General features: G+C 36.9%; 1 protein-coding gene and 1 long non-coding RNA gene across 3 annotated transcripts; both read right to left on the reverse strand.

Annotated features, from left to right (window-relative positions):
* Positions 1-10,743: 10,743 nt before the first annotated feature.
* LOC134791347 (uncharacterized) lies at positions 10,744-209,237 on the reverse strand. The gene is made up of 2 exons (XR_010144291.1): positions 209,111-209,237; positions 10,744-10,870 (listed from the first exon to the last, which is right to left on the reverse strand). It is a non-coding gene; the product is annotated as an uncharacterized LOC134791347 (long non-coding RNA).
* LOC134791278 (brain-specific angiogenesis inhibitor 1-associated protein 2) lies at positions 16,849-179,194 on the reverse strand. Of its 2 annotated transcripts, XM_063762267.1 has the most exons (16): positions 179,155-179,176; positions 133,379-133,573; positions 43,104-43,179; positions 35,542-35,634; positions 32,981-33,042; positions 29,630-29,701; positions 28,201-28,338; positions 26,321-26,386; positions 25,454-25,645; positions 24,273-24,492; positions 23,560-23,815; positions 23,218-23,359; positions 21,881-22,099; positions 19,203-19,372; positions 17,265-19,079; positions 16,849-17,044 (listed from the first exon to the last, which is right to left on the reverse strand). In XM_063762267.1, exons 2-15 carry the CDS (start codon positions 133,421-133,423, stop codon positions 17,273-17,275), a joined length of 3,558 nt encoding a protein of 1,185 aa, XP_063618337.1. In that variant the 5' UTR covers positions 133,424-133,573; positions 179,155-179,176; the 3' UTR covers positions 16,849-17,044; positions 17,265-17,272. The 2 variants fall into 2 exon arrangements, with proteins under 2 accessions (XP_063618337.1, XP_063618338.1); XM_063762268.1 differs by lacking the exon at positions 17,265-19,079 and having other exon boundaries at positions 179,155-179,194.
* Positions 209,238-288,358: the final 79,121 nt, after the last annotated feature.

The raw sequence follows: 288,358 nt of genomic DNA on the forward strand, positions 1-288,358 counted from the left end.
AATATGTCTACCGTTACCCCGTACAAACGCAATTTTTCAGAAGATTTGCAGGTATAGGAGTACTTTTATATGGAGGTAGGTAATATGTTGCTACGCCCTGGTATAGGGTCCATATGAGGTTGTAGAGGAAGTACAACCTCAATTTAAAAACACCTGTAATACCATAATAAATGATTTATGATTTACCTATTTCTTTATGATTCTTCTTTTTGTGACTAAGGATCAAAAAATTGGTTAGAAATATATTAGATAATCATCACCTTTTAAAAGACTGAAATAGTTATTTACGATACAAGTGCGGAAAAGTGGAAATTCGAAACGAGTGGCGATAAATTAAAACACGACCGAAGGGAGTGTTTTAAATCGACACGAGTTGCGAATTACCTATTCACACGTGTATCGTACAACGTTTTACAGTACATATGGCCCTTTATACTTTTGACATACGCACGAAAAGTGCTATTATACGCGCGGGAAAATAGGACCATATGTACTGTAAAATAAATTCTTATATTGTACGAAATAAAAAGTGTCAAGTACTTACGCGGCAAGTTACGTTACGTTAAGATACCTACTAAATAATTATGACGTGTACTCTTCGTTTCTTTTGGTGCCGACTGTACTCCTTTTGTTTGTAGCTGGTAAAGACCATTACCATTTCCAGAAAGGCGACGAGATTTGGCGACAAAAGGACGATCGACAGTAACTGCCCTGGACTCGTTGATTCTGTATAACCATTCATTTTATTTTCACAGAGAGGCCTGTTCGTAGTTTTCTGACGGTACAACACAACTTCGGATAAGCAATTTACAGTTACCTAGGTACCACGAATATCAAAGGTAATAAGTAGAATATATAATATACAGGACGAAATTTTAACCGCCGTTCGTACCTGCTCTACCTACGTGAATTAATAGGTCATACTGAACAACTTTTTATTATGGGACCAATGCCGAAATGACGAAATTTTATTTAGCTGTTTTATATTCATAGGTACATTCCGGCTGATGTGATAACGCTGATTTCTTAAGGACGGTCAAAAATTTCGCGATTTTGGCATTGGTACCATAATAAAAGTATGTATGACCTTTATAGTTATTGTTATGCAGAGTATGAACGGTGGTTAAAATTTTACCCTGTGTAATGCTTAGGGAATGCTCCCGGTACCTACTAAGTTTGTATGGTGAGAACCGGGTACCCCCGGTTCCGATACTTGTATTTGTATAGAAAACCAGTACCGGGAACACTCCCTAGTAATGCTGTATTAAAAAATATGAAATAAGTATGCCAACACCAAGCTTTTGAAGACAAAAATAGAACTTGAATATGTTGAAATAAAAACCTACACAAGAAAATAAATCCTCATTTCTATGTTGAAAACATGTGTGCAATTAACAAGTCATAACTCCACAGTTTGCATAAAAACGCAAAGACGGGATGAGAGCCCAGAGCGTTTTCCATTTTAAATATTCTGCATCTAACTTAACTCTTGTTTACAAAGTAAATCCGCCTCCGTAAACACTTTCAGAGAAAAATGTCTTTAGTTAATGGTTAAGTTTACATATATTTTGCATTATACGCATGCCTTCTTACAATAACGCGGGCTGACACTTCTCCCCTTGAGGGTGCTCGAGTAGTTTATTGACATTTACTTTGCGAGGGCAAACACGGGGACAGAGGCTGTCTGTCTTTGCGTTGACTTCGCAAAATGCGTCTGTTTTGCCCACCGTAGCACATAATAGTTTGTATAAAATTCTCATTGTCTTACAAGATCGATGTTTGACAGTGAATCACGTTGCCCCTCCTTTACCCTAGTGTATATTTCATTCGATAACGTGACGTGACGTACAGTCGACGTCAAATATATGTTTACACTTTTCGCCTTATTATAAAGGAGTAAGGTGCAAAAGTGTAAACATATCTTTGACGTCGACTGTACCTAGGCGTTTGCGTTAAGTGTCATTTTTTTTTGTTTCCAAAACGTCCCGCTTCTTGCTAAGTTCAAAGTTTGGAGCTACTTTATGACTCATGATTGGCCAACTATATAATTGTTTTTCGTTGATTGATCGGAAACAGTAGTTTCCGGACCAGTAGGTCATGCAGTTTTTGTTCTATTCCATTCCTGTGCACTCATGCCTGCCTGCTGTCGTTAAGAGATGCGGGTCACAGCACGCCGCCTCTGCCAATCTAAAATTTGGCTTCAGCGGCATCAGTTGGCGCGCACAAGTGGGGCAATAGCCGGATACACATAAAGTTGGGCCGTCAATTTTATTCTACTGACATAATGGTGGAGTGTTATTTTGTTCTAATACTGGCTACATCTGCTTGGATATCATTGCACTACTTGCAAAAACGATAAATCATTGCGAGTAGAGGCAGTTAGTAAAGTATGGTGAGATTGGTCAGCAAATTGTGAGACTTGTGAGTATTCAACTTAAGTACCTTAACCCAGGGTTAACGGGTTATACCTGGAGTTACTATGATTACCAGTACAATTTGACACTGGGTTAACGGTTTAACCGGTTAACCCCAGGTTAGTGGGATGGTGCAAGTGACGCTAACAGTCACGCGAACCTAGTCGCCGCCGCCATTGAACCGAATATAAAACGCTTAATTAATATTTTGACTTGTTTGTGTCTATTTAATTACCGTAAAGCAACCCAACTATAGTTCAGTATAACGACTATGGCCCAAGAGTTCAATACGTAATAAGTTAGGTAGGTATGTGGAGGCGGTAAAGGAAAACATCGTGAGGAAACCGGACTAATCCCAACAAGGAAGGTCTAAAAAACCGGGCAAGTGCGAGTCGGACTCGCGCACGAAGGGTTCCGTACCATAATGCAAAAAAAAAACGAAAAAAAAGCAAAAAAAAAAACGGTCACCCATCCAAGTACTGACCACTCCCGACGTTGCTTAACTTTGGTCAAAAATCACGTTTGTTGTATGGGAGCCCCATTTAAATCTTTATTTTATTCTGTTTTTAGTATTTGTTGTTATAGCGGCAACAGAAATACATCATCTGTGAAAATTTCAACTGTCTAGCTATCACGGTTCCTGAGATACAGCCTGGTGACAGACGGACGGACGGACGGACGGACGGACGGACGGACGGACGGACGGACAGCGAAGTCTTAGTAATAGGGTCCCGTTTTACCCTTTGGGTACGGAACCCTAAAAACTAGTGCCTAAGCCAATTCTCGGGATTATTTGCCAAGCGGACCGCAGGTTCCCATGAGCCAAGAAGCCGGAATAACGCGAGGAAGATAATGATAAATAGAATGTGTTTTTTGGATTTGACTGAAATTTCTTCCAAATTTATCTTGCCATAGAAACAAGACATTTGAATAATAGTCACACCTGAGCGAAGAAATCCGATTCAATTTTGGACCATAGTCGGGAGCTTTTCGAGAATAGTTGGATGGTACTGTAATGTTTTGTAATAAAAACCACTTGCTGCTGACACTGAGTTTTATTAAATTAATTTTATAATATCTTTACAGTCTTCAAACAACATCCATCTATCAGTAAGTCCTGTATGGCTCCCCATAAAGTTACCCAGTTCATTCTCCTTCAACAGCGTCTGTACTAAAACAAATGCCGCTCGCTGTCACTGTTACTTCCATATGCATTGGGTCATTATAAACAGTCTGTAGTTGCGTTTCGTTACAAGCATACATTACTACATCATCCCCCTTTTACAAACAAAAAAAAAACATTTTTTTTTTTATAACTTAAGAAGACTAACAATCTAACAAACTTAAAATAACCTTAAGTTACAACAATAAAAATACAGTGCTCCCGCACTACACATTCTTAAACCATAAAGTAACACCGAATTATTGAGGTCGAACATGAAATGAAGTTCTAGTATATCTACAACCATTACTATCTTCAATATTATAAGACCTAAATTTATTATTGCTAACAATCTTACCCAACAACCATTTCTTAGAACTTGGGTCTATTTTAAACCATACATTTTGGCCTACTTGAAAATGAGGCTTCTCTTTAGTATTTTCATTATAATTATTTATGTTTCTATTCCTAACCTTATCAAATTCCATATTAGTATTATGATTCAACTTAGGTTTCAAATATTTATAAGTGCAAGGTAGTTTTGTTTTTAAATTCCTATTCATCATTAATTGAGAAGGTGTAAAATGTGTGCCAGATACAGGAGATGACCTATATTTTAACAAAGCAATTCTATAATCTGTTTTATCATCATTACATTTTGTTAACATTTTTTTAGCAATTTGCACACCACGTTCTGCCATACCGTTGGACTGTGGATATCTTGGGCTTGAGTAAATGAATTTAAAACCCCATTCACTTGCAAACTGTTTGCATTGAAATGAATCAAATGGAACATGATCTGCTACTACTTCCAATGGTATGCCAAAACAACTAAACACATCTGTTAAAACATTAATTATACACTGAGAGGACTTATTCGAAATGGGTTTAATATCTAACCATTTTGACATATAATCATAAATAACTAAGTAACTTTTCCTCTTAAAATCCATTATATCAATTCCAATTTTTACAAATGGTAAAGAAGGTACATCATGACATAATAATGGCTCTTTTATATTATTATTTTGATACGTTTGACAGATGAAACATTGTTTAACAAATGATTCAATATGAGCATCCATTTGTGGCCAATAATATAAACCCCTAACAGTTTGTTTCATCTTTGTTATTCCTAAATGTCCTTCATGTAATTTTTTTTAAATTGTTAATCTTAATGACTTTGGAACAATCAATCTATCATTCATAAAAAGCAATTTCTGATCTATAGTAACTTCATGTCTCAATTTAAAAAAATGTTTAACATTATCCGGTATTATATTAATAGTCTCTGGCCAACCTTCCTGTGTATACAATAACAATGTTGATAAAGTCTCATCTTTTGAAGTTTCTTCAATTAATTCTCGTTTCTGTTCATCTGTACATTGTAAATAATTCCCTAATCCAATACAATGTATAACTTCAAACATATATGACTGATCTTCATCTACTTCATTTAAATAACTACGTGACAACAAATCTGCAATATGCATCAAGCGGCCTTTTAAATATTTAAAATCGATATCATATTTTAATAACTTCAATTTAAGTCTTTGTAATCTAGCAGAGGGGATTTCATGGATACCTTTCTTTAATAGAGTTTCCAACGGTTTATGATCATTAAGTACAGTACATTTTTTTCCATAGATGTAATAATGAAACTTTTTAGTGGCCCAAACTACACTCAACAATTCTTTTTCAATCTGTGAAAAATTTTTTTCTGCACTGGTAAGACTTCTTGATGCATAACAAACCGGCTTGCCCTGCTGCATCAAGCAGCAACCCAAACCGTCCTTACTAGCGTCACATTGTATTGTCACAGGTAAAGACACATTAAAATTTCTTAATACAGGTGTTGCACTTATGCATTTTTTTATATTACAAAAGGCATTTTCATGTATTTCTGTTATTAAAATTAAAAGTGTTGATGAGTTCATTTTGCTTGGGTTTGAAATATTCATCGAACAATTTGAGCAAATCATCAAATTTTGTGGTGTCTTCCGAGCCCTTTATTAAGTTATAATACAGTTCCAGTCCTTCTTGTCCGATACAATTCAATAAAATTGCCGACTTTCTAGCCTCACTCACATTTGTTAATCCAGCGGCCGTAATAAAAATCTGAAGCTGTTGCTTGAAATTCGTCCACTTTAATAACATATCACCAACTGAATCTAATTGCAGCGGTGCAGGCATTTTAAATTCTATACCCGACATTATTGCTTCTAAGGCCTTTCTTGTCCTCCGTATTTTATTATTCAGAATAAATCTTCGTATGTTCGATTGACGACTGCGCCATGTAATGTTTTGTAATAAAAACCACTTGCTGCTGACACTGAGTTTTATTAAATTAATTTTATAATATCTTTACAGTCTTCAAACAACATCCATCTATCAGTAAGTCCTGTATGGCTCCCCATAAAGTTACCCAGTTCATTCTCCTTCAACAGCGTCTGTACTAAAACAAATGCCGCTCGCTGTCACTGTTACTTCCATATGCATTGGGTCATTATAAACAGTCTGTAGTTGCGTTTCGTTACAAGCATACATTACTACAGGTACTACGGTCTACGGTACTCGTATTGTCAAATATTATCCATTGAGATAGTACTTACCAAACAATGAAATTGTCGCAATCGCAACCTATACATACAATATACAACCTATACCACGCGAAAAAAACTTCGTTAAGCGCCGTGAAATTCATGGCGCTTTTGCGTTTAGTTCGCGAGACTCGCTACGCTTCTATGGTTTGTTGTCAAAACAAAATCAACTCATGGCGCAAAATACTGCTTCAGTAGGCCAGGCCTAGCACATGATTGGCGCGACAGTATGTCGCCGCGAGATAGACAACCCGTCTTTGTCTAACTATATTAATTAAAGAGGGACGGGTAGTCTATCTCACGGCAACATAAAACTGTCGCGCCAATCATGTTCTAAGGCTGTGTGCCGGTTCTATACGTTAGCACAGAGAATCGATATAATAGTATAGAGGGGTCCTGTCATAGTAAATTTTGTAGTCACAGTAAATTTACTGCCATCTATCGACACACGACTAAAACTCAAAATGAAAACGTATAAAGCTATCGAAAAAAAATATATATATCGACGGTGGAAAGGAGAAACCCCTTAAGCGACATTTTGAATGTAATTGAGTTATATATACCGTTGGAATCAGCTTTTTTTCTGCGTCTTTTAAGCCGGGTTACGTAGCGATCTGATGACTTTGATGTCGGTTAAGTTAGGTTATTAATAGTGGACACATTTAAAAACCCTCCCTTCATGCGACACATAATTTGATTTAAATTTGAACTACGTCACTTAAACTACACACAAATTTTTACTTGATCGCTTAAAGTGATTTTAAATATTGCTTTAATTTGTAGTGATGGCGTTAAAGTGTTTATTACAAATACTGAATATACAAGGTTAGGCGCTTAATCGTGTCTTTTGGTATTATGAACAACAAATGCTGTCGGTTAATTGGTTGTCACAAAATTTATGACAGAATTTGCTCCTTTAAGCGACACGTTGAATTTTAGCATTTATGTCGCTTAATGTATTTGTTAATACTTGCTTTAGTCGTTTAAGTGAAAGATCTAAAAGGTATCCTGGGGCTTAAATTATCGGTTTTACCTGTCAATCGTCGCATCAGTGTACCAATTTTAGTGTAATATACCTGTAAATGGCGGTTTTATGAACACGAAGTAACCAGTCGGTCGCTTCAGTCGGCAGCGAACATCGCGGGGAGGCGGTTGTCTCGCTGTTTGCCGTCACAGACAGCTAGGTATGTACGATATTTTGTGAGTTTGTTGTTAATTTATAAGTGTTTATTTATTATAATTAATATTATGTATTTAAGAAGTAACATACCCATTTGTGTAGGTAGTAGGTATTCATTAAGATGTGTAATAATCACACATTACAATTACACATTATCGTTTTTTTTTGTTTTATTTACTTATTCATGTTTACCCCGTACATTCCTGTTTTATCCGGTTTTAGGTTACAAGGTACCCGTTTAAGATGACATAATTATCAATAATTGTGTTTATATTGGATTTAAAATATACATAATAATTAATTATATTAGTTGCATAGGTAACACAATTCTGGACCACAAAATCTCTTTAATAATAATGAGAAAACGTTGTCCTCACTATAGTTGCTTAAAGTAATATTCCAGTAATACGTATGATATAATAGGTCATTTCATTGTTTTTTTCTAGTATCTGCCTAAAAATTGTAATGTCGCTTAAAGGGTTTCTCTGGTTTTATCTTAAGTTCACTTTAAATTAAACGACATTTATATCAGAAGATTCTATGATTTTTTCAGTAACGTTACTACTAATGATTAGGTATTACAATTTAATAAAATACGTTCATAGAACTGAAGTCTTTAAAACAACTAGAAAATAAGTTACGATTTTTTTTGAAAATGTATACTTTAAAACGCTCTCCTGTAAAGTTAGCAAAATGTCGCTTAAGGGGTTTCTCCTTTCCATCGTCGATATGGATAAATTATTATTATTATTATTATTCAGAGCCCACTGTGTCCCACTGCTGGGCAAAGGCCTCCCCCCTCTTCCTCCACTCGTCTCTATTTAGTGCAATATCTGGCCACTATGGGCAATATGGATAAATTAGTTTATTATTTTTATATAATTTTGACCCATGTTCATTCACTGATACCTATGTGTTAAAATTGTTAAATATAAAACGGTGTCGTCAACGCCATCTAGCCGACCATAGGCCAAAGGTGTGTGCGCCATCTATCCGAGAATGACTTTTTCTTGATTTCCGAGGCACGTTTTTTTCTTAGACTTTATTCATCTTATACGGAGTCTTTGACGTTAGTAATAATAGTTGAATGATGTTATCTCAGTTTCCGCGTAAAAATCCCGCCAAACAGCATCGGTTACATTTACATTCCCACTTGCGATCTTTCACAGCCTCGCGCCGCTCCCTGGAGGGCAGTTCATCATTCCTGGATAACACATGTTAATCTAAGCCCGCAACTTGTATGCGATTTAAATATTAAACTAGTTGAAAATGTTTCCCGAAATTTCCGAGGACTTTTCTAACTTTTCTCAACTTACACATGCCCCGTACCCCGTACCGTACCGATTTTTGCTGCTTAATATGTGCGTTTTGTGTCTTTATAAAAAGATTTACATGATACTGTTCTTTTAGTGTTGCGCATTTAAAAACGTTTAATCTCTACCTGCCTGAAATAACTGCAATTAATATTTCATTATATTTAAAGCCTTGTTAAATTGTCAAGCATACAAAATACAGTTTTAAAGCAATAAGCTGTAATATTTAAATCTGATTTTCCCCAATTACAGATTCATTCAAATTGTGGTTAAAACTAGCTATCACCATCAATATCCGCGTACCATTGTCAACATATTTAACAATTCATTCGTGTCCCTTATCACAACGACATAAGGTATAAAAGCAGTCAGTTATATGTTACCTTTCCAAACATAAACGAATGTGTCAATGTCGTTGTTTACCGACGGTGACAAATCGCCACGTAACTTATTTCGGTTTGACCTCACGTCATGCGGACTTTTTTCCGTCTCCGGTTTTTTTCTATAGGTATTCGCACAGATTGTCTTATTTATTTTTTTATTGACCAAACAGGACTTTTTTTAATAGCCGGAAATTGTAAGGTAAACGTACTAGTACCCAATGCATGACACCTAATGCCCAATACATGACACCTTGCTGTCACCTCTATTGACAATGACTTAAGTTTCAAGATGTCATGTACTGGGACCGCGTCGAGCACCAGTACGTTTACCTTATATCTAATGGGAAATAGATGGGTAAGTAAGCTTCGTGCGGGGTATTATAAAGAAGGGGTTGATGATGAAATTGATGAAGCAGACTTCAACTGAATATCCCGGCTCGTGGTATTGCTACTGGCTACTATCCAATGGAGGACCTCGGAGTCAAAGATTTGGTTGTTCATCAAATTGGGTAATAATATATTCCGTGGCCAGCTCTCCGTCTTTATGTTGAAATTATAGTTTAAAGTGTAATTATTAATTAAAAAACAAAAAATTGTGTTACTGGTCACAAAACTGGTCCTCTCAACAATTGCTCGGTAACTGAGTGGAACACAGCTCTGCTGGCAACGGGCGGCGATAGAGCGCCGTGCCGGTGCCAAATTGCCCTGTACGCTTATCATCCGGATTACGTCGTCCATATGTTGGCTACATTTTATAATCATTTTGTTTTACATGAAAAAATATCGTGTCAGTCGAAAAACTGCTTATAGAAGGCCTTTCTTAAATTTTACAATAAAGGATGACTCACGTTAGACCGGGCCGTGGCGGGGGCCAGAGCTTCCGGCGCTTCGTTTTCTATGGAAAGCATCACGTGATCGGGTCAAACAGATCACTGTGTTATGTCTTTCCTGTAGACATACACAAGAGTTAAGGGCTATAAAGGTTAATTTTCTTATTTAACCCTTATCCACGTGAAAAGGTCCTCCTTTTATTTAGAGAACTATGATAAAATCATTGCTTACATGCCCACAAGCTGTTAACTATTGCCCACAGAAGAGAAAACTAGTGTGTTATCGCGAACAGCACATTTTTCTCTCCTGTGGGCTATAGTTAACAGCCAGTGGCGGATTTGCCCTAAGGCCAAGTAGGCCCGGGCCTAGGGCGGCAAGATATTAGGGGCGGCGAATTGTGACAAAAAATTCGCTGATGATAACAAGAAATAACTCAAAATGTAGTCAATATGATGGGCGCTGAGAAAGGGGCAGTTACAGGGCCTGGGGCCTAGGGTGGCAAAGACTGCAAATCCGCCACTGTTAACAGCTTGTGGGCGTGTAAGCAATGATTTTATCATAGTTCTCTAAATAAAAGGAGGACCTTTTCATGTGGATAAGGGTTAAATAAGAAAATTAACCTTTATAGCCCTTAACTCTTGTGTATGTCTACAGGAAAGACATAACACAGTGATCTGTTTGACCCGATCACCGATCAGCAGTCGTAAAAAATGTCATGTCGGACGCCCCGGACGGTCTAACGTGAGTCAAGCTTAACATTGTGGAGTGCGACTTGATGGTGTGGAAACATTGATATACTCGCTCGGTTTGCACTGCAAATTGATTTCTTTGTCGACTTTTATGAGGGAAAAGTCTATATAGACGACCTGTTTGGCCTAGTGGGTAGTGACCCTGCCTGTGAAGCCGATAGTCCTGGGTTCGAATCCCGGTAAGGGCATTTATTTGTGTGATGAACACAAATATTTGTTCCTGAGCCATGAGTGTTTTCTATGTACTTAAGTCTGTATTTGTTTTTAGAAATATGACTGTATATCGTCACCTAGCACCAACTAGTATAGCATAGTATAGTAGCTTTGCTTAGTTTGGGGCTAAGTTGATCTGCGTAAGATGTCCCCTAATATTAATTTATATTTATTTATTATGTCGCCTTGAATCCATGCTTTTGGATGTCGGGCCATGTTGTTGGGTATGGTCTGGCGAACAAAAAAAATGTCGGGTGACAGTTTTTCACCACCATACACAGTGTGAAGCGAGCGATGGCAAAACCCGGGACGCTAGAAAGATTAAAAAGACTTTATCGACATTATTTTTCATCATAGATGGTAGGATCCTATAGACGTGCGATACGCGTGCCACCGTGAGGGACAAAACATACGCAATGCGACACTATGATTGGTCGAATTTATTTGTTGCCCACCATAATCCATACTAAATTTACGGCGGGGAATAAAAAAATGTGAGATTGTGACAAGGACAACCAATAATAGCGCTTTCGCTGGTGCTCCCACTGAAAGCTACATAAGACTATCCCGTTTGGTCAATTCCCCCCACCCCTCATGCCTGATCCAGTTATAAACTAGATTCATGTTTTTCATACTTACATAAGGATACTTATATACAAACCTCGCCGACAAGGCTCTTCAGAATATAGCAGGAATGCGCTTTGACTCCGTGAACTCCGCACGTTGCTCTTCCTGCGCCAAGTCGCACATAATCGTGCCTTCATACCGCACTTGCTTTACAAATAAAATGCTGAGCACCCTTTGCTAGTGACGTAAAACTAATATTGTGAAGACGAGTCTTTGAAGATTCTTTGAGACTCGAGTTTATTAACTAAAAAGTAACTAGCACAAGTAAAAGTAAAAGTAGTAAGCAGCGGGAATAATGGGGACATTTGAGCCAGGTACGATCCAGGGCGGGTTATTTTAGATTTAATTTTATAATATTGATGGATGAAATTGTATGTAGATTGTATTTTATTGTTTTAGAATTAATTGCTTATTTATTTCTTAGTTTTTAGGCATGTATTTATTATTAATTGTATAATTTTTGACATTGTATTTCTGTATTTTTGACCTGTGTAATTATGAACTAAAAAGTTGAAAGTAACAAATGTTAATGATGAATGAACTATACCAGCCTTACGAGCATTTAGTAACTGGAGACGCCTTATCTGCCATTTTCTGTTCAAAGCAGTCTGCCGATTTTTGCGGGGGAGGGGCACGTCAAATGTAACGTACGAATAGCCATGTCTGATAAACGTCAGTCCATACAAAAGTTTGCACAATGGTGCAAGGTTTTCGGCAGAGGGGTAAGCTCTTAAAGGCGACTTCAGTTATTAAATGCTCTAAGACACCAGCATCGTTGCTGCAGTATTGCAGCGCAGCATTACTGATGGCTGCATTGCTGCCGCAAATGCAAAAACCGGGCAGCAACATCGATTCTGACATTTGAGCGTTTTCTAAAAAAAATGTACATTTCATTCATTTTTTCAAAATATTGACTTCTTGGGCTCATTTTACTCAGAATAATTTGTACATTCACACCTCATGCATGAAAAAATGTGTCCCAAGATTTCCTTTTCAGATCGTCACATTTTTGTATGAAAAGTTTTTTTATTTGTATGAACGTGACGCACTGGAAAATATTTTTTTATACTAAATTTTGGGACACATTTTTTCATTTATGAGGCGTGAATGTACAAATGATTCTGAGTAAAATGAGCCCAAGAAGTCAATATTTTGAATACATGAGTGAAATGTATTTTTTTTTTGGAAAACGCTCATTTACGGTCGCAATGCAGTTGTGAGCATATATGCAGAAAAAGTCAAATAGACATTTTTAATATTCGAATTATAAGTAACTATAAAAAGATTTAGAAAACTTTTAATAAGCGCTGGCAAAATTCATCGATTTTAAACTCATAAGACTCGAATTATCCCATCACTAATATGAACCCTCTTTTGTGTGAAATTCCTTAGAATGTACATGAATGTACGTAGTTTTCCGGAAACATTGGTCGGATTTTCGGCACTTATGCTTCTCATCCGGACTAATTGTTTCTACTTAAAAAGTTTCCACGTTTTGCTGAGGTTGTTGACTTTTACCGATGAGAAATGTTGGTGTTTAAATAGAATCACTTATCTTTTTGCTAAGAGTGGAATCTTGACTGATAAGAATTTCTCATTTGCATTTCATTATAAGACACTTGACTCCGAAGTAGGTACCTACTTTGCAAAGTACCGTATACATAAATAGACTCGTTTATATTCTAATTTTAGTGTATACTCTGAGGTTTATTATAAAAATACTTAAGCCATTTTCTGTTTGGTACACTAAAAGTTTTCGTAAAGTTAGGTGCTTGGCATGACATAGGTACCTACCTACTTAAACGAAAGTAAAGTATTTTATTCATTTTTTGAATAACCTTAAACGAATTTTATTTCATTTATTTTAATTTATTTCAATCAGATCTTAATGTGCAATTTTTTAACCTATTAGCGGTATATAGTACAGTCGAGGTCATAAATACCTTTACAGTTGAGTGTTACAAAAATAGCTTTACATTTAAATACGTTTACACATTGCATGACAAAAACATGCTTACAACTCATATGACACATTCTGCTTTTTAGTTAATGCTCCAAATTTCAGTTTATAATCTGTCTTCCATAAAAACATTTACAAAAATTGTGTCATAACAGATTTACATTGCATGTTACAGAATAAGATTTACTGCCAATGTGCCGTAAATACGTTTACATTTTCAGTGACATTAGAAACTTTACGATCAAGCTTACTTTTCGATTGCATACACCTATTGTTACATAAATATCTTTACAGATTTGATTTTCTTAATTTGAATAATGACAATCACCGAAAACAGTACCATACTGTCAAATAATCTATCTCTTTCATCCGTCGTGTTTGGCCCAGGTTTGGCCTAGTTATTATCCTCTCGATGAGTAGTTGATTATCGTAGTGCAAAAGTACAGTCGGCAATAAAAACTTGTACCAAATAATATTTTTTTCAATTACTTAGAAATTACAACACAATTTACAATTATTAATAAGGATTTATGCGTGTATGGACTATAAAGAAATATGGCGATGTATACAAATGTCCACTTGAATAATTTCATCCCTGTATAATTTTGACAAAGTATAAAAATGTCCACATGTATATTAGACGAAATATAAAGATGTTGCGACAATAGACTAAAAGAAAATATGACGATGTATACAAATGTCCACTTGAATATTTTCGTCTCTGTATATTTTTGACAGAGTATAAAAATGTCCACATGTACGAGTATGTTAGATGGAATATATAAATATCGAAGTAAGTACAAAAATTACTACTCGAATGAAAAGAAATATAGCTGACGACCAGTTACGAGTACAGTACAGTCAGCATCAAATTTTTTTATATTTTCACGGGTTCGGATCGGACGTAGTGCGAAACCGCTGTAATAGTATTTTTTCTGCTTAATTTCCTTTAACATCAATAAATATCACTAATTATTCCGAAAGATATGCAACTTTCTATAGTAGATATAAATGAAGCTTTTAAATTATGACTTTTATATGAAAAACGCATGAGTGCTCAATACTTTTGGCCAAGGCTGTATATTATTATGATCCTGGTAAGTAAAGAAAATAGACATTTTTATACGTTGTCTTTTAAAAATTTAAGTTTTTTTATTGTAGACATTTTTATACTTTGATAATAGTCATTTTTATATTTCGACTTGACAATACTTAAACGTTCTGAAGTATTGGCTTTCTAATACTCAGACAAATGTATGTTGTACAGGTACACATTTTTATACATCGCTATATTTCCTTAGAGTCCATACACGCATAAATCCCTTATTCATGTAGCTGGTGTGAAAAAATTTCAATGAATTAGATCTTTATTGAAGTCGATTGTAAAGCCAAAATTGATATTTATGACGATTTCATGTCATTATTAAAATTAAGAACGGGCTAATCAAATCTGTAAAGATATTTATGTAACAATAGATGTATGTAATCGAAAAGTAAGCTTAATCGTAAAGTTTCTAATGTCACCGAAAATGTAAACGTATTTACGGCACATTGGCAGTAAATCTTATTCTGTAACATGCAATGTAAATCTGTTATGACACAATTTTTGTAAATGTTTTTATGGAAGACAGATTATAAACTGAAATTTGGAGCATTAACTGAAAAGCAGAATCTGTCATGTGAGTTGTAAGCATGTTTTTGTCATATGTGTAAACGTATTTAAATGTAAAGGTATTTTTGTAACACTCAACTGTAAAGGTATTTTTGACCTCGACTGTACCTTCAAAAACAAAGTAATTTTAAGTGGCAAATATAGTAATATTTGCCACTTAAAATTACTTTGTTTTTAGATAGTAATCTATAGAAGCACTTTCTAAGTACTGTAGCAACAGTACAGGTAGGTACTAAGCAAGATGCCTTGGTAAGCGTTGCAGTAGCGTAAGCGTTGAACAAGTATGAAATGCTTCTGGTTTTATAGATAAAGTCCCATTCTCAAAATTACCCTGCTTGAAAGCTTACCCCAATGCACCTTATATATATAAGGTGCATTGGGGTAAGTGCATATTTTCCAACATTATTATGACACCTCCAGAGTTGCAAGCATCCATACGCTACAATTTCCACGGGGCTCCCCGCGGCGCACAAAAGTTATGACCTGCATATCAGTTTTTTGGCCTAAAATGTTTCAACTTTGATGCCACATATCTGGAAGAACTTTGAATAATATATAAATATGGAATACTATATTGCTCAAAGCCAATACTGTTAATATGATATGCTATAAAAAAACATTAGAAAACCAAGGGATTTAGATCGAAAGTTATTGGCGCCAGGGAGCCCCTTAAAAAACCTACAATATATTTCGCCAACACATTCCCCGGACCTGTAATTGACAGCGTCTACCCAAAGGGCATGTAACATATCGCTGCAAATATTTCTCCCGCCGTGTTGTGCGTCACCTCCGGTCCCGTCCCACCGGAACCGGAACCGGCGATAAATCATCGGCCATTGTCGCGTGCCCAATTGACATTGATTTTTTCTGTTTTGTGTGATTGTTATATATTGTATTAGGGTAGAATTTATGGCTTAATCAGGCATATAAATTGGGGATTTGATGCTGTTTGTCAAACTGATGTATGTTTATTATATTGCGTGTTTTTTTCGTAAATATTTATGTATTTTGTCTAGCAGTTTCTGACCATTAAACTATCTTGTTTCTCTTGTTTTGTTTGTTTAAGAAATTAATCACATTATGTGCTTGTGTAGACTTATGTCACTGTCTAATTTCCAGAATTGGTTTTTATTTCACCTTCGATTTCGAAAACCATAATTATACCTATTATAGTTTGTCAAAGGACTGTCTCATTTCAATCATAGACAGAGAGAATCATACTATCTTTGTCTTACACTAGTACTAGCACCCAAAAGAAAAGGATGAGTTGACAAATTGGTTTGACCAACTATATCTGTTAATGTGTGTACTTACACGAAATCTGCTCCACTACTCATAACAACCATAACAGCCATTGGAAAACGATAAGGTAAACGTAGTGGTGCTCGACGCGGTCCCAGTACATGTCATTTTGAAACTTAAGTCATTGTCAATAGAGGTGACAGCAAGGTGTCATCTATTGGGCATTAGCATGCCGAGCACTAACTTAGTACCTACGTTTACCTTACTTAGCTGTTGCCACATTTTCACTAAAAACATTCATATAGGTACAATACTATGAATATTTGGTGGCATCTTTGTCTTTTTGATCGTTGTCGTTTGATGAAACAAGTATTTGTAGGAGAGTGACATATGACACGACAGGCAATCAAATTGCCACCATCATATTCGTACAGGTGTATTTCATATGTCCATTTATTGAATGCTATTTGTTAGGAAAGGTATGTCAAATAAAACAATACTGTTAATTATTGTAAAAATTGTGATATATATATTCTTTGTTAAACTATGAATATTTAACTGTACAAAATACAAGTAGACGTCTAATTTACACTTTCATAATTAACAAAATAATATTTATAAAACACTATTCAATGGCGGGCGAGGACCGATCGTTCGTGAGTGCCTTCCTTAACTTCACGGTCGCAAATTGTTGAGGCCTGCACAAAAAGTTACCTTACTAATTACTCTAAATATATGGTAAAATCTCGTTAACTTGGTTATATAAAACATATATTAATTTATATACTAATATGGCCTTAAGTAATTGTGAGAATATCGATGTTTTATAAGGCGATACACTAAGAATAGAAGGTTACAAACTACAAAATTAAGTCAACATAAATTTTAAGAGCGATAAAAACAAAAACATAACAAAACCTGTAGATCTATTTGTAGACGCTAGTTTCGCGGCCCCACAAGTCATACCACGGGCCGAAAGTATGGCCCTCTTCGGGTAATTCGCTTCCTTCTACGGATCTCTTGAGCAATTTGGTGCGAGGCAGCAACTGTGGTCGTTGTTGCTTTAAAGCCTCGTTGAACTTTTGGTCATCAGACTCGCTGTATGGTCCCTCGGTACGCCTGTCCATTATCCTCCTGGCCTCTAGCCTCGCTTCTTCTTGTCTCATTTTTGTCTTTTCTGCTTTCTTTGAATCTGTCTCATAATCGTATCGTGAGACACGTCTCTCTTGGTCACTAAAGTACGATATGTTTGACTCGTAATATCTGTCTGTGCGTCCGTTGTATTGCAGTGAACTGTCGTCGTAGCTTCTCTGCCCCCTGTTTTTGGTTCTCGGGTCCCGGTTGTCCCTTGGATTTGTAAAGTCCTTTCGTACGGCACGTCTATCTAATGAATAATCAATTCTCGGCTCTCTGCTTTCATATGATCTCATCTCTTTCTTCGTAGTTCTAATTTCAGCTTGTGGGTATTCCTTTTTGTTGTGATGTCCATTATCGAAAGTCTGTGGTTGTCTAATTTTTTCCTCTTTACTGGAACGTTTTTTGTTATATTTAAGTGTTCCTTCGTCACGCCCGTTGTACGCATTTTCATTTCTTATGTCATTATTATTGCGTTCTGTGGGAATGCCATAACGATCAGTAACTGGTTCATTGTCTTTGTACTTCAACGTCTCCGAAGACGCAGAAAATGTCTTAACATCTTTTGAATTGTCTTTGAAAGTTTTAAATTCCATAGTCTTAGGAGGAGAGTGTTCGTGTGATGATCGTTTGGCTTTATCAGAAGACAGCGTTGCACGCACATGTGGTTTTATAGGGGTGACTTCGATTTCTTCAAATTCAGGCATATATGCGTTCTCTTTTCTTTTCTTGATGTCATCTTCCATAGCTTGCGTTTGTCTGCGTTTATCAAGTTCTTGTTGTTTTCTAGACGTCATATGATCATCTACTATGATGCAATCATACGGATCAGTACTGGATGCCACCGAATTAACATCAGAACCGCTGTCATTGTCGTATCTTTGCAGTATTTCACGTCGTTTAACAGTCTTCATTACAAAACCTTCTCCATTTTCATCGTTATAGAAACTGTTCTCGAAATTAGTTTTGATAGTACTGGTGTTTGTTAAATCAGAATGTCGGGACTCATTACGAGGTACTATTTCTTCCGATTTTTCTTCAGCGATTACTTTTTCTGATGACGTCTTTTTAATATTCAAGACTGTATTTTGGTGGTATATTTCGCTCTTTCTGATTCTTTCAACCCGTTCCTCATTTTCTATTGAGCCCAAACTTTTTGCTTGACGAATACCATTGGTAACTTTTACATCTTTTCTATCAATTGTTTCTTTGTTTCGCGACTGTCCATTTTCAATTGGCGGTGTCTTTTCTGGAGTCATTTGGTTCCTTGTCTCTGGAACCTCCGGAGCAGGTCTCAGGTCTTTCTTGATTTTAACAAAAAGTTTTTTCTTGTATTCTGGTACAGTATCAACTATGTCACGATGCTGCCAAAGTGACATGCCCTCCATTATCTCTTCGTTCGTCGTTCGACCAAATTTCCAAAATGACTTGGTCCGTTTTACTTTTTGTGAATCTTTATCCATTTCCAGCATGTTCCGTAGCATTAGTTGCTGGTCATCCGTCAAGTAGCCATTTACATTGTTTGGTTTGGGTCCTCGTTTCAAGCTTTGGGTTTTGAGCAGGTAAGCTTTATGATCGTTTGATTGCTGAGCAGATTTACTACGGGGCAGAAAATGAAAGGAAATGAAATTAAACAAGCGCTAATACTTTAATGAAAAAATTAGCAACGGAATAGGGTAAGCAAAATTCTAAATACTTCAGAGTTATGTTTATTTTACATACCTGATGGGTACACGCAAGCGTTGAGCCTCCTCATCGCTATAATCAACGTCAGGCTGAGGAGGCGGCTCGTTGGAAAATCCGGAATCGTTAGAGCTATGCAGTGAGACGTTGCCCACCGCTCCGACGGCAGACACGGCTGTTTTTGCTGGACCAGCTTTGTTTTGAGACATCTGCGAAATAATATAACATAGAATCAATCAATGCTTTGATTTTGTTTTGACATTGGAAATGTCTTTTCGTTCGCTCCAGTATAGGGTCCGATTTCACGAAAAAGTGCGATCACCTTATATCTCGGAAAGTTGTGAAGATATGATATTAAAAAATAGGCTCAAAAGACGCATTATCATGAGAGCTGTAAGGTGCAAAAATAATTATTCGAGAAAGTCAAAAACGAAAAAAGTTATGGTCGAAATAGTGAAAATAAAATTCAATTCTTTCCGAATTTTTGATTTTGGTGCTCGATAATTTGGAAACGAAGAATGATATCAAAAATTTGAGAAAAATGGCTCTGGACAATTTAGTCAGCTACAATTTGAGCCTAAAACAAAGACGATCGGGTTAAGGGTTTGCCCTGTAGCCTAACCTTAAAATAGTCAAAAAGTCAGAACGCACTATTCGACAATCTATGCATTCTTGTGGTGGTGGAAATAGAGAGAGATAGAGGTAGAGGTAGAGGTAGAGATAGAGGTAGAGGTAGAGGTAGAGGTAGAGGTAGAGGTAGAGGTAGAAATAGAGGTAGAGGTAGAGGTAGAGGTAGAGGTAGAGGTAGAGGTAGAGGTAGAGGTAGAGGTAGAGGTAGAGGTAGAGGTAGAGGTAGAGGTAGAGGTAGAGGTAGAGGTAGAGGTAGAGGTAGAGGTAGAGGTAGAGGTAGAAATAGAGGTAGAGGTAGAGGTAGAGGTAGATGTAGAAATAGAGGTAGAGGTAGAGGTAGAGGTAGAGGTAGAGATAGAGATAGAGATAGAGATAGAGATAGAGATAGAGATAGAGATAGAGATAGAGATAGAGATAGAGATAGAGATAGAGATAGAGATAGAGATAGAGATAGAGATAGAGATAGAGATAGAGATAGAGATAGAGATAGAGATAGAGATAGAGATAGAGATAGAGATAGAGATAGAGATAGAGATAGAGATAGAGATAGAGATAGAGATAGAGATAGAGATAGAGATAGAGATAGAGATAGAGATAGAGATAGAGATAGAGATAGAGATAGAGATAGAGATAGAGATAGAGATAGAGATAGAGATAGAGATAGAGATAGAGATAGAGATAGAGATAGAGATAGAGATAGAGATAGAGATAGAGATAGAGATAGAGATAGAGATAGAGATAGAGATAGAGATAGAGATAGAGATAGAGATAGAGATAGAGATAGAGATAGAGATAGAGATAGAGATAGAGATAGAGATAGAGATAGAGATAGAGATAGAGATAGAGATAGAGATAGAGATAGAGATAGAGATAGAGATAGAGATAGAGATAGAGATAGAGATAGAGATAGAGATAGAGATAGAGATAGAGATAGAGATAGAGATAGAGATAGAGATAGAGATAGAGATAGAGGAAATAATTTTATTCGTGAGCACAAACACAAAATAAAAACTTATACAGAGAAACGTAAAAAAGAAAACGTGCCACGAAATGGTCTCACCTCAGCATGTTGCTGGCGGCTGCTAGCAGATAGCTGATGCTGAACCCTGGCAGTACCTAGTGGAGCTCGGGTTTAATACAACATAACATAAGCATACGCTGTTTTGGTCATCGGACTCGTCTCGATGAGCACTTAGGAGAGTAGTACCCAAAATAGAGCTGATGTAGAACCCTGGCTGTACCTAAAGGAACTCAGGTTTGTTGTAACATAGGCACACGCTGTTTTGGTCATCCGACTCGTCTTGATGAGCACTTAGGAAAGTAGTACCCAAGATAGAGCTGATGCTGAACCCTGGTTGTACCTCGCGGAACTCAGGTTTGGTGCAACATAGGCACGCGCTGTTTTGGACATCAGATTCGTCATGATGATCACATGGTAGAGCATTACCCAAGATAGCTGATGCTGAACCCTGGTAGTACCTATTGGAACTCAGGTTTGGTGCAACATAGACAAACGCTGTTATGGTCATCTCTCGTCGCGTCAAACTGCTGTCAAGAAAATTTCATATCTTGCAGCAAATGGGCCGCTGCCGATCAAGACTCGAGTGACGATAACGGCGATGTGGCTACCACTTCTCGAGTTGACTACGGATTTGCCGTGTAATAATTTTCTTGTACTTTGAACATTAATATATTCTGCTTATTAATCGAAAAATTAAATATGTACCTATACTTATGCGCCACGGCGACAATTATTCAAACTTCGATACGCGTGTGGAAATTTTGCAATTTGTTTGTTCACATGCGTTATGTCCAGGATACTTGTGTTAATCTAAGAATAAAATAATTATCATTCAACGTTGTAGTTTTATTTTATAACTTTTTCCTTATCCAGACTTCCTCGTCGCTCAGCGACAATATTTTTTCGAATTCCGTCGATTCATTTCCAATGTGCTCGATAGTCGTGTGAGGCACGAAATCTGTGAATTTTTTTTTAGAGCGTTGTTAAGCTAGCAGCCGAAGTCGAGTTCTTAATAGCGCCGGTGTCTACAGCGGCGGTCGTGGACGAGTTATTTGTTTCAAATTACCTGAGAACGTAAAGGTAGCGTTTGCGGACCGAAAGTCCTAGTCTCAATGACAGCATGCGTCGTGAAGCTAGCTGCTGATGTCGAGTTCTTGATAGCGCTGGTAGCCACGGCAGCGGGCGTAGACGAGTGGAACGTGGCGCTGGCTGACGAGCTCAGCGCGCTGGGCGATGGAGCCGGTAAGGTGGGCGGAAGGCCAGGAGAACCGTTGCCGAGGCGACCCTATGGAAGCAGAAATATGGGTTGAGTGATAAGGGGATTCACAGAAAGTAACAGACCCGATCTAGCCAACGCGCTGCGAATGCGCTAGCTTAGTTTATCTGTCGCTTCCATTATACAATTCTTATTTCGATAAATATTTCAAGATCATTCACGAGTTCAATAAATATCGCTGAACAATGATTATTGTACCATTGTTTATAATCAGGTGTTTTGACTAATACAGCTTTGATTACCTTTATCAGTGAAATAAAGAATCGTGATTGTCATAACTCATAACGAAGAATATGATTTTTTATTTTTTATTTATTTAAATATGAAACAAACGGTCATACAAAAAATATTGTTACAGTTTCTTTTGTTAACCTAGACCCATAGTTTCCATTTTTATTAAAAATATATTTCTATAGAAGCACGACAAAGTACCTATCTTGGCTTAAGTTCAGCTGATTAGTAAGAGGTTACACTGAGTTTGCGAAATCAGTTATACATAAAACTCAATGAAATACTAAAAAATCTTGTGAGAATGTGAACCGTTAAACCATGCCTTGTCTTCTTAAAATGCATCCATACAGTCACAACCATTGAGTATGTATAAGAAGACAGGAAATTCATTTGATTAATATTAATATTAAGCCTTACAATAATTTCATGCATATATTTTTTCCTGCTTCTAACGCTTACAACTTGTGTGATGTAATAAAGCCTGCTTGCTTTTAAAAGTGGTAAATAGCTTGTAAGCGCATCAGATCCAAAACAAATGTCATAGACGCATTAGAGTTCATACTCAAGCAAAAATGGAGATGGGCCGGCCACATAGCCAGGATGACTGATGGAAGATGGACCAGCAAAATCACTAAGTGGCCAGGACCATATGGGAAAAGAACAGCAGGAAAATCTAAAACGAGATGGTCAAAGGATATTATAGACATAGCCGGTGAAAATTGGGCAATTAAGGCCAAAGACCGAGATAAATGGAAAAACATGTAGGAGGCCTATACCCGACAGGGGTCCTTAATATAAAATATATATTTTATAATATAACTAAATATATTTAAATTAGAGTTTAATACATTTAAGGAAATAAAAAGGCTTTAATAAATAAATAAATAAAGAAATACCTTGTTAACATGATGAGCGGTGACGGTGTCTCCAAACATGCGTGTCGGAGGATGCTGGTGCGTGCTCGGAGTAGTATGCGAGACCGGGGCTGGTGGTGGCGCCTCGTTCGGGGTCTGAGCGCAACCCCAGCGGGCCGGAGAGCTGTTAAAGAAGTCAGCGATACGTTAATAATCTTTCTAGCATTTACAGCGTCACTTAGGAAGCCTGGGGGCCTTATCCTTACGTATTCCGAAAAAATTGGCACTGGTAATCTCGCAAGCTTTCGTAAACACTTTCCAACTCAAAGGGAATCAGTGCAAAATAGTACCCATAATATAATGTTTTGTAAGAATATGACTCACCTAACATCATTATCAGGTATCGGCTCAGTATACGCCAGCGGGAACCAGCCTGCATGATGAGTGCGCATGTTTTCCCCATACTGCCATCCCTTGGTACGCTCGCCCAGCAAGGCCAGCACATCTCCCTGCTGGAAGCTAAGCTGGTTGTCGCCGGCGGCCGCGTAGGCGTATAGAGCTCGCGCTAGCGGTGGTTCCCGGGTTGTACATGGTGGTGGCGCTAATGATGATGGACGCGTTGCTGGACGGGAGTCGACGTCTGTAATAATGATAATGTTTGCACTGGAGTCTTTAAGCCCATTGAGTCCCTCGGAAGCGAGAGTGGGTTAGCAATGGCAATAAAAATGTATTTCTAAATGTAAATTCTCAAGATTCTTTTTTAGGCTGGCAAATCCCTGGGACTTAAGGCACGCAAAATACGGCGTAGTGACCTTTGCAAAGTTTTCCTACACGCCTAAAGGATGAAAAAGTTTTAAAAAGGTCGGGGTTGTAAGGATAGGTACGTCGTCGGGACTTTTGGAGTTGCAAACATTCATAATACACAACGAGTATATGTAGGTACACAGGATGGCTCAAAAATAAGTTAATCTTTTTCGGCATATTGTTGATAATTTTAACAAATGTTTGCGTTTGTGTATCAAAGCTAAAGAGGAATAGTTTGATAATACCTTCTTAAAAATTATTTTTCAACGAATTTTATTTCAAGTATCACTCACCTTGTTCACCAGTGTGTAAGCTCGCTTGCAGATTGAAGTCAGATTTAGCCCTCGACAGACCCTGGGCTGGCGAGCCCAGGTCCCCAATAGACCTCACGTCGAGGCAGGACGCGTCGACGGACCTGGTCTTCCTCAGAGCAGACCCGACGGAAGCCCGGTCATCGTCATCTCCAGCGCGGGGGCTGGCGTATACTTCCTCGTCAGCCCAGAATGAGACTTGCTGTTGAAGGAATAAAGTTAATTTTACAATGGCAAGGAAAGGCTTGTATTCCTCGTGAACTTGGAATGAGACTTGATGACAAAGAAATAAAGTCCATTTTACAAAAACATTATTGGTATAAGTACAGAGCTGTTAAAGAATAATAAGGCATTAATTTAAAATACAATAACGTTCCAGAACGCATTGGAAAACAATGTTATTAAAATTTTATGGTCTTATCCCACGCTTTTCCCATCTAAAGAATATTGGTTTTAAAGAAAGAATGGGAATATGAATGCGTTCTGCAGAATATGTAGGTCGTACGAGTTTTGAATGGGCTATTCGGGGAATAATAGCGCTATAAAACAATTTTACATTAGTGTAGACAGGTTTTACGTATTGTCGTCGTCGTACCCATTTAGAAAGAGTCATCTGAAATGTCTATCAATATATTTAAGTTGCAGATGTGTTTGAGTTAATGGATTTTGAGAGATGTGATGGGCGCTTATGACATCCTTATTGTCATTTTGCCATCTTGATCTAAATTGTACGGATAATTCATCGGGTTCAACGCAAGTTTAGAGGAATGAAAATTTTCTACAAGTTAGATCTGGACTATAAACGCCATCGTCAACGTTAACTTCTCTAATTTTCTTAAATATCCACCACCCCTTACCCCTCATTCTCCTCACACGCATGGCTTCTACATTAAGCCTTAGATACCTACTCCCTAGTCCGAGACACATCAAGTCACTCGTCCAAGCCTGTGTTGTATGCAGCAGTGTCTAAAATAATCACTGTTGTCTAACCCTCAAAATCAAATCAAAATCTCTAAATTATCTTACCCTCATTCTGCTCACTGACATAGTTTCTATATTAGGCGGAAGGTACTCCCTGGTCCTAGACACTTTAAGCCACTCGTCCAAGCCAGTGATGTAAGAAGCAGCTCCTAAAAAAAGATAAATCGCAAAAATTATCATACCCGCATCCTGCTCACGAACATGGCCTCCACATTGGGCGGCAGGTATTCCCTCGTTCGAGATACTTCAAGCCATTCGTCCAAGCCTGTGTTGTATGCAGCAGCGCCTGAGGAGTGGTAAGCCAGCCAGTGCTTCGCCAGGGAGCACTGTCGCTCCAAAACGAAGCCGTAGCGGCGGCGCTCTTGAGTCATTGCCTGAAAAAAAAAAAAACCATTTAGAAATCCTGCCTCCATTAAAAGCCATAACAGACGGGCGTACTGAACTTCGACCTTGGTCCGGTCAGTATATCTCTTGCTCGCTTTCACTTGTAGACGCGTCCTTAACTGACGTTTGACTGACCACCTTCCGCACGATCGAACAGGCCTCAGACCGGGCCAATGTCACGGTCTGGTAAGCCCGTCTGTCGCAGCTTCAATACGTTTAATAAGTCTCGTAAAATATTTTTTTTTCAACCGTTTAAAGGGAGAGGGGAAGGGAGAGGGGGGGGGTGTTAAGGGGGAGGCCTATGTTCAGCAGTGGACGTCTTATGGCTGAGATGATGATGATGGAGATGATGATGATGATGAAAGGGATTAATTCCCAGCAAGCTGAAAATTGTTTTATTACCTTTGTTCCTAAATGCGTGTAATGTGTAATCCGAGTTTGCGCAATTCCAAAAGGTGTGCATATTTTTCTAAGCCTTACAAAAGGCTAAAGCCTTTATGGGAACTTAGTAAACTAAGTTACTTAGTAAACTAAGTTACTTAGTAAACTTAAGTAGTAAACTAAGTTACTTAGTAAACTTAAGTAGTAAACTAAGTTACTTAGTAAACTAAGTTCCCATAGATTTCTTTTCTACAATATGGTGTATTAATTAAACTAAAACTTACATTCTTCAAGCTTTGTTCACAAAACGCGTCCAGTTTTGTTTTTTCCTCCTCCAAAATTTGCATGTTCTGAAACAAATGAATGCTTACATTTTATAACTGAAGTGTAGAAAGAAACTCTACAAATAAATTCTAAACCGAAATAATCAGTAAATAGTAGTAGTACTTAATAGTTTAAATAGTAGTGTGTCTACTAGAAAAAACACAAATTAAACCAATTTAATTTGGGTTATTCGCGGATGGTCCAGATCGCAAAATGCCTACATCATTTATCTTTACGTTAGCGATGTCGACGGAGCCCCGCTATCGCGGGGCTCCTATTCTGTGCTGTTTGGCCTTCGGCCATTTGAAGATAACTAACGAACCTAACCTACCCTAGTAAATGGTAATTTTGCGTTCTAGACCGTTCGCGACTATACCTTTAATTTGTTTTTAGAGAAATAAATTCTAATCAGTTAATAATTTTTCACATTAATCGCGTGGATTAAAAAAAAAGTAATTGGCCTTACAAAATGAAAACCGTCAACGGCAATAAACTTGGTCGAAGTTTTTTCTCGTCGATAAATTTCTTGGAATCGTAAAAAGCAATTCCAGCGAATCGAAGACAGGAAAGTTCGGATCTAGTTGAAAGTTAAAAGTTTGGAGGAAAAACCATGGAGCATGAAATGGTGATTGTATTTGATAAAAGTAAGTCGATTTATATCCAAACAACTGTGAGGTAAACTTCCATTAGGTACTACACCTTATAAAACAAAGTCCCCCGCCGCGTCTGTCTGTTTGTGTGTATCTATGTTCGCGATAAACTCGAAAACTACTGAACGGCACCTATTTATCAATAGAGTAATTTGTGAGGAAGGTTTAGGTGTATAATTTATTAATGTTATTTTTTTTCTATAGGGACATTCTTACACAAATTGACTAAGTCCCACGGTAAGCTCAAGCAAGCTTGTGTTGTGGGTACTCAGACAACGATATATATAATATACAAATACTAAAATATATAGAAACTACATGACTCACAGGAACAAATATCTGTGTTCATCACACAAATAAATGCCCTTACCGGGATTGGAACCCAGGACCACCGGCTTCATAGGCAGGGTCACTACCCACTAGGCCACACTGGTCGTCAAAAATGTTTTTCACCTCAGCAGCTCGAACAAGGGTACTTTGCTTCTTAAAAACAGTGAGCAAAATGCGATTTTGCTCACTGAGTAATTTTGTCTCACTCAGTGAGCAAAATCGCATTTTGCTCACTAAGTGTCTCACTCAGTGAGCAAAATCGCATTTTGCTCACGGAGTGAGACAAAATGACATTCAAGTGACCTTTATAGTCAAATGTCATTTCAACAAGTTCGATATGTGGGTTCTATTATCTCTGTCCCTCTAGGTATGTTCTCACTGCTTAGGGTGAAAAATTTTGTGTACTACACGAGATCAAAGTTATTTACATCTCGTGCGCTTTTGAATCCCTTACTACGCTCAAGATTCTAAATTAGATTCACTCGCTACGCTCGTGAATCTATTATAGAATCTTTCGCTTGCACGGGACTCAAAATAAGCACTCGAAGAAATATCAAACTTTGATCTCTTGTTGTACAAATAACTATAGTGTAACTCGTGTGTAGCCGGGGCGGGTCGCGAGTAATTTATATAATTAAATAAGTACCTTCATTTAAACTGTTGTGAGACATACTAACAATATATTCTGTTTTCGCAGCGCGCGCGCAGCGTGCGACGCGGCGAGCGGCAGTACGCGATACACGGCCGTCGTAAACGCTGCTCGCACTGTTAGTGCTTGAGAAAGGAGACCTAGGCTCTCCGAAACATGTCGCGCGAGTGACTTAATAGAAGTGAGTGTAAACCGTAAAATTATTCAATACCTTCATTTCTTTGTCCATAGCAGAGCCAACCTTGGTGACGTTAGTCTTCTTCTTCCTCTGCTTCTTGATGGTGGCTGCGGCCTTGCTGTAGCTCTCAGACCTCAGTTTATGTTGCTGCAGGAATCGCTTCTGTTCAGACTGCAAACGAAAATTTCATTTTATTGCTTCGGCAGAATTTATCCTTTAATAAAGAAATAGTACAGATGTAGTGCATAATTGTTTTCCATCGTATTTCCTCGGAAACGTTCGTATTTGTCATGCTACTTCAGTACTTTTTGTACCGCGACTGACTGAAATAGCAAGACACGTTCGTATGTTTCCGTGAAAATAAACATGCACTACCTCTGTGTCGCTCGCCGACGTTATGCTTGATAAAAATTAGTTTATGTTTGAGTATAGACATATATACTCCGGTAATATGTCAATTTGTCGGTAGAAAAATGCGCGTCAAATTTTCGATGGGAGGACAACCCATGGCGCTTAAATTTTTTTATTTTTCGCTTTTTTCTACTGACGGAAATGGCTTGCTAAACTATAAAATAGTGTTGGAACTTGACTACTGTAGCGGTATCATTGTCGCATTTTTATCACATGTCATGCCGTGCGTCACTTTCGCACTTGCATATTTGTTAGAACGTGACAGGCATGGTGACAAATGACAAAGGGCCGACCATATTAGCCCTACTGAAGAAGATAGATAAATGTTAGTGCTTGAATACCTTATCAGGAATTCTAATATTGTTGGTATATTGATAAATTAATAAAATAAAAATTGATAAAAACATACCTATTTATGCTCGTTGCTATTCTTAGGCGAGATTACAAAGACATGGTGCCAACCCCAAACTAGCTCCACCAAAGAAAGTATTACGGGGGACGTTTAGTCCCGGAAAACTTTTTTAATAGAAACCCTTATACGAAACGAGATACTCGCCTAAGCGATAGAGAAAATAATATATAGAGTGCTCACTCCATACATCAGTTTTAATACTAAAACGACTATTATTTTCGTAGGTGACATCTAGCATCGAGTATCGGAATTATCAGTACTGCTACTTGACAATAGATGTTGCTACGACCGAAAACGATTTTCAGGTAATTTATAACCGGATTAACTGGAACTCTAGATTCAACTCTTTCTGCTTATGATATTAGTTGTAAATTATTGTTCAATACAATTTTCGTGAGTTGCGACACTCAAGACATCTAGTATCAAGTCGCGGTACTGATAATTCCGCTATTCGATGCTAGATGTCGACTACGAAAATAATAGTCGTTTCGGTACCAAAACTGATGTATGGAGAGAGCACTCTATGCTTACAATATTTCTCTATGCCTAAGCTATTTGAACTTCGGGCCCTCTAGTAAACAATGCTTGCAAACGTCGCATTCACGGGATTTGCGGAGGATTTTCTATTTGTAAACAAACCTGTACTACTTTTGTGTCCTTCTCCAGATTTGTCTCCAAGGGAACCAGAAGATCCACGTAGAACGCCTTTAACTGAAATAGCAAGTACATTTTAAAAATAAAATAAATCCGACAACGTAACAAATTTAGTAAAAAGATTTTAGTTATAACGGTTTTTAAACATAAACCCCCTCCTTATTCATAAAACTATGATAATTAAACTATGTTTGTACATCCCTTCCTTACAAATACCTACATAGGTCAAAATATAATATAATATAAATATATCTTAGACAAACGATTTATAGCTAATTCAGGCCAGTTAATTTATGAATAACGCCAATCAAAGACATTTAATCAATTATTTTACTCCCTTCATCTCTTTTATCAATCAATCAATCAATCAATTCATCTTTATTACAGATAACAAATGATCCATATTACATTAAAATCACAAACACAGTTAAGATAATAATCCATAGGCCGCGGTATACTGTTCTTTTTTTCTACAATAGTCCCAATGCCTGCTGAGACCGGTTCATGGGTGTCTATTGTTGCACCTGTGAACGGGTTCCAGCAGGCGTTCTACAAGACATAAAAGCTCTCCAAGGGGCCTCTACGTGTTGGATCTGTGTCCCCACGCAAGCCTATCAAAAAACCGGGATTATAGGCCCGTGATATCCAAGGAGATACAAATAATAATAGGTAGGTACATTTAAAAAAAAAATTTTTCAAACAATCAAATAAAAATAAAATAACAATATTAGTCAGATTAAATTAAATTAAGATATTAATTATAATATATCATAGTAAGGCTAAAATTCAATTAAATTTTATGTAATAACTTCATACTTCTAATGTAATGTCAGTAATGTGTTATAGATTTAAATCGAATGTAGTTACTTATAATAATCACTTCACTTATTTATTCGAATAATGCATGTTTTTAGCTATGTAATGTAATTCCAATTAGCACGTCAGGTTGAACTGTAAATGTTAATTATATGCAACAAATAAACAAATAAATGACATAAAACGTTAAATGCTAGATATTTTGACAGCGCACGCAGTGCAGGTGTTATTCAAACTTCTTTGAAATTATGACGTACTTATAAATAACACTGGCACTGCGTGTGCTGTCAAAATCTCTGCAGGCTTTTCTTGGTCTAACTCTAGATCCTAAATGGTCATTCAAAATAACAAAAACGATCAATGAAATGTAAAGCTGATTTTCAAATTCCTACCAAACGATACTAGGGTATAATAGGCCCTGTGCTTGAACTATAGGGGGCAGCATAGGAGCCGTCAGATTTTTGGCGCGAGGCGCAAATGTGTCGTGTATGCTTCCGATGTTGCCCACGAGATGGCAGAACCTACTATGCACAAGGAAACGTACCGACAAGAATGGTATATGGTAGCACTTGTTTTGGCAATGTACATGTGCACATAATATATTATGTTTCCGATTCAGGCCACAAGATGGCAGACCCTCCAACGCTATCGTTGACATATTATGTCGATTTTTTTACAGTATTGCATCGGATTGTCGCTATTTATTATTTATTTCTTACTTACATTTCAATGACACTCGAATAATTAAGACAAAATGACTGACGAAAGAATCATCAGCACCGGCCCAAGCGTTTGTTCTGAACAGTGCCAAAAAGGAACAAACATACACACATACATGACTGTTGAACACATTATCCTCCTTTTTGTTGCGCTGTTAGATAAAAACAGATGTTAGTTAAACTTTTAACAGGCCAGGGAAACATTAATTCGCTTTATTGCCCAAGCATTAGCCACAAAGAATTGTCTAGACGTCGTCTATTAGGTTTTTATTCAAAGAACGGGAGCCCGATTCTGATAAAAATAAAATTGTTACGGTTTTGATCTCATATTGATAGGGGTTTTCAGAAAAATTGTAATATTTACTTTTTTCGAAAAACCATCAACTTTTGGGTTATTTAGACTGAGAATCACGAGTACTATTGATTGAGATAAAGAAAAAAAATGTCCCCAGTTTTTCATACCAATTTTGGGTGTCAGTTTTGTAACGGTCCATACAAATTGTATGTCAAAATGCGTTACAAGACTGTAAGTTTTTTTTGGGCCAATTTTTTTTTCTTTTTAAATAGATAGTCCTTGTGATTCTGAGTAGAAATAACCCAAAAGTTTGAATGGATTTTCGAAAAAAAGTAAATGGTACACTTTTAGGTGAAAATGCCCTGATATGACCTTGAAAATCACACACGCTGATTGGTCCATTCGAAACGAAGTAAGTCGTGCGTGATATACGCGCCAATCACCAAAACAATCGACAAGTACCTACCCGAACCACAGAATAAATAATAGTAGGTACTGACGTACAGAAAGGAAACTTCCCACAAAACCGAAGTTTGACAGCGGTTCAGGGTCGAATCATGCTGTCCCTTTCTAATATATGGCACTGTCCCTTTCGGCTATTTAGGGTTGTCAAAATTCAAGCCATTATCTTATCTGTGGTCGTGCACGCAAAGGGACGTCAAGTTGTGTCAACCCTAATAATTGCTCGGAGCAATGCCGAGCGGAGCCGAGTTTGGCCGAAGTCAGGAGTTTCGCACCCCTGCCCGAACCATGAGTCACGACAGTGTCAAAACTGACATAAACGCTAACGTCTACGTAATTTACTTTCTATACATCTCGATTCAATATGCGAGTACGAGCGAGATGCATAGAAAATAAGATACATTCTCGATAGCGTTTATGTCAATGCCAACCTGGTGGTAGCCACAAAGGTCGGATCAAAATCAATCCAAAACCATAAAAAGTTGTTAATTTAATGGAATGTACTAAATACTGACATACATTTTGATTATTTCATCGTATATTCATACGACATTGACCATAAGCACCAATCAGCGCTAGCGGCTAGCTGATTGGTGCTGACGAAATGCGATCATGCTTGAGATTTTTGAATTTCGAGCGCTCGATTTCGTGTATCAATATATTACTAGACATTTTTATTGTACTAATAGAATTGAAGGGATGTTTACAAAAACAACATAACTGCTTAGAGCGGTTGACACTTTTTTAAGAACATAGTTAATCGTTTCAGGTGTGAACCAGTGTAGTCAGTTATGTTGTTTTTGTAAACATCCCTTCAATTGAATACGAGTGGCCAATACCACTTGATTCCCAATTTCTAAAGCTCGCATTTCAATAATGTCACAGATTTTCGAGTGACGAAATCGTGCGGTCGAAATTCAAAAATCGGCCAGAAGTCGTCTCAAAAGGCATTTCGCTTGCATTGGCGCACGTATCAAAATTTGATGAAAAACAAATTTGTCAACACAGAACCAGCCTCCTGGATGCTAATAAAAAGTCACTTACGATATTCATTTGCTGGTCTTGTATTTCTCGGTAAACTTCCACGACTTTCATTAAGGCGGTCCCTGTAATGACAAAAAATCTTTGATATAAAGCTGAAAAAAATCACTTAATGAGATTTGAATTAAAATCCTGTCAGTCAATATCGCATTTTTATCTTTAAAGTTTAATTTAATAAAATAAAATATTAAATTAGCTTAGGTACTAAGGTCTAGGAAATAATATTTGTCTGATGACTAGGTACTCATATTACATACTTATATATTTTTTTACAATATAATGTATTGTGTGAATAGGTGGCACGCCATTGTTTTTATTGATAGCAAAAATACTGCCCGGTACTCAGGGGCGTAGCGTGAACTAATCTAGCCGTGGTCGAAGTCGCATCTGCGAGGCCCTTTTCTTTCCCTGTGCCTGGGGCCTCGCGCGCGGCCCCCCTTGGGGTGCAAGTACGCCACTGCCGGTACTGAGACTGCATCGACTCAGCCCCAGATAAATGAAAATTTGCATCCTTATCCTACCAATAAAAATTTACATTTTATATTTCATTTTTCTGTCTTTATATGTATATAAGTATGTATTTATCTATATAAGTAGAAGAATACATCGTCGCCTAGCACCCATAGTACAAGCTTTGCTTAGTTTAGGGCTAGGTTGATCTGTGTAACATGTTCCCTAATATTTATTTATTTATTTATAGCCTGAGCTTGCGCGTGGGCTTGTCTTTACTTTTACTCTTAGAAGTTACAATAAATATAGGTATAATTTTACAAATACATATAAGTATAAGTAGACGAGTGGCGGACGAGAGACAGCAGTGGGACATAATATAGGCTACAAAAAAAAAGTATAGCCTGGCAAATCAACTTTTTCAGAAGTAAAAGGCGGCATATTTGAAAAAAGTAGCCGCGAAAAATTGAATATCGCGCCCTTTTTTACCGATAAATTGGTTTGATAGATTCATTGTATATTAATTATAAGTCGCGCAAATAATATTTCCTAAAATATTTATATACAGGAAGCACTAGTATATAAGTAATATAAGTAACTACCGAATTTGAAAAATACATTGCAACTTTAGCTACATAAAATTGGTTTCAAGAGATATGGGAAAAGTTTTAAGTGGGTTTACCGTGGACCATCATTACTTTAGAATCTCACATTAAATTCAATCTATCTACGCCAAAGTCACTTAAGTACTTTACGAGTATATGTATAAGCAAAAAGATTTTTTCAACAAGCTACAATGATAATGTAATGTGAATCATAACATAAATAGACACGACACACCCACGACTTTGAAAGTCACTAAGGACGTCGACCGGTCTAAGTTATTATCATTTGTACGTGCAAATAGATTAACAATTACAATATTTAATGTAATGTTTATTGATTAGTTTCAGAATGGAGACCATAAGCGTTGTGTGGGTAGACTGCCAATTTGTTAAAAGAAATGAATGAATAGATTTGCTACAGTTGGATTGGGGATAAAGTCAAAGCTGAGGCTTAAGCCGTTCAGATAAGTGTCTATATGTATGTACTCGTATTTATAAATATCAAAGCGTATTACTGGAAAGCGTACTTATGGGAGCCAGCGAGAAAGGCGTTCTTCGACGTTCGCATTGTAAATGCCGACGCCGCCTCGTATGGTCTACTCACATGGCCCACGATTGCCCAAATACACGCTCGCAAAAAACATCGCAAATACGACTTGGCTGCAGAAGATCTCAGAGCCTCATTCACTCCCCTTGTGGTCTCCTGTGATGGCGCTGTCGGAACGGAATATGAATCCTTCATAAAAAGAACATCCCTTAAGCTCCGTGAAAAATGGTCCAAACCATACTCACAAATAATCAACTGGACCAAAGTCAAAATACAAATATCAATCATCAGAGCGGTCTCTCTAAGAATTAGAGGAACGAGAAGAAGGATAGAAAGATTTGGATCTGAAGACGGCTGTGGAATACCCATCCTTGAAGATTAGACTTCTCTTCTTCCTACCGTACAACTGTTTTTAAATACGTTTAAAATTGTATTACATATTTAATGTAATAAATGTGTTAACCATTTATAAATATCAATCAGTACCTACATTTCGAAATGCGCTCAGTAATTTCTTACTGAAGAAGTGGGAGAGTGCGCGTCGCACCAAGTGCAAGAGTGTGCATGTTACGGAATGTAAAAAAAATTAAAAAGCTCTCGGAAATTTTAGGAAAACTTCGTAGGAAATTCAGGAAACATTCATTTTGGAAACGGAATTTTTCATCCCCACACATATGAGAAGTTACCGAAATTTTTCAATTTGGAAATTACGAATTTTGTAAACATCCTTACGGCATATCAGTAAGGCAAGCGAGGCTCCCCTATGATTCCTCAAACCTGTGCGAAATTACAAGCGAAAAGCATTGTGATGATTTTAGCAAGAGAAAATCATAGAGAATCATCTCTGCCTAACCATTCGAAACGTGATTACGTATGTTTGTATGAATGATACCTAAAAAAATGAGGATCACTCTCAACCCTTTGAAGCGTGATTTGATTAAATGTGTTTGTATGAAAGTTACCTATATCTGCACATCCTCCCCAGGTGCCCTGCTGGGCCTGGCGACCCAGCTTGCCCACTGCATCCACGTACAACCGGGAGGCTGCGGCGGCTCCTGTTACAAAAAAAAAAACAATAAGTAAATACTGCGCAAGGTAGATCTTATCTTATCTTAGTTAATTGTATATTATCTTATCTTTTTTCATCCATAAAGAAAAAAAACTTTAAAAACAAGAAGGTATCAAGAAGGTTCTGCCCGAAAAATAAAGGATATTAGAGGCTAATAATATATGTGATGGTATACAAGACATTTTAGAATCTAAACCTGTTTATCAACCATCAACACTTTGAATACTGAATCCTTTTAAAAATATATAGTGCAAAAACGGCTTACAGCCCGATTCGATTCGTCAAATATTACGGCTAGCTACGATATGGATATCTATTATATATATATATAACATAATATTTGACGTATCTTAAAGTTCGAATCGGGCCATCAGTCCTTATTTGCCACCGTCGTGACTCAGCAAATATTCCGTAACTGTTAATACTTTCTTTAAATATATAATCTATAGCGTTTATTACTATAAATATTTATAATGAGGCCGAGGCTTCCTAAACGCCAAGGATCTCCACAACCGCGAGGTGTACAATCTCAGGAATTATTTCCTTAACAACGAGTGTGGGATGCATCGTGATGTGGTGGCAGTAGACAGGAACCTCACGCCGCTCTCCTTGGCAAACGAGAACTGGCGCAAACCTGTGGTACTAAGTACTGCGGATCGCAAGGCGGCATGGGAGAGTAAGGTGCTACACGGGCGGTTCTACAAGGCCCTCACGGGACCCGATGTGGACCTGCTCGCGTCGGTGAACTGGTTACGATTCGGGGACCTCTTCGGAGAAACCGAGGGTTTTGCCTGTGCAATTGCGGACGAAGTGATGATGACGAACAACTATCGGAAATATATCCTGAAGGACGGTACGGTCGACATTTGTCGGGCATGCCGCCGTCCCGGAGAGTCACTCAGGCATATCATTTCCGGTTGTTCTCATCTTGCTAACGGCGAGTACTTGCACAGACATAATCTCGTAGCCAGAATTATTCACCAGCAACTTGCTCTTCTATATGGCCTTGTGGACCGCGAAGTACCGTACTACAAGTACTTACCTGCGCCTGTTCTCGAGAATGGTCATGCCACGCTCTATTGGGATCGATCTATCATCACAGACAGGACTATTGTAGCCAATAAGCCTGACATTGTGATAATAGATCGATCGCAACGTCGGGCCGTGCTCGTTGACATCACCATCCCCCATGATGAGAATCTCGTGAAGGCCGAGAAGGACAAGTCCAGTAAGTACCTAGACTTGGCTCACGAGATAACCGCCATGTGGGATGTTGATTCGACGATCATTGTCCCGATAGTCAGTTTCAGTGAACGGTCTAATAGCGAAGAGTCTCGACCAACATCTTGAGAGACTCTCGCTAGGTGGTTGGATCAAGGGTCAGATGCAGAAGGCGGTGATCTTGGACACGGCGCGGATAGTCCGCCGGTTCCTCTCTCTGCAGCCCTGACCACCGGTAGCTTGGGCCTTGCCCCGCTGCTGGCGGCACCCTAGGTTAGGTTTTTTATAATGTGTTTATATTCATTTTTATTGTTTTGTAAGTGTTTTTATATTTTACTTTTATATTCATATTATAAATAACCTAACTTAAGATGAGAAATGAATAAAGAGAATTTATAATGATAAGAACAGAATAACCACTTGCCTTTAAAGGTTGATTAAGTCACGCTATAGAAATTATTATTGCAGCTAAAGGCTAAGTAAAGGTGAACAAGAATGATATAAAATAGAATTACTACTTCGCAAGAAAAACCATGATATAACCAGAGATAATTATTAGTTATATAATTACGGAAATCATTCTTCATAATATACATCATACATCATTTACAATTATGTTGACCTGCAGTGAATGTGGTCGCACATTCGCTGCAAAAATTGATTATGTCAGTCACCTGAGAGCGTACCAGCGTCGCTCTCAGCGGTAGAACGCAGTCGCTGTGGCCGAAATCGGCCAGGAGGAGATGATGATGATGAAAATTTCAATTAAAACGCGGTGAATTAATACATAAATACTTTTCGGTAATAAAATCACGATTATACCCGGAAAGATCCAAAGTGAACAAATGCAGGAGATGATGACGATGATGATGAAAATTTCAATTAAAACGCGGTGAATTAATACATACTTGCCGGTAATATAACACGATTATACCCGCAAAGACCCAAAATGATGAAATGCGTGCGAGAACTCATACATCAGGGTTTACAACACTTAAACAGTCCGAAACCCCATTTAGTTGTTGTTTAGCGAAATAAATTAGTTCACCACCAGCCGGCTGTAGGGTTGGTTAAGACTCGAGTCTTTTGAGTCTACTTCTTTCAAACTCTACTCAGTTTATCAGACTGTAATAATTACGAAACTGGAGATCTTTTCAACTTTTTAGAGATTCGAGTCTCTTCTAGAGACTTGAGTCCTTTTCAAACATCTCTCAATTTATTTTTAACTTTTTTTAAACTCTATACATTGTCTTCACATGAAACTCACGATTTATACACAACTCATAAAAAAACGCGTTTTTACTTTTATTTTTTTGTAAAACACATAAAATTTGTGACGGAGTGTTTATTTGGAGGTTCAATAGTTTTGTGTTGGGCTGAAGAAAGTCTTGATAAAGAACTTGACTCGGGAGTCTCGGGACTTAAGACTAGGAAATTTTTAAATGCAGTCACGTAAAAACGATGTCTTCAAATATTCTCAAAAGACTAGTACGTCTACCATCGGTTTTGACATTGACATATACGCTCACGTCTACGTAACTTACTTTCTATGCACCTCGCTCGTACTCGCATACTAGTGCAAGCGAGATGTACAGAAAGTAAATTACGTAGACGTGAGCGTTATGTCAATGTCAAAACTGGTGGTAGACGTATAGTTTTTACCAACATTATTTAGTTTACAACACTTAAACATTCCGAAACACCATTTAACGTTGTTTGGCGAAATCTTAAAATTAAAAGACTTGGAAGATTTGAGTCACGTAAAGACGGTTCGAGTTCTTCAAATATACACTCAAAAGCCAAGTTCCTACCCACCCTAGCCATAATAAAGTAGTAAGAGAACAAGCTTGGATGCCCATACATCGCGAACGTACAAGTTTATGGCCGTAGCGTCAGCTTTAATACTCTAGATAAGCCTGGGACAATTTGGCACGGACCACGTCCTAGTTCCGTAGCCAAGCACTGAGGTTTTGCATATAGATGCACCCATTTGGCTTACGGTGTATAAAATTAATTGCCTCCGCTTCGATGACTTCGTGTAAGTTGTGTGAAAAGATGTACAAATTATGTGTTGGTATGAAGTTCGATTTTAAGTCACCGACTGACTAGAGTTCATTCTACTACCTAGAGCTCAAAAATGACCCCACTTTTATTGTGCCGTGGGCCACTCAACTATTGGACGTTGGACGACGTTAAAATTATAATACCGCGCAAGATGCTTGACAGAACTTTATTCTAGCCAATGAATTCATTTAGAAGACTACTTACAGTAATCACAACTTTTTTAAATATCGGGATATTGTGTAAAATTGTAAATATCCGGTACTATGCAAAACTGCGTGCGGGGTTAGGTATATTTATGGAGAAGGGATAAATGCCATTGATACGGGTCAGATAGTGATAGGTGTATAGTGTCAGTCATGTCAGATCAGAAGATAAGTTTCGTCAAGGTACTAAGAGTTTTGTAGATCAAAAAGAAGTTTACAGTATATATGGTCCTACTTTCCCGCACTAGTGCCGGAAAGAGCACTTTCCATGCGTATATCAATAGTTATGGCACTTTAACGATATGTACTATAAAACGTTGTACGATACACGTGCGAATAGGTAATTCAGGTAATGGAAATATAGTTTTATAAAGTATATGTGATAGGCCACCTCTTTGTTTCATATTTGTCTGTTGCAAAACTTATCTAGTGACGTAATGTACAGTGAAATGGCAAGAAAAAATTGCCTGTAGAAAAGGAAAAGTGACACACGACCATAAGCATAAGCATTTAGTTCAAGTAAACATACAAATAAAAAAAATTATATGCTATTAATTATAAGCATTAACGACAACAGCGAAACACCTACATTCTTATATCTGATTATAGCCTTAGGGTAAATAAAAATGTTTTCATAGTCTCACACAAGAAAACTGGTTTTAAATAAACAAACTAAAGTTTATTGACCTAAAGTCAACAGTAGAGTCAAATCTCGCTCCTTAATTTATTTAACGCCAAAATAAGTGATGACCGCATATTTGGAATGGAAGTGGCATTCGAACCCTAATAATCCGATATTGATGTGATATTACTCGCAACGTTTCTCGCTCGCACCTATATACTGATACATAAGTACGAGCGAGACATGCGAATAACAAGACATGATCAAGTTGTTATTCATTTGTATGTTAGTTCGCCTCTAGGTCGTAAACGGTATATAATACCCTTCGAGAATATTTGATGCGAATACCGATTGAAAAAGGATAAAAACAGGGTAAATGAACCTACAATGTCCAAGATACCGCGTAAATGTTTGGAAATAGCGTATAATAAAACTAGTAACGGTGGTTAAGCCAGCAGCTATCGCATGAGTATGGCTTTTATAATCTTACATAACGGAATCACGGAAATAGATAGTCTTGAGTAATAGTTTATGTAAGTAAATGAAGATAAGGTGAATACAAATTTAATGTAACTGCCTTTTATATATGCTTTTTATAGTCTTACAGTTAGAAGCTGATCTAAGCGAAAGAAAAAGTTAAGTATCTACACAGGCTTTTATTTTTTTTAACAGGAAACTAAACTTGTGGGGCGATTATACAATACAATCCAAATATTCCTAATTACATTTAATTACTGATCAGTTACCGCAAAAATCAAAATTAAAGAATAACAACAATAAACAGACAGACAGAGAGGTTTAACTATTTTTCCACTAAAAATATTAGGTTGAAAATTTAGATGTTTTGTTATTTTTTTAACCTCATACATATTTATATTGCGATTCATTTTATTAACACCCACTTAGGTATATACTAAAATTGTAATGTTTACCAACAGATATAGGACAATGAAAATGGGTTACTTCAAAGGAAATTTTCAAACGACTTCATTCATTTTCATTGCTACTAAGTGTATATGGAATGTCCTTGAGCGCTGACGGAGTCGTGCGTCGTGCATGCACAACATATTATTATGTGGGAACGACTTTTTGCGACTTAGTACTACTGTCTACATATTTAATTGAACTAATATAAACCTTATTCTAACTACATAAGATCTACTAAAAGTCAGTTATGAATATTGTGGTTAACGCACTTATCTATCATTAACGAATAGATGGTAAAAACTCTTTCGAGCATCTAACATCAGATAGGTACCTAACCTAGGATGACTCTATTATGACTTCAGTGTTTTTAAATGTCGAGCGATGAATGATTTGAATAATAACATCCCTACTCCTATTATAAATGCGAATGTCAGTCTATCTGTACATCCTCACGCGTAAAACATTGAAATGATTAAGATGAAATTTGATATGGAGATAGTTTGAGGTCCGAGGAAGGACGTAGGATAGGTACTTTTTAGGGTTCCGTACCCAAAGGGTAAAAACGGGACCTAAGACTCCGCTGTCCGTCCGTCTGTCACCAGGCTGTACCTCATGAACCGTGATAGCTAGGCAGTTGAAATTTTCACAGATGATGTATTTCTGTTGCCGCTATAACAACAAATACTAAAAAGTACGAAACCCTCGGTGGGCGAGTCCGGCTCGCACTCGTCCGGTTTTTTAAAATCAACATCATAACGAAGTCGCGGATAAAAGCTAAAGTAAGATTTAAGTCAGTAATCGAGGCTACCTAGTAGGCTTGAGTCGGTCCTGAACTAAGAACTATTAAGAATGAAATCCCATCAAGGACCGAAAGGAACTAAATCTTTTTGCACGCTCTTAATCGGTCTTTAGGTCCTTTAGTTCAGTAGGATTCGAGAGCGCTTGACTGAGTGAAACGTAAAATGGACGGAACGAAACGGTTGTCAATGTCGCTGGCACGAGTGTGAACGAGATGAAAGAACGACGTGACACTCCTAAGCCCGTAAAATATGAAGGAAAATCAAATATATTTCGACATATTTGATATTTTATTAATTATGTTAAGGTGTTTTAATGTTTAATACCGACACATCGTATCGTACAAGTTGAATTGGATTCAGTTACCAAAGATTGGAAAGAAACCAATGAAAAATCGACTCCTATTCATTCCCGGCTCTCAACGACCGAACTGAACTAAAGGAACTAAAAGACCGAACTAGTTCGTTTGACCGATTGACCGAGAGCGGAGCGCTCTCTGTAGTGACCGAGCAGGCACAAGCCTACTACCTAGAAGTATTAAAAATACTGTGTAAAGATAAAGATAAGATAAGCGTGAGATAAGGTGTCAGTAGGAAAATCCTCAATTTTTTCAGTAGGTACTTAAGGCAGGTTTTAGTTTTTTAAGAAAGCGATTGTCGTCTAACCTACCTAATCATCTTGCACAATTTGGCTAAGAATTGAAAACCGGCCAAGAGCGAGTCGGACTCGCGCACGAAGGGTTCCGTACCATTACCCAAAAAACGACACAAAAAAATCACGTTTGTTGTATGGGAGCCCCACTTAAAAAATTTTTTTTAGTATTTGTTGTTATAGCGGCAACAGAAATACATCACCTGTGAAAATTTCAACTGTCTAGCTATCACGGTTCTCGAGTTACAGCCTGGTGACAAACAGACGGACAGACGGACAGCGGAGTCTTTAGTAATAGAATAGAATAGAATTTTACCCCTTGGGTAACAAAAACCCTATAAAACCCTATTAACCCTAAAAAACATCCCGTACAATAGTAATTCTAAATGTATCAAGAGGTCTAAAAAGAACAAAAAATCGCGTTTTCATTTGTTGTGTTTACCCGTATAGCCCTCATCCCATTCGGAGAGGCCAAAGTGCTCACAAATATCTGAACACGTCTTAAAGGCCTGTGCACACCGGCTGCGTGTGCGTGACGTGCACGTGTGCGTGCAGCGTTGTAGTATACAGATCTTTATGAGAGACGACACACCGCTTGCGTGACGTGTGCGTGTGCGGCTCCAACATTTTAGCGCACGCACACGTGCACGTCACGCACACGCAAGCCGATCTGGCTCGGCCTTTATTGTCAAGGCATTAGTGTGTGTCCAGATATTTTTGAGCACCTCAGCCGCTCCGATAGATCTGATGGTAAACATACTTAGATTATGTGAGTAAGAGCTGATTTAGACGGCGCGCGAACTCACATGCGATTTTAGTTACATTGCGGACTGTCGGTTACGTCCAATTCGACCGACCGATCAAAAACCGCAATGTAATGAAACTCGCATGCGAGTTCTCGCATCGTCTAGGTAAATGAGCCCTAAGTTAGTACAAAATAGTACATGTAGGAAAAACAAATGAACTTACCATGTAATGCTTTTAAATAAGCCTTCCCAGCCGTTATCATCTGCCGTGCCCCAGGATTGAACTTGTCCAAAATGTTCTGGAACAAAAATAAGAAGTTTTGTAACCGAGTGAAACCAATCAGTCAATTCATTGTTGGAGCGAACAATTGAACGAAGTCGGCCATCTTGCGTAACCACGTTACGACATATTTGCAAATTAGATACATTTTTCAATGGTTCAATGGTTGGTTAAGGTTTTTCTACCAGGAAATAGAGTACCTAATATTTATTGTAGCATAAATAAGGTAGCAAAGTAAAAGTTAAGGAGTTGTTGAGAAGTTTTAAGTATCTAAATGCTTTCTTTATCTCACTTTTTTCATTAAATCATACTTATTCGTCGTGAAATGACTTTAAAACCGTACCTGCAAAGTTACCTACCTACCGTACCTAATACACTACTGGGTCATTTGCTGCTAAACGCTTACAAACTGAGAAAATTAAGAAAACTTAATCTCATCTTTTCTTAATTTTATCAGTTTCGTTACGAGGGTTAGCTATACTATCTATCTATTTCGACGGCACAAAGTTCGAAGTTATCCTTCCCGTAGTTGGATAAAAAGACAATTATATATGATATATATATATGCATTATAAAAAAAGACAAGAAATTTTGCCTTTACATTTAATTAACACCACACCTAACAGAAACCGTTAATAGCCATTTTAATCAAGCCTACGCAGCACACCGACTCATTCATTTGCAATTGCAGTTGAAATGAGGTCTACACCGTAAACAGACGGAATGCGGCCTCTCAAGGATGCCGCGGCGAGGTGCGGCTACCTGTCGAGCCGGGCTTGCATTCCGCAAATATTACTTTAAAACATCTTGAAACGCTAAATACAGCTGTAGAGATCTTTCTAAGCCTTTTTAGCTTTAACCGTGTGCTAGTTCTTTGAGTTAAAAGTATTTGGTAGTGAATGTTACATATAGACGACACACGTATATAGATCTCTTTAAAGAGGAGTGTTTTTTAAATGTAATGGTAGCATAAGCTACCGAACACAAAATTATAGTATTATTTAATCAAAACATTTTGAAACGCTAAATACAGCTGTAGAGATATTTCTAAGCCTTTTTAGCTTTAACCGTGTGCTAGTTCTTTGAGTGAAAATGATTTGGTAGTGGATGTTACATGACTTAAATTTCTTTAAGAGGATAGGACACGGCCGCTTCTCCATACAAAGGTAGTTCTCATTTTCCTCTTCACCGCATCACCGCTTTACCGCATTTAAGTAATAGTATAGTTATTTGCACCCAACACTTTATCGGAGCACGCTTAAACGTTAATGTACATAGATACGGAAAAGCGCGGCAAATGGCCCAATATACGCGCCTTACAAAAAGCCAATGCATTCCCTTTTCCCCTAATATCCAGTGGTCTGTGCCACGTGGGGGCCCCAGTACGTGTTAATGTGTTTTCGGAACGAGCCAACTCGAGCCGCGTTTGTAGATATGTTAGACGCGACGTTCGTGATGAAACGGGAATATTGGGAATATTATAAGGATGGTATTAGGTACATAAATATCAGCGTATCGTTTGGTTTTTGTAAATAGGTGGCCGCGTCTATTTTTTTTTTGCATGAGAAAAAACTTGGCAGCAGTACGCATGACATAAATTATCGGATGCTTTATAAGGTAAAATATTGAAATAATCTCAATTATAGTGTCACTTAATACTTACTATTATGCCTACTTCAAAATTTTACCGCATAAAGTGTCTTGATTTATAATATAATGCTTACTGAAGCTGCATCGTATACTGAGGTATGCAATAATAGTACATTACTACAGAGGCCGGGACGAAAGGGGTTGCCGGCCGAAGACATATAGACGGCCGAGCGAAGCGAGGCCGAATAGGTCTGAGCGCGGGCAACCCCATTTCCCGCCGAGGTATGTATAGTGCTTTTCTCAAACATGCAATGAAATAAATAAAATAAAAAATCCACGAAACCCAAGTTTTATTTATAGAAAAAACTAAAAGTAAACTACACCCAAAATATAACCAACACGTACCTATATCATTATCACGCGTATGTTTTACACGAGTCGTGTATTTTTACTACCCGTATATTTTCATGTATCTCTGATTTTTTCGCCTTGTATCCGTCTGACTGTCGTTTTCGTCACATAAGTTTACATAGTCTTTCATGTTGATATCATGTTTCACATACATCGTTCCTTTATGCATGGAGTAAATAAGTATAATTTCCACAGTGTTGACGAATTTATTATTATTATTATATTGTTATAGTGTATTATTATATTGGAGCGGTGGTGGCCGAGTGGATATGACGTCCGACTTTCAATCCGGAGGTCGCGGGTTCAAATCCTGGCTCGTACCAATGAGTTTTTCGGAACTTATGTACGAAATATCATTTGATGTTTACCACTAGCTTTTCGGTGAAGGAAAACATCGTGAGGAAACCTGCATACATCTGCGAAGAAATTCAAAGGTGTATGTGAAGTCCCCAATCCGCATTGGGCTAGCGTGGGGACTATAGCCCAAGCCCTCTCGCGCATGAGAGGAGGCCTGTGCCCAGCAGTGGGACGTATATAGGCTGAAATGATGAATGATGATTATATTGTTTAATACACTAGCAGCTGAAAGCTGATGCGTGTATATCACTGCACTTGTTTTTTTAACGATTAGTGTTCATTTTTTGCAGTTACATTCATTTAAAATATGCCACAAAACTGTTTCTAATAAACTGTAAGCCATTTTTCTTAGTTTCTCAAATAATAAAATTGCCATAAGCAACCATATACATACTTCGTCTTTGACTTGGCGGTAGAGGCAGCAAGTTATTAAAATCAATTCTGCTTACGCTGCCAATTCCAACACCTACGATTACAATTAATATTAATTTCATTATTTCGTCGAAACTCATACTAAAGTCAAAAAATCAACAACGCACCATAAATCCAATAAAACAGAATGAATATTTTTCAACTTTACCTCCATAGCAATTTAAAAAATTTAACTACGCGTGTTTGAGTAGACCTTTTTACCGCTAACGTTTAGATGAAATATTTTAAATGTTTTTATTTGTGTAGTTAAATTTATAATTTAAAATTATAAAATTATAGAATGTATTATTTATTAAGTTCATGTTGATTTTATACAAATAAAACTGCAAATTATAGCAAACATTGTTTTTTGTTTTTTTTTATAGGCGTAGTGGCAGAGTGTCATTACGAACCATAAAGCAAATACTGCCTCTAGTTTTTTTAATGGATGAATGCCACGATGCTGTGTCACAAATATCTGTGAAATGAAAATTAAAAAACCGGGCAAGTGCGAGTCGGACTCGCGCACGAAGGGTTCCGTACCATAATGCAAAAAAAAAAAAAACGAAAAAAAAGCAAAAAAAAACGGTCACCCATCCAAGTACTACTCTCGACGTTGCTTAACTTTGGTCAAAAATCACGTTTGTTGTATGGGAGCCCCATTTAAATCTTTATTTTATTCTGTTTTTAGTATTTGTTGTTATAGCGGCAACAGAAATACATCATCTGTGAAAATTTCAACTGTCTAGCTATCACGGTTCGTGAGATACAGCCTGGTGACAGACGGACGGACGGACGGACGGACGGACAGCGAAGTCTTAGTAATAGGGTCCCGTTTTACCCTTTGGGTACGGAACCCTAAAAAGAGGACTTTGCCGGCCTAGGTCTGCAAGATGTGTATGAAATTCCATTAACGACCTTTTGTCCTAGCCGCACCTGAAACGTCATACTTCGCAGCTAGGGTTTGCACGACGGATCCGAAATGTATGGGAATATCCGCGGATCCGGATCCAGATCCGGATAATTGCATACATTTCGGATCCGGATTGCAAACCCTATTCGCAGCCTATTATAAGGAACATAACATCAATATTTCATTGCATGTTTGAGAAAAGATTATTATATCTATCTATTCTGTAGAGTTCTCTCTCTCTCTCTAATCCATTAGAAATTAGGAACATTTAGGTATTAGGTTAGGTTTAGTTAGGTTATTACTACATTACTACGTTCATGGCAATGGCAATTAGGAAGGGGCGGAGAGCAACCAGAAGACTTGACCAGTAGGGATACAAGAACCACTTTATTTAAATAAGTGCCAAAATTAAAATAACAGCACTCAAACATAACGATGCCTTTTAGTAGAGTAGGTACATACATGAAACATGCAAAAAAGGAATATGTTCATTATAGTATTGTTCAAGACTTCTCCTACCTAGGCAAATCTTTAGAACTCTGCTAAGATAATTGGCACTAAAATAAAAATGCTATATCTGAGAAATCAACAAAATAAAGCCGTTTCTTCCAAGTCACGCGTCGAAATCGTAAAAGCTAACCTGTGTACCAATTTCAAATGATGTTATGAATTTCAATACTAGATTGTATTCCGGTTGATATAAAAAGATGTCGTACGTGTGCGTAGCACGTTATGGCGAGAAAGGGTGGCTTAACGGCCAGGCCCGGAAACCGCGCAGCGGCGGCAGCGACGAGCGGCGGCCATAGGTGGGAACGAAAGCTCCAATCGCTGTGTCTCGCTCCAACGTATAGTTGCCGCCGCCGCCGCCGGTTTCCCTATGTCTTGGCCGAGCCGTAACGGACCGGTCACGACATCGCGAAGCGGCGGCAGCGGCGGTAGCGGCGGCCATAGGTGGAACAGAGGGCCTACCGCGAACCACGTTCGACGTGTTGTCTCCTTGTCACATTTCCGTACGAATTTACAAGTGCGACAGAGAGGCAAGACGTCGAATGTGGTTCGCGATAGGCCAACCGGCCTAGCCAAGGTTACAATCGCTATGGCTTCGACAACGAAACGCTTTGTGTCTCTCTATCACTCTTCCATATTAGTGCGACAGTGACAGTTGCGTTTAGATCGCTACACGGAGCGTAAGCGATTGGCATGTTGGCTACGCGGCCTGGTCGGATCGCTGTATCGCTCCAACATGGCCGCCGCTCGCCGCTGCCGCCGCCGCGCGATGTCGTGGCCGAGCCGTTGGCGAGAAAGGGTGGCTCAGAGACGGCACGAGCCTGCCTGAGGCAATTTGGTACCAAATGTCGTTTGCTACGTGCCTCCCAAATAAAGAGGATGGGATAAAGCCTGTATTACATTACGAATTGTTTGAATCATTCACGGCGTAGACAAACTTGTCTCTGAGGTTTGAATTGTAGTAAAAATAAATAAGTTTATTATAGGGCTACCTATGTGTTAATATTTTTTTCCACATTTAACCTACTAAAGGAAATAGGGGTCAAAGGTCTCTTTGCCCAGCAGTGGGCCACTCAAATAGGCTAGGAAAAAAAACCTATAAAGGCCAGTGGCTCCAACTACAATTATCAAACTGATAAATGTCACTCAGCACTGAATTAAGTAGATTTCCATATAAATGACTTAAGGCAAGGTGGGCTAAGACTATCACTTGTATGGAATCCTCATACTGTTCATGTCATACTTGCTCCGAGCAAAACAAACTATGCTAGCCTTACTCGACTTTACCTGATACAATAAAATTCAGCGACTTTGGTGGAAATTAAATTCTAGTTTTGTACTCAGAAAGAGAGTTCCAAATTGAAAAGCACTAAAATTGCCCGGGTCGTAAGAGGTTAATCAACTACCTAATAGATTCCAGTAGTTAACAATATAACCTATAAGTATATTGTTAGTAATTAAGATCGAAGGCGGCAACTATTGGGTTGTGTCAAACTGTGAGACATTCAAGTTGATTGCCAATTGCTTTTGATGGGGGTTTGACTTTGCCTTTGCCTTGGCATTAACATTTCCTATCACAACATATCAAGACAAATGCAATTTAGATTTGTCAATATAAAGATTCAAATTACAATGTACGTAAAACCGTTTTCATGGGCTTCTGGACGGCTGGAGGATAATCCTAAAATATAGTGCTAAGAAATACAGGGCCGAATACGACAAGCTAAATTGTCAAATTTTGCTTCCATGTCAAATCAACTCAACTCAACGATTCTCTCACAGGTGATTCTCTCACATGCGATTATATCTCATGCGATATCATTAACAACCAAAACTCACTAATTTCAAAAAATAATTAATGAAATTTAATTTTGTTATGTATGTTTGTTATGTTGTACTATATGGTTTATGGCTTTAAACTTGAGGTAATTATTGGACCGATTTTGTCCAGTTTTGTCGATTTATATTTTTTTCAAAATTGGTGATAAAGTTTGGTGGATAGATAAAGTTTCCTATTCTGTCACCATGTCTGTCACGTTCTAGCAAATATGTAAGTGCGAAAGTGACACATGGCATTATGACAGGTGATAAAAATACGACCATGATACCGCTTCTGAACAACATAAGCACAATTTGACTGTAAGTCCTACAAAATCTTCCACGGAGTTACGAAAACGTTTGAATTTAGGTAGCTCAACAGAATCCTAATTTTTATTGTCCCAAATTGGGATTTCGTGTTTATTCCGACCAGAATAAGGAGCTCTTCAAACCTATTAAATTTTGTTAAAATCTGACAAAAGAATAAAATCGACAAAAATAATAGCTCTATCGTATGATCTTTACAAAAGCCAAAATAAACATAACGCGATCAAAAAGCGAATGCCCCATTAATTCCTTTTTCCAATATCGCGGCGACCCTCTCTACTTAATTTTTGTAAGTGCGCATCTATTTTTCACCCCTGGCCCTGACAAGCTATACACGGACCCTCAAGATTTACGTCTCCGACGCGAGCAATAAGCGAGGCTACGACATAAGGCGTTAGCTATTTTAAAACGTACAGTCGACATCGATAGCACAGAATAAGTAATAGTACTATCGTACAGAAAGGAAAGTTCCTACAAAACTGAAGTTTGACAGCGGTTTAGGGGCGTGTCCTAATGTATGCCACTATTGACACTATCCCTTTCAAGTCATTATCTTATCTGTGGTCGTGCGCGCAAAGGGACGTCAAGTTGTGCCAACCCTAATAATTGCTCGGAGCAATGCTGAGCCGAATGGAGCCGAGAATGCCCGAACGCTCTAGTTTCCCTGTCAATAGTAGCTGGTGAAACGCGCCAAAATCTGCCACCCTGGAATACTTTTCCAAATAGAGATTCTCTACGGTTCGCGTTTAAGTGTCTGCCACAGAATAATTGCACTACATATGTGGGTTCAAATTAGAGCTCCCGATACACGTGTTACACGCTGGCACCGGTACTCGTGTTCTTAAGCCCGGCGGTACTAAGAACTCGAACTACACGAACCCGCCCGGATCCAGAAACGTTTACACGGGTACCGGTACACACGGGTACCCGTGTATACGGGTACATGGATACACGAAATAACGGATCTTATTTACCCTCCCGTGTAACAGAGATTCGTGCTATGAAGAGATACGATTGAATATAAGAGAGATTAAAAACATTCGATTACTTTGCAGTTTTACCGGATTGATTGGTAATGTCAATAATAAGTAGACGTAGACTTCATTTCAGTAATACAATACATATGTTTTGCTTTACTCTAAATTAGATTAAAATTAACAATATCTTATCGAATGAATCCCTAGTGTAAATACACTAGGGGTTCTGATCCTTTTGAAGGTGACTGTACGTCTGAATCTTGTGAAAAATTGCTTCCCGCCCGCTCTTGGGAGCGGTGAGTTTGGAGATCTGCATCGAACGAGCCAAACATGGGGAAGTATAAGTTATTTAAAGGAAGACTAGGTGTTTGTTATGAACGACGCCCCTTGAATTGATGACTGACTGACGCTTATTGAAATCGTTAACGATTCTAAGGGGATGTCAAAATTTATGAATTTAGTACGAAAAATATATTTTTGAATTCTTTTTCAACGTATTTTTGTGCCATTCTGTATTTATTAAAAAGAACCGGTCACCCTTCTAAGGGTTCCGTACATTTCTCAATCTTTAACAATGTATTTTTTTATGTGGTCGGATCAAATAGTAAGTAATTAAGTCCGACCCACGCTTGACTGCACTGGTTTTACTGTCATCTGTAGGTAAAGAACTATTTCGTGTATTTTTTTCAAAATTTTAGATCCAGTAGTTCCGGAGATAAAGAGGGGTGGAATGGTCGGACAGACAGACAGGCGCACGAGAGATCCTAAAAGGGTTGCGTTTTTCCTTTTGAGGTACGGAACCCTAAAAAACCTAGCGAATTCCTTCTACGTACGTCTGAATCTTGTGAAAAATTGCTTTCCGCCCGCTCTTGGGCGCGGTAAGTTTGGAGATCTGCAAACGAGCCAAACATGGGGAAGTATAAGTTATTTAAAGGAATTTTGTTATGAACGACACCCCTTGAATTGATGACTGACTGACGCTTATTGAAATCGTTAACGATTTTTGCCTGCAAAATTTTTGAATTTATTATTGCGACTAAAATAATTTTGAGCTTTGAGCTCACCCTGTACCGTCATGTGGGATAACTGGGTACAGACAGGTGGGGTAACATTAGACAAAGGAAATATTCCCCAATTAAGTATAGGTATGGAGGTGGTTGACAGCAGTGTATTTTTTAGAATCTTTGAATCAGGATTTAGTCTTAGGGTCTGAATTTTTGAACTAACTACATTAGAACATAGTCCAAAAACCATTGTCTTTAGTTACCCCATCTGTACCGGGAAAAAATGTCTATGGTTTTATTATAATATTACAGTTTGTTCAGTTTAAAACTCATCATCATCATCATCATCATTGGCCTTCGAGTCTATTACAGACTATACAAGCAATGTCAGATAACGTTTTTCGTGGCTGTGTAAGCTAATACGGGAACGGCAAACACGACCACAGGCCTGGCAGGTGTAATGTGCCCGTGGCGAACAGTACGGTTACCATCAGTTTGTCACTGACATAAACGCCGTCGAGAACGTAATTTACTTTCTATACGTCCCGTTTGCACTAATATGCGAGTGCGAGCGAGATGTATAGAAAGTAAATTACGTTCTCGACGGCGTTTATGTCAGTGACAAACTGATGGTAACCACACAGGTGTCGGGCTGATGACGCTGATGAGTTTAAAACTAATAAAGGCTTTATTAGAGCGTTAATGTTATAATGAGGTTACTTATTAACAAACCCTGTTATCAATGTTGCATTGCATTACATTTAAAGTAAGGGTTTTGCTAAGTTAAGTTACGTTAATCGCAAACGGTGACTGTTCCGAACAACTGACAGGCTGATATCGTCCGGCGAACTGGTAATCTGTGGGCCCCTTAAGGTTTATAAATTAAACAGTTATCATAGATTTATTTAAAATAGGTATGTACCTTTAACGGCAAATGAATATAACGGTATATTGTTTCATTATACAAATTATAATCCATGAAGGTTGCTTTATTATTTATGTTCAAACTATTTCATTTATAAGCGCTATGCCTAGATTCCAATGTAATTATATGCTGCGTTACATCGTTAATACAAATATATGCAGTAAGTTACGAAATGTAATTAAGTGGCTTCGGTGGCTACATGATAATTACCAGCTCGGAGCGAATTGAGAAGAAAATTATGATACCAATTTGATTTTATTTATCAGTGCGTCAAGCTTGCAACCATACAAGGTGTCCCAAAAAAATGTTAATATTTTTTTTTACTGTGGCGAATTGTGGATGAGTTTAACAAACATTAGCGTTTGTGTATCAAAGCTGAAGACAAATAATTTACAGATAAATACGTTTTGTTTTAGTTAAATGATTGTAGTTATAATGTTTATTGAAGTTTTGTAAAGACGTGTAAGCAAGAAAAATATATTTTTTTATTCTTTTTCAACGTATTTTTGTACCACTATGTATTTATTAAAAAAAACCAGTCAAGTGCGAGTCCGACTCGCATTCTAAGGGATCCGTACATTACAAATTTTTAATAAATGTATTTTTTTATGTGGAACGTGAATTAAATGTCTTTAAAAAGCCTCGTAGAGGTCAGATCACTAAGTCATTAAGTCAGACTCACGCTTGACTGAAAATTTCTAATAGGTTTTCCTGTCATCTATAGGTAAAGAACTATTTTATGTTAGTATTTTTTTCCAAATTTTAGGCACAGTAGTTTCGGAGATAAAGGGGGAGGGGGGAATGGTCGGACAGATGGACAGACAGACAGACGCACGAGTGATCCTATAAGGGTTCCGTTTTCCTTTTGAGGTACGGAACCCAAATATTTGTAGCAAATTCCTTCTAGAAAATAAACCATCAGTAATAAATAGCATATGATTTGTTTACATTGAACATATAAGTAATATGTTAATCCACACTTAATCAATGTCAATATTTGGAAAGAAAATCATACAGTCGCCATCAGATATATCGGAGCGGCCAAGGTGCTCACAAATATCGGAACACGCCTCTATTGTCAGGGCGTTAGAGCGCGTGTTCAGATATTGTGAACACCTTGGCCGCTCCGATATATCTGATGGCGACTGTACATAACAGAACAGCGACCTTGCTATTCAATAAGGTTGCATAGCTCAGTGTTACCCAATATCATTGAAATAACTTGTATCTACTTACAGGCAAATAACCGTTAATTACTGCCTATTTAAGTACTACAATTATTGTTGTAATATTTTGTTGATTAGTCCCTGGTTACATGTTGGTACATTTAATGTTTATCTAGATGCTAATGATAGTATTGATACTTTGTATACGGTGCATCGGGGTGAATTCGAATTTTCGAAAGTTGACTATCATCTACCAAACTATATATACCATATGATATTTACCAGTCGCTTTTCGGTGAAGGAAAACATAGTGAGGAAAAAAGACTAATCCCAGTTTACTCTCTGGGTTGGAAGGTCAGATGGCAGTCGCTTTCGTAAAAACTAGTGCCCACGCACACGCCAATTCCTGGGATTAGTTGCCAAGCGAACCCCTGGCTCCCATGAGCAGTGGCAAAATGCCGGGACAACGCGAGGAAGATGATTAATGTTAATATCTACCAAACCACCTACAAGCACTTTCTATCGTAGAAACAGTAAGAAAGATGCCTTGATAAGCGTAAAAGTAGCCTAATAGGCCCACAGATTACCAGTACGCCGGACGATATCAGCCTGTCAGTTGTTCGGAGCTGTCAAATTTTGGGTTTAACTGACAGGCTGATATCGTCCGGCGAACTGTTAATCAGTGGGCCCCTTAATTGTTGCTAAAGTGTGAAGTACATCTGATTTATTTATTCATTTAAACTTTATTGCACTAAGATATACAATTATATACAAATAGCGGACTTAATGCCAAGAGACATTAAGAGGTTTAGTAGATATTACCCATTTTTATAATTAACCGGCGAAATTAACCCATCGCACCCTATTCGTCACAAAGCGACGTACTAATACTAAAATCAAATTGGTAGGTATCTTATTTTACGACTCTAAATAGGTCCCTTAGTGGATATTATTTGTGAGGACATTCAATTTTATGGCTACGAGCCAACACCAACAAACCTAGGCAATTTTAGTATATTTTGATATTGTATTACGGCACTATGGATAGAATAGAAGCCCCTTCTATTCTATCCATAGTGCCGTTAAAAAACTTAACTAATACGCCTTAAACTAATTAAATATACAGCCGTATATTTAATTAGTTAAAGGCGTATTAGTTAAGTTTCAATCACTAACGTTTTTTTTCACACACTAAAGTTTCTGTGTATTTTTTCAAGTTTTTAGCGGATCTTTCTGTTTTTAAATTGCACCAAGGTTTTGTACCACAATAAGTTATTAAACTTAAACTTTCTATACTCCATTACTGATCCCGAAAACCGGGATTTGTTTTTAAAAAAAAAACTTCTACACAGAACGTTATAGTCAACATTTTATAGCATTAAAGCAATGGTCTGTTTCCGTCTTTCATAAAACATGCCCAGACGTTTGCCCCCGAACACTTGTTGCCACTTCACGAGCACTGTGTTTACAGTGCAATAGCGGTGCAAGACTGTTGACTCGGTCTGAAGATCGGGTAGAAGGTAAGATCGTATGAACGGAATTGCTACTAAAATAGTAGTTTTTTTCATCACTGTCAATACAATGTGTGACTCTATTTCACTCCGCCCCTCTCGCCATTTCGTAGTAACCACTCAGTCGTGTAATTGTATATTAAGAACGTAAAACAAGTGCGAGTCGGACTCGCGCACGAAGGGTTCCGTACCATAATGCAAAAAAAAACGAAAAAAAAAGCAAAAAAAAAAACGGTCACCCATCCAAGTACTGACCACTCCCGACGTTGCTTACCTTTGGTCAAAAATCACGTTTGTTGTATGGGAGCCCCATTTAAATCTTTATTTTATTCTGTTTTTAGTATTTGTTGTTATAGCGGCAACAGAAATACATCATCTGTGAAAATTTCAACTGTCTAGCTATCACGGTTCGTGAGATACAGCCTGGTGACAGACAGACGGACGGACGGACGGACGGACGGACGGACAGCGAAGTCTTAGTAATAGGGTCCCGTTTTTCCCTTTGGGTACGGAACCCTAAAAAATACCTGGCCGAGACCACGTAAGCTCTAACTTAACAAAATTGTGTAGGTACTTAATTTGTTCAACTTTCCAAGATATAAAAATCTCGTGGATATTGCGAAACTCATCAAATTTTTGATAAAAAAAAATATTAACTTAATTTCTAGTTTATACATAAGGGGCCCACTGATTAACAGTCCGCCGGACGGTATCGGCCTGTCAGTTGTTCGGAGCTGTAAAATTTTTGTTCTAACTGTCAGGCCGATATCGTCCGGCGGACTGTTAGTCAGTGGTCGGCTTTAGTGCGGTGCGATAGCGAGATTATGAAATTAGTGTGTTGTAAATGCTTATTATAATTCCTGCGAACGTGTGTAAGTGCAAAAGTTATAAGGTGACTTGGGATAGCTACGAACGTTAGAAAATGTCTTATATTTAGGTACTAAATCAGAAGTATTTCATACTTCAGCAACACTTCCGCTACTGCAGCGCTTATCATGGCATCTATTTTACTCTAAATCTCTAATAGATAGTGCTTCTATTTCAGTAAATACTTATCATCATTTTTTAAATTATCCCGCCTTCAAGCTTACCGCAAATCACCTTACCTAACAATATATCTAAAGGCCCAGTTCGAACGGTTACATATCAGAATACCGAAAATCTATTTACCTAATGTTGAATCACCTATGCTCGTTTCACCTATTTTTTTAAATACCTATTGATCAGTTAACCTAAGCTCATAACACCTAATGAATGAATTACCTATTGCACGTTTCACCTACAATTGGTTTACCTAAGCTCAGAATACCTATGCTCGATTTACCTAAAGTTGAAACACCTAATACTCGAAATACCTAAAGCTAATATACCTAATACACGAAACACCTAATGTTGGTATACCTAATGCACGAAATACCTAAACTCGGTATACCTAATGATCGAATTGCCTAAAGTTAACATACCTACTGCACGAATTACCTAAAGTCGGTATACCTAATGATCGCATTACCTAAAGTTAACATACCTAATGAACGAAATACCTAAATTTGATACACCTAATGCACGAAATACCTGAAGTCGATGCACTTAATGAACGAAATATGTACCTAAAATCAAAAATATAATTATTGTTTAGTAGAATATTATTAGGACATACAAGAAGTCGAGATAGGTGCAATGACGAGCAAAGCGAGGAAGAGCGTGTTAGGTTAACTACGACCAAACAGTGCCAAAACCGACTTTTATTCATCGTCATGATGTTAACTTTAGTTTTTGATAAGATAAGATAACATAACTAATTTTGTATTAGACTAACGAAATCATTCTACTACCTAAAAAGTAGCGTTTCAAAAAGTGTATTTTTAAATTGTTATCCAAACAAACAGTTTCTACTGTAAGGTTGGGAAATCATACGATTTATTGGGTGGAGTTGCCACTTGATCATTCGGCAAAATGATATGAATTTTGTACTAGGTATATAGACTTTAGGTATACCGTGCATTAGGCATATCGAAATTAGGTAATTCGTTCAGGAAGTATATCAACTTTAGGTATTTCGTGCGATAGGTTTAACAGTTTTAGGTATTTCGTCCATTAGGTAAATCAAGTTTAGGTACATCGTTCATTAGGTATATCAGCTTTAGGTGTATCGTCCATTAGGTATATCAGCTATAGGTGATTCGTGCATTAGGTATAATAGCTTTAGGTGAAACGTGCAGTAGGTAAAACGTGCATTAGGTATATCGTGCATTAGGTGTTTCGTCCATTAGGTTATTTGAGCTTAGGTATTATAAACTTAGGTCAGTCAATGTTTAGGTAAAATGATCGATAGGTAATTTAAAAATAGGTGAATCAAGCATAGGTGATTCAACATTAGGTAAATCAGTTTTCGGTATTCTGATATGTAACCGTTCGAACAATGCTTATATGCAATGCAATGCAATGCAATGCAATGATATCACAGCGATACGATACCTATCCGTCAGTGTCAAAAGTGACATTTCTTCCCCCTAAAAACGTCACTTTTGATAATAACGGATCGGTCTCGTGTTGCTGTGACATCTTATAACCATTGTTCGAATTGGGTCGTAACTGTTTAATTATTTCAATAGTTAAAGACATTAAACCGAGATTTCTCTCCAGCCCTCAGTTTCAAACTGAATATCAATTTCGTAATAAATTATTTGAAACAATCAGTCCCCACCAAGTCGGTTTGTCGCTCCCGATATTGTTGGCCAAGTCCAACTTTGGTCACCGACACCGCAAGTAAAGGCGTATCCAGACGGGGTGATCAAATCGACCGATTTGATCAGAAATGAAATTGGCGTCAATTTCCAATTTAATCACCAATTTTAGATTTATACTCTTAATTGAAAAAAAAATGCCCCTAAACGAAAATACTGGCGTCCAAAATTGGTATTCTTGCGTCCGCACTACATTTTATGGGTCATAATCGGCGGTTGAATTCGGCGAGCGAAATTGGCGTTTGCGTCCGCACGTCCTGATTCGATCGGGCAATTTAAACAGATGGCGAAAAATTGACTAGTCTGCATACGCCTTTAGACAGAGCAAATAATATTATGGCAACTTGGCAAGTTTAGCCTTGCTCTAATTGTCACAAACCGAACAATGCAGACAATAGACGCTAATACGGAACGTTCTACAACAAATAACTTATACACCGAGGAACCCGAAAGATTTTAAGTGTATTTGTGATCATATTTAAAGACTAAAATGTCCTTTATTTTTTTTTTGAATTTGCCTAGTTTCAGACTTAATGCCAATGAAAAAAAAAACATTATTCTATTGTTACCTACATTTGTTACTCACACTCAGTACAAAACGCCTTTTTGATGACGATGTTGCCACTATGGGCCATTTGGGGTCTAGTCTAAATATCCTTATTGACAGAAATTAAAAAGTGACAACTAACACTTTGTAAAAGCTTGGTTAATTTTACGAGAAAAAAGTGATCAATAACATTTAATACATTAATTCGTCGAACAAAATATTTTTGTTCTTTTCTTCATTTTTTGAGTGTATCTACATTCAAAAAATGAAGAAACGAACAAAAATCTTTTTTGAATGTACCTATATCTACATTCAAAAAATTAAGAAAAGTACAAAAATCTTTTTTTTTGGCGAAACTGACCTAAACTCATAAACATATAATAGTTATTTACGATACAAGTGCGGAAAAGAGGAAATTCGAAACGAGTGGCGATAAATTAAAACACGACCGAACGGAGTGTTTTAAATCGACACGAGTTGCGAATTACCTATTCGCACGTGTATCGTACAACGTTTTACAGTACATAATTATGGCCCTTTAAACATTTGACATACGCACGAAAAGTGCTATTTTACGCACTAGTGCGGGAAAACAGGACCATATGTACTGTAAAATTTCTTTTGGCTGGAGAAATGACTTGTTAAAAAATTTCAGATTCCTCGTACCATGTATTAAGCTCTAACCCAAACGCCAACCTCGTAATCATGACGTATCCTCAAAGCAATTGACATGTTAGCATTGCTAATTATTCCAAGCTCCGCACACTACGTAAACAACTATCTATTTTCACAGGTTCTCTTCCTTTGGCAGACGTGCATTTCACAGTCGAGTTACTTGCAATATGGCCGGTGAATTTAATTAGCAACCTTACACCGTTTGTATTGGTTCTCTAATGTGATTGTGAGTTTAATACCTAAAAGAAACCATCACACTGATTGCAAATCCGTAAAGGCAACAGCGTTAAGACGAAAGGGGACGGCCGTTTCTCCGTACAAACGTAGTCCACATTTCCCTCTCTGGATATCGACATTATGGAAATAGTACATTTCGATGCTAGTGCGGAAAGTATGACATTTCCGCACGTGTGTCGAACGACGTTTTTTAAGACAGTTGCGAAAAAATAAGAAAAATAACAAGTAATGTTGCCTTTGGAAACTTAACACATGCTTGCAGTAAGAAAAAATGGCTCTTTGACAGGCGTTCCGGCAGCGAATTTACAAAGCCTATACTGATAAGGTCCAGATGCGAACTGAACTGGATTAGCTTTTGTTTGGATAAAACTTGACCAAACCCTAATCCATTACAGTACAGAAATTTACTGAAATCGTATAGACTTTGTTGGCTAAATTAATATGGATATTGTTGCTACAAATGCTAGTTTGTTGCGATCTAAACTTGAATAATATTTTAGTAATGACTCCGATTGTATTGTATTAATTACCGTTCGTGCTAATTACTTAAAAATGCCTAATTTTTTTTTCATTTAAGAACTATATCAGGTGAGATTTCTTATTAGGACATGTTTAATGTGAAATCGTAATACAATTATAAGTCGACTGTATTTTATAATACATTGGTACATAACGAAGTAGATGATTTATTTAAGGACCAAGATTTACTACGGTGTTCTGCCTTTTCTCCGAAGTTTTATTGTCCGAATTTCACTTGCAAGACAACTTTTCGCAGATGATTTACTTTGGCAACCAACATTCGCCAAATTTTCATCATGACAACGTTTTACATTATAGAATTATTGTTAAGTAGATTATTACTACATAGTACAACGTTTGGAGTACATTTCTTTGGTCAAATCATTCAACTTGCTAGATATTTATTAATACGATATCGTCTAGTCATTTGACAGAGTTCAAGATAGGTGCGACGACGAGCGAAGCGAGGAATAGCGTGTTAGGTGAACTGCGACCAAACAGCGACCCGATTTTTTTTTTACATAGAACGACTTTTCTGGCAACAGTTCATTTTCCTGGGGGTTGCAATTCTAACCTAACCTAACCCACATTTTTGGTAACAGTTCGTTTTCTTGGGGGTCGCAGTTCTAACCTAACCTAACCCACTTTTCCAGCAACATTTCGTTTTCTTGGAGGTTGCAGATCAAACTAACCTAAACTACTTTTTTCGCAATTTACATGAATACTAGGTGAAAAGTAATTTAGTAAAAGAATTATTGTTGAAATTAATATTCAGTGAACTTTAGTGTCGTACAAATAATACTCGATGAATAATATTGAATAATGACGGCGAGACTCCGCTCGACTAGGTATTGTGAGAGCATTAATGTTTAAATATATCGCGACAAAATCTAAACCATTTGAGTAAATGAGTATTATTAAAATTTAGATATCACATTCAAACGTGCCTGAACTTACTAAACTCCACTAGGTTTTGGCGTGATTAATATTTGAAAATATGTATGCAAAAAGCTAATCCATTTCAGTGACTGCTTTTTACCGAAACGGTATAGATATTGTCAAGTAATATGCATAAACAAAAGCTCACCTATTAAAATCTGCGTCGTGACTGAAATAGTATAGCTTTTGTAAATTCGCGTTCCGGCAGCTATTCCGTTCCATTCAGACAACTTATTAATAACGGTTTTTCAATATTGAATATTAAAAAATCAACGTGTTAAAATGATGAAGAGGTAGGTAATAGAATATGAAATAAGTATATTTTTCGTATTCTAACATTAACAGTAGGTTTTTATGTTGATTACCTACGACGTTTAAAGGAAACTAATATTAACACTCATCAATAAGTAGTCATGAATTGGAACAAGTATAAATTTAAAAAAAACTGGAAAAGTGAAAAGCACTAGTTCGCGAAAACCAACTTTTCGCACGCTAAACAGCTACGTAAAGTAGCACTTTTTGAGCAACTTTATTCAAAATATTTTTACATAATTTGATGTATATTAACCATAGCTATGCCTAGCGGCATTTACAATTTGAAGTTGATTTACAACAACTCGTGTCAAAATATTTTCAATAATGTTAATATCCAGAGAATATCCGGCGGGAGCTGGCGGGATACCGCTCTGTTTGGACCGATCAAAGTGGCGTGCTCTTGTGTTGGAGGCCAAGACTCATTTTGGATCACCGCGCCAACCAAGTAAGTAAGTAAGTAATATCCAGAGAGGAAAATGAGGCGTTTGTATGAAAAGGCGATTTTGCGCTGGTCCTCCAATTGCGTCTTAATGAAGAAAAAGAGTGCAACATAAAAGCAAACCTGTGCAAAAGGTACGCTACAGCGAATAGTAAAAATCATTAATTCCGAAGTTCGAACTCTTTAGCGAGGACTGTTTGTTAAGTGCCGCGTCGGAAACTTTGAAAAAAATTAAAGTATTCAAAGAGAATCGAAGCGGTCGGCGCCGGCTGCGTTCATTTGAATTACGGGACGCCTTTTGTAGTCAACTTCATTTAGAGAACTCAGGAATCTTTTATTTTCCCTGTGAAAGAAAGTTAAAGGTGCATTGTTGAATCTGTAACAAATTGCAGACCGAGGAAAGGGGACAGCCGTTTCTCCATACAAACTTAGTCCCCATTTTTCTCTATGGATATTGACATTGTGGAAAATAATTTTACAAAATTTGATGTATATTAACCATAGCTATGCCCCTACGATTGATTTAAAAATAAATTTGTCTATTGTAAAAATTAGGAGCGTAATACAGATTTCATACAAAATTTTAAATGCTCTTAACTCTTATAATAATTAAAATTTCGAAAAAATCAAACGTAGGGACATTGCTATGGTCAATACACATCAAACTATGTAAAAATATTTACCATATTGTCATTATCTAGAAAGGAAAATGGGGACTACGTTTGTATGGGGAAGCGGCCGTCCCCTTTCCTCTTAAAACTGCGCCCATAGCGGCGTACTTCGATCTTATTGGAGGGAATTAAAAATGCAAAGAATGGTTTTAATTAGCGTTCAGGGGTATATTTAATTAAATTTTTCTTCTCTTAGTCTTTGATATATGCAAAAGAACGAGGAAGTTGACCCCTGCTAATAAAAAGTAGGTAATTTGAAATTTTTACAACATTTAAGTTTGCAAGAAGGCATTTTTTAAATGTTACTGATCTTTACTTATTAAAAATATTTATATGAGGTACTTTTTCATATAAGTATACACCGTGTTTTTTTTTACTCTAGTATAAAAAGCTAGTGATATACCCAATCGAGGGATCTAACGAGCTATTATTAATATCAGAGAGAATTGATTGTAACAGAGAGGTAAAGTCTAAGAAAAAAACGTGCCCTTAGTTTGACTTTCAATACAGATGGCGACGTACTGCGTCATATGTTTTGCGATCGCTGAATTGTCAAACGTCAACTTTTGACAGTCAGAGTTACTGCAAAATGTATCACGCTTTACAGCGCCATCTCGTTTACATGTCAAATTCGAAGCACGAAATTGTTTTAGATTTTACGCATCTTAACTCGATCAATGTATGTATCTTTAATAAAACTATTGAAACGGATTCGGGTTTTATTTTATGAGTAACTATCGCGGTAACCAAAGACAATACAATTGTATCTTTGTCAATATTGAAATTACCTACTCAATACAATTGTAATAAATTTCGTGTTTGTCGTGCTCGTTAATGAGCTTATTACTCCATAGCATTCAACATGGCGGTTTATAATGAATCGGCCGCAACGGATTTTATTGTGGTATTTGTGGTACGCTTCCATTTGCGCTCGTATTGGGAATTAACTTCAAATTTAAGTGGCATCTGCTATGGACAGTTTAAAAGAATTTAACGGAATTAATTTGGCTAATATATTTCCTGTTTGTAGGCAACAAAGGCTAACTTAACAAAGAATATCCATATAAATAGGAACAAAAAAATGTCCCAGTGCTGGACACTATCCCAGTAGTTGATTTATAAAATTGAAATAAGTACATGTAAATTTACAACAGTCAATAACCGACCAAAACAAAATCTTAAATAATAATCTAGTTTATATGTAAGAAATCCCCAACGCAGGCTTCGTCCGGTTGGTACAAATGCTAATCAGCAATATGCTTCGTCCCAAAGATACCAATGAATCAGCAACAGAAGTGACAAACGGATAGTCAACTTCAGGGATTAGTCTGTCAAACACTAGACCGTCCGTATACTAATATATACAACTAAACTTGCAAAACTAACTAATGTTGTGAAATGAAAATGGGTATTAGGTACGTGAACTAATATGCAAATTTTATAATCTATTACATTTTACTACTTACAATGTAGTTTACTGCCGTACATAAGCTGATTGATTTCAAAGTGTTTTATCACACGGCCAACGAACCTGTTATTGTCAAAACACAAATTAAGTGTTAACTTGATCAAAACCGAACAAAACTTAAGTGTTAACTTTGTCGAAACATCAAAACTCAACACGAATTTTATTAGAGCAGAAGGTTATCCGTCAACAACTAAATCATTATAAACAAGGCATTATTGAGACGCATTCCAAAGTACTTAACTTTTTTTTGCCTCGGCAAAGACAATGCCGACAGCCACAGCGCATTACGTACCTAGTCTAATCTCACAAAGCAGTCACGAATCGAGCCGCAGCCGCATTCCGCGCGATCCGACGCAAGGTGCCGCAATAAGCACTTACGACACCATGGACCTTATTACAAGGATTTAAGAGCTAGTTTACTATATTTTGGGGTGCGATGATAACGCTTAAGTTTAAGCAAAAAAAGCATTCAAAATTCGCGTGCCTGGTAATGGTCGTATCGATTAATTTCGACACCCAAGGCTGAATATTCAAATGGTGTGAGATATTTGATGTGAGGCAAGATATCATTAGTGCATATTTTATTCGGTATTTAGGTATGACACACGTGTATAATTGGAGACTAAGAACGCAATAGTTTATGGATGACATTGGCGAAGGCCGTAATGTTTGTGACTTTGACAGATACAATATACAATGTACCTACCTATACCTACCTGTACCTATTATTAGGTGTAACAACTACTTATGACGAAGCCTGCGCTGTGGATTGATATTGTATTTTGTGAAATGAAGGTTAAATTAAGAATAATGTACGTAGGCTTACGTTATTATAATTCGCAATGAGAAAGCAAACTAAATTGAGTTACTTAGTTATTAAATTACATAAAACAAAATGTTTAGTTTAGTAGGAATCTACGAAAATAAATTAGTTTTTCCTGCTTAGTTTAATAAAGGTTTAAGTTAGCCTTGTTAATAGTACATTTTAATGCACATTACAATATCACATAAACTTAAAAAATCTAGTAACTAATTAAACTGCAATAATAAATCCTTTCTAACCGTTAAACTAATGAAAACTTAGCAACTTCATAAGTTATTTACTCCTACAGCTATGCAACTGACACACTTAGTAAGAGTTTGAATGTAACCAGGCTATGCACCTTTGCTCAAGTGAGATATTAAAATACAAACCTCCTACAAAGGAAATTCTATTATAAATGCAATCTCCATGCCTCCACGTTTCGAAACCGTTATTATGCTTACGTGATTCTTACAAAATGTGCAGTAACTATTTAGTAAACTGGAAATGTTGAGGCAAACGAGCACACTGCACGACTCATGGACACCTGCGACACCAGGGGGCTTGCAAGTGCGTTGTTGGCCGTCTAGACCGCGAGCCAGGAACATATTTCCATGACCAATCGACTCCCGGGTGATAACTCGTATAGTGGTTAACGGCTATGTAAGATGAACTCTCATGGACGTCAGCTGCCCCTACGTTGGTGGGTTGCGGAATGGCAGCCACCGAAACATGTAAAAAAATAAAATAAATTTTGTCATCGCCTCCCGTTTGATACTTTGTCAGATGATAATGTTGATGTTTTTATAAATAAAAAAAACCGTCAGCCGGTTGTATAGCGGTGGAAAGACCGTCAGCTACTTGCATAATATAAGATATAAAAAGTGACCAAGGCTTTCTCTAATGCCCGAGGCAGGAATCAAACCAGCGCCTTTGTCAGCATTCCCCACTGACTTCATGTTCGGTAACCAGTTAAATTAGCATTAGTGAGGAATGCGAATTAAGAAAGTTGAATACTTCTTTTCGCAATGTGTCGCTAATTGTCAGAATATTATGAAGCTGGAAATACCAGTTAAATGACGATTCGTAAACTAATATTAAGACTTTCGCGTTTTGAACACATATTGTTTATTCATTATTTTGCCAACAGATGGCGCTAGTAGTAATACAAAGTGTTATTACTTTATTTTATTTTTTTAGGTTTATAAAACGATATTTTTATGTTTGATAACACATCTAGACATGAATTTAAATTACTATGTTAAATCTCAAACCTAACAGTGCGATAGTTTTTCCGTAAAGTGTACCACAAGAATGCATAGTTTGTCGAATAGTGATAGCGCGTCCACGACCAGGCGGCTTAGCACGGTCGCGTTTTTATCCCTTGTCACCATGCCTGTCACGTTCTAACAAGTATGTAAGTGCGAAAGGGACGCGCATAGTGATAGTCGATAAAAATGGAACCGTTCTGAGCCCGCAGTGAAACCTGTGTCGAAACGTCGGTAAATAAAGGTAATAAAATAAATTCACGAGACCCGTCTATAAATGAGAGTTAATATGAATTCGTAAACTCTATTGCAAAGACAAGGTGATTAAACTTACCAGTTAATAGGCAAATAATTTATCCACTTATAGCAGGATTTAGTAACATGTATATAGTAAGTTCATTGACCGAGAGAAAGTAGGTTTAAAGCCTACCAGCTGGTAAACCTACTAGTCGAAGTACGTTGTTCGTTTAACTATGCACCAGATTATCTTTATTACCTACTTATTACCCAACTGTGGAGATGGGACGGTAATAGAAGAAACATTGTAAGCTTACATACCGTGGAATCAGATAACTATACTTGGTCAAGCAGATCTTGTCAGTAGAAAAAGGCGGCAAATTTGAAAAATGTAGGCGCGAAGGCATACCGTCCCATAGAAAATTTGAATTTCGCGCCTTTTTTTACTGAAAAAGTTTGCTTGACCGTCTATATGGTCTTATAATATAAATATGGACCAGTTTTTAACGTTGATTATCAACGAGCCTTTTTGTTTTGTACTCTTCACATTTATTTTGTTGCTTATAGTCTGTATCTTTTAGGTATTTAAATAAAAGTAATCAAAATCTACCCTAAATGGCTCCTTAAGCCAGTTGAGGGTAGATGAAAACATTACACGATCAAATAATGTAGGTTAAGGTGGATGTGTAGGGCTGTCCTGCCGACTAGCCACCAAAAGATGGCGTGATTGTGCACACATTGCGGATTATCACTATTTCTTTCAAAACCCAAACAATTTTCTAAGATGTGTTAATATTGGCGCAAACAATGAAAAATATTACGTCTAAATCGAAATATATTCCACTCAACAGTGTCTCATTTCATCAAAATCTGACAAAACTGCAAAATATTGCAATTTCATGCATTCACGCACACTACCATATCCCCCAGTGTCAGTCTTGTGACCATTACGCCAAAACAGACTAGAGGTCGCTAGTACAGAAGATGGCTTTTCTGATTACTCTCATTAGCTAACTAGGGACAAAAGTGTAAACTAGATGGCGCGGTGTAAGAGATGATTTTTTTTGCAAGATTAATTTAAGGTAAAGGCGCATCCAGACGAACTGAATTTAGCACCAGAATGGGCGGATTGTCTATGGTCACGGACGGTATATTCTGTAAGGCCTCTACAGACCTTGCTACAAATACCGGAATGTAACGGAAATCACATGCAATTATCGGTGACGTTTATAGAGGTCCATACAATAAATTCGTGATCGTATGCAGACCTTTATTATTCTTTTTTGCTCGACGCTGCCTTCGACTGCCATACATTTGTTATACTACCTACATAAGCAATACCCGCATTATATGCACGTAGCGTACGTTTCGTGGCTCCTGGCCGAGGCGTTAGCTTGGTCCGATTTTAAGCTACCTACATTCCAAATTGTAAATTTCAAAGGTCACGATTACATACTTTCTACAATGTTTGTTTTCACACCGCAATGAATGATGAGTGTTTCCAAATGGTCCAAAAGAGCTTTTTCCAAAAAAAAAATAGACCTGAGTCTCACAGACCCTAATTTGTTTATCTAGTTCTTCCAGCTCAAAGTCACTGGCATATTCAATCCTGATAATAAAAAAATCCTCCAAATATTTGTGGCTTTCCATCACAAATGGGTCCTTATACTTCAAGTGCAATAAGGTCCTTTCCAACTGAAATTCTTATAAAAAGGTTCTTATTGCACATGAAACATAAGGACCATTGTCTGAATGGAAAGCCACATTTGTATGGAAATTGTAGACTCCACTAAGTAGGTACGTCAAACACGTACAAGTGAAGTACTAAAACGTGACGTAATGGAACGGACATCTCGGGACATTTTTTTAAGTGGTAGTACGGAATGCTGACGGTGTAGAATGAGCCCAAAAATGTGCATGGACACAAAGTTAAATTTCAATGCAGAACTGAAATATTCATGTTTTAGTTTAGGGGAAACTACCTACCTAACCTAATGCAAGCTTTAAGGCGTGCTTTTCCCGTACGAGCTAAGCGAACCAGTTTTTTGAATCCATCGGAAATATAAGAAACAATGTTTTAAAATTGTGAAAAAAATATATCTTATACTTAAGGATCTGGCAGATATGTTTTGGATCTCAAAAACATGATTAGATAAACTTTGCTCGATAGAAAAAAATTCCAAAGTTACGCCTTTTTTTAACAATAAATCAATCTCAGAGCTACAATACAAACTTTTTTGACTTGTTTTTTACATAAATGTATAGGTAATAAGATAATCTAGATGATTTGGATCTCTTTGTCTCGGTAACATCATTAAAATAATTTCTATGTTTCAATACCTACTAAATCCGCAACCGCCATCACTCGCGAACGCACTTACGCCCTCTTCAGTCGCGCGGCAGCGCTTGTAGAGGACGGACCTGCGTCAGTATGTTCCGCGCGGTCATGTGATTTTACAATTTACAAACAATGGGAAACAAAGCATATGAAACGTAAGAAAAAGTCACTAAGTGCTATAAAAACACACTTTCTGATAACAGAAGCATCTAATACTTTACGAGGTGCTTGTAAGCGCCTAGCTTTCCTACATCAACAGTTAAAATATTTCAGTATTTTCACTAGGTCAGCAACCAATTTCAATGTAGGTAAATAATATTATATTCCTAGATAATATAATTGTGAGTATGTAAGTATGATATATTTACAGTAGTTCACCTTTACTGATATACCTACGTCCGATCTGCAAAATGATTATATTCCTTCGTGCTCTTTGAGTCCTTTGAAAATCAGAAATTATTTATTTAGATTGATACAGTATGGGGATGTTACAATATATGTATAGTGTTACGCTTTTAGTATGAGGGTGCCGAAGGCGCCCGGCTTTGGATCGCATGCAACGCGCCACGCCCGTCAAGCGTGCAAATTCATCATCATAATCATAAATTTAAATAAATATAAAATGTCAAACTGAAATAATTGAAAAAATTACCCTAATAGGCATATCGCAATACAATTATTTAAGAACTAAATACATATCACTAATTTTAATATTTGACCACGGTCGACATGAATTAAATATAATTGAGAGTTCAAGGTGCCTACAGGCAGTTCATCTTGCGCTTGGTTGTATTAGTCTTGTTCGAGAAACTGAACACGGTGAAAAATAGAGATAATACTCCTAAAAATACGTGTGATACCTCATTAGATTCGTCATAATGCCTAGAAAAATGCATTCGAAGCGTGTAGTAGCACACACAAAATATCAAAAGTTATAAGCAAAAAAAGGGGGAAAAAGTAGAGATCTTTAATTTCCCCAATATCTCAAAAAGTATTCATATTACGGTGCGAGATGGGTGGGGGGTGCTCGACCAAATGTCATAGAGGGCCCCAAGACAAAACAAACTGCATTTAAAATTTTTCAAAATGGCCGACTTTATTTTTTATTTTTTTCAAGTTGGTCCGAGCACGCTGAGATTTGGCATGGCGAAAGATATAGGCCTCTAGATTCCTATGAAAACAAAACTTTTGGAAAAAATCTAAGATGGCGGAATTAATGGTCATTTTAATTTTGTATGGCAACTTTTAAACGGTGCGAGATGGATGGGGGGTGCTCGACCAAATGTCATAGAGGGCCCCAAGACAAAACAAACTGCATTTAAAATTTTTCAAAATGGCCGACTTTATTTTTTATTTTTTTCAAGTTGGTCCGAGCGCGCTGAGATTTGGCATGGCGAAAGATATAGGCCTCTAGATTCCTATGAAAAAAAAAATTTAAGGCCCGAAGGCCCGACGGCGAAGCGTCAAGGCTCGCGAAGGCCGAAGGCCGAGCTCCGCGTTGGGCCGAAGGCCCGAAGCGTCACACGTGAGGAGGAAGTTGGAGCTGAAACACGACCCAATAGGAAAAGTTACGATTTCCCAAGCACGCGAAGCCGAAGGCTGAGCTGCGAGAATGAAGTTCTCGCATGCAGATCTTTTCTTTCTATCAAAAGTACAACTTTATTTATTTCTCCCTTTGGAAAACAAACTACTACACAACAATAACAACAGCAAGAATGGACTGCTACCAACAATGTGGGTTAGGTTAGGTTAGAACTGCGACCCTCACAGGAACAGACTGCTACCAGAAAAGTGGGTTAGGTTAGGTTAGAAATGCGACCCTCACAGAAACGGACTGCTACCAGAAAAGTGGGTTAGGTTAGGTTAGAACTGCGACCCTCACAGGAACGGACTGCTACCAGAAAAGTGGGTTAGGTTAGGTTAGAACTGCGAACCCTACAGAAACGGACTGCTACCAGAAAAGTGGGTTAGGTTAATAGTTACAACAGCACAAACAACAGCAACAACAACACGTCAACAACAGCACCAACAGCAAACAACACGCTTACCGCGGGGCCCTCGGGCCCTGCGCATAGGGCAAAATCTAGTTAATATTATTAAAGAGGAGGATATTTCCAATACAACGTTATATACTTGCAGGACTGTATCTCCATTATTTATACTTTTTATTCAACGCTGAACACAGTCCTCCACGCCTCATTTTCGGCGTGAAAAAGCGATTACGTAACATTCAATATAATTTTAAAGGTATTAAATATTCATTGAAAATTAAAAAAAAATTATGGTGTATTTAAAACATGTCAACAAATGTACTACTTGTAGAAATTTATCTTAAAGTTATTTAGGCAATTGTTAATTAACAAAATTTTCTCAAACTTCCTTCTTTATTGAAAACGAAAAAAAATTTATAAATAACTAGCGTGAAATTTTGTAACTCTTCTCATATAAATGCTTAATAAGATCACATTATAAAAAATTTAATACGTTTTAAGACGCTAGTTTGGGTTTTACACATTATTACGCGATCAAGATCATAAAAAAAAACATTTAGTAAACTTTACTAAATCAGATTATTTGTGAAGGGTGCGGAATACGGGGTGTGATTACAGGGAGTTCAAAATAAGGCGGGTATAAGACATTTTTTTTTAATATTTTGTGTTATTCAGTCAGTTACGTGGTCTTTCACTATCGGCCTCATCTGAGAATTCAAAGTCGCTCAACGAGCTATGGAGAGGGCTATGCTCGGAGTTTCTCTGCGTGATCAAATCAGAAATGAGGAGATCCGTAGACGAACTAAAGTCACCGACATATACTGTGTGCATATTTATTTGCGTTATTTGACATCTGTCACTCACAACAGCAATACAACGTAAAATGTCTCGCACATCGAAATCACAAAGGAAAACAATTGCACTACGAACGTTTACGTTCTACGTCTTTTTTTTAATTTTAGGGCTAGCCGGACACCACCTTTATGAATCGGTAGTCGTCTAAGTAAATCGATATGAATTTTTCATTTTTCTTTTAATAAAAATAAGGAAAAGGTGGATAATCAACTGTAAATATGGATATATTTATCGTCACCTAACAGACAACAAATTTGACACAGAAATAACATAAATAAACTTTAAAATAGATCCCCAGTTAGTTTAGATTTTGACGATGGGTGCGACCTACTCGGTCGGTGTATTAAATGCCTTGCGCGAAAACTATATAATTCTAGCTTTATTTAAATCGCAAATAAAAATTCATTATACGTCACAATTCGATACCTCAGTCTACGTGCCATCCAATCGTAATCGCTTGCTGTGACTATCCATTTGGGTTAGTTACATCTCTATACAGGATGTCCAGTAATTAATGGACAACCTTCTAACCATCGACAGGGCAGCTTAGGCTGGTCCAGAAAATGCACTTATAGGTCTAGTAAAAGTTTCGTGGTTTTCGAGATAATCGCACTTTTGTCTTTTTTACTAGTTAGCACCATACTTCACTTTAAACACCATCTAGGCCATATCTTTATTTGTAGACATGTAAATAGCATGTGTGATACCATTTTAGAATCAGTATTAGATAAACTATTTTTAAGAAAGTTGGCCACTCTGTTCTCCATACATTTTTTTTTCACCACAAGCGACCAGACTTCTTGAAAATGTTATATATATATATATATATATATATATATATATATATATATATATATATATATATATATATATATATATATATATATGGGCAAGCCACATTGCGCGCAGAGAAGATGGCCGATGGTGTCGAAAAGTGCTCGAGTGGAGACCACGGACTAGCAAGCGCAGCGTAGGACGTCCACCCACAAGATGGACAGACGACCTTGTTAAGGCCGTCGGAAGACGCTGGATGCGGGTCGCTTCCGACCGGAATGGAGGTCCAAGGGGATGGCCTATGTTCAGCAGTGGACGTCTTATGGCTGAGATGATGATGATGAGTCAGTTACAACTTAATTAAAAAATATATATATAATGTACTTAATAAAATGTAGGTACCATCGGTGCGCGAGTTTGACTCGCACTTAATTGAATTATTTTCTTGATAACATTGTTTCGTTAAAATTGTGTGATCATTAAAGTAGGTATAAAGTCGATAGGTATTGTAAACAATAATTTATTAAGTTAGGCAACAAAAGTATTGGAAATTGTGATAATGAGACCCACCAAAAACATTTTCATGTAAAATGTTGCCAAGAAGAAACCATAACGCTTGCAATGACAAAAAGTTATCAGAAATTTACTTTGAAACTGTTTTTTTTTTGTTTTTAGAGCTTATAAATAAGTACTACTGATCAGTAACAACGTTTTAATTTCACGGCAGCGTTATTGAATTAAAGGAATCTGTAAAGTAAAATTATTGATTAAGGTTAATAACCTTTATAAATAGAACCCTTAATTGACCGTCTCCTTTAAAATTGTTACTTTCCTTTAGGTACTTTAACTCGAACACGCTACCATGAAATTAAAACGTTCTTTACTGATCAATAATAAGTACACATGTCTATATAAAAATAATAATTCTACATGAAATGATCAGAAATACGTAATGCAAGAAATACATACGTACATATACAATAAAAACTCTAAAACGTGACCATTTCCCGGTCTAGTTAAAATACTGCCATCATAAGATCATTATACTGTGACCCGTCTGCTATGTTTACCGTGCGCGGCGCGCGCTCACGATCTCGGCGAGCGGGTCGCGGGACGCGCGGGCGGGGCTTCACGGTTTGCCGCGCACCTCACCCCCTCAGATTCGTCGATGAGTCGAATCATATCGCCTTAAAGCTATTATTCCATCCGCTTACCGAGCGCGTCGAATGGGATGACCGCTTGGGCTAACCAGTATGGTCGTATTTTCCGATTATTCACAGTTCTTAGATCTCTAGAGGGTTCAGCCAAGATGCCAATCATTTGCGACAGAGAGACGTCAGAGTTTCGTTCGCTATGGCGCAAACGATTGATATCTTGGCTAGGCACTCAGTTCACACTACGTTGGACAGCGGTGAGAGAAACTCAATTCCCTAGCACTCGCCCGATATTTGTTTTTCTCTGCCTGCTTATTAATTAACGATTGATCCGACTTTCCTTCTTCAAAGAATAAGTATTTCAAGTTAATTACTAAAGTGATACAAAAAGCTTAATATCACTAATAGATATTAGAAGTACTTATACATGCAGAGTGTAGTCTAGTCGACAAGTTCAAAATGGTGAAAAATAGAGATACTACTAAAAATACGTGTGATACCTGGATTCGGATGATGTATAGACAAATGTATTCGAAGCGTTTATTAGAACACAAAAAAAATCAAAAGTTATAGACATAAAAGGCGGAAAAGAGAAGATACCGTCAACCGGGATGAATAGGGATGATAGGGGTGATAGGGAAGGTCTTCTAATAAGACCGCGTTTTCGCGTAGCAGCACGGGATATGGTAGCTGCTCTCACTGACCCAAAAAGAAAATCCACCCTGTATGTATACCTTTTCGTTGCCTGACCTAATATTAAGTAAGTTTCAATAATTGTGACGTTCCACGGAAAAAGGTACCTTATGAGGGTTTCTAGTTTCGGAGATATGAAATGTTTTGTAAAGAGGTGAAAAAATGTTCAATTTTTTTTTATTGTGTGATCTGAAACCTTAATGCGTAACGTTTGTTTACCTGTTTTTATTTTTGTTATAAGTTAGTTATAAGCCTAGTAATGTCGTCTCAGAGTTTAGTAGAAAAGGTACCTTATGGAAAAAAGATTGAAAATTCCCAAAAAAACTAGTCAATACGGGAAAAGAAGTTTGGTAGAGAACTGTATTAGCATTCTGCAAAACTAATTTGATAATTTCAGTTCTGGTTGGGGCGCCTCGCAAATATTATAACCGTACATCGACCGACATTACAAATCCAAGTAGCCTGCTATTATACCAAAGTTACTCTCGTCAAGTCTTTCTTAACTAGAATAATCTTCATTTGGTTTGGTCGCATGCAGTAAATCAGCCATTGGTTTGCTGAAAAATGCCAATACCCGACGAATTACCTTATGGAATATCTGAGGTCATTGAACCTCAATGCCGCTTATCTTCAATAGCAACCGAAATATATTATTGATAAGAAATAGACGATTTATACCATCTTAACCCCAAAATATTATTAGTTTATCCTAACTGTTCCATCATCATCATGCCTCATCATGTAACTTAATCACAAGGTACCTTTTCATTACATACAAATTATTGGTCTTTTTTAAGATTATTATGACGAAGAACTAATTAAATTTGGGGCAGTTTAATGTAAATTAATATTTTCTATTCATAAAAGATAAACTGTAATATGATTGATATTTTGTAGTGATGTATTATTAGATTTATTTCCATAAGGTACCTTTTCGTAAATGTATGGAGCAAATACTGTTATTGTTATGTAAGTTTAAAGTGGCATAAGGGGTTAAATATAGTATTTAGTTGGGGTTTTAGGATTTATTTCATTTGAATGACAGAATTTCTTTCATATGTGCTCAGAAAAATTGATTGTGTGTCACATTAAAAGTAAAAATATTCAATTTTGTGATTTTATATGAAAAAGTCAGAAAATACATTTTCACCTCTAAATCGGTATTGTTTTTTGCTTAAACTGTCTGTCAGTGTCGTTTTCTAATAGATAAAATTTAAATCTTGAGAGCTCATTGCAATCAATCGTGAAAATGAAATAAAACTTTATTTTCAAGAGATTGACTAGTATACACATAAATCAGTCGATATCAAAAGTTTCTATTTGCATTACAGAACAAGTCGCAATATTTTTTTAATCTCACATATATAAGGTATTATTATTTGTAGTCAACTATGTAACTTACTTCAGGAACATAGTTTTTTAGGCGGCTAAACTTAAAACTTCTCTATCGTAAAGTTGCTAATTTCACAACATTATTTTCAAAAAATCATATCTCTGTAACTACGCAACCTAGAAGGTTGATCTTTTGTGTTATCGATAGCTTATTTATTGTAGATTACTGGGGTATGCATAACTCCATACCCGCCATAAGGTACCTTTGACCGTGGGACGTCACAATTGGTCAATGCACAAATTCATAATTCTTACGTGCTATTTAGTAGCTACTTCATAATACCGCATGAGTTTGTGCCGCACCATAACGATGGTACCTTGTAGTCGACCGGGGTACCACATTACGATATTATATAATATAGTAGACAGTATTAACAGATTCTGCCCCATGTTCCGGCCCTGCCCAACCTTACGTGTAGCAGAGGAAGAAAGTTGGAAAGGGGCAGAATCTGTGAATACTGTCTACTATAATATAATAATGTGATACTCCGCTCGACCGCAATGGTATAATGGTTATATATTTTTTGATTCATATATATTTTATATAATTGTCACAAGATTTAAAAGAATTTTGGGTAATTCTTAACAGGAAATGAGTTCTGTGTCGGAACTTCGTAACAATTGTCATGTTTCTTGTGACAATTGTCATTAGCTTCGCCAAATAAGTACCTACCTACTTATTTATTGTATAATAGTATGCTACCTAGGTATTTTTTTACACTTAAATTTCATAGTTTTTTTAAATATTTACTTATTTTGAAAAAATTAAAAACTTCGTAATGTTGATTGATCAAGTGCGGGCTAAGCGTATTCAGTGCACTCCGCCAGCTCTTGAGATTTGCTTCAAGAATGGCGTGAATGGTCGCTAAGACCGAAATACTTGTTTTTAAATAATTATGTCATGCGTCGTCTGTTTGGGTTTGGATATGTATATGTAGGGCACATACTGACTGATACCATGGACAATATTGTATGTATGGCCATGGGACAAAACGGAAACGTACGCATGCATTAGGGTATTTAGAGCCAGTCTGCCCTCCTAAGCTAAAAAGCGGTATTTGCATTAAATTTTCATTGAAAATACGTCCTTTTAGCTTAGGAGGGAAGGACGTATTTTCAATGAAAATTTTATGCAAATACCGCTTTTTAGCTTAGGAGGGCAGCAGTATACAGTATCATAACAACCGGTGTAGTGGTAGTGGTTACGAAGAAATTAACTAATTACGATTTTTTACTTTGGAGCAGCCTGTATGTGTTAGTAGCTCCTGAGGTAACCTTCTTCGACCTTTCTGATTATCTTTCTTATTTATGACACTAATAAGATTCTGACTTTTAATAAACGTCATCATTGCCGCACATTTTCGAACAAATTGTTAAAAGCACTGCCAAGGATTAATACAATACAGGGTATATTGTTTCAAATAAATAAATCATTCATCATTTATTCATCAATCATTATACATACCACATGCTACAAAGTATATTTCAGAGTTTTTCAGGGCGAAACATTATTCCATACTTTATTCATTTTAGGCCCTAGGTAATGTTTAAGTAATCATAACTATTACAACACAGTAAACTAAAGAAAATAAAAGTATTTTCTTATTGTACTATTAAATTAAAAAAAAACAACATATGATTTTACCAAATTTGAGTATATTTACAAATAGGTACTTATTTTTTTCATTTTCACTGGTTCTGTTGTGGCCAGGTGACATTTAGGAGTTCACTCCCGTAGGCAGGATATCGGTAGCGGATGTTTGTGTTTGATGATCAGCTAAAAAGGATCAAAATAGATAATATTAACTAATAAGGAATGAGGATAATAAATTTTAAGAAAATCTAGTTGAGACTGGAATAGTTTTAAAGTTACTTAAAATGAAATTACTATACTTAAGTTTTTATATTATTTACAATTAATAAGCTTATTTACTTATTTAATAACATTTTTACAACTTTATAACAAAACACTAAAACTTATATAAAAAAAATCAATTAATTAAATTTGCCCTGTTACTATGTACCTATGTTAGTTAGTGTATCTAGGTCAAATCTTGGAAGCTAAATTTAGGCTTAGGGCTCGATTCGGAAAATGAATTAGATTTCTACTAGACTTCAACAAGTTACAATACGGATAATTTAAAGATATTTGTAAGGTAGATATGTCAAAGGTCATTGGGCGTTTTGTTCGGACATATGACCCACAGCGTACACAAACGAAATAGGGCTAGGTATGTAGGTAAATGTATCTGCTACCCACTGGTATGAGTCGCATTCTTGCAAGACATGGGAGAATTGAGAAAAAAATAAAAATCATTTCTTATCATTATAGCATTTTTGCAATGAATTAAGTCAGAACTATTGGAATTATTTCAAATATACTTTGAATAGCTGCTGTTAGATTGCGTTGCTGTTGTTATATTGTTTAATATCAATAGGAACAAAAATAAAATCCAGTTCTAAAAAAAAACAATATTTTTATTCTGCTTGATCAAAATCAATTGTTAATTCGTCTAAAAAGGCAGCAGCAGGCGCGTCAATCACTTCTTGATGCCTGGCCCACGATAAAAAATAGACTACGCTTGCAGCATGTGCACAGCTTCCGACGGTTTAGGCGGAGTATGTCACTTTCTTAAGAGGGCACTTTCGAGTTAGGTCACGTTCTAAGGACGTCACTTTCTGAGGACGTCACATTCTGAGTTCGTCACTTTCTGAGGTCGTCACATTCTGAGCGCGTCACTTTCTGAGAACGCCACTTTTCGTGGGCGTTACTTTCTGAGTACGTCACTTTTTTATACTAAGATTTAAGCGTATACTTGCACGAACAATGGATACCAGCAATCAACTGTACGGCATACGGCCGCTTTTATGTATGACATATACAGGAAAGGTTAAAAAAAAAAATAGCAGCCACCAGCCATCTAACCAATAATAGATACCAATAAGCCTGTGCAGAAGGACGTGGGACCCCACTGCACCAACTTAAGTCCCAAGAAAAATCAACATGCAAAGTCTATCGAAAGTAATAACGAGTGAGCAATGTGATCCGGCCAGCACCCGGCGTCACTTGGGTTCCGGGCCCAGTGATGTTAAATATGTTACCGAGGAAGAAGAAGCAAATCCGAAATCTATGAAGTTAAAACTTGCCAGACGGAAGAATGAAAGCATAAAACTAGCGACCTGGAATGTAAGGAGCCTCAAAAAAGCAGGTAAATTAGAGAACACAATACAAGAAATGACAAGGCTGAAGCTCGATATATTAGGGCTCAGTGAAATTAAGTATCCGGATAATGGTACTATAATTACAGACGAGGTCACTTTATACTACTCGGAGAACCCGGCATCTGATAAAAACCACCACCATGGCGTCGGAATCCTGGTTAAAAAGGAGCTTACAAAATATATCACCAACTTCCTGCCCTTTTCAGAAAGATGCATGCTTCTACAAATCAGTGGTCAACCTTTCAACATCAGCTTAATACAGGCGTATGCACCGACCGCAGATAAGGATGATGAGACAATAGAGGAGTTTTATAGACAGCTAGAGGAAATTACTAGAAGTATAAAGTCGCAAGATATAGTAATCATATTAGGAGATTTTAACGCTAAGGTCGGGAAAGGATCAGTGGGAAAGGTGGTAGGAGAATTTGGCCTGGGAAATAGAAATGTAAGAGGGGACAGGTTAATACAGTTTTGTGAAGAAAAAGAACTTGTGATTGCAAACACATGGTACCAACACCCACCGCGACGACTATACACGTGGACCTCGCCAAAAGATAACTCGGAACAAATTGTTAGAAATCAAATAGACTATATACTGGTACCCACAAGATTCAGAAACGCAGTTATTAATGTTAAGACATATCCTGGAGCAGATGTAGGATCTGACCACAACCCTGTAGTAGCTAAATTCAAGTTTAAATTAAAACAATTAAAGAAACCAGCACGCAGTAGAGTTAACTTTGATCTGTCTAATCTTAAAAATGAAGATACGAAGAATAAGGCCAAAGGGTACTTAAATAATGAAATATACAAAATAGTATCTACCGATTCGCAATTTAACATTGAACAAGAATCTAAATGGGAAAAATTGAAGAGTATAATTTTGAACACCGCTAAAACACAACTTGGGTACTCTAAAAAACCTGAACATACTAATGAATGGATCACGGAAGATATACTTAATTTAATGAAAGAAAGAAAAGAATATAAATATACAAATAAGAGTAAATATAAAGAACTGGATAACATAATTAGAAACAAAATAAGGAAAGAAAGAGATACATATCTAAGAAATAAGTGCGATGAAATTGAAAAGCTCGATGCCAAACATGATAGTCTTAACCTATACAAAAAAATTAAAGACTTCACAAAAACTAACAGGAAAAATATTATTAGTAAACTATATGACGATCAACATAATTTAGTTATAGATAGAGATGAACAGGGCAGAACGTGGGAACAATACATAGAAAAGCTATTTTAGCTGTGGAAGGTCCGCCAATAATAAAATCGGAAGTTTTGAAGGCCATTCACAACCTAAAAGATGGAAAAGCAGTGGGGCCCGATGGTATATTTGCCGAATTACTCAAATTGCTCGATGATAGTAATGTAATGGTGATGGTTAGATTGCTTAATTTAATATACGACACCGGAATAATTCCTAACGACTGGCTAAAATCTACTTTCCTACCTCTTCCAAAAAAACCCAATGCTAAGTACTGTAGTGACTATAGACTAATTAGCTTAATGAGTCATGCACTTAAAATTCTACTAAAGATAATACACCAAAGAATCTACAACAGAATTGATAATAACATTAGCTCTACGCAGTTTGGTTTTCGCAACGGTCTTGGGACTAGGGAAGCATTAGTGTCTATTCAGGTACTGATACAAAAATGTATTGAACACAAGAAAAACATCTACGTATGCTTCATCGACTTTGAAAAAGCGTTCGACAACGTCAAACATGATAATTTAATTCAACTATTAGAACGTACTGACATAGACGAAAAAGACAAACGAATACTGAAGAACTTATACTGGAACCAAACAGCTAACATAAAGGTAGGGCAAAAACATCATAAAGACGTAAATATTCTAAAAGGATGCATTCTGTCTCCAGCTCTGTTTAATTTATACTCGGAATATATATTTCAAGAAGCCTTGGAAGAAGTACACATAGGAATCAAAATTAATGGTACAATCATAAACAATCTAAGATACGCAGACGACACAGCAATAATAGCCAATAATATGAATGAGCTAAGTTATTTATTAACACTATTAAATTCAAAATTTGAACAATACGGATTAAAAATTAATATATCTAAGACTAAATATATGATAATTAGTAAAAAACCTGAAAATGATGAACCCCTGAATATAAATGGAAAACCAGTGGAAAGGGTCACCAAATATAAATACTTGGGATGCTGGCTAAATGAGAAATGGGACCCAGAAATGGAGATCCGCATAAGAATAGAAATGGCCCGGAGTGCCTTCATAAAAATGAAAAAATTATACATAAATAAAGATATAAATTTAAACCTGAGATGGAGACTAGTTAAATGTTTTGTATTGCCAATTCTGATGTATGGAGTAGAAGCATGGACCCTAAATAAATCTTTAATCAACAAATTAGATGCCTTTGAAATGTGGATATACAGGAGAATGCTAAGAATATCGTGGGTAGATAAAATATCAAATAAAATAGTATTAGACAGAATGAAAAAGACAAAGGAAGTCGTATTGACAATCAAAAGAAGGAAAACAGCATATTTTGGACATATCTACAGGAACACCAAATATGCGTTACTAAAAAATATTATTGAGGGAAAAATTGATGGAAAAAGAGGTAGAGGAAGACCCAGAACATCATGGTGCAATAATATAAGGAGTTGGACCGGTATTACGGACGCTACCACATAGAGAGGACTTTCGCATGGTGATCGCCGACATCCGTTAGGATATGGCACGTTGAAGAAGAAGAATATACAGGTTGTTTTTTCAGTCGCCATTGAAGGGTAATATGAATCTATAGACGATAACGGGCGTCTGAATCCAAACGGCAACGACAGTTTCCTGTTATCGTCTATAGATTCGTATTTCCCTTCAATGGTCACTGAAAAAACATTCTGTATGTCATACATAAAAGTGGCCTTATACCGTACCGCTAATATAATTTCTGGTATCCATTGTTCGTGCAGGCGCACGGTGCACGTGCATGCTAAAAAAGTGACGTACTCAGAAAGTGACGAACTCCGAATGTGACGTCTTCAGAAAGTGGCGTTCTCAGAAAGTGACGTACTCAGAATGTGACGACCACAGAAAGTGACAAACCCAGAATGTGACGTCCTCAGACAGTGACGTCCTCAGAAAGTGACCTAGCTCGAAAGTGACCTCGTAAGAAAGTGACATACTCCGCCTAAACCCTTCCGACGGTAGTGCGATGGCCTTGTATACACGAGCAGTAATAGTTTTGAATACTATTTCTTCCAATAACAACACACAACACTAACACTATCTCGTACACATACTGTTGAATAACTTTTTTCTGCCGGTTGATACATAAAAAAAAGTACATATTTAAAAAAGTGAGATTAAATTCTCTATTTTAAAACTAGTTTGGTCTCTGTACGGGAAAGTTCATAAAGCGGGTCAAAAACGCCCAATGACCTTTGACGTTTCCGCGATTCTGGAGGTCCTCTTGAGCGATTTCGACAAGTTATGACTTAGATATCCAAGTCACATCTAGTCGATATCTAATGTAGATCTAGTTGATCTCTAAATCGTTGCAAGATCTTGTGATTATCTCGAAATCCGAATAGGCCTGTTACTTCCCGATTTCCGATTGAGCTGAAATTTTGCATTAATATGTAACTTGGAGGTTATTCCCACTAGTTACCACCATGTTGTTACCACCATCGAACTTTCCGTTTTGGTTTCTTGTGAACAATATGATAAATAATTATTAAAGCGGCAGCTGCACGACGACGTACGTCCATGGTTCCTGAGTACAAACTGGTCGATCGTCGGATTGCTTCGGGCTGCCGCGCTATAATTCAAGATAGTGCCAAAAATGGCTCGCGAGCCAAAATACAGATTTGCCACGGTCGAACAATGCTTGCGCGGCCGCCGCGCGATATCGAGACGCGGCTTAAGAAAAAGTGACCAAGGCCTCCAGTGCCCCGGGGTGGAATCGAACCAGCGTCCTCTGCTAGGTCACGGCGGCAAGGGCGAATTTTTCTATGTACAGTCGACGTCTTTGATATGTTTACATTTTTCGCTTTATTACAAGGGAGTAAGGTGCAAACATGTAAACATATCTTTGACGTCGACTGTATGTACATATTATTATATATTTTAATGTTTGTTATTACCTATTTTAATTTGTTTGACATGCCTAGGATTAGTTCGTTATTTTAGAATAAGAATTGCTGTGCCCTTACAGGGTCCATGTCACTGTACTCGAAATTGTATTGTAACACCTTTATGTAGCAACATGGAAATGCAATACACAATAAACAATGATGATCGGCCTAGCCTAGTCAAAAATAATCTGAAGTAGATATGCATGATGCAGTTTGGCAGGACAGGACCAGGTGCAAAAAAATATAAAGAATTGAATACGAATGTCACACATCGTGACAAACCATAAACGTTTATCGATTATATTATATATTCATATACATATTTATACTCGCGCACGAAGGGTTCCGTACCATTAGGCCGGCGCCCCACTGCTTCGCACGCTATGTACACGACCCACGTTCCTATTAGTAGGAGATCCCACATATATGGTCGACCTTCACCAACCTGTCTGACGGATGAAACTATGAAAATATGAAAGAAAATATGTTCCAGAACATAAATAAGGGGTCATCCATTAATTACATCACACGTTTAGGGGGAGGGAGGGGGTCAAGAAAATGTGACATGTTGTGACAAGGGGGGGGGGGGAGTCACAAACTTTGTGACGTCACTTTAACTTCATCAGTAACCGAAAATTTATTTAAATTATTTTATACGCCAATATACATTTAAATAACAAGTTTTAGAAACGATAATCGTTTTTATTCGTTTAATTTTATTTCTTATTTTATATCAGTTTTGGGTTATAAAATTACTAATATTTCTTTTGTCAAAAATATTTTGATAAAATATTAAATAAATATTTGCCGATTTCGTTGAAGAAATGTGACGTCACACCAGGGGGGAGGGGTTTGCCAAATGTGACCAAGTGTGACAAGGAGGGGGGAGGGGTAAAAAAACCTAGAAATTCTTGTGACGTAATTAATGGATGACCCCTAAATAGGGTTGCCTAAAGAAATATGGTCAAGGCTATTTATAATAAACTTTTGAAAAAAAATTTTTTTTTCGTCAAATTTCACCGATTTGTCTGACGAACGAAATAAGTTTCAATGGAAAGTATACAACTTGTACAACATAAATAAACTAGGTTGCCTATCTTTTTCCGGTCACTATTATGTGGTTGCCGTGTTTAAAGAGGTGATTTTATATCGATAATTGCACTCATCTGTCTGACGCTTGAATTATACATCAAAATGATGGCAATTTTATTGCAAATACAATGGTATAGGGTTGCCTGCGAAAATCCGGTCACAAATAAGGGTTGCCAGGATTTTAAATAAAATAAGAAGGGAATACTTTAGCGATAACTCATAAACGGCTTAACTGATCAAGTTTGTTTTAATTTTATTTGAATGAGTTTTTTATAGTGATGTACCGACTATTGATTTGGCCGACTAGCCGACTAGCCGACTAATCGGCGCTCGAATGGCCGATTAGTCGGCCGACTAGTCGGCTAGTCGGCCAGATCATTAGTTCAGTATAAGTTCAGGTGAAAAACAGTAGTTTTGCTCCGTTGGCTGCGCTATTCATCATAATTTAGCTTGGCTAAAGGTGTTCTCTACAGGTTCAAAGACCTATCACAAGAATCCTCGTTCAATTTCTGTCTTTAGTTCTTTTATTTTGCGATCCTGAGCAGACCGTCAGTACAGCTTGTAGGAGGTATTTCCAAGGCTCTATTTCCCGTACGTAGTCGCCAGTTTAGAACCTATCCCCTGTGGTCAGCGTCTTTACGAGCAACGTGCCCTGACTAAAGTCTCTAAATTTTGCAATAACATTTATATTTCCCCATGGCTCCACCATTAAAAAAAGACAAAAACTGAATAATAATAAAAAAAAATAACTATCGAACTTGCACATGAAGGTCGATCTCAACTGATTCTCGTGTACCTATCAGTTGAGATCGACCTGTAGAGGAAAACATCAGCCCACCAACATACCATAACGATCAAACGGTCAATTACTCGTATATGAACAAAAGTTTTCGTACCCTGAATAGGTATTTTAGTAAAATAAACATAAAACATATGGTAAATATTGACTGTTGATTTCTTTTTTCCTGTTATTCTTTCACTAGTAAAGTGCCGACTAATCGGCCATTTTTGCCGACTAGTCGCCGACTAATCGCCGACTACAAATGTGGCCGGATAGTCGGCTTTCCCGACTAGTCGGCGACTAGTCGGTACATCCCTAGTTTTTTAGGCACTATTTTCATGATTTTTTTCATATTTTTTGTTTATATATATTATATTGTTTGCATATTTATCCAACGACATGTCACACTATGGGATTGAAGCGAAAAAAATGGATACATACATTTTTTTCTTTTTCTTCGGTTGATACCTATGTTGTGATATGTCATTTGATATGAATTCTAAAACGAATAAGGTTCTTCAAAAATTTTTTTTTGATAAAGTGAATATTTTAGGAAATAATCGCTTCGGAAGAAACAAAATGTATGTGAGGATTTTTTTTTCGTTTCAACCCTATGGTGTGGGGTGTCGTTGGATAGGTCTTCAAAAATTAATAGGGGTTTTGGAAGAACATTTTTTGATTAAGTGAATATTTTCGGAAATAATCGCTTTGAAAGAAACAAAATGTGTGTGACAATTTTTTTATCGTTTCAAACTTATAGTGTGGGGTGTCGTTGGATAGACCATTCAAAATAAATAGGGGTCTATAAACAACATTTTTTGATAAAGTGAATCATTTCGGAAATAATCGTTTAGAAAAAAAAAAGGCTTTTCCTTCTAACTTTTGAACCATTGGTCCAAAAAATATGAAAAAAATCATGAAAATTGTGCCTAAAGAACTCATTCAAATAAATTAAAACAAACTTGCTCAGTTAAGCCGTTTATGAGTTATCGCTAAAAGTCTTCCCTTCTTATTTTATTTAAAAGCCTGGCAACCCTTATTTTTGACCGGATTTTTGCAGGCAACCCTATACCATTGTATTTGCAATCAAATTACCATCATTTTGATGTATAATTCAAGCGTCAGACAGATAAGTGCAATTATCGATATAAAATCACCTCTTTAAACACGGCAACCACATAATAGTGACCGGAAAAAGATAGGCAACCTAGTTGATTTATGTTGTATAAGTTGTATACTTTCCATTGAAACTTATCTCGATCGTCAGACAAATCGGTGAAATTTGACGAAAAAATGTTTTTTCAAAAATTTATTAAAAATAGCCATGACCATATTTCTTTAGGCAACCCTATATATTTATGTTCTGGAACATATTTTCTTTCATAAAATATAAGTTTCATCCATCAGACGTATTGGTGAAGGTCGACCATATATGTGGGATCTTAGACCATATACAAAATTTCGTGGGCTTGCCCACGGTTTGTATTAAAACGTGGGCCGTGGATGTAGCGTGCGCAGAAGTAGGGCGCCGGCCTTAAGCAAAAAACGGAAAAAGAATCACGTTTTCTGTATGGGATATCGACCCACTTAAGTATTTATTATATTCTGTTTTTAGTATTTGTTGTTATAACGGCAACAGAAATACCCGGAATGGTGGTGTGGTCTGGCCTAGTGGGTAGTGACCCTGCCTATGAAGCCGATGGTCCCGAGTTCGAATCCTGGTAAGGGCATTTATTTGTATGATGATACAGATATTTGTTCCTGAGTCATGGTTGTTTTCTACGTATTTAAGTATTTATATATTATATATATCGTTGTCTGAGTAGGTACCCACAACACAAGCCTTCTTGAGCTTACCGTGGGGCTTAGTCAATTTGTGTAAAAATGTCCTATAATATTAAATACATAATTTGTATGAAAATTTCAACTGTCGGACGACAACGGAAGACGGACGGACGATCAAACGGACAGCGGAGTCTTAGTCTTCGCCGTATTCCTTGAAAGGGGTTATTCTATGGGTCATTTGCAATGATTTAAGTCCAGTCAACCAGGGGTCAAAACTCGTTGGTTTTCAAGTTATATGAGTTTTTAGTTTTTTGTTTACAAAACCCGCCTTTCGACTAAAAAGTGGTAATTGTGAAAAAACTACTTAAATTTGGACGTAAAAAAACATTCACCTAATAGCCAATAAACTACTGATTACGTGAAATAAAAAAAGATTGCCAAAACTTTCCAAAATTTACAAAAAAAAAGGATTTGAAGTCACAATGTTTTTGTAATTTTCCCCAAACTTTGTAACATTTTAAGGCCTTACTTTAAAAAAAAGTATGACACTTTGCGTACAAAATACAGAAATGAGTTCCTCAGTTCCTCAGCTTTGCAAAAAAGTACGAATGTCTACATTTTCTCTTAAACTTTTTAAAATAATAATAATAATAGCAGAGCAGGTAGGTACCGAAGACAAAAAATGCTTACGTAGAAACTAATTACCGTAATGACTTGACATGTATTAGGTACTTACCGAAAATGTAAAATAAGTTTATGGCAAAAATTTCATTTTTGGTACAAGCTTTTATCGCTGACTGTACTTTTCTTACGACAGACAACTAATACTCATTCTAAATTCTAAAAACCCCTAACACAATTAGGTTGCGTTGTTTCATCACAGAGTTCCTATGGCCACCTCCTGTCTCCATCATCAGATCAGTTCGACTGTACCATATTATTGTATTGTCATCAGAACTACATACAGCTGTCAATTTTCATGACGCTACGATCCTTGGAAGATGGTTAAATTAGTTACCTTAGATTCCATTACATAGTTAGTTACATACAGGTCGAGAGTTCCTATGGCCACCTCCTGTCTCCATCATCAGATCAGTTCGACAGTACCATATTATTGTATTGTCATCAGAACTACATACAGCTGTAAATTTTCATGACGCTACGATCCTTGGAAGATGGTTAAATTAGTTACCTTAGATTCCATTACATAGTTAGTTACATACAGGTCGAGAGTTCCTATGGCCACCTCCTGTCTCCATCATCAGATCAGTTCGACAGTACCATATTATTGTATTGTCATCAGAACTACATACAGCTGCCAATTTTCATGACGCTACGATCCTTGGAAGATGGTTAAATTAGTTACCTTAGATTCCATTAAGTACATAGTTAGTTACATACAGGTCGACCTAATAAAAGCCTGTTAATGAGTTTTAGTTTAGGCGTCCGTATAAATAAATCCAGCGAGTAAACCACAACCACAATACTCTTGCGTACAATAGTCTAATTTACGGTGAACGGGAAAAAAATAGAGCGGTAGGTAGGTAGTTTGAAAAAACGTATGCAGAAAAACGCACAGCTTATCTATGGAATAAGTACCCTTCACACTCTCGCGGACTTAATAATAATTTATTATAAATGTTATGATCTTATAAATTTGGAAAATCAATGAAAATTAATTTATAATTTATGAATATATAATTTTTATTTAAAATCATTGAAAATTTTATCACCTTACTACCAATCCCAGTTTTGAACTGATAATTGATTAACGAAAATTCCTAGAAACCCTTAGAAAGCAAATCTGGCCTGACCTCCGATTAGGTAGTTACATGTACTAATGTAGGGATCAAATTTTAACGGAAATGGTTTGTAAGCTAAACTATTACAACATATTTTGTGAATTATATACCCTTACGTTATTACCATCTATTGAGTAAATTAGACACTACTTAGTTAGGTCACCTGTGTTAAAGTGACATCTATGTTGGTTATTATTAAACTGAATCTCGCCATCTTGTTTTACATGGATAGTGTAAAGATCACTCACACAAACAAGCGCTTAACTAAAATCTTCGCATTTTTCAAATGGTTTTTTAATTAAAAATATTGAATAATTGGTCATTATTTTTAACTTGGCGACGACAGACGATTATACACTACCTAAACATCAAGGTTGTAAGTGCTGTAAATCTACGTATTAAGAGAATATTGACCAATAAAATTGTATGAAATTCGCATAAGGAGAACCACCTTAAAGTCGGGTCGTTCAGTGACAGATCCAGGCGGTTTTGTATTTGGTTGGTTTACCAATAAATATTATAACCACCCGAAAATGTACAAATTATTTGTTTACTTTTATTTAAATACTTAAATTATACTGAGTTTATACTAACGCTTCTTCCATATTAGATATAGATACTCATTATAATTTGAAAAATATTTATACATCTTTTACTGGAACTTGAACTTGGACTATAGTTGTAAGTTGTGAACTAAAGTTACCTGATTTTAAGGTACGGCCTAAAGTTCAAATCGCATTTGAATCGCAATGTGAGTTGTCGTTTTATTATACGTAATTATATAAAACATACAGGCCAATTTGATGAACTTTTTTGTGGTCTTCATGTTAAGACGCTTGCATCTTCCTTTAAAATAAAATTATATTACCTCAGCGCCATTGAACAACTCGAATTAACAAATACTTCAAATTGTTTACCCACCCAATAACCGCCGAAGTTGGAAGATAAAACGAGAAATAATAACAGGAGTTTTCTTTTCAAAACTCCAAATACAATGCCAAGTCGTTTTGTAGTCGGCTCGTTGAATTCCCGGATACATGCCTGTTCTGTTTTGACAATTTGATATGGTTTTGATACGACCTTAAATCGTGTCATCGGACATCTCGTGCGCATTAGAGAGCGAGAGAGCGAGAGAGAGAGAGAGAGAGAGAGACAGACTTTTCACATATTGGTATGGTTTTGATACGACCTTAAATCGTGTCATCGGACATCTCGTGCGCATTAAGAAGTGCGAGAGAGAGAGAGACAGTGAGACAGAGAGCGATTTGTGGATTCAGACTACATTTGCATTTCTGCAGCATTATTTGTAGCGTGACAGGTACTATGACACTCCTATAGTTCGTTTTTTTTAGCATTAGAAAGAACTTGAAAGAAGGTAAGCGATCTTGACAAGTCTTTTAATTGAAAAACGCTTTTCAAAAATCAGTAAGTATTACTTATGAAAGCAGCAGAATATAAATGATCGCATTAGATTCATAATTGTTACATATTTGCCGTAACTTATTTTTAAAATGTGTTTTTTAATTAAAAGACACATCAAGATTGTTTACCCTATAGCCCTTCAGGCATCTCGCTTGTAAGTACTTAAATATTGGTGCTCATGCGACGTGTGATGACACGACGCAAGGTCGTATCAAAATGGGATGAAAACCATATCAAATTATTAAAACAGAATCGCCTCTTTGTCTAGAAAGAGTTTTGCTGTAATGAAATTCCTTGGACATCTCTATGAGGATTAAAACTCATGTAAAATTGTGCGTGCGGTTTCCTACACGCTGCCAGCGATTCTAAATATTTAGATCCCCCTTTTGAGTGATAAAATTAGGAGTGATTGGCTGTTCTAAATAGGTTTATGGCATTTATTATATAACGTTGACGATTTGTAACCAGGAACAGGCGTGGCTCACGTGGCTCGTGGCTACATAATTAGCCAGTAATTGCAAAATTTCTAGACATGCTATTTTCGTTGCTCATTAATTTATACCTCTTCACCTCTAAGCGTATCACGTTACGAAGTCACGTATCTATTAATTAAGGCATTGACGTTTGCAGTCACGTCTGACGTTTAACCATCAATCACCATCTTTAAGTGTGTTCGAGCCGTATTAGAATGTGAACACACGTCGGGTAACCAACCAAGAGTTGGCGAGTTGTGCAGCCTAAGGCCACGGACTGGACGGACGCGACCAGCGGCGCGGCGAGCGGAAAATCAGCCAATGAACTATTTATACCAGTCCCCGTATCATGGGTCACTGACAGTGTCAAAACTGACATTATACGCTTACGGCTACGTAATTATTTTCTATACATCTCGCTCGCACTAATATGCGAGTACGAGCGGGATGCATAGAAAGTAGTTACCTTTGTTCTCGGTAGCGTTTATGTCAGTGCCAAACTGGTGGTAGCCACACTGAAGACTGCTTGACCTTGTTGAAGATAGCGTAACCGTCCTGATGCGATTTAATTCATAAAATTTCATTTTGACGCTTGGAGAGCCTTTACACCTCCAAATCTTATTAGTATTAGTACTCTACTCTGACATTGGGGACCTTTTACATCTCCAAATTTAATGTATTGTTAACCATAGAGACTATTCATCTTTGTTATATGGTAGTAATTATTTATTTTAGATTTTTAAAATTTAAAGTTTATCCAAGTATTAGCTGTTGTATTTTTATAATGTTGCAACCTATGATTTTTTTTAAATGTCATTATAAATGTTTTACTGACCTGTAAAAGAGCCCTTGAGGCCTACTTACATATTTTTTAATTACTCAATGAGTTCCGCTGATAATTTTATTCAGTATACATATCCATATAGACCAGCGGTGGAACAAAAATGGGTTTTGATAACATTAAAGTTTTTTCTTTTTTGATATGTTATTGCATGCATGTTAAATAACATTTATGTAAAATATTAGAAAATTATAGGTGGAGCGTTCGGCCATATTTAAATATTTCAATTTTGCTAAATAACTACGTAAATATAAAATTAAAGTTACAAAAAACTGTAACATGTTCAATAACACTTTAATTTATTCACAATATTCGGTTTTTAGAAATCTGGAACAGCTGCTTTCTGGTGAACGTAAAAACACGAATTACTTTGTCAATAAAGAATTAAAGTAGCTGATATTGTAAAATTACGATATTATCTATCAACTTAGTATACTTGTAAAAAATTAGAAATGTAGACAATGTGCTTGTCTAGATATTGATTTCTGGTTAAGCAGTATAGCCAATAGTGAATTAAAGTTTGTAGAGTTAATATTACACGGTCATAATAAAGATCTTAGTTCCCACACAAAATATTAGAAATATAAAATCACGGCGACACTAAATACTGATACGTAAGTATGCATTCCGCGCTTATATTGAGTTACATTTCAAACGCGCGGCGTTTTCGCGCGCCGCGCTGTGCGCCGTGGCAGGAGGCAGCGATCGACGGTGGCGGGCTAGCGATTAGCGCGGTGCCCGTAAAAACCGGGCAAGTGCGAGTCGGACTCGCGCACGAAGGGTTCCGTACCATAATGCAAAAAAAAACGAACAAAAAAAAAACGGTCACCCATCCAAGTACTGACCACTCCCGACGTTGCTTAACTTTGGTCAAAAATCACGTTTGTTGTATGGGAGCCCCATTTAAATCTTTATTTTATTCTGTTTTTAATATTTGTTGTTATAGCGGCAACAGAAATACATCATCTGTGAAAATTTCAACTGTCTAGCTATCACGGTTCGTGAGATACAGCCTGGTGACAGACGGACGGACGGACGGACGGACGGACGGACGGACAGCGAAGTCTTAGTAATAGGGTCCCGTTTTACCCTTTGGGTACGGAACCCTAAAAATACGCAAAACGTTTATAAAATTATTATCAATGGTAAATAGTTATATTGTTAATAGTAGGTACACTAATGGAAACTTACCTACACTTATTTATTTCTATATGTACTAGGGATTGCCCGCGGTTTGGTTTACGTAGAATTCGTTATCGTGTTAAGTATAGAAATAATAGATACATTTGAAAATTATTTTAGGTGCATTGTCATACCGATAACCACCCTTGTTAAAGTATTCTTCAAATTCAATAGACAGGTGTCATTTCAATATAATTTTGCGTAATTTGGCGCTTTTAGGTTATAAATGACTAGCGACATATATTTTTTGTTTAAGAGCGATATCCGATATATATATCTCCGATAATATTTACTTTATCATTTAAATCAATTTCAAACTAACGTTATTCAATATTTATCATTTTAAAGTCAATTTTACCAACCAACTGAGCTTTACGAGTATACCTACGGAAACAACTCAAAATTTGCATCAAATTAAATGCCACTCTTCTTATCCGTTTCGAACAATCAAGAGGGCCTTTACGAGCTGATGTATTTAACCCTCGTCCCTTGAAACCTTCACTACGCTCGAGGTTCAACTTTACGAACCACTCGCTGCGCTTGTGGTTCAATTTTAGAATGTTTCGCTTGTTTGGGTATCAATATTAGCATGATTAATCAACAAATTTTCCCCTTGTAAAACAAATAAATAAGGTAGGTGAGGTGCAGGCATATGAGGCCCGGCGGGTAACAAGGCCCAGCATTCAAAAATAGCAGTTGCTCCCTATTATTCTGAATTTGTACTTGTTGCTAAGAAGATCCACTGTCAGTGCAGGTAAAAAGGTCCAGTCCCGGGCCTTATTGAACGTATGAGATGAAATAATAGATTAAAATATTTTTAGATAATTTTGAATATTTTTAATCTCTCATTAATAAGGCCGATTTGAAGAAACTTCTATGAAATTATGACTTATAAATAACACCTTCACTGCGTGGGCTGTCCAAATCGCTGCAGACTTTTCTTGGTCTAACTCTAATAATTTTTCACTTGCTTTATTGACCTAAAGACGTTTTAAAGAATCAAAAAGTCTAATAACATTTAGACACTTATACTTTTTAAAGGCAGTAACTACTTACTTATATAGGTAACTTTTTTATTAATACATAGGTAGTTATTTACGATAGAAGTGCGAAAAATTGAAATTTTGCAACGAATGACGAATTTTAAAACACGGCCAAAGGGAGTGTTTTAATGTGCTTATTATAGCACCGGTGTCGTAATGTAGCACCAGGGCCCTATTTCACCAACGTGACATTGTTGCTGACGTCACAGGCATCCATGGGCTACGGTTATAGCTTACCATCGGACGGGCCTTATTCCTGTTTGTCACTATCATTGTATTATTAAAAAAAAACTTTATTATATCGGCAAAAAACAGGTATCTTTCTTGTTTATGATGATAATGATGACAATTGACACAAGATTTCAAAGAATTTTCGGTAATTCATGACAGTAAATGAGTTCTGTGTCGGAATTTCGTGACAACTGTCGTATTTCTTGTGACAATTGTCCAAGTCCCAGCCCCCCCTTTGCTACAGTCCAACCCGAAAGGCACCTTAGGTCGGCGCTTACGTCATTATTACCGGCGCCCTATTAACTAATGAAATGAAAATGAAATGAAAAATATTTATTTCGAGCAACTATGGACTCATACAGATTTGTTAGTAGACTTACGTTCCTAATGTTAGTACCTAATTAACTATTACAATATATATACACTGCTGGAAACATGCATTTCGCAGCAGTGTCTCATATACGGGCAGTCAAGTCTGTCCGCTATCACACACAGGATAGGGTTGGGGCTGGCCCGCACCCGGCGCACCAGGGATGTGCATCGTGCAAACTAATGCGGTGCTACGCGACGTAAGCGCCGACCGCCATATTCAACGTGGTTTGTCACATTACTGTAAAGGTATGATTCCAGGGATAAAAAATATGTTATAACGTTATCCAGCGTATAATGGAATTCATAAAAGTTTTTCTTTATAATTACTACAAGTAAATTTGTTCATATTTGCATATTATTAAAAAGGTAAATGAAAAGTAATTGAGTAATTTAATTACTAATTAATGTAATCACAATTGCAAATTACACAGAAAAATTAATTACATGTAATTAAATTTTATGTAATTAAATTACAAACACTTTAATTACATGTAATTAAATTACACGAGTAATTAATTACATGTAATTAAATTACACGAGTAATTAATTACGCCCAACACTGGTTGGTGGCAAACAACCACACCGCTCGTCTGATGGTAAGCGGTTACCGTAGCCTATAAAGGCCTGTGACGTCAGTAACAGTGATGTCGACAAATGTCGCACCTGTCACGTTGGTGAAATAGGGCCCAGATGTACAGTAAAAATCATGTTAAAAGATAATACTAACTGTTACGAAGAAATATTTATACTGTAAAAAATTATCCCACCAAAAACATTTTCATGTAAAATGTTGCTAAGACGAAACCATAAGCCTAAGACTCGCACTGTTAAAAAGTTATCAGATCTCTTGTCGAGCCGAGCTTCAAACTCTACAAGCCCCTTCACTAACTCTACACCTTAGTCAAAATATGTGGCTTGGCTGTTTTGCTACCGCCACATGGGCATAAGGTGAAAAACTTATTATAATCATTATTTTTAGGGTTCCGTACCTCAAAAGGAATAAAACTGAACCCTTATAGGATCACTTGTGTGTCTGGCTGTCCGTCTGTCACAGCCTATTTGCTCCGAAACTACTGGACTAATAAGTTGAAACTTGTCTATAACCCAAAGACATACATGTAAAGTAAATATGTAATATAAATTTAAATAAAGGGGTCACTTTTGAGATGAATGATAAATAGAAGAAAAAAAACTATATCTTTGTTATATATCAAATGAAGGGGCTCATTTTAGAATTAGAATCTCAAATATATTTTTTTCATAATTTTAAAATAAATAGTTTAGAAGTTATTTAAGAAAACAGGCAAAAAATTAACATTACCCTTATCTCCGAAACTACTGGGTCTTTTTATTATGAAAAAAATACACATATTAGCTCTTTACCTATAGATGACAGGAAAACCTATTAGAAATGTGGAGCTAAGCGTGAGCAGGCCTATGGAACTCTCTGCGCGAGCTCGGATTAATACCTACGAATCTGCTCCCGTTCACGGTAGAAAAGCAAGCCAGCTGGTTGCCACACGCGCTCACGTACGCACGTCACCGCGCGCCGCACTGTCAATTTTTACGATAGTTACACGGACGGCGGGATTCGGGAAATGAATTAGAGATGCACTAGATAAGAAATAGTAAAGATATGTGACGTTCCACGGCAAAAGGTACCATTGCCCCGACTGAATATTGGAGTGGCGATAATAATAAGCGTAAGCGCCAGCCGCCATAAGGTACCTTTTGCCGTGGAACGTCACATATCTTTACTATTTCATATCTAGTGAAGTCTAACGGCGCGATATCTTAAAGTTCGAATCGCGCGGGTAGTAGGTACCTACCTACTATTGAATTTCTTTAATTAAACATGTAATGTTTAATATGTGTGACAAATGTATAGATTTAGATATCTATCTATTTGAAATAGGAAGTAAATTTTTAATTTATTTTGGTAAATGTTTATTTTAACGATAGTAAGTTTACACCGGAAAGTGCCTACTCATTTTTGCTCTGGTTAACTTATAATTAATTACCTTTATTCATGGGGTTTCTATTATTTTTCTTTACTATGTAACATTAATCTCTATCTGGTTTTAAATTACACGAAGTTTTAAAACTAATTCTTGCTGGGATTATTGCGCGGTTTATAAAACGGCGTAAACACTGCGGTTACTGCAGGGACATATGACCTTTTAAAATGACTATTTCGCAAACACTAAAGCATAATCGGAATATTAGGTATAATTTAAGATTTAGCTTTCCTTTTATTTCACTCCTCTGTTTAAGTGGGTATTTATTTATCATTTCTAAGCGTCAGCAACCCTAGCGTTGTGCCGGTGCGCGCGGTGCGGGGAGCGGCGCGTTGAAGGTCACTCCATTGTATTTTTGTGTAGGTATCAAAACGGTAGGTACTTGCGTTTTGTTTGAGAGATAAGTATCAGTTCGTAAGAACTATTGTATAATCTGTGGCGTGAGTCGGACTTAAGTACTTAGTTTTTGATCCGATCCCTACGGGTTTTTAAAAGACATTTTACTCACTTTTCACTAAAAAAACATATTGTTAAAAATTGTGTAATGTACGGAACCCTTGGAACGCGAGTCCGACTTGCACTTGGGCGGTTTTTTTTATTATACATACAATAGTTCTTGTAGAAACGAAACGGCCGAGCTACATACTTTGACTAAGGTGTAGAGCTAGTGAAGTTAGGGCTTGTAGAGTTAGAAGCTTGGCAAGAGATCTGATAACTTTTTGACAGTGCGAGCCTTATGGTTTCGTCTGGGCAACATTTTACATCAAAATGTTTTTGGTGGGATTTCACTTCTTTTTGTAAGTTGCTTATGACAATCTTCCATCCCCTAATTTAAAGGGTTGGGGGTGATTTACTATTAAAATTCCTGAAATAAGTATCTGGGGGCATCTGTTACACAATGTACTTCTTACTGATTCCCCATATAAACCCTTCACCCCGTAAGGGTAAACTTTGGGGTTGAAATCTGCCTTCAGCCCGTAAGGGTAAACTTTGAGATTGAAATCTATTCTATATCCTTCCCCATAACAATACCTATCTACATACCAAATTTCAACTAAATCGGTTCAGCGATTATTGATTCCCCATACAAGATTAAACCCCCTCATCATCCCCTTAAGGATTAAAAAATTCAAGTTTTTGAATTTATTTGTTGTTTGTGTACTAAAACTATCTTACATATCAAATTTCAGTTTCTTAGAGGACTTCAGGAAGTACCCTAAAGGTATTGATAATCATCAAGTGAGTGAGTCAGTGACGAAATCGAAGTTTTTAGATATGAATAAAATCTAAAGTATAAGAGCTATGCAATTGATATGCTTAATAAGTCCGAGAACTTTGTTTATCTAGTATAATCCAACCCCAAGTTATGAGGGTTCCAAAAAACGACGAAGCGCTTCGAGAAAAGGTAGATAGTGCCCTTGCGCTTTGCTCGTCTTGGCGGGGGCACTGCCGTGCCCCCAGATGTTAAAACATAATAATTATAAAGCTTTATGTTTAGTGACTTTAGTTACCTACTATTTTCGCGTAAACTAGACAATTTTTATATCTTTAGTTAATAAGGCCCAAAAGAATTATTTTTAACTTATTATAAATATCCTCTTGTTGTGAAGTACCAAATATTGTTATTTGTATATGTATAACTCTTAAGTTAAAAACAATAAAATCTGTTATTGTCTACTGTCAAAATTATTATTTTTTGCGGGATTAAGTAATACCCTGCTAGTGTTCAATAAGGCCCACAATAGGACTTTTATAAAAGGTATATTTTCCAAGAGTATCGTAATATTTTTATAACTATTTTGGTATAATGAAGAAACTTCAATAAATAAGATACTTATTTGAGTGAGTTTTTCATACTTAATATCCTGTTTATTAAAAAAAAAAAAAAAAATTAAGGTGGGCCGTATATAGGCATATACGGCCGACACGGAATATACAATAAGGTGAGGTCACTTACCTTATTGTATATTCAATATGTATACGTGTAATATTGAGCAGTTGGTTTATAATATACATAATATGATATTGACGTTGAATAGGACAGGACATGACAATAGGAACCAGAAATAGGTATAGTCGGTCAAACCAATTTGTCAGTAAATAAAAACAAAAAACTATATTCATCCTTTTCTTTTGGGTGCTAGTACTAGTGTAAGTCAAAGATAGTATGATGATTCTCTCTATGTTTGAAATGAGACAGTCCTTTGACAAACTATGGTAAAAATTGTTGTGAATATCATGTACATTTTTATTACAATTTCGAAATTCAAATGTTCTTCCTAATCAACTCGGCCACTAAACTAACTGATAACTTGGTATCCGATCCGCTAACTCGGCGAATGAATCGCCAATTCGCCAACTACTCCAGTAAAGATACGGTTACGTTAAACATTAATTAGTAATAGGCAATTTTTTTTTATTCCTGTTCTTTAGATCATTTTAAGATACTTTATTTTCGAATCCAACAAACTTTCTGTCCGGAAGTAGGTAAAAAAAAATAGTTAAAAAAAAGAGCCGTTCTTGTTTGTTAAAAATAGTAATAGTATTTTTAGTTCGTAAACGTGACGAAAATAATATTTATAATGAGTCGACAATGGAATCAGTCAAAATATTAACACGGAAAATAACTAATTCAATAAATGGCGGGGCCTCACGGATATACGTCGTAACTTGATATCAAAAAAAAGTAATAATTAGGTCTTTGATTGAATTACCATAAAACTACCTCATTAAGCTATTTATCCGAGAATCCGACATCAATATTATTTGTATCACTTGTATATATATTTACGCCTTAAACATGCTAGAAAAAATGGTTATAGATATAATTTCTTGCAGACTTTGTTCTGATAACGTTCAAAGTGATATTCAATACATAATCACACAAAAATATGGTCAATGTAATAAATATGTGCATTTTAACAAATTTCTCTAAATGAAACTACCAAATTTGAACTCTTTGCGCTAATGCTAAGGATTACATTTCCTTGCGGCGCGCGGGGACAGTTTCAATGCGGGCGGTGGCGGGAGTTCGTGCCAAGGACGCGTGGATAGTATGTAGGTAAGTATGTACTTACCTACAAGTTGCTACAAGTGACAGGCCAATTCGAACGTGCGCGGGCGTCTCGCTCGCACCAAATATTTGTGCGGCGAAGTCTGAGCAAAATGAACGCGCGCGTGAATGATAGCTGATTAAAAATAACTGATATCATTTCCAATATTATTGGTTGATGTTCAAATTATATTCGTAATTATATACGTCAATTATGACCCACTACAAAAAAAAAATTGCGCATGACTATCTATCGTTGTTATTTAATTTCAGAACTTCTAATATTTCCTCATTGTTATAGATTTTGCATAACTTTCTTAACAGTATGTAGCTAATTATAAATAATACTCACCTGTACAATATACATGTAAAGTACATAGAGACAAATGGAAGGTAGCTGGTACTTATAGCACAGGTTTATACCTAATTTAAGTACCAACGAAAGATCTTAGACAGATATACCTATGTAACATAACTTATGAAATTATGTATGAATGTAACCTTTTGAGCTTAATAAACTTTTCTTTATCTTTAAAAAAAAAAAAAAAAAAAAAAAGAATGGCATAGTGTGGAGTGGCATTATAAAAGGAATACTTATTATCGTAGTCATTTGACAGTTTTGGTGACACTTTCACATTCTGTCACAGCGAAGTGTGTAGGCCCACTATTTAATTTGATATTAACGTCTATCCAACAACTTTGTCAGTAGAAAAAGGCGCGAAATTCAAATTTTCCATGAGACAATAACCCTTCGCGCCTAAGCGTCTGTAGACTTTTTTTTTCAACAAACGTATTATATTGACTATTTCGTGCTCTTTCAATTCATAGTTTACGTTCCATAATAAGTATAACAGTAAGTTCCATAATAAGTATAACATAGTATAATAAGAGTCGACGTGAAATATATGTTTACACTTTTGCACCTTACTCCTTTGCAATAAGGCGAAAAGTACGGCTTTAAAATGACAGCGTTTTACACAAAAATAAAACGCTAATTAAATAACTTACCATATTCGGAACCTAAGAATAAATAATATTGAGAGTGGCAACACTGTCGTAGGGGCCTATTCATAAATTTAAGTCATTTCAAATTTGGGGGGGGGGGGGGGTCTGGACATCAGATGATGGTAGCATGACGCAGGAGGAAACGGTGTCATTCGAAGCATGATTTTGTGATGATTTTAGGGGGGGGGGGGGGACAAAAATCGTCAAAAATAGATGACGTCCTGTATGGACAGCCCCTAGGTCGTATTGTCTTTTTCTAGCATATACATCCCTCTCTCCCCCACACCACACAGGCAGGTTGCTTTGTCAGTTATACAAGACAAATTTTCAAGTCATTGTCTCAAAATTATACATATTTGCACCATGCAGGATTAAAACTTTAGGTTCCGAATAGAGATGCACCGGATATTCGGTTACTATCCAGTATCCTATCTCGCCCTTATTTTAATATCCGGACGGATACCGGATGCTAAAATAAGGGTACTAAATATCTATGCTTGATATCGGAATATAATCGTACTCGATTATTATTTTAAAACAATTTAAACGTTCCATTCACTAGCTCGCGCACTAATTTCGTACCTAGTGATAGACCTATATACCGCGCGAAAGTTCATTACGAAACAGGCCAAAACTTCCACAATGCGCACCTGAAAAACCTGAATATTTCCGCCGGCCGAATATTCGGCGGCTGAATACCGAATATTCGGCCTATGGTCAGGCCGTACATCCGGTATCCTGTATGCGGCCAAACAACTATCCGTTGCATCTGTAGTTCCGAATATGATAAGTTATTTAATTAGCGTTTTATTTTTGTGTAAATGCTGTCATTAAACAGCTGTACCGATATTCGGAACATAAGAATAATATTGAAACATGTTTGTTATCGCCTGGTGGTGGGAAGACGCCAAACCAATGTGATTATACATATCCTATGATATACTTATTATGTGTATGTAATATAATTATATTATGAGTGTTTAATTAATTATGTAGTACGTACACCCTTTATTGTAACACCTGTGAGGAGAGAGATATTTAGTAAAGTATACAACTTGACAGGTACATTTTGTAAAATTAACATTTAATGTATTTATTTATTTATTTCAAATAACAAATTGCACCTTACAGCTAATGCCAAAGCGGCACAATTTGGAACACATTAACAACATAAAGCATTTTTAACATTATTTATAACAATACAATATACAGCTAAGACACATGTATTCATTATGGTATGCTACTCTTAGGCATCTCTCTTTCTAATATCCTCTTGCACTTTCACATCACTATTCGGGATCGTTTTTATTTGCTAGATAATTTAATGGACAACTATAGTACATTGTAGGAGAGGACGGAAAACTGCTAAAAGATGGACGAGTGAGTTTGAGGGCCGACACGTTGGTGGAGGCCCTCGAATAATACGACTCCATCTTTAGCGTTTCCGGCCGAGGCATTACATAGTGCTTTTCACGACTACTGCGAGGAAATAAGGAAACATTTGGATAACTATAAGTACTAGCCCGCGATTTCTCTGGTAGCAAATTACTAGCCACTGCCTGTTCTGTCTCTTGAATTTCGGTAGGCGTCAGCGTAAGAATATCATTTTCTTCACTAGAAGAACTCATTTTTATAGCGAGCGTAGATACGTGTTTCTTATAGTACTATCCAATTCAGTGAGAATTTTCCGATCCCGCCTTTTTTCTTTTTTATCACATTTAAGAGGCGTTTTTATGTTGTTTGCTTCAAACCGAATCTAAACTTAGAAGCGTTTTTGCTAAAAAACCACAAACAGCTACAAAAGTAAAAAACGCCTTAAGCGTGAATCGAATGAACTGACTGAATGAATGAATAGTTTGACATTTCGTTTTTTTTTTAAACAAGAAATTGGTCCTATAAATAACATAAATTTATTTTTGAAGGAAAAAGTTGCGCCAAAAAAGACCTTTTATTGATTTTTATGTTTTAAATTATACTCATTGCTGTAGCGAACTGTTACCAATGACAGATGATGATAATAATGAAACATTGTAGTAGTGGTGGTTCAGGTGCTACAGCTATTGCCTACTTTCCAGCTTGGTTTTAGACCATCTATTGCCACATTTCCGAACAGTGGCGTGAAAAATTTAATTATTTGTTTCACACCAGCTCGGAAAGGCTTACTTTGCACTTCAAAAACTGAGAGCAAAGTTTCATTTTATTCACAAGTGAGGCAAAGGAATCAAATGCAAATTTTGAGTTGTTTTCTTATGTTTGCTGGTAGAATTGACTTTTAAATCATAAATATTTAATAAAATTCATTTGTATTTGATTTTGTATGATATTTTTACATTTAATATTTGCTTTGGGTTGGTGTGGTGAAACATTTTGTGTTTCACTTGGGGCAAATTTTGTTTAACCCTCGTGCTTTGAAACCCTCGCAACGCTCAAGATTCCATGTTTCGAATGTTTTACTTGCTCAAGTATCAATATTAGCACGAGCGGTTAAACAACAACTTTGTCCCCTTGTAAAATAAATAACTATTTCAATATAGTCAGCTAAACTGAGGTACAAATTCAAAAACTCACCAGCAGTTTAGCTTCACGACCTTCCAGATGGAAAAACAGCAAGCCAATGACTTGAAAATTTGCCTTGTATAACTGACAAAGCAACCTGCCTGTGTGGTGGGAGTGTAGGAGCGAGGGACGTATATGCTAGAAAAGGGCAATATGACCTACGATAGTGTTGCCACTCTCAATTAGAAATGCAATGGATAGTTGTTTGGTCGGATACCGGATATTTGGCCTGACCGTCGGCCAAATATTCGGTATCCGACCGCCGAATCTTCGGCCGGCGGAACAATAAAAAAAATAAAAAATCATTTATTTCAGACCTTGGTATGAACCAAGGAGTGTAGAGTGTAGAGTTTGGTGTAAGTGTATGAACACTTATACCAAAAAACTAATTAACTACAAACTAAATTTAACAATACCTACATTTCGGTTTTTAGGTGCTCATTGTGCAGGTTTTAACCTGTTTCGTGGTGAACGTTGGCGCGGACTCATTTCTATGTTCGAAATGAGTAGGTACCTACGCGTGCAAGTGAGTGGATGTTTAAATTGTTTTGAAATAATAAACGAGTATTGTACAATAGGACCGTGACTGTTTCTTAAATCCAATTTGTTTACTCTGAAATCAAGCAAAGTTACTATCCGGTATCCGGCCGGGTATATTATTCTGAGGTTCCAAATATGGGTACAGTTGTTTAATTGTTGCTTAATTTGGAGATTGACCCCAATTTCATTTCTGATCAAATCGGTCGATTTGATCATCCCGTCTGGACTTCACTTAACAGCCGTAACACATTACCGCGCCGTTCAGGATCACGGTGCGCCAAACCATAGCCTGATGTCATGTAGGTATGTATAATGTACTTAGTCCAAAATTATGTTATTTACTAATTAAGTTATTTATATGCATTAAACGTTAAATCTGAACCAATTCGATTACTATTCTATAGTGAAACACATTCAGCTTGACTAGAAAAAGCGCGGCAAATTTAAAACATGTATAAGTGCATTTAAGGTTTCAATAGCGCTCAGAGACCTGACTTTTATCTCGATATCGTAATTTTCTAGCGACAAATCAATTATCTATACAAAACTGTCGCAAAAATGTTATCGCTTCTATATCGTGGTACAGGATAGGATGGAGCCATATACTTTACTACTTGCTTGCAAGTATCGTAATTAAACAGTGCTAAGTAGTTAAATACGCGCAATTTATTTTTATGTCATAAATAATGTATTTATTTAATGTTAATTTAGTATTAATTATAGTATGTATATTGTTTTATCCACAAATATGAATAATTGTAGTTAATTTACCAATAAAACATAATTTATACGGCCACAAATAAAATATTAAATGCTTCTAAAGGCTGTTTGGTTATTTCTACATGGAAAAGAAGAAGTCATTTCAAATTATAAAAACATTAACTGAACACCTTATTGCCGCCTGCAGTCACCGCTCGCCGCTCAGCTATCCGCTGTCGTTAATACCACGGCCTTACGTTTTATGACACTGAGTCGCGTCAGGGGAGCGACACGGTTCGGTGCGCTTGCGTTCAGTCGAGTTTTGGAATATTACTGCAAATTTTTGTTGTTTGTTAATTTGTTGGTTATTGTTGTTTGTTAATTTGTTGGTTATGGTGTCGACTTTTATTGCCCTAGTCGCCAAATGATGTTACTAGTGAAATTTTAACCGACACCACACGGTAAAAATAAGTTTAACAATAATTACTTAATTAAAAATCGAATAAAAACGGTATTTCTAATACATAACTTATATTTTTTGCTATTCAATTAAAGAGTACTAACAAAATCCTAACTCAATTAATTAGTGCAAATATTTTAAGGTTTGCGATTCCTGCTCGGCCTTGCGTCGCAAGGTGCCCGGTACCACTGTATTGCAGCAATAACTAGAAATGCTTACTTTGGGGAACATTAGCAACTGTCGTTTTTGATAATTACATTTTAGTGGTGAGGGGTGGTACTTAAATGACCGCTATTGAAATTCTAAATGGTTTAAAACTTATAGGCGCGAAGATTTGATTTCCCTAAGAAAATTTTAATTTCGCGTCTTTTTCTGCTATCAAATTGGGTGTGTGTCAGTATAATAGCCCTATATAATTGGCCTATTATTGTATTAAATTTAACGCGCACGCAAAGACGGAAAGCCTGCAATTACGTAAAATTTACTTTCTTATTTACAGCACTCTTGCCCAGATTAAAGCTGATAATTAGTTCGAATCTAGTCTCCCATATTTTTTACGTTCACTGGTACATATGTTTTGACCGAGTAAATAGTAAATATACTAAATACTTTTTTAAATATTCGCGCTCGGGGCGATGGAAGTTTCATCGTTCCGTCGCCCCGCTCCATGCAACGACCAATCGCGTTAGCTCGCTGGCTCGTGCGCGGCAACTTTAAAGCAACGATAACGTTTTTGATGGTTTTTTGTGTTACGAATCATAGTTCAAGCCGATTTTAACAGTATTCGACGAAAGAGAACTCATAATAAAAATCCCATATGATATTGATCTATTACCATTTTTAACCAGGCAATTAATGCACAACCCCATAAAAACTACCATACGGTATTATTTAGTGTACGATTAAATTGCAACGCTTGTACTTATTGTAATTTGGAAATAATGAGAGAAAAAATAGCCTATTACCATTTTTGAGGACGGAAATATACTGAATTTAATAATAACCGTAGGTTACTTACTTTAAATGTAGGACACAGAATTATTTTTTGTGTGATTCATGCTTAATGTCATAAAGCAAATATTTCTCTATGAGTATAAATTTAAAAAATGTTATTAATATTTTTTACAAACTTTCTGTGATTTTTTATATTTTTAAATTTTTTTTTAAATACCTAAATGTAATATATTTATTTGGATTATGTGTCGACGTAATCACTAGATTTATTATCTGTCCCATACACCGAAAATTTCAGCTATTACTAATTATTTCCATTCCGCCATACTAGCCGAGCGTACCTTTCTTGGCCTAAACTCTCCGAGCCGAGTCAACGCTATCAAACTGCTACTAAGGCCATTCAAAAATAAACCTTAATTCGAGAGCCCGAAGGTTCTTATATGACAAACAATACATTATGACTTAAAACTTTATGGGAAACAAAGGGACCCCTTTAATTTCACGTAATGTCCGCATCTAATTTATATATGTCCACAGTAAACAAACAAATGAATGATAAGAAAAGACAGACAGTGCTGTGAGCGGCAGGTGGGGCGAGGCGAGGGGCGAGGTATAGGTGGGCTATGATAGGGTCTCGGGCGCCGCGCCGGCGACACTGACGGACCAGCGCGGCGTATGTATGAATTTCGCGCCTTTTTAAATATATTTTACTATTACAATGCAAGCTACACACCGAAATTTCTTATTTTCCATAATATGGCTGCGTATATTATTTTATAGTAATAGACTTATTTTTACAGACTCTAATTCAATATTAGATATTATAGGACAAAAAACGCATATTAATTCTAAAGCATATATCTTATTCTTCTAAATTTTTAGCTTGTCTATTAACTTAAGAATTTAGATATGTTGTTGTGGATTTATTAAACTTTAATTCAATATCGACAAAATAATAAGCTAATTTGTAGTTTGACTAAGAAGCACGTTAAAAAAAATTCTAATAATTTTACATTATAAAGCGTCATACATATTATAAACGATGGAACTTAAACATTGCACTTTAATTCAATATTAAAAAATCATTACTAAAAATATATAAATACCTAATTTATATCTAACGCTCGTTCTAACTTTTCGTCATATTTTACAAATATGCTTAAAAATATGTCCCATGTCAGATAAGTATCACTTTTTCATCTTTAGAATTATCAAAACTTTTAGTGCAAAAATCCGGTCCCACTATTGGTCTAATACTCTAGTTCGTCCATGCTCTAGTTTTAGTCCACTTGACGGAGTAGCAAATAATATATTTCATATTTAATTTGCTACTTGCGAAATATCATTTCTATATTGTTTAGACATTAAGGATTGTGATAAGTCCAAATTTGTGCGGCAAGGTAGGTTTATATTCAAATTTCGTCAAGTGGACGAAAACTAGAGCTGGACGGAAACTAGCGCAATGACCTTATAATCTTCAGAAATACATATTAAAAGGATAATATGGCTGCATGGCGGAATGTTTCTGTAATGCCCCATTAAGTTGGCAACACACGTTCGCAAGTACATGTCGTGCAAATATTTGTACGGCGCGAATCGCGCTAACCGGTTGAATTGTAATCAGCATTGATTGGCCGATGGGATGGATGATTTTACGGTATTTTATATGTAGGTATGAATACATCGGTAATCTCATAGCATCGGTAGCGCAGTTGAATTTAAGGAATCCGAATTAAAGGAAGTAGCCAATATAAATTCTTTTCATTCAAATACCACGGATTAAATATACATACATAACCACGCTGATCTGCTGATTAATTAAAAAAAAATGTTTTTAATGTTTCAGATACATTTGGCAAGCGGCCTTGAAGCATATTATAGTTCGAATTCGAAATGGAAATATAATTAATATAGGGAATCAAATTTTAAGTGAAACTTTTAGTAAAATTCCTATTACAAACTTTCGCGTATTGCAAAAAAAAATTTGAAAGTCAAAGGACGCCTACATACCTACCTAAATAACCAAGATTGTCACTGGAAATTAGAACCCAATTTTAATTAAATACTTATACTATTTATACCTTGTCACCTTTTTGCAAAATACACGTTAACACTTAGAGTTTTCAGCAAGTATTAGTATTTTATTAGTTGAAGTTTAAAATTACGTGCATAGGTATGAGTATTAATAAACACAATTCATAACAATACAATGTTTTGTAAATAGTTAGTTAGCACTCTGAATTATTCTATTCACTAGTTCATAATCATCGACGAACTATTGTACCCAGGGACCGGAACCGGTTACCTTAACCGGGGTTTTTCATAGGGTTATTTTAGAAGTGGTTAAAAAAACCCCTACCATAACAGTAACCGTCTGATAAGGTAACACTTTGATTCGGTAACCGTATCAGATCGAGTTAACCTCTGTTACCGGTAACCGAAATAAAAACCCAGTCTATTCAGTTACCTCATTATAAGGTTTTTGACCAGTTCAAACGATTGTAATCTTTACGCACACTTAACTTCAACTTATTATTGAATAACCGAGGTTGGCATGGGCGCCGGTCTATGAAGCCTCCAGTACAAACAAGTTTTTTTGCCGTTCCTTTGTTTATCTTTATACCTACCTGTGTGGTGTGTGGTTATTATAAATAAAATAATTACAATAAATAAAGTAAATAAAATAAATAAAATAATAGAAATAAATAAAGTAAATGAAATAAGTAAAGTAAATAAAATATTTAGAAATATATATATATATGTATATATAAATAAAAAAAATTAAAAAAACTAAAAAAAAAAAAAATATTTTTTTAGTTCTGACGGCACATCACTAAAACTACTTTAAATGTAGCAAACCAATAAGCAACCGATAATAAAGGTTACCATAACTGAATAAAAACCTGTTAAAGACTCTTAACAAAAACCCTATCGCGATGGGGTTTTGAGATTAACTCGGTTAAAGGTTAGGGTTACCGTTTCAATAAGCTTACCATTACAATCAGGTAACAGTATGATAGGGTTACCGAATGATAAGGTAACCGAATCGATTGGGTTACCGAATTGATAGGATTAAGCGTAAAGAGGGGTTATCCGGTCCTTGATTGTACCAATACAAAATTCATATTGAATACGATCAGTTGTTTTGTGTTCTAATATTTTGTCTGTGAAATTTTAATGGTTTCGAAGTAGGCATTGGTTAATTTTACTCATAATATTGAAATGTTAGCAAATTGGAAACCTACTTTTGTTTGCCGCTTAACAAACGATTACATAACGCACACAAATTCGTCTATAAGTGTAGTTAAAAAAACTTAACTAATGTGTGTGTTGTGTAGACGTCACAAAAATGCATGAATTACAGTGCGACATGAAAGAGTAGAAATTAAATAAAATGGAACTAAACAATTTCCTTACAAAATTGTTGCCATGTTTAAGCATTTAAGGTCAAAAATGTGACAGTTATGAATAAAGTGGCGCCCTCACTTATTTTCTACTATTTTATATGCACTGTAAAATATTTCAATTTAATTTTCAAGAAGAATAAATGATAAGTGGGCTGAATTATAATTACACTAAACATCAGGCGTCACTCGCACCATTCCACTTACCTGGGGTTAACCGGTTAAACCTGGAGTTGCCATGGTTACCAGTACAATTTGATACTGGGTTAACGGTTTAACCGGTTAACCCCGGTAGTGGGATGGTGCAAGTGGCGCTTAGCTAAGCAAGTAGAGAGTTGACCACAGAAATATGAATATAGTCTATGGAGTTGACAAACCGTCTTATTATAAATTTCAAATATGGAACGTTTATTTGATACATCTTAGATTCGTAAGTTATAACAATGTATTATTATTGTAAGTTACACTGTCCGCTAACATTTGCGATTTCAAGTCAGCCGTGACCAAATTCAACAGCGACTACCCTGGAGTCGTCAAACAAAGAGGTTCATACCGCCCTCGTCTCTGGGGATACACTAATACCGTCCCGGACTCAACCCGGGACACGGCTCACTTAATAGGACGATTTTAGACGACACAAGAGCCCTGACTCTCTGCGCGTCTTTACCTGGCTCCAATTCCATTTTCATTTCATTTCATTTATTCAGTCACAATTTACATTGTATATGAATATAAATTATAATTAAAATTAAAAAATAAAACTTAAATGATATCATGCAGCTATAACTATTATTTTACAAGACTTAATAATATTATTATATAATATTTACAGATATGGTATGTCAGAATAATTATTGAAATGTTAAGTATAATATAGGTTTAGTCAATAAAGATTATTATCATTAATAAAGTCCTGGACAGAATAATAGGACTTCTTTAAAAGAAACGCTTTAAGCCTTGCATTGAAAATACGATGATCTACTATAGATTTCAACTCGATTGGTAATTTATTAAATAATTGAATAGCCTGGACACAAGCAGCATGCTTCGGTATATTGAACTTGGCTATAATTTTATTAGGAATGTCTTTTCTTCTAGACAAGAGCCTGTTCTCTCTTTCGCTCTGGTTTTCAACCTGATGTAAATGTTTTATCAGATCAGAGAGCAGGACAAGAATATACAGGGACGGCACAGGCAAGATCTTAAGTTCGGTGAAGTGATCCACGCAAGAATCTCTTTGCGAGATTCTAACAATGGTACGAATAGCCCTTTTTTGCATCTTGAATGCAGAGTCCGCATTGTATTTATAACCATTGCCCCATAGTTTAATGCTGTACCTAAGCTTTGACTCTACTAGCGAATAATATACCATCTTCAAGTGTTTTATTGTCAGTTCGTCTCTCAAACTACGGAGCGCATAGCAAGCAGAACTCATCGAACTGTTTACATGATGCACTTCGTGTTTCCAGTTTAATTGTGAGTCTATATGGATACCCAAAAATTTAACCACATCTACTTGATTTATACTGACTCTATTTAACTTAACATCTAAAATATCCGACTGTCTCGTTGTCGCTGAAAATAGTATTGCGCTTGTCTTCTTGGTATTTAATGTCAAATTGTTTATTCCGAACCACGTATTGAAACCCATAAGAACCGCGTTTACTGCTTCATTGAGTTCAGTTATACTACTTGCCGAAATTACTGCATTTGTGTCGTCGGCGAAAACAACAACCTTTACACGCGGCATTTGTTTATTTATATAAGATATTAAATCGTTTATAAATGCAACAAAGAATAATGGACCCAAAATAGAACCTTGCGGTACTCCACGTCTTATGTCGATCATGTCCGATTTGTACACTTTCTCGGTGCCGCATTCAATAGCCGTAAGTTCGACAAACTGTTTCCTGTTAGTGAGATAGGATTCATACAGTTTTAAAACCTGTCCCCGAACTCCATAGTGCTCCAATTTATTTAAAAGTATTTTATGATCGACCGTGTCGAAAGCGGAGCTTAGGTCAAGGAACAGTCCAGCTACTTTATCTTTATTATTTATTGCGTGTACCACGTCTTCGATTAAGGCGTCCGTAGCTTCACGAGTGCCAACGCCTCTACGATACCCAAATTGTCTGTCTTGTAACGCATCACAGCGGTTGAGGTGATTTTGCAGGCGCGATTTCATAATTTTTTCTAGTATTTTAGACAGAGTTGGTAAAAGTGATATGGGTCTGTAATTCTTTGGATCACTTTTTATTCCTTTTTTGTAGATTGGCAGCACTTTTGCTATCTTTAATTGTTCGGGGAAGCTACCTAATTCAAAACATTTATTGAATATCTCCGCAAGTGGCTCGGCCAGTAAGTCCACGTTGTCTTTTATAACTGTTATGGGAATTTCGTCATATCCAACAGAAGATTTGGGAGCCATTTCCTTTACCAGGTTCCAAACCTCATGGGGAGTTACTATGTCTAATTCCATGTTAGGTTCGATTCTTTTAGTGCAGTCTTTAAGCAAATCTACTGCCTGGAGAGAATCGTTGGCAATATAGAAGTTACTGTGGTCAATTTCACCACGGTGACAGGTGCGACAATTGTAAAACATCACTGTTGCTGACGTCACAGGCATTCATGGGCTACGGTTACCGCTTACCATCGGGCGGGCCGTATTCCTGTTTGCCACCATCATTGTTTTATTAAAAAAAACTTTATTATATCGGAAAAAAAACAGATATTTTTCTTGCTAAGTTTATGACAATTGTCACAAGAAACACTACAATTGTCACGAAATTTCGACATATAACTCATTACCTGTCAAGAATTACCTACAATTCTTCTAAATCTTGACAATTGTCAGAAACTTCGCAAAAGAAATATCTGTTTTTTTCCGATATAATAAAGTCTTTTTAAATAATACAATGATGGTGGCAAACAGGAATACGGCCCGCCCGATGGTAAGTGGTAACCATAGCCCATGAATGCCTGTGACGTCAGCAACAGTGATTTTACAATTGTCGCACCTGTCACCGTGGTGAAATTGGGGCCTGGTCTACCATTTTTTTGGGTTCCGTACCCAAAGGGTATAAACGGGACCCTATTACTAAGACTCCACTGTCCGTCTGTCCGTCCGTCCGTTCGTCCGTTTGTCTGTCACCAGACTGTAACTCATGAATCGTGATAGCTAGACAGTTAAAATTTTCACAGATGATGTATTTCTATTGCCGTTTATAACAACAAATACTAAAAACAAAGTAAAATAAATATTTAAGTGAAGCTCCCATACAACAAACTTGTTTTTGAAGTGAAAACTTCTTTAGCGGCGCTGGGCACTTTTTGAGGTGGGGAAAAAATTATAAACTCGAGACAGCGTAACGCGTAACGCGATCACGTGACCGTAACGTTTAGATGGCCACTCATTTAAATGGCATGTAAATCAATAAAGAAAAACTCAATGACATTACATGAAAAAGGTTCTAATCTTGTACGGGTTGAAATAGAGGATCTCACAGTTACATTCTAACTTTATATCACTCAAATATAAATCAATAAAGCTACATCTTGATGAATTCGCTAATAAAAGTGAACTCTAGTACTGGTGAATAAAACTCAAAATATCATGACCAAATATATTTAGATGCGAGGTCTGCAAGGTAACTTTACAATTTCTGTTCGAATTTTAAACAATTAACGCTACAAATTTGAATTTCGAATTTTAAACAAACTCACTTTCAGCTTTCACAAACCAGCAATTTCGGAACTAAAGTATTTCAATAGAAAGGAGGAGGGGTCAATTATACATAGTGCTGCAGACATTTTGGACTAGTCATTGAGTTTTCACTTCTGTCGGCACTCCCGGAGCGCAACCCGTTGTTTTTTTTGCCATTTTTCGTAATGGTACGGAAACCTTCGAGCGCGAGTCCGACTCGCATTTGGCCGGTTTTATTTTATCATATAGGAGGCAAGACGAATCCCTTGATAAAGAAACAATTACCGTCGCACATGAACACATGTAACACCAGCTGGGGTTGCAATTGCGTTGCCGGCGTTTAAGATCAATTTTAGTAGGTTTGAAGGTCGTATTGGACCTGAAATACCGCGGGTGACAGTTCATTTAACGGTTCATTTAAGTACTACATATTTTTAATTCTATAATTTACTATGCGAATTTCAGATTTTACGTTTATATGGATCTCGTATTATAAAAGCACACCTACGTAACGTACACAATATGTATAGAATATATTGGAATGCAAAATTAATGATCACTGCTCACGGTGTATCTATTTTACAAGTAAAATAGTGTCTATGTGGCCGCAGGTAACCCTTAAACGCTTCACAATGCGGAGTCTACGAAACGTATTCTATGACTCGGGTGAATTTAATAAGACGAAAACGTAAGGAAATGGAGCGATCTTTCTTTAGGTAAATTTAGTCCCAAGACACCCGCCATCTTGATGAATATACCCTAATGCCATCGCTCCAAACTTGACTATTATGTCACATAACTTAGCTGAGAATAGCTATTTCCTTGATAAAAGCGACCGGGTAAATCAGATTAGGGCTTAACGAAGTGTGTAGTGTTAAAGAAAATAACAATAGCCACTCTACAGATTCGTTGTTCTTTTGTAGAAGGAATTTTTAGAGTAAAAGTTTTCTTGGCAATGAAAGTCGGCTGAACTCCGCACTGTTCGAGAATTTGTCACGGCGATCGACCCAGTGCAGTTTACTAACGAAAACACTCAAGTATCATTAAGTAATGTGCCTTATTACTTTAACTTTAGAACTCAAATTGCTATGGTAATCGGTTTACGTTAGGGCGTTTTGGCAATGTTTTATTGCGTTTTACGTCTAAAATTACGTATTCCGCGATCGTATGAAACGAAATTTGCAATGAGCCGCGTCGAAATACCATGTCACGGAGAAGTTATACACAATTAAAATTTTGCGGTTATTAGTTTTCCTGTTTTTAGTTAGAAAGTGTTAAAGAATGGCCCCAGTAATTGTTACACAAGCTTCGACGGTCACATTCCTTTTCTAGTCATTTGTTTTGGAATGTAAGTAGGCCATACTTAAGGGGCCCACAGATTACCAGTTCGCCGGACGATATCAGCCTGTCAGTTGTTCGGAGCTGTCAAATTTTGTGTATAAACTAACTGGCTGGTATCGTCCGGCGAACTGGTAATCAGTGGCCCCCCTTATGTTTAGGGTTAGAATTGTTTTTCTAATTAAGTAACTCCCGAAACAAGAGCCACAAACACAGCCCGAAATAAGAATCCAGTGTTCTTAATATAAGGAAATACAATGACAATTTTAGATAGTCTCTCTCTATATATATATAATCATGAATAGCCAGCAAAAACTATTAGCTTTAAACTCCTGTATACAAATGTTTGCAGAGGTGGTTTTGCTTACTGTGCAAACTTAGGATAGATTATTGTAAAAAAGTGTGGAAAAAATATTAAAAATAAAGTGGCACCGGCAGTTAGGTCATCATCATCATCATCATCTCAGCCATAAGACGTCCACTGCTGAACATAGGCCTCCCCCTTGGACCTCCATACGTGCCGGTTGGAAGCGACCCGCATCCAGCGTCTTCAGGCGACCTTAACATGATCGTCTGTCCATCTTGTGGGTGGACGTCCTACGCTGCGCTTGCTAGTCCGTTAGGCAGTTAGGTGCTTGTAATTTATTTTAAGTATGTTCGGATCATTGAACTGCGATACAGATCTAGCGCATAATTATTTTCCATCGTATTTTCACGGAAACGCACGAAGGTGTTGTGGTATTTCAGTCGGTCTCGGTACAAAAAGTACTGAGGTCGTCTGAAGTAGCGTGACAAATACGAATGTTTCCGAGAAAATACGATGGAAAACAATTAGCGCTACATCTGTATGATCTTTCATTGAACTGCGATAGATATTTAGATGTAGGTATTTGCGTTGAGCATTTTTATGTTCTGCCGTATTCTTAACCTTTTTATATCTAAATCCTTATTGTTATTTAGCGTTGTTCATAAATAAGAATATAAATCTCTTCAAAAATGTTCTCGGGTGCCAACGTTCGCGATTCATTGCTTTTTAATTTATTCCTTATTAAATTCTTTTTAGTCATGTCCAAAGCAGCTTGACGTTTAAAAAGAAAAAGAAGTAAGTATGTGTGAATTTATTATATCACTAGAACGAGCAAGGAAAGTCTGCAACGATTTTCATAGCATACGCAGTGCAAGTATTTATTTTAAAATTCAAAGTTCTATGAAAGTCGTATTAAATATCACTTGCATTGCGTATGCTACCAAAGTCGCTGCAGACTTTTCTTGGTCTAACTCTAGTCTACCCGTGACTACGTTTGACTAACCCATAACGAAGTGAATAAAAAAAAACCTTTCTTAGTAGAGCTACTTAACTAGGAAATTTAAATGTTCTTCAATGGTTTACATTACATCGTACATTTTGTCTATCCGTTTACCAAAATCGCAAAGTAGAGAATCAAAAGCTAGTTTTTACGACATCCTTACAGGTGAATACATGTCCTCACTACTGGAGACACAAATAAGAAAGTGATATTTGTTTATTTGCAATTAAGAAAGTGATATTTGTTTATTTGCAATTAAGAAAGTGATATTTGTTTATTTGCAATTAAGAAAGTGATATTTGTTTATTTGCAACTAAAAAAGTGATATTTGTTTATTTGCAATTAAGAAAGTGATATTTGTTTATTTGCAATTAAGAAAGTGATATTTGTTTATTTGCAATTATGATAGTGATATTTGTTTATCTGTTGTTCTTACCACAGTTGGTGTTACCCTATAAATTCGCGCGTTACCTGCAAACAAAAATAAAAACAAATTAATATAATCTAGAATCTTAGCGAGCGTGATGGGCGCCTTTGCGTCCGGGGCAGCCCGTCCCGGGCTTCATAGGTAATTTATTTTATACTTATTTAGTTTATATTAATATTTAAGTTTAGTTTTTAATTCGTTTTATGTTTAGTTAGTGTATTATTTTAATTATGAAATAAATTTGTTTCCATTTATCATCTAGAATCTGAAAAAGTACTTAAAACACCAAGTCAAAAAAATAATGTGATATATTTGTACCCGAGTCGTTCGCTTTTATTGTATTGTCCACAGAAGAGACCTTTTTCTGAAAATTATTTGACCCAAAAGCGGCATTTTTTTCTGCAATTCAATTTGTTCAGTAGCTTTGCGAAAATTGCGAAGTAGTATATTAACAAGTAAACACAAATGTAACATAATCAAATTAGAGTCCCATGTCCTATTTATTAACGAAAACGCTCGTGTGTATGGATAGCGTCAAACGTAATTAGTATACACTTAGATTTTTTTTTCATGTCTTTAATTTGACTTGTCCAATAATATAATGATATTATCTTAGCAAAGTAGTATATTAACAAGGAAACACAAATGTAACATAATCAAATTAGAGTCCCACGTCCCAATTATTGGCGAAAACGCTCGCGACTGGATAGCGTCAAACGTAATTACTAATTAGTATCTGGCGTCACATAGCCAACTCCGTCGCTGAACTAATAAGGGCGAATTGTGCCGTTTTCATATTTGCACAAATTACATTAATGCTTATTGCCCTGCTTGGAGGTAGTCCTGGCATTACAGACGGGCGTTTTAATGGTATAGACAGCGTTTTTTGTTGTGAGTTTCAGTTAGCGTTACAGTCAATGTATAAAATCACACTGCACTGGTCGAACCTGGGCTATAAATCGAAATTCGCAAATTGCGGGCATCTTTCTCTGTCACTCTAATTACGCATTTATTAATTGGAGCAAAAGAGAAAGATCCCCGCAATTTGCGAATTCCGGGTTTCATCGCTCCTTAGTATCCTTATATGAAATGTAGTTTTTAGTGTTAAGCTATTAAGGTAACTAACATAGTTTTAAGTAACTGCTGGGCCAAATGTGTACTTGCGTACTAAACTTTTATGGATTTTATGTGGTGTGGCAAAAAACTATTTAGGTTTTTTCTAAATATAAAATTGGCGAACCCAACATCAAAAGAGGTATCTCTAATATTTACACCCAACACGTATTTACGGGGCCCACAGATTACCAGTTCGCCGGACGATATCAGCCTGTCAGTTGTTCGAAACTGTCACCTTTTGCGTTTAACTGACACTACTTACAGGCTGATATCGTCCGGCGAACTGGTAATCTGTAGGCCCCTTTAGCTTTTTTAGCCATCTGAGCAGAACAGGATCAGATAGTCTGGGGAAGCTCATGCTCACTGGCCGCATGGGAAGTTTAGGGATGGACATAGCCACGCGTTGGGCGGATAGACAAGTCACAGGAAATCTCGTGTCTAGACATGAACATTACTACACTATTAAGTAATGAAGTTTTTTTTTGCACATTTAGCTACAAGATAACAATGAGCCCTCAAACCTCTAGCCGCCCAGAAGCCTACAAAAAGGCCCGTTCCATTCTAATTTGAATCTTTATTATGACTAATCAAAATTGCATTTCACTTGGCAATACGACGACTAGAAGCTACTTAAGATAAAAATGAGCGTTTCAAACGCAGCGTCGAACCCGCCACACCATCACGAGTTAGCGTATTAACGCGGCACATCTGTATAATGACGTTACTCGACTTTCCTGACGTCTTTGTACCGTTGATTGTCGCTTGTAATTGCCTACATTCTGTGCTGTCGTCTCCAACAGAAATTACAGAGATATTTTACTAATTACCAACGTGATTGTTCGTGATTTTGTGTTGCGGAACAAAAATTAAGGCGGAGTGTTGTTACCATGCTTGACTAAGATCGGCTACGGTAGTTTTATCGTGTTTTATTAAGAGTCCGCCGCAAGCTCGGTTCCCTTTTGGCACGGCCACAGAATAAATAATAGTACTAGGTACAGAAGACTCACTCTCTAACAAAACGCGTCTGTTACGATCAGGACAGATATAGCCGCTAGGTGGCGACAGCGCTACGCGCGGCTTATGGCTAGCCACCAAAATTGGTGTGGAACGCATGTACTTGTAGCTACCTGTTGCAAAGCGACGAAATCGCGGAGTGAGCCACGCCTGGCACGGCTCATGGGGGCGTGGGGTCCGCTTGGCAACTAATCCCGAGAATTGGCGAACGAAAGCGACTGCCATTGACCTTAACATAATCCTCCTTATTTTTCGTATCGATGAAAAACCAAATTTCTTTTCTGATCATTTCGTATAGGGCTTCATTGTATTGAAGAGAAAATGTGAAATTCAACTTTTGTTATGTATTTTGAAGGTTGAAGGTAAATCCTCGTCTCAGACGATTTTCCTTGCACTTTGAATTTTATATTCTCACGTGGACTCTTTAAAGATCATCTGTCTGAGAGGGTGGAACTGCTTGGCAGAATCTTTTAACAACTGGCGAAAGATGGGTGTAATATTCTTCGAATGTTATGAATGATATTTGCATGTGATCTTTTACAAAATACATTCGGTAGGTTTATTCAATTAATTTCACACATGGTGGGTATTGCAAGTTACGGCTGAATGTGACCAGTGTTTTTTTAAACCTAACTTTTTAAAAGGCTTGATAAGTTTAACGTACCTACTCACTATATTGGGTATGACATGTCGTTTAGATGTTATGAATAAAAATAAATTTAGATTATAGCTAAATACTCTCGGGTTACACGAAAATTGATATGTACGTAGATTAAAAACAGATTATAGCTATATTTTAAACTTAGCTCGTTATATAGTTATAATCTGTTTAAAATTAGTTGGTGTTTAAAAATACAGTGCAACCTGGATAAGTGAGACTTCAAGGGACGAGCAGATTTGTCTCACTTAAAGAGGTATTCCACTTACCCCCAGGCTCTCAGTTAGCCAGGTACAAATAAATTTCTGTCTCATTTACAGAGGGTTCCATTAATAGAGGTGAGAATAGAGTATATTTCAGTTATAGAGGTGGTTAATAAGGTATTTTGTAATTAATTATCTTTAAAAATAATTAAGGTAAAATAATCCTTGTCCCTAAATATTTTTTAAGTCTGTTTAAATATTTCTTTGAATTTATTTTGAATGATTCTCCAAAGGATAGATATTTTAACTTAATATTAAATTTGATACGGACTTCATTGCGTCTTAGAAATGTATTAAATTAAAATTTGTTTATTCGTGTTACTTATCAAGATTTCAGCTTTCGTTTCGATAGTCAACTACATAAAGTAACTAAATCAAACTTGAAGTCGTTTAGACACAATTAAGCAAATGCAGAATTTGTGGATAGACTAAGAGTTAGTAAGAATACGGAAATTGATCAATAAAGTCCAAGTTAGAGAGGTCATAGATTGACGTTATCTCAGATACAGAGGTCAATTCCTATAAAATTCTAAAAAACAATTATGAAAATGTAATCTCATAAATATAGTCTCAGTAAAAGAGGTAAAATACACTCCCTGTCTCAATTATAGAGGTAAATGTGACTATAAAATCACAACAACTAATCCCAGTTATAGAGGTTCGTTTTATCTCACTAACAGAGGTAATTCAGTGCTAAAGTGTCGGGACCGCACCATGAGTCCCAGCTATAGAGGTTTCCCACTTAACCAGGTTTCACTGTAAATGTTTTTCGAAGCAGTTCATGACAATACAATTCTGTTTATATATCCATATAAGTGTATATATTATTTTATAAAAGCCAGTGGTTATAAAATATGCCCTCATGCACCTGCTGCTAAAAAAAGCTGCTTAATTGAGAATTTACACGTCGGCGTAAAAATTTAACAAGATTAAAAACCGCTAAGTCTAAACTAAGCGGATTTGGAGACAGAATTTATGATTGTTTACGTCGGCCCGGCCGGCAGCGGACAAATGGAGGGTATTCGGAAAATTAAAATATGATACCAATTTTATAATATTACCTAAGGACTAATTGAGAGTTGATAAATATTAAATAAATAAATAAGGACATTCTTATACAAATTGACTAAGTCCCACGGTAAGCTCAAGAAGGCTTGTGTTGTGGGTACTCAGACAACAACAACACACACAACGACAACAATAAATATAATACATATACAAATACTTAAATACATAGAAAACCTCCATGACTCAGGAACAAATAAATATCTGTGCTCATCACACAAATAAATGCCCTTACCGGGATTCGAACCCAGGACCATCGGCTTCGCAGGCAGGGTCACTGCCCACTAGGCCAGTTGATTAGGCTAGTTGATGGAATCTAAAATCAACTAATGCCTAGTGTATTATTAACTTACAACTAGGTACTCTAATGTTACACAAAATAGACTGGTATCCGTGTAACTTTCTCCAGACTTGTTTGTATCACCGCTAAGGTAAAATTATGCTCATACCTTGAAGAAAATATATGTTTATTGTTGTTCCACAAAGGGGAAACGGTTGAGACTTAGCGAGACGCTGTAAAATAAATTTTCTCGTCGGGGTGGCTGGGTTTCATTCACGGTTAATCTCTCAAAGGCTGATCCGATCTGGCACATCTGTTCATTTTCATTTTTTAGACACGACAAATAAGCAAGATTTAAGAACGACGGGAACGTTTGTAAAGAAAACAGCTATTTTCGTAAATAAATATACCTACGGTGTTTACACAAAATGTTAGGTTATTATAATTTTTCTGTTAAAAAGAGCCTTTTGATAAAAGTTTTGTAGCTTCTTAGATTTTTAGCCGAGTTCCTGGAGCGGAAATCTAGTATAATTATCATGGATTTTGCCTTTATGTTTGTTTCAGTGTTTATTTAATTATTTTATGTCTCAATGAATAAAGCGTATATGAAAGTAGGTATACATATTTAATGTATTTAAAGGATTAAAGACAAAATATGTTAATCAATTCAAAATACTGCCGTTTAAAAACTAGTTATATGTACACATTTTCTTTGAAAAAGCGTGCCTTGCCGGCAATATTAAATACGTATATGTATGCTAATTAAATGTAGGCACGCTTTTTCAAACAAAATGTGTGCACATAACAAGTTTTTAGACAAAGATAAAGAATAACGCCTTAAAAACTAATGCGCACCCCACAAACTCAATTTTATTTTGTCACTGTTAAGACTTCTCTGTCTAATATCTCATTTCATTCAAAATTCCTTTTATAAAACCCCGCCTCCATACCGCACTGTCCTTATGACTGTCATCCAGATTTAATATCACATCTTCCATTTGTACGGGTTCTGCTGAGTGGCAATTTCCCTCCTTAAATTATATTTCGACGTATACGCGTACCTAAACTAAATACGTATGTGACCCGAAAGACAAATTTTATTTATATATTTCTCTGCCGCTGTCCCAACGTGCTCTTTTACTGGGCTTTTATATTGATGGTTTTATCTCTTCGTGTTTTTTTCCCCAGTTCAAACGTGACATAAAAACTGCGATGTAAAATCAACGTAGACTAGAGGATACTGAATGTACAAAGTCTATAGTAAATAATCGAGATGCGGAACTTTGTATGAGATTTTATAGTTTTTCAAAGTAAATTATCGTGAGTTGCTGGCTGCATCCACTCCACTTTGATCGAACTTTTCGAAGATGTAGTTAGTACGGACGACTATTACTCACAAGTGGGTTAGACTGGGTTCTTTATTGGTAGGATATTGTTGGAATCTTTATTTTATTGTTGAGGAGGTTTCGTATTGAGATTGTGTTGAGAAATGTAGGTAAAGAGATAAAGTATGAATGGATTTCTTTAGAAAATCAAAGATCTTTTGATTAAACTTAAGAGAGTTGCTTCCATCTTTAAGCGCAGTGCTTGGAATTTTCATTAATTGGATGCTGCTTGTTGTCTATAACAATAATCATTAAATTTTCTCAGGTTTTTGAAGCAGAATAGACTAATTGCGTATCATGACATTACGAATTCGAATTCATACAGAAAAAGCTAGTAACGAGACACGTTGTCATCTTTATACAAATAAATGTGAAGATATAAAGCTCAAACTCTCATTGTAAGTTCGTGATGACCTGTTAGTGTAATGGTAATTTGACGTAATGGAGGTTCCTCGAACGAGATCGCGCCGAAGTTAAATGTCCGCCCATCAGCGTGCGATCGTGATCGCCGTACTAACAGGAACATAGACCATCAATGAATCTTAAAGCTTTGCGAATAAGGTTCACAATATGTCAGTCAAATGTGTACGATGAGTAACAAATCAACCTCGTAGAGAGCCGTATTACTCAACGTACGTTTGGAAGCGATGCATGCGTTTGATGCAGTGCTGTTTAATATTAACCGATCGAAGTAGTTTGTCATGACGGAAGCATATGAAGGCCAATTGAGTCATGTTTCATAAAATGATCTTGACAGGTGCAACGCAAATATCGACTGATAATATCAAACACCTTTAATTATTTACAATCGTGGGAGCGGCCGGGCGAATAGCAACCGCATTTTTTCTGCCTTGGCTTTTCATCCCGACGTTTGCTTAGCACGAATGTGTGCATACACAATATGAACGCAGATGAACATAAGTATATAATTTTGTAGTTAATAGAAGATTTCAAGCGTTTCTCGGTTTGAAATCGACCTATGAAAAGAACAAACAATTGGGGCATTTTGACATTTTTGACAAAGCATTTCGAGAGGATGTAGAGTTAGATAAAGGAAAGTCTGCAACGATTTTGATATCATACGCAGTGGAACTACTTTTATACATCATAATTTCATAGAAGTTTGACGTTTAATATAACACTTGCACTGCGTGTGCTATCAAAATCGTTGTACACTTATCTTGGTATAACTCTAGTCAAGAAAGCTATTTTTTTATAGATAGCAAACGAGCAGGCAAGCCGTTTGATAGGAAGCGGTCACCGCTTAATAATAAATTCCTTTTAAGAAAAGTCTTAAACGTCAGCAGGGGCACCGTGATTTCCTAAATACAAAAAGCCCAAGAGGGTCGACCCGGTCGACCCACGGTTAAGATTGTAAGGCACGATTGCCACTAAATTTCCAACTAAATTACGCATCGGACATGTCGAATGAACAAGTCGAGCGTCGACTATCAGCGTCCCGAAGGATAGTGAACTCGACTTGACCATTCTTATTCAAATAAGCGCGAGCGATTTACTCGAGGGAGCCAAGCCCGACGCTTCAGATAGAAACTGTTCCGACAACTAGAATAAAATATGTAACTATTCAACGCTGTTCGTGTGCGTAGCGTTGCTGTTGCCGAATAAACATGTTGGTCGGACATGGAGCGAATGCGAAATGACTCGAACATGTCAGAGTATTTGCTGGGAACCGTTAAACAGACGTGTCAGTGAGAGCAACAGCGTATTTACTTAAGGTGCAGTATTTTCAGGCCCTTCTTCGAATGCAGCTCGCTGAGCACTGAGCGGACGGCAGTGCGTGCCGGATATCATTGTTACTGAATTGTTATTTATTTTTTATTTAGTTATTTTATTAACAAAAAAACCTAATAGATGAGTTCGATCAAAAATAACATTATGCATTTTTAGAAGCAATTTTTATTGTTTCAAATTTTTAATGGTCCGTTTAAGACCTATGGTCATATGTTTTTTCTATCGAGCGAAAGTTGTTTAATCAGTTTTCAAATCTATGATAGTGGCTTAAGATTGGTATTCATATTTTTGGCAACCGTATTACGATCTTTTAAAAGCGCTACAATTTTTCAAAATTCTGCCACGGCACCTTAAGTGGACGGACGTGTCAGTGACAGCAACTGCATGTATTTACTTAAAGAACCTTTAACGACCTATTGTGTTCATAGCACTAGGTTACTGTAAGTATGTTTTCAAGTAAACTGATCGTAACAAAGTGTAGATAGCGAATAGTATGTACTTACATTATTTGCTGTCTGAAATGTTAAAAAAATAGGAAAAATATGAAATTATTTTATGAAAATATTTTTATTTGTGTTCTTAAAGCAGTGGCAGTACCTTTATTATGAACTACCGAAAATAAATGTCATATACGAAAGGAAAAAGTGAATGAGGCCTCCGCCCATATGCCTTTAATAGATTATAATTATTAACTCAAGAAATTCGACCTATGCCACCGGGACTCGGGTGGCATAGTGGTTATGGCGTATGCCACGAATTCAGGAGCCGCTGGTTCTATCCCAGCCCTGGGCACGGCACTGGGGGGCTTACCCTACAAGAAAGGATTCTTTCGTAGGTATTCATTTTCAAGAACTGTAAACGGATAGGCATACTCTGTTTCGGCTATATGTTGGAGTATTTGGAAAAATAAAACAAAGCAAAACATAGCAAAGTGAATAACACAAAATTCATTTCTAGAAAATCAGTAGCAGAACCCTGTGGAATAAAAATAAATTGTAATATTACAGCTTCCATAATAATCCTTATTTGATTATCCCCACAGGGCAGAACGTCCCAGCACTCTTGTTGACCGGAGGAAACCACGCAATACACGAATACCACAGACTAAATAGACACCGCATTTTAAAGCGGGTATAGAGAGCGCATCACTATACGTACATACTTAGGTGAATTTGACTTTTTTATTTATTTATTTATCAAAAAGTTTACAACAATTTTGTTACATATTATATTACTCGCCAAACTGCGATCGCAGTTTGTTGGCGAGATCGCGCTCATTTTTACGTTTTAAACCTTTTTAAACATATACAATAATATTACCTATGCTATGCACTATGCACTAAATACTTAACTTAAAATACATACTATCCGAGAAGCGAACATGCATGGCGATTATGATGACAAATCAAAAAAAATAAAAGTAGGTCATAAGACTCATAACATTTCAATTTAACAACTAAATTCAGGTAAAGGCATGTGTAAGTACAGTTTTTATATTAGGGTATATTTTCCAATCGATCGATATAAAATATAAAGGATGACTCACGTTAGACCGGGCCGTGTCCGGCCCGGAGCCTCCGGCGCATCGTTTTCTATGGAAAGCATCACGTGATCGCCTGTCATGTCATAGAAAAGTAAGCTTAAAAAGCTCCGTCACGGACACGGCCCGGTCTAACGTGAGTCAACCTTTATGCTGAGAGCAGCACTACTGGGTTGCACTTGCATCCTACATTATTTTACACAACAATAACACACGATCACTTATAACACAGCTTTTGTACACATTTTCGATCCCATTGTAACCTCGTAAATTTTTTATCCAATGTTTGTGTGCCCTTGCCAAGTTTTGATTTACAAAAATTGAAAAAGTCACGAATGATGAGACCTTTCTGAAAATTCGAAAGTTTTATTACAAGAAACACTTTCGGAAAAATTAAAATTTGGTAAATGATACATCAGATTAAAATTTTGTCAAGGTCGTGAATCGCAACTTGTGATTGGTAACTTTTAATTTACAAGGGTAACGGCCACTATACTATTTAAATTAGTAACTACAAAAACCTTCGAGCAACACGGAAGGGAGGCGGCATTCGCACTATTTCCCCTCTGCCGAGGTACAAGATTAGCGCGTCTATCTAATCTAGCGCGGGTAATAAAACTAGTTGAACTTGGATTTTTCACTAGACCGAGTCCAGACGCGCGCGTGAACACTGCTGCACAAAAATGCCTGTTTGCTCGGTTTTTTGTTATAAAAAGAGGTCGGGGACATCAAATTTACAAAAAGAAAGTGTTACATTTCACTTGTATATTCTTTTTTACATATCATACGTTTAATTACATTCAAACACAATTATTATATTTTAGTCTCATGTAATTGTTGGATTTATCGATTTTGCTCGCTCAGTACAAATTGCGGATCGGTCGAGCGACAAATCCGACTTCTCATCTCTCAGAATACAATAACATACTTCAACGAAAATGTGTTACTGTGCGTGTTGTGACACTTGTCACTCGTCCGTACACAAAAAGAGATCGAGGTTTGCAAGATTTTGTCTTTGAGTTTGTCATTTTCTATGTATTTGTGTCGTCATTACAGATTGGATTTTGTATGTAAGTGTGTGAGAAGTGCGACTGTGTGCACCTTTCCCCCCGCGAAAAATGGCAGAAAGATTTGTACGGTGAGATATCGCTTGGGCCCCTCCCTTCCGATGTGTCGGAAGCCGGTGTTGCTCAAAGACAAAAACGCTTATTTGGTGACCGCGAGTAAAGTTGTCAAAACCTCCTAAGGCTACGAGCTTTGCCTATAGTTCTGTTCAATTAGAAATGTGTTAAATTTGTTAGAATTCCTATACCTAGGTTCAAATTTCATAACTTGCAAATTTTTGAATTTTTGCTATAGGAGGACAAAAGCTCCATCTAATTTCATATTTTGTTACCGTAAGCAGAAGAATAAAATGATTTATACATGTATTCGCCATTTTTATTTAAACTTTATTTGTAGGTTATTTAAAGAAAGAAAATTAGTGTACTGAAATAAAATGTTGTGCACTAGTATTTAAGATGACCTGTGACCACGAACAAACAGATACAGCGTAACGACGAAAATTTACATTAGGCAGGTTTAATGTCGCGAAGCAATCTCATTCTAGGGAGGAAACAGACTCAACCAAGATACTTTGGCCCGTGAAACGGCGGTACATCTAAGTAGTGTAAGGGCGTGAAGTATGGGCTAGGGGTCCCAGAGGTTGGTGGGATACATCAGTTACGATGCGTCAAGAGATATCGCCAAGACAAATGCGAGCTTGTGTGTAACCTTCACTTTCTTTCCTTAACGCATTAACTACCAACGCGAGCGACTCGCTGCGGTTGTCGCCGATAAAGTGTTTTTCCGGTTTGTAATGAAATGAGCCTACGATCCAGATTCTATAAACGTGTCGTTGGCAGTGAAATATTCATGCAATATTTCATGATATTTCAAGATTGTTGTTTTAATAAATGAGAGCGTAATAATGGCGGTGGCTCGGTTCACGTGACTGTTAAACGGTTTATGAAAAGGTGAACGGAAATAACTTTGAGTGGTCATAACTATTATTTTCTCTATTGTACACCTGTGGTTTACCTTGTCAAGTCTACTAAACATATTGCTGTTTATTATTCAATAACAGGATATAATAAGGCCCATTAGCATATAACAATAAAGTAATTTGAATAAGAAAAGAATAATAATTCTGAACTTTTCCTTAGTAATTTTAGGCATCGTATTTGTATCGCGATTTAGCAACGAAGTAAATTCGTTTAAAGCTTTTTCTTAGGTCGACAACCCAATTACTTAAGTCAATTTAAACAAAAGCGCTTAGTGGAGGTGTATTCCGATTATATAATGTGATAATTATTTGATATCAATCTCACTGCGTCCTTCTTGCATAAACTACTGTGACATACAAGACTAATACACTAAGATTAGGTAATACTCCTCATCTTTTTGTCTCGATGTTATCATTAAAACTCTTGGTTACCAGCCACACATCTTTACCGCTAGGAACTGATGTTAATAACACATAAATATAACATATCAATTCAACATATACCTACGCCATCACCGCTTTCTATCACCGCACCGCTCGCCGTCGGCAGGGTGTTCATCCTCACACCCTAGAACCTAAATTGTCGCGCACTGTACGGTTTAAGAGGAATTTCCTCCCGCGGACGCTCCGGCTGTGGAATAAGCTGCCTACCGAAGTTTTCTCGAGGGACTACAGCAGTATCATGGTATAATAATATACTCCGCCTGGTACTCCATTCCCGTCTTTTCTAGGTCACCTAACTGACACGGGGCTACGTCATCATGCGACAGCGCTATATGATAATATGCGATAGCGCTATATATAGCGGCCATGTTGTTGTGACGTAGGCCGGTGTCACTGTGGGAATGGAAGACCATGTTTTATTAGACTATGAGCAGTATGGGATTCATTCGGAATAGGAGTAACTAAAGGTTCAGTAACGTGCAGGGGTGTTACATGACCTGAAGTTGCTGGCGTCCATAGGCTACGTAGACCGCTTACCACCAAATATTGGACATAACCTTTGACCCATTTTTGTATTTTTTTCTTAAACAGAATCATTGATATCTACTTTTGAGCGCCGAGGAGGTTTGTAGTCACCTGCAAGAACATGTTACTCTTCGAAGGCCGCAAAAATATGTGACACGCTCTTATGGATCTACAAATAAGATCGTATCAGATATTTTTGCGGCCATCGTTGTGTAATATATTATTGTAGATGACTATACTCATGACTTTCCGTGTCGCCTCTCAATTTAAGAGTATAAATAAAACACTTTTTTAAAGTCAGAGTAAGCTTCAGTAACACGTAAATTCCTCGGTGGCTTATCAGGGTCCTCAAACGACCTCTTTATGCAGAAGGAGCCGTTTGTTCCTCTAAAATAGAGGTCACAAAAGTACTGCTTACTCCGAAATGTCTTAATTTTCCTTACGGACGCCCGTTAAAGTGGCGACGAAACAAAAATTCGGGTAAGTGCGATTTGTGTCGCATCGAGGGTTCTGTGCTATTGAACTTTTGTAGGCCATAGGCAGCCCTATGATCGGTTTATAAATTTTGACTACGCGCAAAGAATTTGCTTTTAATTAAAAAACGCTATGTTTGATGTAAGTAAAAATTATGTATATTTTGAAGAAAAAACTTTCACAAAAATGTTCCTTGTAGGTATCTCTCCTTTTTTTATAGAAGAGAAGATCCCTCATATGTCGCCTTTGTACTTTTACAATTATCTGCTGTTACCTATCCTTATTTCGTACAACAAAGTGTATTAATACTTACCTACTTATTTAAGCATACGTAGATCCCGTCTAAGCTAACGTCTTTACAAAAATTGGCAGGAACTACTTAAGTGCACCTAACAAGGTCATTTTATAAACGCCATATTTTCATTGAAATTGTCGTCTACATTAGGTTCCTTATTAGTTATAATAAGATCTCGTTGGCTTCTACTACGGAACCCTAAAGATTCTACAGGGTGGAATTTCGTCGGAGTCACGTACTTTGTTGCAATAATTTAAATGGGAACGTGTTTAGGTTTGCCGGCCGCGGCCCGCGGGCCGCGTCGGGTGTCGCCCTTAATTATTACTTTGACATTTGCAGGGGCGGAGAAATTCGCGTAATAAATGTGTTGTGCTTTGTGAAAAAATGTGTAATTGTCGTGATGTTTCTGCAGTGTGAATAGAAAAATAACAGTGAATATAACAGTGAATATAGTCCGACAAGAAATTGTAGAAAATTATGATCTGTATTTATTTTTCTTCATAAGTTAGGTTCTTTATAACATGAATATAAAAGTAAAATACTAATACTAAAATAAAAGTAGAATATTATTATTAGAATGAGGCGCCGAAATCCTATGTGATTTGATATAAGCTTTATTCGCCTCGGCAGAAAAATATGCCAAAGATGTAATCAAATTTTCTTATTTGTCACAAGTACAGTCGCCATCAGATATATCGGAGCGGCCAAGGTGCTCACAAATATCGGAACACGCCTCTATTGTCAGGGCGTTAGAGCGCGTGTTCAGATATTGTGAACACCTTGGCCGCTCCGATATATCTGATGGCGACTGTACCTACTTAAAAATGCTTAATTCTGAGTATTTGGGCTCGGGTATAATCTCTCCCAACTCCACAGTAATAAAAAAAGTCTGAGCAATTTACCAAAACAACGCATTCTTCGTTCTAATTCCTTTTGGTCTCTTTCTCATGAATTTAGAAAAATCTCACGCTTCGCGATTAAATATAATGGTATCAAATTAGACTGACTTTGACCTTTTGTTTTAAGAGCCATTTAAGATGCACTCTGATATTTACTTCGAATATTTAGCGGGCCACAGACCATCAGTTTTAACTGTTCTGCACAGTTTTAACTGTTCTGCACAGTTTTAACTGTTCTGCACAGTTTTAACTGTTCAGTTAAAACGTACGTGTGTAGGCAAATTTTCAACTGTGCAGTTGAACTGACGATCTAATCGAAATTTCATTAGATAAAGTTTTAACTGAACAGTTAAAAGTGTTAATAGCCAATAGCCTTGAGGATTCAAGCATGTCTTTTTGTACTAGATTAACGTCAATATATTTTATTTATTGACTCATGATTCAATAATGTCAAAGTTATTAAATATATGCCAGAAACTCTTAACATAACCAATGTCAAATATCTTATTGTTCTAGATTTGCACCACTAAATTTAACAATATTTAATATTAATTTATAAAATAACATTTTAGTCCAACATGTTTATGCATAATATTTACATAAATACAAATATCAGTGACAGAAATGAATCTACAATATACCTAATAATGAATTTTGTACCAGCATCAATGTATTTAGAAGAACAAAAACACCATTTGCATAGAATATTCGCGCACAGTGTAATACCGATCTAGCTTAATGAAATCATAATACAGTGGAACCTCGATAAAACAAAACGAGAACCTCGATAACAACAAATAAAAATGTAATTTCTTACAAAACTCCTTGAACTCAAAATAGTTCGTCTCGATTAGTCAAAATAACCAAATAAACCTCCAATTTCAATTCAATAGGTCAGCTGCAATAATATGTTATCGACGAAGGCCGCAAAAATATCTGGGGGCCTAAGACGTCAATCGCTTGCGCCGTAGCGTACGAAACGCTAATCTGCCGTATTCGAACTTCAAGATATTCACAAGAGACGACACGTACTAAATCCATTCTAGATACGTTATAGTTTAGATATCAACTAGTTCTCTTTTGCAGCGCAGTTCGGGCAACCAATGTCACTTTTACGTTAGATAGCGTAAGATATCTATTAGATGTGAATTGAATCTCTAAGTCATATCCTGAGGAAATCGTTCAAGAGTATCTCCAGAATCGCGCAAATGTCATATTTGACAGGTTAGATCTTAAACATATCGTTATCGTATCTTGGTGATGTCTAAAAGATATCTAATAGATGTCTATTTGAAAATCCGAATCGGGCCCAATGTCTCTTTGTCGCTCTTATATGGAACTGATAGAGAGACCTTTCGTTATGATGCAAATGATTGGCATCTTGACTAGACCTGACATGATATATTAATTTATTATTGAATTTACTGTGGAGGATTCCACATTTGCATTTATTATTGACTATTTGTCTCTAGGTTTGAAAACAATACACATAATATTATTGTATAAGTACTAATGTGTGGGTTATTGTCTACGTAACAATACACTTACGTATTTTATTTAATGCAGATAATCGTTATTGTACTTATTATGGCCCTTTTTAAATACATCAGCTTTAACCTCCTAAGTCCCTGCGTACAATTTTTTGTACATATTCCAAAATCTGTTTTGAACTTTTATGGTGTAAATAAGGGTTCCAATTTCAAAAACAAAACAATTGCTTCTAGGTCACAGGAGGTTAAGACTAAAACTATAATAACACGAATGTTTAAAGGTGACATTCGGATACAGACTGCACCAGAATTACTGTTGCAGTGTTGCAGCGCAACATGACTGCCGACTGCATCACTGCCGCAAATGTCAAAATCACTGTTGCTGCCATTTTTGACATTTGCAGCAGCAATGCAGCCGGCAGTAAAATGGCGCTGTAAGCTGAAGTAAAGCTGGTGTAGAATTCGAATGGTATCTTTAGAGTTTCTCTTGAGATTCGTGTTATCGAGGTTTGACTACCAAGATTCCCTCCGAGAACATTACAGCAATTAAACCAGATTCTACACTTACGTAACGACATTAAGGCCTAGGTATGATTTTTATGGCGCTATAATTAATTTAAATACACGAGAGGCGTATTTTAATTAATTTATTATTTCGTAACAAGCAGTATTTTCATATTTTTATGAAACTTAATCCATTACTGCATCAGGGAACGTTTTAATTTTCTTTTTACGGATATTTTTTTACGCTGGGCCTTCGTTTGTTTATTATTTTCGAAAATAATTAGGTAAACATTAATTTTGTTTGCGACGTTTTAAAAGTACTACCATTTTGACGTTACTCAGTACCTAAGTAAGTAATAAGAAATTAAATAAATTATTATTTTTAAATGTTCTGCCCACGCCTTCGTCTGCGGGAAATGATGATGATGATTAATGATAAAAACTACCCTATCGGCTCGATTCGGAAAATGAATTAGATTTCTACTAGACTTCAACAAGTTACGATACGGATAATTTAAAGATATTTGTAAGACAGATATGTCAAATTTGACGTTTCCGCGATTCTGGAGGTCCTCTTGAACGATTTCGACAAGTTATGACTTAGATATCCAAGTCACATCTAGTCGATATCTAATGTAGATCTAGTTGATCTCTAAATCGTCTCAAGATCTTGTGATTATCTCGAAATCAGAATAGGCCTGTTAGTCCTTCCCTGGTCCTCAAACTACATACTTACACTAAAGTGGTTCAGCGGTTTTAGCGTTGAAAGATAGGTAACAGACAAACAGAGCTACTTTCGTCGCATTTATAATATTAAGTACAGACAGCAACACTCCTAATTGTACATCGGTGGACCTTATTACAAACGGCATAAGGTCCACCGATGTACAGTTAACAGTGTGGACGATATGTATGGATATTACCTAAAATGTTATCATGTTATAAACTAATACTTACAGTGAATCTTTCTCGAAACACACATAAAATCCGAATTAAGTAGGGGAGACCGAGGTAAGTTTTGACAGAGGAGAGTTGTGACATAGTCGATCTTTTGGAATCTATTAACTAAAAACTAGGTCGCAATAGCGCGCGTTTGTTAGTTCAAGTTACGAGCTAACAAACGCACACTGTTGCGAGCTCGCTAACAGTTATTAGATTCCAAAAAATCGACAATGCCACAGCTCTCCTCTGTCACAACTCAACTCGGTCTCCCCTATACTAACCGAAAGACAAAATAAATAAAACCAAAAACAATCGAACAGTGTTTCCATAAAAAAAGAAAAACGTCAGCATCGCAAATATCATTCATTAGCATATTTATTGTGAAAGAGGAGTTTCAAACAAACATTAACGTATCTGTGATAAATGGAATGCGATAAAAAAATTAAATTTCGATAAAAGCGTTAGAGAAATCGAATGGAATGCTCATTTAGCCGTTTGACCGTGCGACCTTGACATTTAGTAAGGCAGGTGTTAGGCCTGTTTTTATATTCGGATATTTTCACCTTAAATTATGACTAAGTGGACAGCGCAAACGCGTTCGGTGCGTGCACGCCAACGATATGCTCTACGGAACACATTCCAATAATTTACCTATAATATAAGACAAATCATTGAAGTTATATTCATATTAAGTATACAGGGTGGCCAAAAAATAAGTACATTCCCGTTGCCAGGGAGGTTTTGGGATTATACTGAGCAACTTTTACTATGGAACCAACCCCGAAATCGCGACAAAATAATTTGGCTGTTTCGTACATGTTAGCTGGTCCATTTTCTATGCGAGGGTAATTTTTTTTTCGATATTATAAAACAAAATATCTGATGTTATGATACTTAATTGTCGCGGTAGGTAATTGTCAATATTTACATAGAAATTCTTCGGCAGCTTTCGTGAATAAATTTGTACATGCGACATCTATGATGTATGTTACGTTTTCACCTTAAGGCCGGGTCGCCAACATCCGCGTAGCGTCCGGTGGTTTGAATGGTCACTTTCTAACTTCTTGCGTGGTTTAACTAGATTTAGGTACTATTACAATGAAACTAGATTTTTATATTTAGAAGTTGTGGTCGAACTAGTGAAAGTTGTTATGTTTTAATGATGCCTAATAGTTAATTATGGAGATGGGCCTACCTACACAATGTGTTACGATGTTAAGCATTTATCAAAAGATCTTCATCATTTTGTAGAGTTACTTAACATTTTTAAATGTCTTTGGACGGTACAGTCAGTATCAAAAGCAGCAGGTGTTCAAAATTATCTGGACACGCTGTTTTTCTCCTTACAATAAAGTTTTGTTCAGCGGCTGACTGTAGAGAGTTTAATACTTTTAATAATCCAAAGTGCATTATTATTGAGATCTTAAAACTCTGTATTTTCACTATAATATAAAATGGGAACTTATTTTTACATTTACAGGAGCACCCACCCGACTTGGACGATGAAATTTTAATATAATTTATTTGCTAGTGTGCTATTTATTTAACCCGATATTTTCATTATTGTGTCCCAATGCAATATACTTTCCCGCTCAAAACATGTTTGTGTGTACTAAGTATCCTCAGAATCGTATAAACTATTAAGCTGGTTACATATTGCATGAAAGTTATCACTTATAATATAATAACTAACCTTATAAATCCCATCGACGAGTTTTGTAAGTTCTTCGGTCTCCATGGCGGTCGATTCTAAACCAATCTCGATCGTCAGTTACACATGAAACATAACGTTTACACAAATATCGACTTTAACACTTATAGCACTGAATTCACATTTCATCACTGTCTTTATCCGCGGATTGTATCACTCAAACACTTTCGAAGACATCTGAAACAAAAAAAGTTTTTTATTAAAATTTTGTGTATATTTTTCCATCAGAAATATATGAAAAAAGTTTAGAAATATTTTTAAAAAAGGTTAAAAAGATATGGATAAATAAATGAGAAATATAGACCTGGCTATACGAGATATATATCAGTGATAGTGCAACCGTGAAGCGTGCGCTCGGAGAGCGGCGCGCAGGCAGACTTAGCTCGCCTCTCGACTCAAGTATCTCGGCTTAGAAATACACAGTCATCCGACCGGTGTGTTATGGACCTGTTGATGTCTAAACCGCCGATGGAGTGGCTTTTAACTGTTTACATAATCAAATACCGAGTTGTCATTTTCAAATAGCCGTGGGTCATCGACATTTTATTTGTGAAAGGTTAAAGGTTTGAATTTTCGACATTTGCTTAGATATTTGGACATTTTTATTGAATACTATACTCTGTATCTTTAGGTATTTAAATAAATAATGGCTCCTTAAGCCAGTTGAGGGTAGAAAAAAACATTACATGATCAAATAACGTAGATTCAAGTGACAGATCCAGGCGGTTTTGTATTTGGTTGGTTAACCAATAAATGTTATAACTACCCGAAAATATAAAAATGGTTTGTTTACTTTTATTTAAATACCCTTAGGTACAGACTATAGCTTCTTCCCGCGACTTTATCTGCGTGGAATAATGACGATGATTGATAAAAACTATCCTATATCCCGGGCCTATAATTTTATCTAAATCGGTTTAGCGGTTTAAGCGTGAAGAGATAACAAACAGACAGAGTTATTACTTACGCAATTATTTACGAGTATGATATTAGTAGGGATGAAAGTCAATTAGATATTAACAATACACAGAAACTATTAGTAGTATATTATTAAATAACTGACATATTGAGTACACTTTTTACTGGAAATACCCCGCGGGCTTTTAAATGATGAAAAGTACATTACGAAAGCTTATTTTGGCCAATGCCAACGCAATCGCAAATAATTTTAAATATACATGCAATTTGCGTGGCAGGTGTTACCTATACTACGGCACTATAGTAGTAGTAGGTGCTGAATAGGCGTAACAATAAGTGACTTTCGATTTCATGGCCGCTGCGCCCACGGCCTATCCGGTTCCGTTCGTGATCTTCGAAATTCGAATTTTAAATCACAAATGTTGCTTTCGCTTTCCGATTTAGGGTAACATTCCATTTCTGACCGCAGCTCAAAATCGACACGGAAATGGACTGGCTGATAAATTAGCTGCGTGGAGATATTTTGCATAATTACACAAGAGCTTTATGCACTAGGCCGGCTAATCGTATGCGTCGGCTCGTCAGTTAAGTTCGCTTTAATACCAGCCTATACCGGCTTTTGGATTTCTAAACCAACAAAGTTTGCGGCCGCATTTTTTCAATTGTATAAGCCGTCTGGAACTATATCGGGAAGTTTTTTCGCGCGTCACATGCTGAGGAAAAATATGAAACAATTTCCTGAGAGGATCCGTAACTTCATTCTGAACAAGGGAGATTCTCGCCTCGCGTCTCCCTTGCATATGCACCCGGCCGAGAAAAGCTGGGCTTTCTACTTTTCTTTTTCCCTGAGGCACGGAAACAAGTGTGCGACGGCTGCTTATTTCAGTTTCAACTTGTTTAGCTTGGATTGAACTAGTTGGATACGGATTTGGGAGTTGAAAGCCTCGTAAATAACCACATTTGTGAGTACGGAGTGAATCAGGGATAGATAACGTTCGGAATCCAGTGTGCATTTCAGGTCTGAGCTTTAAACTTAGGAAGCTTTAGGTACACTATTCTTTCGCGAATGTATTAAAGTTTGGAGGATACTAGATCTTATATTATCCTATATTAGATTTAGAAGCGGAACAACAGATGCTCTTGTTATTTACGTTTTGTATAAACCATTCACTCGTATGTAATAGTTAAAATATGGCTACATATTCTTTTTTTCCTTTTAGGACCACGTGAGCAAGCATGCATATTGCCTAACGCGAACCACGTTCGACGTGTTGCCTCCCTGTCACACTTACATACGAATTTACAAGTGCGACAGAGAGGCAAGACGTCGAACATGATTCGCGATAGGCCCTAAAAGTCCGTCAGGCAGGCGCTTTGGAACACATCTTCTAGAACGCAACTGACATATTACTAAAACTAACCTTCATAGAAAAAAAATATCCTATAAGGGTTCCGTTTTTTTTTTTGAGCTACGAAACCCAAAAACCTAAGCATAATCTACAAAAAATCATACAAGAATTAGATCAGTCAAATCTTACAATAAAAAAACAATGCGTGATGTAGTTCTGTATTTTTTGTGTATTGTTTGGAGTCCTTGGAGGAATATGAGACTATGTTTTGCAAGCAAAAAAAAGTTGTGCTCTCTGCGTAATTTGGGAAAAACTGCAAAAATTTCGGACTTTTTTCAGATTTTCCAGTTTTATCATAAAACTTTGGGTTTTTGGTCAAAACTTGCTATGTAATGTTGAAAGTATATTAAATTTGGAACAATTTAAGCCCATAATCAGCGCCGTATGTTAAATAGTTCTTGAGATATGGGGCTTTAAAAAAAGGGTATTATTTTCCATGAATGAAATTTTTCGTTTTTCCTATATTTTAATACAAATATCGGCACAAACGCTTATACTATGAGGTATATTGCAATAAACAAAGTTGTAGCAAATTTAATTACCTTTCATTTAAGTGCAAGAAAGGGTCAGTAAGTCTTACAGTTCTCTAGTTATCGTAAAAAAAATGAAATTGCTATAATGGGGAAGGCAACTAATGTATTGTTTAATGCATTGTCAAAATCCCTACAAAAGGCAGTACCATCGACGAGAACGCAATCTACGATTAGCTTTTATTGGTTTTTCCCGATAGCAGCAGAGCAATGTCAGAGATCAACCATTTTTAAAATGCACCCCCCTCTTAAGCACTTCACTCATTCAGTAATGAAATCAAGATACAATCTGTAGTTTGGCTTGTTTCTCGGCCCCACTTTTTGGTTGTAGCCATAGATCCCACGATGCCGATTGTGATTTAAAAATTTGTTATGGTTTTGAACTTGTTTTGATACGACCTTGACGATAGTTCACGGTAATTGGCGTGGTGTTGGTGAAACACACTGAAATTACTGGAAGTCATGTCATTAGTATCTAGCTCGCGCTCGCTTATTGGTGCTCTTGAGTGTACTCTGAGTCGTGGTAATACAAGATCACTTTCTCAATCAATTCAATTTCTCAATAGAAAAAAAGTTATTGTGTGGTTTTATGAAACCACGATACAAGTCATACAAGTGAATCTTTTTTCGGATTGTAGATATAGGCATTTAACTGAAAATATTCGGAAATTTATCCGATTTAGGGGTTAAAAACGGGTTTTTAATCTTAACTTAATAAATATTCTCTATAATTATCTTATAAAAGCTCGCCCAACGCCAATCACACCAATGTAATTCACGCCAGTTACTCAACATGATGCTGTAGTTTATTATTAATATCGCTTTTACGCGAGTCAAGGGCTATAGAAACCGGTATAAGTAAGCTCTCCGGTAAGAAACAAATGTATGCAATCCGCCCGGCTTGGTACATCATGTTAACTCACACTTATCTATACTTACCTACGTGTTTCGTTCAGTTCTTCTTCTATTAATGATTTGGTTTGTCAATTTATACACCTATCTAGTAAAGACTAGTAGTAATAGGATATTGCTAGTTAAAACCCGTGGATTATAACACAAACGTATACCTACAGCGGGTAATGGTAGCTGATTTTGATGTATCAATACGTTATGGTTAGGATTTTATCGTGATCTTGTATTACTACGACTCAGAGTACACTCAAGAGCACCAATAAGCGAGCGCGAGCTAGATACTAATGACATGACTTCCAGTAATTTCAGTGTGTTTCACCAACACCACGCCAATTACCGTGAACTATCGTCAAGGTCGTATCAAAACCATAACAAATTGTTAAATCAGAATCGGCATCGTGGGATCTATGGCTACAACCAAAAAGTGGGGCCGAGAAACAAGCCAAACTACAGATGGTAGGTATCTTGATTTAATTACTGAATTAATGGAGTGCTTAAGAGGTGAGTGCATTTTAAAAATGGTTGATCTCTGACATTGCTCTGCTGCTATCGGGGAAAACCGGTAAAAGATAATCGTAAATTGCGTTCTCGACGATGGTACTGCCTCTTGAAGGGATTTTGACAATGCCTTAAACAATACATTTAGTTGCCTTCCCTATTATAGCAATTTCATTTTTTTACGATAACAAGAGAACTGTAAGGCTTACTGACTTTTTCTAGCACTTAAATGAAAGGTAATTAAATTTTCTACAACTTTATTCATTGTAATATATCTCATAGCATTAGCGGTTGTGCCGATATTTGTCTTAAAATATAGGAAAAACGAAAAATTTAATTCCAAGGAAAAAAATACTCTTTTTTAAAGCCCCATATCTCAACAACTATTTGACATATGACGCTGTTTATGGGCTTAAATTGTTACAAATTCAATATACTTTCAACATTATATAGCAAATTTTGACCAAAAACCCATAGTTTTATAATAAAACTGTAAAATCTGAAAGAAGTCCGAAATTTTTGCAGTTTTTCACAAATTACGCAGAGAGCACAAATTTTTTTTGCTTGCAAAACATAGTTTCAGATTCCTCCAAGGACTCCGAACAACATACAAAAAATACAGAACTACATCACGCATTGTTTTTTTAGGAGATTTTTTTGTAAGATTTGACCGGTGTAAATAGAATTTGCTCGCAAATTTTCACAATAATCGATTTCAAAAATGCGGCCTGTAGAGAATAAAAGTCGGAAAAACATCGAAAGTTATAATGTTAGCGTAAGTCTTCTATTCGAAATAACAGATATAAAATTATCTTCCCGTGCCAAGTCTAGGACGGCATAAAATAATAGGGACGCAGCAGTCAACGCTCCGCGTTCCGCTGACGAGACTTGTTATCCTGCATATGGCCGCACGTCGTGCCTGAATATTCATATTCTTAGCTGAGCTGGATGGATTGTATTCAGGAGTACGTCTAGTCAGAAATGGTCTTTAACAGATATCTACCTACCTAAAAATGTTAAGAGGGATGTATAGCACGTACTCGTCCATACAAAAAGAGAAAACGTTTTTCCACTTCTAAATATTTTCCATTTTCCATGATTTTTTAGTACTGATATGTTATTGACGCAATGAAAAACTAGGTTTATAGGTTTTCCTTTTTTTCAAAATTTGCAACACAAAAAAAAGTTTTCTTTTTAAAGCGAAACCTATAAACCTAGAATGTATTATGCTGAAGCGATCGACATCAAAATCAAAGTGATATGTTAAGATTTCAGTTAGTGGAAACCGTTTTCTCCCGAAATGGAAATTGTATGAAAAAAGTACCTTTTGTCAGTAGCTATACTTCCCTCTAAATCGACTACATTTTTGTGTGTGTATGTATAGGTACTTTTCTGCATGTTACAAATGTTTGTAGTCGATTGATATCCTGTTCATCTTAACTCCACTCAGTCAGTAGTTTCAATGCAACTAAATAACATAAATAGAATAGCTGCAGCTGCATTACTGTTGCGACATTACTGCGGCGGCGTCAATTCTTATTTGAATATTAAGTCTTATTATAAATCTAATACAATACCTTATCAATGATCTTTTGGAGTTATGTGTATGAAACGGCCAAAATTATTTTTACGATTTCGGGGTTGGTCCCATAGTAAAAGTTGCTTAGTGTAATCCCAAAGCCTCCCTGGCAACGGGAATGCACTTATTTTTTGGCCATCCTGTAGGTCCATGAGAGACACAATATAAACCTAATATCCTTTATCATTATACATACATAATTATGTCGCATGCTTAGACGGCGAGACACGAAACTGCACTGCACATGTCATAAATAGGATTATTAGAGCCAAATCATGTTTACGAGACGTATTTCCTATTGATGTATTGGTCGGGTTTCAAATTGAAACTTTCAATCTATGCAACGCGTGCATTTGACAACAAAATTGGATACTCGCCTCCATTGTGTTCATTTACTATAAATATATTCGCCGTAAGTCTGAACGTCGTGTTCGCGCCGGCAAAATGGGAGTTTTATTAATTTATTGATAGATTTTCGCACCACTGCGTGCTGCCTCTGCGGGTGTTCACTATATTTTATTGATTGTTCACTCAAACCTTATAATTTCAAAACGTTAAATTGAATTTGACTCATCGCAGTTATAATCACAAAATTACCATAAATAAAGCAAATTGAACCTTTAGATAAATTCAAAAAACCTACAATTAGATCTTTAAATAAGAACATACTCATACTTAGAAAACTCGTACTTTTCTGCATAATTACCATAATAATATAATAATATGACAGTACCCAGACAGTACACAGAAGTCAGGGGTGTTAGCTGCTATTTCAATTGCTTAGGTACGAACTAAAATGTAAAGTAATAAATTTAGGTACCTGCTTAATTTTTTTTTTAACATTAACAGGTATTTACCTACTTATCTTACTTATTATACCTACAGTAATTCCAATGATATTATGTACCTACTTTAAACGAATATATATTTTTATTTAAAATAAGAATCATCGATCATTCATATTTAAAAAAAAAATATTAATTAATAACAGAACAATGTTATTGCAATGAAATACTAACAAACAACTGAAACTTATAATTGTCTATATTTGTATTACGTAACATCCGTTCTATGCGTTATAATGAACGTGTAAAACGAGTCAACTGGAAATCTGTCGGATGTTTTAATTAGTGCAGTCCCCATCAATAATATTTACACACATTTACACCTTATTACAATTGCAATAAGGCGGACATTGTAAAGATATTTGTGCCATCGAAAGTAAGCAGCTATATAATTATGTTACTCTTCGAAGGCTTCAAAAATATGTGACACGCTCCTATGTCTCTACAAATAAGATCGTGTCAGATATCTTTGCTGCCTTCGTTGTGTAAAATATTATTGCAGGTGACTGTACAGTAATTAAAGGTGAACACAAAAACTTTTTGCTTTCAATTTCAAATTGAATTCAATGCGGTGGCTTAGCGTGGATTCATTTTGTAAAAGCATTATGGTCGAGCAATAATGGATGCAAAGAATTCGAGTAGATTACCCTCAGCTAGATAGCACAATGGGACCCTTCTGGCAAAGTGAACAAGACCGCCATAATGCGACGTAGGTACTTTTCACTTGCCAATTCTGAGATGAAATGGTATATGTCGCTCGGTTTTGCGGTTTACGGTACTTGAGAATGTTTGGGAGATGAAAGTTTACTGTGAGGTCGCAAGATGAAAATTACTTAAGTAGGTACCTAGAGATATCTTATTGTTCTCTTAAGGCTCGCGGTCCTACCCTACCTACCTATTATTTGATATTTGATATTTATTGAGATACAATTTTACAGCATTACTTACAGCTAAGCCCCTTAGCTGTAAAATTAAAGCTGATTATTAAGTATATTATGTAGTAATTATTCTAATTATTACTTAATTTACTTAATAATCAGCTTTATCGAACATGAGTTCCAATGAAACAGAATTGCATTTTTCTGGTTTTGTTTCTTTCAATTCTGAATCAACTCTATTTGATACTTTTTACCTAGATTAAAATTTCAATGACTTCTGAACTTGTTTTCTTATAGGTACCTGACTTAAGATATGCCGCAGACAACATAACAATGTGCAGATTTGTGGATTTTATTCCTATGTTTTAATTATGTTTAAAAATGTTAAGATATGTATCTGTCTGACTGTTGACTGTACTGACTGTAGATGTTTAAAACAAAGGAAGGGTACCTAAATCAAGTTTTTGCAATGTGAAATAAACTACATTTGCTCATACGTTCGACACGCTTCACACTGGGAATACTCGTAGCCACACTGCAACTAAAACAGATCAAACTAATTTAACTAACTACAAACTCAATCACTATGTTCCGATATAAGCCTTACAGATAACACGAAAGAAATATTAGCATAACAAAACATTTTGCTACTACATACTTACACAAAAATAGGGGAAATGCGGTTGCGGCTTATAAACAACCAACATGTCGGTAGCCAAAAAACCTAAAATAATGTCCGTAATTTTTTTTTTTAACTTAAGTTCAGTTATTTTTTTAATTACTCAATGAGTTCGGCTTATGATTTTTGATGAGAATAAAAAAAAGCATAATATTCATAAAAGAAATCCACATTAAAATCTACGTGCCTTCTTTAAGAATTAACGTTCATTGATAGTATGTAGCAGTAGGGTGGCAGTTTTTATACGCAAATAACTAAATGTCAAGATACCTAAAGATAAAGAATAATGCCATTTGCAATTGTCAATTTTCGTGGTAATTACGGTGTTGTAGTGGGGCTGTTAGTCTTTTATATTTATTAGACTAACCAACTAAAATAACCAACACCCGTATACGCACACAACATATACCCAGCACCGAGCACGTACCACACGTACATACGCACACGTCATATCACGTATCGCTCACACCGCGATTCGCTTTAATCACCCACGCGCGGTGTAATGACCGTTTTAGTGAATTAATTTTTGCTTTACGAGTACGTTAATGGAAATAAAGATTAGTGATAAACAATTGACTGCTGATACATTGTGTAAATTGTTAAAATGGAAATATTACTGGACGATGAACTGTTTGGTAATTATTGATATTATTCTGATGCCTACTAAGGTAAACGTTCTAGTGCTCGACATGCTAATGTCCAATAGATGACACCCTGCTGTCACCTCTATTGACAATGACTTAAGTATCAAGATGACATGTACTGGGACCGCGTCGAGCACCAGTAAGTTTACCTTACTTAGCATTTTTTGGTTCGTAATTATTTTATAGTTAGTTAGAGAGTTAGTTAGTTTTATAGTTAAAGGTGGATGGACTGTGTGAGAGATGATATGAAACGAACGCAAGTGAATGATGAGATGACGGGCGAGAAAGAGGTATGGAAGAGAAAGACATGCTGTGCCGACCCTAAATGAATGGGATGAGGGCAAGCGAATGATGATGAATTATTTTATAGTTTACTTCTGCAATAATAATCCAAATCCTATCCTCCTATTCCTATCCAAATCGCAAAAATAATTTACAAGCAGCAGTAGGTACACGGTAATAATCGGTAACGGTAGGCAATAATTGACTTAATTTAATTGGCGCGTAAATTAAAAATCTTCTAACGTTGCTGCGGTTGCAAATCGAATACCATAACAACCGTAATCCATTTTTTTCTCGTATTTTTGTAGGACGGTCACGAATTATATATAATTTACAATCGGTAGTGCAATGGGGACGGCTATCATATGACATTAATTTAGTAAAAAAAAAACATTTACTCGCCTAAACTACTTAACTTTAATGAATTTACCTGTACATAGTCGAGATCATTTTTTCACCTTCATCCATTGCAAAAAGGTGAAAATGTATACATATTTTTGAACGTTACAACCCGATCACTGACATCGACATCACTATCACGAGCCTGCCCGTTCACATGTCACGTTACCTTAAGCTAATGAGATTGCCATTCGCTCAGGCAAATTTCCCATGATGCTGGATTTATGCCTGATACTGCAATCCCATAACCGCTCTTCAATCATTCATCGGGACGGGAGTGCCGTGCAATTTTTAATGCGTCTCGATTTAAACTGTTCGACGCATGGCTTACTTTTGAAGTAGGTAAATAATAGGTACCTACGGATTTGATATCAATTTTGCAAATGAAAAAAATATTTAATTCGTCAACAATTATACAGCGCACGGTAAATAGCACGCCATTTTAAATTAATGATAATTATGATATTATCTTGGTCATACTTTTTTCCATGGTGTGACATTAATAGTACATACCTACATTTATCAATCGTAATTCGTTTTCCTTCATTTTAAACAAAAAACGCCCAGAATATTTGATTTTCTCGTCGACCTAATGAGGAATATAGGTACTTATGATTATACCAAATATACCAAACGACTGAAGAGTTCAGGAAAATAAAATGAAACAATCTAAATAGTGAAAAATTTAATATAAAATTGTACAATATTAACCTAAGTTGCCGTATCGTGTTTCAGATATGTAAAAGATTTAGATCATATGAAGAACAGCAGTTTATTTTAACCCTTAAACAAGCCTGACGCATTTTTTACTTTTGATTACTGATTCGGGTAGGTAATAGCTTAAAAAGAAAAGTAATTTCTGGATTTTTTTTTACTACCCCTAATTCAATAAAAAAAACCGGTGGTTTTTATATGCCCACTGCTCGTGACCAATGGTGCTACGTGGTCCTTATATGGCCACTGCCTTGTTAGCCATAGAGAGTAGTTTTAAGGGCAAGTCATGTGCACATCACATTTACACTTGCGTCACAAAATGCACTAACGCCAGCACTTTCTTGGCTCGCATGGATGTCGTGGCTCGTAATATTGACCGTTGAATAAATATTTAATTTAAAAACCAAAGGCAAATATATTACTTTTGTACTATGAGGGTTCATTCATAGTAATGAATTTTACCCTTAAATGTCATGTAAACTCCCTGTAGGGCAGAGGCCATTTATAAACCACTCGAACGTGCTCCAGACGGGCAGAGGGTTCATACGAACCACAAACTTTTAGATCGAATATTTTATCAGAAAACAATAACTAAGGTAAGTTATGACTTACTACACATACATTATCTAATAATCTACCATAAAAATACAAAACAAAATACTTACAGTACTTTTTTTCGGCGTAGCGAACTTATACAGCGGGAGAAACGTATAAAAACTGCCATTTGTAGTCGATTTGAACTTGATAACTAAATTTTAAAAGAAATTTGTTTTGACACCTGTAATTTTTTTACGTTCTTATATCACCCACTTAATAGACTTTACGGCAATGACATTTTGCGGTCGTTGTATTTACTCAGCTCGCCAAAAAAAATCATTCGCTATGTGGTACTTACAGATACACAACCTGTTTAAGGGTTAAATATTCAATAATATAGGTACCTATGCAACTTTTCCACAATAAAGGAAAAAAGCACTAATAAGTTTTCAGATGATACGTCCCCAAATATTGAACGGGATATTTCAAAAACATATAAAACAAAAGTGTCAGATCGCAAGAAAATTTTTTCTTCTTGACGATAAAACAGACCACGCACAGCTGCATATATCTGTTGGCGTAAAATTTAAGTGTTCAGCAATTTTAGCGCGTATCGTAAAAACTTAGAGAACAAGCGACCGAAACGCCGCGTCAGGAGGGGAATTTTCTTGTATTTTCGGCTTCTTCGCTAACAAGGGGCCCTACATGACCGGAATATTTTTGTCCCCAATTTCCTTAGGTGAACGGCTTAACGCCCCCCAAAGTTACTTAGACTTACCTGAGCCCCGCTTGTCAAGATACCGTATATTTTATGTTATTTTTATGGACCCCGCGTACCTTTGCTATATTTCATTTAGACTGTGTTGAGAGCGATTCCGTATCTTTTTGGGTTTATTACCCGCTTTTGTGGCCGCATTTATTCCTGTAAAACCTTGTTCCAACAGAAGCGACTCATCGACAGTGTCATACACCAAAAAAATACACTTCTTCTAGAATCTGACCACGCAAACTTGGTAGTAAGAATGCTTAAATATCCATATAAGCTCCATACTTGACGCATCATGGCACGACTCTGTATACCTATATAGTTAGCCGCAGATTTTCAATAAATATTCGCTCTCTTGCGATCAATAACGATATCATTTCAATAACAAGATCCCTGACAGATAATCTTCCGGGTTCGAATGATAAGGAGCAAAACGGCAAGAAGACACTTGAGAATCTCCGGCAATATATCACTTAAAACGACGCAGCATAAATCTATGGGGCTCGTTATTTGTAGTCGCCACGTGGAGGTTTCGGGTGAATATTAACGATATCGCCAATTTTCCAGGGGCTTAGTCCCGTCGCAATTTCTCGCCAATTGAGCAATCGCATCACATCGGGGGGCGTGATGCCAAACTGTGTGTTTCGTGCCTAAACGCGCAACTTGCTGGGCTTAAAGTTAACGTTGGGGTAGTTTGTATCGTAGATCTACTTACCTATGGTAGGATAGCGCGCTTATTCAATGGTACAGGTAAAACGGGGTGGCTTTAGGAAAAATTGGGGTTACGTTAATACTTTTAAACTAGTGTATTACCATTACCATTATTCATTATTTTCTGAGACTGTTCATGTAACTAGTAGAATATTATTTACTGACGTTCAACTAATGTAAATAACATATTTATTTAAAAATTGATTTTTAAAGTCACCTTTGCCTTTCAAAACGTCCCCGTTTTATGGTAGGTATTATTAAAACACATTCGCCCAATAAAGGTTAGAGTATAGGTATTTGAAAAATCTTTTCGCCATTTATTACTTTTGACCTAAGGCAAAAAAGTATAAAAACACATCAAAGAGGAATACGTCATCAGAGACGGCTTATTAAAATGAACGCATAAAATAGTTGTTACACATTTAGATCCGCAATACCTATTTTTAGCAGTAACGTTTACAGAATATACGTTTCAACCTTAGTTCAAATCAGACGGATTGTCTGCACTCAGTTAGCAATGGTAACAAGGAGAGGGTACACGGGTACATTAGCATGTAACCAAGCTATTTCCCATGCTAATACGCTCGGCAGACTTGTTACACGTAGTTATTACCTCAGTTCAGAGACAACCCCGCCGTGCGCTCCAAGAATCTACTGGGAACTGGGGGTAAATTCCGATTTTCCAAGTTTGTCTCTCCTGAGGTGTGCATATATACATATATATATACATATAAGTGTATACATAGGTATAAACTAACATAACGGATTTATATATGACAGGAGAGAGCGACAAATTTTAATTCACTCTTATTACACCGTTTCTGAAGACACAAGCCTTTTATTTAATCGCTCCCACGCCTCATGGCGACCGCGACAGGACTTCTTAGTCACTTGATTATTTCAAAAATCCTCTGTTCGAATGATAGAAGTATATGCCCAGCAGTTGAACGTAATTAGGTTGGTAAATATGATGAAGCTCAAATTATCTAATTTATAACGCAACATTTAATTAGATAACTGGAACAAATGTTAGTTTGCGTAATTCCATAGAAAATATACACTCAATAGGTTGTCCCTAATTAACCAAGTTATTTGAGTGGAATAGCAAAAAAAGTCAACAATGAATGTGGAAACTGAATAAAACATCTAAATAGAAGAAAACAAAGAAGTTTCAAAACAAACGCTTAAATTAGGCCCGGGCAAACAAAAGTTTTTCTAACGCGATGAGTTATGTTACTATGTACGTTAGTTACATCAAGAGTTCAAGCTAACTTCGGGACTTGGTGAAAAGTTGATGCGTTGAATTCATTGCTTGCTGTTTATAAGAAGGAGAGTCGACAGTTTAGATCACCAGAGTAACTGTGACCACAAAATACTAAAAAAAAACTGGGGGCCAAACCAATATGACAATAATACATCGACAAACCGAAATAGGCGAAATAGGCGGGTTTCTGGGAAATAGGCATGATTATATGTATGTATGTATGTACATCGACAAACGAAAAGTAGAAATGTATCGGGATGACAGACGTGCATTATTTAAGATTCGATAGGCGTTTACTATCAATAATTGTCATCTTAGCTAGACCCCTGGAGACTTAAAATGCCATCCGCCATCCGCCAATATCGAATATCTAAAATCGGTATCTGCCTCTTTATCACTCCTGCATATTCGAGAGATAGAGAGGCAGATAACGATTTTCAATGTTTCGATGTAGGCCCTCGGTTTATCTACTTATCATCGACCCAATTGCGATGAGACTGGAATAGCAAGGACCTCATCTCAGTACGTCTCTTAAAACGGTTTTCCTTACGATAAATATCTTTCAGACCCTTAAACAGTGTTTAACGAATCGTGTTTTACAGTAAACGTACTTAAAAGTTCGTTTTGTTATAAACTTTATGTTATCTTACGTCGAAAATATATGAGTAATATATATTTTCGACGTAAAATAACATAAAGTTGAAGTTTAACATGATTATATATAAAAGAAAGGTGAAACTCGTGTAACGGGATAAATACTCTGTATATTTCAATTACGAATTTCTTAGTAACTATGATCACGATGAAAAAGGATTACTTTTTTTTTTCTTTTTTTTTCGTAGTCATTTCTGATTTTGATAATTTTCCGGCACAAACTAAAGTGTAATTCTAGTCAGTCATCTGAGAAATGAGCCGTGTGACGAAACATTTAAGCGCAAATTGAGAAACCTTTTGTTGGATAACCCTCTGTACTCTATAAATGAGTACATGGAATTGTATTTGTAACGACATATGTAATTTTATTATTCCTTTATTCAATTAGGGTCTTAGGTTAGGATTTTACAATGTGAGTATAAAAGTAAAATATAAAAACACTTACAAAACATAACAAAAATATATAAACACATTATAAAAAACCTAACCTAGGGTGCCGCCAGCAGCGGGGCAAGGCCCAAGCTACCGGTGGTCAGGGCTGCAGAGAGAGGAACCGGCGGACTATCCGCGCCGTGTCCAAGATCATAATTTTATTTATTATTAAATTGTTGATTTGTATTTTAAACATGACATTTTGTTCTTTTGTTCATTTGTGATATTTTTATCTTTATTTGACATTTTAATGACAGTTACAAATTATTTACGTTGACATCGACTTTAATGTTAACTTGGTTTATATTCAATTGTTTGACATGTTTTTCTTTGTACATGACGATCCTTATTGGGAGACACAATAATTATTATTTTTTTTCATTTTAAATTGATGATGAGAAGATAAACATAATTTTGACGAATGTAGCAAATTTATAGTGTAATTTTTATCTTGAAATAAAGAAATCTAATCGAAATCTAATCTATCATTATTATTTAAACATATATCATTAGTTAAACAAACCGCCATACTGAAATCATCATTCAGGGACAGTTTCAATATGTCGGTTTGTTTACATAGTTAGCAAGTTCTATAGAATGACACTTTACAGTGCAAGAAGATTGTTAATCTTTTTCTAATGCTAAAATAAACGAAGCATAGAATAAGTTGGTTGTAATTGTAATTTGTGTGCATAAATACAGATCCTTGTCGCCGCTACACATTAATAACACTTAGTAGATCTCAAGGCGTGCTTATTCATTAAGCTGCGCCAATAACTACTCTCATTACAGCCGTAATAGGACATTAGGTGGAATCTAGAAAAACGCCTGCTATTAGCCGTCCGAATCACAGACCACCTCAACTACTAGAACACGTAAGAGAATCGAGGACACCATACATAAATTACACAAGCGCTTCGGTAAAACTAGGATGTGCTACGATCGCTTATTTCAATCCTTTGCACCCACAATTACGACTAGTATCTACTGGTGTAAACTCAAAATATTTACAAAAATTAAGTGTTAGGAGTGTACCAGATACCTGTAGAGGTCCTGTAGCAGAAGAGCGCTGATAATACGACCCAAAACCTCCTTGGCAACGGGAATGCAGTTATTTTTTAGCCATCCTGTATATTCAATAGAAATTAACTGCAGGCGAGATACGCGCGGCGCCGGTGCTCTCATGCTAAGCCTTCTGAGCTTTTATAATGTAAAATGGTATAAGATACAACTTACAACTGTTACCTATAGCATTTTAAAAATAAGATTGCAATCGGTAGTGATCATGAGGCTGATGGGTTCAAATTCCGGTAAGGGCATTTATGTGTGATGAAGCATGGATATTTTTCCTGAGTAATGGGTGTTATACTATGTATTTAAGTATTTACAAATTTTGTATATCGTTGTCCAACCCACATCATAAGCCTTATTGATGTTACTTGATCGCCTTAGTCAAGTTGTGTAATAATGTCCTATAACATTTATTTATTAACTAATGTAACGTAACACGGTGACTGTGCAGTCTGTGGGTTAAACACAACGTTTATATCCATTAAGGGCGTTGGACACGTAACGTGTAATCATATTCCAAGCAGGCCTCGTATAAATCAAGAGGATAACCGGGGGCGAAAACAACGTGACCGGTAGCGGAGGCCTAAACAGTGTTTATTGTAGGTTTTACATGCAGCTTATTGCGGGTGGATCAGTAGATAACAGGTTAGTTTAATAGCAACGGCGTTTTGAATTAGAGAGATTTGAAGGGTGAGGCAACAGCCAGATTTGTTCCTAAAAGTATCGAGTGTGTCTTTTTTTGTTGTCTTAATAGACAACAAAAAAAACAGATAAGTATTACTAAATAAAAAAATCCATACCTACTCTATTTGTGTGCAACTGGCAAAAATGCAGATAGTTTCAAAATCCGGTTTTTTTATCCTAAACTTTTACTACATCTGGTAAATAAATAGCCAGTACATCCAGCCTGTTCTGAAAAAAAGCTGTTACCTATGGTAGCATATCCAATCGGTAACGATAAAACATCGAGCGCTCGACTTATTCACGCAGTGTCAGAAAGGGGCGTAAGCGTATGCTTTACGTAGTTGGTGTCACTTTCGACAAATGATGAATCTGATTATCATACTTCTGTTGTAATCTGACAACTCGCTTTGGCATCAAAAGCCAAAGAATTAGATACAGATTTGTTTCAAGTAGACTATTCAGGTAACGAAAATGCTTATTTTCTTTACCTGAATTAATCAGTTTTTATTAATTAATTTAACCAAAAATAGTCATAGGTAATCTCATTCGACGATAGAAGCAAACAATTTGAAATGTCTGCATATACTTAAAATACTAATATTATTTAAAACTATGCTATGTATGGTCAAACACGACAACTGCCTAAACTAACGGTATTGGCAATATAAAGGCGTTAACAAACTATTCATTCCATACACAGCACGGTCGGACTCTAAAGAACTTGAACAATTTATTTATTAAGTAAGTGTTTGTATGTAAGATATCGACAGCGACATATTTGCTAGCGCTCTAGCAAATATGTCGTACCAAAGTGTATTTTTCCTCATTCTTAGATTTCTTATTAATTATATTTATTGATAGATATGTTATCTTTTGACTTATCGATCATAGAACATACAGCAGCTGCGATATTTGTTTTGAAGAAGTTAATAACAATCATAACCAAGTTTGCATTCGAATAAGTTGTCAGAGTATGTCTACCTAAAGATAATTTTGCATTGACTTTGACGTGACAGCGTGTGCTACTTAGTTTCCCAAAGAACTTCATATCTCATTACATTTGACGTTGATTCTGACACTACACACTTTATAATTGTAAAGTCTTGACTCAATAAGCCCACTTCTAAGTAGGATCATTGTTAGACCTAACTTAGAGCTAAGTTTGATGAGTACTGACGTGGACACGGCGCGAGCTCCTCAATCAACTATGATCGATGCGGTCAGAATGCACAACAGCGAACAACTAGTAATGGACGCATTGCATGTTTGCTATTATGCGATAAATATATCTTCCTATTGTTTTATTATTTATTTATTTGCTTCATTATTCTTCTTTATTACTTCCTAAAGACAGCGTGTTGTGACAACCAGGAATAGGAGCGATTCAGGAGTTAACTATGACCGATGCGGTCGGAGTGCACACCATCGAACAACTAGTAATGGACGCATTGCATGTTTACTATTATGCGATACTACATATATATATCTTCCTATTGTTTTATTATTTAGTTATTTGCTTCATTGTTCTTCTTTATTACTTCCTAAAGACAGCGTGTTGTGACAACCAGGAATAGGAGCGATTCAGGAGTTAACTATGATCGATGCGGTCAGAATGCACAACAGCGAACAACTAGTAATGGACGTATTGCATGTTTGCTATTAGGCGATACTACATATAATATATCTTCCTATGTTTTATTATTTTCTTTATTGTTCTTAAATATATAAATATTGTAGGTTATTATTACACCAATTGACTAATTCCCACAGTTATCTCAATTAGGCTTGTGTCGTGGGTACTTAGACAACGATATATAATATATCAATATTTATAAATACTTAGCTACATAGAAAACACCCAGGACTCAGGAACAAATATCCGTGCTCATCACACGAGTAAATGCCCTTGAAGCATTAGATTACTTAGGCAGGGTCACTACCCACTAGGCCAGACAGGTCGTGGTTTGTTCTTCTTTATTACTTCCTCAGCACGGATATCATGGCCGCATTGTTATCACTTGTCATGACATGCGTCACTTTCGCACTTTCATACTTGTTAGAACGTGACAGACAGGCATGTAGGCAGATGATAAAAAGGCGACCATATTAGCCTTGCAGGACAGCGTCTTGTGACAACCAGGAATAGGAGTGATTCAGGAGTTAACTATGACCGATGTGGTCGAAATGCACAACAGCTAACTACTACTAATGGACGCATTGCATGTTTGGTAGCATTAGTGGGTCCACTGGGTGATTTAGAATGGTGGGTGATTTAGCGATGGTGCGACGATTTTCAGGCGTTAACTTGATTGAGATCTTTTGATTAAGAGTTATTTGTTTCTTATATTTTACCCTTCATACAGGGTCTTGAGTTAAGGCTATAGATTTTTAGGTTAGTGTCTGGTGTTGTTTTTCTTCGTCGGTTTCTAAGTTATTAGTTTCTATTTTTTACCGTATAAACTCTTAGGGTCGTGTATCTATGTATTTATTAAAGCGTCGGGTTCAACGATAGATTCTTATTCGATAGGTTTATGATAAACATAAGCGTTCTTTGACCTTTAAAAAAACTGTCTATTTTTAGTCCTGTCTAGGTCTAAATGCCTCTCAATAAATGACACCCCAAGGCAATTGCTAACATCAAAAAAATTGTCTGAGAAAGGTGTTGACCTGTGTAGGTAAGTGACATAAGAAAACCTTTGGCTTTTATTAACACAGGTTCTCTGAATTCATCCAATATCAAAAGCTGAGTATTAGTCATAAGTTTCAGTTACCAATTTTATATTTATTAGCTACATTTTTTTCATCTGATGTAGATATGCAACAGTCGAATATTATAAACTTTATCATATAAAGTGAGTACCTACTGTGAAACGTACATTTTGCAATATCTCACAAGCGTTCCCCATTTAGTAGCGAGATGATAGACGCCTTAGGGGCCGTAAAATTTAAAATATTTGCTGTCATCATAGAACGTATACGCCATGCGAAAAGCCAAGCGTAAGACGTTGAAAAGTGGCCTATTAGCTTGGCACACTTCGCTTGTTTTCGCGTTCACCGTTAATTTCAAAACACATATCATAGCAACATTCTCCTCGTAAAAATGCCCCGCAGCATGTCTAATGGCCACGAATTTCCATTTTAAGTGGAACCCTTTGAGGGCATGAATTCAGTAGCCGTCCTGGACAACATTCTTCAAATCTGTACGAAGACCGCGTAAAAGCCTTGAGGGTCGCATTCCTGCTACTTTATATTTCATGCAGTCCAGGTTTGCTATTCCTGAGTAAGACAGGTGAGTATTCGTCGGAGGTTCTTTTGAGAGAACCAGTATAATTACGAGCCCTGGTTGTAAATTATAATAAAATAAATATTGTAGATAATTTTTACGCAGTGCGACCATGTGATGTCCCACAGTAAGCTCAATAAGACCAGTTGAGGGACTAGACGACGATATATACAATCCCTAACTTGAGAACAAATATTTCTAATAAACATATAAATAAATGCCCTTACCAGGATTCGAACCTGGGTCCTCTTGCTTCGTAGGCATGGTCATTAGACTCATTAGTGTCACTACCAACTAGGCTAGGCCGTTATACTCATGCTTTTCAAGCTGAGGAAACGTAAAAACGCCGGTCATTAATTATGTTTTAAACATACTATGTAATAAAAATCAAGGCAGTGTGTTTTTTTCTAATTAACTAATAATTGATTTTATGTTGGAGTCAGTTAAATTAATCTAAAACTCGTTTAGTGATTAACTACTCGTGCTGATTGAGAGAATCTTGCATGTCAGCACCATTTGTGATATTTCATGTACTTTTTTATGCGAATCACGACGGATAAAGTCACATCACAGACACATTTATGCTGGTTTAACAGCGTCGAACGTTTTCCTATATACAGTAACCAAAAAGAATACAGATTCAGGCAGCGCCTCAGCCTTCACCTGTCTACTTTCGCCACCTCGGGACTTAAACCGCTTACAGAAAATAAACTTTGTTCAGAGTTCACCTCCCACGGAATGTCAGAAGATTTCATAGCATTTAGCTGTCACTGCGAGCGCGAACGATATTTAAGAGAAAAGGGGACGGTCTCTTCTCCATACAAACGTAGTCCCCATTTTCCTCTCTGGATATCTACATTATGGAAAATATTTTAACATAATTTGATGTATATTAACCATAGCTATGCCCCTACGTTTAGCTTTTTTCGATTTTTTGATTATTGTAAAAATTAGGCGAGAAAAACAGATTTCATACAAATTTTTAAATGCTCCTCTTATAATAATTACATATATGTAAATTCGAAAAAAATCTAATGTAGGAGTTAGCTGTGGTTGATATACAACAAATTAAGTCAAAATATTTTCAATAATGTTAATATCTAGAGAGGCGCTGGTGGCCTAGCGGTAAGAGCGTGCGACTTGCAATCTGGAGGTCGCGGGTTCAAACCCTGGCTCGTACCAATGAGTTTTTCGGAACTTATGTACGAAATATCATTTGATATTTACCAGTCGCTTTTCGGTGAAGGAAAACATCGTGAGGAAACCGGACTAATCCCAATAAGGCCTAGTTTACCCTCTGGGTTGGAAGGTCAGATGGCAGTCGCTTTCGTAAAAACTAGTGCCTACGTCAAATCATGGGATTAGTTGTCAAGCGGACCCCAGGCTCCCATGAGCCGTGGCAAAATGCCGGGATAACGCGAGGAAGAAGAATATCTAGAGAGGAAAATGAAGACTACGTTTGTATGAAAAGGCGTTTTCGCGCTGGTCCTCCACTTTCGAGTTAAGTGCAGCAAATGGGCGGAAATGAAAATCAACTCTGAAACATTGCGGAATTAGGACCCCCCACTTCGCTAAGTACGCTATGATGGATTCAGGATTCCGAAATTTAAACGATTCGGGAAACGGTTTTGAATTTGCGTGAAACAATTTACAGATGAACGTATGAAATAGTTTGTAGATTGGATATTTATAATGAGTTAAAGTCAGTGGCGGATTTGCCCTAAGGCCCAGTAGCGGGCCTAGTGCGGGAAGTAAAGATATTAGGAACGGCAGCAAGGCGGCAGTCTATAGATGGGTGCTGAGAAAACCGCACGTCGCGTATTCAATAGAGATTCGCCTTTCATATGTCATAATTAAAATAAATATGACAAACATTAAATATAACACTTTAAACTCTCGTGTAATTAAACATATGTACAAATACATATGTTTAATTACACGAACATATTAATTTATGTCGCGGTAGACCCGTTCGTGTAATTAAATAACATTAGATATGTAGATTGTAGGTACAGACTGTAAAGTGCATTGGGTAACTTAAATGCGGGAAAATTTAAAAAAACACATTTTAGAAACACTTCATACTGTAACAACACTTAATACGCTAAGTACTGCAACATTTAAGATCTTACTTACTGTTGTTACAATCCAATTTTATTTTGGTTTAGTAGATATTAGCAATTTTTAACATTAACCCGCTTTTGAAGTTACCGCAAAGCACCATAGACACATAGCCAAAAATTTAATTAAAAAGGCTATAAGTACATTAAGCTCCCCACTTCAGCTGCCATAAATGCGGTAGCAAAGCCGGTCCCGCATTGGCTTATATCCGCGAGAGACGTTGTTCCTCGCTCACAGACGCTGTATAAATCATCTGTCAAGAAGTTAAAGGTCTCATGATAATGACATTAAATAAAACTATCCTACCTGACCTACATAAAAGGGAGTACATGTATCTCTATAACCTTAAATACCTATGTAAATTCCAGCAAAAACTCATTTCCGCACTCGCGAATCCCAGTTTGCTTGTTATTCAGAATATTGAGAACATTAACCACCCCGACTCAAGAGGCATTATGGAGGTGCTGAGCACTGAACAATAGCGTTTAATACGGTGAAAATATCGTTTCGCCACCACATTTATTTGTTGGTAGAATTACCTAATTCAAAAGGGTTAAAGGACCAAATTTAAATCGAATATTTCGAAAACCGACGGAATATTCCAATTAATTTTAATCCCGTTCGAAAGCGGGAATAACTTCATATAATTCATTAGCTTTAATAAAGTCAACACAAAATTACGTTACGGATTCAATCGAAAACAAAATGACCGTTATTATCGTTTTATTTGTGTTTGTATAATTCTGCAAACATGTTCATAATTCGTATTCATATATATATTTTTTTATATATAAATATAATTTGAATATTTATTAATAACAAACAAAATGGAGAAAAAAAAAGAAACTAAACGTTAAAATTAAAACTAAAATAAAACAAATCTTAAACAAAACTTATACGTAAAAAATGCCCCCCAGGTCACCTTCATGCGTTATGGTGCCCAGAAGGCTGGCAGTGTTACCTTTTTGGATGGCCAGGCTTATCCTCTGTCCGAGGTAGCTGCCAGCCCTCCGGTCACCTGGGGTGTCAATGTCATGTGTCAACCTAATGTTATTATGTATTCTGATGAAATTGGAAGCAATATGAGCTCATTTTTAAGCTTTTACCTAAAGGGACTTAGTACAATCAGCAATTGTCTGCCTCACAGTAGCTTTGAAAATATCTTAAAACAAATTTTAAATGACAGTAATATTAATTCTAAGACAACACTGCTTATTCTTATGGGGAATAGGGGTAATGTGAACAAAAATAATTTAATTAAATACTTTGAACAGTTAAACTCGCTTGCAGTGCATGAAATTATTTTTTTCACATTCCCCTATTGTGAGCAAATGTCAGAGGCAGAAAATACCACTAGACATAAGTTAAATATATCTCTATATAATCTTTGTACATATAGTAGTAAGTTTAGCATAATTGACACTAACAATTTTGTTAGTAAATACCATATGCCTATGGTGTTTTTGACTAAAGGCAAGTGTTGCCTTTCAAATTATTACAAAAGACAAATAGCTTTATCGCTATCATATTTACTGGACATTTCTGCCAAGAATTTGGCAGACAATTCTGCTCCTATTGAGCAGCCCAGTATGAACATGGAATTGGTTCCAGTCATAACCAATGATTTAATAGATTTAAACTAGGTGTTAAGACAAAAGATTCTGTCTCTGGCAATTTAGTTTTAAATAAATATAATGAAAAATACTGCAAACATGGAAAGTATATCCACCTGGTGCATCAAAATATTCAATGTATTAGAGGAAAAAATTTACAGATAGAACTTTTTTTGAATGATTTTAATATTGATATTTTATGTCTTACTGAACATTGGTTAAATAATAATGAATTAATGCCCCAATTTAATAATCACCAGGCGGGAAGTTCGTTCACCAGACTTAGTTCCATACATGGTGGGTCATTAATTATATTAAATAGTCAGTTAAAATTTAAGGAACGTAAGGACATTGTATCCATGTCTGTTGAACGGACTATAGAACTAAGTGCAGTAGAATTAGAGCAATTTATTGTTGTCTGTGTGTATAGGCCGCCATTAAGTAAAAAGAAAAATCTCTGAAATAAAGATTTTCATTCATTCATTCATTCATTCATTCATTCATTCATTCATTCATTCATTAAGTAATTTTGAATTATTTGAAAACATAATGGAATCTGCCCTACTTAAAATATCATCTTCTAGTAAGAAATTGCTTATATGCGGCGACTTTAATGTAAATATTATGGAAAATTCAACAATGTCTTGTAGATTATTGAATCTTTTTAAATCTTGTAATCTCAACCACATGTTTATGGAGCCCACTAGAGTGACTGCTACTAGTGCAACCTGTATAGATAATATTTTCACAGATATTTTTCCTATTGCTAAAAAAGTTATCAGCAATTTAGAATCAGACCACTTAGGTCAATTAATGGTATTTGAGGCATTAAGGAAAAATACCATGAGAAAACAAATAACTTTTGTACCAGTAACCTCGGACCGCGTGGAAAGAATGAAGCTAAGTTTAGTTCAGGCGCTACCCTTTTTGTCTTCCGATATGAGTCCTAATAGTATGTATAATTCATTCTTTCACACTTTTATGGATCATTATAATGCGATATTTACCTCAAAATCGGTCGTAGTTAGTGGTGCATCAGTTTTTAGTGAGTGGGCTACTGCGGACTTACATCAAAGAAGACGTGAACTGTATGCCTTATATGAGGAACGGCGGTTTAATCAGAGTGATGAATTTAAAGAACATGTGAAGGAGTATTCGAAGAAGTTTAAAGTAGATTGTCATATAGCATAGCGAAATTATCTAAGTCAGAAAATAAAAAGTAGTTCCGACATTGTTAAAGCAACCTGGAAAGTTATAAATGTGGAGACTGGTCGCTCTAAACACACAATTAAAGAGCTTAAACTAAAGATTGATAACAAAATTATAGATTCCAATTTAGAAGTAGCTACAGAATTTGAAAAAAATTTCACCGAGGTACCAGTATCCACAACTAAGGATTTAAATTCATCACCCTCATCTGCTGTTACATTATTAAAACATAACGCTCCAGAGTGTTGTGGAGACCTTCATTTTGAACATGTTTGTACCTCAGATGTAATAAAGGCGTTTAAATCAATTAATGTCAAAAAAAGTAATGACCTCTGGGGAGTCTCTGTCCATGCTGTCAAATCCTTAGTAGAAATTGTAGCGCCTGACTTGGTAGTTATATTTAACAACAGTGTTGATTGCGGCGAGTTTCCTGATCTAATGAAACATAGTAAAGTAATTCCTTTATTTAAATCTGGTAGCAGCTCTGACCCCACTAACTTTAGACCGATATCTGTGCTACCAACATTTAGCAAGATTTTTGAAAAATTAGTTCTTTCTCAATTAGTACGACATTTTAACGTTAATAATTTGATGCATAATAAGCAGTTTGGTTTTACACGGGGTCGCTCAACAACCGATGCTGGTGTTGAGCTAATTAAGCATATTTTCGATGCCTGGGAGGAGTCACGAGATGCTTTAGGTGTCTTCTGTGATTTATCTAAGGCCTTCGACTGTATTTGTCATGAAACATTAATCAGGAAACTTCATTATTGCGGAGTTAGAGGATCGGCACTGAATTTACTTAAGTCCTACTTAAATGGTAGAATACAAAGGGTCTATGTGAATGGACAGCGATCACCTGGGTCATTGGTCTCTATGGGTGTACCACAGGGGTCAATATTGGGGCCTTTCCTGTTCCTTATCTACATAAATGACTTGCCATTCCTTGTTAAGACCCACCATGATATAGTATTGTTTGCAGACGACACCTCACTTATTTTCAAAGTCAAACTACAGCAACAAGCTTACAATGATGTAAACAATGCCATTTCAAAAGTAGTAAATTGGTTCAATGTTAATAATTTATTGTTAAATGAGAAAAATACTAAATGTATTAAGTTTGTCACTAGTAGTAACGTAAGGCATGTGCAAACAAGTGTCATTGTGAAGGATGAGGAATTGGAATTAGTTGATAGTACAGTTTTTCTTGGTATAACTTTAGATTCTAAACTCCAGTAGCAATATGGGGACCCTATTGCTACTCTTTCGAATAGACTGAGCTCTGCAGCTTTTGCAGTGAGCAAAATCCGTCAGTTAACTGACGTGAAAACAGCTCGATTAGTATATTTTAGTTACTTCCATAGCATTATGGCATATGGTATTTTACTGTGGGGCGGTGCTTCAGAGATAAATACCATTTTTGTTCTGCAGAAGAGGGCTATTCGAGCAATATACAAAATGAACCATAGAGACTCACTTAGAGATAAATTTAAGGAAATTGACATAATGACAGTGCACTGTCAATACATTTATGAGAATATTCTGTATGTACATAAAAATATTGTAAATTTTAGGAAAAATTGTGAAATTCATAATATTAATACTAGAAATAAACATAAGCTCGCAGTGCCCTTCACTCGGCTCCATAAAATTAAAAAATCATTCATGGGTAATTGTGTAAGATTTTATAATAAACTTCCAAACCATATTACTGAATTATCTATTCATAAATTTAAGAATTATGTAAAGCGTAAACTTATTTCTAAAGCTTATTATACCACACAAGACTACATGAATGATATTACAACGTGGGATTAATTGTTATTCGAAATGATTATTTATTTATTAGGTACTAGCTGTGCCCGCGGCTCCGCCCGCGTGGAATTCGGTCTGTGTCAGTAAGCGGCTAATTACTAATCCTAATTTCTCTCCCTCTCCCCTGGAGGCGGAACTTGAAGTAATGTTGACAGATGGATATGCTAGAGGACTGCAGTCCAGATAAAATATTTTACAATTAGGTACCACTAAATAAAACTATACTCCAAAATCAATAGTTTTTTTTTTCCTTTATTCAAATTTTACACGTGATTTAAACGACAGAGTTGTAGATGTATATCGGACGATACAGTAAGGTATACGCGCGCAAGCGAAAGCGAAGCGGCCTGCCTGGCTAGACCGCCACTCACTGTGGTCTTCTTCAGACTCCTGAGGAAGACCACGTGCCCCTTGTAACCTTAATGCGTTGCGAGACTTTCGCGAATGATTGGATTTTTTTCTGGAAGGCATGGTAATGGGTATTAAATGCGAGTCCCAAATCGTTTGACTCCGCAAACGACCAGTGCCGTTTTGATGCCCTAAGCATTTCTAGACCATGGTGCCCCCTCTCCCTAGGGTCATCGAGATTACATTGAATTTTTTTGGTTAGTTGAGTGACGTTCATTGCCGCATTACAGCTGAGAATGCAAATTAGTCACATCAATTTATCACGAAAATTGACAGTGCTGCAGCAGTAACGTTTCAACAGAGTAATGCTGCTAAAGTAGCCATACATTAGAAAGTTATTGAAAAAGCGAGCGAAGCGAGCGCGAAAATTTTTCGATATAAAAACGCAATTTGATAGACAGTTGTACATTTCGACTTTTAGTATGGAAATCAGTCACATCGTTTTATCACGAAAATTTACAGTGCTGCAGCAGTAACGTTGCAACAGAGTAATGCTGCTGCAGTCCCCATACCTTAGAAAGTTATTGAAAACGCGAGCGAAGCGTGCGCGAAAATTTTTCGATAGAAAAACGCAATTTGACAGACAGTTGTACATTTTTACTTTTAGTATGGAAATCAGTCACATCATTTTATCACGAAAATTGTCAGTGCTGCAGCAGTAACGTTACAACAGAGTAATGCTGCTATAGTAGCCATACATTATAAAGTTATTGAAAACGTGAGCAAAGCGAGCGCGAAAATTTTTCGATATAAAAACGCAATTTGATAGATAGTTGTACATTTTTACTTTTCGTATGGAAATCAGTCACATAATTTTATCACGAAAATTGACAGTACTGCAGCAGTAACGTTGCAACAGAGTAATGCTACTGCAGTCGCCACCCGATTGTCACCTTTATCATATCTTAGAAAGTTATTGAAAACGCGAGCGAAGCGAGCGCGAAAATTTTTCGATATAAAAACGCAATTTGATAGACAGTTGTACATTTCTACTTTTAGTATGGAAATCAGTCACATCATTTTATCACGAAAATTGACAGTGCTGCAGTAGTAACGTTCCAACAGAGTAATGCTGCTGCAGTCGCCATACCTTAGAAAGTTATTGAAAACGCGAGCGAAGCGAGCGCGAAAAATTTTTATATATAAAAACGCAATCTGATAGACAGTTTCTACTTTTAGTATGGAAATCAGTCACATCATTTTATCATAAAAATTGACAGTACTGCAGCAGTAACGTTGCAACAGAGTAATGCTGCTGCAGTCGCCATATGTTAGAAAGTTATTGAACACGCGAGCGAAGCGAGCGCGAACATTTTTCGATATAAAAACGCAATTTGATAGACAGTTGTACATTTCTACTTTTAGTATGGAAATCAGTCACATCATTTTATCACGAAAATTGACAGTACTGCAGCAGTAACGTTGCAACAGAGTAATGGTACTGCAGTCGCCAAATGTCACCTTTATCATATCTTAGAATGTTACTGAAAACGCGAGCGAAGCAAGAGCGAAAATTATTCGATATAAAAAACGCAATTTTACTTAGAAAGTTATTGAAAATTTTTCGATATATAAACGCAATTTGATAGACAGTTGTACATTTTTACTTTTAGTATGGAAATCAGTCACATCGTTTTATCACGAAAATTGACAGTGCTGCAGCAGTAACGTTGCAACAGAGTAATGCTGCTGCAGTCGCCATACCTTAGAAAGTTATTGAAAACGCGAGCGAAGCGTGCGCGAAAATTTTTCGATAGAAAAACGCAATTTGACAGACAGTTGTACATTTCTACTTTTAGTATGGAAATCAGTCACATCATTTTATCACGAAAATTGACAGTGCTACAGTAGCAACGTTGCAGCAGAGTAATGCTGCTGCAGTCGCCATACCTTAGAAAGTTATTGAAAACGCGAGCGAAGCGAGCGCGAAAATTTTTCGATATAAAAACGCAATTTGATAGACAGTTTCTACTTTTAGTATGGAAATCAGTCACATCATTTTATCATGAAAATTTACAGTACTGCAGCAGTAACGTTGCAACAGAGTAATGCTGCTGCAGTCGCCATATGTTAGAAAGTTATTGAAAACGCGAGCGAAGCGAGCGCGAACATTTTTCGATATAAAAACGCAATTTGATAGACAGTTGTACATTTCTACTTTTAGTATGGAAATCAGTCACATAATTTTATCACGAAAATTGACAGTACTGCAGCAGTAACGTTGCAACAGAGTAATGCTACTGCAGTCGCCACCCGAATGTCACCTTTATCATATCTTAGAATGTTACTAAAAACGCGAGCGAAGCAAGAGCGAAAATTGTCGATATAAAAAACGCAATTTTACTTAGAAAGTTATTGAAAACGCGAGCGAAGCGAGCGCGAAAATGTTTCGATATATAAACGCAATTTGACAGACAGTTGTAAATTTTTATTTTTAGTATGGAAATCAGTCACATCATTTTATCACGAAAATTGCTGCAGCAGTAACCTTACAACAGAGAAATTCTGCTGCAGTCGCCACTTGAATGTCAGTTTTACCATATCATAATGTTATTGTAAGCGCGAGCGAAGCGAGCGCGAAAATTTTTCGATATAAAAAACGCAGTTTGATAGACAGTTGTACATTTTTACTTTTAGTCCCAACCAGGCGCGAATCCAGGATTTCATACAGAGAAGGGATGGGACGTTATTAGATGGGTACTTGTACACGTATAAAAGTTTCATGTAGGTACCTACTCCACGACGACTGCAATGCTGATGCAGCCTGCGCTTTTTTTTGCCTAGGGTTTTGGTGCCCCTGCCCCCTAGACGTGTCGCCCTAAGCAAGTGCTTATTTTGCCTAAAAGGGTTATTCCGGCACTGCAAATGACAGAGGTCAATGTTTTTTTTTTCCAAGTACCCACCTCGTATGAATATGGATTTGATATGGGTGCGATATAATCACGATTAGGTATAATTCATGATGGAGAAAATTAATAATTTTAAAGAATTTTGCAATTATACGCGTGTTGATAATTATGTGTGTTTATTTTACCACTATGTAACTATGTAAACTCATTTTTAGTTTTCTTTATTAATTAATGTTTACTCAGTTCCCCAAAAGACTGTGCAATGAGGGGCAATTAATTTACTGTCGTTTAATTTTGTTGTATTATTAATTTATTAAATCAACATAATTATTCAATTATTTTTGTTGATATCCGTACCCCCTGTTCTAAACTTAGAGTTAATTTGGCAAAATCTTTCCTCGGTGGCTTATTCATGTCACAACGTATTCAATTCAGCGCCAACTGTTAGTTTACCCGGGTACTCAATAGTGGTAGCACACAATACAACACAATAGTATGAGCAAAGTTTGCCCCTCCTTCCTAAGTAGCGCCATAAGATTCAGGGGCAAACTTAAGTCAATCGAGTATTGTGGCTACCCCCCCTTTTAGGGGTTGAATTTTTATAGCCTATAACCTGGCCGGGGATTTTCTCGACAGATTAGTAAAGTTTTCATCAAAATCCGTTCAGCCGTTTTCACGTGATGCGCGTTCAAATAAACAGACAAACAGATAAACAGATAAACAGACAAACAGACAAAAATTCTAAAAACTTTTGGAATGTGTTCTGTTATCGATTCTAAGTATCCCCAGCCAACTTTTTTTCGAATATCTTCCATGTACAGACTTTCAACCGTCTTCAGCTTTATTATATGTATAGATAGCTGTGCCCGCGGCTCCGCCCGCGTGGAATTCGGTCTGTGTCAGTAAGCGGCTAATTACTAATCCTAATTTCTCTCCCTCTCCCCTGGAGGCGGAACTTGAAGTAATGTTGACAGATGGATATGCTAGAGGACTGCAGTCCAGATAAAATATTTTACAATTAGGTACCACTAAATAAAACTATACTCCAAAATCAATAGTTTTTTTTTTCCTTTATTCAAATTTTACACGTGATTTAAACGACAGAGTTGTAGATGTATATCGGACGATACAGTAAGGTATACGCGCGCAAGCGAAAGCGAAGCGGCCTGCCTGGCTAGACCGCCACTCACTGTGGTCTTCTTCAGACTCCTGAGGAAGACCACGTGCCCCTTGTAACCTTAATGCGTTGCGAGACTTTCGCGAATGATTGGATTTTTTTCTGGAAGGCATGGTAATGGGTATTAAATGCGAGTCCCAAATCGTTTGACTCCGCAAACGACCAGTGCCGTTTTGATGCCCTAAGCATTTCTAGACCATGGTGCCCCCTCTCCCTAGGGTCATCGAGATTACATTGAATTTTTTTGGTTAGTTGAGTGACGTTCATTGCCGCATTACAGCTGAGAATGCAAATTAGTCACATCAATTTATCACGAAAATTGACAGTGCTGCAGCAGTAACGTTTCAACAGAGTAATGCTGCTAAAGTAGCCATACATTAGAAAGTTATTGAAAAAGCGAGCGAAGCGAGCGCGAAAATTTTTCGATATAAAAACGCAATTTGATAGACAGTTGTACATTTCGACTTTTAGTATGGAAATCAGTCACATCGTTTTATCACGAAAATTTACAGTGCTGCAGCAGTAACGTTGCAACAGAGTAATGCTGCTGCAGTCCCCATACCTTAGAAAGTTATTGAAAACGCGAGCGAAGCGTGCGCGAAAATTTTTCGATAGAAAAACGCAATTTGACAGACAGTTGTACATTTTTACTTTTAGTATGGAAATCAGTCACATCATTTTATCACGAAAATTGTCAGTGCTGCAGCAGTAACGTTACAACAGAGTAATGCTGCTATAGTAGCCATACATTATAAAGTTATTGAAAACGTGAGCAAAGCGAGCGCGAAAATTTTTCGATATAAAAACGCAATTTGATAGATAGTTGTACATTTTTACTTTTCGTATGGAAATCAGTCACATAATTTTATCACGAAAATTGACAGTACTGCAGCAGTAACGTTGCAACAGAGTAATGCTACTGCAGTCGCCACCCGATTGTCACCTTTATCATATCTTAGAAAGTTATTGAAAACGCGAGCGAAGCGAGCGCGAAAATTTTTCGATATAAAAACGCAATTTGATAGACAGTTGTACATTTCTACTTTTAGTATGGAAATCAGTCACATCATTTTATCACGAAAATTGACAGTGCTGCAGTAGTAACGTTCCAACAGAGTAATGCTGCTGCAGTCGCCATACCTTAGAAAGTTATTGAAAACGCGAGCGAAGCGAGCGCGAAAAATTTTTATATATAAAAACGCAATCTGATAGACAGTTTCTACTTTTAGTATGGAAATCAGTCACATCATTTTATCATAAAAATTGACAGTACAGCAGCAGTAACGTTGCAACAGAGTAATGCTGCTGCAGTCGCCATATGTTAGAAAGTTATTGAACACGCGAGCGAAGCGAGCGCGAACATTTTTCGATATAAAAACGCAATTTGATAGACAGTTGTACATTTCTACTTTTAGTATGGAAATCAGTCACATCATTTTATCACGAAAATTGACAGTACTGCAGCAGTAACGTTGCAACAGAGTAATGGTACTGCAGTCGCCAAATGTCACCTTTATCATATCTTAGAATGTTACTGAAAACGCGAGCGAAGCAAGAGCGAAAATTATTCGATATAAAAAACGCAATTTTACTTAGAAAGTTATTGAAAATTTTTCGATATATAAACGCAATTTGATAGACAGTTGTACATTTTTACTTTTAGTATGGAAATCAGTCACATCGTTTTATCACGAAAATTGACAGTGCTGCAGCAGTAACGTTGCAACAGAGTAATGCTGCTGCAGTCGCCATACCTTAGAAAGTTATTGAAAACGCGAGCGAAGCGTGCGCGAAAATTTTTCGATAGAAAAACGCAATTTGACAGACAGTTGTACATTTCTACTTTTAGTATGGAAATCAGTCACATCATTTTATCACGAAAATTGACAGTGCTACAGCAGCAACGTTGCAGCAGAGTAATGCTGCTGCAGTCGCCATACCTTAGAAAGTTATTGAAAACGCGAGCGAAGCGAGCGCGAAAATTTTTCGATATAAAAACGCAATTTGATAGACAGTTTCTACTTTTAGTATGGAAATCAGTCACATCATTTTATCATGAAAATTTACAGTACTGCAGCAGTAACGTTGCAACAGAGTAATGCTGCTGCAGTCGCCATATGTTAGAAAGTTATTGAAAACGCGAGCGAAGCGAGCGCGAACATTTTTCGATATAAAAACGCAATTTGATAGACAGTTGTACATTTCTACTTTTAGTATGGAAATCAGTCACATAATTTTATCACGAAAATTGACAGTACTGCAGCAGTAACGTTGCAACAGAGTAATGCTACTGCAGTCGCCACCCGAATGTCACCTTTATCATATCTTAGAATGTTACTAAAAACGCGAGCGAAGCAAGAGCGAAAATTGTCGATATAAAAAACGCAATTTTACTTAGAAAGTTATTGAAAACGCGAGCGAAGCGAGCGCGAAAATGTTTCGATATATAAACGCAATTTGACAGACAGTTGTAAATTTTTATTTTTAGTATGGAAATCAGTCACATCATTTTATCACGAAAATTGCTGCAGCAGTAACCTTACAACAGAGAAATTCTGCTGCAGTCGCCACTTGAATGTCAGTTTTACCATATCATAATGTTATTGTAAGCGCGAGCGAAGCGAGCGCGAAAATTTTTCGATATAAAAAACGCAGTTTGATAGACAGTTGTACATTTTTACTTTTAGTCCCAACCAGGCGCGAATCCAGGATTTCATACAGAGAAGGGATGGGACGTTATTAGATGGGTACTTGTACACGTATAAAAGTTTCATGTAGGTACCTACTCCACGACGACTGCAATGCTGATGCAGCCTGCGCTTTTTTTTGCCTAGGGTTTTGGTGCCCCTGCCCCCTAGACGTGTCGCCCTAAGCAAGTGCTTATTTTGCCTAAAAGGGTTATTCCGGCACTGCAAATGACAGAGGTCAATGTTTTTTTTTTCCAAGTACCCACCTCGTATGAATATGGATTTGATATGGGTGCGATATAATCACGATTAGGTATAATTCATGATGGAGAAAATTAATAATTTTAAAGAATTTTGCAATTATACGCGTGTTGATAATTATGTGTGTTTATTTTACCACTATGTAACTATGTAAACTCATTTTTAGTTTTCTTTATTAATTAATGTTTACTCAGTTCCCCAAAAGACTGTGCAATGAGGGGCAATTAATTTACTGTCGTTTAATTTTGTTGTATTATTAATTTATTAAATCAACATAATTATTCAATTATTTTTGTTGATATCCGTACCCCCTGTTCTAAACTTAGAGTTAATTTGGCAAAATCTTTCCTCGGTGGCTTATTCATGTCACAACGTATTCAATTCAGCGCCAACTGTTAGTTTACCCGGGTACTCAATAGTGGTAGCACACAATACAACACAATAGTATGAGCAAAGTTTGCCCCTCCTTCCTAAGTAGCGCCATAAGATTCAGGGGCAAACTTAAGTCAATCGAGTATTGTGGCTACCCCCCCTTTTAGGGGTTGAATTTTTATAGCCTATAACCTGGCCGGGGATTTTCTCGACAGATTAGTAAAGTTTTCATCAAAATCCGTTCAGCCGTTTTCACGTGATGCGCGTTCAAATAAACAGACAAACAGATAAACAGATAAACAGACAAACAGACAAAAATTCTAAAAACTTTTGGAATGTGTTCTGTTATCGATTCTAAGTATCCCCAGCCAACTTTTTTTCGAATATCTTCCATGTACAGACTTTCAACCGTCTTCAGCTTTATTATATGTATAGATAGATAGATATTTGATTATTGATGAGGAAATGGATATTCCGATGTAATACTATCTACTTCTTTTGTTACTTATGCTTTTTTTTTGACATTTAGATTTTATTCTAGAAATTCTAGACTAGTATTTTTTTATACAATCTTTTTAATGTTTGACGATCCTTTTGTGAAATTCTTAGTGTTAAATTTGATATGTATAATAATCCAATTTTATTATGGAATAATATTAACATCAATAAATTGCTCTGATAATTAGATTAAGATTAATTACGATTCATAAGAGCTTGTTGCTAGGCCTACATGAATAAAGTATATTTTTGATTTTGATTTTGATTTTGAATGAGGCGCTGGGACATTCATATATAATATTTCGAAAACTGTCCATAACTACTTATTTATTGTTGCTAATATGCCAATTGTGATAGGTTACCAGTCATCTGACACGATCTTATTTGTAGAGCCATGGCCGCTCACATATTTTTGCGGCCTGTATATGCTGTATCTTTATTTTGGGTACAGTCGAAGTCAAAGATATGTTTTACACGTTTGCACCTTATTGCTCTTTTGTGAAGGCGAAAAATGAAAAAATATCTTTGACGTCGACTGTAGGTAACTGCAGCTGTAACGATGGTGCAGTCTGAATTTGAATGGTAATAATTTTATAATTAATAAATGGAGGTTAGGTATATACAATTTCATAATATGTAGGTATAACAGAATAACAAGCTCAGAACCACCCTTTTTAGGGTTCCGTACCTCAAAAGGAAAAAACGGAACCCTTATAGGATCACTCGTGCGTCTGTCTGTCTGTTCGTCTGTCACAGCCTATTTTCTCGGAAACTACAGGACCAATTAAGTTGAAATTTGGTACACATACCTATGTAAATTAGTGACCCAAAGACGGACGCATGTAACGCAAATAAATGAATTTTAAACATGGAGGCCACTTTTGGGGGGCCTATTTTCTAGAAAACTACTGGACCAATTAAGTTGAAATCTCCGAAACTACTGGGTCTAAAATTTTCAAAAAAATACACAAAATAGTTCTTAACTATAGGCCTAACCGAAAAGGTCGCCAAAGTAATATAACAATGTTAGACAACCAAAATATAGTGGCCAGCCCGTATCTATACTCTGTATCTTTAGGTACTTGAATAAAACTAAACAAATAGTTTGTACATTTTCAGGTAGTTATAACATTTATTGATTAACCAACCAAATACAAAACCACCTGGATCTGTCACTGAACGATCTGATTTTAACCTACATTATTTGATCATGTAATGTTTACATCTACCCTCAACTGGCTTAAGAAGCCATTTGAGGGTAGATTGTGTTAACTCTTTTTTAAATACCTAAAGATACAGATTATAGGTAGAGCGCTGATATTCGTAAAGCAAAGCCAGGGAACATGGTACCTATTGGAGAAAGAGTGCACGAAGTCAGTGGTATGCCAGTGGTCCCATGGGACATGCTTATAATACGCACAAGAGCTACTAAGACGCGAAATAAGGCCCCGCGCCAGATGCCAGGCGACAGCTCACAGCCTAACTCCTCAACCCCTGGATTTTCGTGCGCTGAGTCTATGTCTAGCAGTAGACTCACAGGAATGATAATGACGATACGGAGTGCCCTATAAATACGAAGTGCGTCGAGTCTGCTGCTTAGATTGAGCAGGTGCTTGTACTGTTTTCAGCGCGCCCTAATCGGATCTGAGAGGTCATTCCACTCGCTCACCAAGCACCATAGAGCCGAGAATTCAGACTAACCATTATAAATGCATTTTAAGGTTACACAAAGCTGACACAGAGCTCTGGGTCACATTACATTGGTTTTTCCGTATGATTGTGACACGCAATGTGATTACACAGTATGCTTTGGCACTCAGTTCACATTAATGGAATTAAACTCGACGCAATTACAGACTAATGACGTTATAGAATACTTTGTGATTGGTTAATGTGTTTCATCTAGCGGTATTATTGGTTAATACACTGATTACCGTGATTGTGAACGTTATTTTAGAAGCCGTGGGGAATACTAGCGTGCGCCACGCATTGTATCAAAATTATCGGTAGGTACAGTCAGCAGCAGAAGTTGCTAAGCGGGCCAGGTGTTCAAAATTATCTTGACGCGACTTTATTGTTAAAAGAATAAGGGCGTGTCAAGGTCATTTTGAACACCTCGCCCGCTTAGCAACTTCTGCTGCTGACTGTACTTTGAGCGAATTTCATTCTATTTCTCGCCGCACTTGTGCCAACCTCATCCTGATGGCTCGTTGCTATTGCTCCGACGGGTAGAATATTTTGATCGAGGCTTAGTTAGAAACAATTAACAGTTATAATTAATTGCTGCACTTTCCTTAAATAAATATTAAGCTAGGATTCGAACTACTCTGTAGTTGACTCTTTTTATCCAGCTATACTACGACGCTGATTGATACAACGCATAACGTATGTACAAAAATACAGGGTGTTTTTAACACTTGGTCGGCCAGCTTGGTAAGTTTCATATAATATTTTGGCACATTAGTTTCAACATATTATTGTAAATTTATTTATTATATTTACTAGTGCATACAACCTTAATACACATAACTAGAAAAAAAAAACATAATTAAATAACTAACCTACAAAACTTAAAAACTAAATCTAAAAATAAATAAAACGAAACTTAAAATAAATAATTACAAAATATCCCCCTGCGGAATGGTGCCGTAGATGCTGGCAGCATTTCCTCGCTGTATCGCAATACTTATTCTTTGTGCGAGGAAGCTGCCAGATCTACGGTCACCAGTGGCGTCAGCTATCCTTTTTGATGGATCCTTAAAAAGGGTAGACGCGTTATTTACTTGTTGGAGTAAAGCTAAAGGTTTAAAAAATATAAATTTAGTGGCTATTCCTTTCTTAAACTGACTTTAAACCTAATACAGTACCTTACTTAGAGAACAATGAAGATAACTCTAACAGTTTAACGACTACACTAGTAGGCGCGGCACGTCTCGTCCCGCCTAAACCGATTACACCCGACTACGGCGAAAATACATTTCCAAACACCGATTTAAACTACAGATTGCTTTTAAATTAAATTAGGGTTAGTCGAGCTCCGTGTGGCTTGAAATTAATTATTTATCTGCTTATATGGTCGTTGTAAACGCCCCAAAGAAAACATGCAAGGAGACTGACTTGTAGCGTAGCCATTCGGTGGGCCCGATTCGGATATTGAAATAGACATCTATTAGACATCTTTTAGACATCACCAAGATACGATAACGATATGTTTAAGATCTAACCTGTCAAATTTGACATTTGCGCGATTCTGGAGATACTGTTGAACGATTTCCACAGGATATGACTTAGAGATCCAATTCACATCTAATAGATATCTTACTCTATCTAACGTAAAAGTGACATTGGTTGACCGAATTGCGCTGCAAAAGAGAACTAGTTGATATCTAAGAATGGATCTAGTACAAGTCGTGTCTTGTGAATACCTTGAAGTTCGAATACGGCAGCTAGTAAAGCCTGACTAAGTACAAGGAATATATGATTACGCACCATGTTGCGGAATTTCACTGGAACTATTTTTTTCATACTATACTGAACTGGTTACCTTATACTTGAGAATAACAGCGCCCTCTTCACAATGATCATATATATCAGATGCGGTTAAAGGCCGCATTTTTATCACTTGTCATGCCATGCGTCACTTTCGCACTTGCATATTTGTTAGAACGTGACAGGAATAGTGACTAATGATAAGGAGCCGACTGATACAGGTCAGGCTTTAATATACGGGTTATAACTTGAGTACCTTTGGCAAATCGCTCGCAACGAGTGCTGTGTAATTATGTTGGGTCAGTTTTTCGTGAATCCTTTTAAGGGTTAAGTATTTTACAAGGCAGCATAAACTGCGGCTTGACTTGAACAAATGGGTCATACTTGAGTATTGCAGTTAATAGGGAGCTACTGTAATTGTCATAGAAGGTAGGATCCTATAGAAGTGGTATACGCGTGCCTCCGTGAGGGACAAAACATAGGCAATGCGACACTATGATTGGTCGAATTTATTTGTTGCCCACCATAGCCCATACTAATTTAAGGTGGGGAATAAAAAAAATGTGAGACTGTGACAAGGACAAACAATAATAGCGCTTTCGCTGCTACTCCTACTGAAAGATACATAAGACTATCCCGTTCGCTCATTTCCCCCGCCCATCATGCCTTATTCAGTTAAAATGTAATTGTAGTGTTTATACTGAACTGTTAGACATTCGAATTACGAGCAAATGTCATGGAAAGAATAATATTTTATTCCCTTCCAGTTTCTTGGCTTAGTTGTAATGTTAAATGATCGCCTCGAACGATAAATTACGAGCAACAGTTACATAACAGTAGCTTTTACGCTTTCGCCGCAAGAAAAGACTAGGATTGGAACAAATTCAATAGGTATTTATACTGATATAAAGCATTCTCACCATCATTTCATTCATTTTCTATTAAGGCCTAGTTTTCCCTCTGGGTTGGAAGGTCAGATGGCAGTCGCTTTCATAAAAACTAGTGCCTACGTCAATTCTTGGGATTAGTTGTCAAGCGGACCCCAGGCTCCCAATCCATGAGCCGTGGCAAAATTCCGGGATAACGCGTGGAAAATGACGATGATAAGGCATTCTCACCTTTACAAAACAGCTCCAGCAGAACCGCACACTTTCTTTTCTTCTTTCATTGTGATATGTGCACTTTACTCAAAACTGAATATCGACATAACGGATACCAAACTTTATTTCATCTGTTTCATACATTTTTGCCTTTGTCAGCGGTTTTCCTTATCCATCAGTAATATCGTCTTGTTAGGGCCAAGGCCTACATTCTGCTATCTGCATCTTAATCAAAGAAAATCTATTTTGCAGTACATATGGTCGTATTTTCCCGCACTAGTGCGTAAAATAGCACTTTTCGTGCGATGTCAAAAGTTTAAAGGGCCATATGTACTGTAAAACGTTGTACGATACACGTGCGAATAGGTAATTCGCAACTCGTGTCGATTTAAAACTCGTTTCGAATTTCCTCTTTTCCGCACTTGTATCGTAAATAACTATTATCAATGTTTCATCGTATACCTAACAGCCGTAATATAAGCCATTAGAAAACTCGTTAGAATTTGGGATTCAAAGTGTAACTATTCATATGAGAGCTTCATTATAATTATAAAATAAAAATATAACACAACACTAATATAATTCCATTGTCGATAGAGCTCACAATGGGAATCATATAAAATTATAACAAAAATATTATTCCAGTCAAAGTTGGAATATCACTCGACATATAATTTTAAAATTGCCAGTAATCCTGTACGGATATGATGGTCGTTCTTGTCTACGTGACAGCGTGATAAAACGGTATCCGTCACTTTCAATCGCGTTCTGTTAAATAGTGACGGATATTTTGTCACGTGGATAAAGCCATCCGGCCTGCTAAAGTACAAATGGCATTTTGTACAGAGTCACTAAGTATTTGTTATACGATTTTTAAGTAGCTTTTTCTTAAATGGTAATGCTTTTCTTCAAAATGTAACACTTTTAATGTCCATCGGTAGACCTTATGCCTTTGGTAATAAGGTTTAAGAACTGTCAGTTAACAGTGCGATGCGTGATGGTACGCCACAATCACTTTTTCCCCTGCGGCGCTATCATGGTTGCATTTTTATCACTTGTCAGTTTCGCACTTTCATACTTGTTAGAAAGAGGCATGATGACAGATGACAAAAAACCGACGATCTTAGCTTAGCCCTACTGATCGCCTAAGTCAGGACATGAAACCGGCTCTTTAAAACGCAAATTCAATCCAACACCAATACACCAACATCCACTCGAGAATGGTCCGGGTATTCAGTAAGCACGGCACTCCTCACGGAATTCCGTGCCAGCTGTTCACATGATCTGAATTATTATACTGACCCAGCTCATGTTTAAGGCATTCCATACGTGTCTAGTTAGAAATTACTCAAATTTCTTAACCCTTGTTATGTTAGACACTTTGATATTGATATTACATTACGCTAGCTTTATGGTACGGTTAGTGCCCCAACTTATTAAGTACCCAAGTTGCCATACTAATTGTATAGAAAATAGGGTACCTAATTACTTTGTTTTACAGGCCGAAGTTATGTTTTGAGATTGGATTAAGCAACAATATTTTACGACTTTGAAACCAAGTTGAGTAAACAATTACAATTAGCTTAAAGATATGCTTAATACCTAAAATACAATACAATACTCATTATTGCACACCTCATACTAGTACAGCGGCCCATGGGCCTTATACACTGTTTGATGTGACTGGACAGTATCCTACCGACGAGTGGTATCGTTGTGTTCGGTAGAGTTTACTGAGTACGAAATAAGAACTCGTCACTTTCTAAGACCGTGGAGGGGTTAACTGTGACGTCACAAAGATGTCGGTCCCGGGTTTCAAAGTTTAGATTGTTACTCGGCAAGTTATTATCAGATTTTTAAAATGAGGTGTCCTATGAAAGCTGATGAAATGTAGAATAAAACATGCTATATAACTAAAAGTGTAATTCAATTAATTATTTTATTATTTACAAAAATCCGAAAACTTAACATGTGTCTTTTTTTTTCATTCAAAAAACACAATAAAAACGGCCACTTAGATAAAAAATATGCTATATAAATAATTTAGGTAGATGATTAAGCTACACGTTACTTCTTGAATTATGTGAATCCGATAATAAATAAGTAAACTACGATGATTATACCGCGGGCGCAGCGCAGCGAACCGCGCGCGTTCGGTTACTTGGAGGTGCGGGCGCGACTGAGAATGCTGTACTGTATATCAAAAACTACCTAACATTTTGAAACGAGTGATATATCAAATGAAAGATATTTAAATAACCAATAACACGTGGTTATAAACTGGTGCTTGTCATCTAATAATAAGTATATAGAAATAAGCAAACAATAAAAATCCAAAAAGTAGTCACTTCAGTGTCGATTGGACTCATTGTATTATATGATTTATATGCCAAGCATGAAAAGGTAATCTAATAAATGTGACTAAACACAGTTTACGGCGTTTTGACGTAAAAAGTTACTTGATTTATCATCACAAGATATATTTGAGTACATTATTGTCAAGGCTCAAAGTCGAAAGTAGCCTCCCAGCTGAGATTAGAGATTAAACAATTAGTCCAAGAAGAGGGTTCCCACAAGGGGGGTGTCTGTCCCCCCTGATGTGGTGCCTACTGCTAGACTCAATGGTGAAAGAGTTCAATAGAGGGGGTATGTACATGCAGGTTTACTCTGACGACGGAGTGTTACTAGTGAGAGGGACGGTTTTTAGGGTCGTAAGAGATATACGTGTATAGAGAGAGAGGACTGGATCTCAATCCGTCGAAACAAAGCTAGTGTTATTCACTAATAGAAGAATAAAAGAGATGAAACCCATAAAGATGCAAGGTATAGAACTAGAAATGGTGAATGACCTGAAATATCTGGAAGTTACTCTAGACAGTACGCTCAGATCAGATACAAAACTCACATCAAGGAGCAGACGGCAAAAGCCATAAGCACACTATGTCAATGCAAAAGGGCACTATAGACAATGCTCGGAATCTGACCTGAGGAACGCGACGGTCAGGGCTGTCAAAACCGCTGCTTTCTGGGCATCCACTGTTTAGAGTTTTAGAGGAACCTCGACACGAGTGAAGTAAAAATCCGCTGGATCTACAAGGCGGTGATATGTACTACCCAGGGTGCTATATGGGATATGAGAACGACCCCGACACATGCAATTGGAGGTAATACTAGGTTTGAAGCTTGGAATGGGGTGGAGAAGAGCTACTGAACAGTGATATAGAACGAAAAGCATGTAAGGAATGGAGAAGAAGCTACGTGGACAAGAGATACGCGCTGATACAAAGAGAGGCACTATCAAAATTTGAGATGTCGATGGCCAATACCGACCTAATAAAAAGGCAGGAGATATTTGATAAGAAATACAGGGTACAATATAGGAAAGAGAGACAACTGGAAGGTGGAAGTCGGACACCCGACGACCATCTGCTTTACGAATGGCTCAAGAAGAAGCTCAACGAAACTAGCATAGTGATCTCTAAACTGGGAGAGCAAGTATCAATATCACTGTGCAGATAAGCGTGTTCCAAGCAGAGGTATGTGCAATAGCCCGCTGTGCACGTATAGTTAAAGAGAGTGTGCAGCAAGAAGGCGCTATTGTAATATATACAGATAGTCAGCAGCACTAAAGTCACTAAAGAAAATATAGGTTACCTCCTCTCTCGTGAGAGAATGTCGAGAGGAGCTTAACTCGATAGGCAAATAAAGAAGTGTCACGGTGGCATGGGTACCTAGGACACTAGGGAGTGCCGGGAAATGAGACGGCGCGCGAACTGGCGAGGATTTTTTTTTATTTATTTATCATGAAGTACACAACAATTTTGTCACAAATTTAATTCCTCGACAAACTGCGATTGCAGTTTGTTGGCGAGGATGGAGGCGGAGACTGAATATATGGGTCCGGAACCGGCTCTGCCTATGTCAGCGGATGTTACTTTTGAAACTAGGTAAGAGCAGTCTGAGACTACTGATGGGTATCATTACTGGTCATAACACCCTCAACAGACCTCTTAAGATAATGGAAATTAGTAGAGACACCTCCTGTCCACACTGTGGTAAGGAGTACCTTACTAGCAGAATGTACTATGTATGCGGCACCGCGATATAATACATTCGGTAGAGACACACTGAAAGAAAACGAACTAAAGGAAGTCGAACTTAAAGGTGTCATCTGTTCTGCTGGAAAACAAAAAGATTTGAGGAGAATGGTGTGGAAATGCCGCCGGGACAGTAACCTGCAGCTCCAACCTCAGGGAATTGGGCTGAATGGACGCTACACGTGATCAGCAGCCCGTGCTTCCGGCCGGGCGTCCGTACACTACATCTACAATTAAAAAGAACTCATGTTGAAACAATATGTAGCTAGGATAAACGTAAGTTAAAGAATGTCATGTTATATTGAACTTATATTTGTAACTTATACTAGTAGGTATCTAAAATAGTTTAAATACCTAAATAAGTAAAATAGCCTAAAATAGTATGTAAAGAGAGGAGCCTATTTCTGCCAACAAACTATTATACAGTTTGGCGGAGGTAGTACCTATTATGTAAATGCTGTTTCCGTGAATAAATGGTTTATTTATTTTATTTTATTTTTTTAAGTTTCTAAGTTATAGAGATATCGCTTGCCAGGATACTAAACTTATGCTTAATAACATGAATTTGGTTCATAATGATAATTATTTTCTCTCTAATAATCGTTATTTTTTTAATATAAAAGTAAAGTGAATACTTCTATGGATTTTTATTTTATGTTTATTACTATATACTTATGTATAAGATGACAAGCTCCAGTTTATAACCACGTTTTATTGGTTATTTAAATATCTTTCATTTGATATAGCATTTGTTTTAAAATGTTAATTTGTTTTTGATATACAGTACAGCATTCTCAGTCGCGCCCGCGCCTCCAAGTAACCGAGCGCGCGCGGTTCGCTGCGCCGCGCCCGCGGTATAATCATCGTATTTTACTTGTTTATTATCGGATTCACAAAATTTAAGAAGTAACGTGTAGCTTAATCATCTACCTAAATTATTTATATGACATATTTTTTATCTAAGTGGCCGTTTTCATTGTGTTTTTTGGGTGAGAAAAAAAAGACAAATGTAAAGTTTTCGTATTTTTGCAAATAAAAAATAAAATAATTAAATTACACTTTTAGTTATATAGCATGTTTTATTATACATTTCATCAGCTTTCACAGGACACCTCATTTTTTAAAATCTGATAATAACTTGCCGAGTAACAATCTAAACTTTGAAACCCGGGACCGCCATCTTTGTGACGTCACAGTTAACCCCTCCACGGTCTTAGAAAGTGACGAGTTCTTATTTCGTACTCAGTAAACTCTACCGAACACAACGATACCACTCGTCGGTAGGATACTGTCCAGTCACATCAAACAGTGTATAAGGCCCTTGGGCCGCTGTACTATACGTTTACAGAAACAAATAGCGACAATAGAATAGAGGTAAAAGATTAAAAACGATAAGTTTTCTAACAGATTTTAGCGACCTGCAAGTACAATTTTACTATTTAGTTTTATTCTTTGTAAATTTAGAATTTGACTCATATTCTATTTAGTACATAGGTAATTTTTTTTTTTTAAGAATGCCCCAAACAACAGCTTTAGTTGAGCGTATGAAATATTTACGTGAAAAAGTTACACCTTTATCAATAAATTACGATTATTTCCATTTACATTATGACGTCAGCCTATAAAGACCGCGGATACGCGGTTATCACTCACCTTAATATAGGCACTAATATTGATATACGGGGCAAACTCGGCTGCCGAACCGGTATCTAATGATAATTGACGGCCTCGCAGTTAAAAAGATGGGTTTCCAAACTTAGATCCTATCAAAAGGGGAGCGGGGACAACCTTTAAGTACGATTCCCACCGAACGGGCGGAGTCGGAGCGCATTTCACATTTGTACGGTCGCAAGCCGGACGGCTCCTCGCGAACGCGGACGGACTCCTTCGCATCTGCCATACATAATGTATCTTAGGCACATTGAAAATGCGCTCCGGTGCGGCCCGACTCCAAACAGTCGGTGGAAATCATACATTGTTATTGGGAATCAACAAAAGCGAGTCTAACCTTCAGTACGAAGCAAGCTAGCTGGACGGGATCCCTTAAAGGGATAATAGTTATTGTACACCTAGGGAGCATTCCATGAACTTTTCTATCGTTATCCCATATCGACGAGAATTTTCCGAAGATTTGCAGGTACAGGAGTTTCTTTTTCTGTGACTAACGGTCAAAAATATGCCCAAAAACATTATCGCCGGTAAAAAGTTCTCGAAATAAAATGAGCTTATACGGTACAATGGAATGCTTCCCAGCCGCAAAATTGCATAGCCACTTTATAATTAATTAATTCATAATATTATGCCCATGCAATATGCAATGTCAGCTTGCTCCTACTTGTTTAATGTGCAATAAAGATTTTATGAGGTACTTACTTAATTTCAGGACAACCATCTGTTACTGTGACCGGGAGATCTGTAACAACCAAAAATGTCTAATCAATAAATATTAATATTAAAATCGTGTTTGATTCAGTTTGATTCAGTTTGACTGAATCTGAAAAGTCTAGACTCAAGGTTTGCCAAAGAGCAATGGAACGCAGCATACTGGGTGTTCGTAGAACCGACCGTGTTAGAAACACCGAACTGCGTTCCAAAACCGGCATTGTGGATGTGGGCAGGAAAGCCGCCAAGCTAAAGTGGGACTCGGCAGGGCACGTCTGCCGAATGCACCCGGAGCGTTGGACCAAACTAGCTACAGACTGGGTCCCACAGGATGGATCTCGGGGCAGAGGAAGACCAAAACGGAGATAGCGGGACGACCTTGACACATTTTGTAAAGAGTGGCGGTAGTGTGCATTGGATAGGATCAAATGGCGGGAAAGAGGGGAGGCCTTTGCCCAGCAGTGGGAAACTCCTATAGGCTAATAAAAAAAACGTGAGTGAAACGCGCTCCAGGAGAACTATGATCAACCATCAGCCTAAGCATCTGCATATTACCAAACCCCGTTATCAATATTACAATTCATTAAAAATAAGAGTTGGCAAAAGTATCTACCATACGGAGCCATAATTTCACCGTTGGTGTACAACTTCGCTTAAGTAATATATTAAAATAATAATTTTATCAAGAAATAGATGACCTCACTTCACAATGAACGTCACCGTCGTCGGGCAACTTTGCCTAGTCATTTTTTAAGGGTTCCGTACCCAAAGGGTAAAAACGGGACCCTATTACTAAGACTCCACTCTCTGACTCGCACTTGTCCGGTTTTTTATACTTAAACTTACCTATTACATATTTTAAATAGAGGTATGTTGAATAACTAATAGCCCATGTTATAATGAATTAATGTTAATTAATGCGAAGTTATGACTAAAGTCGAATTTAGGGATGGAATTAATAGGGTACTTACCCGGTTTATTTATCCTGATCCTTCTGAGCATTTACTCGCGTTTAATCAGCCTATTGGCATACCTTCTGGTCGTGAGCCTACTCCCATGTTTGCTGAATAATTTTGAACTCTAATTTAATATTATAAGGATCAAAATTGCAGCACAGCACTAAACTGACACTACATTTGAACTTTTTCACTTGCTTTAAAATTTTCTGATTACTTTCACGGAGTTCCTAAACTTTCGCGTAAGCGATTGCAATTCTTGAAAAGGTTTTTCCTGATTAAAAACGTAAGTTCCCGCTAACTGTTTTTTATCGAGACAGCGGGTGATTAAGATGATTTTAATTTGTATTTTTAAATTAAAGGAAGCTTAAAAATAAACAAAAGATTAAAATATTGCGAGATATAAATGGTTTTAGTAAATACGAGTGTATTGACATGCAAATCTTAAAATCATTAGAACACAATACATACTTACAAATCTTTTTCGTTTATACTTATTGAAACTTTAAATATCGGGCATCAGACGTTGACACTGACAGATATCATGCTAGAGTCTGTGCGGAAGAGAAGAGTCGTGGAAAGTATGGGTCCCAATACAATCCACGACTCTTCTCTTTCCGCACAGACTCTAACAAACTTTAAGTCCACATTGTATCATGTTCAGTTAATTATGTTGTAAACACGACGATACGTCATAATTTTACCAACATCGACTTAGTAAATTTTATTTATTTACCCTCGCATTGTGTAAACTTCACTCAAATATTTCTTCCGTCAAACCGGGATACGATCATTTATCCAGATGGATCATTTACTCAATATCGACTCATTACCTGTTATACATTCATCAATTCTATCATCATTCTACATGAATTAAGAATGATTAATATCCAGATCACATGAATTATTTATATTCATTTCTGTCTATTATATGTTTGCCTTTTGTTGATTATTTTAGTTACCTGTCGTGATTGTTTAATCGGATGGTTTTCTTGGGTGATTGTGCTTACGAATAACTAATTTCAATTCTATTCTATTCTAAATTCAAACACCACATCTTAAAAACATCAATATTGAAAATCCCAATCAGAAAAACAATCCACCATTGTTTTTTCGTAAACATCTGTACCTGTCCAGTCCAGACATATTGCGCTGACAAACTTAGCCTGATTAATCCCTCGCCAGATTTATAACCAGAATAAATCAATACAAACAACCCTCGGACACGGGTGCCTTCGACTTTTTTGTCTTCCCGATCAGATTTATGGCCGTAAAAACTGGTGACTTTAGCACAAATTAAGTTACGATAGGTATTCTATTACAGTGTATTCATCCTTACTTGTCCTATCATGTAAACAAATGAGAAGTATTTGAGTGAGTGAAGTATCTGGAATTACACAATAATCATCACTTAAAATGATGTTGTATACTTAAAGAAACTCACAAAGTATTGAAATCAACCAAATAACTACTGAAAAATATAATTTCTAATAAGATTTTCATCAATAATCGCAATAACGAACGAATCACCTCAAAAACATCTTTACACATTACGATGTCTAGATTGTCTATGGATTTAACGTTTGTTTGTTTACATGATAAGACACGTAAGGGTGAATACACTGTAGTGTAACTTTGGAAAATAATCTACTGTACTCTATTTGTCTAGGTTTAGTTTACAAAACAAAAATTTGCGCGATTATTTGTCCAATTATTACTATTATTAGAATTATGAAATTATAACACCTTTTGAGAATAGTATAGTAAATAATTATTGATAGTTAGGTACTGCTTTTAACAATGCCGTTAAACAATGTTATTGACAATGTCTCAAAAATTAATTAATTTAACCTACATTTATTTTATTCGTGACAGTCACAAATGTGTACGTACAGGCAACAAAGGCAGAGGAACAGAATATTAAGTTCATCACGAAATGGATCCAACTCAGGATAGTTTTCTAATTCTATAATGCTAGTTATGAAACCAGCTGCACTGGTCTTCCGTAAATACACGGTCCACCACAGATAACACACACAAAAACACATGAAGAAAACAAACACAAAAACATCGCTTATTAAGAATAAAACACTTTTGTTTTAATGAATATTAATAAAACATTTTCCACACACACCCACAACGGTCGGTCTGTTAACTTAGCAGTACATACACCGCCTGAACTCCGTGTTCGTAGAACGAGTTTTGTCTACTACGCAATATCCTCCCAAACTCGTAACATTTTATCACTTGATAAAAACGGGAAAAGTCCTCCATTTTCCCGAAAGCGGTGACCCCAAGTTGCATGCGGTTGACTTAGAGACCCTTACTAATAACACCATAACTCCGAAGTTTTGCAGACGGTCCCGGCTCTTGAAATACTTTATGAGAATCTCTGAAAGTTGGAGATAGATTAAAAGTAAATAACTAGTTGCTGAAAGTTTGTTAGCTACTCAGAGCGATGTTGGAAGGATGGTTATTTGGTTCAAAACATGAGATTTCTAACTCACAAAGTAAGTACTGAATGCACTATCGTACAAACACTATCTCATTGACTCATTTACTGATAGGTACCTACATGATATTAGTCCAAAAAAAAAATTGTTTATACATAATGATTTGAAGGAACATTACGAAACATTTTTTTCTTTTATTTAAAGAGAGTCCCGTTTTTATTACTAACGAAGAAATACACACTTTAATAGACTTACATCGTTCGAGATATGAACCGTGATTATTTTTTGTACCTATTTTTTTTTAGATCTCGATATTTCGACGCAGTCATTCACGAAATATTGGGAGCTCGAAAACAATACAAAAGGTAATCACGGTTCATATCCCGGTCGATATAAGTCTAATGAAATTAACCATGAATCATTCAAAACTGTCATTTTTAATATATTGTCTATTCCAATCTTATTTACTTACATAAATAAATAGGTATGCTGAAATGAAATGAAATGAAGACATTTATTTTCAGGCAACTACTGGCCCATAGATAAATACCTTAAAACTAGCATACATATTATTACAAAATATATCTTAAAACTAAAAACACAATTATGGCTGCGATGAAGTTCGCAACCCCGCAGTGTCAGGGAGCCGGCCGCGGAACCGCCGGAACTTGACAGCCTTCGGCCAAAACTCCTCCTTGGTGAAGGTCGCTAGATGTTCAGTCGGAACGCTCAGCACAAAAGAATTAAAATTCACACTGTGTCGAGATTCCAACTTCACAACCCTCAGGATGAATCCGGACTTGGCTCGTACATACTTCACGATCTCCTCGACCTTCGTAAGGTAGTGTAATCGGGACACATACAGCAGCGTCGTCGGTGTTGCAGGACGCAGCAAATGGTTAGGTCCAGTCGGTGCGGTACCGCACTGAGGATTGAGAGGTTAGATTATATTTACAGTTTTTTTTTGTTTTATGTAAAATCATGGTGTAAGTATTCGTTACGTCAGTGAGGCTCCAAGCGTGACGTTATGGTCATTCTTGCTGGCTCATACTGTTAGCTCAAAACAGACAATTTTGAATCATATTCCATAGACATAAAGACTAAAATGTTTACACATTTATGAATTATTACCTACTACGCGCGAAATAGTAAATTGTATATTACCAAGAAGCCGGGTGAGATAAGTCACCAAAACGATTTTAGGAACCTATTTTTCATTAGTTACTGTCTCTATCGAGTGAACTTTTTTGTGCCAAGAGTAAATAGTGCTTCTAGTTCGAAACTTCCAACTAGTGACATTAATTAATGGTAAAACTGGTAGGAAAAATACCGAAGCCTCACTTGACCAGCTCGGTCGATGTTGGCAATTCATCTCAAGTCGATATTCATTATAATTTACACAAAATAATATTATTGAATGTCACGTTCGGTAGAGAAACATAGTCGTTTCTCTACCCCTAAATTTTTCTTTTACCGTCTAATCTTACATTTTAAGGTGAAATTATATTTTTAACATGACTGCTTCGGCAGCAACGTCGAGCCGAAATTCTGCAGCAATAACGCCGATGCAGTCTGACTGCCGTATTCGAACTTCAAGATATTCACAAGAGACGACACGACTAGATCCATTCTAGATACGTTATAATTTAGATATCTACTAGTTCTCTTTTGCAGCGCAATTCAGGCAACCAATGTCACTTTTACGTTAGATAGAGTATATAAGATATCTATTAGATGTGAATTGGATCTCTAAGTCATATCCTGTGGAAATCGTTCAAGAGTATCTGCAGAATCGCGCAAATGTCAAATTTGACAGGTTAGATCTTAAACATATCGTTATCGTATCTTGGTGATGTCTAAAAGATATCTAATAGATGTCCATTTCAAAATCCGAATCGGGCCCTGAATCCGAACGGCACCTTAACACTTGGGTCTCTATTGTTTCTCATAAAGTTTTAAGTCATAATGTATTGTTCGTCCGAGTTTTCGTTAGTCATAATTTGGTTTTTCTCAGAAACGCGTAACTTTTCAGGATTGCCATAAAACAAACCTAACCTAACCCATCTATAGGATAACCTTGCGAAAATCCTGAAAAGTTAGCGGTTTCAGAATTATGACTAATGATAATCTGACAATCATTACATTATGACTTTCAATAATTATGTCAAACAAAGGGATCTGCCTAAACAAAAAAAAACCGCAGGGAAAACGCCGCCATATTTTTCGCAGCTGTCCATCCGAGCGCGTTTTCCTCTCTGCGCGGGTGTTTTATGCCGTCATCAATTCGGTCCATTGCCACCTACGGGCGGCGAAATGAAAAATATCGGCGCAATAAAATGAGTTTTAATACGATTTAACTTGTTAAATTGTCACTGTTACTGTTAATTTTTATAAACATACTTTTATTGCTGACTGTAGTTTTTCTCATTTGCATGTCTTTGACACAGTACATAATATGGAGACTTTTCTAATGTGCCTAAACGTGATGCGTTTGTACCTATTTAAATTTCCATCGAGGAGTTCCTTTGACTACAATACAATACAATGCAATATTCTTTATAGCACACCTCACATACTCGTCGTTTACAATAAATGTACAGTAACATAAACAGAGACAATAGAGGTAACAACAGGCGGTCTACCTTCCGATTGCAACATCAGATCAGCTCCATGTTAGCACATTATTGAATACAATCAGATTTACGGAAGTCCAAGTTTTGAACTTATGGCACCATCCTGAACCTTTTACCTCAGTGTTTGAGCAGTTTCAGTTACCTGGGGAACTTGGTCAATCTGTGTAAGAATGTCCTATAATATTTATTTATTTAATATTTATTTATATAATATTACACAAATGAAGACGCAAAATAAGATTATTTTCGCAAAGATAAGTAGCCGTGGAGCGAAACGTAATAAGATAGGGAATCCGACCGCTGATTACCAAATCTGATCCCGCTCTGTTTTGAGGAAAACAATAAAAATACGTCTATTGAATTAACTACAACGATGGTATTTTATTAAAATTTTGAAGCTTTGAAAAATGTAAGAGTAAGGTAAACGTACCAGTGGTCGACATGCTAATGCCCAATAGATGACACCTTGCTGTCACCTCTATTGACTCATTGTCAGTAAGTTTCAAGATGACATGTACTGGGACCGCGTCGAGCAATATATATATATTAAAAACGTGGTTATATACTCGTAAGAATAAATTACCTACACAACAGATCTCTTTCGGACCAAGTATGGATAGTAAAATCAGCTAGAAAGTTATCAACTCAACTTTACTTACAAAATACCTACAAAGCATTAAAATTTAAAAGGCTAAAAGAGAAGTTAAAAAAGAAAAGTTTTTCTCGTCGAGAAAAACTTGAAGCTTTTTTATGTTCTTCACATGACTTTTCAAACTTTGCGACTTATTCGACCTTAGGTTTCATAATTTACCTACGAAATGTCAAGTTCCGAATTACAAGTTTGCGGCTAAATCGAAATAAGAACGCGATTATAAGATGGAAACGATTTGCGAGTGAAAGTGACAGGTGACGGGTGAAAAGAAGTTAAAGAAGGGGGTCTCCGCGACAGGCTGACGCCGGTCAGCGCTTTTATAATGGGGTGGCGTTTGAGTAAATGGGACTAGATGTAAATCTGCTTATTAAAAAACCGGGCAAGTGAGAGTCGGACTCGCACGTAATGCGGGGTCTGTGAGCACCTTTATTGGATACAAAAAGCGTCATGCCATAAACCGTAGAAGTATAATAGGCAGCCGTTCGTGGCCACTAACATCTTTTTTGGAGGAAACATAGAAACGTTTCAAAAAATCTTCATTAATTAAATTTTGTTTTATTGAAAAACTCTGTATTTATTTTAGCTACCATATTTATGCTTCTGTACAAAACATAATCATTTTTCAGATAAACAAACATTACTACAGAGTAGTACCTAGGTAAGCAAAATAAATTACCGAATATTTCAAAAAATTACCGAATATTTCAAAAAATTAAGTAGGTACCTAATATATATTTATTTTATTTATTTTTAAACTTTATTGCACATACAAAAAGTACAACAGGCGGACTTAATGCCGTTATAGGCATTCTCTACCAGTCAACCATGGGGCGAAACAGAAAAGAGTCCATGTGGGTGCAGTGAGAAATAAACAGAAAAAAAACGTAACTTTATAATATGTACGTACGTAATATGTACGTACGTAAATTGAATCTATACAATAATATACCTATGTATAAGTAGGTACATGATAATATTCACCAAGCCAATGTAAGCTTAGTTATTATATAACGTTCCTCGAAACATAGGTACATGTTAATACCCTAGGATAAAAGCCAGCTTATCACTAATCGGTAAACAATAACGACTAGACACGGCTACCTAGGTCTTAGACAATAGACGTTCGTCCACACAGTTGTCTGACAATGCGTACCTACACCTTATTACAATAGCATACGGTTCAACTATGGTTAGATCAGATTGTTGCTGTTAGTGTGGCGATTAGGACAGCTTGATCATAATACTGCTTGAACGCGTATAAGGCTGCGTTTCCACTGAGGCGGAGATGAGAGAAAACGGAATCAACCAATAGCATTGATTGAAATTAGTGATGTGCCTATGAGAACGTTCTCGTTTCTAAGAATTCCTTTCCGAAGAAATTTCCGGAAAATTTCCAACTTTCTCGAGAAGCGACATGCGAGACTGCAGAAGAAACGCTGCTGTAACCGAATGTCACCTTAACATGACTTCACAAATTGACACGACATTTATTTTGAATTTTTCATACTTTGAATATCACGTTTTAATAAATTTTATGTTCTATTTTTTACTTCAAACGATAAACTCATAGGCATAATATTCTTTAACTTTTCTTATCCACGCTTGCATCTAAAAGTTTCCAGCAATCTAATGATATTACAAATCTTCTTGTCTAGAGAATGAATAAATAGCGAGCACTTTTAAACTGGATTTATTTATTACAAAATTAATTTGCACGCAACCGCTTTGATCGTAACTCGATACATTTGTAACATAGACAACCTTCTATAGACGTAGCATTATGAAGCTCATAAGAAAACTCGCATTCACTACACTTAAGCGCTCTTAAGGGGCCCACTGATTAACAGTCCGCTGGACGGTATCGGCCTGTCAGTTGTTCGGAACTACCAAAATTTTGTTCTAACTGACAGGCCGATACCGTCCGGCGGACTGTTAATCAGTGGGCCCCTTTAAACTCATAAAATACTATGCTACGGGTTACACAATATTTTATATTCTGGAGTAATAGAGCGATCGGTCTGTGTGGAATGTAGGCTGAGAATAATCTAGGACCCTTCCGCACTAGACTTAAATTTATTACACTTTATTTTAGAATACTTCTACTGAGGTTACGCTCCAGCGAGATCAGTTGAGCGACTCAACCTGTTCTAGGTATGGTGAGAGAATCGAGCTAATGGGAGTTTTGTCACTGGTTAGCTAAATCTAGCATAGCCGAGGTGCTTCAACTCAACTAGGCCCGACGACCCTCAAAGTGTAGGCTTCATTTATATGCGCTATCTAGTCGGTGAGCAGTCTGCGGTTTGTTAAGTGAATTATTAAATTAACGTTCCTATATGTCGCTAAATGAATTCCAAGCATGCGAAGGCTTATAGGAAGCCTTACATTCTTGCCATTCCACACTTCATAGTTCTATTATAAAATGGTTGAATTATAATATGTGTCTACGACAACAAGACAATGCTGCAATGGTGGGGTCCGTACCCCGCGCGCCCGCGCCCCGCGCGGTGTCTTGTTGTCGTAGACATGCTGGGGGGCCGTTGGAGGAAGCTGAGGGGTCGCCAGCCAGTACTACCGACCCCTCAGCTTCCTCCAACGGCCCCCCAGCATGTCTACGACAACAAGACACCGCGCGGGGCGCGGGCGCGCGGGGTACGGACCCCACCACACTCCATTAGCTCCAGCGGCAGCCACAACGCCGCACGCGTCTTACATACTATTTAAATCAACCCTTCAAACCCTTGTATCAGTTTCGGATATTAAATCCCTATTTCATACGTATATCAAGATCTTTTACTTGCACCTTAATCGCCTGCAAGTTTATGGCGACCGTGACAGGACAGTTGCGACGGAATTTATGCACCGGAAAGCATGCCGAATTAAGTGTGCCTACTACTCCGTTGAGTATGTGAGACAAAGTTTCTTTACTATCCGCACCTGTTAAGATATCATCTATATAGCAATCACTTTTTATGACTTCAGATACTAAAGGATCCGGGCATTCTAATGCGAGCCCTGAAAAGTCATTAGGCGACTCTTACCGAGGTGCTGCCAAGCGATTTTACACCTTAGAGAAAAAATTAAATAAAAATCCTATTTTGAAAAAACAATATAGTGATTTTATACATGCCACGAGTCTCTCGAGGTAAGCTCACGAATCTCATTCACTCTGTTACACACGAATGTTTTAAGTATTTTAGGACTTGTTTTTATCCAGCCAAGTGCTACAGTGGAGTCGGACCAGAAAACATTTTCCTGTATGGAGCAACGGAGTGCTCCGCTGACCTTGGAAACGAGGCGAGCACCCAATAAGGCTGCTGCCAATTCAAGTCTCGGTATAGCCGAGTGATGCAATGAGGCTATGATGCAAGTAAATAAGGTATCTAATGGTTTGGACCTATGAGGAATAAACACTCTCTTTAATAGTGTGAGAAAATATTTATTTAGTTGTAAACACCTAAATAAACTAATTTAAAGTTACTTAAAATAATTGCTTTTATGAAATGGCTTAGCGAAATAATGTTTAAGGAATGCTTTGTATAAAGAAAGCGTGAACAAAGGCGTGTTCGGTGCACAAGCACTTCTTATTTTACGTAAACAACAGATTATACTTTTAAGCAGTGCAAATTCAAGAGGCAATGCAAATAGCACTTTATGACTTATAATATAAGGTTGATTAGCTCTAGCAGGCCAACGGATTAAATGCTTTTAGGCTTGAAATGTTTTACTATAATAAGTAGTTTTTAATGCTGTAAATATTATAGGCGCGTAGCAACATAGGCGAAGAATGCACTCAAGCCTTTAGAAGTGCTTCAATTAAATACTGTCTCCTACGGCATGTCTACGACAACAAGACACCGCGCGGGGCGCGGGCGCGCGGGGTACGGACCCCACCACACTCCATTAGCTCCAGCGGCAGCCACAACGCCGCACGCGTCTTACATACTATTTAAATCAACCCTTCAAACCCTTGTATCAGTTTCGGATATTAAATCCCTATTTCATACGTACATCAAGATCTTTTACTTGCACCTTAATCGCCTGCAAGTTTATGGCGACCGTGACAGGACATTTCACCTCAAGACATCTGCGCGTACGCGACTTAGCAACAGGGAAGGCAGAACGTTCGAGAAGCGCGAACAAAGAAACTGCGGAGCGCGACCTTTGGACTGCATGCCACGCGGGTCTCCATGGCTATCTACTTCCAGGGGAGTGCCCAATTCTTATCCTATCTTAACCTATCCTAGTTTTAATTTTTGTGCTTAATGTACTTTCTTCCAAAAGAAAATAAAAACATTTTTTATTAAATTTTTAGATTCCGGTAATCATCTTTCTCATCTTGAGTGCATTCTTCGCCTATGTTGCTACGCGCCTATATAATATTTACAGCATTAAAAACTACTTATAATAGTAAAACATTTCAAGCCTAAAAGCATTTAATCCGTTGGCCTGCTAGAGCTAATCAACCTTATATTATAAGTCATAAAGTGCTATTTGCATTGCATCTTGAATTTGCACTGCTTAAAAGTATAATCAGTTGTTTACGTAAAATAAGAAGTGCTTGTGCACCGAACACGCCTTTGTTCACGCTTTCTTTATACAAAGCATTCCTTAAACATTATTTCGCTAAGCCATTTCATAAAAGCAATTATTTTAAGTAACTTTAAATTAGTTTATTTAGGTGTTTACAACTAAATAAATATTTTCTCACACTATTAAAGAGAGTGTTTATTCCTCATAGGTCCAAACCATTAGATACCTTATTTACTTGCATCATAGCTCATTTCGCTTCGGGCCGACATTTCCAGGATAAATCCTTCGGACTGACTGCGCTCGCGTCGGCTGTGCCTAGCAACTCGCCGCAGTGCCGACCTACTTCGCGTCAGCTGTTCGAGCGAGACTTGACCTACTTTCGCGCGGCGTCTACGCGCACCTGGAACTCCTGCCTGGTTTGATGCACAGTTTTCTTATCTTGTTTATTGATTGCCCTTCACTAGATCTTGTTTGTTACCGTTTTTGTGTTGGGTCATTATTTATCCATTTCAACTTTAGTGCCTCGCATATACCTAAATATTAAATATAAATTTACATAATGGCTACACCCACATCATCTCCTCACGGTGGTGTAGACATAGGTGCGCTTGAAAATGAATTAAAGCTTAAAGATTTAATTAAACAGCGCGGTTCGATTAGAGGTAGAGTGACACATTTTGAACAATTTATTGAAGAGTTGAAAAGGATAAAACCTGACCAAATTTCCGAAGCGCAATTTAATGAATTGAATTTGCGAAGTGTAAAAATGGAAGCATTATTCTGTGATTTTGAAAAATGTCAAAGTCAAATAGAACTATCTTATCCTAACCCGGATGAACAAATTCGAGAAAGAGAGAAAACTGAAAAACGGTTTTACAGTGATATTGCCAGTGCTCAAACATTATTAAAATTGCGACCCATAAATAATGAGGATAAACAAAGTTCGTACAGTAGTTGTTCACGCCAGGATAACGTAAACGTAAAATTACCCGTTATCAAATTACCGATATTTGACGGTAATTATTTTTTGTGGTTGGAGTTCCGCGATACGTTCGAGTCATTAATACATAACAATGAAACTATCCCTGACATAAACAAATTCCATTATTTACGATCGTCCTTACAAGGGAGCGCGGCACTTGTAATCAAGTCCATTGAATTTTCTTCACAAAATTACAAGGTCGCGTGGGAATTGTTATGTCAGAGGTATAATAACAAGAAAATTCTTATTAATAATCACCTGAAGGCTCTCTTTAAAATAGAACCTTTAACCAGAGAATCACATAAATCATTAAGATACTTAATTGACCTTGTGACCAAAAACTTGAGGGCACTGACTACGCTTGGACAGCCGGTTGACCAATGGGATACGCTGATTATATTCATGGTGTCCAGTAAACTGGACTCGACCACCAGTGGTAAGTGGGAGGAGCACAGAAATAATCTCTCCGACTTGCCACTCTTGGACGAATTTATCGAGTTTCTTCGCAATCGAGCGGACATTTTAGAAACAACGTTAGCTAATAGACATGAAAAAAGCGTCTCTCATATTCCTAAAGATAGCCCACCAAAAACTGAACATAAGGGCTCATTCACACAAAATGAGCATAAAGGCTCATTCACACATAGTAAATTTTCAAAAAGTTTTCTCACGTCCAGTGGTCCTAAACCAGTAGGTTTATCGTGTCCAATGTGTAGTCAAGGTCACCGAATCCTAGACTGCGAATCATTCAAATCGTTACCGCTCGAAAACAAGTGGAGCGAAGCCTTAAAGTTAAATCTTTGCACCAACTGTTTACGACGCGGACATGAAGCACGTAATTGTAAATTAGGAGAGTGTAGATTATGTCATAAAAAGCATAATACATTACTGCATAAAGAAAATAACGTAACTAAACCCTTGCCTGCGACGACACCCACGGTTGGAACATCAAATGACCTTGAAGTAGTCAACCAATCGCATAGGGCTTTATCAGTCCGATCAGGTAAGCAGATCATGCTTGGTACCGCTTTAGTTAAGGTATCCAATCCCAATACAAAGGTAGAATATGTAGCACGCGCTGTCCTTGATGCAGGCAGCCAACCTTGCTTTATTACTGAAGACCTAAAAAATAAACTTGGATTAGGGAATCCTGAACCCGATTCTTTAGATATATCGGGCATTAAAAACATTAAACTTTCAGTATCCGATCGATGCGACGTAGTTGTCAGCTCCCTGTCCAATCAGTTCCAAGTGACCTTAAACTGCTTAGTCCTTGATGAAATTACAGATCAGTTGCCTAACTTGCCCGTAGACCTTACTCAACTAAACATACCTAAACATATTCAGCTCGCTGATCCTGAATTCCATAAAGTGTCTGATATTGATATCTTGATAGGTGCCGAAATATTTTACGAATTATTAGGTTTCCAAAAGATACGTCTGGGCAAAAATAAGCCCCTTCTTGTAAACACAGAATTCGGCTGGATCGTAGCAGGTCCTTTAAGTCCAACTCATCTTCCTAATTCTAAACCGTCACAAAAACTTCATTGTTTTTTTACAAAAGAAATAAGTGAAAAGTTGACCAGGTTCTGGAACCTTGAAGAACTTCCAGAAGCCAAAGCTCCTTTGTCAGCTGACGAGGAGTATTGTGAAGAGCACTTTAAAGCTCACACTTACCGTTTACCAGATGGCAGGTTCACAGTTCAGATGCCACTGAAAGAAAACCCTGAAAAGTCATTAGGCGACTCTTACCGAGGTGCTGCCAAGCGATTTTACACCTTAGAGAAAAAATTAAATAAAAATCCTATTTTGAAAAAACAATATAGTGATTTTATACATGAATACGAGTCTTTAGGTCATCTCACGCGAATCGATAAGCCGAAATTCGGTTATTACCTAGCACATTTCTGCGTTATAAGAGAAAATAGTGAAAGTACGAAATTAAGAGTAGTCTTTGATGGCAGCATGAAAAGCGCCTCTTTAAAAAGCCTAAACGACATACAATATGTAGGCCCTGTGGTGCAAGACGATCTCTTCAATATTTTGATCAGGTTCCGTCAACATAAATACGTTTTTACGGGAGATATAGAAAAATGTTATCGCCAAATCCTAATTCATGATTCGCAACGAAACTTACAGTTAATATTGTGGCGCGAAGATGACTCAAAGCCTTTAGAAGTGCTTCAATTAAATACTGTCTCCTACGGCACGGCCTCAGCACCGTTCTTAAGCACACGGTGCCTTTTAGAGCTCGCATTAGAATGCCCGGATCCTTTAGTATCTGAAGTCATAAAAAGTGATTGCTATATAGATGATATCTTAACAGGTGCGGATAGTAAAGAAACTTTGTCTCACATACTCAACGGAGTAGTAGGCACACTTAATTCGGCATGCTTTCCGGTGCATAAATTCCGTAGCAACTGTCCTGAAATATTTAAGGATTCAGCAGAATCTGACAATCTAAACCTAAGTAAACAGTCCAGTGTTCTAGGTGTACAGTGGACACCAAACACTGACAATCTTAGCTTTGCGATAGAACCAATTCCTAAAGATGAAATTGTGACAAAGAGAACAATCTTATCTAACACTTGTAAGATATTTGACCCTCTTGGGCTCTTAAGTGCTTGCACTATAACACTTAAAATCTTACTTCAAAAACTGTGGTCTCTCAAGTTGACTTGGGATGAGGGGGTACCCGCGGACATTAAGAAGACGTGGCTTAAACTACATAACGATTTGCATGCTTTGCTTTCAGTTTCTGTACCTAGACATGTACAATGCTCATCTCCTGTCGCTTGTGCGATCCATTGTTTTGTAGACGCGTCTAAAGACGCTTACGCAGCTTGCGTATACATACGCACCACGGATAGTTCAGACTTCATAACTGTCAAAATGCTTTGCGCAAAGACACGAGTCTGTCCCCTTCAAGTTCAGACTATACCGAGACTTGAATTGGCAGCAGCCTTATTGGGTGCTCGCCTCGTTTCCAAGGTCAGCGGAGCACTCCGTTGCTCCATACAGGAAAATGTTTTCTGGTCCGACTCCACTGTAGCACTTGGCTGGATAAAAACAAGTCCTAAAATACTTAAAACATTCGTGTGTAACAGAGTGAATGAGATTCGTGAGCTTACCTCGAGAGACTCGTGGCGACATGTACCTACTGATAAAAATCCCGCCGATTTGGCCTCGAGAGGAGTAGCTCCAAGTCTCCTTGTCGAGTCATCTTTGTGGTGGGAAGGTCCAGCTTTCCTGAAACATGACGAATCTCAATGGCCGCAAAACCCCACCACCGAGACCGCTTTACCTGAAATAAAAGTATTACAATCAACATTAAATCAAAACAATGAAACTAAGAACTTAATTGACATAAAAAAATATTCAAGTTCATTACGCTTAAAAAGAATAATTGCGTATGTACACAGATTTATAAGTAATTGTAAAATAAAAGAAAAACATAATCGATCAGTTGGACCCCTTAAAGAAAACGAACTTAGTTCAGCCTTAACTTACCTTATAAAACTAGCTCAGTCAGAGTCCTTTAAAGATGAACTTAAACTAATAAAAAATAATAAAAAACTTACCTCGTCCCATATGTTACAGCTGTCTCCGTTTCTTGATGACGTCGGCGTGCTGAGAGTAGGTGGTCGGCTTAATAATGGCGAATATAGTTATGATAAAAAACACCCGGTGTTACTACACGCTAAACACTACTTAACGAAATTGTTGATGCGAGCCGAGCATCTACGCTTACTGCATGCTGGCCCTCAGCTACTCCTGGCAAGCTTCAAGGACCAGTTTTGGCCCCTGGGAGGTAGAACGTTGGCACGAAGCATATATCACCGCTGCGTAATATGCACTCGTCTTAGAGCCAAAGCCATGGAGCCGCTGATGGGCCACCTGCCAGCTAGTAGAATCACTCCTAACTTCCCCTTTGTAATAACGGGAACAGATTTCTGTGGTCCATTTCCAATTTCAAGCAAAATAGGACGCGGAAATCGAATAAGCAAATGCTACATTTGTATATTTATTTGTTTTTGGACTAAGGCAGTCCATTTAGAAACTGTTAGTGACCTTAGTGCTAAAGCATTCATTGCCTGCCTTCGCAGATTCATTTCGCGTAGAGGAAGACCTAGTAAAATCTATTGCGATAACGGTACTAATTTTGTTGGTGCAAACAATGAACTGGGACGAGCATTACAGGCAGGCATGAGGTCCATATATAATTACACAGCCGAAGAGCGCATCCAGTTCATATTCAATCCCCCTTATTCCCCCACATTCGGCGGACTGTGGGAGGCCAATGTTAAATGCTTAAAATATCATTTAAAAAGAACAATAGGTAACTCTAGCTTAACGTTTCTGGAGTTAAGTACCCTTTGCACAGAAGTTGAAGCGGTCCTTAACTCCCGACCCCTTACCCCTCTTACATGTAATCCCAGCGACCTTTCTCCCCTCTCACCAGGGCACTTCCTCATCGGGCGTCCTCTGACTTCGCTGGCGTCCCCTCCTGCTGCATCCGGAAAGGGCATAAAGACGCGCTATCAGCTGCTCGAGTCCCTGCGTGACAGTTTTGCGAAGAGGTGGAAAAACGAGTACCTCTCAGAGCTACAAAAACGAACAAAATGGAGACATCCCTACAGAGATCTCAAGGAAGGCGCTATGGTAGTGTTCAAAGAGGATAACCTACCTCCCATGAGATGGAAACTTGCACGTGTCCATCGACTATACTATGGCAAGGACGGAATTGCCAGGGTAGGCGATTTTAGAACCATCAGAGGGATCGAACGACGGGCACTAAATAAGGTGTGCCCCCTCCCTGATGACGATGATCAGATGTTGGAAGAAGCTTCAGCGCCAGCCAGTACTACCGACCCCTCAGCTTCCTCCAACGGCCCCCCAGCATGTCTACGACAACAAGACACCGCGCGGGGCGCGGGCGCGCGGGGTACGGACCCCACCACACTCCATTAGCTCCAGCGGCAGCCACAACGCCGCACGCGTCTTACATACTATTTAAATCAACCCTTCAAACCCTTGTATCAGTTTCGGATATTAAATCCCTATTTCATACGTACATCAAGATCTTTTACTTGCACCTTAATCGCCTGCAATATGTATCTACTCGTATATTATTTAATGGAAGTCATACAATAGAACAAAGTGTTCGTGTTATATTTCTAATTGGTATTTATTGCGGATGTATTATTTTTCTGTCCGTGTCCGTGTAAGTAATATTATTAATAAAGTAGAAAGTGTTATGTATGTACTTATGCTCTACCTTGGCATACTTGTCGACCAGCGCCTAACATGGCACTTGCACATAGAACTGCTCATAAGCACAGAATAAATAATAGTACTGCCGTACAGAAAGGAAACTTCCTACAAAACCGCAGTTTGACAGCGGTTCAGGGTCGAATCATGCTGTCCCTTTCTAATATGTGGCACTATCTCTTTCGGCTATTTAAAGTTGTCAAAATTCAAGCCATTATCTTATCTGTGATCGTGCACGCAAAGGGACGTCAAGTTGTGTCAACCCTAATAATTGCTCGGAGCAATGCTGAGCCGAGCGGAGCCGAATTTGGCCGAAGTCAGGAGTTTCGCACCCCTGTCATAAGCCGATTCAGAAAGCTCATAAACAATCTTTGTCATATCGCTAATTTTTGATTTTCTAAAGCAAATACAGTATGGAAACATATGAAAACCATTGTTAAAATTCGTTGATGGGGAACTTATGTACTTACATAAAATATATAGTTAACATTATCAAATTATAATTTCATTGTTTTTACCTTTAATTCCGACGTTTCAGCTGAGTTGCACCAGCTGTGGTCACGGAAAGACTGACGTCCCAACAAATGTCAACGCATGGTATAATAATATACTCCGCCTGGTACTCTATTCCGAGATTCGCGTATGACCTAACTGACACGGGCCTACGTCATCATGCTGTTTACAGGTTCTCAAACTTTAAAATGTGGGAGAATTTTAACCAACGGTGAAAATTATTTTAACGGCATTAATTTTAAGTTATTCACGTAGAAACATAGTAAAATAAAACAAATCTAATGTATTAAATTAAACTTTATTTATCTATACAAGACAAACGTTTGAAAAACTAATTCACAGTTACACATTAATTACCAAGCTTACGACGTGAAAAGTTTGGAAAAGACTGCGACTGCTGACACTGAGCGAGAAGGAAATAACAATTAACACGCGTTCGACAAGGATGACGGTCAGTGCATGAAGTTATCTAGATCCGAATTGTCAAATGTGACAGCGCTATCCTCTGTTGCCAGTAATGTAAACAGAATTACCCGAACGTCTGAAATTTCTTTTGTGAATCGGAAGATATTGCTAACGAATAATTAAAAATGACGTGTTATTGGAAAATTTAAGATAAAATACATATAAATGAAAATTATAAAATTATAAAGAAATATTTTAACTTATTAACCATAGGTATAATGTACCCATGTAACATGTTATCTATACATATAATAAAGCTGAAGACGGTCGATAGTCTGTACATGGAAGATATTTGAAAAAAAGTTGGCTGGGAATACTTAGAATCGATAACAGAACACGTTCCAAAAGTTTTTAGATTTTTTGTCTGTTTGTCTGTTTATCTGTTTATCTGTTTGTCTGTTTATTTGAACGCGCATCACGTGAAAACGGCTGAACGGATTTTGATGAAAACTTTACTAATCTGTCGAGAAAATTCCCGGCCAGTTTATAGGCTACAAAAATTCAACCCCTAAAAGGGGGGATAGTCACAACACTCGATTGACTTAAGTTTGCCCCTGAATCTTATGGCGCTACTTAGGAAGGAGGGGCAAACTTTTTTCAAATATGTGCTACCACTATTGAGTACCCTGGTAAACTAACAGATGGCGCTGAATTTAATACTTTGTGACATAAATAAGCCACCGAGGAAAGATTTTGCCAAATTAACTCTAAGTTTCAGAGGGGGTACGGATATCAACAAAAATAATTGAATAATTATGTAGATTTAATAAACTAATAATACAACAAAATTAAACGACAGTAAATTAATTGCCCCTCATTGCACAGTGCCATTTTTTGGGGAACTGAGTAAACATGAAGTAATCAAGAAAATTAAAAATGAGTTTACATAGTTACGTAGTGGTAAAATAAACACACATATGGGGCTGTCCATAAATTACGTCATCGATTTTTGAGGATTTTTGACCCCCCCCCCCCCCCCCCCCTATAATCATCCAAAAATCATGCTTCAAATGACCCCATTTCCTCCTACTGCATTCTACCGTCATCCGGTGTCCAGACCCCCCCCCCCCCTAATTTGAAATGACGTAATTTATGAATAGCCCCTATCAACACGCGTATAATTGCATACTTATTTAAAATTATAAATTTTCTCTATTATGAATTATACCTAATCGTAATTATATCGCACCCATATCAAATCCATATTCATACGTAGGTATCGCCTCATTTAAGCACTTAATAATGGCCACGAAGGTGGGTACTTTCAGAAAAAAAACATTAACCTCTGTCATTTGCAGTGCCGGATTAACCCTTTTAAGCAAAATAAGCACTTGCTTAGGGCACCACGTCTAGGGGGCACCAAAACCGTAGGCAAAAAAAAACGCGCATTCTGCATCAGCATTGCAGTCGTCGTGGAGTAGGTACCTACATGAAACTTTTATACGTGTACAAGTACCCATCTTATAACGAAGGGTCGTAGGGATCAAGTAAGAGAGTGAGGGTACGTAAAGAACATCTCCAACGTAGGCTTTCGATTTGACCTTACGCGGAGGCCCTTAAAGTCATGGAAAAAAAACCTTGCTTTCGGGCTTGCGGCCAGCCGATTTTTCCGACATAGGTTACCGATTTTATAGCGAATTTTGCTCTCTTGCACGCCAGATTTGTCGGCCAAGCCGAGTTGCTCCTTAGCCGCGATCCTGAGACCTAACTGTCAAAGTGTTATAAGGGGCCCCATGAAAGCCGAAAACTAAAAGCATCCTATCAAGTAGCGCTTTCGAGTGAAGCCAAAAAGCCAGTAGAAGAGTCGTGATTACATGCATAGATTCGATTTCAAGCCACTCTTTTGCAGTTCGGCGTAAGGTCTTATGCGAGGTCTTCTGCCTTATGGAAAAGTTGATCTTCTGCCTTAATTACACTTGGGGCGTGGATCCAAATCCAAGCTTTCCTCTTTCGCAGCTGGGCCTTCTGCCTTGCTCACACTTCGCCAACTCAATTAACTTGGTCAATTCCAAGCTCTGCTTTCTTGCATCTTTTCTGTATGAAAACAACCTCGCTCAGACTCTTAAATATCGAGCCCTATGCGAAGCTAGGCTGATAGAAAACTGTCCCATCCCTTCTCTGTATGAAATCCTGGATTCGCGCCTGGTTGGGACTAAAAGTAAAAATGTACAACTGTCTATCAAATTGCGTTTTTTATATCGAAAAATTTTCGCGCTCGCTTCGCTCGCGTTTACAATTACATTATGAGATGTGATAAAGGTGACATTCGGGTGGCGACTGCAGCAGCATTACTCTGTTGTAACGTTACTGCTGCAACACTGTCAAGTTTCGTGATAAAATGATGTGACTGATTTCCATACTAAAAGTAAAAATGTACAACTGTCTATCAAATTGCGTTTTTATATCGAAAAATTTTCGCGCTCGCTTCGCTCGCGTTTTTTCATTACTTTCTAAGATATGGCGACTGCAGGAGCATTACTCTGTTGCAACATTACTGTTGCAGCATTGTCAATTTTCGTGATAAAATTCTTCTTCTTCCTCGCGTTATCCCGGCATTTTACCACGGCTCATGGGAGCCTGGGGTCCGCTTGACAACTAATCCCATGATTTGACATAGGCACAAGTTTTTACGAAAGCGACTGACATCTGACCTTCCAACCCAGAGGGGCAACTAGGCCTTATTGGGATTAGTAGCCGGTTTCCTCACGATGTTTTCCTTCACCGAAAAGCAACTGGTAAATATCAAATGATAATTCGTACATAAATTCCGAAAAACTCATTGGTACGAGCCGGGGTTTGAACCCGCGACCTCCAGATTCAAAGTCGCACGCTCTTACCGCTAGGCCACCAGTGCAGTGCAGTCTTATAATTTTCGTGATAAAATTATGAGACTGACTTCCATACTAAACGTAAAAATGTACAACTGTCTATCAAATTGCGTTTTTATATCGAAAAATTTTCGCGCTCGCTTCGCTCGCGTTTTCAATAACTTTCTAAGATATGGCGACTACAGCAGCATTACTCTGTTGCAACATTACTGCTGCGGCACTGTCAATTTTCGTGATAAAATTATGAGACTGATCTCCATACTAAACGTAAAAATGTACAACTGTCTATCAAATTGCGTTTTTATACCGAAAATTTTTCGCGCTCGCTTCGCTCGCGTTTTCAAAAACTTTCTAAGATATGGCGACTACAGCAGCATTACTCTGTTGCAACATTACTGCTGCAGCACTGTCAATTTTCGTGATAAAATTATGTGACTGATTTCCATATATACTAAAAGTAAAAATGTACAACTGTCTATCAAATTGCGTTTTTATATCGAAAAATGTTCGCGCTCGCTTCGCTCGCGTTTTCAATCACTTTCTAAGATATGGCGACTACAGCAGCATTACTCTGTTGCAATGTTACTGCTGCAGCACTGTCAATTTTCGTGATAAAATGATGTGACTGATTTCCATTCTCAGCTGTAATGCGGCAATGAACGTCACTCAACTTACCAAAAAAATTCAATGTAATCTCGATGACCCTAGGGAGAGGGGGCACCATGGTCTAGAAATGCTTAGGGCATCAAAATATCTTAATCCGGCACTGGTCGTTTGCGGAGTCAAACGATTTGGGACTCGCATTTTATACGCATTACCATGCCTTCCCGAAAAAAATCGAATCATTCGCGAAAGTCTCGCAACGCTTACAAGGGGCACGTGGTCTTCCTCAGGAGTCTGTAGAAGACCACGGTGAGTGGGTGGCGCTCTAGCCAGGCAGGCCGCTTCGCTTTCGCTCGCGCGCGTATACCTTACTGTATCGTCCGATATACAACTACTTACTACTCTGTCGTTTAAATCACGTGTAAAATTTGAATAAGGGCGAAAAAAACTATTGATTTTGGAGTGTAGTTTTATTTAGTGGTACCTAATTGTAAAATATTTTATCTGGACTAAAGGCCTCTAGCATATGCATCTGTCAACTTTACTTCAAGTTCCGCCTCCAGGGGAGAGGGAGAGAAATTAGGATTTGAAATTAGCCGCTTACTGACACAGACCGAATTCCACGCGGGCGGAGCCGCGGGCACAGCTAGTGTTGAAATAAAGTGGCAATGTTATTGTGACGTGGGCCCGTGTCACTCTGGGAATAGAAGACCATGTTTTATTAGACCATGTGTCAACGGAGATATTAATAAAACACCACTAAACTACCTGAAATTAGTTTATAAAAATGTTCGGGGTAGACAAAGAAATTGCACCCGAAATTAGACCGAATTTAGTGTAATTAAATATGTGTACAAAACCCGAGAGTTTAAAGTGTTATATTCTCAAATTTTTGTACTAAACTTTTTTTAATACTACGTCGGTGGCAAACAAGCATACCACCCGCCTGATGCTTACCTATGTAGGCCTGCAACTCCAGAGGCGTTACATGCGCGTTGCCGACCCTAACACTCCGCACCCTCGTTGCACTCTGGCAACCTTACTCACCGGCAGGAACACAACACTATGGTACTTGTATACGTAACCCTACTTCAATCAATATGTATAGTAAATAATATACGTATAATTTGAACATTACTGCCCTATGTATAATGGCTTATTGTGCACGCCAGATTAGATAGATCGGTGCGCCTTGATATTGAATTCAACTGACGATGACGTGCAACTAGCAGGCCGATTCCGTTTTAATAATTTGATATGATTTCCACTTTTTGGCCTCCTATGTATATACAATGTGTATATAAAACGAGCAGAAAAATGGCCTTAAGGGGCTACCCGAGGTTTTCATCGAGTTTCGAATCGTATCTCCTTTTTTGCACTACAGATAGAATTATAAGACAAACGGTTATCGGTTATTCAATCTTTCATCTCCGGTTTTGTCTACCGGATTTTGAAAGAAATGAATATTTCTTTTTTTATGATTTTTTTAAACATTGTCTAAAAAAACACTTTTTTCGTATCTAGTTTGCTGTGAAGGATCTTACATGTACGAAATCTACATATTTGGGTTCGTCTTTGACGTATCGATAAACGTGTAACGATAAACGATAAAACGGCCAGAAAACCAGTTTTTTAGCCTAAAGTTGTTCAACTTTGATGCCAAATATCTCGAAGACAATGAACTTTGAAGTAAATATGGGATACTATATTGCTTAAAGCCGTTGATGTTAATATAAAAAGCTACAAAAAACATTAGAAAACTAAGGGATAAGGATCGAAGGTCATTGGCGTGGGGTAGCCCCTTAATAATTTGACTAAGTAGTAGCAAGTAGTAGGTAGGTTATTACGCTACCCTAACGCCTCAACAAAAGCGACTGTTGAGGAAATCATGTACCAAGTATCGAGTAACCAATTGATTGAGTGAAAGTAAGCTTTCGTTCAGCGGAACCACACAATGGGAGCATAAATGATGTGAACAGAGAAATGTAGCACAATGTCATGTTTGTTTGTATGTAGCGTAAGTTTTTGCGTATAGCCTCGCTGAGAACTGGTACGATTTGGAGCATGGGAGACTTTCGTTGTGCGTTATGTCAATCTTTGAAACTAGTGTTTATGTCTAAGTTAGCTTTTACTGGGTGATGTGAAAGGGAGAATGCATTACTATATGTACAGTTAACAGCAGAAGTTGCTAAGCGGGTGAGGTGTTCAAAATGATCTTGACGCGACGTTATGTTAAGAGAATAAGAGCGTAACAAAGTCATTTTGAACACCTCGCCCGCTTAGCAACTTCTGCTGCTGACTGTACTATGGACTATGGTAACAAACAAGCGTGTCCATCTGCTGGTAAGTGGAAACAAGAGGTATTACATGCATTGGGTTATTATTACTATACGAGTAGAGAAGCCATACCAAACAATGAAATTGTAGCAATCGCAACCTGTACCACGCGACCAAAATGTCATAAGCGCCGTAAAATTCATGGCGCTTACGTGTTTAGGTCGCGAGATTCACGCTCCGTTTCTATGGTTTCTTGTCAAAACAACGAGTCAAGGCGCAAAATACTGGTTCTCTGTGCCGGTCCTATACATAGTAATAACTAGCTGTGCCCGCGGCTCCGCCCGCGTGGAATTCGGTCTGTGTCAGTAAGCGGCTAATTTCTAATCCTAATTTCTCTCCCTCTCCCCTGGAGGCGGAACTTGAAGTAAAGTTGACAGATGGATATGCTAGAGGACTGTAGTCCAGATAAAATATTTTACAATTAGGTACCACTAAATAAAACTACACTCCAAAGTCATTAGTTTTTTCGCCCTTATTCAAATTTTACACGTGATTTAAACGACAGAGTACCTAGTAGGTGTATATCGGACGATACAGTAAGGTATACGCGCGCGAGCGAAAGCGAAGCGGCCTGCCTGGCTAGACCGCCACTCACCGTGGTCTTCTTCAGACTCCTGAGGAAGACCACGTGCCCCTTGTAACCTCAATGCGTAGCGAGACTTTCGGGAATGATTCGATTGTTTTCGGGAATGCATGGTAATGCGTATAAAATGCGAGTCCCAAATCGTTTGACTCCGCAAACGACCAGTGCCGGATTAAGATATTTTGATGCCCTAAGCATTTCTAGACCATGGTGCCCCCTCTCCCTAGGGTCATCAAAATTACATTTAATTTTTTTGGTAAATTGAGTGACGTTCATTGCCGCATTACAGCTGAGAATGGAAATTAATCACATCGTTTTATCACGACAATTATTGACAGTGCGGCAGCAGTAACGTTGCAACAGAGTACCTAATGCTGCTGTAGTCGCCACCCGAATGTCACCTTTATCACATCTCAGAATGTTATTGAAAATGCGAGCGAAGCCAGCGCGAAAATTTTTCGATATAAAAACGCAATTTGGTAGACAGTTGTACATTTTTACTTTTAGTATGGAAATCAGTCACATCATTTTATCACGAAAATTGACAGTGCTGCAGCAGTAACGTTGCAACAGAGTAATGCTGTTGCAGTCGCCATAACTTAGACAGTAATTGAAAACGCGAGCGAAGCGAGCGCGAAAATTTATCGATATAAAAACGCAATTTGATAGACAGCTGTACCTTTTTACTTTTAGTATGGAAATCAGTCACATCATTTTATCACGAAAATTGACAGTGCAGCAGCAGTAACGTTGCAACAGAGTAATAGTGCTGCAGTCGCCATATCTTAGAAAGTTATTGAAAATGCGAGCGAAGCGAGCGCGAAATTTTTTCGATATATTGGGTCCTTACCTATGAAATTGGCGTTTTTGTTCATAGATATAAGTCTGATCCTAGTTTTTTTTTTTTACAAAAGTACATACACAATTACAATAAAACTACAGTGCACTCAATAAACAACGATTTTACATACAATTAATTGTTATTTTTTATTGTTAAGTGTTCAGAATTAAGCCTTGAAAATAGGTCTTTTCATGTGCTGTCGGTTCGAGTATTAAAATTACTTATATTTTTCTAATGGTACCAATTTTCAAGAAATGGAGATATTGAAAACATACCTTAAAGGTGTCAAAAATTACTGGAAAAATTTTGTTTGGTTTGAATTAGCCATCAAAAAAATATCCGCAAAATTAATTGTATGGAAATTCGTGTTTCGTTGAAATTCTCCGAACAAAACGCCAATTTCATAGGTAATGACCTAATAAATGGGCAATTTGATAGACAGTTGTACCTTTTTACTTTTAGTATGGAAGTCAGTCACATCATTTTATCACGAAAATTGACAGTGCTGCAGCAGCAACGTTGCAACAGAGTAATGCTGCTGCAGGCGCCATATCTTAGAAAGTTATTGAAAACGCGAGCGAAGCGAGCGCGAAAATTTTTCGATATAAAAACGCAATTAGATAGACTGTTGTACTTTTTTACTTTTAGTATGGTAATCAGTCACATCATTTTATCACGAAAATTGACAGTGCTGCAGCAGTAACGTTGCAATAGAGTAATGCTGCTGCAGTCACCATACATTAGATAGTGATAAAAAACGCGAGCGAAGCGAGCGCGAAAAATTTTCGATATAAAAACGCAATTTGATAGACAGTTGTACATTTTTACTTTTAGTATGGAAATCAATCACATCATTTTATCACGAAAATTGACAGTGCTGCAGCAGTAACGTTGCAATAGAGTAATGCTGCTGCAGTCGCCATATCTTAGAAAGTTATTGAAAACGCGAGCGAAGCGAGCGCGAAAAATTTTCGATATAAAAACGCAATTAGATAGACTGTTGTACATTTTTACTTTTAGTACGGTAATCAGTCACATCATTTTATCACGAGAATTGACAGTGCTGCAGCAGTAACGTTGCAATAGAGTAATGCTGCTGCAGTCGCCATACATTAGATAGTGATAAAAAACGCGAGCGAAGCGAGCGCGAAAATTTTTCGATATAAAAACGCAATTTGATAGACAGTTGTACATTTTTACTTTTAGTATGGAAATCAATCACATCATTTTATCACGAAAATTGACAGTGCTGCAGCAGTAACGTTGCAATAGAGTAATGCTGCTGCAGTCGCCATATATTAGAAAGTGTTAAAAAACGCGAGCGAAGCGAGCGCGAAAATGTTTCGATATAAAAATGCAATTTGATAGACAGTTAGACAGTTGTACATTTTTACTTTTAGTATGGAAATCAGTCACATCATTTTATCACCAAAATTGACAGTGCTACAGCAGTAACGTTGCAACAGAGTAATGCTGCTGCAGTCGCCATATCATAGAAAGTGATTGAAAACGCGAACGAAGCGAGCGCGAACATTTTTCGATATATTATTAATTTATTAATTCAACATAATTATTCAATTATTTTTGTTGATATCCGTGTCTTCTAAACTTAGAGTTAATGTGGCAAAATCTTTCCTTTGTGGCTTATTCATGCCACAACGTATTAAATTCAGCGCCATCTGTTAGTTTACCAGGGTACTCAATAGTGGTAGCATATATTTGAAAAAAGTTTGCCCCTCCTTCCTAAGTAGCGCCATAAGATTCAGGGGCAAACTTAAGTCAATTGGGTATTGTGGCTACCCCCCCTTTTAGGGGTTGAATTTTTATAGCCTATAACCTGACCGGGGATTTTCTCGACAGATTAGTAAAGTTTTCATCAAAATCCGTTCAGCCGTTTTCACGTGATGCGCGTTCAAATAAACAGACAAACAGATAAACAGATAAACAGACAAACAGACAAAAATTCTAAAAACTTTTGGAACGTGTTCTGTTATCGATTCTAAGTATCCCCAGCCAACTGTTTTTCAAATATCTTCCATGTACAGACTTTCGACCGTCTTCAGCTTTATTATATGTATAGATAGTTCAATGATTACTAGCTCAGTGTTCCGTCAGTATAATTCAATATCAGAAACTCTGGTACCTTAATGCTATTATCACACTATCACCGCATTCGGTAACAGTATCAGTGTAAAAATAATCACAAATTATCCCGACAAAAATGTACGAGTACCTACCTATGTAATTTTCCATTGATTATAATTTTCCGTGACATTACCGGTACAACATTAAAACATCACATTAAATACTTAGGGTTTCTAGTAATCAGCTTAAAACCTCAGGAATAACTATAAGCATGTATTTTTATTTCAAAATATTCGCATTGAATTTAATTTATTGAATCAAGTAATGAAAGAAAATACATTTATTCTTTTCACATCATTCCTAATCCCAACAAATGAATATTACTTTCATCAAAGTAATATAAGTCGTTAAATAGGATAAAAGCAAATGTATGTCGCATAACATGGAATAAAAAGGTTTACTTCTGTAAACGTAATAAACAAACCAATAAAGAGAGTCTTTCATATCCATATAATTATTACAATTCATGTCTCCTCTTATCTTAGTAACCATGGAAAAGTATTTTGTGGTAGGGTTACCAGATGATGTTTTTTGCAGGATATTTTTAAATTCGAGTTGAATACGAAATACATTTGGTGGATAAATAAATATTATATGAACTACTAAGAAAATGGTCAAATAAACCCCGCTTGCAGTGCATCGCGGGTAACACGACTCATGGCTCTTTTGGATCAGGATGCCTAGTCAAGATCATTTGCGTGAAATGAGAGCGAAACTTCTATTGTATAGCGGCGGCTTGGTTAAATGTGTTTTAAAGACTATATTCATACTACTAATATTAATCATAGCATACGTCAACATTTTACAAATACAAGATTTCAATTAATTAAAATTTCGTGAGGATTGTAGAAACTATGTGGTAGGTATTTTGTCCCAAAATTTGTCCTGAATTTACAAGTTCGTATTTGGCAACCCTATCGCCGGCAGCGAGTTAAGTCAACCATAAATTTACCCCAAATGGGCGATCGGAATAAGTTATCATCGGCAGTTAGGAGGCGTTTTTTCGATAACGCTTCCTTGTTTGTATTTTCTTAGTATATTCATTGATAAGCCGTTTTCCGTTTAAAATGGCAAACATGAACGACAAATATCTGAAGCATTTGTTTGTTTTGTGGTAGTTGTTGGGTGGAACTAATATATTTGCAGTGGAACCTCAGTAACACGAATCATAAGGGATACGAGTATGCCAATAAAATGTGTGAAGTAGTGTAAGTTTTAAAGTTCGATTTTGATTCAAAATTGTTGGTATACAAAATAATTAAAAATAAGTACCTTTAATCACAGCTGCTTTTCAAGTTTCAAGTTCAACAATACCAAATTAACAATTGCCTTTCCCATTGTGAAAATTCAGTGTGATGTACAAATAATATGCCGAGCCATTAATTAGTTCATAAACCGACAAAAGCATAATCAAATAGTTGATATTTCGTAAAGAATTTCTAAATGCAGAAACCATTCCCCGCCTGCATTCTACACGCTCCGTAATTAAAATCTGTCAATTTGCACCCAGGAACGGACGGGAAAAAAGTAAAAAACTCAGCTAAGTACACGTAAAAAACTTAGCTTTATTAATTTAATTCGCAGAGAAAGAACCCTTTGCATACGCCCGATGTAGCGTAAGCAAATTGTTTGTAAAACGCGCTGCACACTCGGCAAAAAACCTCATTACCATATCTAATCCTGAAGGATACGGCGCTTATGAAAATATGCTTTTACACTGATTTTCACTTTGTTTTACTGGAGTTTAAAAATATTCTAGGAAGTTTTTCTTTTCTTAAATGATGATAAAAATGTGGATAAGTACCTATTTAATGCTGAGTGCATAGGAGCTGGGAGTTCAAAAAAAATATGTTTAAAATTATGCTTGAATTTGGACCAGCACTACAGGGTAAGTAACAAAGTAAGCGGCAGAGATAACTGATCCCCCTGCATAGAAATTTGTTCTCAGGGGGGTGAGTTATCTCTTGAGCTTAATGTAACTTCAATATTACATAGATAGCATAGGTACTAATAGTTATTAGGTCTGACGACCGGTCTGGCCTAGTGGGTAGTGACCCTGCCTGTGAAGCCGATGGTCCTGGGTTCGAATCCCAGTAAGGGGCATTTATTTGTGTGATGACACAGATTTGTTGAATCATGGTTGTTTTCTATGTACATATTTAATTATATATTATATATATCGTTGTCTGAGTACCCACAACACAAGCCTTCTTGAGCTTACTGTGGGACTTAGTCAATCTGTGTAAGAATGTCCTATAATATTTATTTATAATATATATTTATTTATTAGGTCTGATACCTCTTCACGCTTAAACAGCTGAACCGATATGAAAGTTATGAAGAGAGTTTGAGACTCAGTGATGAGCATACGATACTCAGGGATGGACAGATGCTGGTTTATAAGACGGGATCTATGGGAAGTAATCTACGATCAGAACTAAACAAACAACCATCGAGTAATGAACACAAAACTAAACCGAACTAATAAGTTTCCGCGCGCTGATAATTGATTCCGCGTCTGTGATAACGGCCATGTATTGAATGGGTTCGATCAGAACAGTAATGAAAATTACAGTAGGTCGTCGTAGTAGCAGTAATCAGAAAAAAATAGAGTAGGTAAGTAATTGAAGTACAAAGGTGAACTTATCCCTATATAGGGAGTATATAGTCTCGACTTGTGTCTATTCTCATAATATATCCACTATTTACAATCCTGCACCAAACTAACTGTCTCTGTTTAGCCCAATGGTTGACTGGTAGAGAATGCCTCAAGGCGTTAAGTCCGCCAATTGTACTCTTTTGTGTACATTTTACAATACAATTACAATAAGGTGTACTTAATGTGGCAATTAACCACTTCCAGTGTTTAACAGTAAACACTTTGGTTTACTGTTACATAAGTACCTACCTATATATAGGCAGGTCATTCAGTCTTGTTATCGGAAAGGGATCTCTTCCTATAAATAAATATTATTATTGGACATTTTTACACAAATTGACTAAGCCTATAAGGAGTCGTCATTATGTTGTTGAGCCATTATAGTTCATTTTCAGGTTTTTCATTGAATAATCGTTAGCACTTTCCACGAAAAGTCTCCCATGCGAATTTTCTAGTAAAGTACACTGGGACGACTTCTAATGCGGGCTAATTTTGAAAATGGCATCTACTAAACTAAAAACACTTTCAGCAGCAACAGTAGGTAAGCGTTGCAGTAGCGTACCCATGTGTTGCTAAAGTATGAAGTGCTTCTGTACGGTTACCATCAGTTTGTCACTGACATAAACGCCGTCGAGAACGTAATTTACTTTCTATACATCTCGCTCGCACTCGCATATTAGTGCGAGCGAGATGTATAGAAAGTAAATTACGTTCTCGACGGCGTTTGTGTCAGTGACAAACTGATGGTAACCGTACTGGTGAGTGGAAGTATAAAAAGAAAGTATAAAAAGAAAATGTTGGCCTACTGGTTGTCTCTATTCTTGTGAAGGAACCCTTCGTACTAGGAATGCGAACGTGACGGGAATGTTACAAACTCCGGCCGTTTCTATTACATCGATAACCAAATTTAGGGCTCCGATAGAATACAAGAAAGAGTTATTTAGATACCTTAAAAGACAAACAGAGGCCATTATTATAATTATGGAAATCCAATAAAACACGCCCGGTTTAAAGCTTTTTAAAGAATAAATAATACCTATGTAAAGTACTTATTATTAATTCAATACTGTGAAATTACAGATTACGTTCGCCGTTATTATTTGACGTAAATGCATAAAAGGCAGAAATCCATTCGGTAGGTGTATACAATACGATTATTTTTTTTTTTAATAATCTTATTGCGGTTACTCTCTCTAAGCCTGCGTATTATGCCCAATATGAGCAATAAGCATATTTTTTAAAATTTAAAGTGCGTAATAGTACATTACGATACAAATGCGAAAAGTAGGAAATTCGCAACGACTGGCGATAAAATGATACACGACCGAAGGGAGTGTTTTAAATCGACATGAGTTCTTACTTTTCGCGCTTGTATCGTACCGTAAAATGGGGTGAGTAGGATCAAAACTGAAATTCAAACCTCGATAACATTTTATTTTTATATATGAAAACTGAATGCTGTATATAATAAGTGTTCCGGACGTTTGTATTTTAGTTTTTATTTTATTTTGGGTAGTTCCATTTCATAACTTTGACGATAAAGAGGAAAACCCACCTCACCCCGTAGTGCCTCGTATTTGGGGTGAGAGGGGTTTTCATACAAAGGTGATTTTGGAAGATTGTTGGATCGATTTTTTATTATTATTCGTATGACTATAGCTCCATTTTAAATTGGAATACATTATTTTTGTAGCAGTAGCCTTAAAATCCCTTCTCACCCCCCCTCTCAAACCTTCTCTCCCAATTCATAACCCACCTCTCCCCGCGAAACCTACTCGCCCCGTTTTACGGTAATGTACTATTCTATCATGAGTATGTGACAATAAGCATATTTCTAAAAGCACTTAAATCCAGTAAACGTGTTTCAGCTCATCAGTCAACTATTCAACGTTACCAAAGCTATTACCATCTATTACAGCCTAAATTAATTACGTAGACCGGCCAACTAAACTGCCCCGTAGGTAATATGCATTTAATCGAACTGCGTTGCATACAACCTCCCTAATTGCAAAGAACGGAGTCAGCTAAGATTCACCAATTAAGGGAACCGAGAGCGGAACCACCATGCTGCGTCAGCGAGTGCATGGAGTGGGGTATCTAATCATTCCTATTGACCTAGGGCCGCATAATAATCAGAGCTCTGTGCTGGGGAGTTCTTTGTTAAGTACTAATACTTAGAATCGAATCGGGATATCGGACAATGAATGCTTGAATGGCTGAGTTTAATTGGGTGAATCCATTTTTAGGGTTCCGTACCCAAAGGGTAAAACGGGACCCTATTACTAAGACTCCGCTGTCCCGCTGTCCCGCTGTCCGTCCGTCCGTCTGTCACGTCTCACGAACCGTGATAGCTAGACAGTTGAAATTTTCACAGATGATGTATTTCTGTTGCCGCTATAACAACAAATACTAAAAACAGAATAAAATAAAGATTTGAGTGGGGCTCCCATACAACAAACGTGATTTTTGACTGAAGTTAAGCAACGTCGGGCGGGGTCAGTACTTGGATGGGTGACCGTTTTTTTATTTGCCGTTTTTTGCATTATGGTACGGAACCTAACGTGCGCGAGTCCGACTAGCACTTGGGCGGTTCTTTCATAATAACTTGAGACTGAGACAATCGGACCTTGATTGTTTATTCTTTATGTGGTAGCAGTGTAATATATTGTACACAAATCAATTTATTAAGTATGCTTTAGGTTTAATTTAAGCAATTCCCGCTTAAGCCGTATAGCAGTGGCTGACAATTCTATTGATACCTTTATTTTAGGTACCGGTATTTTGCCGTTTTATTCGGGTAACGTTACTGTTATTTGTTGAATAGGTATCCCCCTATTCAATAGATACCTTTATTTTAGGTTACCGGTCTTTTGCAGTATTTCCGTCCCTAGACTAACCTTATACAATTTAGGCCTAACTACAAAGGAATACGAGTAATTTATCTTTATTGTACACTTCATTAAACAAACACAAACTTTTTGTACGAAATAAGAATTTAACACCGCGCCGAGCTTGTGAAACATCTTATGATTTTACGTAGGCGTAAAAAGGTAATAAGATTTCTTGCGGGAATAAAGGGAGTTCCATTTCGTAAAAAAATTAGGCGGAAAAGTAATTTCGTTTTATTAAACAGATCCGTGAGGGGCCGGTAATTGTTACCCGAACCCGAAATGTGCATTCCCGGACATTTTCACAACAATGGGATCCAAAGAGGCATTACTTTTAAAGTTATCTCTGTATTACCCTACTGAACCTTTGGCCGAGCTATACTTAAAAAGACTAAGTGACCGGAACAGAACAAAGGAAATGTACTTAAATTAAAGAGCGAAAATAAATAGCCAACACGTCTCGACGAGATTCTTTAGGCTCCTTGAAAAGCTGTTCTGTCTTATTCGCTAGGCACTTACGATTTCATTCAAACGAAAATTTCTCCTTCTATTCACGAAATACGGATTCATTTTGGTGATTGCTCTTGTAGAGCAATAAAAACCTAATCTGAATTTTAAGTGAAATATTAACTCAAAGCCTGTAACTAAATACATAAAATTCACGGTTGCTGCAAAATAGGTAACTTGAAATTGCCGAAGTTAATCAAAAGTAATGTAATTTCGTTTTGATAACGCAAATAGTACGCTTCGGCTATTAGGTACTTTATATCTTAGATTGCTATTAAAGTAAATTATTTTTCTAATAAATTTTGTTCCCAAGACGACAATTTTTTTTATGAAGGCACTTTGTATAAGTATTATTTATTGGATTTGTTATAAAATATGCAACAAAGACCCTACCCGTTAATTAATTAAAAAGAAACAACAAATGATAGGCTTTTTTTTCCTAACAGAAAGGTTTGCAAAGTATCCGGACTAATAATGGATCAAATGAATATTGAATAAATTATCAATCTACTTAGCCATCATCATTCTCTTGTCCTTGTCCCATTCACTTGGGGTCGGCACAGCATGTTTCTCTTCCATACCTCTCTGTTACCCGTCATCTCATCATTCACTTGTGTTCGTTATTTCGTATCCCATCCCAGTAGTTTCGGAGATAAAGGGGGGAATGGTAATTTTTTGGTTATTTTCTTAAATAACTTCTAACCTATGTATTTTAAAATTATAACATTTATTTGAACTTTTTGAGCTCTTTCATCACGATATAATTTGAAAAACTTTATTTTTTAACTTTCTCGTTTACCCCCCAAAATTGGCCCCCATGTTTAAAATTAATTTGTTTACGTTACATGTCCATCTTTAGGTTACTAATTTACATATGTGTACCAAATTTTAACTTAATTGGTCCAGTATTTTCCGAGAAAATAGGCTGTGACAGACGGACAGACGCACGAGTGATCCTATAAGGGTTCCGTTTTTTCGTTTTGAAGTACGGAACCCTGAAAATTATGCCAAGTGCCCAGAACAGTAGTACAATTAAAATGTTTTACTTCCAAAAACACCGAATTCTAAGTGTCGTGAGTCGTGCTGGTTAAAAATTTTACGGTCTAACTCATGTATTTTTACTCGTAAACATCATGGCTATCACAACCGCTGCTTTGCTGCAGTGACTAACATACCTGAGTTAAACCATAAAATTAACGTGAATCCAAAAACATTATAAACAGAAGTGTTGAACGCATTTTTCAACAAAAATAAGAAGGGGAGTTCATCCCGCGAAAAACGGCGAAATTAGCAAGGTGATTGCAAACAAGTGCACCCCGAGTCCCCCCCAATCATACCATCATTTCAAAATGCCGACACAACAGTCAACCCCCCCACCCCCAATCATACCATCATTTCAAAACATTGTCGACACAACAGTCAACTGGAGCCCGTTAACAATGAATATAATAATCTGACGTTCGGATCCAGACTGCTCCAGCATTACTGCTGCAGTATTGCAGCACGACAATATTGCCGACATCATTGCTGTCGCAAATGTCAATGTCGATGATGCTGCCAGAATTTTGAAATTTGCTGCAACAGTATTACAGCGCCACATTACTGCAGGAAACGTCAAATTTAATATAAATGTCGCGACACATTAACATTTCGACGTTTCCTGCAGTAGTGCAGCCGACTGCAGCAGTATTGCAGCGCGATAATACTGCCGACTGCCTTACTGTCGCAAATGTCTAAATCGATGTTTCTCCCGGAGAATAAGGTAAACGTACTGGTGCTCGACGCGATCCTAGTCATGTACTAATCATCTTGAAACTTAAGTCATTGTCAATAGAGGTGACAGCAAGGTGTCATCTATTGGGCATTAGCATGTCGAGCACTAGCACGTTTACCTGCGGCAGAAATGCAGTCAGGAGTAATGTCGAGCTGCAAAACTGCTGCAGTAATTCTGCAGCTGCTGCAACTGAATGGTACCTTAACAATGAATGTAATATTGTGATGTCGGACAATTTCTGCGGCGCTGTCACATGCAGGTGTTGCGATGTGCCGCAACCCCTCGCTGGGACCTGAATAGCCTCTATAGAAATTATTTCACCGCACAAAGATTGGACCAAACTTTGCGGACCCGAAAATGGCAGGTTATATCGTTCGGCGAATTTGGGATCGTGTTTTGTTCGATTTTACGTCGATTGTTGTTCGGATTTTATGAATCGAGTTTGGAAAGTTCGTCCACGCTACAGTTTTGCAGGATTTTGTTTTGGAGGTTTTAAGGAAAACGTCAAATAGATATCATAAAATTCATGAATATTTATGAAAAATACAGTCATATACATATTCGTGTAACTTATGAAGACTTGTGTTCAATTGCTTCCACAACGTCCACCTACAATATAAATACACAAAAAATACTTTAATAAAAGAAAATACATAATACAGATAATACAGCGAACTCAAGCAGAGGTAGGTATAAACAAGAGGCGGTAGCGGAAAGAATACACATAAATAGTTTACATTTTAAAACTAAGCGTAGCTACGAGTTTTTCAAAGGAAAATTATCTGACTAAACATGAACAGTTTTAAAATATCTAAGAGTCTTTACATTATTTGTACTTTTATTCATTCATTCATTCAAGTAGAAGAAAGTTTTAAACCCCATTTTCCTGAGATGCCTCAAGTTATTGAAGCAACTCGCAAAACATGTCAGACCCAACTAAATTTAATTAAATAATTTTCTCGTTCAAATTACTGGACGAAGACGAAACTGAGATACGAAAGATAAATGAGAGGCATTTCCACGAATATATAAAGGATGACTCACGCTAGACCGGGCCGTGCCCGGGCCGAGGCGTCTGACATGTCATTTTCTATGACCGCTGATCGGTAATCACGTGGGGCTTTCTATTATAATCAGCAGGTATTTATTCACTTCGGAAGGTTTTCACGTTATTTATCAGGTGTTGTCTGTGTAACGCGTAGAAATAATTACATACTTCTTCTTTAGGTGACTTTAACATGTCAATATGATTTATGACCTCTGCCAAATTCTTCTTGTTGCGTACCCACACTGTTAACTGTACATCGTTGGACCTTGTGCATTTTGTAGGTAGGTCCACCGATGTACAGTTAGGAGTGTTGCTGTTTGTATATAGTATTTATACAGTTTTATATCGAGACAACTTTTTAATATCGTACAACCATTACATAAAAGAAGTTTTTCCAATTAGTGAGTTTTGGTTGTCACCTGACGAAATACTTTTACTTAAATAAATTCAAAAGTATGTAACTGGTATCACTAAAAATATGCATTACCTGTTTTTGGTAACATAACTTATAAAAAAGCTAGTGTAAGTAATAAGTTTTCTCCTGACGCTTAATTACGATGTTGCCAGCCACAGACCATTTCTGTGTTGCCAGCTATAAAAGGCATATTAATGACCATTCCTAATTAATTAGCGTGTTGCCAGATAAGCCACAAATCTCTAAGATCAGTCGGAACCCGACGCCTTAATAATCCATCTTATTAAGACCCATTTTAATTAAGGTGATGAACAGTCAAGTTATACATACCGGGTGTGGCCTGTAACATGAGCAAAAAATTAAACTGTAGGCTGTACTCCTCATACTGACCAACATTTGTTCAGCGACTTTTAAATATAACTTGTGGTTTGATTTTTAATACACTTTAAAGTTTATTCTAAGACGCAATGTATGGCGAATTTTGTTATGTTTAAGGCGTGACAAGCAACGTCAATCACAATGATATGGCGTGGCGATGGCGTCCATTGAAGATAATATTTATTTTGTATGAAAAATAGGGAGTCTAAATACTTCGTAATTAAAAATTGTTAAAAGTTGTTGAACAAAAGTGTCACGGTTTGATTAGTACAATCTATGTTTTAATTTTTTGCTCGTGTTACAGGCCACACCCGGTATAATACAATTTTATAATTACTTCTGTAGGGCATCCTGTGCTTGTTTACTTTGCAAAAGGGTAAGTTTACGAGTGCCTGAAAGGTTTTCCTGTATATTTTAATTAAGTAAGTATTTTACAAACTTGGTGAATCCTGATTATGCTTTAAAGTATTTTTTCCAAATAATCGAATTTACGAGTAGCAGTACTGATAATTCCGCTACTAGATGCTAGATGTCGACTACAAAAATAATAGTCGTTTTGGTACTTAAACTTATGTATGGAGTGAGCACTCTATGTATTTTTTTCTCTATGGTTAGTCAAACCTGGTACTTTGTCTGTTTTCCCACCTCTAAAAACTTTGCTTGCCTACAAACTGGTCCCTCGCGTTATAAAAACCACTGCAAAACGCATTGTCATACTCCACAGTATCCTCGGTTTAATTACAGACTTTTCCAAAATTAATTAAAAGTCACGGCTCTCCGTGACCCCTAGGCCTCTGCCTACGGGCAGCTTCCGGGGTGGTACGTGCTCAAAATACTTTTCCACTTCCCTTTTCGTATTAGACACTCCATTTTTGTCTGGACATCGCGCGTTCTGATTTTTTTTTATTTAAAAATGTTTGGTAAAGTTAGAAAAGTTAGGTAAAGGTTAAGTTTAGACTTGGGTAGTTTTAAAATATATATTTTTTCAATACTATCCATTATCTTAAAAATATGCTTTTAAACCATTTTACCACTAGGAAAATGTACCATTAGGTACATTGCTCATATACATATATGAACACAAAATCATTACACATTATGCACATATGCTGTTAAGTATATTTTGTTCACAGGAGTGACAAATTTTATTATTAAATGATGTGGCATTTAATAATAAAATTTGTTGGCGTTGCAATCATGACTTTCAAAAAATGAAATTTATATTCTAGTTGATAAATGATAATAAATTTACAAAAAAAATTATGTATACTTACATTAAAGCAGGTTACTATACGGCATTCTCACTCCTTACCAATATGCAAGGATGATATACCTGAAACAACAAGTAAATTGCTTACAAACGGTACTTAATATTTCGCATAGAGTTTACAAATTTTTTGGCCATTTACTTCTTCATCTTCCTCGCGTAATCCCGGCATTTTGCCACGGCTCATGGGAGCCTGGGGTCCGCTTGACAACTAATCCCAAGAATTGACTAGTTTTTACGAAAGCGACTGCCTGACCTTCCAACCGAGAACCATTTTTTGGCCATTTACTAAAAGTATAATTTATATCACCCTTATTATAAATCAATCCATCATTACTTGATGATTTTTAACGCTCCGCTGTTGCCGAACCAAGAACCATATTTATTTACTGGACACTGCGTCTAGACATGACACATGACACTTGTAATGACAATCCTCACTTTGTCAAATCAAATCTATCTTTGTTTTTTTATTATAAACTGATCGGCGATTGGCTCTAGTCACACCTGATGGAAAGTGAAGACAGAGCCTAAGATGGAGCTCACCGGTTCAGTAATAGCCTATTCACTCTAGCTTTAAAGAGACCGAGGTCATATTACTCAGGGAATACAGATGACGGGAGCGCATTCCATTCCTTAGCCGTCCTTACCAAAAATGAGTAGGCAAATCGTTTTGTGCGGACAAATGGGATATTAACCACGAACGGGTGCATTCGCTCCCCGCGCCTGGACGTCCGATGATGGAAAGGAGAAGGTGGGATCAGGTCATGTAGCTCTTGTGTGCACTCTCCAGAATGTATCCGATCTTTCAGGCAATTAGCAAATACTCACATAAACTGCTAAAATTGAGAACTCTCTCATACCCGAGTAAACATTTAGTCATATTATTACCAAATTTATTTTATTTGACAATCAATTAAACCAAAATATCAAAAATAAGTTTGTTTTCCGCAAAACAATACATTCGAATCACACAGCCAGAGGAAATTGCCCACCGAATTGCGATAAATTCTTCAACAGTAATAAATTTAAGGAATCAAATTGATTTTATATTATATAATTCCGGTTGTGCGTTCAACCGTAGATGATAATTTAATTATAAAGAATCATTGGACGGGAAGCGTTGAGAATTTTATTGTTTTGTACGAATTGTAAATACTTATGTTTATAATTATTAACTCGAGCATAATATTAAGAGGAAAGGGGACTACCGCTTCTCTAAATCTCACTTTGTTTGACTTTTCTAGATTTTTTTTATTATTATAAAGAGTTGAAATGTCTAGTAGTAGACCGAGGTGAGATTTGACAGAGGAGAGTTGTGACATTGTCGATTTTTTGGAATCTAATGACTGTTAGCGAGCTCGCAACAGTGTGCGTTTGTTAGCTCGTAACTTGAACTAACAAGCGCGCGCTATTGCGACCTTGTTTTTAGTTAATAGATTCCAAAAAAATCAACGATGTCACACCTCTCCTCTGTCACAACTCACCTCGGTCTCCCCTACATTTATGTTTAATTAGAAAAACTTAACATATTAGCTGTGCGAGGAAAAATGTAATGAAAACATTTTTGTAACATTAATTTTGTTATTGAAATGTATATATAAAATTACTTTATAAGAAAAACTAAAATTAAAAACTAAACTAATAAATTAATGCGGCTAGCCTTCTGGGCACCCTACCGAGCGAATACGACTTAGGTATTTTTTTATTTATAAGTGTTTTTATGTTATAAAAATGTTACGAATAAATAAATCAAAATTACTTTTTAGTATTTGTTGTTATGGCGACAACAGAAATACACCATCTGTGAAAATTTGAACTGTCTAGCTATCACGGTTTATGAGGTTACAGCCTGGTGACAGACAGACAGACGGACAGTGGAATCTTAGTAATAGGGTCCCGTTTTTACCCTTTGGGTACCCTAAAAATAATTGATTAAAGTTAGCGACTTTATCGCTAAAGAGCGTTCTATTCCAGACAACCGTTAGGTCGCGGAAACAGAACATTTTATCAAAAAAGTAGGTACTGTAAAATAAATGTTACATGTACATACATATTTCGTTCCGTTTATTACTGTCAAAAGTTAATAATATAACAATCAACGCACGCATAACATTCATATTCGACAATCTTGATTGAGTAAAGCAATATAAATGTATCACAATTAACTGCGGGATACTATTGGGGAAAATATTTTACAGGAAAAGCTTTTCGGATAACGTTTCACATATCGCACTACGAATCGAATGGTATATCGAGTTATCCATTCGAAAGAGTGGAGCTAAATAAATTTAAACCCGTATATCCAATAGCAGTATTCCCAGAGTGAAAATCGTAGTTTGCCTTGGCTAAAAGTAGACGATTTTTATTTCTATAAAATAATGTTTAAAATATGGATGTAAAAAATTATATATAATATAAAAAATGTTATACCTACTATGAGCTTTCATAATCCTAAACGGTCAGCTTAAAACATTTCAACTTAATTGAAATGATATGTAATGCTTCGTCCTTTTCTTGGTGTTAATGTTTCATTGTATTCAATATAATTTTTCTTGCGTCTTTGGCAACCTTTTTGTAGTAAAATCGTTCATAATTGCGAAATCTTTCGATGACTTTCCACATTTGTTGTCAAAGAGTCTCCTGCTAGTAAAATAAGTTAGTACCACTGATAATCCGCAACATGGCGAAAGCCAAATAAAATATTGTCAAGGAGGTATACTGAGTCGGCATGTACCGGTAGATAGATATGGCGCAGCGAAAAAAGAACTATTCTCAATAAAACACGAGTATCCAGGTACAGGTTTCGATGTTTAATTCCGCTAAAAGCGTCCACCTCATTGTGGTCGCTCGTGATTCGGGATTTTACTGCCGTCCATGCACTGCGACTAGTGGTGTGCCGATGAGAACGTTCTCGTTTCTGAGAATTCCTTTTCGAAGAAATTCCCGGAACATTTCCAACTTTCTCGAGAACTTTCTCTTATTAGCAGGGATCGTACATTTTCCAGCGTTTTTGGTGCACGAAGTGTTGTTAACGGAATTGCTATAAATAATTTCAACCCTAATGATTAATTAGCGTTTATTACGTTGATATTAACCTTAATTTACCATTTCAGTTGAAATTATCTATACCAATTCCGTTACCACCACTCTGCTGCACCAAAAATGCTGGAAAATGTACGATCACTGCTTATTAGCATAAATAAGTTATGAACAATCTTAATTTTTTTAATGGAATGACATATTTACTTTTGTTAAGTTTATACTTTTTGCCTCAAATAACTTGTTTGGGGAATTTTGTGTTGTTTTACACCTGGTTTTTTTATTAATTACTGCTATTTTTAATATTGCTATGAATGGTGCCAAGTATTTGTTTTTAAGCTACCATGGTATTTGTCTTATCTCCTACACTAAGCGACTAAACAAAAGAATTCATCTCTTTTGCGACGAAAGGGTAAAACTCTCAGAGAACATTTCCGAGAAAAAGTCCGAGAACGTTTCCGATAGATTTCTCTGTTCTCGGGAAAATTTCGAGAACGGCACATCGCTAACCGCGACGGAGCCCCGGTTAAAAGTGCCCGTGGAATACGTACAGTATAGTGCACTTCCTATTTGACGTTGACGACCCGTTGAGAGTGGACCTCAAGTTTTCCTGATGGTGTTTTTACGATGCACAATGAAAAAGAATTGACTAACATAAAACCACCCAACTATATGAATCATTTAGAATCATTTTATTCATGGTAGGTATATCATTATAGTCCAAAAGCTTCCAACTATGGTCCAAATCTAACTTGAATATCTTCATTCAGATGTGAGTATTATTTGATTATGAGATATTGTATGGTAATTGGTTACTTTCCGAACGCATAATCAAATTCCATCCATTTCAGCATATAAAAGTGGTTCATATAAAAATTAAATACCTTATAAAAATACACGCAGTGTGTAAAAAGTAACTAATTTGCTCTGCGACATCTATTATGAAATCTATCTCTGTGGTATCTATTTGCGACATCTATGATCGTGCGGTCTGATTTTCTGAATCAAAGGGCGAAGTATCACCCCACTCCATTAACTGCCATTTTGCGAATAGGTCCAATCCGTGCAGCACTGAAATCTGCCACTGATCCGAGCCGGCTATAACCGCGAAACAATTCGTATGTTCCGTCTATCTGCCACTCTTACATATTCGAGCGATAGAGATACAGATAACGAAATTTTGATTTTCGATGATTACGGTAGGCGTCATTGGGCATTATCACTTAGGGCAGAATCACGAGGACTATCGATTTAAAAAGAAAAAAAAAATGTGTCCCAAAAAAATTACAGTTTTGTAACGCATTTTCACATACACTTTGTATGGACCGTTACAAAACTGACACCCAAAATTTGTATGAAAAACTGGGGACACTTTTTTTCTTTGTCTCATTCAATAGTACTCGTGATTCCTAAGTAGCCCAAAAGTTGATGGTTTTTCGAAAAAAAGTAAATGGTAGGTACCATTTTTCTGAAAACCCCCCATTACCTACTACAGCGGCTCCCATGAGCCTCGACTACGAGTATTGCGGCTAAAACCGCATCTCATGCCTTTGATATCTTCATTGCTTTTGTACTGTTGAAATGAACAGTACTGTTATACCGAACTGATTGTCGTTGAGGGAATATAGACACATTTGCGAGTATCCTTGGAAACGATATAGTGTAATGAGAAATTACTTAATAATTTTGAAAATAAAACCGGGCAAGTGCGAGTCGGACTCGCGCACGAAGGGTTCCGTACCACAATGCAAAAAAAAAAACAAAAAAAAAGGTCACCCATCCAAATACTGACCACTCCCGACGTTGCTTAACTTTGGTCAAAAATCACGTTTGTTGTATGGGAGCCCCATTTAAATCTTTATTTTATTCTGTTTTTAGTATTTGTTGTTATAGCGGCAACAGAAATACATCATCTGTGAAAATTTCAACTGTCTAGCTATCACGGTTCGTGAGATACAGCCTGGTGACAGACGGACGGACGGACGGACGGACGGACGGACGGACGGACGGACGGACGGACGGACGGACGGACAGCGAAGTCTTAGTAATAGGGTCCCGTTTTACCCTTTGGGTACGGAACCCTAAAAAGCAACACCGAAACTACTTGAATAATCATATCAGAATTTATAACAAAAATATCTTAATTTTGGTACCGATTTAAACAAATCCCTTAATTGGTACAACTGGGCCTGCTTAGTTATGCCGCGTAGTTACGCGAGACGCACGATAACTAAATAACATTATTAAAATATCATTCTGGTGTCAGTTTACGTTCGAATTTACCACCAAGAAGCGTACCAAGTAAAATAAAATCAGTCATTCCGTCAAATACTTAAATGTATACGATTTTGCACCTTAAATCATTGCAATAAGGCAAAAATATACGCATGTTTTGAAGTAACCCTACCTAATCTACAGATAGGTATAGTAAGTGTATCTGGCTAGTTATAAAAGGTTCCGTTAGAAAGTTTCGGATAATGTTAGGGATTCCAGTTAATTTAACAAGGGACAAACTGTGTAGGTACACATATAAATTTCACTGTTGATAGTGATGTGCCGTTTCCGGGTTTCTCTGTTTTGGAATATTCCTGAGAATTAAGGAATAAACCCACATTTTCTGTAAGTTTTGAATGTAAGTCATAATAATATAGCCGGTCAAAAAACTTTGTCAGTAGAAAGTAAGTAAATAAATGTCATAAAATTATATTTATTAAAATTAAAAAAATAATGATTGCTTTAGTTAAATTATGCTACGTACACTATTTATTATTTTAATTTTGCTACAAATGAGATAAATAAACTGAAGAAGAATTGCGGTCGTAATCAAGTTTTATTAATATTTAGTTTTATAAATACAATAGAATAATGTAAACCGGGGAAAACCCCAAGGACCCATTTCTCGAACGGTATTAGACTAATATTATTAGTCTACGAACTGTCAAGTCGTACTGGTTACCATGGCAACACACCAATAATATTAGACTAATGGTAACATTCCATTTCTGACCGCAGCTGCACTACTGGTACTGAACGCGTCGGTTTTATTGTCAATTTCAGCTGTCGTTGAAAATGGACTGTCACCTTAATACCGTCCGAGAAATGGACCCCTAGCCGGCGTATTATGGATGGCTTTATCCATCTTTATCCACGTGATAAAATAACTGTCACTTTTTAACACCGTGGGATAGAAAGTGACGGACACCGTTTGATCACGACGAAAATAACGACCATCATATCCGTGCAGAACGTCACTAGTATAGGACAGTGTTTCGTTTACCCTCGTTCTAATAATTAAGGCTGGTATGAATGGACGTATTATGTTTGCACGGGATTTCATTAACATGAAGAACGCCCCAATTACAGCCCCATTACAATAGACTTTGTACAACACTAATAAGTAATAATAAAAAAACTGTCTCTTTATTATTAAAAAAACATGTTATGAACCAGTTGGAACAAAATCGCGCATTAATTCAGTTGTGACTTTTAGTTACCTCAAACTGTTATTTTCATATTACGAGTTAGAAAGATATACCTATCTCTATATATTTACAAGGCCATCCATATTTTTAAAATTCATCCATTTTCATCAAAATATTTTTAGTACGAATACGAACCCCCAGTTTCATGAGGAATTTTAGAAACTTCGCAAATCCTACGCACGTGATACAAAAGTTGTTTTCGTATTTTTATGACCTCTAGTCGTCCGGAGGCCAAAAAAATGCCGTTCCATTTAATTATATTTTGAATATAAAAAGAATTTGAATTGAAAAGACCGTATTAAAATAGCATTAATTTTATCATACAGGTTTTGGTCGGTGGGCGGCTTAAAGTATTTTTGTATATTGTAATACCTCGCATATTACATTTTTTAATGATATACAAGGCAAACGAACAGACAAATCGCCTAATGGTAAGCGATCACCGTCGTCCATGGACTCCCGCCACACCTTTGGGGTTGTAAATACGTTGCCAACCTTTAAGATGGAACTACGCTCTTTTCTTAAATGTTTTAAGGTAAACATACATTACATAATAGTAATAAAATTTCATTTAAATTAGCCATTATGTTACCGTTACTTTATTAAAATCTACCCTCATCGTTTTCAGTATATCAAATTGCATCTGTCAAACACATTGATTCCATCGCAAATTATAATTAGTTTTAACCATCAACCCAAACATGAAGTTTTAATTAAATAACTACTCGCTACGCTCAAGAGTTTCTCAACTCAAACCGTAGTTGCAAATTAATATCTCAATTATATGCGCTATCCTTTTCATTTCTACATAAATGTGGTGAGAAAGAGATATTACATTGTTAAATATCTAGAATCCGTTTGCTGTCGAACGGTTTGGACCAGGGGTGCTTATCCAGTGAGCGTTGCAAATGAACGATTAAACACATTACAGCGTAACTCTATTCAACGCGAACATCGAAATTGAATCTAATTTATATGTAGATAGGGTAGACAATCGAATAGAATGCTCCACAGATAATACACCTTTGTGTAGTGAAGTAGTACAAATGGGAAAACAATTAAACAAGCTTAATCTTCCTCCACTATACAGATTCAGCTTAATTCGATGATATTGGAATCGCACAGCATAACGCTTCGTGGTGATGCCAAATGGGAAATGCTGTAGGTAAGTACATTTTCACCACACCAGCTCGGAAAGGCTTACTTTGCACTTCAAAATCTGATAGCAAAGTTGCATCTTATTCACGTGTGAGGCAAAGTAAAGAAATGCAAATTTTGAGTTGTTTTCTTATGTTTGCTGGTAGAATTGACTTTTAAATGATGATTTTGGATGATAAATATTTAATAACATTCATTTGGATTTGATTTGGTTTGATTTTGTTTGATATTTTACATTTAATATTTGCTTCGGGTTGGTGTGGTGAAAAATTTTGTGTTTCACTCGGGGGCAAATTTTGTTTAACCCTCGTGCTTTGAAACCCTCGCAACGCTCAAGATTCCATTTTTCGAACCACTCGCTACGCTCGTGGTCCAATTTTGGAATCTTTCGCTTGCTCGGGTATCAATATTAGCACGAGCGGTTAAACAACAACTTTGCCCCCTTGTAAAGCAAATAACTATTACTTAACTACAGCGTATAGGTTTAGAATACACAACAACAACAATTTAGCCTATATACGTCCCACTGCACCTCTCAAGCTCGAGAGGGTTTAGGCTATAGTCTCCACGCTAGTCTAATGCGGGTTGGGGACTTCACATACACCTTTTGAATTTCTTCGCGGATGTATGCAGGTTTCCTCCTTCCTAGGGTATGAACTCCTTCAACTCATTATACAAGGAAAGATCCAAGGGAAAAGATCATCCGGACGAAGACGTAACTCATGGCTCAAAAATCTCCGAACATGGTTCAAACAGAGCACACGTTCATTATTCCGCGCAGCTGTGTCTAAAGTTCGTATAGCCCTCATGATAGCCGACCTCCGGTAGGAGATGGCACTGGAAGAAGAAGAAGAAACCTCTCTAAACCCGTTCGAGAGTTGTATCTAATGCGGTGTTTTGTAATTTTACAGGTTGATCTCATAATGGAAAGTAATACAACGTTAGGGTTCTGATTACGATATTCTCCGGGAAAAAATCGCCAATAAAAATAGTAACTTCAATCATTTATTTAATAACAAAAATTCGCTAGACACATATATGTTATATTTTCGTGAGATACTCACGTATTTTAAGCCGAATATTGGTCGACAGGGTTCGCTTCTTAACGAGGAGCTTCAACGTAAGCTCGCGCGTCACATCTCTGCGTCTACGTCACGTCAGTACACCAACTCGGTACTCCCGCGAAACATGTCGAACAATTTTTTACTTAAAATGCGTAAGTAGCCCGTTTTAATATATTGACATTATAGTGGCGTGTTCAGATACTTGTGAGCACTTTGACCGTTCCGATATATTTGATGGCGACTGTAGGTACTACTAGTAGTAGCATAAGTTACACGTTTATAAATTATTCGGCAAAGCAAAGGGTTAAACCCTAGTCTACATGTAAAGTAGTAAACAGGGAACATCGGGCGATAGGGTCCGAATATTGCGTTAGGTCAGACAAATTGGGATCCGTTAGCGAATATATTACAGTCCGGTTCTAGTAGACTAAGAGCTGGCCCCGAAAAATGGTATAGCATCTTTTTTTTCTGTATAGCAAACTTGCTATACTATCCTTGTTACTGGATTTCGGCGTCTTGTAGCTCTTTGTGGGAGACCAAGGGCCCATTTTTCGAACAGCATTAGACTAATATCATTAGTCCACGAACTGTCAAGTCGTACTGGTTACCACCATTGCAACACACTAATAATATTAGACTAATAGGTACCGTTCGAGCAATGGACCCCAGAGTGCAAGGCCAGCAAAGGCAGTGATAGACAGATGCTATTTTTATTTTCATCATTGGCCTGTAAAATCAATAAGATGATGGTTTAAACAGCGTCCATAAGAGGGCGGCAGCCGCGGCCGCAAAGCTTATTATTTTATTTTAAGAATAAATAACATTATTCATTAATTATTTTAGAAACGAAAACTGCTGGTGATGTCTATAAATGACGTTAGACATCAGTGACATCACCCATTTCGAATTCCTCTAACTTCGTTGTGGATAAAGCTATAAGCCTAAATTCTCTAAGAACAAGAGGGCATAACAAAATTTAGATGTATTTTCAATAACATTTTATTTGAACTTGTAATTTAAGAATTATTGTATCTAAACACTGATTTAAACTTTCACGATTTTTACACATTATTAAATTGTACAACGGGACTTAATCGCGTATTTAAGTTTTAAGATTTACCTCCGACGTTTCGAGGACGGCGTTGTCCCCGTGGTCTCGGAGAAGATTAAGAGCTCAACCACAACCACCACGGACCAACCACACCACCACCACCCCACGTTGACCACGGGGACAACGCCGTCCTCGAAACGTCGGAGGTAAATCTTAAAACTTAAATACGCGATTAAGTCCCTATGTACAATTAATTATTGTATCAAAGTTTCAAATTTTTTTTTGTTATACAATTTTTCGGGACTGCCTCTTCGTCTATAGCCATTGGTTTGTTAATCGTCCCCTGTTATTTATGTCCGTTTTCACTGTTTATTTTCGGGTTAAAGTTCCAGTTTTATCTGTGTTGATTAAGTGGTTAATACGATATAATGAGACCGATATATCTGCGATGGATTTCATTTATGTAACTTAATACATATTATATGTTTTGTGGTTAGTTAGTTTCTGGTTAGTGGTGTGCCTTGATTTTAGTTGTCAATTTATTTTTTACTAGCAACCCGCCTCGGCTTCGCACGGGTTACACAAAACCTTAACAAATTATACACCTAAACCTTCCTCAAGAATCACTCTATTGATAGGTGAAAACCACATGAACATAGTAGTTTTTGAGTTTATCGCGAATAGGGTTTGCAATCCGGATCCGAAATGTATGAAATTATCCGGATCTGGATCCGGATCCGCGGATCTTCCCATACATTTCGGATCCGTCGTGCAAACCCTAATCGCGAACATACATACGTAGTGTGGGACTTTGTTTTATAAGGTTTAGTGATGTAATGCTGTTCTACAAAGCATTATTATAAAAGTAAGCTTAGAAAAAATCTATATTTGTTAAATATGGGGACCGAAGGTGTATTTGGGTAATTCCCTGCCATGTTCACGTGTAGGGAGATTTTTGAAAGTTCACTACATTCTATATAAAGTGATAGAAAATAACCGGTGTAAACCTGATTGCATTTTATAGATTTTATTGCAAGGAAGAAAATGTAATATTTGTTGAAATTCTAAGTGAAATTTCGAGGAACTTTTTAGGTAGGTACATTGAAATATTTTTTGGTCGCTTATTTTATTTTGCAATACAAATAATTGACTTTATTGAATGACAGGTGTAACAGCCAATCCTTAGCTTTCTTTTCAAACTCGTATCTCTAAACTATAACCGACGTAAACGAAAAAGGTAACGCCAAAGTTTAATTTACGGAAATCGCCAAGGAACTACCTTCGTCTTCATCTACTGCCACATGCCAATAAAAGGCGAGAGTGTAAATTGGCCTTTAGACACACGATTTCCGACTTATAGTCTGACAAAAAAAGTAGCAATACTGTAGTGTCGTCCCTTTCAAATCAATCTACATACATAAGAAAATGGGACGACAGTATTGCCATTTTTTAATTTCTACTCTTTTTTGCCAAGCTGGACATGCACATATTATACAGCGATGTCCGGCTCGCACTCCGGAGCGGCGTGCGGAGCATCCAATGCCTTTGTCCCAGTCTTTCATGTGGTCGTGTGTATTCATTAAGTGAAACAAGAAACTTTTGCTCCTTTTTTTGGGCACTTCCTTTGCATAAAGTGGGCCGTAGACATAAATTGTAGGGTAGGGACAAATTGCGTTCCGCCTGTAATGTATTCAGTGTTATTACATTCGCTTACAAGGCTGCCAGTTGGAAGTTTAAATGAGCAAAATAAAGGCTAGCATACAATTTAATTTTCACATCACCTATTCGAAAAAGGGCTTTTTCTTCCCCGCTAGGAGGGATCAAAGTGGCACTTTTCTCCCCTGCTAGGAGGGATCAAAGTTGTACTTTTCTGTTCTAGGATACGATTTTTTCTTTCTTGCATACTATTTTTTTCTGCTCAAATAATACATATTTTGGAACATAACAATTTTTGTGGCAAACGTCATTTTCAAATTGTCGAAATGATTTTGACAATTATTCACAATAAGTATTCGTTATTCGTGCACTACCTACCTGTTTTCAAAACTTTTTTGTTCGTTATATACTGCAACCCTAAGGTTTTCTGGACGAGATCGCTTACAGCGATAAGACCGCTTGTTGTTACCTTTACCTTACATTGAAAATCTGTTTTTACTTTATTTTATATGTGGTGCAATAAAATATATTTAGTTACTTACTTAGGGTCATTAAATACTAACTTCGGCCTAATTCCTATAAGGCTTGTGTACTTCTCTAGATGGCAATCGCTATTATAAAAATTGTGCCGAATATTGAAATTCCTGCCGAAGCAAGTACTCCTGAGTCCTTTAGTTACACCATCTATGTATGATAAAAGCAACTAAGATATGGAGAACTGTAATCTGACCCTATTCACGCAAATAATAAATGATCAGATAGGCCACAGTAATCAAGGGCCCAACGTTTTCTGTTCTCTTTCACGGCGCAGCAACTAGTATCATTTCTCTCTCCTCGCTCTTTTAAAAATGCCGTTTGTCAAAAAAGGACAACCATACTGTTGACAAGATGGACTTCAAATCAAGTGTTGCCTTTTGTGATGCGCCCAGGCTGTGTATGTGTGCGTAAAAGCGTATATGTGTGCTCTTTTAGGGATGTGAAAAGTCGATATTAATCATGTTATATATCGATAAACGCTACACAGCGGAACGAAATAGCGATTAATTGAAGCTTCAATATCTTCGTTAAACATAAACATAATTGAAATGCTAATGGATAATGAATATATTATAATATAATAATATAAATTAATTATTGCGGAACACCTATTTTAGGAGGTATTTATGTATTTTAATTAAATATCTGAACTTTCCCTTGGTTCCCTGCTGGGGCGTGACTATAAAATTGTGAACTGATAACCACAATAAAGAATAAAAGCGTTTTTGTTCATTTTAGGTACCGTTAAACCTTTGAAGTAAAATTAAAATTGCAAGAAATGTCGATAGTTTATCGATATGACTTTATCGACATGGCTACAGCAAGGTGGGCCTCATTGTTAATCGTACACTAAACAAAAGTGGCAACAGTGACAGCTCGCTGAGACACCGTCTCTATATATTATAAGTCTATGCCAGTAATATATGATCATTGTCAAGAGGGCGCTGTTATTCTCATGTATAGGCTGACAGTTCAGTATAGTATGAAAAAAATAATTCCAAGTGCAATTCCGCAACATGGCGCGTGACGCGTGATCATATATTCCTGGTCAGGCATTAAATAATTTATGATTTATATACGGATATCAAGGTCACGTTACACTGGCGACCGAAACATCAACTCGCCGGCGCACGCACAACCAATCACAATTCACGGCTGGTTCCGTATTGCGCCGCAAATTCGTACATGTCAGCTGGATTCGGCTAAATGAAACTTTGCACTCTTATCCCGGTTTAAACTGTGTTTGGGATATGTAGTTTCTTTCTTGCAAATAAAATCCTTTGCAGCCCATTCTGCAATTTCACTATATTTTCTACCTTTTTTGCAGTCCAAGTTAATGTTAGCGTTTTATTCCATGGAATGGAAGCGTTTTATTTTATTTCAGAGAATAATTTGATTTCATGCTTCTAAAATATTACATGAATTATAGATATCCGGAAAGTGCACTATAAAATTATTCATACAATTATAATGAATACGAATTGCTTCCGAAAGAATATGTTAATATTTGAACATTGTAGTTTAGTGAATTTTAACTTCACTATTACTTTTTAGTTTTTAAGCTTATGTATTTAAAAATGTCTACTTTTGCACAATATATAAAGAAGAACATTTTATTTATATTTAAAACTAAACCCTTATTCATAATAATTGACAAACCTCGGTTCATTTCATTCTTTTAAAATTATGGCTTCAGTCCAGTGGGACTACTTCGCCAGTGTCAAGATATTGGGATCTAAATACGACGACTAAAATTGTACGGTTAGTACAAGACAGTGTACGGTAATTTTATTAGCTCTTGTAAAGCGATAGCTGGAATTTACAAGTAGCACGTGGACTACCAGCCGTTGACTCCAAAATGGTGGTTAAACGCATTTCAAGATTAATTCTCCACTCGCTGCACACTACCACACCACATTAGTTTACTGTATAATAAGCTATCGATATTACACTTTAAACAATATTAATTGACGTATCTTAAAGTTCTAATCAGGCCGCTAGTCGTGGTTTATCTGAATAAATGAACCATGAATAAATTTTGCACCAAACATGAAATGCCTAAAATTCACATTGCTACCAAAACTTGGTTCATTAATGCATGTATGCACTCAAATGCGAGCAAAAACTTGCCAACATGAAGTGTAAATTGACTTTCCTTCCCCATAGTTTTGAAAGTACTTAAACAGTCCATAAATCAAGCCGATATGTCCGGGAAATGCCCACTTTCATCAGGGGATTTATCCCGTGTGAAATATGACCAGATTATACAGGTCTGGGCGCAAAATAATATTTTAAAATTGTTTGGGCGTATTTTATATGTTAACAGGTATTTAATTGTGGCTGCGTAGAAGCCATTTTTTTAAGGATTTGAGTTGGTTATTTAATGGATTACTGATGGAGAATTCTTCAGCAATAATGCGTATTGGCTTAGTCTTGTTTTCCTTACGTGAAACAAAGAGTATGACACGATTTCCAAATGACAATTTATATGACAAACACTTTTTCTAATTTTGTAAGTCTACCTATATAAAGAATTCCCAAGACCTTTCTAATGAGCCGAAACTCGATGAGTTTGTGTTTTCCATCTATGGCTACTTTCCAACTGCATCGTCAGATCAGCTCCATGCTACTAATATTATTGTATTGTCATCGGAATGACGAAAATAGGTACGGCAAATTTAAATTGAATCAGATACCAGATTCAAATTTAAGTTACAAGATTTGAAGCACACATACTCGCATATAAGCTTAATAAAAGTGTCTAAAAATAGGGACAGATAAAAATTAAAAAAAAGAGAGATAAATTTGGAGTTTGGACAGAATCATCGGACTGTGTCAGTTAAGCTAGCCGTTTTATGCTGTGCTCTGCGGTGCATTTGAGTTGGTACGAGTATGAAAGGAAATTTGGATGGGTTTTGCCTTTGCCGAATTGTATGTCGTCAAACTAGTTTATTCTAGTTTGTGAGTACTAAATGGTTTTATCTTTAAGTTTTCTGTATTTAATCAAAACCTTGTTTATCTTGTGTAAATATAGGTTATCTTTCTCTGCCACAGTGAATTTGTTAGTAAAATTAGCTCAATTTCGTTATAAAACTAGATAAAGATAAAATACATTTATAGTTAAATAATCCTTGAAATGTAACTTTATTGCATGATATATTTTAACTAAACTTATCGAGACATTGGATAATGCTATCAGAGAAAGGTAGTTTTATCAAACTACATTTGTCCTCCCCCATGTTGAGATCAGTACTAAATCTCGGCAGTCAAATTATACTAGCCATCAGTGGATTTAAGTGTAGGTATATAATGTAATAGATATTGGCCTTTACCTTCCGCTGCACATGAGTGAAATAGCTCGCTTACTAAGCAAGTGTGATAAAAAAATATAAACCTAAATTTAAGGGATTTTTAGTATTTTTTTTATTTGTGTAAACAGAGTAAATGTTAAAAATACAATTTCTGAACTAAATATTGACTTTACGATATGGTCAAACGGCATCCTTACAGGTCTACGCTTATCTTTCACAGGTGTTATTCTATTTGTAATCGGCCTTTGCAAACCATTAAAATATGATCACTGTATTTAATTAATTTTAAATTAAAATTAGCAGATTCGTCTATCACTGCGCCCTTCCGTCCCATTTTAGGAAAAAAACACTAAAAGCGATTTACATACCCTTAAAGTAATTAAGTGTACTCCCTGATTTATACTGGACAGAAAGGAGAAATAATTTCAAGATTGAATTTGTTGGCGGCTTTCGGAAATTTACAATGGCGCTGGAAATTGCCGTCGCTATTTTATTCACGGAATGCTCAATTTACTTGGAAAGGACTAAGAGACTCCCGCTGCGACCTCCAAAATTAGATGACAGTTGCGGGAAATCATAAGCGAAATTAGTTAAAGTTCTTGCCAATACATTTGTAACTGACAAATATAGCTTGTTTGCTTAGAATTGTATAGCCTGGGCTGGCTTATGTCGATATTTGATTCTCTGAGAAGCGTAACTACTTTATGCAAAAGGGTGAAAATTCTTTCCCTTGTATGTTTCTGACCACTCTGTAACGCTTATATTTTTGTCAAATAAATAAAAAAGTTGAGAGCTATTGCATGTATTTCTAGCTGTAGAGTAGATTATAAATATTATGATTCTCTTGAGAAAATTTTAAAACTAAATTTCACCCCCGACAAGAAGCTCCACTCCGTCACATTTTTTGGGGACAAAAAACAAGACAATGAAAATATTTTTTACCCAAAAACACAAAGTTTTTTTATCAGAAGGAATCTATATTTAAAATATAAACGGTTGATAAGTGATCAAGTAAAGTCATATTTAAAAGACACATCGACGGAATAAAATTATATTTTTATGTTGCTAAAGTCCGATTGGGCTTACAGAAGATCATAGATGTAGTAGCACTGCTACAGAGGTGTCCTGCATACTTCCTATTAGCAAACCTACAGAAGGAGCATTCCAAAAGTGTCAGGTAACTGACGCTATTTTTGTAACACTTCTAATAAAGCTAAGAACCAGATATTTGACATGATAATGTTTGATAACAGTTTTAAATTCAAAAGTATAGTCACCTGCAAATCCTGCAATAATATAATATATCTCCCACTCTCTATCAGACAAGCGCAGACCAAATTCACATTCAAGCGCATGCTGCGCAAGCATTTCCTTGACAAACTTTCTTCTTCGTCAACTTAATGATTCACACTAGGTATATAAATGTGTATAGTATATATGTAGGTCTATTTGTATTAAGTATATGTGTAAGTTTATCAACATAGTTTATATTCATATTTAGTCTTGTTTACAAATTCATTTACCTTAAAGACACTGCACATACTTAATCTTTCTGGTTTGACCCATTGGTTCAGAATGCCTTAAGGCATTTAGTCCGTTATTTGTACCTTCATGTATTGTGCAATAATGATTAAAATAAAGAAATAAATAAATAATATGTCTCTTCGAAGGCTGCAAAAATATGTGACACGCTCTTATGGCTCTACAATTAAGATCGTGTCAGATGTTTTCGCGGCCTTCGTTGTGTAACATATTATTGCAGGTGACTGTACCTGCCATACGCGTTACATTTCCGACAATGTAGACCTAAACGGGCCCACAGATTACCAGTTCGGCGGACGATATCAGCCTATCAGCTGTTCGGAACTGTCACCTTTTGCGAGTAACTGACAGGCAGATATCTTCCGGCGAACTGATAATCTGTGAGCCCCTATAACGTAGGATGCCCCAGAAGTTATACCATTATTTAAAATATAGCCTAGCTATGAAAATCGAAAACTCAACACAACACAAACTCTAACCCCCTTATTCATAAAACTTTACAGGCCTGATTTTGTTAAATTATGTTTTATCCCCTTCTTACAAATGCATAAGTCAAAATGACAGATTCATAATTAATTCAGGCCAGTAATGCGTCTATGAATCCATAAAGCGATAGGAATGAATTGACTTGCAGACAATCAAATTAAGCTGCACGTTAAGTTTACAAACAAGCGCGAGAAACTAGCCAAGTTTAGTTGCGGTTGTCCAAAACTATAACCTTGTATATGGTAAGTGAATATTTTTACAATACATGCAAATTGTAATAAAATTAGTTATTGACCTGGCAATTAGGTTAAAAAATAATGTAACATAATCTATGTTCCACGTCCAATATAATTTATCAGCCTAAGTTAACCAAGCCAGCCAGGTGCTAAAGCCAAGCCAAGTAAGTTGAAGCCAAAAACTCCTATGAAGCAAGAATGCACTTTAAATACGTGGCAAAAAGTTTTAAGGAATTGTAATGAAATTCAAAATTAAATATTTCGTTCCCGAGAGTCCCGTCCAGCTAGTAAGAGCTTTTCAAACATTTTCCATGAGAAAACTTTATTTTGAAATTTTCAAAAAATTACTTTTTTCACGAAGAAGTAGCAGCGTAACTCAGCACTCGGCAGCCGTTATTAGATTTCCACTGATGTCGCTGAACTATATTTTGCGTTTGCACGTACTGTAATGTCTCTTATCAGGTTTTAGTCCGTAAGAGAGGTACCGGGCAAGTTTATCAAAGAGATTGTAGCAGGAACAAGTTGGGCAACGAGTTGGCCTTCGCCGAAGTATGCGACGCTCATATCATCCTATTAGCGAGCGATAAAACATTGATTAGGTTGCAAATTGGGTTGGAAGTTGCAACGACAAATAAGGTAAAACACGCAAACTTTAGCATGTAGTTTAGTCGGACAAAGTGTGGCCATGTCATCATTCATGTAAAATTTCTATGTAAGACCTGACTTTGTTCTGTTCAAGTTAATAAAAAAATTGTTTAGCAAAATTACGTTATTTTTTAAAGATCATAAAGTTTGATAAGTTCGACCTTCACGCAAGATGATCACATCAATGCAAACTTGAGATATACTAAAAAGATAAGTATGTCATGAGCTAATAGTAAAACCACGAAGCAACTCACGAACACGCCTTTCAATCAATTTAGCAATTATTTATACTCGTATTTAAATGCCGTTTTGTAGATATTTGTAAGTGTATTAAAATAGGATTGCTGACAAATCTAATCATAGCTAAAAGTTAATGAACAAACATGCGTAAAAACCGGCCAAGTGCGAGTCGGACTCGCGTACGAAGAGTTCCGTACCATTACGTAAAAAACGGCAAAATTCACGATTGTTGTATGGGAGCCCTTTTAAATACTTACCTATTTATTACAAGCTTTTATTTACTTTCACCTGAACGTTGTCTGTCTGTAATCAAATCTTGCAAGTTAAATTTGATCCACTTCCCGGTTTCCAATTGAGCTGAAATTTTGCATACATATGTAAGTCGGGTGACAATGCAATATTATGGTGTCATCGAGCTGATCTGATGATGGAGACCGGAGGTGGCCATAGGAACTCTGTGATAAAACAACGAAACCTAATTGTGTTTGGGGTTTTTAGAATTGTCTCGATCAGTATTAGTTGCCTGCGGAAAGAAAAGTACAGTCGGCGATAAAAGCTTGTACCAAAAATGAAATTTTTGCCATAAACTTATTTAATTCTGTTTTTAGTATTTGTTGTTATAGCGGCAACATAAATACATCATATGTGAAAATTTCAACTGTCTAGCTAGTTATCAAGATTCTTGAGATACAGCCTGGTGACAGACAGACGATATTACAAACAGAAGTTAGAAGTTTAAAATAACACTTGCACAGTCTGGGCTATCAAACTCGCTGCCAACTTAGCTTGGTCTAACTCTAAGTACACCATTGCTGTAGGAAGGCATCATTGTCGCGCAATGTCGTGTTTCTGAGTGTCCTACTCAAAGACAATGTTTGATAGCTGAAAATAATTTCCATAACCCAGCTGAATATTACACAGAGTAAAGTCAAAGCAAACATAAATTAATTGAATTAGCCCACGCAACGTAATTCCTAATGGAATCTCAATGTCATTACGTTGTGCAAACAGTTTTGGCAACACTAATAAAGGGCCTCATTATCCAGAAATCCCGATTGTTGTCCGCTGCAGTTAGATATTTGCCGGCCGCGCCAGTAATGAATTTGTGCGGTAAGTAGAAATGATACGATCATCAAACGTATGGGTATAATTTTCAATCGCTTTCTGAGCGTAGGATTATTACGTCTATTCTATATTTGGTGGGTATATAGTTATATGTTATATGTTATAGTTATGTGTTATAATAAGAGAGACTCAATTTCATCATAGCTTTGTGTTTTTAACCAATCTGTCACAACTTTTTTACATTTAAATAGCTGTAAAGGATAGATATCTAGTTTTTTATTAATTTTGTTATATAGGTGAGCTGAAACTTTACTGAACTGAATCTTGGCAAATCGTGATTTGGTAGGAGGTATCGGTGCTACATTTTGTTTACGCCTCCCTGTAGTTATGAGATTAGGGTTGTACGGTAAGGCCTTATGTAATTTTAAAATTGATTGTAGGACAAATAGTTTTCTAATGGAAAGTAATTCGGAAATTTTGTAAAGCTCATTAGTAGGGTATCTGTAAGGTTTGAAATACATGACCTTAATTAAGCTTCTCTGTCCTCTCTCTACTTCAAGGAATTTTGTTTTTGCTGCCCCTCCCCAAACAGCAATACAGTAGCACATTATAGATTGGGCTAGAGCAGTATATAGTTGGTTGAGTAAAGGTCTAGAAGCTACGTGTCTTAGAGTTTTAAAAATCCAGTTGAGTTTCCTAATTATATTATTTACATATTCAATGTGTGAGTACCATGATAGGCGTTGGTCAATTATAATGCCAAGGTATTTAGTAGAGCTAACTTTTTCTATTTGCGTGCAATTACAATCAGTCATATTAATAAGATTACACGTGTGTATTTTTAGAGTGTTGCTATTAGATGGTTGAGAGCTTATGGTTTTCGTAAAGCAGGTATAGGTTGTTTTTGTGGTGTTTAAAGTTAGGAGATTACATTTTAGCCAATTTTATACTTTGCTTAAGCCAATTTCAGCGCTACTGTAGACTTTATCCCAAGAATTTCCTTTAAACACCAAAACCGTGTCATCTGCATATGAAAACACGTGTCCATCTTTTACAAGCATGTTAGTCAAATCATTAATGTAAATCAAGAACAGCGTAGGCCCCAGTACACTGCCTTGTGGGACGCCATAAGATATGTCTGAGCCATGGCTTACATAATCGTCATAATACTAGATCATAATAAGATCATTTAGTAAAGTGCAAACAGGCTTCCCTGAGAATTTAAGCGATTTTAGATCAGCGTCTCTTATTACGTGTATAGTTGAAAGTAAAAGGTAATTAGGTAATTATATAATAGAATATTTTCGGCTATTTTGATAGCCAATAATGAAGATAAGGTCTTTTGTTGGTAGACATTTGATTTATGCTTTTCCTATTTTGTCATGAACACGTAATATATAACTGGTATTTCTGTTACTACAAATTGTAATACAAAGAATGGACCGACAAGAAGTTATTCGCTCCACTTGACTTTCTTCGCATTAAAACATTTTCAGCATACTTAAACGAATACCAGACATAAATAGGTACCTAATGTCGTTTGAATGTTCCTGCCAAATCTCTTAAAATGAAAGCTCACTTTGATTTTATGGTGGCGGCTAGGTTCGTGTAACTCCTAATACATATAAAGCTTCATCTTCTTCCTCGCGTTATCCCGGCATTTTTGCCACAGCGCATGGGAGCCTGGGGTCCGCTTGGCAACTAATCCGAAGAATTGATGCACTAGCTTTTACGAAAGCGACTACCAGACCTTCCAACCCAGAGGGTAAACTAGACCTTATTGGGCTTAATCAAAATTAAACATTTAATTGTCAAAATTAATTTCTCTAAGCTAGGGGAGACCGAGGTGAGTTGTGACAGAGGAGAGTTGTGACATTGTCGATTTTTTGGAATCTAATAACTTTTAGTGAGCTCGCAACAGTGTGCGTTTGTTAGCTCGCAACTTGAACTAACAAACGAGCGCTATTGCGACCTAGTTTTTAGTTAATAGATTCCAAAAAATCGACAATGTCACAACTCTGCTCTGTCACAACTCACCTCGGTCTCCCCTAGCTTAGAGAAATTAATTTTGACAATTCCTGATGCAAAGGCTGTCCATCGCAGTCCAACGCGGCAACGCAGCGAGCGTGATGGGCACCTTTGCGTCGGGGGCAGCCCGGGACGGGCTTCAGTAGGCAATTTTTTATACTTATTTAGTTTATATTTAAGTTTAGTTTTTAATTAGTTTTATGTTTAGTTTATGTATTATTTTAATTATGGAATTAAATGTTTAATTTTGATTAAGCCCAATAAGGGTACTTCAATTAGGGTAGTCACGACATAATTAACAGGTTGTTGAAATAACTAACCAGATAACCATCTCGAGGTGTCATCAGCAAACAAGTAAAATACACTATCGGCGGCGGCGGCACGCGAACGCGTCATTTGTTATTGTATGAAACACCTACCGCAAATTGGCGAAGTGGATGAAAGTGGATGAACTAGTTTATAGAAATTCTTAGAAAATAAACACGTAGATGGTTGGAAATATTCTCTGGTTTTGGTTAGATTTGAGTTAAAATTGGTATCAGGGAAGAAAAGCTCTCACTGCCAATATTTTTTAGGTACCTTTACAAGTATACAAGTTTTACTTGCCTTTCAATAATAGAAAACAAGATACAAAAAACAAATCGATGTTTAAAAAAAATAGGTAACCAAATTACCTACGTTTTTAAAATACCATTAAGCCGGCACCTAAAGTAGGTAGGAATTCTTATAAACCCAACATACACACAACTCACACACACAAAGTACCGTTTTTAAAAATGTTTTTTCTCTACTTTCACGAATTCATGATACGTAGTGATTCTAAAATTTAAAGAGAAAATTGAGGCATTTTTCTGAATGTGCTTATTTAAAAATGAGGTGAGGTAAAAAACTAAACATAAAAGCATATTAATGCTGAACGCGCACGAATTTTCACATTCCCATCCTTTCATAACACGAAGCTTTATCCCATAAAATTTGTCTTATTCAAGCCGTTTCATAAAAGTAGATTATGAAAAGGCTGACGAAGATAAAGAGTTAAACTCACAGAAGGCAACTTTTATTTGAAAGTTCAACAGTTCATTGGGACTGCCAGTTATAATGAACTTAAAACTTTTAAGCAAATTCATACGACTTGGGGGGTGCCAAAGAATATGGAAGCTGGAAAAGTGGGTTAGGTACTAGCTTATATTGGATTTTAAAAATTGATTCTTAAAATGCACAACATTATTGACACCGGTTCTAAAATTGTAATATGTGTGTGCCTATTACTTCGCAAAAAATTGTAAATTATTACCTACTGTTTATATAATTATTAGGCGTGAAAAAAATACAAAATAGGCCGCGATTTAGGGAATTGCTAGCCGAACTATAGGTATATAAAAGGGCGAGCGAGCGAGGCCGTTTAGGAACACAAGGCCAAAATTGTGTATCCCTGCTGAGATATTCATTTTGATATTCTCAAAAATACGTGGAATTATAACCAATAAATAATTCTAGGTAATTTTTCATTCTAAGTCGGCAATATGACATTTTCGCAGCCTAAGTACCTACCGACCAGCGCCCGCAACCAACGTAAGTTATTTCCACAAGAGAGCTCTCGACGCGCAAATATAAAATGTAAAATAAGAGTGTAAAAACGCTTAACACTAATTATTTATTCCACTGTAATTTTATTATAAAACATTCATACAATCTGTAGCAGCAAATAGTTTCCAAATCTTGTTACTTAACCGCGAGCAGAATGGAGTAGCGATTGAGTTTTTTCGCGCGTCAGTTGGAGGCAAAACGAAATCAACCCGCCGGGCCATGCGCGAACATTCGTCCACTTTTATTAAATTCTGACTTTTACTACAAAAAATGATTGAAACGCAGTATGTGGGACTTCGTTTTTGCAGGACTGTTCTACATTCTGAATTTTGCGTCGTTATTCACTATATATGTAACGTGTATGGTAAGAGAAGTGGCGTACCGAGCTAGGTTTTTAAAAACCCGCTTGCATTTCTTCAATTAGATATACAGGGTGGAACATTTTTACAGACTGAGCTGAAAGGACAGTGTTATCTAAGTGATATCTACAATCGAGTTATTATAATCGTAAAGCTGGATTAAAAAGTATAACAAAATGATTAAAATGAAATGTTTTTATATCAGTGACAACCCTACGAAGTTACTTGCATTTTCAATTGACACATGTCATGTCATTCAATAGGATCTACTTGCTAGGGTTGAAACATACAGATTTTCGCACTAATGTTTAACAAACTGTATCTCAAAAACGGTTAGAAATATTAACGTGATCAATAAGTGAAAAATAAAATGCGTAGCCTGAACAATTCCCAGTTTGCGTAAAAGTCCTTCGTTCTGTTCCACCCGATATATTGAGCCGGGTTTTATTTTTTATTTTTACGCCGAAGTACTGGGGCCGTTGGATGTCATTTATCAAAAATCAAGAATATATCGGAGTGACAGATGAGAAAGAAAAGTCACGTAAAGCACGGAAACTTTATTTAAGTTTTTTCTTGCGTTTAGTTAACTAAAGATTTGTCGCTTAGTGTAAATTCAGAAGGATTACAACGTAAAAATGTCGAATGTGTAAAAGAGTTTGTCTACCTGGGCTCACTCATCAGCAATGAGGGCGGCTGTGAGAAAGAAATTCGAAGACGCGCACATATGGCAAACGGCGCCATGAGCAAATTAAACACAATTTGGCGGAACAGAAACGTCTCCAATGACACCAAGATGCGCGGTGCGGTCTTTAGTGTTTTCAATTTTTCTCTACGGCTCGGAGTCATGGTCAATACGGGCAATAGACAGGAAAAGAATTGAGGCATTTGAGATGTGGTGTTGGGGGAGAATGTTGCGCATACCGTGGACAGCAAAACGAACCAACAAATCCATTCTCAACCAACTCAGGATCAAATCCAGACTATCCACAATCTGTTACCAATGAATCCTGAGCTATTTTGGACATATAGCTCGAAGGCAGCCAGATAACCTAGAGAAACTGGTTGTTGTTGGAAAAGTGGATGGCAAGAGGCCGAGAGGACGGTCACCCACCCGTTGGTCCGATCAAGTACGGAACATTAGAGGACTTACTGTCACTACTGCCCTTAGACAAGCCGAAGACAGGGTGAAGTGGAAGCAGCTCGTCGAGGCCTCGGTGAAGGCATTTCAAGACAGGCACGACCTTCAGTAATGAAGAACACGAGGAAGAAGAAGAAGACAACGTAAAATAAAATATTATCCTTTTTTAAGTCTATGCGTTACCAACTGATATGTTTGAAGTCGGTGCCAAGCCAAATTTTGAAGCATACCATGATTTTGGTGCGATTCGATAAGGATGTACCTACGTTGGATTGCCTTACACGACGACAATGAACGTACTTTCTGTAGGTACAATCGACGTTAAAAATATGTTTACACTTTTCGCCTTTAATTACAAAGGAGTAAGGTGCAAAAGTGTAAACATATCATTGACGTTGACTCTACCTAAGAACACACCTCAGAACCCACGTTCAAACTTTCTTGGCGCAGTCCATAACTCCATACCATGTTTGTCGGCACATTAGAGTAAATCCAATGCATTTTTTGCCATCGTATTTTTTAAAGAGCATTTCTTACTAATGCTCGAACAATCTATAGCACGCAAGTTTGGGATTGGGACTGAGTTATTTCCCGTCCCTTATCATCTAGAGGACTACATTTCAAAATAAACAATTCAAGGAATTTACCTTCTTGCCAAATTTCACCTAAAGCGGTTCAGTTGTTTAGCCATGAAAAGGCGACAAAGAGGCAGACAAAATTACTTACACATTTATAATAGTTATTAGTACAGTTCTAATGGGATTTATAGCCATAAATCTGATTATTTTTGACTAGTATTGTTACTACTTGGCTTGGCACCGACTTCAAACATATCAGTTGGTAACGCATAAAAAAGGATAATATTTTATTTCATCCTTTTTGAAGTCGGTTTTCTTTTTTTTGTAAAAAGTTTTTATTTTTCCATTTTTAGTTTTAACGCATTGTTAAGAGCGCGACAATTGAATAAAAAACAAGATCATGTTCAACATTAAATTCGTGTACATACCTATTACTTTAATAAATATGTAATCAGGAATTTTCTCGAGTCCGTCTGGAAAATTATAATTCCTGTCACTACCTACACTAAATCCATCCTCCGCCCCGCCACTAACCCAATCCATCAACCCCCTGATCACTCAACCTCACAGCGCATCAACCCCTAATCCAGGAACCCCTCGACCCTGAATCAGCAATCCTTCAACCGCCATTCCCCAACCCCTTAATCCCTGACCCCTTAACTCCTAACCTTAACCCCCGATCAGTAGCCTTACCACGAGTTTGACATTGATATATTCGCTAGCGTGTGTGTAACTTACTTTCTTTGCATCTCGCTCGTACTGGCATATTAGTGAAAGCTAGATGCATAAAAAGTAAGTTACGAAGACGTTAGCGAATATGTCGATGTCAAACTCGTGGTAAGGCTACAGTTGCATTACATCAAGTTGGTGGTTTTCGGAAGCAAATGCTCGAGTTACTTCAGAAAACACCGGAATCACTTTACACGTGCCTTTAAAAATTGAGGAGTTCCCTCAATTCCTCATGGATTCCATCATCAGACCAGAACCAAAAATAATACGGAACACCTTGGAGGTAACTCCTTCCAAACACAAAAAGAATTACTCAAATCGGATCACAGGCGAGTTTTCGCTGAACATACTACATTTAAAAAATTATCATCAAAACAATCATCATCATCAGGTGTTCATCAAACTGGTGGTTTTCGAGAGAAAATGCTTGAGTTGCTTAAGAAAACACCCAAATCACCATGCATGTGGCTTTAAAAATTGAGGAGTTCCCTCAATTCCTCATGGATCCCATCATCAGAACAGAACCAAATTAATATGGGACCAACTTGGAGGTACCTCCTTTCAAACAAAAAAATAATTACTCAAATCGGACTACGGATGTCGGAGTAATCGGTGAACGTACATAGAAAAAAAAATAGCCACAACCGAATACAAAACCTCCTCCTTCTATGAAAAAGAAGTCGGTTAAAAAAATAGCCACAACCGAATACAGAACCTCCTCTTTCTATGAAAAAGAAGTCGGTTAAAAATACACTTTGTGACAAATTAAAATCGTGGTGTAATAGCTATATGGGTGGAAAATTTCTTGGCACCGGTACCCGGTACATCGGGCCCGGTGTGCCGCGTAGTGTAAAAGTGTAATAGAGTTTTAGCGGAGCGCTAGGAATACTTATTAACATTTTCGTAATTAGGTCGCGGGGAGAATTGGGTCCTGGGGGCCGGTTCTGATTTAACAATTCGTTATGGAATTGATCTGATTTTGATACGACCCTGACAATCGTCTTGGTAATTGGTGGTCATCTTCAGCACGACTATGACTTTATTTCGCATTCAGCAATCAGAATAAGTGATTTTCAATGTCGTATCAAAGTAGTAACTAATAGCTGTTTTTGAATTGGGTTCCTGGTTGATTTTTAAACAAGATGCGAGGGCTTAATTTTTTTAATGTCTTCTATTCGAAATGTTTGTCTTTCATATGTAGATACATAGTTAGGTGCCTCTTCTCTATCTGCCTGGCATGTGTGGGTTCGCGCGCACCCGAGCTGCATACATCGCTGTCATCGCATTGTTAGTAGCTCGACACGTCAGGCCTCAGGCCGTCGGACCACTGTCACTTTATACACTGTGGTATAGGTATGAGATACACTAGTATTTATTTTTCCTGGATAGTAAACATCCTTCTAGCGTTGTCGATAAAATATCACTTGTTTACAGCCTGCATTTGGCAGGCGTCGCGCCTTCATATGCGCATTAAAACAAATATCCACCCGTTAATATTCAGGATCCCTGCCAACACCGAGAGCAGGGGAACAACGACCTTAGTATATATTGGATAATGTTTTAGTGTAGGCATATTTTTGCAAAGCAATGGCTGTCATTGCTATTGCTTACCAAGCTTTCATCTTACTTATTTACTTGCGACCCGCCCCGGCTTCGCACGGGTTAGCAAATTATACACCTAAACCTTCCTCAAGGATCACTCTATTGATAAGTGAAAACCGCATGAAAATCCGTTCAGTAGTTTTTGAGTATATCGCGAACAAACACACAAACAGACAGACGCGGCGGGTCAAGTAAAAGTAAATAGGTAATAAGAATAAAATCTGACAAACCAATTTGACAGAAGATAAAAGCGGCTGAAAATGGTAGGCGCAAAGGATCCATTTCTTATAAAAATATAGACTTTGCGCCTTTTTGTGCTGAAAAATTTGCTAGCCAGGCTAAATCTATATAATTTTATTTCCATCTCAGCAGCAAAATGAGAGAACTAAAACAAAATGACATAAAAGTGGAGGTCGTAATACAAATTCTAAATTCTTGGGCAAAGTCTGAAATCACCAAAATAAATTATGAAACAGCTGTTCTTTTTTGCCTTTTCGTAGACGACCCTGATAGTAAAAATTGTTCAGAGTAACTGTTAGATAATATAGATAACAACAAAGTATGGTCAGCCATAACGCCCATGACAAACCTCACCCATACGTTTAGCCCGAGAAGATCTTCGGAAAGGAATGAAAGGATATAGGAATAACTACTCTGCCACCGTACAAACAGCAACACTACTCACTAACTGTCCATTGGTGGACTTTATTACAAAAGGCATAAGGTCTACCGATGGACAGCAGCTAACAGTGTGGGTGATGGTACATCTGCGGCGAATGCCTGCGATTTGTAGCCACTTCTGCTGACAATGGAACTAAACAACGATCTTGGCGAGCCACAGAGCACTAAGCAGACCAGAGTAACAGGTTTGTATAAAGGAAGAGGACGACTAAATATATCGGCTACATAATGCCTAGTCCATAGATGTAAGTAAAATGAGGTAGATATGGTACCAGGCGCACGATCGTGAGCCATTAAATATAGGTTACAGAACCTATATTTAGTTAGTCGTATGGGTGACGCTAATGTGTCAAGTTGTCACAATCGTTGGATCAAACTTTAATTTTCTCGACTATGAACGTCACAGGTCTACATAAATAACAGGTCATTGGCCTACTCCCATCTTCTCCTTGAAGATAAGAGTAAAAGTGGCAATATAATACAGATAATGTGTAGGAAATGATCGAAAGTAGAAAGCAAAGAGTGTAGTAAAAATGTGTCGGTAAAATAAGGCTTTGGATCAGAGGTCCAAAAAATCAAACTATCCATAATCACCTAGCCCTACCTAGGTTTATGTGACTTTTTTGACACAGCTTTGTGCATCTAGATGCACGTGACATGCGGGGTGGCGAACGGCGAAAATCAATGTCATTCATACTCGTACACTGCGCTCGGCTCGACCAAATGCACGATGAACAGCCGCGGCCTTGAATTTGCTGGTCATAGCACCACCAGTCGTGTGCGTCAAGGCTGCGGTCTTACGGTATGGTCGCATGAAACTGTTACTCTATCTAGTTCATACCTCTGTGTTCAAGCTTTTCTCAACAAGATATATTATTAGCCAGCTTTGTTAAGCGGAAGAAAGTCGCTTGAGATAGTTTAAATGGTATTTACGGTTTAGAAAATACGGATAAATTAAACGCCTTTGTACCGTTCCAGCTTCTGTGTTTGTCATTTCATTATTTTACTAAGAATGTACAAAGTACTACAAACTGCAAACAGCTTTTCCGTGGAGTAAAATTTTCAACCTTCTCTTTATTTTACCTTAAGTAGAGATAGAATTGTGAAAACTATTCTGTGATTGGGGCATTCCTTCATGAAGATAATTAATAATTATATAAGTGAGAAAGAGTAGAACAATACAATAAATCTTTATTGTACAAATAACAACAGCTCATAAAAACAAGAACGCTGAAAATAATACACTCCATTTTGTGGGCAGCCGCTAGTCGTGTAAAAATTATAACCATTAGTTACATTATTGTATTTATAATCCACATTTCTCCTCCGCTCTGCTGGATTAAAACCATGCTATTGCTTGATACCTGCACGTCTTCTCTCATCTCCGCCTCAGTGGAAATGTAGCCTTAATAGTAATTACGTAAGACACTATTATAGACAGCCGTTTGATATAAAATCACATATACAATGTCTTATATCGACCGGGTTATGAACCGTGATTACCTTTTGTATTGTTTTCGAGCTCCCGATATTTCGACGCAGTTACATGCATCTTGCTCACGGGTAAAAAGACGGGTTGTAGACGAACAGTTACCCGTGAACAAGATGCATGTAATTGCGTCAAAATATCGGGAGCTCAAAAACAATACAAAAGGTTATCACGGTTCATTTCCCGGTCGATATAAGTCTAGTGAAACTAATCGAGAATCAAACAAAACTGTCACATATTTTTATAAAAGTCTTATAACTTAATTTATGAAATAAGCGCCCTTCGACGTTTTATTAGTTAATTAAGAAAATTCATGATACCAAAGTGTCATATTATTCAGTCGAGACGCCAAAGAAATTTTACACGACTTCATAAAAAGGCTCTGTTTAATTTAACCCTCTTTTAGCGAGATGGCATTATGCAAGCGAATGCAATTTAAATGCAATGAAATTCAAGCAAGGACTTAGTCTTTATTAAAACTTGAATTATATGATACAATCTACGTTAAATAGATGTTAGACGTAACGGAGAGAAAAAACATTTTTGAAATTAGATAGCAAGATGACCTTTTGCTTCGTAATTTATTTTAAAAAGATTTAATATTTTATCACAGTGCTATTATCATAGAAGATAAAATTGGTAATGTGTAGTCTGTCAAGCAAAGCACTGTACAGCAAAGTGAAGTAGGGCAACACTCAGCGCTAAGAAAAGCAGCAATGTACATCGAACCAAAACATGTAATTATCATAACACCAAATTTTACAAATATTTACGATCAACGAGCCGAGAACAAATTTGCCGCCGGTTTCTACTGACAAGATTTGCTTGACCAAGTATATTTCATAACAGGCTCGGCTTGCTAAAATGTGTTACCTGTTACCTGACAGTTCGTACACCTTATTAATGATTTCCAACTTCAAATTTCTTAATTTCAAGACGATGTTCTCCTATGGATTATTAATTATTATTATCTCAGGGCCCCGTGTGCCGTTATGGTAGAGACGGTACTGACCCTGATGTGCGGGTGGCGGTAGATGTAGCCGGGGCGGAAGCCGGCGTTGTCCAGCATGCGCATGAGTTATTACAAAAATCACCAGCAAGCTACCAAATCGTACCTAAATAATCAAAAGGATCGATGTTGCTGGGGACAATTAAGCTAATTTTTAGGGTTCCGTACCCAAAGGGTAAAAACGGGACCCTATTACTAAGACTCCGCTGTCCGTCTGTCCGTCTGTCCGTCTGTCCGTCTGACCGCCTGTCCGTCTGTCCGTCTGTCCGTCTGTCCGTCTGTCCGCCTGTCCGTCTGTCCGTCTGTCCGTCTGTCCGTCTGTCCGTCTGTCCGTCTGACCGTCTGTCAGTCTGTCCGTCTATCCGTCTGTCCATCTGTCTATCTGTCTGTCTTTCCGTCTGTCCGTCTGTCCGTCCGTCCGTCTGTCACCAGGCTGTAACTCATGAACCGTGATAGCTAGAGTTGAAATTTTCACAGATGATGTATTTCAGTTGATGATACAAAAATAAGTTTCCAGTTACCCCACACAAAGGATTTTCATGAGAAAACATAAATATTGCTTATCATGCAGACCGTATCAATCATCGAGCTACTTTGGCTTGTATCGAGGTCGAACTGAGTGAAATGGAGTACAGTCATGGTCATAAACATGTAAAAAAAAATCTCTTTTATTTTCTTTTCTTAGCTATATTGGTTTGTTAACGGCATGACATCTATGGGGTACTATCGGGTGCATTGACGGTGAATCACCTTAAAGTTGAAACTGTATAGATTTGCCGTTCTCGAGAACGTTCTCCGTCTACTATACAAAACGGAAAACGTTCTCTAGAGCGGCACAACTTTAGGTGCAAGTCGTTTAAAAACGTCATTCTGCCCGATTCGAACTTTAAGATACGTCAAACTAGATGCGATATGGATTAGACATGTCAGTGTCAAAAGTGACATTTTTGTTTAAAGAAACGTCACATTTGACACTGACATAATTATATAATCCTTATCTTATCTAGCCGTAATATTTGACATATCCTAAAGTTCGAATCGGGCCGATTCTTTCGTCCTCACACGTCTGAGTTTAACGTACCTACTTTCAGATAACAATAGTTACTCGTTCTATCTTGCTTCGATATTTTAAATTTTTCGTTCAAAACGAAAAACTAACGAATTTGGCATAAACTGGTATATCAATAGAATAGTTCTTTAACCGGCAAACGCAAACAGAAACGAAATCTTTTACTTTTTCACGCGAATGAACGAAAACGGTTTGAAAATAAAACGGATTACACACCCTGTGTACCATTAAAATAGATATGAGAAAATAAAGGTGAATGTTTACATTTTTCACACATTAAGCGAAGTTCATAAATAATGCTTCTATTTTTCCAGTTGCTAATGCAGAATCACATTACAAAAACCAAATAGATAAAATGATCACATTTTAAAACCACAATTGGCTGAATTTGTCGAAAAGATACAAATCAAACTCCGGAATAACGTGTGGCTTATTGTCCGGAAAATAATGGGCACCCGTCGGGAAAGTGAAAAACCGCGGCGGAAATATGTACGCATATCTACAACGATTTGTTTGCAACTTTAGCCGTTACAAGATATTTTGAAGCTTGAAAAATCTGAACACTTATGCAACAAAAAAAATTACTTTGTTTTAATAAGTCAAAGTACTATGTTATAAACGTAAATAAATATAGAAAAAAGTGACCACAATATGCAATCTTTAAAGGACTATGTAGGTGTCTTTGTCTTCTAAATATTATAAAAAATAGGCGTCTATTTCAAGTGTCATAGAAATCAAAACTATTTGTAAGAAGGTTTGGCATTATTTTTATATATTTTTGTGCATGTTTATGCACAAAAAATAAGCGTATATTTCATGGAAACCTTGAAAATTTACTTTAGCACATTGGTCCATTGTCTTTCAACGTTCAGTTAAAGTAAATTGTTAGAGACAGTTAGTCTTACTTATATGTAGTTATGTCCACTAACCCCTTCAAGTTACTCAGTGGCTTTACCTCATACGAAATGAATCATGACCGTCTCTAAATTCCTTCAACAATCTCGTCATAATAAAACCTTCGAATCTACCTACTTACTTACTTGGAATTTGCTTCCTTCAAACGCATTTTCATTGTCTTTCAGCGCTCAGTTAAAGCAAATGGTTAAATACAGTAATAGTTCTTATATGCCCACTAACCCCTTCATACTTAGTGGCTTTACCTCATACGAAATGAATCATGGCCGTCTCTAAATCCCTTAAACATTCTCATCATAAATAAAGCCACGCACCTGACGGGAGACGCCACGATAAATCTTTCGACTAATCTAAACAGTCCCCTAAAGAAAAACTCCTCGCGAAAAGTGTATCACGTACGACAGACACAGTAGGTAAATTGAAACAGGATGTTATCTTCTGTAAATACGTATAAAAAATATGTATAGAGTCTGTGCGGAATGAGAAGAGTCATAGAATTATTGGTTCCCTTATATTCCACGATTCTTCTCTTACCGCACAGACTCTAGTCGTGCTTCTGACTGGACTTATTGACGACTGGCCTACCTGTACGTAGTTATAATTACATATATTATATTTTTCCATATTGACTGACTATAGGTAGTGATGATAAATGAATAAATAAATAAATATAATATTTTAAGGACATTTTTACACAAATTGACTAAGCCCCACGGTAAGTTCAAGAAAGCTTGTGTTGTGGGTACTCAGACAACGATATGTATATAATATATAAATACTTAAATACATAGAAAACAACCATGACTCAGGATGATATTGTTTAATTCCATTTAAATTTTATGGATGGGTGTAAATGGTTCTAGCATCGAGTCATAATCATCGTTTCTGCTTTAATGCTAGACAAAAACATCTTGGACCTCCACCACAAACTATCCGTTCAACTCTTGCGTCCAACGGCACCTTGGGACGAAATAAAAAAAAAACATTTCGGTTCTAATTTGCTGTGACTTATTTATCAAGTGTTTTTCAATAAAAAGGCACGTTAAGATTGTTTACCCATTTTCTAATGCAAAAAAAACGAAGTAAAACTACCGTACAGAAAATACTGGCAATAATACTTTTCTTGTGCTTGGCTTGTTTTATAAACTGCTAACGTTTGCGTATAATGGTGTATGGGCGGGTATGGACTCGAAACGCGGATTTTAGGCGTTTAGATGGAACTTCTTTTTTAGGTTTTATCCAACAAATAAGTAGCACTCCTCTTAGTTTATTGAGGGGGTAGCTACCGCTGTGATTTGATGCATTTAAAGGCCCAAAAATTGTCCAGAAGCAGTATCATATTATAATTTTTATCTCCTGTCATGCCATGCGTCACTTTCGCACATACATATTTGTTAGAACGTGACAGGTATAGTGACAAATGATAAAGAGCGGACCATCTTAGCCCTACAGATGGCAACTGCAATATAGCATTATTGTTGCGTCATTAATGCTGCAGCGTTGAGGAGGTGCTGTTACTGTCAATTTCCGTGATAAAATAAGTGACAGATTAAACGTTCTAATCGCGGCAGTAATGCTGCAGCGAACGTAGTTGTAGTTGTAATCCATATCTTATCTCATACCTTTAAACGAGCAATTCTTGTATATAAGTATATACATTTCGGATATCTCGGAAACGGCTCTAACGATTTCGATGAAATTTGCTATATGGGGGTTTTCGGGGTCAAAAAATCAATCTAGCTAGGTCTTATGTCTGGGAAAACGCGCATTTTTGAGTCTTTATATGTTTTCCGAGCAAAACTCGCGCTCGGTCTCCCAGATATTGTCATCTTAAAGCTTGTAATCTAACGCTCGCAAAGTTTTGTGACAGCCAACTGAATATTTTGACAAAATATGCACTCTTGGACAAATTATTGAAATTAGAGGAATGAAAAAAAATGAATTACTTCTTCCTTTCGGAAGAAGGCCCGGCGGATCAGCCCGCCTGCATTCTGATGTCATACAAAGCCATTTACTCAATAAAGTTTGATAAGGCTCTGGTTCTCGCCAGGGAGAATCGATTTATTCCTAGCATGAGGCCATTAAGATTAAGAAATAGGTATCCAAACTTTAATAGTGAAGATGGCTTTTCTGTACTACCAACTTGGTATCCAATAGTCCATCTACTTAGCAAGACATACCTATACCTAATAACTTAATAGCGTTGTATAAAATCTTATAACTAGATAAGATAGATTAACTCAGGCATTGTATCCTCGTATTCTAAGAAGCTTGTTATGACAACAAAGAAGATCAAAAGTAACTTGCTACTCTTGCTAGCAACTTTCACCGCGTCGGTTTCAAAACTGAATAATTTTCCCTAGCTTAGCTGTTTCATCATTACAAACTTGGCTTATTACACTAGTCACGAATAGCTCCAGCCGGCGTATTATGGATGGTTTTATCCATCTTTATCCACGTGATAAAATAACTGTCACTTTTTAACACCGTGGGCAGGCGTGGCTCACTCCGCGATTTCGTCGCTTTGCTACAGGTAGCTAAAAGTACATCCGTTCCACCCCAATTTGGTGGCTAGTCATAAGCCGCGCGTGGCGCTGTCGCCACCTAGCGGCCATATCTGTCCTGTTCGTCACAGACGCGTTTTGTTAGAGAGTGAGTCTTCTGTACCTAGTACTATTATTTATTCTGTGCCGTGGGATAGAAAGTGACGGACACCGTTTTATCACACTGTCACGTAGACAAGAACGACCATCATATCCGCACTGGATCCTCTTTAATTTACGTAACGCATTTAAGGGCCACTTGCACCATCCCACTAACCCGGGGTTAAGCAGTTAAACCTGGAGTTACCATGGTTACCAGTAACAATATAAAAATTGAAACGTTAACGGTTAACGGTTTAAAGGGTTAACCCCGTGTTAGTGGGATGGTGCAAGTGCTTATTGGTCCAAGGTGCTTTATTCTGTGTCCAGAATGCTACAAACACTAAAAAATATTGTATCGTATTATATTTCAAGTACATAACTACACGGGAACTAGGTCTATTACACATTTTGTCGAACACAAGAACGGAGCCAGCTAAGCGTAAAGAACTACGGTGTTTTTAGATATCGATTACACAAAATTCAATTTACAATTTTATTATAATGCAAACAATGTTCAGCTGTTGCCTGGTTTTATTAATTGCCTTTTGCAAGACATGAGTTACGATCTAAGGTACTTAATAGTAACAGAAGTGCATAACATGGCATAATCGTTGCATAACGCTACATTTACATTGATTCTTGTTTTCGCAAGTGTGATTATAATAATGGTATAAAATAAGGTAAACATTTCATGTGTCGGGAAACTTAGGTTTTAGTTTTAGTTACCCAACTATCAGCTATTTTACAAGTTTTTATTTAACTTGCAATGAATGTATGTTAGAGTCCAACCAATAACGGGAAGTTGCTCTAATTTAGCTTGTAAGGTTTGGCGGAACATACATACAAATATTACAAGTTAAATAAAAGCTTAAGTACCTAATAAAAAAAACCTTAATGAAGTCCTACATACTTAGTTTTAAGGTGGCCTCTGACGAGCCTTCCAACAGTCCAAATAGCGTGGCTGCAATCCAAAATCGGTCCGTGAATGTCAAAAACGTACAATGTTTAGTATTAGGATGCCGTCCATTTGGATGAATCCATTGTAACGGCATCCATTTGGAAGGCTCGTCAGTGACCTGCTTTATAGTAACGTCTCAAACTTAATTTCTACTTTTATTTTCAAACATCAACGGCTTACCTACATCGTTTTGAATAACTAATAGGATTTCACGCTTCGAAGACTTAATAATGTATATTTATGTGCTCCACTTCATTACCGCCGTGCATTCAGAAACCTGTATGCAGCTCGCTAACCTTGACATATACTTGAGATCCGATAATAGCTGTGCCAGAGACCAGAGAATAATAACCATTGACGGTTTCTATAAACATGTAGAAGGTGTTCTTGAACAATAAATAAAAATTACGAGAAATTTAGTGAGGTCGAAGTTTTATGAAATTTAAATAGGACCATGCTTTTGCAATTATAACAATTTAGCATTTTTCAATAAAGAAAATCATTGAAAATTTATAGTTAAAAAAAAACAATCTACACTTCAACCTGAGACTAACTTTGTAGTTTTACTTGTATATAAAATGTATAATTATTGGTGCAATAAAGAATATTTGCTTACTTACTTACTTACGGATCTATACCAGTTAGGGCAAGTGACTTTAGGACAAACGTTGTTAGGGATTCAGAAGGACACCCCTTACTTAAAATTATTAAGATCTACAGTACGCAATGCATGCGTTAGGAAGAGAATAACGAATATAGGAGCTGAGCTGAATATAATATTAAGGGTTAAGTGATTAAGAGGGTTTCATGTCTGAACAATGACTATTATGTATATGTATACAGACATTTGTAAGGATTGATAGGTAGTATATATTATTGAGCAGTCTCTGTTTAACCAACAATAGCAGGAGGCCCAGACGCTACGCCTATAGATGCATACCTTTGTCCCCTTAATCATTGTTTCGTGCATCAAAGTACCAAACAGACACCTGCATCTAGTTTAGCTTAGAATACATGTATGCTTACCCTGAAAACACCCAACTAAATCAAATACTACAACTAGGTATCTATGATCCACAACTTCATCATCATCATCATCATCATCATTCTAGCCTTCAGTCGCCCACTGCTGAGCATAGGCCTCTCTTCGTGTACGCCACTTATCCCGGTCCTGGGCTAGTCTCATGCAAAAGTGACCCGCGATTTTCCGAATGTCATCCACGCCAGGCGCTTCTTTCATCCGAAAGCGGCCACCAATCCGTCAACATTTTGGTCACCTGGTGGCCACCTGCCATCACTCAAGTTCAAGATGTAATTAAGTATCCATAGTTAGGTTTTCGGTTTTTTTACGTTTGAACTCTCATTTATAAAATATTTCAATTCTATACATAAAATATCTAAATAGATCAGTTACAAAAATTATAGGTGTATTTTGTCGACTTCTGCGTGAAAAACGAATGAACTCAAGAAAGAAACCTACATTTAATAGGTACTCCCTTTTATACACTATCATTTACTAAAAATTCTTTAGAGACGTTACTTATCCTTTTACACATATCTAGTAAGTGCTCTCTCTTCTTTATAAGGGTATTAAATAAATCCCTTTTACAATTTTGTAAAACGGTAAATTTCCTACCTGTATGCCAAATAACGGTAGCCTTTTTTTCCATAGTCAAAGATAGAAATATAACTGTTAAGTAATAAAACTCTATGTTTTTTAATCCAGGAAAAGTATAAAATAAAAAGCAATATTAGGTAATATTTGTTCCTGTATATACAATTTGTTCCTGAGTTATGGATGTTGTTTTATGTATATTTTAAGTATTTATATTTATAATTATATCATATTATATTATATTATATAATTATATCGTCGTCTAGTACCCACAAAACAAGCCTTATTGAGCTTACTGTGGGACTAGGTCGATCTGTGTAAGATTATCCTACAATATTTATTTATTAACTGTCCTACTCTATTTTTCTCAACTATATTCTATTAAATTATTAAGCCAATATAAACGACTTTAAGCCATAATTTATATGTATTTAGGATCATAATGTCATGCACAATTAGACGGCTTACCGTCTCGGGCCTTAGCAGGTAGTACTTAAGGCAATGCCATGCTCCATCAAATATGTATAAGGCTGGCACCTACACTTGAGAAAAGAGATTAAGCTGGAGCCACACTGGAGCTAATGGTTCCGCAGTACTTATAGTCCGACAAAAAAAGTAGAAAATAGCTCCGGGTGCAATATTATAGTTGAGCGTAGGTATATTTAACTTTAGTCTTCTTCCTTCTTTTCTTTCAAAGGACTAAGCTATGTGTGTCAATGTCATCATTCATAAATTAATAGTAAATTTCTATTATATTATGTTTATATGTATTTTGTATAACAAAAATAATTTGTATAACTTTTTGTATTTCATTTTTATATCCATATTATGGAAACCTAGCCTAAGATGAAAGATAAATACAGAAATTTCTATTAGAATAGAGTTAGACCAAGAAAAGTCTGCAGAGATTTTGACAGCACACACAGTGCCAGTGCAATTTATACGTCATAATTTCATAGAAGTTGGACGTTTAAAATAACACCTGCACTGCGTGTGCTGTCAAAATCTGTGCAGACTTCTCTTGGTCTAACTCTTTTACATTTATAATGGTCCACAGTATGAAAGTCCACAAGTTGATGCAGAGTTAGCTTAGACGAACTATACATTTTAACGAATGGTCCTGTTTATCAAAATAATTAGTCTCAATCTTAATAATTACTAGCGACCCGCCCGGCTTCGCACGGGTTAACAAATTATACATCTAAAACTTCCTCAAGAACCACTCTATTAATAGGTGAAAACCGCATGAAAATCCGTTCAGGAGTTTTTGAGTTTATCGCGAACAAACATACAAATTACACAAAGAGGCAGACGCGGCGGGGGACTTTATTTTACAAGGTGTTTGTGATACTGATTAGTGATTATATGTTAACTTTATTTCATTTTGATTCAAGCGCAAAGGATCCCCAAAACGCTCGAGCATCGGGTGTTGATCGCATGTCATGTAAGCTTAATTTACCATCAGTGCCCTGTTTATCAAAAGCTTGTAAGTTTGAATACAAGTGGAAGTCCCTTTTTGACAGCTTTTGTTAGAAAGGGACTTCCACTTGTATTACAAGTTGCAAGCTTTTGATAAACAGGGCACAGGTCATAATATATTCACCTACAAACGTTAAAATACATTCAAGAAACAAGAGTTTCAGACGGTTTTCCCTCTTTTCTTAATAACACTTATTAGCATGGCTGACATAATGATTACTTAAGGCCTCAAGGTAAGGCAATTTTACTTGTAATGTACTTATGTGCTACCCAAGCTGCCCAGCACCGGAGTCAGTGGAAGAAAAAGATTCGAGCCAACAGGGGGTATCAGGATGGAAAGAAGAAGAAGAAGAAGAAGAATAGTACTTATTTGATTGACTGATCACACATTCTGCTTTGGGTCAGCTTGAGGACTTACCTTATTATACATTGAGAGGAAGGTGATGAAGTGCCGAGATGAAGAGGCCCAATCTTTGGGATTAGATTACTGAACAGATCTAGGGCTTCATTTGCAAATAGTCGCGCTTTATTTCGAGATATGGAGAAGTCGCGAAAGCCATCTGAGTTCTATTCTACTCATGTCGTTGTTTTGACAGTTGCAGTTTAGCGACTAACATTTCACGCGGACGAATTCGCGAGTTTTTAATAAAACTAGAGACCCGCCCCGGCTTCGCACGGGGTAACAAATTATACACCTAAACCTTCCTCAAGAATCACTCTATTGATAGGTGAAAACCGCATGAAAATCCGTTCAGTAGTTTTTGAGTTTATCGCGAACATACAAACACACAAACAGACAGACGCGGCGGGGAACTTTGTTTTATACGGTGTAGTGATATTATACCATCTCACGCTCTGAAGGGAAATGTTGCTTATTATACGACAAGCCACGGTACACCACGAATCTTGTAATTACATGTTCAAAGTGCCCTATGCGAACTCATCACTTTCCAACAACTTTCATTCACGTCCACGTCGTGATGCAGTAAAGCAGACTACTCACACGCCGGTCACAGGACCGAGTTTAGGCGTGTGTCGGTTGTAGCAATTTCGAAATTTAAGTAATGGAGTCAAGGGTCTTTGTGAAGCAGATCCAAATTCAAATCGGAAATTTAAAAAACACATGCTTTCCTGGTGCACAGTTATACATACCTATCCAACTATCGTAAGCAGGTTATGCTGCAGCGAATAACAAACTGATAAAGAAATTGCCCTAATTAGAAAGGTAGGAAATGCCCTGCAGCAGATACAATCGTGAGATACAACCTATGAGATTAGCCCTGCTTTACTACACTCAACCCAATTGAAGATGCGAACAATTGCCGAATCCTATATCGATTAAGTATGAGATCAAGGAGCAATTCCAAAAATTGCCTCCGCGGCAGGTATGTAAGTAGTTGCCTTAAACGCGCTAAACCGACGAAACGCGCTAAAAGTTGAAATCCGAGACGTCTCGCCGACGGCACCGAGATCGGCCATTTGCAAAATTGCAGTAGCGAGGGTCCCTGGTAATTGTGCTTTGCAAATAAATACGGGTAGGTTTCACCCGCTGTTGATTACCGAGCTATTTGAGCTACAACGATCGACGCGGGAGAGGCGAAGGGAAACCTTACAAGTTGATCCTCTAAAACCCGATAGTAATGCGTTTTGAACTTGATATAAAACTCACCGTAAACATGGTGACTTCTTAATAGAGGCGCTGTACAATTAATTCTCCGATATAATTATTGCTCTAATTTTTAGTAAGAAAGGGACAGAATCGTTTGGCGTGGAGTGAATTTAGGCACATTTAGACCGTAATTAAACGTAAATATGTGACATACGGCGCGTTTATTCACTTAAAGTAGGTTAAAAATACTCTGGCAGCTCATGGTAGAAATGAGTAACTTTTAATTGAGCGTTTTGACAATTTGCTGGATGAAGACTGATGGAATATGAGGGCCTGGTTAACAACTCTTAATTTAAACTATTTCTATTTGAGACATAAATTTGTGTTTTGTACAATAAAGAGTTTATACATACATACATACATATGTCTAACGTTGATGCTGTATTACTTTTATCTCACCAATCGATTGTACGTATACAGTCGGCATCAAAGATATGTTTACACTTTTGCACCTTACTCCTTTGTAATAAGGCCAAAAATGTAAACATATCTTTGACGTCGACTGTACCTAATAGCGCGCTATAAAATACCACTTAAAGGACATAAAACTACCTAAAATCTCCTTATTCTCTCTGAATACGTAGGTATTGATCACAAACATAATAATGTCGCCACGTTTTGTTCTCTCATCAATATTTCCTCGACGAAAAGGCCCGTAACTTCCAAGTCTCGCGCCATATAAGATGAGAAGATGACCCCCAAATCTAATATTGCCGCCATGCGGGAACAACGAGCGGGCCTTCCGAACAGTGTTACCAGCACGGTAAAATGTGCTAAATTTAGCAACTCTTGCAAACACGCAAGCAAATATGCCCACTATTCGTAACTTTTTATAGGTTTATTTTAGCGCCAAAAATATCGTGCTCATTTCAGTTGGAGACGGATAGCAATTAATTCAGGATCGCAAAACCATAAATGTACCTACAGATTTGTTAAAAAGAGTCTTTCTAATATCTATTTTTAAAATCCTTTTACTAAGGATTTTACCTTTAAGTAAAATACATATACCTGCACAAAACAAGGCCCAGCCCATCTGTTTTATTTTTTAATTTTTCTGATGTTTAAAATAAACTTGCAGTTTAGGTACTAGTAGTACTAACGAACATGGCTGCAAAATTTGAACCCAATCAGTGTGATTTTCTTATTATTTATAAGTGTATAAAATAATAAAATTTTGGAAGTTGGCAAGTTTAAGAACCGGGCCTTATTTAGTGCAACGTACCTTTTATATTAGCAAATCTCCTCACGTTCAAACAGGCAACACTGCTCAACCTATCTTGATCCTATCCGGGGATTTAGATAGTGTCAAAACTCTTTACGATGCAGGCCGCAGGGACCGGGTCAGGGTAGCGATTTCGGGATGAAGATTAAATGTAAGAACTCAAGCACTATTTGACCTTTGGTAGAGTTAATCGGTGAATATGTATGTCGGGTTTTATTTGTGGTTTAGTCTAGAAATAAATGTAACTTTGTTTTTAAAATTAAACTCCAGGTAAGTACGTACTAATTAACGTCCTAGATAAGATCAATACAGTTTCGATTATAAATAACAAATAAAGTTGATATTATAAATAATTTAGGTAAACCTTGGAAATTTTTTGATTTTAAAACTTCCAAACGTCCAATGTACAAACGAGATTCCAATTTGTTTACACATTTCGACATTATGTTAACATGTAAGCTTAATTAAACCAGGATTAACAGACGAGTCCGTGTTGCGCTGCAAAAGGATTAATATGGAGAGCTTATTTTTTAATTGTTAATCTGGAGTTTTGGACATTTTTTGGCAGCCATTTTCAAGCTTAATACCTACTGGTAATGGCAGTTGCGCGCTGTTGTCAATTTGAGGTAACATTGAAACACCTTTAAACCCGGACCCGGGTATGTCCTTAAACTACGTCCAAGACCACCGGTGGACGGGCAGTAGCGTCCCTCAAATTCGGTGTACTCGACTGCGATCGCCAACCTGCCTGCCAAGCGTGGCGATTATGGCATTCACCCCCCATCAAAGGGGGAGGCCTATGTTCAGCAGTGGACGTCTTATGGCTGAGATGATGATGATGACCTTTAAACCTAATGAATGAATGAATAATATTAATTTCAGGACAACTCCTATATTACTTTAGTAACAAGTTAATTAGGTACCTACTTAAAGTTAGTATAGTTAATTAATATGGTAACGGGACCAATCATGAGACATTTAAGAGAAAATATTGAGTGTTTTTGATATTTCACTGACACCCGTCAAATTGTGATTAAATTACTTATCCAAAGTCCCAAGTCGCAAGCGTCGTTTGATCTTCACACCCAATCTATCCAGTATGAAATCCGCCGTCACCCCATGGTGCTCATGGTATGTAAAAAAGGTCGTATCTCAGTACGAAACCCTTGAATGTTATGTCTTTTTGTGCGGAGCAAGGGACTCAATTTCTCGCGGCTTTCCCTAGCCGTGTGTTTCACTATTCCGATGTGTCCATAAGTCGAGTGCTTAGGTATACCAATGTAATGTGACAACTTTGTGACTGCGACTGTGGGTTACGACTTTTACGACCAAAACCTGCGTTTTTATACCAAAAACCTAAATTTTAGAAAAGTAACATAGAAGAAATAATAAAGCGTGCACGTAAAAACTAGACAAGTCAAATCCTGAACTTTAATTACACCCCAAACAAACTAGAACTTTGCACCCATTTTCCAACCTAGATTTCAAATCTTTTTCCGGCGTAATCAACAACGACGAATATTCTTTAATATTGAACTTGGCTCTCATTTCACATTTATGTTTTTGATGGGATTAATAATACATCATAGCGGGACGATCATTTGACTTGAGAGGTATAATTTGCTAGATATTTCGCCTCGACGTTCTTCATAAACTATTGGAATGACGATTGTGAACCGGTGGTTCAATACGCGACCCGACCCTTAGACGTCACACTTATCCTCGTAAGGCCCAATGTGCATTACAACGTACACTCTGTTTCAATCTAATTTGAACCTTTCCAAAACTACATAAAGTTGCATTTCTTTTCTTTCATTGTTTTCTAAAACAAACGAAAGTCACCCTAATCTACTAAATAACAAGGTTCAAATTAAAATAGGGTAACTATTTGGTGGGGCTTACGAGGTTAAGTTGTGGCTGAACGCTTTCCAGCAGCTACTCGCCGAATACGAAGTATTTCACATATTTCGGTCTCCATCGTACAAGTAGACATCAGGTTATTCATCAAGATGTTTTAGAATTAAAAGATACCCTTATAAAGACGTAGACATTTCTTTGATGAACGAGTTTGGTCGCCTTCCGCAAAGACAAAAAATAATATGGTCAATTGTGCCTCAAAATTTGCGACTGAACAGTAAAAGCTGAGTTAGGACCATTTAGCGCAACTCTCTCACAACAATTTTGTTTAATTTTAAGTCTAAGTGATTCTGCTAAAAGATATTTTTTGACAGATACAACGAAAACTGACGTAGTTAATAGTTTTCTATGATGAACGCATTATATACTTACCTGCTTAGAATGTTAGTGTCATATTTCATCGGCAGTTAAAATGATTAATTGTCACTAACATTAACATGAATTAAATAAATTGTAATTTATGGTAGCCCTTAAGGGCTTACAACCTAATCTCATGACTTATTAAAATAATTTATTAATATAAAAAGTTGAGTTTGCTCTGAGCATATTTCGAATGTTAATGACACAATTTGTAAGCGTCGGATTTACGGAATTTGTACCTTTACTTAACGAGAAAATATAATGTTATCTGATCAATATTCAGTGGGCGTAAATGTAAATCAAATTTTCTAAAGCCTCAAGTTAATATAGGCAGTATTTCTCAATACAAACGTTCTCGACTACTTCCTCCCAGGGTGCGTAGCCAACGTGCAATTGTTAACGCTCCGTAGCGAAAAACCGTAACTGTCACTGTCGCACTAGTGGGGAAGAAAGATAACTTCGAAACGCTAAGAAGCGTTAACTAACGGCACGTTGGCTACGCACCCAGGTCTACACCAGGATACAAATATTGAGCATCTTTTTCCAGATTAATATACCTACATATACATCCGTGCTTATGCTTAATAAGCTAAAAACCTCTCTTTTAAAATATATTTTAATGGTACGATTTAATAGACCGTATAAATATGCCTGTTTACTGAGTGTTTAGTAGGTAGGTATATATTTACTTCCGACAAAAAAGCGCAAAAATCAAAACCGACTGAATCAGAATATTTTATAACAAATCCTGTATGTTTACATTTTTAAATAAGTTTTGATAGTAAAAGCTCAGCTTACGTTACCTCCCGCCAAATCTTGAATATTGCAGTACCATTGTGTAATTTGCTTTTGTTTACATTTAAAATAATGAATTGAACAATTCCTTTCCATTCAGTTTACAGTTGTTTTGATAGCCGGTTGCCTAAATTCACGCCGCCGGCGTTTACCTAAAGAGTTTCCTGAATATATTTTAGAAAATGTATGCGAAACAGAACAGAGAAATTAAGCATTAATTTGCTATCCTTGCCAAAGGAATTTACATATTTATCGAAGCATAAATCCATCGTTTGGGATCTTGAGGGGAGTTCGAACATACCCGTTCATAAATCACGTCGAATTGAACCTTCGCTTTGTAGACACGGCGGTTCTAGGGCGAGATGAACTTACCTGAAATTCAAAGGATAATATTAGAGGTGGGACTTTATCGGTCTATAAATATGATTCTTATACACTGTGCCAACCAGAATTAACTACAAAGTTATTATTTATGTGCTGATATTTGCTACCACGAGAACTTACTACAAAATTGATAATCGCTCATGCTCAGCATTAATTAAGTACCTACACAAGTTTTTCTTTTTCACTTAACAATCTGAGTTCAGTTCAATTCATCTTGAACATTTCGCGCGCTTAGCTCTGCTACTGATTACACATTAGAAACAAAGTCTGAATATTTCATAATCTAAGTAAGGTCAAAATTTCATAATGAAATGAAATGAAATGTATTTATTTGTCAGAATATGGTACATTGATGTGATCTTAAATTAGAATTAATGCAAGTTCCATCATAGTCTACCGTGAAGTCGGTGTACAAATATTTTTACTTATATCTATTTCTTACATCTATATAATAAAATAAAATAAAAATAAAAATAGCCTTTATTTCCCTGAAAGTAGGTACATAGTGATTAACTTATTTACGTATAAAACTAATTATAATACTAAAATTAAGTGGTAACAATTGGTTTGTTACGCGGGAATCATCCATTTCTGGACGAAGGCCTCCTCCATCTCATGCCAGTCGTTCCTGTTTTGGGCCAAGCGGGTCCAGTGGTTTCCAGCCACTGCCACGATGTCATCTTTCCAGCGGCGAAGAGGATGTCCGTGTTTTCGTTTGCCCTCTGCTCGTCTGGTGAACCAGTGCACAACACGTTGACTCCATCGGTTGTCGTTTAGTCTTGCGACGTGTCCGGCCCATTTCCATTTAAGTTTCGCAGTCATTTCTAGTGCGTCTATGATTTTTGTTTTAGACCTTATGTCGCTGCTCCTGATGCGGTCCTTCAGCTTGTAACCTAACATACTGCGCTCCATTGCTCTTTGGAAAGTCCTGACCTTTTTTCTACAGGATGCTGTTGGAGCCCATGTTTGACAACCGTATGTGAGAGTTGGTAGTACGTTCGAGTCCATTATTTTCTTTTTAATACGGATATTTGCCTTTACACAATATATTAAAATATAACTTATATAAGTAAAATATAACTACAATCAAACAGCTAAACTATGAAGCTAATCAGTTTGATCCAGAAACTCTTTTACACTATAAAAACAATGCTCAAGTAGGTAAGAATCTAAATAATGTTTAAACAATGTAGTTGGTTTGTTTTTTAGATCATCAGGTAACTTGTTATATATTTTTATTGCCATAAAGTAAAAATTTATTTGAAATAATACCAAGTATACAGTAAAACAAACACCATAATATCAAATTGCATATGCATGATGAATGATTATGATATTTAATATGAACACTCAAGCTTCTCGTCAATCGTGAGGTTCAATTAACTGCCCTCTTCAAGGCCGACCATTCACTTGAGTCCACATACCAAACGTATACTTACATTTAATTACAAAATTTGACTCTTGACTGGGCAATTTGATTCCAAACTGTTTTGTTAGGTTAGGCTTAGCTTTATTGGGGTCATTCTCTGAGAATATGTCTGCGGTTGCGTCTAATTGCCACTTCTTGTCATACATTTTCTATGGGTCATAATCAGACCGCAAACATATTTTTTGAGAATGAATGAATGCAATAATGTTATTGGTAATGTACAACAACACAACCTAAAATTAAAACAACCTACTAAACTAAAACGAAAATACTTACAAAACTAAAAATCTATGTCTAAAGAGGGCCTCTGGGGCATAGTGCTAAAAATGTGCTTGCATGTTAGTTTTTATCTGAAAGTCGTGGGTTCAAACTTCGATTGCGCTTTAAACCTCTACAGCATAATAAATCATTCTCTCTTGATCTGTGTAAGATGTCCCCTAATATTTTTTTTATTCTCGAATAAAATGCAAAATTATTACTAAAAATTCGGTCAGGATCCTCTTATTGACCGGAGCGTAGCGAAGGTCTACGTTTCGACTGGAGCATTTTGCTTTTGTATGTCCGGATGTTCTCCTCTACAGGTCGTAATTCTTAACCGAATCTCGTGAAATTTTGTGACTGGATTCTATGTCTAAATAAAAATTTTTTGTCCGTCCGGTTTTTTGATTTTTTTTTTAATGGCGGAGTTGTGATAGCTCGCGCCTAAACAAAGAGTGGTATCGGTACCATACGAGTGTTTTCTTTTTGAGATATGTTTATAGATTAAATGGCCAAAAATTCAGAAAATTTATTTCGCTGGTTTCGAAGGTATGGAGATATTTAATTTTAACTAATTTTAATTTGAGAAGGAGTGAGAACGTTCGCTTTTTCTGTTTGCGCAGAGGGTCTGGGTTCGATCCTCAGTAATTGTATGCTGGGATATTATTATAACTTTTTGTATTTTTTTACACATACATTTCGTATTGTTTTTTTTTTAATTTACTATATTTAAAGCTCTTATAGTACCATGTTATTTAAAGCTCTGCTCGCGAGGTCTACAGCTCACAGAGCCACTAGTTATACAGAGACAAGAGATTAAGATTGCCAATGCCTAACCATAATAAAAGGTAATGAAACTATAATTACCACAGATAATAAAACTACACTGCGCCTAGTAATTTATCTCTGTAATAATTGAATTAAATGTGTCCGGTATCCACAAGAATTTTATCTTAATAGCCCAGTAAGCGGCTAAGGGAAAGCATATTTCTCTTTAGAAAGCAGCTTAATCGTCCATACACCATTGAGCAGATAGATGACCAATAAAACGCCAAGGTGGTCACCATTGTTGAAAGTAAGAAAATAGAGAAAAACCCAGTGTTGCAAACGAGCTCCCTGCGGAGACTAGGGGGCCTATTCGAAATATAAAACGCTCAATTGAGCCATTTTATTCAAAGTTGCACATGTGCTACATAGTTGTTTTTTCGGATTTTTTAATGTAATTTCAACTCAGAATCACTGGCGCTTTCGATCCTAAAACAAAATGTGTCCGAAATCTTCCATACCTTTTTGGTTGCTTCCATTTCGTTACCACCATATAAAAGTGTATGGAAAAATTATAAAGGAATGGAAATAAAATCATAGGACACATTTTTTCTCGTATTAGGATCCAAAGCGCTCGTGAGTCTAAGTACTCGTAGAATGAAATATCATAATAAAATCCAAACTTGAAAAAAAATTTGTGTACAACTTTAAGCAGAAAAATGGCCTAATTACAGTAGTCAACTAGGAACCTTATAAAGGTTTGCCATAAAAACCTGAAGGTGATATATTTTTTGCCGGCACTGTAGATGCAAAGTTGACAGCACGAGTACAAATTTGTAAGTTGCGGAAAGTGTCCAAACAGCTGTAAAACTTGTAGAAGATTTCGAGATTTTTTATTTATTTACAATACAACAGGATTTTTATACTACTGTACTTACATAATTATCGGCCCTATCAAATCCGCTTTGAGAATATTTTAATATTTTTAACAAGAAATAAATGAATTTACCTACCCTTCCGATCTACTATAATCTGTTTTTTTTAACTATATATTATAAATAGCTAGTGCCCAATGAAATAGTATGGAACGCTTATTGTTTCGTGCATTGTAAATGTATAGCGTAATAGTTAAAAAATAGACTATAGTATTTTAATATCAACCGTGTATCAAATCAAGTTAATATTCTAAACTTCGAATCGGCCTCTAGAAGGCGTATGTTTTTGTTGTGGTAGCGGAGGCCATTAACATAGTTATTCGAGCATAAAATCGTTTATTGACTCTGCTTGGATTCAATAAACACTGCGCACAGTGGCACAGTCAAAGATCATAAGAACAAATTGAATAATTTAATGGGCCAATTTGGGTGCTGTTGCTTAGAAATGGTTTGGGAACTTGGCATCCCGAGTATCAAAACAAATGTTGAGTGAATAAATTAATTCACTTTTCTATACGGTTGTGTCGGTGTGGTTAGGTTTTTAAAATAATAATATCAGTTTATATCCAACTATCTTTGTGTTTAGGTACATTCTTGGAAATACCAAATTTAATAAAACTAACATTTTTTTTTAAATAATTTCAGCCTTTATACGTCCCACTGCTGGGCACATGCCTCCTCTCTTGCGCAAGAGGGGATGGGGCTATAGTCTTTTTAAATTTATAAATTTAAATTTATTTATTTCGATAAAGAAGTAGGTACATTACGTGTGCAAATTCTTTAGTATGAGATTATGTGCGCGGTCACTAAACTCGACTTTTATTGTTACCTAACTAATACGTTCTTCAACTGGTCCATTTTCAAAAGTCTTAAAAGAGTAAGTAGTGTTAGGTGTAAAACTCTCTGACAGAACGCTCCAAAACTTTCGCGATGTTTACATAATTCATGTAGCTAAGTTGGATCAAAAGTGTCTCAACTTGGTTAAGCTGGATGTAACATCGGGGAAACCGATCACAGGAATTTTTGCACACGCTGAATATTAATGTTGGAAGCTGCAGTGCGGTGGAAGGAGATTTAAATTACAAATAAGATGTACGAGTATACAAGGTGTAAAAAAAATAGTGGGGATCCGTTTAAGGGTATATTCGGTATCGTGTTCTGATTACGGAAAAGTAGAAGAATAAAATTTTGGACACGAAACATTTTTGGCCTTTGAGGGATTGATTTGGACGACCTGCCCCATAGAAGAAAAATCTTCTACTTTTTCCTAATCAGTACGGATATGATGGTCGTTTTTGTCTACGAGACAGCGTGATAAAACAGTGTCCGTCACTTTTTATCCCGCGGAGTTAAAAAGTGACAGTTATTTTATCACGTGGATAAAGCGATCCATAATACGCCTGCAGAACATGATACCAAATATGCCCTAACATCTCCACTATTATAGATGAATCTCGACAGTGGATCGATCGTGGAGCAATACCTACTGCTTCATCCTATTTGGTGTACGTTTCTTTATTTAATTTGCTGTACCTAATGTATATTTTTACCCAAAATAAATATTTTCTATTCTACTCCATTTTCTATTCTTATTTTAAATTATTTGAAATTTAGGAATAACCTCAACACACCTTACTCGAACAGCCTTAATACGGTACTATTGTTCTCAGTGCTATCTGTTTCAAAAATAAATTAAACGTAGATAGATTAAACAGAAAAACTTTTCAAAAAGGCAAAACTGGATTCTGTTTCTAAACTTTTGCAATAAAAACGCTGAGCATTTTGCTGCGTGTAGCTTTACGGTGGCCGATTCGTTTTTTTATAATTTGATATGGTTTTAACTTAAGCCTAGAAAAAATTTAAAAGTGGAAAAATTACTGTCTTGGGTGAGACTTGAACTCACCTCACTCAGGGGTCGTGAGTTCAAGTCTCACCCAAGACAGTAATTTTTCCACTTTTAAATTTATTCTAGGCTTAATAGCATCGTTCGCAGACGTTTCTGCTTGTTAAAAATTTAAATGGTTTTAACTTGTTTTGATATGATCTGTTATGCCATCGGCATACCCCTGGTTTTGGGTGTGAGAATTTTTTTTTTTTGTATTTATAACTTTTGTTGTTAAAATTAGTTACCAAACAATGAATTTCCAAATATATCTACTAAGAAATGTTATAATAGTTTATTTTTATTACAGTTTTTACATGTTGTTTGGTTAGTGTTTGACGTTCCCGTACTCAAAACCCCAGGGTATGGTCATAAGACATCTCAACCGCACCAATAAATGCGAGACAGATTCTTCACGAGACGCTTATATAGGCTAAGCGTATGCTGAGACGCAGGCGAAGTAGTTCACGTAGCGCGGCGCAGAGCAGATTTTGTAAAGTATAGAACGCCTTTTAGCTACGCACGCTGCATCGCAAGGACGTTCCATACTTTACAAAATATGATCTGCGCTGCGCTACGTTAACTGCGTCGTCGCCTGCGTCTCGGCATACGCTTAGCCTTACTGGTTACATTTAGTGAACATCAATTACCGTTTGCGGCTCAAGCTGATTGATGACTGACTCAAATCGTGTCAAAACAAGTTGAAAACCATATCAAATTGTCAAAGCAAAATCGGTCTCACGAGATTTAAATGAAATCTGGCAACAAGTTCGTGAAACATTTAATTAGTGGCGTCAAGAGTTGAGCGGAAATGAAACATCTTGCGAACACTGTCAGGCACTGATGGTGTGCCTATTAGATGGCGCATGTATGTTTACTCGCGCTCACCAATCACCAGTGATCGGACAAATCATCGCAAAACCATCAAAAATCATTTATATCTCAAAATAGGACAAGATTTATTAAACGCATATTATGTACACAGTATCTTTATAAAATTTCCAGATTATACTCAAAAACTGCAGTTCAAAATTGTAAAACAAATTGTATCATGTTCCATACAATATTTAATTTTGCGATAAATTGTCCGAACTCTGCCAATCACCGACCTAGTATTTTTTTTAATGATATTATATAGGAGGCAAACGAGCAGGCGAATTGCTTGATGGTAAGCAATTACCGTCACCCATGGACAGTTATAACACCAGAGGGGTTGAAAGTTCGTTGTATACAATTACATATGTTTAGTATAGGTACGATGGTATCAAATGTATCGTGCAACTGGATTTTCTGACCCACCACGCAAGTGACAATGACGACGCACGTGATAGCACGAATTTATATTGCGCAACACGTAATCAATTGAAACAATTTTAGAATGGAGATGAGTGTGACATATGGGGCATTATCTATGAAAAGGGACCTTATTGTCGATGGCGCTTACGCCGCACAGCGTCGCGCGGTATTGTATTTATTCGGAGCATCGTTAATAATGGCGTAAGCGCCATCGACAATAAGGTCCCTTTTCATAGACAACGTCACATATACACATGTGTGCGTCTTGAAATGGTGATCCAAAATCAAGAAAAAACAAAAAATCGCAAAAGTAGCACTTACTGTTGTTTAACTACTGCACGGCAGATATGTAGGCAGGCGTGTTAAGTATCGTAAAACCAAACTATGATTCAAAATCTCCCAAATGTGGTCTAAAACTAACTCTTCGGTTGGGTGTGATTATTATTTGAATGACGTAGTTTTAAAGCAAAATAGTTTCATAGATAGGTACGAGTAAAACCTAGATGAACCATAAAAAATTTAATTATTAAACTTGGGGATCATAAATTAATAGTAGTATTGGACTATAGTTGGTGGTTTTACGGTATCTATAAAAGCTTTAGTGTGATAATCTTGCATGATCATATAGGTTGTATAATGCGGTGTCTTTGGGAGGTAGTCTACGCTGTCAGACACCTCCGTGCGTGACTCTTTCCCGTTGATAATTTGCTTTCGTACCCTTCATTTTGCGTGAACAGATTTACTTTATTAAATTTTCTCAGGAAAAGAGGAAATTTCCTTTTCTTTATTGCATGTGTCAGTGGGATTGTATCAAATTTATATTGAAACAGCGTCCAAGATGATAAAGCCTTTTAAGATTGCTTTGAAAATTTAAGAAGTCTTTACGGCAGCGGCCGGGTGGACTAACGGCTCGGCGCCGACAGTGAGCGACTTGCGACGGCGGCAGCGATAACCATAGGTTGGAGAACCAGCGATAGGACCTTTCGTTCACAACTATGGTTTTCGCTGCCGCCGTCGCAAGTCGCTCAATGTCGTGGCCGAGCCGTAAGGGTTACATCAGCCGCGAATGCTACAGGCGTTGGTTAGAATCCTAGGCACAGAAAAAACTTAATATTTTATTTACTTTATGGAATTACATCTACAAGCAAGTCGTACGCAGAGCAAGTGTTATTTATACGTCATAATTTCAAAAAAGTTTAAAATAACACTTGCACTGCGTGTGCTATCAAAATCGTTGCAGAATTTTCTTAGTCTAACTCTACTTATATTTGATAACGTTAAACGTAATACATTAATTTACGAGCTTCTGTTATGTTTCATTCATAACCGAAATCATTTTCACACTCAAATCCAGACTCGACCATCGTTAAACCTACAATTATTTCTAAAACACTGCACATTCGTGACATAATGACACGTAAATGAACCAGAGCTAACTCCAAATTAAACCAGTCACCGCAAATAATTTCACAGTTGCGATCTCAATCAGGTATTAAATGCTAAATACATACTTATAGAAAAAACTAAACTGACTACAAGTGGACCCTATGTCACTGCAATAAGATTTACTAGCACTTAACAATTTAGATGATGTTATAAATAAAAATAAATAAATAAATATTATAGGACATTTTTTTTTACACAAATTTATTAAACCCCACTGTAAGCTCAAGAAGGCTTGTGTTGTGGGTACTCCGACAACGATATATGAGTCGCTTAACTTCAAACTCGGGTAAATCCATCTGTCAGATTAAGCGATTTTAGTATTAAGAAAAAGTAATAGGGTAGATATCTGCTGAGAGGGTCGAATGAATTTACCCGAGTTTGAAGTTAAGCGACACATATATAATATATAAATACTTAAATACATAGAAAACAACCATGACTCAGGAACAAATATCTGTATCATCACAGAAATAAATGCCCTTACCAGGATTCGAACCCCGGACCAGTAAATTTATGACCAGTAACTGAAGTTTTAGTACTATCTTCTTACTTAACTTAGAACTTAAATGTTATGGTTTATGAAGCAAAGTTATGAAGTTTGCTCTCGACATTGTATTCTTCGTCTGAACTGTTGTGTTTATTAAGGTGCGGTGCACTCCGACTATGTTATGGAGATACTGTGACTTACAATCTGGGGCCCGATTCAGATTCAATTTGTTATGGTTTTAAACTGGTTTTGATAAGAACTTGACTTACTTGACGATCGTCTTGGTAATTGACGCGTATTTCTCGCATGACTTAGAGCTCTTGCACACTACCGTTTCTGCACCGTTTTTTTTCTCGGTGATTCCATACTAATCAGCACGCCGCATGAACGCGGCGACTCCGAGCTCCACGACGTATGATTTTGTATGGAAACGCTGAGAAAACGCAGGCCCATTTAAGGTAACATTCCATTTCTGACCGCAGCTGCACTACTGCTCCGACGCGTCGATGTTATTGTCAATTTCCATAGTAAAATGAATGACAAGACCATTAATGACAGTAACGTCGCAACAGTAGTGCAGCTGTCGTTGAAAATGGAGTGTCACCTTTAGTGTGAGCCATCTCCATTATCTCCAAGGTCTCGCATCAATGTGATATACAGAGTGGCCCAAAAATCAAGCCAAACTTTTGTTAAAATGATTGACAGTTACACCCTTTCTGCTGACGGTAATCGCTTACCATCAGGCGATTCGTCTGCTCGTTTGCCTTATATCATAAAAAATAACACTTAAAAAAATTCACACCTCAAAAAACAAAAAAATCATCAACTTTTCGCCTTAAAGGTAAAACGGTAAGTCCGCGTATTCCAGCGAGCTTCCACGAACTTCTGAACTCAGCTCTCTTTATGAGACCCGACACTATAGGGCAAAATTATTGTAGTTGCACTAATTATTATCTCATGTTTGGGTGATAATTAAAATCTAGTTAGCTGTAAGAGGAAGAAGTCATTTTAGTTTCAGTTGTTTTATCTGTAATGCAAATTAACTAACTTAAAGTTAAACTTAAGTACTTAAATTAATTAACTTTCGCGTTTTGAACACATATTAACTCACATTTATAGATGCGAATTTATTTTATTACGTTTATTTACCGACGTTTCGACACAGGTTTCACTGGTCGTGGACGCGGTTTTCTGATGTCCCAGCAAAATGTCAAAACAGAGATTTGTGCAACTACCCGAATATAAATGTGAGTTACTTAATGCAAATTATTACAAATGACTATTCGAAAATCTAATCCTACCCTAAATATTATATTTTGGTTTGATTCCATTTCCGCTTTAATTATTTCAAAATGAAGGGGCCCACTGATTAACAGTCCGCCGGACAAAATTTTGACAGTTCCGAACAACTCACAGGCCGATACCGTCCGGCGGACTGTTAATCAGTGGCCCCTTGATAGGCTAAGATAAAATAAGATTTTACTTTTATGCAATTGAGCATAGCATACATTTTTTATGCAGCCTACACTCATAGAATGAAAAGTGAAATAAAACAGCAACACGAAAGCATTACATTATGGGCAGGTAGTAGGGTGACTGCAATAGCTATTGGCCACTACATAGTAACTGGCCTTTCCTAACAAATCAGAAAGAAACAAGCGAAAAGAAGTCTTATTGTTAGGAGTGGCCAATTACAATGTAGTGACCAATAACTATAGCAGTCTCCCTCAAAGCTCAAACTTAAAAGTAGGTAATTTCAACATTGAGCTTGTTGAAATTACCTACTACGTCTGTGGTCACCCTAATTGCTCACGTTATAAATTTCAATTCCTCGCCACTTGCTATCGACACTTATTCTTCAGTCGTGAGCTTATGAAAAGGTTTACAGCGCAAAATGAAATCGCAACTATGGAACAAAAACGTCGTATAAGCCTACAGGATTAGAATCGACTTGTGATATTATTCCAATATTGACTCAAAACGCTCGACACATATGTTGGGTGCTGTTCTCGTCGCTTGTCGAGTAAGAGGCAAAGGTTCTGGCTTTAACTATGCTCTCCAATAACAGTACTACAAGAAAATTTAAAAATCAATTAAAATGGAAATAATGGCGAAACATAGGGCAATACTGCGACGAGTCAACACTCGACACAACAATCACATTTTAGTAAGATTACATCACATTTTAGATAGTGAAAAGGGTTTTCGAAGAAAAGATTGTATTACATTAATTACCTACTATTTACGCTGTATTTGGCTTTATAACTATTTTCGTTTACATATCGCTGGCCCAATATTTAATTACAGGGTTCTATGTTTCACTTTATTGAACTGAAATTTTAACATTGTCAAAGTGACATTAAGTAAAATTTCAACTATCTTGAAAATGTAACATAGAACCCTGTAATATTCAGCCAGCAATATTTCAGGCGAATCCATATTCAGCCATTTTCTAGTATCTTTCTCCAAACAAGGTTTTTTTCAACGTTCTCCCACTTGAAGCACCGGTACGCTCAGTTTTCCTGAATCCGAGCGCACTAGCTCACTGGAGCTCTCGAATAGTTAAACTACTACCCTCGACTAACTTCGCACTCGATTGAGAACAACCACCGCTGAAGGATTTAATAACGGTCTATACTGAAACTCGATCAATTTCCACACCAAGTGTTCCGAAGAGTAATCGCACGTCGTTTGTTTCGTCTATTTTATATCACTAGTCTGTTACGATTTTTCAGTCTTCAAAAATGTTGAAAAATTCTGCAAGAATTTTGCCTGGATAAATCGGGGATCTGGCAGAGAGGGGGAGAATTTGGCCCTACCCACTAGACCCACTCCGGCGTTTCACCCTCTCTGCCGTTCGTGTGGGCGCGATCCCAATCGCCTGGGATGACATTCCACCACGGGTCTAGAAGGAACCAGACAAACTGGACTTCTTCTTTAAAGGGTGACTAGATACAACACCGGATCGAGATCAGTGGAGAAATGGGGTGTGGCCCTTGCTCAGCTTGGGACACGACAGCTCATAAAAAATTGTAGGATCGAGTGGGTAGCAGAAAGGATAATCGGATATGATCAAAATTTTGAACATATGTCATAAAACTTAACATATTTTAATGGCTGAAACAATGCAACAGCTCTTGTCATTTCTTTTAATCGAACGGGTAACAGAGGATTATTCACATTTTTAGTTAAGTTTCATTTTATTATATTTCAAAGCTTTCTTAGAGCCTTGATACTCTAGACTAAGATAAAACGATACAGTTGCAAGTTAAAATGGCGCAACTACAGCTCTTACAAAAAAGTGATCCACTGTGACCCACTCTCCCACTCCCACTGGAGGAATTTGGGGAAGCCTTTACTCAGCAGTGGGACGCGACCGCTCTTGAGGTAATAACAACTTCACCATTTGAAATGATTAATGAATAAAAGAAACAAAAGCAACACCAAGATCGACAAGATGTCTGAATAACTTCGTTTCACGCTCAATGATTTTAAAAGAAGTAACGTCTAAGTTAACACGGTTGGCTCATCTTTATTCAAATACGTTCATGAATAACGCAACGCCTGTAAATACAACTCCCCAGGGAACTAGTGATAACGCAGAAATGTTAGGAGTAATTCGGTTCGTCTTTATTGGGCGCTTAAGGGGACTAGTTCAGATGACATTTGATCTATATTCTCACGTATTATATTTTTGATATTTTTTTAGGCCAAAAGACAGTTTTCTAACATATTCATCGTCCAAGTTAGGTACTTAACCAATATTAAGGCTAAAGCAATTTAGCAAAAATATAACATATGCGGCACTTAAGGTTACTCAAATTAGATCCAAATAAAGCGATTAGCGGAATTAATTCCCAGCAAGCTGGAAATCTTTGTTTTTGGTATGATCATGTTAAAATCCGAAAACGCCTTTTCATCAGTGTCTAATCCATCAAACCTTGCTGGTAGGGCCATTGTCATTGATGGTGGGTTCCTTCTACATCGAGTGGTTTGGCAATCCAAGGAAAAATGTATCTCCCAAGGCTCCCAAAATTTATGCACACCGCCTGGGATTGCGCAAACTCGGATTACACGCATTTAGGAGGAATAAAATTTTATAATAATAAAACCATTTTTAGAGGAAGAATATTAACTCAAAGCTCTTAAAAATCATTGACTAGCGCGTACAGCCCCTTAATACGAGATTAGATAGGTTCTGCATTATTAAATGAGCACAGATCCACGGCAATGATCGCGTAATGTGTTTTAAATGAGAGGGACGTAGCGGGAAATTTAAGAGGAAAGGGGAAGACCGCCCCGAAACCGCCTTTTCATACAAACTTAGTCCCCATTTTCCTCTATGGAACACTACTGGCTATTAACGATATTGAAAATATTTTGACACTAATTGAAGTATAATCAACCAATATCTGGGAGACCGAGCTTTGCTCGGAAAACATATAAAAACTGAAAATTGCGCGTTTTCCCGGAAATAAGACCAGCTAGATCGATTTTTCTCCCCCGAAAACCCCCATATAGCAAATTTTATCGAAATCGTTAGAGCCTTTTCCGAGATCCCCGAAATATATCGATACCTTTGGGTTCAATTGGCGTAAAGGACATTTTGGCGAAAATTAATTATATACCATATAATGTATATATATGGTATATAACTAATTTTCGCCAAAATGTCCTTTACGCCAATTGAACCCAAAGGTATCGATATATATTTATATATATATATATATAAATATATATCGTTTATATTATATATATATATATATATATATATAAACATGAATTGCTCGTTTAAAGGTATTACATTGATACAGGGGCATATCAATGGTTGATTATACAACGTTTGATTTTTTAGAATTTAAGGACGATTCACGTTCGACCGGGCCGTGTCCGGGCCGGAGCTTCCGGCGCTTACTTTTCTATGACATGACAGGCGATCACGTGATGCTTTCCATAGAAAACGATGTGCCGGAAGCCCCGGGTCGGACACGACCCGGTCTAATGTGAGTCATTATTTAAGGAGCATTTCAAAACTTGTATGGTATTGATTTCTCGCTCCTAACTCTTATAATAATCAAAAAATTAAAAAAAAGTCAAACGAAAGGGCATAGCACTATGCTTGACATACATCAAATTGTGTCTAAATAGATCTAATTGTGTCAAAATATTTTCTTTAACGTTAATATTCAGAGAGGAAAATGAGGACTACGTTTGTATGGAGAAGCGGTCGTCCCCTTTCCTCTTAAGACTAATGCGATGATTCGGAATTATTGCGTTTGTTTAAAGCGCTAGCGTCTTGCCGGGTAGCCAATTCGAACTTTCATTTCGATATCAAAATGATAACATTTTGATATCAAAATGATAACATTTCGTTATTATGCGTCGCGACCTTGACTATGTCTCACGTTGATTAATACGAATTGCAAAGAAAGTCGTGTCAGCCATATTTATTGGAGCACGTGTGGAGCCTAATGATAATGACGATCGTTGTCGAAGGTTTTCTGGAAGAGATCGTTTACAGGCAACGAAGCCGCCTGATGCTACCTTTATTTACAGTGTAGGCACAGAATAAATAATAGTACTAGGTACAGAAGACTCACTCTCTAACAAAACGCATCTGTTACGATCAGCACAGATATGGCCGCTAGATGGCGACTGCGCCACGCGCGGCTTATGGCTTTCCCCAAAATTGGTGTGGAACGGATGTACTTTTAGCTAGGTACCTGTAGCAAAGCGACGAAATCGCGGAGTGAGCCACGCCTGGTGTAGGTAAATCTGTTTTTGTATTTGTTTACATCTGTGGTGCAATAAATGATATTTACTTACTTATTAACAGTCATAAAAGTACGTTAATTAATTACTAAGTTCACTTTAACACATAAACTAAAACGCACTTAACTATTAACTAAAATATATGAGCACTTGAAAATTCATAATGCAACGCGCGAGATACGAGTATGAGTCTATAGGGGGATATACGCGAAAAATATTACCTCATCCAATTTTAAGAAAACAAAAACCCCTTCAGAGACGTACCTATGTTCGCACTATGGCCAAGTGGGGTCCTAAGATAGTTTAAATCAACGTAATTTCGACTTTATTCTTCGCTGATATGGTTCGATTTACTGTGACGCAAGATCTATAGCTACATTTACGTTCTTTATACTTTAGAGTGCTCGGCAGAAATGTACTCCGATAGTGTTTGGGGAACCATCATTTTGCTGGATAGCGGATTGGCGTATAAGTTTCAATGTTTGGTTATGGGGTTTAGTTTGCACGGATATATGATGAGTGGTGGAAACTAATTTGTAACTTGTATATTACAGTAGAACCTCGATTATCCGAACCGACCGATTTACGATTTTATAAATAAAAATATTATATAAAAGTATTGGATTTTTGCAGGTAGATCTATTTTATTTCCACTTTAATAATTATGCACTGAGAGAAAAATCTCCACCAGGAATTAATAAACAGTTCTGTACTGGGGGAAAAAATGAAGTTTTAGTAGTAATCATGGAAGTTTCACTATTTCTGTAAAATTTATTTATTTCTACAAACAGCTCAGTAATACTAAATCTAATTTCAGCAAACAGACTTTAGTAAATGGAGCATTAAACAAAGTTCAGTATTTGTTACAATCCATTTTTATTACTACTAAAATTCTCCGATTTTTACTAGTAAAGTTTGTGATTTTTGGAAAAAAGCATCTGTGATTTCAAGTTATGATTTTAGTAAATGTCTCACTTACATAGTTTTGTAATATCTAAAAAACGAGTTCGCGGGAATAGCATTACCCCATTTAAAATAACAATTCAGTTGTTACTATAGCGACATTACAAAGTATACTGGTATTTAGTAGATAGACTTGTTGTGTTTATGTTCATTGTTGTACCAATCACTAAACGAGTTTTGTAATACCAACACAGCTACTTGCTACGTTCATTTGGTTAGAGTTAGTATTGTGTCGGATGTCGGGCGGGCGTGTCTCGTGTCTTCTTTGTTTAAAACATACTTAAGTTAAATAATAAATTTAGGATATATTGTGGGCCATGGACATATTAACCCGCGACCTACTGTGTAGTTGGGGTCTACAGGAATATATTGTTCTGCAACTTCGAGCTAGCTGTTGTTATTCTAGTGATAATGACATCAAAGGTAAATCTAAACTGTTTGCAATTCCAACCTCCCTAGCACAGGTGCGCCGCGAGAGCATGTTGCGCGCGTAATAACTACTAGTCTCTTTCTGACTGTATGAATAAGAAAGGAATGGGTAGAATATCTCGACAGGCTTTTATAGTGCCTCTTTAGTACAGAGATATACTACCAAATGCTTTTTTATTCATACAGACAGAAATAGAGACGGGTAGCTACCACGCGCGCGACATGCTCTCGCGGCGCCCGTTTGCTAGGGGCGGAGGAATTTCAAACAGTTTAGTTTTTGCCTGTGACGTCATTATCTCTAGAATAAAAACAGCTAGCTTGGAATCGCAGTACAGTTTAGTAAAACCTATGACGTCATCGTCTCCGATATTGCTAAAGCACGCTTAGAATTACAAAACGGTTAGTTTTCACCCATGACGTCATCACCTCCGATATTGCTAAAGCACCTCTCGGAATAACAAAACCAAATTTCTGAAATTACTCTAGCATACTTCAAATTACAAATATAGAAGTTGTATTTCCTACTAAATGGAAATTGCAAAAGTCAATTTGTTCCTATTAGTTGACTCTCCTTGTCCCCGGATTAAGTTTTATTTTTGTAATTCTAAGTGTGTTTTTGTTAGTTTTTTCTCTCAGTGTGTGCGTCAAATTTTAATATAAGTACTCTATTGATTTTATGTAAAAAGGTGTATTTGTTTAATCTTGTGCCATAAAACCCACATTTCAATTATTCGATTATTATATTTTCTGAGCTATAGACCGACAAGAAATTGTAGAAATTAAAAAGTGGCAACCTGCCGTATTCGAACTTCAAGATATTCACAAGAGACGACACGTACTAGATCCATTCTAGATACGTTATAGTTTAGATATCAACTAGTTCTCTTTTGCAGCGCAATTCGGGCAATCAATGTCACTTTTACGTTAGATAGAGTAAGATATCTATTAGATGTGAATTGGATCTCTAAGTCATATCCTGTGGAAATCGTTCAAGAGTATCTCCAGAATCGCGCAAATATCAAATTTGACAGGTTAGATCTTAAACATATCGTTATCGTATCTTGGTGATGTCTAAAAGATATCTAATAGATGTCTATATCGTAGTGTCGTCCCGTTTTCTTAGATTGATTTGAAAGCAACGACACTAAGATGTTGCCTGTTTTTAATTTCTACAATTTCTTGTCGGTCTATAGCTCAGAAAATATAATAATCGAATAATTGAAATGTGGGTTTTATGGCACAAGATTAAACAAATACACCTTTTTACATAAAATCAATAGAGTATATTAAAATTTGACGCACATAATTATTAAAGTGGAAATAAAATAGATCTACCTACAAAAATCCAATACTTTTATATAATATTTTTATTTATAAAATCGTAAATTTTGATTTATGAACAACTGCGTTCAAACAATTATGGGTACGTATAATCAAGGTTCTACTGTTACAGTAGTTAAATATGAAATACTTTTATACACTGGTTGTTGTTGCTTGTGTTGGTATGAGTAAGATTTTCTATTTTATTTAAATTTTTAAAGCCCTCTTGTGCTTGAGACGCCTTTATCCAGCAGCGGGCGCAGGTATATGTAGGCTAAATTATACTTCTTTATTCATTTAACATCTTAGGCTAGGTGATTTATAATATGAATATAAAAGTAAAATATAAAAACACTTACAAAACAATCAAAAATACATATAAACACATTGTTAAAAAATTCACAGATTTCGTGCCTCACACGACTATCGAGCACATTGGAAATGAATCTACGGAATTCGAAAAAATATTGTCGCTGAGCGACGAGAAAGTCTGGATAAGGAAAAAGTTACAAAATAAAACTACAACGTTGAATGATAATTATTTTATTCTTAGATTAACACAAGTATCCTGGACATAACGCATGTGAACAAACAAATTGCAAAATTTCCACACGCGTATCGAAGTTTGAATAATTGTCGCCGTGGCGCATAAGTATAGGTACATATTTCATTTTTCGATTAATAAGCAGGATATATTAATGTTCAAAGTACAAGAAAATTATTACACGGCAAATCCGTAGTCAGCTCGAGAAGTGGTAGCCACATCGCCGTTGTCGTCACTCGAGTCTTGATCGGCAGCGGCCCATTTGCTGCAAGATATGAAATTTTCTTGACAGCAGTTTGACGCGACGAGAGATGACCATAACAGCATTTGTCTATGTTGCACCAAACCTGAGTTCCAATAGGTACTACCAGGGTTCAGCATCAGCTATCTTGGGTAATGCTCTACCATGTGATCATCATGACGAATCGGATGTCCAAAACAGCGCGTGCCTATGTTGCACCAAACCTGAGTTCCGCTAGGTACAACCAGGGTTCAGCATCAGCTCTATCTTGGATGCTACTTTCCTAAGTGCTCATCAAGACGAGTCGGATGACCAAAACAGCGTGTGCCTATGTTGCAACAAACCTGAGGTCCTTTAGGTACAGCCAGGGTTCAGCATCAGCTCTATCTTGGGTACTACTCTCCTAAGTGCTCATCGAGACGAGTCCGATGACCAAAACAGCGTCTGCTTATGTTGTATTTAACCCGAGCTCCACTAGGTACTGCCAGGGTTCAGCATCAGCTATCTGCTAGCAGCCGCCAGCAACATGCTGAGGTGAGACCATTTCGTGGCACTTTTTCTTTTTTATGTTTCTCTGTATAAGTTTTTATTTTGTGTTTGTGCTCCCGAATAAAATTATTTCTACCTCTACCTCTACCTCTACCTCTACCTCTACCTCTACCTCTACCTCTACCTCTATTTCTACCTCTACCTCTACCTCTATCTCTGTCTCTATCTCTATTTCTATTTCCACCACCACAAGAATGCATAGATTGTCGAATAGTGCGTTCTGACTTTTTGACTATTTTAAGGTTAGGCTACAGGGCAAACCCTTAACCCGATCGTCTTTGTTTTAGGCTAGCTGACTAAATTGTCCAGAGCCGTTTTTGTCAAATTTTTGATATCATTCTTCGTTTCCAAATTATCGAGCACCAAAATCAAAAATTCGGAAAAAATTGAATTTTATTTTCACTATTTCGACCATAACTTTTTTCTTTTTTGACTTTCTCGAATAATTATTTTTGCACCTTACAGCTCTCGTGATTATGCGTCTTTTGAGCCTATTTTTAATATCATATCTTCACAACTTTCCGAGATATAAGGGGATCGCACTTTTTCGTGAAATCGGGCCCTATACTGGAGCAAACGACAAGACATTTCCAATGTCAAAATCTAACCTAGGGTGCCGCCAGCAGCGGGGCAAGGCCCAAGCTGCCGGCGGTCAGGGCCGCAGAGAGAGGAACCGGCTGACTATCCGCGCCGTATCCAAGATTACCGCCTTCTGCATCTGACCCTTGATCCATCCTAGCGAGAGTCTCTCAAGATGTTTGTCGAGACTCTTCGCTATTAGACCGTTCACTGAAACGACTATCGGGACAATGATCGTCGAAGGCTAAATTATTATTACTTTTCTTTTAGACAAAACCAATCGGATCTTAGAGACAAAATCAATACGAATATCAAAGGTCATTGGCCTCAAATTGTAAATGCAGCAAGTCTCACCACTGGACCTGAATTCCAGATCCAAAGGCGTAATAAATCGAGACTTCAAACGCAAATAGATCCCACAAACGGATCGCGACAATGTGGACTCTCGTATTAACAGCAACATTTCATTGATCATCGATGCACCTTATTGATTTTGCGATAAGGGTCAGGTGCTATCAGGTAACATAACAGTGTCGATACACGTACCTGTTAAGGTGCAGTGAGTTCAGGTCCTGTGATCGCAGCTCGCTGAGTACTGAGCGGACGGCTGTGCGTGCCCTAAATCATCATCTTTGTATCAAAGTTTTTAACCCTATACCAGGCTGACGTTTCAAAAATGACAGACTTACTCATCTAAAATAGACCACATGTTTCAAGTGCCGCATATGGGAAATATATATCTCTTAGCGTGGTAAAGGGTTAAATTGTAATTATTAATAATATTCAAAAGAAAAAAGTAATCGATGAGTTCGATCAAAAATAATACTACGGATTTTGAGAAGGAAATCTCACGTATTTTTTTTGCAAAAATAATTACTTTCAATGGTGCGTGTTAGACGTATGACGTATGTTTAACATTTTTTTTTATCGAGCGAAAGTTGATTGAGACATGAAATTACTAGAGAAAGGCCTCAAAATCGCTAATCATATTTCTGACAATCGTATTATGATCTAAAAAAGCGCTACAATTCTTCAAAAACTCTGCTGGCTGAACCCACTGCACCTTAACAGCAACTCACTAACCATCGGTGATCCTTATGTCTTAGCCATAAGGTTCAAAATACGTCAGTTAACAGTGGATACTGATACTAGTACGACTGAAATAGTCGTTTTCGAGTCAACAGCCTTTGTGGCGAACCTGGGTTGAACATGATTTGAATACTGTTAGTGACTACTGTTTGCTGTTACTTGTGTTAGTCAAGTTCATGATTGTGTTTAGCCTCTGGTGTCCTACGGTGCTAATACTAGTATAATTATACTACCTGGGCCAATGGAGGCCCGTTTCTTAAGCTTGCCTTGGTTCCATCAAAATTTTATACTTTTATAAGAGTTCGAATTATGCGTTCATAGAAAAAGTTCATAATTATTTTAAAAAAATATACACAAACTTTCCTCAAGAATCACTGTATCGATAGGTGAAAACTGCATGAAAATCCGTTCAGTAGTTTTTGAGTTTATTGCGAACAAACATACAAACACACAACACAGCCAGACAGACGCGGCAGGGGCCTTTGTTTTATAAGGTGTAGTGATAACAATTCTTCTTCCTAATTTCAGTTGGAAATTAAGTAGGAGGAAATCCCAAGAATCCCAGGAAACCCTCGAATAATCGTGGAAATTAGCACAACTCCGTGACAAGTGAATGAATAATCAAAACAACACGCGTGTCGTAAAATATGAGAAAACGATTGTACTTAACGAGCGCTGTTTACGCGTCTCAACTCGTCCGGGCGCGGAAATCATAAACTTTTCAATTTCATTTTACACACCCTGCGCCACGTACGGGGCGCGCTGCACGCGCTCCAATGCTGATACCTCAAGATAAGAGTCGGGTGTATCCCAACGGTGCACACTGCGCGCGCTCAAGTGTCGTGCGTGCGCTTTCATTGCCCTCATATTAAAATGCGCCCTCACAAAAATTAACGTTAAATGACTTCAAATGGTTAATTACGAAAGTAAATTGTATACCGCAATAGTATTGTACTGTCTTAAGAATTCATGCGTACATTCCCTATGAGGTGCATTGGGGTAGCTTCATGAAGCGATGCTGGTTTTAAAGATATGTGCCGTTTTATGAATTATCCCGCTTTCGAAGTTACCCCAATGCAGCTTAGGCTAAATTAGGAGCAAATCCTAAGAAAGAAAATAATTCTTGAATCACCCTCGTACAATTGTGAAAATTAGCACAACTCCGTGACGAGTGAATGAATAATCAAAACAACACGCGTGTCGTAAAATATGAGAACGATTGTAACGAGCGCTGTTTATGTGTCACGACTCGTCCGGGGGCAGAAATCACAAACTTTTCAATTTAATTTTACACACTGACTCTGATTTGCCGCTGAGCAAAAATAGTAAATGTTTATAAAACACACCTGCTGCAATACATCTACAGATGTGCCATTAGAAAACTTTAGAATTTTGCTAAATTTAAATTATAGAATAATACCGATACTTTTTAAAAGTTTTGCAAGGGGAAATATATGTTTAATTTGCTGATTAAAGCTTCTCAAAATTGTAAAGTATGTTTCGGCTAAATGTAGCAGGTCACTCACCGATAAACGATCACGAGCCCAACTCCCTAAAAAGCTCCTGAGACTCATTACGCCAGAGTCCAGCAGTCTCCACAGCGACCGGTACTAATGTTATTCTTAAGGTTTCCAAAACTGAATTAGGGTTTACTAATATGTGGCCGAAAATTGTATGGCAAATTATCACTACCCACACTATATTTCCCATAGTATAATTTGGCAAAACTATCAGATGGCAGACCAATGTTTCGCATATATAACATGTCGCAAATGATTATTTACAATATTATCCTATAGCAAAATATTTAGTTGGTCATGTTTCAAAATGTCTTTTACTGTTATGTCGAATGTATTGATAGGCATAAATTATTTTTCGCCTAATATTGTGAACTAGCTGTGCCCGCGGCTCCGCCCGCGTGGAATTCGGTCTGTGTCAGTAAGCGGCTAATTTCTAATCCTAATTTCTCTCCCTCTCCCCTGGAGGCGGAACTTGAAGTAGGTAAAGTTGACAGATGGATATGCTTGAGGACTGTAGTCCAGATAAAATATTTTACAATTAGGTACCACTAAATAAAACTACACTCCAAAGTCAATAGTTTTTTCGCCCTTATTCAAATTTTACACGTGATTTAAACGACAGAGTAGGTAGTAGGTGTATATCGGACGATACAGTAAGCCGTAAGGTATACGCGCACGAGCGAAAGCGAAGCGGCCTGCCTGTGGCTAGACCGCCACTCACCGTGGTCTTCAGACTCCTGAGGAAGACACGTGCCCCTTGTAACCTTTGCGTTGCGAGACTTTCGGGAATGATTCGATTGTTTTCGGGAATGCATGGTAATGCGTATAAAATGCGAGTCCCAAATCACTTGACTCCGCAGACGACCAGTGCCGGATTAAGATATTTTGATGCCCTAAGCATTTCTAGACCATGGTGCCCCCTCTCCCTAGGGTCATCAAGATTACATTGAATTTTTTTGGTAAATTGAGTGACGTTCATTGCCGCATTACAGCTGAGAATGGAAATTAATCACATCATTTTATCACGACAATTGACAGTGCCGCAGCAGTAACGTTGCAACAGAGTACCTAATGCTGCTGCAGTCGCCACCCGAATGTCACCTTTATCACATCTTAGAATGTCATTGAAAACGCGAGCGAAGCGAGCGTGAAAATTTTTCGATATAAAAACGCAATTTTATAGACAGTTGTACATTTTTACTTTTAGTATGGAAATCAGTCACATCATTTTATCACGAAAATTGACAGTGCTGCAGCAATAACGTTGCAACAGAGTAATACTGCCGCAGTCGCTATAGCTTAGAAAGTGATTGAAAACGCGAGCGAAGCGAAGCGTGCGCGAAAATTTTTCGATACTTAAACGCAATTTGATAGACAGAGTTGTACATTTTTACTTTTAGTATGGAAACCAGTCACATCATTATATCACGAAAATTGACAGTGCTACAGTAGTAACGTTGCAACAGAGTAATGCTGCTGCAGTCGCCATATCTTAGAAAGTGATCGAAAACGCGAGCGAAGCGAGCGCGAAATTTTTTCGATATAAATAGGCAATTTGATAGACAGTTGTACATTTTTACTTTTAGTATGGAAATCAGTCACATCATTTTATCACGAAAATTGACAGTGCTGCAGCAGTAACGTTGCAACAGAGTAATGCTGCTGCAGTCGTCATATATTAGAAAGTGATTAAAAACGCGAGCGAAGCGAGCGCGAAAATTTTTCGATATAAAAACGCAATTTGATAGACAGTTGTACATTTTTACTTTTAGTATGGAAATCAGTCACATCATTTTATCACGAAAATTGACAGTGCTGCAGCAATAACGTTGCAACAGAGTAATACTGCCGCAGTCGCTATAGCTTAGAAAGTGATTGAAAACGCGAGCGAAGCGAAGCGTGCGCGAAAATTTTTCGATACTTAAACGCAATTTGATAGACAGAGTTGTACATTTTTACTTTTAGTATGGAAACCAGTCACATCATTATATCACGAAAATTGACAGTGCTACAGTAGTAACGTTGCAACAGAGTAATGCTGCTGCAGTCGCCATATCTTAGAAAGTGATCGAAAACGCGAGCGAAGCGAGCGCGAAATTTTTTCGATATAAATAGGCAATTTGATAGACAGTTGTACATTTTTACTTTTAGTATGGAAATCAGTCACATCATTTTATCACGAAAATTGACAGTGCTGCAGCAGTAACGTTGCAACAGAGTAATGCTGCTGCAGTCGTCATATATTAGAAAGTGATTAAAAACGCGAGCGAAGCGAGCGCGAAAATTTTTCGATATAAAAACGCAATTTGATAGACAGTTGTACATTTTTACTTTTAGTATGGAAATCAGTCACATCATTTTATCACGAAAATTGACAGTGCTACAGCAATAACGTTGCAACAGAGTAATGCTGCTGCAGTCGCCATATCTTAGAAAGTTATCGAAAACGCGAGCGAAGCGAGCGCGAATATTGTTCGATATAAAAACGCAATTTGATAGACAGTTGTACATTTTTATTTTTAGTATGGAAATCAGTCACATAATTTTATCACGAAAATTGACAGTGCTGCAGCAGTAACGTTGCAACAGAGTAATGCTGCTGCAGTCGCCATATCTTAGAAAGTTATTGAAAACGCGAGCGAAGCGAGCGCGAAAATTTTTCGATATAAAAACGCAATTTGATAGACAGTTGTACATTTTTACTTTTAGTATGGAAATCAGTCACATAATTTTATCACGAAAATTGACAGTGCTGCAACAGTAACGTTGCAACAGAGTAATGCTGCTGCAGTCGTCATATATTAGAAAGTGATTAAAAACGCGAGCGAAGCGAGCGCGAAAATTTTTCGATATAAAAACGCAATTTGATAGACAGTTGTACATTTTTACTTTTAGTATGGAAATCAGTCACATCATTTTATCACGAAAATTGACAGTGCTACAGCAATAACGTTGCAACAGAGTAATGCTGCTGCAGTCGCCATATCTTAGAAAGTTATCGAAAACGCGAGCGAAGCGAGCGCGAATATTGTTCGATATAAAAACGCAATTTGATAGACAGTTGTACATTTTTATTTTTAGTATGGAAATCAGTCACATAATTTTATCACGAAAATTGACAGTGCTGCAGCAGTAACGTTGCAACAGAGTAATGCTGCTGCAGTCGCCATATCTTAGAAAGTTATTGAAAACGCGAGCGAAGCGAGCGCGAAAATTTTTC

The sequence above is a fragment of the Cydia splendana genome, chromosome 6, assembly GCF_910591565.1.
Source record: "Cydia splendana chromosome 6, ilCydSple1.2, whole genome shotgun sequence".
NCBI classification, from domain to species: domain Eukaryota; kingdom Metazoa; phylum Arthropoda; class Insecta; order Lepidoptera; family Tortricidae; genus Cydia; species Cydia splendana.

Bases quoted from the DNA above. Each gene is read 5' to 3' on its own strand.
- LOC134791278 (XM_063762267.1), bottom strand. From the start codon at position 133,423: ATGGAGACCGAAGAACTTACAAAACTCGTCGATGGGATTTATAAG. The intron at 43,180-133,378 runs GTTAGTTATTAT...TTTTTGTTCCAG, and splicing joins TCGTCGATGGGATTTATAAG to AACATTTTGGACAAGTTCAA. The intron at 24,493-25,453 runs GTATGATAATTT...TTCCTTCAACAG, and splicing joins TGTTCGTGAGCAGGATGCGG to CAAGTCTCATTCTGGGCTGA.